The 243,750-nt window shown below is 43.6% G+C and overlaps 2 protein-coding genes, 1 long non-coding RNA gene and 1 pseudogene across 10 annotated transcripts; 2 read left to right on the top strand and 2 right to left on the bottom strand.

Moving 5' to 3' along the window:
- The first annotated feature begins 17,604 nt into the window (after positions 1–17,604).
- Positions 17,605–176,547, top strand: TNS2 (tensin 2). 7 transcript variants are annotated; one of them, XM_072991230.2, is made up of 29 exons: positions 17,605–17,789; positions 102,183–102,294; positions 103,375–103,412; positions 119,463–119,501; positions 127,233–127,271; positions 133,963–134,012; positions 137,976–138,147; positions 139,323–139,373; positions 142,495–142,617; positions 143,929–143,993; positions 144,908–144,991; positions 148,237–148,349; positions 149,564–149,624; positions 149,728–149,806; positions 151,906–152,035; positions 152,166–152,231; positions 153,459–153,575; positions 157,139–158,404; positions 158,985–159,132; positions 161,287–162,188; positions 163,774–163,863; positions 166,276–166,407; positions 166,704–166,796; positions 167,214–167,291; positions 167,690–167,767; positions 168,532–168,700; positions 168,930–168,998; positions 171,438–171,467; positions 173,069–176,547. In XM_072991230.2, exons 1-29 carry the CDS (start codon positions 17,688–17,690, stop codon positions 173,208–173,210), a joined length of 4,638 nt encoding a protein of 1,545 aa, XP_072847331.2. In that variant the 5' UTR covers positions 17,605–17,687; the 3' UTR covers positions 173,211–176,547. The 7 variants fall into 7 exon arrangements, with proteins under 7 accessions (XP_072847331.2, XP_072847334.2, XP_072847332.2 ...); XM_072991233.2 differs by lacking the exon at positions 17,605–17,789 and adding an exon at positions 57,597–57,823; XM_072991231.2 differs by lacking the exon at positions 17,605–17,789 and adding an exon at positions 73,065–73,907.
- LOC144587649 (U1 spliceosomal RNA) lies at positions 45,273–45,425 on the bottom strand (annotated as a pseudogene).
- On the top strand, positions 120,647–124,107 carry LOC144586449 (uncharacterized). The gene is made up of 2 exons (XR_013541287.1): positions 120,647–122,820; positions 122,857–124,107. It is a non-coding gene; the product is annotated as an uncharacterized LOC144586449 (long non-coding RNA).
- A 2,876-nt stretch (positions 176,548–179,423) lies between the features above and the next one.
- On the bottom strand, positions 179,424–236,866 carry SPRYD3 (SPRY domain containing 3). 2 transcript variants are annotated; one of them, XM_020778785.3, is made up of 11 exons: positions 236,743–236,866; positions 233,787–233,933; positions 232,835–232,910; positions 229,143–229,267; positions 227,298–227,433; positions 225,648–225,839; positions 206,753–206,902; positions 203,958–204,015; positions 194,761–194,880; positions 194,218–194,372; positions 179,424–181,861 (listed from the first exon to the last, which is right to left on the bottom strand). In XM_020778785.3, the coding sequence occupies exons 2-11, from the start codon at positions 233,912–233,914 to the stop codon at positions 181,727–181,729; spliced, it is 1,275 nt and encodes a 424-aa protein (XP_020634444.2). In that variant the 5' UTR covers positions 233,915–233,933; positions 236,743–236,866; the 3' UTR covers positions 179,424–181,726. The 2 variants fall into 2 exon arrangements, with proteins under 2 accessions (XP_020634444.2, XP_020634437.2); XM_020778778.3 differs by having other exon boundaries at positions 236,683–236,811.
- Between the last annotated feature and the right edge of the window lie 6,884 nt (positions 236,867–243,750).

Raw genomic sequence — 243,750 nt, 5'->3', positions numbered from 1 at the left:
CACTGGAACTGCCCTTCCTGGCATGAACAACAATGCTGGTTGGGGTTCAGTTCTCCCACATGACCTGACCCTTCTTCAGCTCTCCTGGGTGTCTCACAGCTTGATCTTGGCTTCTTGAGAGGCTCCTCTTGTTCTTCCAAATGGAGCTATTTCAAGTAGTCTGAAATATAGTCCTCTGGAGGGGGGTTGTGTTTTGAAGCTGCAGAACTGGCATACACAGCAGAGTCTGGCTCATCTCCTTCCCACTCGAGGGCATCAGCCCAGTCCCCTATCCTATTCTCCTCTGCTTTCTCCCCACTGGCTGGCCCCAGCTCTTCCTTTGGCTTCCTTATATTCCCCAATTGACTAGAACTTTCCTTGGAAGACCTTTTCCCACTTCCTGCTCTTCCACATCTCTTCAGCCTCCTGGCTCATGGGAGCATTCAGTCCTGGGTTAACCCCAGGAGTAAGGATCCATCCAGTGCCTGCCATATAGCCTTGGCAGGAATACTTGGAAAGCCAATGGGAAGTGGACATAGATCCTTCTTGGGTGCCCCTGTTCACCCATGTAACTTGTCCCATGTCTTCAAAGCCAGCCTGCCACTTTCTGATTTGGTGAAGGAGGCTGTCCTGTTACCATTGTTCAAGAAAAAGACAACTGACAGTCTACTCAAATGTTGTCTATGGAATAGGAAAAGGAGATGCCATTTTGTCTCCGGCAGCAAAATGTCTTGCTCTGGCCTTTGTCATGAGCTGTTAAGATTTTGGCTGAAATGAGACTGGCTTACAGAGTTATTGTAAGCAGGGGCCGGGGGAGAACAAAGAGAGGAAAAGTCAGATCAAATACAATCCCATACAGAAACCCCAAAATGCACTAGCCAAAGTTATTGGCACCCTGTCTAAATTGTAAGAAATAATTGCTTTTCAAGCATGTGATGCTCCTTTAATTTGTGTTTAGACACACCTGTCACAGGTAAGAGGTGTAGGCAATATAGTAATCACACTTGCAACCAATTAAGATGGAGAAAAGTTGACAACCTTTGTGTTGTGTGAGACACTGAGCACGGAGAAAAGAATGATGTGTAAAGAGTTGTCTGTGGATTTGAGAGAGAAAATTGTGGAAAAACATTGATAGTCTCAAGGCTACACATCCATCTCCACAGATCTTAATGTTGCTGTGTCCAATGTGCGCAATCTCATCAAGAGGTTTACAGCCCATGGCACTATAGCTAACCTCCCTGGACATGGACGGAAGAGCAAAATTACAACAAAGGGTTGTTTGAATGGTGGATACAGAACCCAGGTTAACTTCCAAACGAATTCAAGCTGATCTGCAGACACAGGGTACAACTGTGTCAGCTCGCACTATCCGTTGCCATCCGAATGAAAAGGGACACTATGGTAGGAGATCCAGGAGGACACCACTGCTGACACAAAGGCATAAAAAAGCAAGACTAGAGTATGCCAAAACTTATGTGACAAAACCACAATCCTTCTCGGAGAACGTACAGTGGACAGATGAAACAAAAGTAGAGCTTTTTGGTCAAGGACATCAATGGCACTGTTTACAGAAAAAGAAATGAGGCATTCAAAGAACATAGTCCCTACAGTCAAACATGGCGGAGGTTCAAAGATGTTTTGGGGTTGCTTTGCTGCTTCTGGCACTGGATGCCTTGACTGTGTGAACGGTATCATGAAATCTGATGATTACCAAAGAATTTTGGGGCACAACGTAGTGGCCGGTATCAGAAAGCTGCGTCTCCACCAGAGGTCATGGGTCTGCCAGCAGGACAATGACCCGAAACACACCTCAAAAAGCACTCAGAAATTGTTACAAACAAAGCGCTGGAGAGTTCTGAAATGGCCAGCAATGGGTCCAAATCTGAATCCCATAGAACCCCTGTGGAGAGATCTCAAAACAGCAGTCGGGAGAAGGCAACCTTCAAATCTGAAGGCCGTAGAGCAGTCTGCAAAAGAAGAGTGGTCCAAAATTCCAGTAGAGAGGTGTAAGAAACTCATTCATTTTTACCGTAGTTATTTTTTCCAAAGGGGGTGCTACCAAATATTAAGCTAGGAGTGCCAATAATTTTGGCCAGTGCATTTTTGGGGTTCTGTGTGAGATTGTATCTGATTTGACTTTCCCTCTCTGTGTTTTCATGTTGTTCCAATGCAAACCAAAGAAATGAACATGTGAGTACCAAAACATTTGCAACAGCAACAATTTTCTGAGAGAAGGGTTGCATTTTCTGACAGAATTGCAAGGGTGTCAATATTTTTGGCCATGACTGTATATAAATACTGAGAATCTTTAGTTGGGTTGTTGGTTGTGGTTTGCCCTTTCAACCTTTATTCCATGTGTCTTTATCTCTTACTGCCCCAAAAGCCACTCCCCTGCCAGGGCTCCACAGCCAAGGGCTCCTCCAAATTTCTGCCTCCTTTCAGAGAATCCATCCCACCTTTCCCTCTGCCAGCTTTTATGGGCTCCCAGCCTGGATTCCGATGCACTTACCACTTTCCAGCTTCCTGCCAAATCTCCTGGCCCCGGGGAGCTTGGCAACAAGGGTATCATGGGGGTGTGGGGTGTGGAGATGTTGTGTAGGAGAAATACAAAGCATCGTCCTGGAAATTAATCAGATCCAATGTATTTTCCATTGACGTTTGCAAATCCACACTCTGCTCTTGGGGAGGGAGAGCCTGACTTTTTCTCTCCCCACCCAGGCTGAGATGGGGGAAGAGAAAGAGTGGAAGGAGCACTCTGTATACTTTGGAGATGGGGATGAGACAGGGGTGGGGGATAATCCAGGTGTAATGAGGATAGGAGGCATCAGTTTTTTTCACCTCCCACAGAAAGCCAAAGCCAAAACCAAACAAACAAAAAAGTCACCAACTTCTTCAAAGGACCTCCCAGCAAATCCACGGCAGAACTGGGTGAGGGATGAGACAAATAGAAAACTAGTATATTGTGAGTTGCTCTGTTGGTCCATTGTTTCCGGTTGTTTCCCCTCTGCCTGACAGCCAGAACTGTCCAGGCTGTTTCTGGCTTACAGAGCGCATCCAGACAGTGCTTCTTAGCTCTGTCTAGAGATTTCTGGTATTCCCTGGCGATCGCCCTTCCAAGGATTAATCAGGAACGACTTAGAAACCAGGCAAGACCGGGTATGCCTGTCCATGATGGAGTGTTAGGACGGGGTGGGTAATCATAGGGACATTTGGGGGGATTTTGAGTTTACTTTGAGGGCTTAGCACCTGTTGATTGCCCACAAGCACAGCCAATGCCTGCTCAGCAGTGAACTACTTTGTGATAACCAACCTTGCCATCAGAGATGGAGTGGAAGCAGTGGCTCAGGCAGCGTGTGCTAGAAAAGGGCTATGGCTTGGAATACAGAGTGCTGTGCCGTGCAGACTGAAATGCATTCCCTAAGATCGTCTGCTGTTTTCCGGAACAGTGGAGAATACTCCCCCATCAGCAGTACTGAAGAAAGAGTACTTTGCCAAACCAATCCTCTTATACAGGTGGAATCAGGGTGGGGCACCATCTCCCTTTGCCTCAAGTAGCTAGATGCCTTTGGGCCAGCTCTGCTTTTATCCTGGGTGCCAGAGATCCAGCAGAGGAAATGGGGAAGGGAGGAGCTAGCATTAAGCCATCTGCCACTGGTGGCACCAGAAGAAAGTGATACAAGAGTAGAAGGCAGTGAGACTTTTTATTGCTCGTGACTGGGGAACATATTTGGTCTTTGCTTCAGGAAGCAAAATGTTTTGGGCTGCTTCTTCAGCTGCTGTTCCTCTGGAGCTTCTCCTGACTCATGTCCTCCATAGTATAACCTTGCTACCTCTTCTCAACTATGGTTTCGGGACACCTGGAGAGCTGCTTATTGCAAACAGCAAAGATGGCGGGGACAGCAGAGCAGGCACAAGGAAATATATTGGCCTTTTCTCATTCTTCATTTGGATTTTATCTCCAATTGAAGATCAGTGAGAAGGAAGAAAAAAGATATCCCCCTCCCCAGGGTTCAGTTCTGTCTCCCATGTTATTCAAAGTCTGCATGAAACTGCTGGGAGAGGTTGTCTGCAGTTTTGTCACTAGTATGCAGACGACACCCAACTCTATCTCTCCTTCCCATCTAAATCCAAGGAAGTTGTTCTCTACCAAAACCTGTGCCTGTTGTCAGTCATGGACTGGATGAGAGCTAGCAAACTGAAATGCAATTTGGATAAGATAGAGGTGCTCCTCAGGGGACAGGGTTCCAGCCTGTACTGGATGGGGTTACACTCCCCTTAAAAAGTCAGGTTTGCAGCTTGGATGTGTTCTTTGACTTGACTGTGAGCTCAGATACACAAGTCTCAGTCGTGGCCAGGAATGCTTCTGCACAGTTAAAGCTGGTGTGCCAGCTGTGCCCATTCGTGGAGAAATTTGATCCAGCCGCTGTGACACCTGCCCTAGTTACAGCTCATCTGGATTACTGTAATGCATTCTATGAGAAGCCATGTTGGCCCCCTCCACCTTGTCGTTCCCTTATCAGAGAATGACCTTATTTTCCAGGTTGGCTTTTAAGCAACAAGTGACTAGGGAATGCTCTATTTTTTACAATTTAAGCTTTCTTTAAATGGTTTTTCCCCCAAATGTTTTTTTTAAAATTAGTGTTAATATAGCATTTTAAACTTATTCTTGTATTATTTTAATTGTTGTGAGCTGCCTTGGGTCCCTTGAAGGGAGAAAAGCGTCATAGAAATAAAATAAAATAAACAATAATATAAGATCCAAACAAAGTCAAGCTGTTATGAGGAATTGCTCTCTACTTTGCCTTCCAGAAAATGGCTGTATGGGACAGAGCTCTGCTTTGCCATCCCTGAAGCCAATGTATGGAACAAAATGTGATTTACAGCTCAGAAAACTATAGTATGGAAGCGAGCTCTGTGTTCCTGAATGCTGTTTCACTGGGACTTCCTCTTGGGTAGACAAGTATAGAACACAGCTACATTTTGGTGAGGAAAAATGTAGAGACCTGCAACCCCCCCCCCATGTCTGGCTCCTCCCACTTCACTTAGGCCTCGTCCTCTGCACTTTTAACTCAGCCCCTTTCTCTGTCCTGTAAGGACTGCCATGGTAAGGCTTAACATCTCAAGGTCTCCCAGCACTTCATATGCCTTATCTTCTTGTAATCCTTACAACATCCCTATAAGGTAAGCCAATATTATTTTTCTTTCCTATATTGCAGACAAAGGAAGGCTGAAACTTTGCAAGTTTGTTGTTCATATGAAATTTGAACTAGGGAATCTCTGATCCATAGGCCATAGATGGCTGCTGATGAGGACAGGGAGGGGCATCGCCCTGAAATTTTAGAGAAAGATGCCCCTTTTTCTGTCCCACAAGGTGCCTGTGCTTGTTCAGTTCTTTTACCCACTAATTGATGCTTGGCTTAGCATGTGAAACATTTGTTTAAATAGTATTTCATTACTTGTTACTCATTTTTTAAAAAATGTCTCAGTGGCAGTACTTCTTATTTAGTATTTGTAGAGTGTTGTGTTACTACTATGTTCCCTTCCAGTACCTTAAAATAGAAAAAAAAAATCCTCCAAAATGACCTCCAATGAAGCAATAGGTGTACAGAAAGAAGTGACCATGTTACAAGTTATTACACTGTGCTTTAAAAAAATAATTTTGTTAGGTCCTCATAAAAAGGTGTGGGAGAGAGGTTCCAGCAACGTCTTGGATCGCCCACCATTTTCTGCTCTCCTGGTTATTCCTGCAACTAGGCCTTTGCCCCCACTAGCTCTTCCTTGGAAAAACAAGTTTGTAATCGTTTTGTGAATTTGTATTGAATCCTGCCGTTGGGAGACATGTGGGATTAAAATAAAATAGTACTGGAAAAAAGTCAGTTATCACTCTTCATAGTATTTGCTTTATACCATGCTGCAGTTTTCAAAGAGGTAGCTATGTTAACCTGTTCCAGCATGTGTAAGAGAAAAAAACAAAAGGCTTGTGGCAACGTTGAGGATCACACATCTATTTCAGTGTAATTTTTTTGGTGAATTATAATCCACTTCGTGTTTACCACAGCTCATGATTTTACACACAGCAGTCTTGCTCAGAAAAGTAACATGCTCATGAGTTGGAGAGAGGTGGCATTACGGAGAAGAATTCGACTGAAAAACTGAGGTACTTCACTGTCACCCGACAGGAGTGGTTCCCAACCTTGGGGCCCCAGATGTCCTTGGACTAAAACTCCCAGAAGCCTTCACCACTCACTGTGTTGGCCAGGATTCCTGGGTGCTGTAGTCCAAGAGCATCTGGGGACCCAAGGTTAGGAAGCACTGCCCTAGAGTATTCGAGAAGCTTCTGTGTTAAGAGTTGCTCATTGGTCTCAGTCACCAGGCACAGCTATACCTTTAACAGGGATCTGTGGTGCCATTTCACTTAGCACTTCTGTCCAGATTGTGTTACAATTAAAGGCACAAGAGCAGGCTGCATTCTAGTCAGTTGACAACCCACTTCTTCATTGCACCAGGAGTGGGCCATACTACAAGACAACAGCAACAAACAGTATTTATTTTGAAGGAAGGAAAAACTGCTGGATGTTTTCTTGTAGCTCTAGGGGAAGTACTCAACTAGCTTAAAGCAGTTTGAATCTGAGGCCTTTTGTGTATCCTGAAACAGATTTCTGTAGTCCTGGCCCTCCTGCTTGCTGAGGTTTCCTGCATGCCTTCTCTTACTACCTCCTGTTTGTTGCATAAAGCTGCTTTCTCTCAGGCCAGAAACAGACATTCAAAATAGCTCACGACTGGAAGAAGGAAACACTTAACTATTGTGAATGCCTCAGTGTCAAGTAAGAGATTCCTGTGAAGTCTGATTTCGCAAAGTTGGAAAAATTACCTTAGGGTGTAATCTGGTGGCTTCAAAGGTTTGCACTGGAAAGAGTTTCTTTATCCAGAGCATTCTCCCTTCAGGCAATCCTTCTGTCTGCTGTGAAATCGTTCCAGTCCAGCTCCCAAAAGTGGAAGCTGTACAGCTGGATGGAAAAGGTCCATGGGCATGGGTTGGGATCGGGCTGCAGCGTATTTCCCTCTGCATCATGCGATTGCCCGTGTCATTCCAGCCTCAGTCACCTCTGTGACATCATGTTTTTTTGGCCTCAGTTTCTGCCCTGCTTGGCTTGGCCTCTTCCTCCATCTCTCCTTAAGTATAGATTTCCTTCACACAGCAAAGCGGAAAATGGCATGAAGGAAAAAACATTGGCCTACTTGTGATCTCCTCAGAGTTCAGTATGAGAAGGAAGCACGCTGGCTGGCTCCCTCACATATGGTAGGGGAGGCCACAGCTAGCCGGTTTTGTGGCTCCTTCTCTGCATGAGTCCCGGCAGAGAAACAAACTGGTGGCCCCAGTTTTCCTTCCCAGGCCTTGACTCTCTATCACCCCCATGCTCCCTCCCCTCACTTTCCTTCTTATCACGGACCCAGGAGAACAGCCAAAATCAGCAACTTTAACTACCCACTGTAAGAGTGTTTCCTGTAGGGAAGGAAGGATTAATCTGTGCTGTGGCTCTAAAATGTGCTCTAAAGGGCTGCTGTTGGCTGTTGAGTCTGGAATAAAAAAAGACACCCCCCCTCCCCTTTAAACACAAGTGTATGTACAATAGGCACACACACACACACCAGCCATTTATCTTGGGGCTTTCTTCCATGGTGTAATCTGAATTCAGACTGTACAAAATCCTGGGAAAGTTATTAAAACATTTGTTTTGGTTAGTGTCCACTGTGGAGTGGAAGAACCGTTTTGCAGCAACTTTACTGCCCCTCTCTTTTAGCTCAACCGATTTTCACTGCCCTCTTCCTGCCTTTGCCCATGTCCATTTTAACCAGTCGCTTGTGTTTTGAGTGTGTGACGGTGTCAGTGTGGTGCAGGGTGGGATGGGGAGAAGGAGCCTCAGCTGCTTTATGAATAGGCTGCCAGTCTTCTTCTCTTTCCCCTTCTCTCGTGGTGATGCAGTAGTTAACTCCTGGAATATTCCAGACAGCATGACCAGTATGTTTTTTTTTTCCATTTCTGCTTTAAATTCAGTTTTCCCACATCATGTGTTATTCTAGAGTGCAAAGACCGGGGGAGCCTTTGATTCTTCAAATGTTTTTGAACAGACTCCCATCAGCCCTAGTTGTATGTGTGTGTTTTTTTTTGGGGGGGGTAGTAATAGGCATTTTAGTCCATCAACATTTAGAGGGCCAGAATTCTCTTGCCTTTGGTCTCATGGGGAAGCCCCCGCTTCTGACAACTATTGGGGTCCAAATTACTTCAGCCTCTGCTGGTCTGGCCAGTTATGAGGATCATTATCTCTCGTAACAGGGATAATTGGAATTGCAGCCCAGCTACAAATGAATGGCCACAAGTTTCCAACCTCTGCTATAGTCTGAGCAAGATAACACGAGCCAGGATGGGAGTATTTAGGTGAAGGAGCAGGGCCATGCAGATGGGACCAGGTTTATTTATCAGTGGCTGGGTCACCAGGGAGAGGCAGAGGTGCCCATTCCATTTTCTCCCCCTCTGGCAATTAAAAAAATATAATCCTCCATCCTAACACTGGAATGATGATGATGTTCCTTCCTTCAAGTTGGCTGCAGGGTTTTTTTAGGTGCAGAGTACTGAGAAGTGGGTTACCAGTCCCTGCGTCGAATGACACTCTATGACTGTGCAGCTTGGCTGGCTCTTCCCTTGGGAATCAGGGAAGAACCACATGACCAGTCCTGGGCTCTGCAGCCGGGTGCTGCACCTCACTGAGCTGTCTAAAACCTCAGAAAAATAAGTCAGTCACCAGTCAAGAGAACATTGGACCCAGAGGAGCCTCCCTAGAGAAGGAGCTCTACAAGGGACCTTAATAGTTAATTCTGTTTTTACTAACAGATTAAGGGGGCAGCCTCACAGGGAGGTTATCCCAGATTTATTCAGGTAGGTTGGAAATGTTCTGTAACACGCCCTGGATCCCACAAAGGGGTGTGTGCACGACCTCGCTCCACGTTCAAGCCCTCCATCTGCACCCACAACCCTCATCAGAATGAGAGCAGGGCCTTTCGCTAGCATTAAATAAAAGCTGTTTCCTGGGTTCTCTCCCAGCACACCAAGAGCAGAGCCTAGGGTGATATACACGTAAGAATGGTTGGATTTGCAGTGGCTCATATCCCATTTTATGAGGTGGAGGAAATGGTCTGCAGTTTGGGATGCAAGCTCAGAGGGGACAAAATCTGCCCCTCGACCGAGACTGGGGTCATCATGCCAAAGGGAGAAGAGACAACCCGTCTATTAATCAGTGCATCGTGCCAGGAAGCTGCATGCAACCTGATGCCCCTGTTTGGCAGTCCTCATCACTCCCATCCCACCCTGCCACAGATCGCAAAGCGCTCGTTGCTGCTACTGCTGAATTTGTGGCAACTTCCTCCATTCTCCTCCCTCCCACACCTCTTGTTGTTGTTGTTGTTGTTGTTGTTGTTGTTGTTGTTGTTGGTCCTCCAGTTCTTTACCATGGCTGCATACCTCACAGTTTCTCTTGTCTGAGGTGGCTTCCTTGGTCTGCCTAATGGTAGAACCAGACATAAGCACTGGGTACCTTTTAGGAGGTCCTTTAGCAAGTCGCTGCATGGTCACTTTGAGCCAAACAGAGTGGCCACTGCCCTGTGTGAACTAAGGACCCAGAATCCTTTGCAGTGCTTGTGTATGTGTGTGTGTGTGTGTGAGTGAGAGAGAGGGGGGGGGGGTAGTGGTACAGGGGTTCCTTTGCAGGCCAGTTCATATGGAAGGGGTAGGCCAGTTCTGGGAGGTAAGTTTGAAAGCCTGATCACTGGAGGCCAACTTTATGTCTGCAGTTTTCATTCATGTCTCATTGTGGTTATGCTAGCCAGGGGTAATGGGAGTCATAGTTCAGCAATATCCGGGAGTCCACAATTGCCCACCTTCATGTTAACCAAGCTTTCTTGAGTCTGATTGGAATATTTCTTGAAACTTCGTGAAGTGTTAGGGTATATCAAGGGTCTTTTTCAAAAAGCCAGTGATAAACAGACAGCCCTCCAGTCGAGCAACCGTGGTCCAGTGAAGGTGGCTGCCCTTACCTGTTGTGAAGTGATTCACGCTTCCACCTGGATGAAACCAAATCACACAACTCGAGACGTGGCTGCATGAATGAAGTGTGCAGGACAAAGAGCCACACGACTCTTTGAAGCAGATCTAGAAATATGTAATGAGAATTGCTCAACCCTAACGTTCTGCAAAATGTTCTCTGTAAACAACCCACCAGAAATGGGCTATTTTTAAGGATGAACTCTGGACGATCTTGAACTAGAGTGACCGACCTCTAGAAGTCTCATCCCTCCCTTCCTGTTCTCATCACGGCAATGGCTTTCAGATTGGTTGATCAGTTCTGAATCTTTTTTCTTACTCAGTTTTTCCATCTTTACAGCTATATTCTGGCTGTGAACGGGAACACTCCCTCCACCCAGCCTGCTACCACACACCCTTTTCTTTGTGCAATGACAATAAACAGATGAACCCTGGGTATCTGTTCCTTCTGTCCTTAAGAGCCATCTGCTGTTTGCCTGGCAGTCAGCTAATTTTGGTAATCTGATTTCTGTTTTTATCTGGACAATGTCCGTATTACATGGATGCTTGGTGGAATAAATTTTGTGATCTTGGAAACAGCCTCCAAAGCAAGCGAGTCATTATAAAATAGGATTCGGAAAGAAAGGGGTGGTCCTCTAGACCAGTGTTTCTCAACCTTTGTCTCTTTAGACCGGTAGTTCCCAACCTTGGGTCCCCAGATGTTCTTGGACTAAAACTCCCGGAAGCTTTCACCACTAGTTGTGCTGGTCAGGATTTCTGGGAATTGCAGTCCAAGAACATCTGGGGACCCAAGGTCAGGAAGAACTGCTTTAGATGTTATGAATTTCAGCTCCCAGATGTCCCCAGCCAACATGATTGGTCACACATGTTGGGACTCCAAAATATTTAGAGGGCCAAAATTGAGAACCGCTGCTCTAGAGGTAATATAGGAAGAGCAGCTGCTTCTCGTGACCTGAACCTTACATTGAGTGTCACATCAAAAAAATTAGTTCAGGCATTGTGTTAAATCATACTTTGCACTAATGATGGTTTGGAATACAGGATACGGTTTCAGCCTCCCAAATATGGGCAAACCGTTGGATATATCAGCTTGTTTGCTATCATTTTCTTCAGGCCCAGGACTCCGGTCTCCACATAACAAATGCTCTGAACAATAGTTTGCCAGATCAGATGTCAGGCTGAATCAAAGCCAGGACAAACCATGAAAATTGGGACCAGCAGGGTAGCAATCAGGGCAAAAGTTTAGTAGCCTCCCATGTAGCATTGTCAGAAAGAACATCCTCAAATGTGGTGAAGCTGGTTTACTACATGTTTAAATAGCTGAAATAATACACCTTGTCCTCTGAAACACGAGTGGGGGCTTTGTAAAACCGTTGAATCCAGAATATGTGGCTACCTAGCTGTCTCGTTGGTTGCGGGTTTTGATTATGGTTGATTAATCTGGTATTCTGACATCATCCCTTTCAAATCATAGTTAAGCTTCCTTACCCGTGGCTTGTTGTCTGAACAGAGCAGCTGCGGGCTCTCAGTGTTCATTAATTAATGTGAAGTCCTCTGCCCTCTTCCCAGCCCTTGCTCTGTCTGTTAGTTTTTCCATTTGTTGACATTTAGATGTTTAGTTTCAGCTGCTGAGTAAATAATTGAGTAGGTGGGTCCAAACTTGTGCCCCAGTAGTTGCCAGCGATGTTTGCCTATAAACCTGATCCTTGTCTTACATGCTTGCTTGCAGTTTATGCTTTAAATAAATGTTGGGGGGGGGGGAAACAAGTCTGCAAAAGACAAAGAAATGGAGGGCAGTGATGTGACAAAGATGTTACATCTTGTGGTTATTGTTTGGTCTCCATCACTGTTATTATTTAGGGGGCAGGCCCCTTTGAGTGACCTGGAGGAAGAGGACAATGGGCAAGAATACTAGATTGGACTCAGGTACTATCCTTTAGATCAGTGGTTCGCAACCTTGGCCCCTCAAATATTCTTGGACTATAACTCCTAGAAATCCTGGCCAGCACAACTAGTGGTGAAGACTTCTGGGAATTTTAGTTGAAGAACATTTATTTCTTTATTTATTTATTTTATTAGATTTATACCCCGCCCATCTAGACAGATAGTCTGCTCTACATCTAGGGACTCAAGTTTGGGAAGCAGTGCTTTAGATGGTGTTCTCTTTTTGAAGGGATTTATCCAATCCAAATCTGATTTAAAGATTTAAAAGAACAGAAGGAAGAGATGAGGGACTTTGGAAGTTGTCTATCCACCATTAGCAGCAGCTGGATAGCAAGCTCAGCAACAGGCATAGAAGCCCACTTGGACACTGACTTACCACTTCAGTGAGTTACACTGTATCTCTGTCTAAATTGCAAAATAATAATTTATAATTTTCCATCTGTTCAGATAAATTAGCATGTTCGTTTGTTTAGTCGTTTAGTCGTGTCCGACTCTTCGTGACCCCATGGACCAGAGCACGCCAGGCCCTCCTATCTTCCACTGCCTCCCGGAGTTGGGTCAGGTTCATGTTGGTTGCTTCGGTGACACTGTCCAGCCATCTCATCCTCTGTCGTCCCCTTCTCCTCTTGCCTTCACACTTTCCCAACATTAAGGTCTTTTCCAGGGAGTCCTCTCGTCTCATGAGATGGCCAAAGTATTGGAGCCTCAGCTTCAGGATCTGTCCTTCCAGTGAGCACTCAGGGTTGATATCCTTTAGAATTGACAGGTTTTTCTCCTTGCAGTCCAGGGGACTCTCAAGAGTCTCCTCCAGCACCACAATTCAAAGGCATGTATAGGTTTATAAAAATCACTTCTCTTTTTTTTCCTTTCTTTCTTTCTTTCTTTCTTTCTTTCTTTCTTTCTTTCTTTCTTTCTTTCTTTCTTTCTTTCTTTCTTTCTGTCTCTCTCTCTCTCTCTCTCTCTCTCTCTTTCTATCTCTGTTGTTGTGAATATGTTATTGACCATCCTAGCTTGGGTTCTGCTGAATGGAAGGCTGACAGACCATAAGGGACAAGAGAGTAGACCAAGACAGAGAATCAGAATGGACTGTTTTAGAAGAGGGTATGGCTGGCTGGTAGGAACCACAAAGAGGACATCTCAACACTGAAAAAGGTGTTTTATCTCCAACATGTTCTCTCCTAATGCCAGTCCTAAAACTGCTGCCCTCTCATACTTTCCACACTTACAAGAAGCAACAGGTTTCATGTGGCACCTGAGAGTGCAGAATTGTCTTTGTACATCCATCTGTATCAGAATCCCCCCAAATATGGCAATACTGTCAGGGTAATGTCACTGCTGTCCTTAAGCTCCTGCTGCCTGGCATAGTCAATCCACTTGGCTGGGTCAGGGAACTCAGAAGGAATAACTGTAGTCATGTTGTCTAGGATCTGCCACTTGAGAAGGCTGTCTTTCTTTGCTTAATGAGAAGAGTAGCTCTGGTGGCTGCCTTGCAAGAAACCATGGAGGATCCCATTTTGAAGAGTATCTTGCAGTAGTCTGAGCAATGGCAGCCTAATGGAGGTATAAGCACTGGCGGTGGTACCAGGCTGGTCTAGAATTCCATCTTGGTGCCTCTGTAAGGCAAACGACAGATGAGGGTGGGGGGAAGCCCTGCCCTTTTTCAAGGCAGCTATACAGTTCCATCCTTTGTGTGTTATGGATTGGGTGGGTGGTTAATCCTTTAAAGCGCAAGCTCATCTCTACTTGGCACCTGATCTGGTGCTAACTTAACCCTTTCACACGGATGCAAGTGACGTCTCTATTATCTCACCTCTTCATCCCACATGCTGGAATCAGACTCGGTCGAAGGGATTTCCACTGTTCTGACAGCAGACCAATAAGTGTGGTTCCACACACATATGTGCATACACACTGCCACCATTGAAGTGCTCTTGCACATTGCTTCAAAGGTGCAGGAGCCTGTCTGGGTCAGGATCTGGCATTTCTCAAAGCACTGCAAGCTAGGAATCCGATCCCAAATCTTTGACCTAAGTTTGCTTGGCTTATATGGAGAGGACCTTTAAGCCATTAAGGTACTGGACAGGGACTTGGGAGATCCAGGTTCAAGTTCCCATAGAGCCACAATCCTTACTGGGTCACCATATGCTAGTCATGCTCTTTCTTAGTGTTCCCTACCTCACAGGGTTGTTGTGAGGATGAAAGAGAGAGGAGGAGTGCCACATGTTTGAGCTCATTGGGGAGAAAATGTGATAAAAATGGAACTAATCAAATGAATGAATAAATACATTGCAGTCAATGAGGAGCAATTTGTGCTATTCATTTCAGCTACTGGGCTGTTGCATTGGTCCCAGCAAGGCAAATGTCCAGGGCTCCTGGGCCCTTGCTTTCCATCCAGTCACTCTCCTCTCAGTCTGACGTTGGTGGAAAGCTTGCAGGGGAAGACAGGGACTGTTACTGTCTGCCACTCTCATCCTGGGCCATCCGGACACATCCTGTGCTGCAGCATTTGGCAGACCTCCTGGCAAAGTAGCTAGAATGAATAGCTTCAGCTCCTTCCTCAGGATCCTCTCAGCCCCACGAACAGCTGCACTCTCCACTGTGGGATGCTGCTGCTTCCTCCTTGCAGTCAGCAATGATTTGTCAAGTGCATGCTCAGGGATGGCGTCACCATTTGCAAGGGGAATTAATAGCAGCCTCCCTTTTGGCTCAGATGATGGTGGGAGGACAGGAAGGATATGTTATGTAGAGTGCTTGAATGCAGGATGCATGCCTGCTGAACATGGTCGGCCGTCTCTGGTGAGGGGCAAATAACACTACATCATATGTTTGGGGTTATGGCCTCTTACTATGAATAACTGTGTGCCGTTAAGTTGATTCTGACTTATGGCTACCCTTTTCAGAGTTTTCCATATTCAGAATGAATTTGCTATTCCCTTCTTCTGTGGGCAATGTTTCTTCTAAGGTGCACATAGACACACAGAGGTCCATTGGTGCTGTACAACAGCTGGGGCTGATGCCTTTTTACTTCTGAGTTCTGGATGAAACCCCACCCCTATGAGCTGATGGGTGAGTCTCGTGCGCAGCAGAGATTACAGTTAGAGAAACATTGTCTGCAGGCATTCTGAGGCAGTTTAGATTACCCAGGGCTATCCAGGCTGGCTCTTCTCCTGGGACACATAGGGTGGAATTGAACTCCTAACCTCTGGTCTGCTGCCAGGTACCCAACTCACTGAGCTATCCAATGGGTTCAAGCTACAGGTAGCCAGATTTCAGCTGAATGTCAGGAAAAACTTCTTAACTGTTAGAGCAGCATGACAATGGAACCAGTTACTTCAAAAGGTGTTGGATGATCCAGCACTGGAGGCATTCAAGAGAAATTGGATCATCATCTGTCAGATCTGCTATGATTTGGATTCTTCCACTGAGCAGGAGGTTGGACTCAATGGCCTTATTGGTCACGTCCAACTCCATTATTCTATGATCCAGCCAGCTCTCCAGCTACTGCTACTTCTACTACCATATGTATCACACTTCTCAAATTTCCAACATGGTGCTTGGAAATATTATCTTCAGTGGTGGATCCTGGAAACAGAAGCCCCCCCCCCCAAAACATCTCTTATGCTCCATGATAATATGTTCAAGATTTGGCAAATAGGTAGCTATGCCCTTTCATAATAACACATCAGGTCTGGCACTCATACTCTCCACCAGGAACAATTCTTTTGCAAAACTGGTGTGTCCTAACTGCATTCATGACTAATTAATTATGAACTGTCCAGTTGGAACTGGCTTATGATGACCCTAATAGGACTTTTAAGGTAAGTGAGATATTAAAAGAGTGATTTTGCCCCTTCCACTCCTGAAATGAGTTTTCATAGCTGAGCAAGGATTTTAACCCTGGTCTCCAGAGTTTTAGTCTGTCATTCAGTCCACTACACCACACTAGATATTCATGACCAAGCCACCGCAAAATGCTAATTATTCAACCAGGACTGAATCAAACTGGGTGTCAAGTATTTAACAGAATCCTATACTGTAGTGTTCCAAACGAACTATGATAAAACTAGGGACATAATAAATACAGTATTTACCAACACAAATGCTAAGACTGGCCCAAGACATGAAGGTAGGGATAATGGGTTTCCATTCCATATGCTGGAACATTGGATTAGCACTGGTTAAATCTTATTTCAATATTAGTGACAGGGGAGCAACAGGCTAGCCTAGGGAGAAGGGGGCAGCTCATGAAACACACACATACAAAACTCTGGCCTCCAGCAGAGGGAAATGGTTAATGGGATGAAAAATAAACTGCCAGCGTGATGTTACTGCGGCCCCCCAGCATCTGTTGCCTTGGTTAGCTGACCTGGTTGGGCTCATGATGGGACCAGCTCTGGTGTATGCACAAGGGTCTTTGTCACTGTGATTATTAGAAAGCACAAAGCAGTGCAAAGTGGGAAACAGATCCCAAATTGCTGGCCCAGTTTTCTGGGTTTTGCTTGGTTTATCGGGAGAGGAACTTTAAGTATTTTCTGCCAGGTTTTCACATTGGGTTCTTAATGAGTAAGATTCTAAATGAGAACTGGTACCTACAAAAGGGAGCTATGCTGAACAACCTTATGCCTGTCGAAGGCTTAAAGGGCAACTATACAATTAGGAGGATTAGAAGGTGATAAAATGCTCCTCCCCCAGAAATCAATCTCTAAACTATTTGCACAATCAGCATGAAAATGGAACCCCTGTTGTTTTTCTCCCAGTGATCAAGGACCTAACAAAAGTCAAGCTAATTTGCAGCTTGCAAAGCTGAGGAAAAAATATTAGAAGATAATCACACCTCCTTTACTGGTGAAGTCAATTCTGCTTTAATTGCAAAGCTGATCCATCCCAGGTAAATAGGCACAGGGTTTCAGCCTTCAAGGTCTGTAACATGCTCAGCCCATCTATATAAAACTTAGCATAAAAATTTATCCAGCATCTGAGATATATAAATATATACAAATGCAAACATGCACCACATTTTCCTGCTTAGGAAGCGGAAACCAAGCTCCCTGTTATTTATTTCTTTTTTATACTCCCTCTTGAGAGGCAGGCCCTGAAGCCACTGACCCAGAGTCCCAAAAACTGGAAGGAAACAGGATACAGATCTGGCTGAACGGTACACATGTCTCTTTGTTACTTCCAAGCTGCTCTGGAGGGATTTTCCAGGGGTAATATGTTTCCAATTATCCTGTTACGCTCTTTGGAGTCTATGCATTCTGACAAGGCATCGTCCCCATTTCCAACAATATGTCATTTCCCCCGGCTTTTCCTGCCCCCCCCCAATTATTCCCTGAAAGGCGTGAGGACCTTCTTCCCTGCACAGGCTAATCTGTGTACATCTCGGGTTCATTTTGCTACCTGTTTACAAGCTCCCCTTAGTTTTGTACACTTGACACAACTTCATCTGGCAGGGCTGAGTTTGCTCTGGCATTAAGCTAAAATTATTAATACATTCTCTTTGTGTGTGTGTGTGTGTGTGGTGATGGAGAGCAGGGAAGGGGGTGGGAGGGAAGAGTGGGACAGGGAGGAGGAGTCTGCAAAGCAAGGCAGTTCCAAAGATCCCGGGAAGAGGGGGGGGGGAAGTACCCACAACTTGCCGAAGAAAGAGTTAGAAAGCAGAAAGGATCGTATGGGCTGGGCAGGGAAGCCAGACTGTTGGGGGACCGACTGCTGCTCCGCACCCCAGGCAAAAGGGAGCCAACAAGGCAACGCAAGAATGCAGTTGACCAAGGTGTGTGTTACCTAAAACCCTGCTCACTTTCTCTTTTTTATATTCTTTCTCTTTACACACAGGGCAGCGTGGAATTACTGGCTGCGTCATATGATGGAAATTGTTCAGCCTGAGGCACTGGTTGGTTTATGGCACAGGGTGGCAAGGGGCGTGAAGGTTTAGAGGTGTGTTTGTGTAGAGAAAGTGACTGACTTTTATTGATGTGGAGAGAATATGTACCTTCAGAAGTGTCTTTGCACAGATGAAAGTCAAGTCGGTTTTGCATTTGTCTGAACACCCTTGTTCACTAGCCTGTCTTTCTTTTGGAAGAAGTGTGTTTACTGTATCTAAGAGTCTTCCGTAGAGAGCCTGAACCCCAGGATGGGTAGTATTGTGTCAGAATAACTGCAACAGCTATGATTCAAAACAACATTCCACCGTTTCTGGCAGGGCGGGAAGGAGATGGCACCGTGGGGTTTGTTCTTATGCGCATGTGTTTACATGAATATACACCAGAGTCAAGATGCATCCACTGTCACTCAGATTGTCACTCTCAAAGGCCTGGAGCAAAAAACACAGATTGTCACTGTCAAAGGCCTGGAACAAAAGCCATTTGTTAATCTCAGCTGGAGTAGGTGAACTGAATGAATGAGATTTGCCAAATCAACGTAGGTGTAAATCCTTTTGATTTAGTAGGTCTACTCTCATTGAGATAAAACATACCTCTGCACACCTAGGTGTGGGTAAGGCTCATTGAAATCAGTGACATCTACTCCTGAGTAAATTGGCATGAAATTGTACAGCAAAGAAAACCCCACTGGTAATGTTGGTAACAAAGGCATGCTAATAAATTCTTAAGAAGTTACTGTATAGCCATGTGCAGAATAGGAGCTCTGTCTGTCAGGCTGTGTCTGGAATACAGCGCCAGTTCTGGGTACCATACTTGAGTAAGGATATGGGAATACATCTCTGCTATAAAATGATAGCAATATGAGGCCACTTTAAGGGCTATGTCTGCGTAGTATGGAATCCTGGGATTTCTGTGATGGTCCATTGGAATACAGCAGAGAATTCCTGGTACTTTCCTGAACTGCAAACCAGAGGGCAGAGCCATGACTGTTCAACTGCTCTCAGACTGCTTTAACTGTGTAGTGTAGGTACACATATGGATACATGCAAGTAAACCCGGAAGGGGACAACCTGGTTGATGCCATGTCTGGGAACTAAGACAAGACAGCTGGAAAGTTAGCTGGATGTGCTCTGCTTGGACATGGTAGCTCTTGTCCAGTATCTGAAAGGGCATCTTCACAAGAAAGATGGAGCAAGTTGGTTTCAGATTCTCTGAATACTCTATCTGGAAAATACAGGGAAACAGATTTTTGCTTCAGTGGAGGCACTGAAGGAGTGGATGAACTGCTCTCTGTCAAGGATGCTAAAGTTGCATTAAACCTGGAGTGAGATGGGGTTTGGATTAGACAACCAACTAAGGTCCCTTCCAGCCATAACATCCTGCTGCCATGGTACCTTTCAGGGCTTGATAAGTAAACAACGAAAGAGGTTGAGTGTGTCTTACCCTTGCCCCCCACTAAAATTATAGTACTGTACAGGGGTTTCCTCCCCCCACTCCTTGCATCTGAGAGGAGACGCGAGTTCTTTTGTTTTGATTGGATGTGTGAATCTGTCGCTGAATCCTTTCCTTGGAATGTGATGGTGGGGAGGTTTTTCATGCCTTCAAGTGCTTAAGTTTCCAAGAATATTTGGGAAGAGAATTGTACATACGTTTTCTCCTGAAAAATTAAGGTGAGGTAGAAACAGCTATATAGTCAGTATTGTTCAAACTGGCACAGAACCTTGGCAGCATGGCTGGAAGTCCTGCATCTCTTATTGCAGCCCTTTTTAATTCAACACCCTCCAGATGTGTTGGTTTATAACCTCCTTATCCCCACCCAACACACTCTTAAAGATGATGGGTACTGTAGTCTAACACATAGGGATGGTTCAGGGGTTGAGGGACAGCTGCCTTATTTTTACAACTGGATTTTTCAGAGCGATAGTTTAAAAAGTTCATTTTTCTAAGCTCTGAACCCATCTGAACCTTTTAGATCATGCTCAGTCTCACCTTCACGTTCAAATGTGCGACAAGAGATAACACAATTTCAGATATTCTTGGATCATGTGGACCAATTTCATTTTGGTTTCTTTCAAATTTGAGGACTGAAGCGGCTTGGGTTGTTTTGTTGGAGGACCTCTACTGGAAGAAGAATGGCAATGAGGGCTCTGTTAATCTTCCTGGAGCCCTTGATGGATTTTGATATCATTCATCATCATCGCACCCTTCTAAATCCCCAATGTAAGTGGGATGCAGATGGGCTGTGTGTTTTGGTGATTGTGCTCCTAACTTGGAGACTATTGCATTCACTCAGGGTACTTCTTCTACGGATGCCGTAGAGTTGTGTCTGGTCCCCATAGAAGTGGGAAGGGGCCTAAAAGGCCATCAAGTCCAGTGCAGGATTACAAATCAAAGCAGATCTGCCAGGTGGTTAAGTTTCTCTTGAGTTCCTCCAGTGTTGGAGCACTCACCACCTCTCGAGGTAAGAGGTTCCATTGCTGTACTGCTCTAACAGGAAGTTTTTCCTGGTATTCACCCGAAATCTGGCTTCCTATAACTTGAGCCTTGCATGTTCTGCACTCAGGGATAATTGAGAAGAGATCTTTTCCCTCCTCTGAATGACAACCATTCAAGTATTTGAAAAGTGCTATCATAGCTCCCCTCTGTCTTCTTTTCTAAAGGCTGAACATGCCCAGTTCTTTCATTCTTTCCTCATAGGGCTTGGTTTCCAGCCCCCTGATCATCTTTGTTGCTCTATTCTGAACTTTTTCCAATTTGTTGGCATCCTTCTTGAAGTGCAGTGTCCAGATGCGGCCTAACCAGTGCCTAATAGAGGGGGAACTAGTACCTCATGGAATTTGGAGTCTATACTTCTGCTAATACAGCCTGAAATAGCATTTGCCTTTTTTGTAGCCACATCGCACTGTGGGCTCATATTCGACTTATGATCTACAACGACTCCAAGATCATTTTCACTTGTAATATTGCTGAACCAAGTATCTCCCATCTTGTAACTGTGTAATGGGTTTCTTTTTTCCTGAGTGCAGTACTTTGTACTCATCCCTGTTGAAGTTCGTTTGTTGTTTTCATGCTCTTTAGCACCCCCACATATAGCAGGGGAGGAGTGAAACCCCTGTCCATAGACTAATTCAGTCGAGGAAGTTTCACCTCCAACTTCCAGAGAACTGTAAGGAACATCTGTGACAAATGATCTGTCCCTTGTATTATCCCACTTCTAAGGTTGTGCTGTCTGGGAAAGTTATGCTGTAGGGATATCCCACTGTTTTGTTTGTATGGTTTTGTTTTGTTTTGTTTTGTTTTAATCCAGATTTTCCCAAGAATTGCCCAGGCAGAATTCTGGGAGTTCCAGCTTACAGGTACATATCTACATACACGTATTCATTTTGTTCACTTGAAAGAAGGCCTATCTGTAAGGCTACATGGCCTAGCTCCTTTCTTGCTTCCTGATGTTAATGTGCAAAAAAAGGAAGCTGCTGTGGTGTTTTCTGAAAGTGGTGTTCTTGCTGCCCTTTAGATTCTATAGACCTCGTCTCCTGAAAATGTCTGTGGGTTGGAACTCCCAGAATGCTTTGTCTTTCCTTGCATGGGAAAGGGGGAGGATGGGGAGACAAGGTGATGCTTCTCAGGCGGTACTGAAAGTGCCATCTAAGAGCAACATGTTCTTCCTGCTCTTGTAGAGAAGGAGTTAAGAAGAAGAGGAGCAAGCACAAACTTGTGCCCTTTTTGGCAGAGAAATCCCTGGATTGTCCAAATGATACTGTCTAACTTATGAAGAATTTTAGGATTGGGAAAACCGGCCCTCCCGATACACATCTGGTTCGCCACACCAATCTCATTGGAGGGAAGTGTGATAAAAAATGTAACAAAAAAAAAGTCTGGCTGGCTACAAAAAAAGCCACAAGAAGGTACAAGTGGTTCATTTGCATCACAGCAGCGACATTGTTAACTGGGATCCTACAAGGTGGTGGCTGTTTTTTTTTAATGGGAGGCACCGTAAGAGTGTTGTTGTTGCTTTGTTTACTTTGCTGATACTGAAATAAATTTATCAACAGACCGTTGATTTGGGGGCACAATGAAAAACTCTGGCTTTGATCTACACTTGCCAGTTTTGTGCCTCCACGTTGCATCTCACTTACTAAAGAAACCCCTCTGACAGGGAGTATGGAGTATGTGAGATATTTAAGAGGAAGTTTTACCAGGGCTCCCTTAGTAAATTTCCATGTCCAAAGAGGGATTTGAACTCAGGTCTCCTGAGCTGGACATAACATCTGCTGTGCTACACTGCCAGCACTTATAAACCTATAAACCTGTGAAACAGCCCATATTTTGGTCATTGAATGCACCACCTTCTCCCCAGTGAGCCTGTCTGTACTTTAAGACCACTGAGGCAGACTTAAGGTGCACCCAGACTCTGAGGTTAGGGGAATATTAGGAACAATCAGTCCCTTTTCTAGCCTTCTGGCTATGGGGGGGTGTATAATGAGGAAAATGTGTCCCTCCTGTACACTATTATCTACCATCAACTATGTTGGTTAGAGTTAGTGAGAACTGCTGTTCCTGAGCATCTCAAAGTCTGCATGTTACCTAGTTTTGGGTTACAGCGTGCTCTCCCCAAACTGATTTGCTGACACCATTTAATAAAAGCAGGGGAGAAGTTTATAAAATGCAGGGAAACAGCCAAGAAAAGAAAGCGTAAGGCAGGAGGAAGCGAGAGAGCATATACTGTAACTCTACCAACCATTAAGTGCCTCCTAAAACTGTTATAATAATAATAATAATAATAATAATAATAATAATAATAATAATAATAATAATAATAATAATAATAATAATAATAATAATAATAATAATAATAATAAATTTTTCTCCACCAACAAAACACCCTCTCTTGTCACAAGTGAATCAAATGTGAGTTTAGAGTGGGAGACATAATTCATTTTCAGCTTTAGAATCACAGATGCTACTGATTTTCTCATACTGCTGATGTTTTGAAAATATACCTCTGCTTAGAATTCAACTCATTAAAAACAATTTTTTTGAAATATCTACTGTTTTGTGACCCTAAAGAGACCTGTCATGTAATTTACAATAAATGTTACAATTTTTTAAAAAAATCTCCGGTACTACTGCCAGTACTGTATTTAGACAAGATTAAACAACATGAAAAGTGGAATTGGAATGGTTATCTGCCTAAAAGAGAACAGAGAAGAAAGCCAATCTGCTCTTTTAAAAATATTTTTATTTTATTCTTTTTTGTCTTTTTAAATTATAAGCTGCCTTGAATGTCTTCATTTTGATGGGAAAGCAGGATTTAAAAAAATATTCTAAAATGGTAATCTTTCCTGTGAGTAAGTCCCATTTAACACAATAGAATTTCTGTGTAAAAGCATCTAAGATTCTACTATTAATAAATATGTAGCTGTTGGACAATATGTAATACAGGTAACTGGGCTTTTGTAATAAAGGGAGAGAGGGGCCAGGTGCTAAGGAGGGCGGGGATGCTTTTCAGAGTGAGAATAGAACTCGTACAAGTCCTCAAGCGTTCCTGCCTGTTCATCTGTGAAATGCTGGAGGTTATGTAATTCATAATAGGCTTATAACCAGCCCATCAGTCAACACAGGAGTTTCCCCCAACTGTGGATCACAAGGCAGCTGCCTTGTGAAGGAAAGAAGCAGATTCCAAGTCTCTGGCTATCCATTACTCCAGTTATTCCTGAAAATAGGGCTAGGAGGAGATGCAGCACAGGTATGTCAGCATGATGGAAAGGTCCAGGTCAGTGGTTCCCAACATTGGATACCCAGATGTTCTTGGATCACAACACCAAGAAATCCTGACCAGCACAGCTAGTGGTGAAAACTTCTGGAAGTTGCAGTCTAAAAACATATGGGGGCCCAAGGTTGGGAAGCCACTGGTGTAGGTCAACAGTAAACAAGACGCAGCCCTTCATGTGTTCTTAAGCAACCTTTTGCCTCCCTGCCCATTGGCTATGGTGGTTAGAGGTGGACCGGAGTGGCAGTTCAACCACAGCTCTCTATGTGGGGTTGCCTCTGGAAAATATTTGGAAACTTCAACCGGTTCAAAATGCAGCAGCCAGATTGTTGACTGGGGGTGGTGGGGTGGTTACAGCAGCTGTACTGGCTACCGATCTGTTTCTGGGCCAAATTCAAGGTGTTGGTTCTAACCTGTAAAACCCTAAATGGCTTGGGCCTGAGCTACCTCAAGGATCTCCCTTTATCAGCCTGCTCAGTGTTAATATCATCAAGAAAGGCCTTTCTCTTGGCTGCACCACCTTCACAAGTGTTTTTAGTGAGGACTCGGGAGAAGGCCTTCACTGTCGCTTCTCCTAGACTTTGGAACTCCTTCCCACAGGAGGCCAGGCTGGCCCCATCTTTGTTGTCCTTCTGCAACCTTTCTCTTCAGACAAGCTCTCCCTCAGTGACTGGCTGCTTGAATGGGAGTTTTGAAATGGATTTCTGTACAGTACCTTACTACTTTGTGTTTTTATGTCGCTTATGTTTGTTGTAGGGTGTTTATTTGATCCTTTTTAGTATTTGTATACTCACTGTTGTTGGCTTTTTCAATGTCTTTTCATGATGTAAACTTTTTTGGGTCCTTTTAAGGAGAAAGGTGGGGTAAATATGTTTTAAATATAATCTGGAGGGCTGCCTTCCCCACCCTTGTTCTAAGGGGTGGAGAAAAGGCAATGCGGATTAACATAGGAGCTGCCTGTACAGTTACACAAGCCTTCAGGCAGGGGTGGGGCGAATCCATGCAATTTTATAATATCTGAAAGACACCAGAAGCTTATTTCCCAGGACCTCAGCTTTGGTTTATGAAGTGGCCCAACCCTGTTCAGTTCCTTTCTCTGTTAAATGTGACCTTAGACACTGTCAACTTCAATTGTCCCCTTGTAAAATGAGACTTCACATGATCATAGAGGAATTTCGAGTGGACATGCCAAAGTGCTGCAAATTGCTGTTAATGACAGTGATAAATAGTACCCAGTAGTGTTTTCAGCATATAAAGTCAAGGCTTATAAGCCTATCATTAGGGTATTCTTCTCCCACAAAGGAAACCAAGGATGAGAGATGGTGACCTGGCAAATTGCTGTATAAGGAGTGTATATCCAAACATAAATTTGTGTTCAACTCTGCAGATCTATTGTGTGTAGTTTAGAGTACTGTAATAACTTCAGATTTTGGTGGTTCTATGTAATGGTCTTTGTAGTGCTGTTGAACCATGGTTTTCTGCAGTGAGTTGGAACAGAATTTAAATGGTGTTTCCACAAAGCATTGGCTATAGTGCTTTATTATCCTCCAACAATGCCATGGCTGAAGTCCTTACGACGTCATGTATTTGAAAGCATTTCCTACTTTGCAAAGATCACCTACAAATTCATTCATGGCTTTTTCCTTGTAGGATCTGGCCCACGTATAGCTGTTTTACCAAAGTCCTTTGGTGTACAGGAACTGACTGTGGAAGGGGAATTCTTCATTCATGCTGCTGCCACTCTGGACAGGAAATAATACATTCTAAGAAGGAAGCCTCAAATATGGGCTATGCAACTTTTGCAGGTTAAGGGGCCATTTTGCTGTTCCCCAGGACCCTCTGGAGGCCCCATGGACTACCAAAAAACCCCACATCAAATGAATATGGAGGCAACTAGGAATCTGTCTCCAGTTTTGAGAAATTGGTATTTGGGGATGTTAAATGGTGAAGGAGAAGCAGTTCATAATTTTAAAAAGTGGATCTCCTGGGTGCTTTTTAAAGTTCACTTTCTTGCAAGGAAGAAAGGGGTGGGGACTCAAAAAAATACCCTTGGGTAGTTGTGTATGATCCCAGAGTCACACTTTGGCCACCCCTGTTCTACTTGAAGGTGCAGAGTAGTGCTCAAAAAGTTCCAGTAATTTTTTGCCAACACCCACATTGGTACCTTGATAGTACAATTATAGTAGAAATATTGTTAAATTTCCACAATCAAGACTTTCAAACAATTAAAAGACGGTTCTGTAGGAGTAATATATTTTGGGGTTACAGTGTCAAGTGAATGGGTCAGCCTGCTATCCAAGGGGAAGTGATGGCAACTCCCTCACAGAAAAAAAATTTATTATTATTGATTATAGTGCACAGGTGGGGCTCTCTCTAAATTCAAAGGCTGGTTGGTTGTCTTCTACCCCCATGTTATTCTTTTCATAGTATAGCAAATACTTGTCAATATTACAGAGTTGTCTGAATGAAGTTTTAATCATCACCATCATTTTAGACCTGCAGAACTGGACGGGATCCTAGAGATACCCAAATCCAGTTCCTGTTACGGAGGCTCAGTGGGGGAATTGAACTCCCAACCTCTGGCTCTGCAGCCAGAGGCCTAAACCACTCAGCTATTAATACTCTTGACTCTTCAAAATGCAACTTCTAGTTTACTATGGTTTTTTTAAAGTTCAGTTTCTGATTATTTTATTCTCCTTGTAAATTATATAGAAAGTACAATTAAAAGGCTTTAAGGAAGTATGAGAGAGAGAAAAAATAAGGATTCTCTGTAATTGAAAAAAATGGACTGTACCAAGGACGGGAGTTCCAGGCTAGTATGGGAGACCAAAAGCAGTTCTGCTAACCTGTTAACAGGATTTTCAGACTGAATCTGGAATTTGCATCCAGTATTTCCCCATAAACAGTTATTAGCCCAAGGCGTTCTAAAAGTTACTCTTCTTTGACTGCAACTCCTAGAATTTTCCAGTCAGCATAGGAGTTTGAGTCTAAACAAAGGAGTTGTAGTCCAAAAAAAGAGAGTAAAATTTCCAAGGTGGTATCACCTCCACCTTTTCCACCAGGATGTCAAGTCTCACAAAATCACAATGGATTTTTAAACAGCTGTAACTTTCGTTCCAGAGTGTCCATTTCTGTTTCCTTTTCTGAGCTGGTTGTTTCATTTCTTCCCGCTGCCTACCTTTCTTTAAAATAGGCCATACCCATTTGGTGGTGTTTGGAGGCGTCCGACCACATCATCCCCCACTGTTTACGGGTGGGAACTATCCTGCAGTACGTTTGGCGGGTGCCAGACTGGGGATAACCATTTCATAGACCCCTCTTTCTTTTGCTTCTCGCTTTCTCCCTCCGTGCTAGTTTGCTTTTTTTCCAATTCAGAGGACGTTCTTTGCATTTTTTGAGGTTAAAACCTGATCTGTGGGGATTTTTTTTTGGCGAGAGCTAGGGCAGCCGCTTGGGCTCAAGCAATGCTCAGCAGGATTGGCTCAAGGGAAACATTATCAACAAAGCCACAGGCGCCTAATCCATGGGATGGAGCAACAGAAGGAGCCTCTAGTGGGGCGGATTATCAGGGGGGAAGCAATGAATGTTGAGAGTAGAGGTATGCGGATTTGGATTTTATGACTACATTTCGCAGAATTCCCAAACCAGTTGTGCTAGGAGTTATAGTTCAAAAATGCAAATTGGCATAACTGTAGGTGACAGAACTAAGAACCCTAAAGCTTTGGAGAGCTCCTTTTGTTGTTGGCCTATAACTCCCAATATCCTCCAACCAGCATGACCAGTGACCATGCTGGATAGACGACTCTGGGAACTCCAGAGAAAGAGTGATTTCAAGCTCCATAACACCCCTGCGAAGGCTAGCGATTGGTAGTGCAGCAAGGGCAAAGCACACCTGGTCCCATGATTCCTCTCCATTGGCTAGGATGGACAGGTGTTGCAGCCCCCACAGACATTTAGAGACTACACATGCAAATTCCACACCTCTTCTGTAAAGGCTAGCAAGCAGGTCCAAAAGGGGCCACAACCTCCAAGGTAGGAGCCACATCAAAGTGGGCAGTTTAGAGCAGAGAATTGGGTGAGGATAGGGTTAAGCCTGGGGGAGTTCCTTATTTGTACTATAGCTCCCAGAAACTCTTAGCAAGTACGGCCAGAGGTTGTGTTTGCTGTGGGATTCTGGACGCCGTATTTCAAAAATATGACTATCCCAGTCTCAGGTCTTCCTCCACTCAGCGATTAAATAAATGTTATTTATTATTTCCCTTAGAAATGTCTCAGAGTGAGTCACTGAAACTAAATTTCATTTAATAAGAAAGGGTAGGGTTATCTGGGGAACTTGTAGTTCTTTTCTTTGGATCTTTTTACTTCTACTGTGTAACAAAAGGGAATGTTAACGGAAATTCAAATCTCTGCAGCAAGGCTCTGAAACCATTTTACCTCCTGAGGGAGGGCATTAAATGGTACTTTCCAACAGCCCTCCTAGTCAGAGTGCATTGCCCAAATTTAAAGGAAAAAAGGAGGAAGTGGAAAGCAAGGCTTCACTGTTTCCTGTCTTGCCACTACTCAGTTCCTGATTGCTGTCTGTCTGTTCACTGGAGCTATCCATCTATTTCCTTTGCAGTCAAGACTTGAGTCCAGCAGAAAGAAATCGGGAGAAGTTGAAAGAGAGAGAGAATGAGAATGTTCCCACTCCAACCCCTTCCTGAACCTAAAACAGTTTTGGGAAGATCATATTTCTGTGCTACCAGGTCTTTGGGTCAATGAAAATGGGGCCAAGTCATGAATGACATCATGTTCCAGAACTGACTGTAAACCACATCTCAGCTATGTAACAGACATCTTAGGATTTATCTTCACAGTCCCACGCATGGCAGCCAGACAGAAAACACAAACCTGGGTGTCCGGGTGAGAGAAAAGATTAAACAGAGGAAAGAAGCTATTAAAGGAATCCATACATGGTTATTTCAGGCATCTCCTTTTGCTGAAAATTTGTCATGGCAGCTCAGTTTTCTTCAGGTGTGATCAGAGAGGCAGAATTTCCATCCAAAATAGGGGGCAGCGGTCCCTCCTAAATGGAAGGGCTTAACAGTATTTGCATCCACACTGCACTGCAAATACCACATCTTTGAAAGTCACTTCTGTTAGGAAAAGAAATCTGTGCAAGTCCTTATAAAGATACAGTACCTTCCCACTACAGATTTTCCTTTGGCAGTTCCCCCCTCTCATATTTTTAAAGCTAATTAAGCACTAATGAAAGCCTTCCCACTTGGAAGCTGCAGAACATAGCCGTAATTAGTTGTTTTGGCACTGTGGACAAACGGCATTTTCTCTTGCCCACCTTGAAGTGTGGGCATGAGCCTCCCACCCCATCCCCATGAAAATGGGAGAGAAGAACATGGTATCCCTCCAAGATCCTTGCATCAGGGAAAAGACCTGAAACAACAAATGCCAGAAAGGGTGATTTTATCAAAGCAGTGCTCTGTTTGGGCATATATAGACTTTAAAGAATCTGAGTCCTGGCCCCTCATTACAATGAATGTACATTAGGAGTCATCAATCTGATTATAGGCTAATGCTGACTTTCTTCTTCCTCTGTTTGCTTTCCGTGTCTTCCTGCCCTTAACGAGCGAGCGCTTGCAGCTTGGACAATTATGTCAATGACCAATGATCCAAGAGCATTCTATGTATAAAGAAAGGTAGCCTTTCTCGTTTTGCTGCTGGCAAAGTTGTTGGGGCAGGCTTCTTTCAACAGAACTGTTTTTTAAATAAAATTGGTTAAATTTCAGGAAAGGTTTTTTTTTAAAAGAAAGAAATATTTAGCTAGAGACTTCAGTTGGTTCAAGACAAGCTGCTTGGAAGAGGCACTGGTAATACCCCTTAAAGCAGAGGTCATCAACCCCCGGTCCGCGGCCCACTGCCGGTCTGTTGTTTAAGGCCGACTGGGCCACCAAGACAGAACTCACCCCCCGCACTTCCCCCCGCAAAGGTTGTTTGTGCCTGCGCGCATGCTTGTGCGCCTGCACAAATGGCGGCATGGTCTCCCGGAGCCCAGCCAGAAAGCTAGCAGCGCGGAGGCACCCAGCAGCTGAAGACAGCAGGCCGGGAAATTCAAATGGCCTCCCCATGGGTCTCTGTCTCCCACCGCAGTGTCCCTTGAACTTTCTTCAGCTCTATCTGTTGCATGCAATTTTTCTTTTGCTTTCTTATTGGCCATTGGTTGGTAAACATGAGCTTTGTTTCCAAGCCTGATTGCTCAAGACCGCTTTAAATGAATGGTGTGCTGGAAGGGAAAACAATAATAGCAGGAAACATGCATTTCCCTTAGTGTGTAATTTGGCCCTGAGGTTGTTAATGTAGTAAGGATACACAATCATGATGCAACCATAAAAGTAACTAAAGCCAGTTATACTGCAAAAAGAATCAAGTTATCCCTTCTTATATCACTGTATTAATGTAACTTACCTATGCCTTTGTTACTGAAAAAAGAAATTAATTACAAGTCATTATGTGTAACTAGTTATTTTCACACTCTGGTTAAATCATAACTTGAACTTGGCTTAATATTTTGCCTTGTTCCATCCTTGTTTGATTGTTTATGTTGCAAAGCTGCCACATGTAGAGTCAAATACCATTCATAATACCTCTGATAATCTGAACATAGCCATGTTCTAAAGCAAAAGCAAAGTGTGCTGCTTATATACCACCCCCATAGCACTTAAAGCACTCTCCGGATATTTAACAAGTTAATTATGCAGGCTACACATTCCCCCCCCCCAAGCAAGGTACTCATTTTACTGACCTTGGAAGGATAGAAGGCTTGGGTCAACCTTGACCAAGTTACCTGGGATTGAACCCCTGGTTGTGAGCAGAGTTTTGGCTGCAGTGCAGAAGCTTAACCACTGCGCCAAAAGGCTCTTTCTAAAACTTTGTTCTAAAACGTTTGCAACCCAAATATTTTCAATAGCAGTTGCAAAAATCCTATGAAAAGATACGAACAACCACATGCATTCAGCAGGATAGAGGAATCTGGAAGTTGTGGTCCAAGAAAGATATTTTTTTTCAAGTTCTGAGGTATCATTGAAAACTTACTGCACCACTGAATTCTTCTGTATCCATTATAGAACAGTACAACAACCTACCCCCTACTGTGAGGTCATCCTATTGTACTTTTCCATGTCCTTGTCAAGGAGAGTATTGTAAAAAATGCAATGCAAGGATGTGAGGATGCAGAGATACCATTTACATAAGCAGCCTGGTGCCATAGGTAACATGTAGTTCTGGCAGATGCTCTGCAACCTCTCATGAAACATGAAACCTAGAACCAGCCAATTAAGCTGATTGATGGTAGTTCTTAAATGCTTATTTAAATTATGGAATTTGCAATGTGTAGTAATGGACAGCAACCTCTCTCTCTCTCTCTCTCTCTCTCTCTCTCTCTCACTCACTCTCTCTCACACACACACATATGCTATCAACTCATAATCAATATATAGTGGCCCTAATAGGGCTTTCAATGTATGTAAGATATTTAAGGAGTGGTTTTACAAGTGCCACAAAACCAGTAAGTTTCCACGGCCAAGGGGGAGATTCGAAACCAGGTCTACTGAGTTCTAGTCCTCCACCCCACACTGGTTATCCAACTTGCATGGCTTTAAGAGAGAATTAGAGAAATTTACTCAGGAGAAGTAATCACTGTGGCTTTTTGGCACTAGATAACAGATGCTGGAGAACAGCCAAAGAAGTATCCTTCTTGTAGGCTGGCCGGAGGTATGCTATCAGCCAATATGGGAGATGAGACTCGAGACTAGAGAGGCCTTTAGTTGATCCTGGAAGGAAATGTTTCCCAAACTTGGATCCTCAAGTGGTCTTGGACATCAGCTCCCAGAAGCTTTTGCCAGCCTGGCCCATGGCCAACCCTTCTAGAAACTCTACTCCACATTATCTGGGGACTCAAAGTTGGGGACTGGCACAGCCTGGCTTTACTGATGTCCTTATTTGTATCATTTAAAAACGATGCCGTATGTGCCCAGCCTGGCTGGGAGAGTCTGGAAGTTGTAGTCCAAAGATGAGGAATGATATAGCCAAGGTGAAGGAAGGCTAACAGGGAGGGAAGTGGTGAGTGAGCGTCTGCACAGCAGCTCTTTCCATGCGAATTGGTAGACTCAATATCCCAGTCTTGCTTGTCTGTAGTGGAAATTTCAGAGTGTCATTTCAGAGACTGGTTTATTCCTGTGATTGCATGACCCTCCTTGCCACAACCCCCTGCAGGGAACAAGGCAAACCATGATGATTCACACATTCTGGATGACAGCCCTGGATCGGAAGGGAGAAAACTGAACAAAAGATTTGACTTCTCCCTCTGTGAGGTGGTTCTGACCATCAGACTAGGAATTTGGTTTCTAAATTAAAGGTTCCAAGGCCCACAAGCCATTTTCAAGGGAATACCTATAGATGAAGGCTGCGTGTGAACTGAAAAAAAGTTTGCTGAATCATTCTTTGGAAGCTTTCATGGGTGGGTTGGGTTGGGGTGGATAAAGGCCCATCTGCTTAAGATGAGTCTTGACAAAACAGAGGCTGTGTGTTTCAATGGCCCCCCTTGTCTGGGAGTTGAGTTGATGGCCTGCTCTGTATAGAGTTGGACTTCTTCTGTAGAACCTTTACCATTCAAATCTCAGGTGAGCACAGTGGTGTGAAGTGCTTGGACCATTTCTGATGGCCCCACCAGCTGTGATCATTCCTGGACAGAGACAACCTGGCTACAGCACCTAGTTTTTAATGGTTTTAAAATATTGAATTATTTTGATATTGGTTTTGTTGCTGTACTCCACCCTAAGATTGTAAAATGTAGGGCAGATTATACATGTTTTAAAGATAGACAGATAAATAGTTAGTTAGTTAGTTAGTTAGTTAGTTAGTTAGTTAGTTAGTTAGTTAGTTAGTTAGTTAGTTAGTTAGTTAGTTAGTTAGTTAGTTGTGATTATTCAGCAGTGAGCAGGAAACAGCACCAAGCTTTCAGTCCTCACCTCATTCTCTCCAAAATAACTGTTTCCAAGTTCAGGCTAATAGGAGAATTTTGTTTACATTTTGTTTGATTCTTTTTATGATATTTGTACATTTAACATTTTTAGCTTTTAAACATTGGCTTCTACTGATGCAAGCCTCCTTGGGTTCTTTTTAAGGAGAATGATGGGGTAATTTTTTAACAAATAAATAAATAAAATAAATACAGCAAGTTTTTTTAAAAAAAAAATTAATTCCAGAATAGGAGCAGAAAGGCGATTTTATAATACGTGTTATTCAGAGACCAAAAGGACACAATGGATTGGTGGATCTGGATGCTGCTGCCCAAAATGGCCACTGGACACCTAGTGCCTTTCTCCATCTTTATAACATTCAGTGGAATTAACGTGGTATTTGATGCCACAACATTTTGAGGCTACTCTTACTAGGAAAAGAGTAAAACCATTATCTGAAGCTGCTGACATTGGGTATAGTAAGAGGGGAGCCAATTGCTAGGTATTTAATTGTTTCACAATGATGTGAAACTTTCTCCCCCTGCCTCTCTCCTTAGCTGGAGTGCTCTTATATTCCCTGAATTCTGAGAAGTCTCTCACATGCCTGAATTAAAGCCACATTGGAGTAGGCACAGCTGGGGTGGCACAAATTTAGCCCTACAGATGTTTTGGACTTTATATCCCAGAAATCTCAACCAGTAGGGTTGCTCACAAGGGATTTGTGGGGGTGGCAAGCCTCCAAAATGTTTAGAGAGCCAAAGATTCCCCGTCATGAACTAGTTTGAAAGAAGTGTTTCCTCACTCATGGCGGTAGGTTTCCAGCTGGGTTCCTTCTAACATGATCTCCCCCTGTTGCAACTTCTGTACTTTCTCTTCTAGCACCTTTCCAATTCCTGGGGCTGTTCTTCCAGCTCCTCATGATCATGACCGGTGACATATTACTGGATGCTCCACAGTCCAAAGCCATGAACTCCTCAGCAGCCTGCCACTGGGTGCTCTGCAGCTGGGCTGTTAGCTCAGAAGGGACTCCTCATAGCTGCAGATTAAGGCAAAGCTCTCTCCACTTCCTTGTCTGTAGCATCCAGATGCTGTTTTTGGGAGACTTCCTGGCTGCTCATTTTTGCTGTAGGGTCCTCTCTCTGTCTTAGTTCAAGGTCCTTTGTTCGTGCTCTGATTTCAGCCTGACCACTGTCATTTTTTTCTTGCCTGCTCAGGCAAGGAAACAATATTCCACTGTGGCACCACTATTACTTACTCATCTGCTTCTCTTGATAGGAAAATTCCAGGAGGGTTTATGCATGGCTCTGTTTCCCTTGGATGGTGACTGGAGACCATGTATGTGTGTACCTTTGTATGTACTTGTATATGTAGGCATGCATTTAAAAGATATTAAAATCATGCATCAGATTAAGAAAGAGAACAGTCATTACTCTAAGGACACTTTAGAGCTCTTCCAAATAATGCTTCTATCCTTTTAAATTTCCTGTCAAGCATGGACCTTGTCAGGATTTCTGCTGCTGTCCACATGGCCTTCCCCTTATCCCACAAAGTACAGGAAGGAACAGGGTTTTATGCATGAGTTCCTATATGTTTCTGTCCCTGCCCGATCCTTTGGTTTATTTTATGCCGTTCTGTTCAGCTTCCTGTTACAGCCTGAAGCTTGCTGCTTTTTTTTCCTTTTCAAAACAGCCCTTGTGCCTACCTCCAAATATTGTGATGAAGAAGTTTCACTATGGCACTGCCTCATACAAAATATTTGTATATACTTCCCGGATTCACTAATAATAATAATAAAAAGAAGAAATAGAAAAACATTTCAGAAGAATGGGAGTGAGTCAAGGAAAGCAATGAGATGACACAACAGTAGCAGGAGGTGGAAATTGGGGTGCTGGTGGGAGAAGAAGTTCCTTTTAGAATCTCCTTCATTTCCTTAAAGTTGTGTTGAGAGGGACCAGATGGGAGAAAGACTGGAAGTAGCTCGGTGGTTTAGGTCTCTGGCTGCTGAGCCAGAGGTTGGGAGTTTGATTCCCTGCTGTGCCTCCTTCACAAGGGCTAGACTCAATGATTCATAGGGGCCCTTCCAGCTCTGCAGTTCTAAGATGATGATGATGAAGAGGAGGAGGCGGCGGCGGCGACATCTCACATGCAGATAAATTTGGAGGACCCACAGCTGCCCTGATGCATCTCAGTGGTGGACCACCCACTGTCCACAGCTCCCAATAAATACCAGTAAATCACATAAAAATCTGACGTAACAGGAAGCACTAAAAAGAAGTACAAATGCCCTGTCTGAAAGAGACCTCGGGGAGCTTGTAACTCTAAACTACCTTCAACTCCTGCTTGCTTCCTTTTCACTTCAAACAGAGACTGTGTGCAATCAAAACTCTAAAATATACAGATGTTTCTGTTTGAGGGTGTTTAATGTGCAAGAAAAAGATGGCTCGTTTAGATTCATCACTTCTTTCCCTACCCCATGCCAGATTCTGTGTCTGATGCCTCTGTTAATTAGGACCCTACCAATTTTGGGTTGCTTGTGGTTGAGGGATTTCTTCCTAGCAACATGGGCTGTTGTTTTGGTTGGTGGTGGCTGTTTTTGGGAAATAAATTGTGAGGTATCTGTGTAAATGTAGCCTGGTGTCCCTTTTTGTGGTTTAAATGCTGCAGCAGGAAGAGGTTGTATTCTGTAGCAGTGGAGAAGCCGAGGGGTTCTTAACCCTTTCCCCTCTCTGCTTTTTAACCACCCCCACACCCCCCAGCTCAGTGTGGCTTTTCTTCTGCAGGAATTTCCCCACCCCACATTTAATAGCTAGCATGGTGCGGCAGCTCAGCTGCTGAAGTAGCGGTTTAGAGGAGGGAGACCAAGATGGTCTTGGACTGCAGTTCCCCCTCCCTTCTGTGCACCCAGCCTCTGCCCTCTTCAGACCAGCGGCTTCTCATTGAAACAACCCCCTTAGCTTCCATGACATGAATTTGTTTTTAATGTCTTTATTGGAGGCTCAAGGCAAACCATGGGTTGACTTTCGTTAACAGAGTGGAGAAGGTCTCTTCAGGCTTGTCCTTCCTCACATTCAATATGGGTGGGGGTGGAGAGGAGCCTGAAAGACTATGGGGGAAGCCTCCAAATTGCAATAGTTCTCTGCTTATTACCCCACTGATTAATCCTTGGGGTGTATTAATCCTTGTGAAGGAGGCACAGCGGGGAATCCAACTCCCAACCTCTGGCTCAGCAGCCAGAGACCTAAACCACCAAGCTACTTCCAGTCTTTCTCCCATCTGGTCCCTCTCAACACAACTTTAAGGAAATGAAGGAGATTCTAAAAGGAACTTCTTCTCCCACCAGCACCCCAATTTCCACCTCCTGCTGCTGTTGTGCCATCTCATTGCTCTCCTTGACTCACTCCCATTCTTCTGAAATGTTTTTGTATTTCTTCTTTTTATTATTATTATAAGTGTTAACCAACAGTTAAATGGTCTCGTTCCTTTGGAACAATAGACTTAATCCTTAGCCTGTTTTGACTGAACACGCAGAGAAATCACAAGGTGGATATGTTGTTGTGGAAGGGTTAAATGTGGCTTTTGGGGTGAAAAAATAGTTTGCCTTTGGTTGTTCCTCTGACATTTCCAGTTGGGGAGGGAGGAAGGGAGGAAGAGGTCATTCTGACAACTTTCTGCTATCTTGGATCGATGACTCCGAGCTCTCACTGTGATTCCAGGACACCCAAGATGACAAAAGCAACTTGGTGCTGTCACTTCTTTTTATTCCTAGATTTGTTAGCATGGAAAGGAAGGGAAAGAAAAGACCTGGGAAAGAGAGAAGAAACTGAGGGCACGGTTACACATTGAAAAATACTCTGCTTTTGAATCAGGTTTCGTATGTTTGAAATTGATTTTAAGAATTTTGACTACATGATCCAAGGGAAGTGTAGGTCCCCCCCTCCCTGGAAAGCATGGGGTTTGATTTTTTGTTTTTTGAAAAGCAAAGTATTTTACTTGGGTGCATATACTATATATCTGTTATATGTTATATATATATATATATATATATATATATATGTTATATATATATATAATATCCTATTTTTAATATTGATCCAGCACTATCCTGCCTTGAAAGAAATGAGAACATGAAAAGAAATATTAAAAATAACACTGTTGGTGGCCGCAGCGAGTGCTGTGAAAGACACGTGTGCTCGCTTGTGTCAGAGTCTCTCTGCTCTTCCCCCATCTCCTTGCTTCATTTCTCCTGCTTGCAATCAAAGCTGGAGGGAATCAGAACAGTACAGTTTAGGGTTTTTTAAAAAGTCAGAAAAGAAACCTAGCAGGGAGAGAAAGGCTAGATAGGGAAAGCACTCCCTCCTTTCCAAGCCTAGCTGATGATCTTGTCAATTTCTCTGGTCATTTTTTCTTTGCCCCTTACTGGTATGTCTTCCCTCTGGGCAGCCCCTCTCCTTCTCCACCCCCATGTATGTGTGTCTCTTCTCTATCTGCAATATTGAATAAACACTATCTCATTTTAAAACAAATAAAACAAATACTTTATTAAAAATAACACCATAGCAGCAGTGCCTAGTGGCTGTGAGAGGCAGCCAGGGTGAGGGTAGGCGGGTACTGGACAGTTAGGAATTAGAAGCTGTTTCATTGATTTATTTGCCTGTTCTTGGGACAACAGAGGAGCGACTCTCTGAAAAGGCTGGGATAGGATGTGGTTGCAGAAGGTCAATTTGATGCAAGCCAGATGACACTATTTATCATGATATTTAAGAGCTGATATTGCTCTATACCTCCCTTGGCTATTTTCTTGTTTGTAATTATTCCCCCAAGCTGTGGCCCTCCAGAGTTTGTTCGACTGCATCTCCCATGAGTGCTAGCCAGCCTAGATAAGAGTCAGGAAAAACAGGAGTTGCAGTCTGACAACACGTGGAAGGCCGTATTCTGCCTACTTCTTGCCTACAAGCTGCTGTTGTGTGTAAGAAGTTCTAGAGGCAATCCTACCCAAGTTCAATTTCCTTTCGAGGGAAGAGCAAATATACTCCAAGAGTTGTGGAAATATACTGGACTTTTTAATATTTACTTTAATTTTCAAATGTACATGCAGAATATGACCATATTCACATGGAATGTCATGTGTCGCTTCGCAGGGATCAGACAGGATGAGGCAGTGGTGGTGGTGGGACATGATTTGTTACCTCTCCAAGTGCAAGCAGGTAAACAAACCTTCTGTTTGGGGTTGGTTTAGTAGGATGTCCAAAGCAGGGCTAGAGCTGGACTTTGCACCCCTTTCATCCCCTGACAAGTCTGAGAATGAAACAGAGGACAAAACCATGGGTTATGTTGCTGGCTTGTTGAGATAAAACAAGCCGGAATGGTGGATTTCTCTTGTCTATCCAAGAGATCCTACCAATAAGGCAGACTGGGATGTTAGGAGTGCTGGAGTGAAGGCTTGCCAGGACCTTTGGATGAAGAAGAACAACCATGTCATCGGCCACCTCCCCTTCTCTGGCTTCTCTTCCTCATTTGAGCTTAACCATGGTCCTCATGGGAGCTGGGATGGGAGGCAGGAGGATAGATTTCCTGGAAAATTCTTGTCAAAATGCCTCTCAGATTTCAATAACATCCTTTAATAGTAACTTTGACAAGTGACTAGAAGATGTTATGTCTTTATACCATGAAATAAGTTTGGTCCCACTCATTAAGTTGCTTTGGAAATGTGACTTCACTACGTTCTTATGGCCTTCATGTAAATCACGACAGCTGCTTGCAACTTCTTACTTCCAAAGTTCTGCTGGGAAGGGTTCTAGGCTGACAGGGAGGAGATAAGGCTAAACCCAGATGTTCAGGTGCCTCAGGCCAGAACATCCACCGCTAGATGGAAGCCGACTGGACTGGGAAGTTTAATTTTGCTTCAAATCGGGCCACTGGAAAGTATACCCCCAACTCCTCTGAGATGGCAGAGCAGTTTAGAGAGTGCAGGGCAGGATATGTGACACACCCGAGGAGGTCCAGGAAGCAACTATTGCTAATACTCTGCATTTGCTGTGTGAGGCAATCACCTCACTTTACCTGATGGTAGAGCCGGTTCTGTATTTTCAGGTAGATGAAGCTGATTTGAAACAGGAATCGCTGCTCATGGTGTATGGCAGTTTTGCCTCTAGTGAATAGGATTAAGTTTTGTGTTTCAAAAACCTGCAGAGTCAGAGGTGGGATCCAGCAGGTTCGCACCGGTTCCATGGAACCGTTTCCTAAATCTGATAATAGTTCGCCGAACCGTTTCCTAAAGGCCAGGTGACCAGCGAGGAGCGGGGGGGGGGGGAGGGGGGCTATGTGTTTTTTCCCAAGTTAAACGTAACTAAGGCTGTTGCTCTGACAATTTGTGGAGACAAATGGCACACATTGATCGTTCACTCAAAAACAGGAAGACAGCTATCAGCTTTTTAACACTAGTAAGATTTACCACCAGGCCAGGGTTAAAGCAGAGCAGATCAACATATCAAAGGGAAACTATCCAGACCTTCAGGCTGGGGGTGGGGGTGGGGGCTGGAGGGACTGAGAGGAAGAGGAGGAGGAAAGGGCACACAGAGCATGTTAATTCAAGCATGCATGCTGCATTTGTCTCTGTGACCAGCATCTTCAGTGGACTGTTCAAACTGGCTTTCACAAGCTTTCATTTTTAAGATTATTCAAGTAAGTAGGTAAGTATAATACATAAAGCAGACTATGTCTGAGCAAAAAGCCGCTTTTTATTAAATATTTCCCTGCCTTAGCTGTTTGCCATGCAGTCTTGAGAAATGGAAGGAGGAAAATGAAATGATATTTTATCATGTAAAATATATTTTGAAAATTATTTCAACAGGATTCCCTTTAGGACCTTTTAGCATTTATGTAATTGCTATTGTGTTTGAGTTTAGAAAATTTGATACTTCTATTTTTTGAAATAAATAAATACCTGAACTTTGGAGAAAAAAGGTCAGAAGCCTGTTGGTGATTAATTAGTTATGCAAATTTAACTTACAGCAACTAGGTTTTCAAAGAAAGTATATGTTTTTAAAGAGTGATTTTACAATTTCCACTCCTAGTGAATTTCCATGGCTGAGTGAGGATTTGAACCCTGGTCTCCAGAGTCCTAATATGCCAGACTATTCCTGTATTTGTGATTAACACATGCTTAAGTTTAATTGTGTTCATCAGGTGCCCCAAGAAACATAACCACATTTTGCCACCATGAGTTAATGCTTTTTAACATGAAGTTAATTTGCCTCCCTCCAGTGATGTCCTTTCAAGGGAAAATGAACATTTATGATATAGGCCACTATGTTTAGATTTTCAGGGAGGGAGGGCATAACATGCCAATTTTTTCATTGGTATGCAGAAATCTAGTATTTAGGATCTATGGAAAAACTAATGGGGAACCAGGCTTGGTCAGGAGGAGGGGATGGTATTATATTTTATTATGATGATGATTAAAAAATTTAAAAGCTGGTAAGGGCATTTATTTGCAAAGGCTTTCATGGCCGGGATCTGATGGTTGTTGTGGGTTTTTCGGGAAGAGCAACCTTCAGAACATGGCCAAAGAGCCCGAAAAACTCACAACAACCAATTAAGGGAATAACCTTTCAACTTTTTTGGAATTGGCAGTTAGATGCAGGGAATCCATACAAAGCCTGTGGTTTCTACTTAGGGTGACCCCAGGAATGAGCAATCTCCAACATGGCCTGGCCTCAACAGCCCTGCCCATCTGTTGCAAACTCAAGCTTGTGGTTTCCTTAGGGAGTAGGTCTATCTTGCATTTAGCCTTCCTCTTTTCCTGCTGCCTTCCACCTTTCCAAATATTATGGTCTTTTTCAATCTATGCCTGCCTTCTCATGATGTGCCCGAAGTAGGACAGCCTCAGGTTTGTTTGTTTGTGTGTTTTTTTCTTTTTGCCTCTGGAGATAATTTAGGCTTAATTGGATCGAGAACCCACTTACTCATCTTTTTTGGCAGTCCAGAGTATCTGCCATACGATCTGATCAGGCCAAGGGTGTCTGCAAAGATGATCATAATTTTGTTAATTGGGACAGTCCTCTGTGTGTCAGCAAGCTGTTTTAAGCTTCTGTTGTTGTTACATGCTATCAACATTGCCCCTTTGTGCTGTCCTCAACAGCCCTGCACAGCTACTGCAAACTCAACCCTGTGGGTTCTCTGATGGTGTCAATCCATCTCACATTTGGTTTTCCTCTTTTCCTGTTGCCTCCAGCTTTTCTGCAGAACCTGGAATGGGGAGGGATTAAATGATTGTGACGTTGTTCAGAGACCAGTTCCAAATCCCAGGGTGGCAGCCCTCTCTTGCTTGTGCTACAGAAAAAGCTTTGTTACTGTTGCTTTGTGGTAAGAACTTTTTCTTCAGAAGGGGTCAGAGAATTTGAGAGTTATTCTCAAGTTCATCTTTGCTTTACATGTGTGTTATGTGCCATTCAAGATGACCCTAATGGGCCTTTCAAGGCAAGTGAGATATTTAAAGATATTTGAGATATCTAAGGAGTGGCTTTATGTTTTACCAGTTCCACGCCCTCAGTGAGTTTCCACGCCTGAATGGGAATTCGAATGCAGGACTCTGGAGTCCCAGTCTGTCCCTCTCTGAATTGCATTACTTAATGTTAAGGGCTGTTGTGAAAGGCAGGATGTTATTATTTGCAAGCATATAAGCATGTCCTATTTTGTCTCTGTGAAAAATTTGATTTCTCTTGAAAAATTTCTCTGGAGAGAATTCTACTTCACTGTCATCATTAATACTACCAGCCTACAATTTCGTTACAAATGTGGTAGCTTTGGGGCATGAAATAGGAGCAGTCTAGAGGTAGCTTCCAGTAAACATTTATGGAAACAAGTCATTGATAATGTTAAACTGCAGTTAAGAGAACAAAAGCCAGAGGAACTTCGACAACCACATTGTTGGTGAATTGGGGGGTGGGGGGCGGGGGGAGGAAGTGTCTGGCAGCCTACTGCTGAGTCAACATGTTTTTACATCCCTGTCTTGTTCCTTGTTCAATCTGTATATTTCCATAACTAGATAGTGCTGTAGTAGATAATAATGTACTGATGAAGGTATGTGAAATCATTCAGGGCCACCCAAAGACAATTCGTGAAGTAGTGTGAAGCAGAAAATCCTGCAAGCACCTCTCCCCAATCCTGTCAGTAAAAATACAACAAGTAACCCTAAGTTACTAATAATTTCCTGCCATTTCATGACATGAGGTAGTTGTCACACTCTGCATAACTACAGGCTTGACCCTGAGGCAGTGGTTGCTGAGGTCTCCAGGCTTAAAAGGAAGGTCCCTTCAAATTCCAGATGCAGGGAAGGGGGATCAGGAGACAGGCGTCTAGTTGTCTCTTTGCTCCCAGAGGCATCTGATGGGGCCACTGAGAGATCCAGGATGCTGGACTGAGATGGGCCCTTGGCCTAATCCAGCAGGGCTCCTCTTAGGTTCTTATGCGGTTTTACTATTTTCCCATGTGTGCAGATATGGGGAGAAAAATGTGTCTAATTTTCTATATTTTAGACACAGACTGGGTTTTAGCAAATTAAAGTTTTGTGTAGCACAACAGCAGTTTAAGGAAACTTATGAGAAGCATAATTCTCTTGAATAATTTAAATATAATATCTATGTACAGCAGGGGTGAGCAACGTCTGTTGCCCCTGGTCTCAATTTTTGCCGCAAAGTCTGTAAGTTGCAAAGTCCACCTCCTTCTTCTTCCCAAAGCGGCTAGAATTCTAATTCTGGTTTTCAAAAAGAGTTATTTTGTGTGTGTGTGTGTGTGCGCACGCATGCTCAGTAATGCCAAAGGGCCCTGTAGATATTTTGTAAGGTAATGTTTGTAAGCCGCCCCGAGTAGACGTTGTCTAGAGGGGCGGGGTAGAAATTGAATAAATAAATAAATAAATAAATAAATAAATAAATAAATAAATAAATAAAATAAAAGTAAATCCCTACACCTGGAAGAGCAGTTGTTCACATTCTTTTCACCAGGAATCTTCTGAAGTTTTAAATTTCTGGTCAAATTCCTTTGTGTGTTGCAGTAGAAGTACAGAGATCCACAGAGCAGATGTGACAGGGTTCGTCACTAGGGTATGACAGTTCCTTGATTTTTGATATGGGGAGAAATGGAGAGGTCGAGTTCTTTGGAATAGAAATTTGATTAACAGCTTTAATGGATTTGTCAGCAACAACTTCTGCAGGTGTGCAAAGCTGGCCTCCAGTTAACAACAAACTGAGCTATCAGTCATTTCAGGAGCAGGAAAGGGGAGGGAAGCAATTTTTACTGGTGAGCTATAGGGCGAAATTGGAGGTAAAGGAAAGATGTGTCAGTTCTCTGTCAAACTTGGTCATAAGCACTCACTGTGAGGTGTGTGTGTGTTTGTGTGTGCGTTTTTGGCACAAGCCCATGGTGAGGGTAACAGCAGTGGTATGCCCAAAGAGATACAGTACAGTTATCCAGATGTCTTAATCATGTGAGAGGTAGTTGTGATAATAGGCAGTAGGGAGACCACTATGGAAGAAACCCTCATCAGATCCCACTGTCCTGGGCATTTATTTATTTATTTATTTATTTATTTATTTATTTATTTATTTATTTATTTATTTATTTATTTATTTATTTATTTATTTATTTATTTATTTATCAATCAATCATTAGGACATAGAACCGGTTGTTAATTTATTTGAATCCCACCACTGTGCAGAGTCCTTCCTGACAGCACTGCTGCTAATGAATGAGCACCTTAGCCCATGGCAGTATGTTCTATTTCTTTGTAAGGAGGTCCATAGGAAGACCCACTATTTCACTATTACAATTCCTTCATTGTTGACACTGGAGGTGTCAACTGGCATATCAGCTGGCAGTTTTCTAGTGAAATCAGTAGAACTTTTGTGCCTGCTTGTAATCAGTATTTGGGTGGGAAGACGATGTCAAAATAAATGGCAAATGCAAAATAATTCCATGGTCTCTACTGATCCTCTAGGGTTTTGCCCTGGTTTCACCGCTGGTCTGCCAAAGTTTGCCTTGGCTCCACCTCTGGCTTCTCTAATCCTGTAAGACTCCCCCCACATTACCCTGGATTTCCCCTCCTGAACAAAGAGTCTTTTATTTTAATATCAGAAGATGCCAACTTAGAGTCTGGCATAAGATATTTTTCAGTGAACCTTTGGACCAAGAGGTTCTGGGTGGGCCAGGGGCTCCCAAATTGTTGCACGCCAGCTGTATTTGGACTATAATTCCCATCAACTAGCATTTTACTGTTGATCTTATTTAGGTTTATAAGTCAAATCTTTTTGGGTTTTGTTGTTTATATTATCTCTGCTTTATCACCTGTTGCCTCTACTTATTGTTTATGATTTGTAGTTTTAATATACAGTTAAAATATACGAAGAGCCTCGTGGCGCAGTGGTTAAACCGCTGTACTGCAGCTAAAACTGTGCTCACGACCTGGGGTTCAAATCCCAGGTAGCCGGCTCAAGGTTGACTCAGCCTTCCATCCTTCCGAGGTTGGTAAAATGAGTACCCAGCTTGCTGGGGGGCCAATGTGTAGCCTGTATAATTAAAAAATTGTAAACCACCCGGAGAATGCTTGTAGCGCTATGGGGCGTTATATAAGTCCAATAAATAAATTAATAAATAAAATTAATGCTTTGTACCACACGCAGAGATGCTCAGTTATCAAGCAGTTTAAAAGTCCAGTTATTTAAAAATCCATTCAGTCAACCAATTGGATCTCCAGATAGCTCAGCCAGTGGTTATCCTCTTGGGGAATGATGGGAACTGTAGTCCAAATACCCCGAATTTTGCCATGCTGGGGAAGCCTGGCCATAAAGACATCATGACCAATTCATTATTTCCAGGAATTTGTCTGCTCTAGGGCCTCTTCTAAAGATTTTTTTTTTAAAGACAACCTCCATACATTCATCTGGGCATTTGTCTTTTTGAACTTTATAGACCAGAATCTTACTGGTGCTCTCAAAATTTCTGCCTAATTTGTCACAGCCAATTTCAGCTAATTGCTGAGGCACTGGAGCACTTCTTGGTTATGCAGTCAGGTGCATGATTGGGCACACAACTGAAACAAAGGCTGGTGCCTCCTCTATTAGCTGTGGCAAGTTATGTAAATCTCAGGTGAATGCCAGTAGGATTCTGGCCATGAATATCCTTTTGGAGCAGAGAGCATCCCAGCTGTATGCAGTGTGCTAAATCCAGCCACAGGAGCTGTTCTGAGCTGTATGCCATCCCTAATTGCTAGAACGTGGAAAAATTACCGTATTTTTTGCTCCATAAGACGCACTTTTTCTCTCCAAAAAGGTGGGAGGGAAAGTACATGCATCTTATGGAGTGAATGCAGTAACCCAGAGCTCAGCCACCACCACCCAAAAGCCTCCCACTGCCATGCTGGGAGGCCTCTGAACTGGCAGCAGAGACTGCTTTCTGTTTGGACCTCACCATCCTGCACTGCTAGCTTTCCAGGATCTGCTTCCTGCAGCCCACCTGGAAAACCAGCAAGGCAAACAGGCCTATGGCAGCAAGCAGTGAAAATAGCCAAGGACCAAAGGGTGGTTCTAGAAATACCAAGGGAAACCACAAACACAGTCTCCCACTTAGGCAGTTGACTTTCCCACATTTGGGGAAATCACAGGAGTCAGCTCATCCAAAGTGCAATAGATGAGCCTTACCCTGGGAAAACCACTTTTATAACAATGGTATCTCCCCTGCCAGGTCTGAGTTTGAATGGCCCCTAAGCCTCCTGGCCCTTTGTGTGCACTATCCCCCAAAGGCATGGTGACCGCCGGCTGTACCTCCTGATCAAAACAGTGCTGCACAGCCCCAGTCCTGAAAGAGGCCAGGAGAGCTACTCAGTGTTTTGGGGTGCCCCACAGGACCCCCATCAGGGGCTAGATGTTCCTCCCACAATCCTCCAGTGCACAGATATTAGCATATCTGCCTGCTTGCATCACCCAGTAGGCTTCTCTATTGGAGAAGCAAAGCAGGAAAGAGGAGTCTCTTTCCCTTCACCTTCTGCAGTGAAGTTAGACCATGTGACTAGCCAGACATTTTGAGAAGCAGAGAGAGAGGGAGAGGGAGATAGGACAGAAACAAAAGCTTCTAAAATTGGCAGTAAGTTAAAACAGGCCTGAGAATGGTGAGGGGAAAAGTTAAAGTTACTACTGAGAGCTTGCTAGAATAGCTCTCTGTAGTTCAGAGCTTTGCAGGAAGCTGCATCACTTCATCATAAATTAGGCCTAAATAGAAGTAATTTTGCAGATATTTAAAACATTAAGGGACCGGGGGGGGGGAGGCTAATGTGTATTGTTAGCCAAATTTCATTCTGAAGCACAGAATGATTAAAAAGGCACTGAGCACATGCAGAATAAAGTTCAAAAGGGAAACCAAAAAGGGACCTAACACTCCTTTCCTTAATATATTACCACTAGGGCTACAGGTTTTATTTGGTGTATTAGCTTGCCACATTAGCTGAGTCCAGTTTTTATGGACTCATCAGGAGAAAGGCAATTTGAATTGCAGAGGGCAGATCTGAATCACAGATCTGAATATGTTCAAGTAAAGATTTGAAATCTTGAAAATTGGTTTAAGAACCCAACATTTCATAAATATCATTTCACATGTACACACACACAACTGGAAATAGAAATTTTAGTAGTATTTTTGTGTTAACAAAAGCTGCATGGTGTCACTCCCCCTGTTTTTATTGGTTTTTCTTAATCATTGTTGTTCTACAATATTGCTGGTAGATTTTATCTTTTCATTGTGATTCCCAGTTACTGTATTTTATCCTATTGTAGTCTCTAAAATTGGACAACCATCTGTCAGATCTGCTCTGATTTGGATTCCTGCATTGAACCAGGGGTTGGAATTGATGGCCTTATAGGCCCCTTCCAACTCCATTATTCTATGATTCTGTGCTGCTTTGAGATTATATTTGTAAAAGGAAACAGGCAGTAGATGTGATGAATAAGGGGCACATTTTTCTTGCAGAGTATGGGAACTCATTCTACCAGTGCAAAGCAGAAAAGGCTAGCATATAGCATTCCTTTTAAACTAGAGATAGTAAAATATGCTAAGGAGTATGAAAACAGTGAACAGTGCAGAGACATTTTGGGCCTCCTCATCTGAAAAAAAATGATTAGAGAGTGGAGGAAACAGGAGGATCAGCTGCAAAAATCTGATAAAAGTAAGCACACTTTCTGTGGACATGCTGCATGCTGCAAAGTAAAGAACTGAATGATGGAGAGAGAAAAAACTTTATTGCTGTAAGGAAGGAAGGGAGGAAGGGAGGGAGTGGAAGTGAGGCATGCTTTGCTGTTTGCTTACACCTGTGCTGGTGGTGATTTCTTCATCATAGCTCTTATTGACTACCCAGCAACAATCTGTTTATTCATCTCTTTCAGTGCAATAACAATTCATTATAAGTGTTAAAACTTGAGATGGTACTGTAATTCCCACTCATTGTGTGTCATCCTGCTGTAGAAGTCTGCTTCATGATTCTCCACTTCTGGTACATGTATGACTTGTGAAATGACATGCTTGAGAATACACCAGTCCCAAAACTGTACTGTTAGTAGCAAGAAGGACATGGATTTTGTTCCTCCTTGGTGGTTGATATAAAGCATTGTAGTGTTGTTGTCTGTGGCTATTGGAATAACTTTGCCAACTACAAATTGTTCAAAAGCTCTCACTGTGTTGTACACTGCAAGAAGTTTGAGGTAATTGATGTGACAACCTCTGTCTATTGCTACTGCCTTATGAATCTGCCAGAATATTTTTTTCCAGTTTTCCTCTCCTAAAAATGAGGTGCGTCTTATTTGGAGGTGCGTCTTATGGAGCAAAAAATACGGTACCTTTTCAGACCGCCATTTCCAGGAAACTCCAGCCCTCCTGGCCAGTAGCTCTGCTGAAGGGGAAGACTCTGGATATTGTCGGCTGCAAAGAGTATCTTCCCCCACGCTTTTCTGCTGATCAACCAACATGCTCTGCAGCAGCTGTGCCGGTGTTCCTTCCAGCCTCTAATCAGTTCCTTCTCCTCCTCCAGACATGAGGGTCATTAACCTGACAGGGATGGAGTTACAGCATCCAGGGGCACCGGATGTGGCTGCTGCAGCTAAAAGCTTGAGCTCAGGAGGGAGTTGACCAGAACAGGGCTAATTGCATCCAGGAGTCCATAAATGAGAGGTGCAGGGCAGGGGCGGGGAAATCCTTGCTGTGTTGGACCTGCCTCTTGTTGATGATGCGTGAGGCCCTTTGGTTTCCCTCCCTGTATATTGAATTTTTCCCCCCACCTCACCCCAAACAGTGTTCCCTATAGGAGAGATGGGAAATGTGTAGCCTTGCACTTCTTTCTTCATTTATTTTGCCTTGAATGATCAGCTGTAACAAACTATATATCTTTTGTTCTCATAACATGGCTGAAGTATTCTGGCTTGCTGCATTTTGTAACCGGCATCCTCTTGCCTTTATGCAGAGTGGAATCTCACAAAGATGCCCCTTCCTCCCACATTGGCCAGCTCTCCCATTCCTGCACTGGTTGTGAGATGGGTCATGCAACAGAAAACCTCTTGGAAGGTGGTGTGCTTAAGGCATCGCCCTTTTGCTCCATGTTTATACAAAAGGATACTGACTGGCCTATGCATTTATGGTTTCTTGGTCTTTGCTATTCATTGATTGCCTTCTTGAGTCTGTACATTTTTACCACCCTGTGATAAATCCACACTGGATTTTCTTTTCAGAGTAGCCTTTGTTATGAACAATTTCTATCATCACAGGAAGATATGCAGAAAAATGCTTTGAGGAAGGGACTAGTAAGGAGAATGTATAGCCTAATTTTGGAACAAGAGGAAAGAGAGATTGAAATAGAAGGTTTGAAATCAGTTGGGGAACATGATTTAAAGACAGAAATTAGAACAGAGGATTGGACAAAAATGTGGAAGATGAGAGCTTTAAGATTAATGTCAGTAAGAATAAAGGAAAAAAATTATTTTAAGGTGGTACATGACTCTGGTGAAATTGAACATAGGAAATTCAGACCATTCTAAGGTCTGTTGGAAATGTGATGAAGAAATTGGCATGTATTATATGTGGTGGGAGTGTAAATTGATTTAGAAATTTTGGAAATGGATTTTTAAGGAAATATGTGATATATTTGGAAAAGATATCGAACTTAATTTTAAAATTGCTTTGCTGTCAATTTTTGATAAGATAGAACTTGATTATTGCTCAAAGGAAATGATTTCTAATTTTATGACAAGTGCTAGAATATTAATAGCTAGATTCTAGGAAGATAAAAATGATGTTAAATCGGTATAATTAAGTATACTGTAGGACATTGCGTTACATGATAAATTGACTACAGAACTGAATTTAAAATGAAAAAGAGGTGAAATAAGTTTAAATATTTGTATACTATTTGGGATAGATTTATCGAATTTATATTAGTGAAAAGAAAGGAAAAGCCTCTAAGCAACAATCGATAAAATTTTGGAAAGGAGGTTTGTAATAAAAGTATTGCTCCAAAGGGTCCCTTGGATATGGGCGTGCACTGTGTTTTAGATTGTATTAGTAAGTATTTTGTATTCTGGTATTTATTTTGGAAATTTAAACAATTTTTTTTAAAGAGTAGCTTTTGTTAAAGCCCACGATTCCATGCCCTCCAACAGAACTGAAAATACACAGAACCGCCTTTGTACTGGTGTGTGGAGCACACCATACTGCGTATGGTGTATGATGGTGAGCTCACATAGTGTTCAGAAAGGTTCTTACAGTGTTTTGCTCTGAAGCATGAAGGCCTCTCTGTATAAAAATATGCATTTCACTTTTGCACTGAAGCACACATAGACACACATGAATTGCTTCAGTGCATATCCACAAACACTCAGAGACCCAGGGGTGTGGGTGGGTGTATGTATGTATGCTTCAGTGAAAATGTGGAAGGCATTTTAAAAGGCAAAATTCCAGCTATATGGGCCAGGTGGTAAGGGGAAGAGTAATGGTAGTGAAACCCCACCACAAAAGGAGGAGAAATAGTCATGCACTACCTCCTGTGATATCTCAAAGTAATATGCTCCATTTGTGCTTTCCTAGATCAAAGGACTTCTTTTTACAATTGAAAAAAGTGCCACAAACCAGGTTTTTCAGAAAGCGAGGATGGCAAATGCAGTGGAGCACAATCCAATAGCACTGTCATCTGGATTCTCTGTAATAAGAAATTACAGATGCGAGTTGCAGAAAGAACAGGGTCAGACGAATACAATGGAACAAACCGGGATTGTTGTCTGCCAGCTTTGTTCATTTACTGTACAGTTTGGTACCTCACCAGAAGGTGGTGCACTATGATTTACACAAGAGGGTTAAAGCTCTCTCTGGATTTTGAAATGATCAGTGCCTTGATCATGTTTAGTAGTGTTCTTATTAATAGCCGCTTTGCATTATTGAATTCTATATATGCAACAGAAAGGGAAATTGGAGAAAGGAGGGACTGTATTCCTTCTGTTAAACAAAGCAATGTCTTAAACTAAACCTCAGTTTGTACTACAAAAGGGATGGGGAAGGATTTGTTGCAGCCTGCTAGGAGTGTTTGCAGATTGGTTTTCTGATAAAAAAATCCAAGAGCAGAATCTGTTGGCTAATCTACCAGAAACTGGGTCCCTGGGCTATGCTATCAGGTCCGTAAAGGGGTGGAGGAGGGAGCAAGCACAGTTTAAGTCTTAGCTGCTAGCCTTTCTTTCCAATGCTTACTGAATCAGTAGTGGTATTTCAGCAAACATTTCTGGCTGCCCTCCCTCCACCCTTCGGGCTGCCGATGTGAACCCATCCTTTCTGTGGTTGATCAGAGATGGTGAAAAAGTCAACTGCACCTAGTCAGGGAAACATACACCCTAAATATATACTATAACTATAGGATTAAACAGAAGAGGGATGGTGGAGGTGAGCCCTAGTGCAGATTAAGCCCTTGTAGTCTGAGAGGGCAAGAGGCAAATGAAGACAGCAGCCTGTACAAGACTACACAACCCAGCCCTGGACCATTAATTGATACAGGGACCCACAGATAAGAGGAGAAAGAGGGACAAAATGGTTGTCGCTGGAGCCTAGCATGGAGAATGAATGGTGAACAAGAACTGCAGCTTCTCCTCCTTTTCTTTCCAGGCAGGAATCAGGTCTTTGGCCTCCTGCTGAAATTGGCAGGTTCTGGACTGAGGATACAGGAGGAAGGAAAGCTGCTTAGCCCCCGGGGGAGGGACAAGGTGGGGCCTTCCTGAGCCTTATCAACAGCACTTCCTTTGCTAAGGCTGAGAGATTGGACTCTGAGCTGGGAAAAGGAAGGCCACAGGGGAGGCGCCATAGTAGAAGCAGCAGGAGTGGCACCCAGCTGGTTGTGCGCTGAGGTAGCAAGGCGGTATGAAGGTCCAAGGAGTAAAGTTGGGGGAGATTTCAGTATGGGTTACATTGGAACAGGACTTGGGCAAGTGATGGATACAAGGAAGAAATTGCTGGGTGTCTCTCTTTAGGAACTGGCCCAGTTATTTGTCTGAATCTTCCAAACATTGCTGGACCCTATCCAGTGGTGAAGGTTGATGAGAGTTCTTAATTGATGACATTGGGGTGGGGGGTTGGGGGGGCAGGTTCACATGTTCTCTAGCCTTGATTTATTCAGCAACAAGTCGTATTCTGTTTCAGGGATTTCAGACCTAACATTGGCAGTGAAATACATAACCAGATGGAACTGCAACTTGGTGAAACCCAAGATGGACCTCTCTATATAAAAGAAAGCAGTATTGTCTGGTCTGGTGGGTCCCGAGTGTGGGTCCCCAGCTGTTTTTGGATGACATCTCCCAGAAGTCCCGACCACTGGGCATGCTGGCTAGGGCTTCTGCAAGTTAAGCCCAACAACATCTCATGATGCTGTGTTAAGTCTTTAAAGTGCCACAGACATAGGAGCAAGTGGGGTGTGTGCTTATTCCCTTCAACAAGAATCCTGATTTGTTTTTTATTGGTTCAGTGTATCAGTAAATATGCTATGCATGTGAATTGTGCTAGCATACTATTATGCGGCTGTGCCACAACCTAGAAAAATTCCCGTGGATGCTGTTGTCTACAAGGATCTGCCAATACTTTTCTCTTGCAATCACAATCATTTTCCATTTGCAGCCCCCTCATGCTTCCCTGCTGCTTCTTCCATTTTTTCTTCTTCTTAGCATAGAAAATCTGCTAATGGGCAAAAGACAGAACAGCTACAGAGGGTCTTTGATTGACAGCTTCAGGCGCCACACCTTAACACATCTACAGTATTTGAATTATTGCTATTGGACATGCTCCACCACCTTTGTTATGGCATTAGTTTCAAACTGGAACTCCAGTTGGCTTCCTCAGAGGCATGAGGTGTTATGATCGTTGGACTAGTATGTACTGTATTTGTATGTGGATATAGAGGAGAAAAGAAAAGAAACTCTGTGGTCAAATGCTATGAAACACAAACATTACATTGTCTGTGATGATGCCACTGAAGTATAAGGGCATGCAGAATAAGCAGAGCGTGGCAAAGCTACACCTTTGGATGTTTGCCGAATCCTCCAGTGGCTGTGCTGAGCTGGGAGATACAGGGCATTATAATCCAGAACTGTAACTTTCACAAAACTCTGAAAAATAAGTATGTTGGCAATTTGCAACAGCTGTGCTTGATAATAATGTAGACCAGTGATTCCCAACCTGAGGCACCTATATATCCCCAGGGTATGAACCAGGACATTCAGCGTTATGTGAAAAAAAGAGAGAGAAAATAACAATACTGGGGACAGGTGCTTCTGTCAACAGTGCAATTTACTTATTTTCATCCTGAGCAGTGAGAAGCCCCTTGGCATCTTTCTTCTCTCCCCATCCACTATGTGAGAGCCTACCGTGTCGGCTTTCACTCCAAAGTGGTGTCCTCTCTCGTTGTGCCACTAACCTGGGCATTGTGCCACCTACTCCTTTCCTATTTACACCAGTTTGTACAGGACAAAATTCCTGGTGGATTTGTGTTCCAAGAGCTGCCCTGCCACAAAACCTCTGGAGGTGGCCTTGGACAAGTCCAGCATGGCCTGTTCTCCTTGTTAGAGTTGTCAGTCACTGCTTCTGTTTTTGTACCTTTAGAGGGATGAATGTCTGTACAAATATAATCCCTCAGCACATATGTAGAATACAAGTTATTTATCTGGCAAGCAAGTTGTGCTGAGGTGATGCAACGTCTTAGTGTATCCAAGGCCAGATCTGTTCTCTCTTTCAGTCCAGAACCTTGAGTAGCCAGGTGCCCCCCCCCCCCCAATTTAATTCTCTGGTGGCTGCCAGAAGCCTCGTTGCCACTACACTAGTTATTGTGGGCTTGCATCTTGGCAGTTGCTTCATCTTAGACCTCAGCTGTCCTGTCCCTGTGCATAAATCTGCCTTGTAATCAGCTATCTGCCTAGTTACCTAAGGTGACTAGGAATGTTCTGCAGGTAACTCAGCAGAATTGTATATCAGGTTCTCTCCATTTGCTCCATTCAGGACCACTGATGGGCTAGAAGTATTTGATATAGGAATGTACAGGGAAGTGGCCATATTTGTTTATTTGTTTATTGTTGTTCAGCCAGTAACTGTAGGGGACAGATTTAAGACCCAAGAATGTGATGTGTATTCAGACAGAAATGTATATGAGGTCAATTGCAGAACTAAACTTCCATGAATAGTGGAAGTGAGATTCTGCGGGATCAAAGTTCTGGGACTTTTTGATTGAGGTTGGCTGCTGTCCTTGTTGTAGTGAAGATGAGGAATGGGTTTTTCCAGTAATGCTATATTGCTCAGTTGTAATGCAAAGTATTTTAGGTAGCTGGGTTTTGAATGGCCAATTAAGATCCATTAGTTGTGTGTGTGTTTGTGTGTTTAAAGGCAGATATGAAGGAGTAACAAAACGTTCAGTATATGGATGTATCACTGGCGACTGGGGCATGACTTTTTTACCCATGAGGTTGTCCCAGATTGATTAAAAGTTTTGTATGACACACCCCTGGCAGTTTCTGCTGCTGAAATTGTTGCTGAAATTTTTGATTAATCCAGAAAGGTGTTCACAAGACTCCACACTTTCAAATTGCTAAAAAAAAATCTCATCTGGATCACAGCTTCCCACCCTCCTCTGACATTAATAGCTCCATCTTCCCCATCTTCCCCATCACCTCTTCCCTTCATCCTTCTGGGACACAGGGGAGCCACTTTGCTTTGCCAGGGCTAGGGTCCTGGAGGACCCAAGGAGAGAGAGAGAGGAAGCTCCCTTAGTCTTTCCAGGACGTTCTGCCAAAGCTGTTCATGGCAGAGAATAAAAAAGGGGGCTGGTTGGCTGCTGGTGGGAACAGCCTTCCGCAATAGCTGGTGATGATGGGGCTCCGGGGAAATGGAACTATCAGTTCTGCCTATGCCCACCACAGATGGAGTTGGGGTTGTGGATTCTATTTTAGGGTGCCCAGAGGGAGGCAGAGAAAAGAAAAATATCTGTGTGAGAGACAAATAGGAGGAACAGGATGGTGATCGCTGGTAAAATCTGGGGAGTGGGGAGATCTGAATGAGCAGAACACAGATCTGAACAACAAAGAGACAGATGGGGAAAGGAGAGGGTGTGCACGCAGCTTGAGCCCCTGCTGGTTGTTGTGTGTCTGCATCTGTGAGTGTGTGTGTTTCTATTTGCATTTGAGGAAGAAGAGGAGACCCCCAACCCCACAGAGTTGGCAGCCCCAGCAGGCATCCTGACCACAGTGGGAAGCCCCTAACCTGACCGCTGAAGGTGCCTCCACCTATCCTTCTGCCCTCCCTTCCCTACCCCTTCCCCACACCCTCTTGGTTGCTTGCTACTCACTGGCTGCCTCCCTCCTTCCCTGTGGCATGTGCATTTCCTTCCCTCTCTCAACAGTGTGTTTCCTTCCTTTTTCTCCACCTCCTCCTTCTCCACAACTGTATCACTGAACTGATATGACAAGTCAGCCCAGCACAGTAATTTCCATCACTTGTCAAAGCACTAACTTTGAAAGCACTAACTTCGAAAGGACCATGAAGAATTTTGAAAGGACAATGAAGAACAATTGTTCATTGGAGAAACAAGGGGTGCTTACTGGAGGGGAATGTTCCCACTAAGACATCACTGCCAATGTCAGCGTAGGACCCACCCAGCACTGCCCCTGTGGACTAATATAGAAAATCACCCATGCCAAAAATCAAAACAAAGCAATGAACTGCTCAATAGCTCAGTGACTTAGGCGTCTGGGAGTTTGATTCCCCACTGTGTCTCCTTGACAGAGACTGGACTGTATGATCTCTAGGGTCCCTTTCAAATAAAAACAACAACAGTAGCTCCTGCTGGCCAAACAAAACATAATGAATAACCATGGGGAAGGATTGGAAGTACTCACAATACATTGTATGTCAGGTAGTCGATAGATAATACAGTACATCAAAATTAACAGTGATCATGCCAGCACAAGCAGCAGGATAAATTGCAGTGTAGTCAGACCATCAGTACTGTAGTATTCCTAAATACTGTATATGAGTTTGAAAGTTGGACTGTGAAAAAAGCTGGTTGGAAAAATACAGATTTCTTTGAAGTGTGATGTTGGAGGAGATCGTTACAGGTACCACAGATGACTCAAAAGACAAATCAGCGGATGCTCCACGGTAGCGAATATAACTGAACTGAGACTATCGTACCTTGTATGTGAGAAGACAAGGTTCCCTGGAAAAGATAATAGTGCTAGGAAAGGTGGAAGACAGCTAGATAAGAGGAAGACCAAACAGGAGATGGGTTGGCCTTCAGTTTGCAAGACCAGGGCAGGCTGTTGATGATAGGGCCTTTTGGTGATTGTTAATTCATAGGGTTGCTGTAAGACAGAAATGACTAGTTGGCCTATGACAATAGCAGCTTTTTTACATCTCTACCTGGTAGAGATGGAAGTTGGCAGAAGTGGTTTGTTGACTTCGAAATGAAGTGGTTTTCCCCAGTGTTGGGAAAAGAAACTCCTAGAAAATCCTGAACTGGTGGTCTTCCACTGTTTGAAAATATGTCATGTCTTCCTTTTCCCCTTCTGAAGTAAACTCTGGGCTCTTCAGTAGGAATCTAGCATGCTAACCATTACCCTGGTATTTTCCAAGTGTCTTTAACTGTTAGCTGTTCCTTATAAATGGGATACTATGCTATATACATCTGTCTGCATTTTTGGACTCTCAGGTGTGTGGCTATGGAGACTATTGTGATAATGAATAAGGAAGGAACTGCTTCCATAGTTTGTCCTCTTGGGAGAGAATTAAGAGTTTCCAAACACATCACCCCATTGGGTGAGATTCAAGCTCCCACCTAATGCAGGCTTTTAGTCTTGTATGTGTGGATGAGTATGCTTTACATTTTTGGTATTGCAGCACTTTTTTTGTGAAAAAATTGTGGAAGTGTTTTTTTGTGCAAAAATGTATTTTGTATCTTAAAATGATATTTTGTATAAAAATGTGAATTTTGGACTACATTTTTGTGAAAGTATAAACGTGAGTTTAGCACAACCTGTGAATTTTGCTAAAAAAAAGTTTATATGCAAAATACAAGATTGTCTATACCAAAATACAGTCTTTTATGCACAAAAAACCCACAGCTTCATGTGTCAGACGAGATGAAATGACATACCTGACACTCTAAACTCAGGATGTTTTCCTGGCAATCTCTGAAAGCATTAAATTTTGTAAGGTTATTTTGGCATAGCAGAGATTCAGGCTGAGGAGGCACAGGGACAACATTATTGAAGGCAGTACCCAGCTAGGTACTAAATAACTCAACCAAGCAGATAAATTCCCAAGTTTTTTATTTTACTTACTGCTTATGGTTTAATTCAAGGATTGAGAACTGTTGGACCTGTATAGATATAAGATATAGACAATGCTAAGTAATTATGGGAGTTGTAGTATAAAAAGTCTGGATGGCCAAACATTCCCACCAGAGGCATAGTTCATTCTAGAGCAGTGGTTCTCAAACTGGGGTTCCCAGATGTTCTTGGACTGTAATTTCCTACACCACTTGCTGTGCTGGCCAGGATTTCTTGGAGTTGCCGTCCAAGAACATCTGGAGACCCCAGTTTGAGAACCACTGTTTTAGAGCAGCTTGGCTGGGGCTCAGCTCTGTATGAAGCAGTGGAAATGAGGAGTGTTTCTGAGCATAGGCAAAGTGCTTTTTCCTCCTGCACTGAACACTTGCTCACTAAAGCCTCCCTCCAAATATCGGGCAAAGCCTTCCCTGATCTGATGCCCTCCCCGTGTTTTGGACCTCCCCACCTCTCAGCCTGTGCCACCATCACAGCCAGTAGTAAGGCGTGCTGGGAGCTGGAGTCCAAAAGCTCAGGAGGGTACCTAGTCAGGGGAGGGAGGAAGTTGATTCTGGGTGGAAACATTTGAATTAAGTGCTTTCCAGAGTCAGACGAGAGTGGTTCCCAGACATGGTCAGGCCGGCTGGCCTCCAAACCTTCTGCTTGGTTAATTAAGCCATGGCTTGTGAGTGGGTTACAGGCAGCCCTTACCAGCAGGCAGACGGCCTGACCCCACCACCGACTTAACTCTCTCGCTGCTTTTCCTACAGCAGCTGCTAAGCTCAGAGACCCAGTTCTCCCTCCTCTTCTTCCTCTGCTCTCACCTCCCAGCACACACCACACACCCACAACACACCCACCCACCCTCCTGGGGAGTTTTCAAGTGTTGGGCAGGAAATGCAGTTTGGGGGCCATTCCTGCTCTCTCTCTTTTTGATGGATAGGGCAAAGAGGCTGGGAAAAATCTCAGGAAATCTCAGAGAGGGAGGGTGAGAGAGAAGAAGAGGAAGGAAGGGAGGGATGAGAAAGGGAGGGTGTGTGTCTCTGCTTCCCCTCTGGAAAGCTCAGGCTTAAGAGGCACCGAGATTCCCTCCTGCAAGGAACTGCGCCACTTTCTCTCTCTCTCTCTCTCCCCCCCCCCCACACTTAGCATAAGACCAAAAGGGGTTGAGATGGAGGCCCACTCTGGGTCCACCTCCACCAGCTGAGCTGGAGGGTTGGGATGGCACCTCGAGAAAGCAGGACACAGAGCTCTCAGGAATGGAGATCATGAAGGTAAGCAAGGAATAATGCTCAGGCACTACTGCTGCTCCTGGTATGGGAGCTGATCTGTCCTTCGTTAGGGAGGGAAGTCCTGCAGGGGGTTCCACTGGCCATTTCTATGCCCTCTAACATGCCTAAATAGGCAAGGTAGCCAATCCCTGGCAGACAGAGGTGCTTTTCCACCCCTCTCCCCTGTGGAGGAGGGAGTCATGGGAGGGGGGCGCTTCCTTTTCAAGGAAAGAGTGGGTGCCCTCCACGGGATGGGGCTGCATCGGTTGAGTCTTGAACTGCAAGTGTCAGGAAGTCAGCGCTGGGATGCTGGTATTTTGGGGACTCCGTGGAGGGGGTCGAGGGGGGGGGTTTCCATCACAATCTTGATAGAAGCTGTAACTTTCAAAGGGTGACAACAAGATTTTTATAAAAACTGTCTAGCTCCCTGGTAGGCGAAATGCAAAAACAGTTACTATTTTGAACTAGTTGCACACTAGCTGCACACTTTGCCTACAGGATTCCACAGAGTATGAGGAGCTTATTTCATGTTCACTATGTAGAAATGAGTGCTTGAGTATGAAGAACAAAAGCCAGGATGAGCAAAGTATGTCCTTCAGACCTTCTCTGAACCCTCTGCCTTGCCTAGGCTGCTTAGGACTGATGGGACTTGGAGTCCACAATATTGGAAGGACCACACTTTCCTCATCCTTGGCATGACAACAGCTCTGATCAGGCACATATTTGTCTGTGTATCTGGCTTCTCACTACAATGGCCAGTTATTTAGTTCATAAGCCAGGCAGGGAGGCAATAGCTGTCCCCTTTGTTTTTCTCTCTCCAGATGTTCAGAGGTATTTTGTGTCTGAACATGGAGGTTCCATTAAGGAATAACAATCCTTAGAGAAAGAGAGAGAGAGAGAGAGAGAGAGAGAGAGAGAGATCTTCCTCCACAAATATGTTTACTCCATTTTTGGAAAAAATCAAAATCCATCAGTAACAGTGTAAGAGAATTTCAGCAGAAAATTGGGCAGCCAGGTCTGCTTTGATCTGAGCAGGGGGTTAGACTCGATAGCCTTATGGACTTCTTCCATCAGTCTATGGTTCTATGAAAGGCAAGACAATAGGGAATTGTTGGACGCACAGCACAACAGTACAGACTACTAAAGTGCTGTGGGTACAGTAGAGGATCAGTTGTAACCTTCACACTGTAGGCACTCATCATGACAATCCTTCATAACCATATCCCCCACAAGACCCCCAAGATACAGGCAGTTGTGCTGGTCCATATCAACAAACTCCTTCTTGCTTTTTTCTCCATCAGTAGCACAACTTTTAAAAAGATAATTAATGACCTGTCAAGACCAGCCCACCAACATGACAAGGATAGCTCACAATTGTATGCTGTTGCTGGGAAAATTCGCCATGACTGCCATCTAGCTCCTGCAAGGATTTTATCAATATTCAGTGGGAACAGAGGTGTCTCAGGGTTTGGCGAAGATGATGCTAATCAAATAATAATAATAATAATAAATCTCAGCATTTCAACCTTGAAAATTGCTTTCTTCTACATCACTTTATGGGAGAAAACAACATCCAGAACATGTTGCCCCAATGTTCCAGTCAGGGCAACCTAGTGCTTAGTGATCAGCTTTAATACAACCATTTAAAAAATAACAACAATAACATATGCATAGTATTTTCACTTAATATTTTGATTCCTTTTGCATGTCAGAGCTAAGGAATGTGTAGCCCTCCATACACTGCTGGACTGCAGCTCCCAGCTGCCCTAGCCAGTATAGCCATTTGGTGAAAGATGATGGGAGATGACATTCCCCACTACAACCTCTGATACATATGTTATGTTTAACATCTTATGTTAATGACTGCAATGACAGACTCTGGACAACCAATGCAATCAAGATGTCTGGGGCACCTTAAACATTAATGTGTTTTATTTGGCATAAGATACCCAGTGTGGTGGTGTGGCTAGAGCAACAAACTTGGTTTTGTATCTCCCTTCTGCCATGGAAACTCGCAGAGTGGGTCAGAGGGACACTGGTGGAACCAGTCCTCAGATATCTCCTTTATGTTGAAAGCCTCATCAGAGTGGCTATAAGTGGGTTCCAACTTGATGATGCAGAACATTTGTCCTAAGCTTTTCTGGACTGTAGCCGTCATCGTCAGATACAGAGAGTATGCCTTTGACCTTGCAGAAACATCCAGGGAACGTAGTAGCCCACAAAAATTTGTGGAAGCTCGCATGCTGAGGCCCCTGTGCTGCCCTGGGGATGATGCAGTGTCAAGAGTCCCTGGCTCAAATGCTGTTTTCCTATTCTTACTGTTTTCCTCACCAGTCACCTGAAGGATCTGGACAAGGTGAGCAGGAAAGCAGCATCTCAGAGCAAGAGTTTTCAACCTTGTTTCACCAGATGATTTTGCACTACAACTCCCAGGAATCCTGTCCCAGCACAGCTAGTGGTGAAGTTTCTGGGAGTTTTAGTCTAAGAACATCTGGGAATTCAAGGTTGGGATCCACTGGCTTAAAGAAAAAGAAGAGGAGGAGGACATGTCGGCAGAGGTAGGGGATATCATGGCCTTTACTGGGAGAAGGGACGTGGTGGCGCTGTGGGCTAAACCGCAGAAGCCTGTGCTGCAGGGTCAGAAGATCAGCAGTCATAAGATCGAATCCATGCAACAGAGTGAGCGTCCTTCGCTTGTCCCAGCTCCCGCCAACCTAGCGGTTCGAAAGCATGCAAATGTGAGTAGATAAATAGGTACCACCTCGGTGGGAAGGTAACAGCGTTCCGTGTCTAAATCGCACTGGCCATGTGATCATGGAAACTGTCTTTGGACAAACGCTGGCTCTATGGTTTGGAAATGGAGATGAGCACACACACACACACAGAGTCGAACACGACTGAACAAAAATTGTCAAGGGGAACCTTTACCTTTACTGGGAGAAGACCTCAGAAAAAAGTTATTATTTTGGACTACCAATCGTATTGGCCATGCTGACTGGGAGAATCAAGTGCTTGCTGTCTAAAAGAAGTGTTCAAGGCCCTGAATGACTCTGTTTCCTCTCCCGGCATAGCTGCCCTTCTGTATATACATAACAAATCAATGCCAGTAATTTACGGTCTTAGAGCAGCCTGGAAAAAAAGCGAAAGAGCTAATGCTCTTCCAGTTTATGAAGGCATCTTTGCTTAGCTGCCAGAGACAGATTTGGCATCCAGCTGTTTAATTAGATTGCTGGAGCAACCGCCCTGTTACTTAGACTCAAAGGAGCATGCCTCCTGCATGTTTGCTATGACTTCTGATGCTTCTAGCAGGGGTAATAAGAACAATGGCAATGGGTGAAATGTTTCCCTCTAGCCTTTCCAGTTCAATTGGGCTAATCAGATTGTGGTTACCAATATAAAATTGGTGTGGGTGTGGGTGTGACTGGTTTTACAGTAAAAAGGGATGAGTGTGGCACCATCTAGTGAAGTCAACATTGTTGTTGTTGTTTTGAGTCTTTGTAAAACATACCATGACCTGATATTTCAACCCATTCAAGGACATGGCAGTTAATAAAAGTACTGTAAGGACAAGATTCTTGACAATGGTATATGGCAGGGTGAAGAACATTTGATCCATGAGATGTTTTGGACTTCAAGTCCCAGACATCTCAGCCGGCATGTCATGGGTTGTAGAAGGTGAACACCATGACATATGGGAAGCCTGGTGTTTTCCTTGCTTGCTGAGCAGCATCTCCTACTGGCATGTGAGTCTCCTTGCATGACACTGGCAGGGATGGGGCAGGTTTCCCTCTGGCATACTTCTGTGCTCAACCCGTTGTTGGTGTTTAAACGAAGAAACACAAAACTTATCTTGTGACCTAGGGACACACTCTTTTCCTGGCTGTTATATAGTAAGGAGCCTAAGAAACTCAGAATTATACATCCCGTTCCAAGCCCGATGCTCACTAATTGTTTGAGGTAACTGATTTCATCATTTCTGACCACTGGCCATGGTGGTCAGAAACCTTGGCAGATATTGACCCAAAGACCTGGAAGACAACAGATTGGGAAAAGTTGGAAAGTGAACCACATCTTGAAGAATGCCTCAGTCCCAATGTACCAAGGTGGGCTTTCACACCATTCTGGTTCCTCATTCACACAATAGTTGTCAGTTGTGGGGTCAGCATGGATGACACACAGGTACAGGGATGTCACAGGAGAAGGATGAGATCTAGCTGTCTCACAAAGCTTCCTGTAGTTCCAGGTGCATGTTTGTGTGTTGGACCTATTGTGAAGGAAGATGTGCTGAGTAGGTAGACCTTTGAAGTGAGCCTTGTGTCTAACCTCTAGAAAACCTCAAGTCTTCACAAGTGATCAGGAATCCTCTTCAGGTGAATGACTAGGTGGGTAGGAGAGGGATGGCACACTTTTGCCATTCTGTGCCTAGAGCAGAAATGCACCTGTCTACCCCTCCTCTCTTAGCAAGTAATTTAGTCTTAATTTTGCAGGACAGCCAGTGAGGTATAGTGGACAGAATTGTGGACTAGGAGTCAGGAGACCTTGGTTCAAATCTCTGACCCTAGAAATTCATGAGGAGGTGGGAATTGGTAAACACTAATAGGAGCTGAGTGCCATCAAGTCAGTTCTATCTGGAGGTGACCCTTTCCAGGGGTTTTCCAAGCATAGAATACTCAGAAGTGGTTTCCTTTTCCCTTCTCCTGAAGGTCGTTCTGGGGCTGTGCTGCTGGCCCAAGGCTACACCAGCTGGCTTTTCTACTGGGACACAAAGTGGGGAATTGAACTCCTACCCTGGATAACTCATTGAGCTGTCCCCCATAAATATATCACAGACCTTGAAAAGGCTGTTAAGGTCACCAAAAGTGGGATGCTGCTTGATGGCATGCAACAACAACAAGAACAACAACACTTTGATGGGCTTGTTTACAAGCATACGCTGGTTGCTTATTAGCACTGAAAATAAGAAGTGTGTGATCCCCTCAGCAACAACATAGGTCATAAAGCAAGAGCTGCATGCCTGAGACACTGGAACATTTACGTCTGGTTGCCAGATTGGCATGACTATGAGCAGGGCATTGTAGAGACGCCTGGATAGAGGGCAGTAACATAAAGGTGCTCTTGCCATCAGCCCTAGGTTTTTCTCCATTCATGGCAGCACCTGAATATTCAAGGGTTCTACGTGACTTCAGACTGTGCACAACATTAGGTGAACGGAATTTCGAAGGCTTCCGGGAAGATTGTATATCTTAAAATATCTAATGTAGCAATCAAATAAGGGTACATATTTGTTGAATAATGGCCTTCTGTCTCATTTGAAAGGACGTTTTTCAAAACTGTGCTGCAAGTCCTGAGCCGTACCACTGGTCCTGGCTTGCATGATTGGAAGACAAAATAGAAATCCCCTAAGAAGCTATATTATTTCCTCCTTGCTCCAGATGATTTACTGGAAAACCCAAGGCAGCCAGGTTTCACTTTTCTCAAAAAGGGTGTGTGTGCATGTGGGTGTTTTTCATGCTGCTTATCAGCCACATTTGGGGCATCAGGAGGTACCGTGTTGTTGTTATTCTTGTCCTTATTATTCTTGTGCCTCTTTGCCAATACATTGCAAAATTTAAGTTCCAAACATTTGGTCAGGCTGTGGCGTGGCCAGGAAGGAAAACCAGAGGGAGAGATACATTAGGGAAAGGATAGAGGGATGCACAGGGGCCCAGCACTGATTCTCGCAGAGTGGGTTCCTTAAAGGAAGGTAATGCTTGTAGATAGCTCAGTGGTTTAGGTATCTGGCTGCAGAACCAGAGGTGGGAAATTTGATTTCCCCACTGTGCCTCCTGCAAATAGAGCCAGCCTGTGTGGCCTCAAGCAAGCTGCACAGTCCCAGAACTGCCCCCAGAAGAAGGGAAAGGTAAACTACTTCTTTGTGTTCTCTACCTGGAAAACACTGGAAAGGCTCACCATGAATCGGAGTTGACTTGACCGCACAGGATTATTATTTATTAATAATACTGTTGGGTATGTATACTAGGAATGAGCTTGATACACTCCCAGCCAGCACTCATCACAATATAGAGAGTGGTGAAAAAGTTAATAAATAGACTTGAAACCAAAACACTGTGATTAGTCAGAACCAGCAGAAGTAGGCAGCTCTGCGCAACTTAGACGGCCCTTTGTTCCCCATCTATATTGCTTCATGCTCTTTTCTTTCTCATGCACCCACACAGGTGTATTTTCTCTCCCCCAGGCGAGCCGGGGAGCACACACTTTCCATTGTCTTCTTTCTCCCTTACAGAGCTAAGCATGCTTTTTGTCTCTCAGATAACCTTTTTCTTCCTCCTTGTCACCTGGCGCTCTTCCTCTTCACGTCTACTCTTCCTCTTCTCTCTCATCCTCTCTTTAATTTTCACAGTTCCCCCCCTTTTTTTATTTTAGTCTTTTCTCTCCTGCCACCTTATAGTCAAACCTGCCCTATATTCACTGTCCTCCAGAGCCATAACTAGTGATATTGGCATCTGAGGCTTTGCTGCCCTCTTGGTTAGGCTTCCGACATGGGATTGGCCTCCGTGAGAAGAGGACGGATTATTTATTTATTTATTTATTTATTTATTTATTTATTTATTTATTTATTTATTTATTTATTTATTTATTTATTTATTTATTTATTTGACTTCTGTACCACCCCATAGTGCTTGGAGCACTCTCTAGGTGGCTTACAACATAATTAGGCAAATAACACTTTGCCCCCACCCCCCCAGCGAGCTGGTTACTCATTTTACTGACTTCAGAAGGATGGAAGGCTGAATCAACTTTGAGCCAGTTATCTGAACTAGACATGGAATATTTGTATTTGTATCCCTGGGGACATGAATATGAATATTGGCACCAAACTGGACCCTCTTCCCTGAACCACCAGGTCCATTTACTGCTCACTGTGCAGCGCACACAACGAGCATCGTTCTCGTCAGCCAGCACTTCCCTGTCTCCCCACGCAGGCAAACACCCCAGTGGGGAGTTGAGATGATGAGTCTCCCCACTCAGCTGTTGAGTGGTTGGCAGTGTGGCGAGGCGGTGAAATGCTGTGTGCTTCTTCCTGGATTGGCATGGTGAGAATGATGCTGGTTGTGTGGGCCACACAGCAAGCGATAAGTGGACCTGTCAGGGATACAAATAAAATATCCTATGTCTAATCTGAACCAATTGGGATGGAACTCAGGTTGTGAGCAGAGGACTGCAGTGCTGCAGACTAACCACTGTGCCACAGGGTTCCGTTCCATCAAAATGTGGAGGCATGCTGCAATTGTGGCAGCCATTTTGGTTGTACCCAGAAGCCACCTGTTTTTGTGTTTCCTTCTGCCCGGAGAGGAACAGCTGGAAAGCAATCTTGGCATCCACCGTAATGATTTCCCTACAGTGCTTTTGGCCCCCATGAAGTTATTTCGAGGCCTGCTGGAGAAATGATTACACCAAGCTTCCACTCTGCTGGCTAGTGACTCTCCAGGAGCTTCTATATTGCTTCCTTCCTTCCATGGGGTGGTTTCTGTTTACAGAAGCAGGGGCCATCCATGATCAGAGGTGAATGATCAACATATTGCAGCTATAAATATCCACCTTTTTAGGTTCGCCAATGAACTGTTGTCACCATCAAAAAAAATTTCTCCATGCTTGGGCAAGAGTGAGGTCAGAACCTGCCTTTCATCACTATTTGAACTAAATAACCTGGACCTCATGGTTCAGAGTGTGTACAGAGCACACAGATACACTGCCATCCCCGGAAGGCTTGTTTCCCCATATTCCATCAACAACGGTGGCCATCTGTACATGAACACGTGTGTTTGTGTAGACAGAGAGAGAGAGAGAGAGAGAGAGAGAGAGAGACATCTGTGCCAACTGTTGGCTGGTGTTATTTGATTTCATTGAAGTCTCACTGTGAACAGAGGTTTAGGGTTACCAAATCCATTGGTAAATCCGAGTGCTACAGAGGAAGCATTTAGTGAATTCCACCCCACCCCACTCCCGTGGCCTTGGGCAATTCTCTCTCTTCCCCACCTACACTGAACTTACCCAGGAGTGAGCAGACCCTACCAGATGCCCTCTCCCCATCACTCCCACTTGGCAAGGGGGCAGGGAACAGAAGCCAAGTTCAACACAGGGCCCGCAATCTATGGAGCACTGCCTTGACCAAATGAGAGATCCTGCTCACCCTGGTTGGCCCATCTTCCCCAGCCTCCCACTGAATTGGACATGTTTGTAGGCGTTATGTCTAATCACCACAGGCAACCCTTCTTCAAATGAGTGGAATTTTTTCCAGCCCTTTTGACAGGGCAGTGAGAATGGTGGGCTAATGATGTTTTAGTTTTAGCGGATTGATGATGTTTTAGTTTTAGCAGATTGCAAAGGGTAGCAGATCAGAACAAAGGGAATTAAAGGTCAGGCCAGGGTGCCACATGGGATTCTATGAACTCTGTTGCTCCAGAAACAAAATTTGCCCCAAGACAATGAAAACCTACAGTCTGCTACTGGTATAATTTGTGAAAATCTTTTACAGTGTTAGTTTGTTTCAGCTTATCTTGTACAATAAGTTAAGGGAACCCTTCAGATATTATTGTACTCCAGCTCCCATCACCTTTCACCACAGACCATGCTGACTGGGGCTTATGGTTTTGACAGTCCAGTGACATCTGGGGGGCACCAGAGTATCCATCTCAGGTGTATGGTCTGGTGATGGGTGGCTTGATTCTAGAAGGCTGGTACTGCCTCTGGAAACATGCCACTCTGCCACTGTCTTGTTCTGCTTCCTACTCACAAGTAAACCAAGTAACCTTACTCCTACTAGTGATCCAAATACTTGTGCCGGCCCTTCTCACAGGAGTATGAACACCTCCACTGTGACTGGATTGCTCAAGTGAGAGGTAAAATAGATTGCACTGAAGGAAAACAGGCCGTTCCAAATTCCCCTGTCTGGACAGGCCCTGGGATTCCTTACTTCCTCTGTGAAATGTATAAGACAGTAGCATGATTTTAGATCCCAGAACTGCGTGGCAGAGGGGATGGAGGGAAAGGGTTTTAGAGTAAAGGAATCAGGCCCCTGTAGCCCTCCAAATGCTTGGACTACTATTCCCATGATCCCTTTCACATCAATGCCCACTGGAGTTTCTGGAACTTGGTCCAAAATACCTGGAGAGCCAAAGATTCACGACCCCTTTCCCAAGGTCTGCTCTAGGACTCATTGGAAGAAGCAAGGGGAGAACTGTGTATTTGAAGACTTTTTGTTGGAAGTGCTTCAAAACAAAAGCTTTAAAAAAATCATCTACATTTCTACAGTTGTTATATAACCAAAGGGCAAACAGTCACCATTCAGAAAACTCAGGCCCTTTTCAATTTACAACAATAGCTGTTTTCATTGTGTACAACATGTGTGGGCTGCCAAGGTGGATAAGGTACTTCTGAAGAACAATCACGTTTAGAAAGGATTTATTTATAAGAAAAGTTCTATCTTGCTTTTTTTCCCCTCCCATTGAAGAACGCTAAACAGTTAACGGGAAAAAAAAACACATCAGAATAATCCCACTCAATTAAAGTAATCACACACACGCACTCACGCACGCACGCAAGACCAAATTAGATGATTAAAAACACCATAAAATGAATTTAGCTAAACCAGGAGATCATATCATAAACAATGCAGAACTCAAAGGCTGGCTGGATAACTCAGTGGTTTAAGTATCTAGATGTTGGGAGTTATAATATAGAAAACTTCCAGAGAAAATGACTTCTAATACTGTTACAGTAATTTGAGATGCTGAAGATCCTGGTTAATGTCTATCAAGCCATGGAATTCACAGGGTGATTGTGGATCAACCACGCTCTCCCATTTTGACCTACCTCACTGGTAGTTGTTTTAAAGAGGAAGTGAGGAAGAGAAGAGCAATGTACCCAGTTTTGAGTTCTGTGAAATAAATGTGGGATATGCAGTTGTAACTTAGAGCTTTCCCAGATAGAAAAGAGATAGCACAGTAGGTGGTGATCTGTCTTCAAGGAGGAATGTTATTTATCAACATTTGTATCCATGTGGCACTATAAAGGTCTTTGTGAAATCAGTTCTCTAGACTTCTCAGGAAATAAATCCTTACAAAATCCACTTCCTCGCTACAGCTTTGCTCCTGGACTGTATGGGCTTTGTTGCAAAGTTGTTGCTGTTTTTTGGTACATTTTTTAAAAAGCTAATTACACAGCTAATTAAAGCCTTCTCTCTGGGAGCTTCTGAGATGCAGATTCTCTATAGGAAGCAGTGTCGCACTAAGCTCTAACCCAGAACAAATAATGGAATGGAATAATATTATTCTCAGAAAGAAGAGCAAAAAAACACAAAAAGCAGCGGGGGAAGTGTCAAAATTGGCCTGGTATTTGTTTTCCTCAGTGAGAAAAAAACACTGAAATAACTCTTTAATTTTTATCTGTATCTGGACAAGTCTTAACTAATTAAATTATATTCTATATCTCTCCCTTTTTGGATTTCTTTTATGGGGGAAAAATGATTGAATAAATAGGAAAACAAATGGAAGCTTATAAATGGAATAAAACAGTGATGCTGAGGTACTTGTGTTTCAGCAGCAGCAACAAAAATGAAAACAAAACTATTGTGGCAGCTGAAGATAACCAAATTTGTACAAGCTTTTGTAAATCACAGTCTGTTCCTTCAGATCTATGTTTAGCATTGTTCAGACCTCCTATTAAATTTTGTTAGTGGAGCAATTAATAAAACCTTTGTCTGGGAGCAACCCTAGTGTTTGTAACCACAGGTCATGTGTCTCCCCCCACCCCTTTCTTACAGATGGCAACCCTGGCAGAGGTTTGATTTTATGTCCCAATCAGTTTATTAGGCCACCACAACAGATATTGTGCCACCAGCAGATGGGACTTGACTCATTCCTAGTCACTGGATTTTTTAGCTGCTTTTGGGACCATTGTGTGGGTATTTCCTACTTCTAGCTCTCTCTGGCACCAGTCTTTATGGGTGTGGTTTCTCACCTGTTCTTTTGAATGCCACATCACCCCATGGGCACTCTTGGGCTCATTTTTTAGAAGTGTGGGTGTGCATTGCAGTGATACATGTTAATTGAAAGTTTCCTGGGGGATACTGGGGAACTGGCCTTATATGGTCTCTTCTGTCTTCCCCATCACTCACCCAGAGATCTGGAGCTTCTTCAGATGTTATGCATTTCCAAGAGGGAGGGCACTCTTCACCAGGGAAAAGCATGATGTGTTTGCATGTGACATAGCGTGGAAGCACGTAGTCATCTGAATATTGTTGGAAGGCAATTTCTACCATTTTTCAGCACTGCTTATGCCGGCAAGGGATGATGTGAGGTGTAGTCCAGCCCCATCTGAGCCCATCAGTGGTGAATTACTGTTTCTATGGAGGTAGTTGCAACAGTCGGCAACTTCCCAGCATCAGTGCTGGACTGGTGGTGCTGGTCAGCACCTAGTTTTGCAAGTTGCAAAATGGAACTCCCAGCCACTCTGACTGTCCCCCTGTTGCCTCTGGTTCCTCTAAACCAGTGGTCTTCAGTCTTGGGTCCCCAGATGTCCTTGGACTTAAACTCCCAGAAGCCTTTCCCACTAGCTCTGCTAGCCAGGATTCCTGGGAGTTGTAGTCCAAGAGCATATGGGGACCCAAGGTTGAGATCCCCTGCTCTAAACCACTGGTTCTTAACCTTGGGTTACTCAGGAGTTTTGGACTGCAACTCCCAGAAGCCTTCACCACCAACTGTGCTGGCTGGGGTTTCTGGGAGTTGCAGTTCAAAAACATCTGAGTAGCAAAGGTTAAGAACCACTGCTCTAAACTGCTTCCAAATTGTCTGCTTGGCAGATGGATCTGAGCTGCAGAGTTTGAGGGAGTGGATGCATGTAGGCGCCAGAGTTCATATGCAAAGATTATAATGCTTTTAGTGGTCTCTTGTGACTTTTCTTTTACAACTAGAACATTCTGAACATTATGTAAATACAGATCATTTTAATATTGTACTCAATATAGGCCACGGCCTTTCCTTTGCTACATTTCCCCCTCTTTTCTGCAGAGTGACCTGTGGTCCAAGGGAGAGGTTCCCCCCCCCCAATCAGATCCAAAGCTTGCAGTGATATTTTTTAAAGAAACTCCTCTTTTTGTTCAATGCTGTTACCATTATTGTTGCTCTGATCCTGCAAACAATTTACTGCGTTAAATATAACTAGCACAGTATTTTCCCCATAACATGCTATGTTGCTTCTACCAGCAAGCCAGAAAAATACAGAGAAAGACTGGCCAATTCTGGCATTACACTTTGGAATCCTTTGTATGTGTATTATGTGCAGTCAAGTTGGAACTGACTTATAGTGACCCTAATGCAGCTTTCAAGGTAACAGATATTTAAGGAATGGCTTTACCAGTTCCACTCCCCCAGTGAACTTCCATGACTGAGTGGGGATTCGAACCCTGTTCTCCAGAATCCTAGTCCATCACTCCACCACTGCATCACACTGGGAATCACAGTGGTTATTTATCAGAAGTCAAAACCAAACAATACTCTTCTTGTTATTTAAAACTGATAATAGAATGGCATTTTCTTTAAAATACCTTTAATACCTTTAAAAAGTTATGGAAAATATTACTTTCTGCATTTTAAAAGTAACTTTGTAAATACTCATCAGATTGCTTTTACTGTGACACTTAACTGTGTAGGCATCCTTCAATCTCGAAAGACTATGGTAACGTGCTCTGTATGGAGGACTTGGAACAGCGTCTAGCTGTTAGACACTTAACTACATGTTGTATTATTCACTATCCCACGAATAACTCTTGTAGTTAATGGTGCTACTATCCCAAAAGTAATAACTTTAATTACAGTTATTATTAATTAGTCATTTCTACCAGTCATCCTTACCCAGATGGGCTCCTCAACCCATTTGTGGTTTTTCTCATATAATTTCATGAGGGACAGCAACTTGAATCAAGAGACAATTGATTTGTCAAGTGACAAGTTCTGCCCTTGCATGTAGAAATAACTGAATAAATAGTCCCCTGGTCATTTTTAAGTCAAGGTTATTCAAGTGGTTTTCATTGGTTTTGAAATAAAGATGGGATTCACTTCTGACTCTGCCTGCCCAGGACTCACAGTAAGATCTCTAGCACGGATGAATCTGGAAAGATTTCTGTAAGCCATGTCATGCTGGAATTTGGGATGGGACTGTAGACATGGTCTAGAGGGGCGGGGTAAAAATCAAATCAAATCAAATCAAATCAATCAATCAATCAATCAATCAATCAATCAATCAATCAATCAATCAATCAATCAATCAATCAATCAATCAATCAATCAATCAATCAATAAAATGTATCATTCTAATTTTTGTTTTTCATTCCTTGGGCTGGTTGTTTTTCAATGAAACCCCCAGACTTAGAGCTCCTTGATGAGCAATGTGTCTATGCAAGAAGGGTGTGGGTGATACAAAACTGGGAAAGGCACACTAACTTTTAGTTCCTCAGGCACAATTGCTGCAAACTTCTGTAAAGCCAAAAGCCTGCCCTGGGTTATGCAATGCCCGTGCACTGGCACCGTGCCTCCAGGAGGAAAGACTGTGAAGGGCATGCGTGCGGACGAGACTGGTCCCTCCTGTGCTGTGATAACACCACCCAGACCATATTGGTTGTATCTGTTTGGCAGAAGCCCAGTTTCTTCAACCCGGCGCTGGTCTGACTCACTTCAGTACTTCGCCCAATGACTCTTCCACCTCTTCTCCTCTTTTACTACCAGGCCTGCACCAACACACACACACACACATCACACACGCAAAGAAACACACCAGCTTTGGAAAGATGGACATGGCTCACTGTTTCACTGGAAGGCATTCCACTTTATTATGATTTATTTTAGTTTATTTTTAAAGGGAGCACCATCTTCTGCCTAGAAAGAAGAAGGAGTGAATGGCTGGTGTTTCTAGTGGGCCTATCACTGGAGATGGAAGGAATAGAGATCAGACGATGCAGCGGTGGGCAAAATGCAGCCCTCCAGTTGTTGCTGAACTGCAACTCCCATAATTCCTAGCCCACACAGCCAATAGTGTGAGGAGAGTTGGGCCTAGCCCACACAGTGAGGAATGTTGGGATTTGCAGTTCAGGAACATCTGGAGGGCCGCACTTTGCCCAGGTCTGGATTAGAGGATTTCCTTTCTTGGACCTTAACTTCCAAAAATGGAGAGTCCCATAGCTTCTACTCCAAAAGTTGTAATCTTTTAAAAAAAAGTTTCTCATCTCTCTGGAGAAGATATTCCTCTGTAGTAAGTGGAGTCACTATAAGATACCATTTAGTTATAGTGCTACTACCCCACGATTAAATGTTTCACGGCTTGCAGCCATGTCAACATGTGGGTTGGGTCATCATGGACCCACCAGGGCCAAATTTGGCCCACAAGCAGTGTTAGCTCGTTTTGTCAATAGCTTATATATGAATATTATTATTATTATTTATTTAACAAGGGGTGACGAAAAGGAAAAGGGGAATTGAGGTTAAATGGGAAGAGGAGAAACAATAACATACTAACGTCCATTCTATACATACTGCCATATCAACATTCCAAATTGCTCTTTTTGCTATTTTGTGCCTTCCAGATTTAAGTTCTCATTTCAATGTATGCTCTTCATACGCTGCCTGTTGACTCAGTCCATTTGTAGAATAAGTCCCATCTTTCTGTTGCCTTTTGTAAAGGACAGTCCTTCATCACTTCTGAATAGTTTACATATGAATAGAGAGAATAGTTGCTGTGGAATTACTGTACTGTGGGAGTGACTGTGCAAGAACACCTTGCAGTTTATCCTCAGAGTGACCATCCCTCAAAACCAGCTGTTGATCAGGAATCTGCGCCTGACACCTGTATTTGGAGTGGGGGGGGGGTCACATGCATTTGATCCAGAGAGCCAGGGCAATGGTATTAGCTGGAGTGTTGGGCTTTTCAAGATTGGGAAGACAAGGATTCAAATTGCTACTTTTGGGGGGGGCATCTTTCAAATAAATCCCCCTTGCAAATAGAAGACTGGCAGGCCAGAGAGAAAGGTTGAAAACCACTGTGATGTAGTGAGTAGAGGGCTGGGCTTTCGGAGTTCTAGGCCGAAGTCTCCACCAAGTTGTAAAACTCACGGTGTGATCTCTAGCCACTTATTCTCGCTCTGCATGACCTACCTCAGAGGGTTGTTGTTCTGAGGATCAAGTTGAGAGGGGAAATCCACATACTTTGATGTAAGCTAATTTCAAGGATGTACAGTACATGTATCTAAATTCAGCTTTCAGCACAGCCTTCTCCTGATGAACTAGTTTTCTACCTGCATGGAGCTTTTTGTCCACCTGACGATTCAGATCTTTGATCACCTCCCTGAAGACTACAGCTGTAAGGCTTACTTTGCCGTGCCTTTCTGCTGCCTGTGTACCTCTACCTCTCCCCATGGTGGAATCCACTCCACTTGCAGGCTGCTTTGTTTCTACTCCGCATATATATGTATTATTTTGCCAAGCTCTTGTCTCATCCTTGGCTTCCAAGAGGTGTGGATGACGCAGGGACCTAAACGTTGGGGACCAACCTGGCCTCTTCTGTTTCTCTGGCAGGCCTATGGCCTCCAACTCCAGCTGTCCCTCCTTCCTGGTGTATCCTTTTCCATCCCCTCCCAAGCAAAGGGAAAAGAGAGCTATTGTGTACCAGGAAATAGCAGTTCCCTGACTGCTTGCCCTGGTCTGACAGGCCAGCCTGGCTCCAGAGCCTCATTGTTTCCAGTTTCACATCCTCTTGTCTCATGCACTCCCGAGGGTTGCGTTGGTTGACGAGTGCCGGCAAAAAGTGGATCTGCTGCAGCTGCCCCTGATCTCGCGGGTAGGGCAGGCCACCTCCATTATCCTCTTGCAGAGCTGGCTTCAGCGACTCCAGCATGCTCGCTAGCTTGGCCAAGACTTGAAGGCACCGGTGGACTCATGCCGTCTTCACCTCTATAGCCATGAAGCCCCAACATGCGGTGGAAACTCTCCTAAGGGCGCTGGGGAGAAGAGAGAGTTCCCGAGTTCCCGGCAACCACAGGGTAGGTTGGTGTGGTACAAAGACCGAAGGACAGAGGGGTCGGAGGAAAGAGGGAGATGTGGTTTCCTAGCAAGCGGCAGAAAACCCTGTGAATTTCCAGAATGCCTGAATCCATCTGGGGAAGTTGGCTGCACCCTGCAGGAGTTCTTGCCAGCATAAATGTACTCGGGCCAAACTATATGTTAGAATAAACAGGGGTAAATGTGGGAGGGGTGGAGAATGAGGCATACTTAAGGCTGGTTGCTTTTTTATCCTGAAGGAAAAGCAGCTGTGAGAACCCAGTCTGGAATATGTTCCTAATCTAGATTGGGGCCTCACACTAGTTTTCCTCATGCAGATTCCCCTTCTTCCCACCTCTGGGTACTATTTGGCCCTGGAGATGCTGTTTAGTACAAAAGAATTTTTATATTATTATGATTGTTTGCTACAGTCAGCTTAACAAGACTTCTTTTCCAGAGCATTGGGAACTATTATTCTCTGCCACCATCTAAAAATAAAGCTATTTAGCTGTATTTTCCCTTTCCAATATTTTCCCTTGTGTGACAAGGACCTCAGATGTTGTTGGTGTTTTTTCCTGAGGAGGAGCTTGCCTAATAGATTTCTTTTTGTGCTTGAAAGCTTGGGAACCAATTCTGATATTTGCTTTCCATTGAATCTTTTAAAAAATTTAAAAAGTCAATATAAGTGAAAGCTGGTTGGCTAAGTGCCCAGTTAGCTTATTTTGAACATTTCCTGACAAGTATTTTAAGAAACAGTTCTGTTAAGGAGAGACAAGTGAAGTTGGATGTTTTAAAAACCATTTAAAAATGGTTAAGTGCCTGTCAGTCACACATAAATGTCAGCCCAGGTTCGCCGAGGCAGGACAAATGAGAAGGCCAAGCCCTAACATCAGGTAAAGTGAGGTGGACACTTTTAGGTGGCTGATTGGAAGTATTATAGTATGAAAGGCCATTAAATGTTGTGTATCTAAATTTTTTTGTTGCTTTGTGGTTGATTATGTTTAATTTTTTTACTGCCGTGGATGGGGAGGAGTGCTTATGTGATTTTCTGCCTTGTGTCAAAATAACCGAGATGGCTTGATTTAGGGTAGGTCTTGACCTAAGTCGAAAGGGAGCAGTTGCCACTGGTTCTTCTGCTTCAGTGACATAGATCTGAAATTGACTCAGGATAGGTAGTATCTGAAAAGCATAATTTAAGAGCTTGTCCCTGAAAAGGGATTAAATATTCTTGTTACATACAGAGGAGATCAAGAGAGAACAGTGACTTTGTGGGACTTCTCTGTCTCAGAACAGGTTCGGAACATGCCACTAATATATTATATCATTCTGTGTTACACCTTCTGATGCCTTGCAATTACATATTATATCATCCTGGGGCTTGCCTCCACTGAAAAGGATATTACATTTGCCCTAATACTGAAAATATGCTGCAAGTGGATTCACACGCTCAAGGGAACATCAGTTGTTGCACTTTGAGATGGAGGTGTAGCTGAGTTGAAAGCACCATCAGAGTGGAAATGCCGCAGAGAGAAGGTTTGGCATTTTCATCACCATCAACAGTGATTTTCAGTGGCCTCCAGTCATACTGTACATTGCTTTGGGTTGGGAGCTAGTTTGTGGTCTCAGGGGTCTGAAAGGAGTGAAGGCAGAAAGATTTTGCTTGCTGAGTGCAGACAGCAAGGGATTGGAAGAGAAAGGTGTGTGCCGTCTAGCTTGACATGGATGGCCTACACCAGCCTCCATAACACACCAGGTACAGTGAAGGATGCACTCTCATTGCCCCATTCTACTACATTCCCCTTGCCACCTCACTTGGTTGGTACACTTGGAATAGAAGAGCGGCCATCTTATCTTTGCTGCAAATCTTGGGGCAGCCTGCCATGAAGTTGGGTGTTATGAGATCTCTAGCTGTGTTTCTGTGGAAATCAGCCCCAGGAGGAGGCATGGTCTGTAGTAGATTTTGGGTCACTAGGTTTTCACCTAGAGACAGGATTTATCTTCTCTTTTTAAAAATAATCTTGGAACTGCAGAGCTGGAAGAGACCCTATGGATCATGGAGTCCGGCCCCTGTCAAGGAGGCCCAGTGGGAAATCGAACTCGCATCCTCTGGCTGCACAGCCAAAGGCCTAAGCCACTGAATTATCCAGCAGTTAGCTCTGGGGTGCCACAGGGGAGGCATAGATGCGATGCCTCCTTTTTCACTGCACCACTGTCCTCTTCAGTTGCCTGAAAAAGCAACGCCCTCTGTTTTCCGCCATCACCACACAAGAGGGGAGACAGAGTCAGCTGACTAGAGGGACATGCAGCTTTTCCCCACAGAGATCTTTCTTAAACAATCATTCTGCATAGCCCCCACTCATATATGTTTACAATGCTGTCCCACCCTGCTTGGCAGTCCATAGACCAAGATGGGCAACCTACGACCCTCCACCTGCTTTTGAAAGCCCCCTGGCAAGACGTCAGTGCAAATCTTTGGCAAAAGTGGGCCTGTCTCTCCCAGAATAGTCCACTGGGAGTTATGGGGGGGGGCAGAAAGGAGTGTGTCGGAGGGAGGCAGGGAAGAGAAGGGGGTGTCCACCCCCCAACACCCGTTTGGATCATTGCTCTCCCATTGCTGGCTTTGGCCACATCCACTGTTGACATGCCATCTCTGACAAATTCTGCATAAGGAAATTGAGTTCTTAGCAGCAGCAGTAAAAATAAACTTCCTTGCTCCTTTTTTTTAGAGCAGAGGTTGTTAGATTCCAGATGTCGTTAGATTTCAACCCTCATCGTCACTCATTCCTGGGTAGCTTATCTAGGGTTCACGGGAGATCAACAACCGTTCTTGCTGGGGACACAAGGTGTCCACTCCTCAAACAGAGCAACTCTTTGGGCTTCACTTCTGATGCAGATACGGCTTGGTGTTTTGGCTACTGAAGATTTTGAGAGTTTTGTCTGTGATGCTGCTGTTCTGAAGGAACAGGGGATGGACTTGAGGTCCTGCACGGGGGATTTTGGAAGGGGCAGGCGTGGAAAGTGCCAAACGCTTCTACTGGCTTCCCAGTTTTTAAATGGAGCTACATGAACTTTGGGAAAAGGCATGTAAATACCGAGATTGCCAGCTCTGATTTATTTTTGTAAGTGTTTCAGAGTTCGTTACAAACTGTCTTTTTTTCCCCTCTGGGGCCATCCTAGGCCCAGCTAAGCCGAGAGGGCTGAGTAAACAGGACATGAGATAGCAAGTTGAGACTGCTGTTCTGATTTGCCAGGTTATCTGTCCATCTCCTTCTGGGAGCAGCCCCAGCCAGCCAGTTGCCTTTGACACAGCCGTTGTCAGGTGCCTCTCTGAGAGATCTGTGACCAGCCTTCAAAGATGCTTTGCAGAGCAAGAAAAAGCCCTTTGCCACCAGTGGAGGATTACAGAAGCACAGCTTATTTATTTGATTTTTACCCCACCCCTCCAGACAGCGTATACTCGGGGCGGCTAACATAGGTTAAAACACATTAAAACAGTGTATAAATAACATATATAGTGCAATAATTATAATTAATATTATCCAAGATGGCAAAACTCAAAAAAACAGAAGAAAAGGAAAGAAAAGATCACTTAGTTGACTGGGGGGGAAGGCCTGTTTGAATAACCAGGTTTTTAGTTGGCTTTTGAAAACACCCAGTGAGGGTGCCAGCCGAATTTCAGTGGGGAGTGTATTCCACAGCCGAGGGGCAACCGCCGAGAAGGCCCGGTTTCTTGTTTTCTCCTTCCGGGCCTCCCTCGGCGTCAAACCCCTCAGCCGTCCCTGTTGGCTATATTGGGTGATTCGGGTAGATCTGGGCAGGAGGAGGCGATCTGCCAAATATTGAGGTCCCAAACCGTTTAGGGCTTTATATGTGATCATTAACACTTTGAAGTCGATGCGGAAACAAATAGGTAACCAGTGCAGTGCAACCAGAGTGGGGGAGATATGCTGAAATTTTCTCACCCCACTAATAAGCCTGGCCGCTGCATTCTGGACCATCTGAAGTTTCCGCATGAGCCTCAAAGGCAGCCCCACGTAGAGTGCATTACAGTGGTCTAATCTCGAGATTATGAGCGCATGGACTAGAGTAGTGAGGGCCCCCCGATCAAGATATGGCCGCAGCTGGGCAATCCGCCATAGATGAAAATAGGCGGAACGGACCACGGACGCCACCTGGGTTTCAGTAGTGCTGCTGAACTAGGACAGCTGCTGGGGGCAAGATCTTGAAGGAATCAGACATGGAAGTGTTGGTGTCTTGACCCAGACCCTGTATCACAGGGGTGGGCAACATCATAATAACAACAAAGCCACATTTGCAAGCCCACACACCTGGAGGTGCTGCCCCACCTCCCATGACCCACTGCCACTGTAATTCCAGCAGTGGTTCTTCACAGTGCAAGTAAGTGCTAGAGCTAGTTTGTGGCTCTAGCCTGCACCATGGAGACTTGCAGATGCCTTTCCTAGATCATCTCCTTTGGAGAAGAAAGCTAAGGAGAAAAGGCATTTTTCCTGGCAGTGCCACCAGAAGGGACAGACATTTCAGTGCAATACAAGGACTGGTTCACATTGCAGCATTGTCTCTGGTTGTTCTGGGATTGTTCTGGGTCATTCTGGTAATTTTTGTTCTTGCTGTTGTTGTTGCAGATTTGCATAGATCATCTCAGTATTGGCACCCCCTCCATTGGGGAGGTATTTGTTTCTGGATGTACTGGGATCCATTGAGTCCTCCTGGTATTGCTTGTTCATATGCATCCAGAATTGTTCCCTGAGTTCTCGACTCCCAGCGCAGATCACCCTTCCCCTTTGGCTATCTCCCCCTCCCTCCCCCTCCCAACTTCACTTTCTCTTCCTTTCCACCCTTATTCTACCTGGTGCCAACATCCTCAAAATGCTGTCTCATTTTATTTTATTTTATTTTATTTTTCATTTTTAGTTTTCACTACTGTGCTATGATGTCAAATTTATAACATTAAAATAAAGAATAAAAAGCTGAATTCAGAAACAGCTGATATTCTAAGGAAAAAGTCTCCTCAAGATGTTGTCTTGAACATATGGAGGGCACTAAGCTGAGGAGAGTTACCCTATTTTATGATGGAAAGGCAGCATGTAAAACTGGAAGATAACTAATGCTCTGGATCCATTCCAGTCGGGCTTCAGGCCACACCATGGCCCGGAAACAGCATTGTTCACCCTGTTTGATGACCTACTGAGGGAGGCCGACTGGGGCAAAATGTCTCTGCTGATCCTCCTCAATATCTCAGCCGCCTTTGATACCGTCGACCATGGTATTCTCCTGGGGAGGCTCTCCAAGTTGGGAATCGGTGGCCTGGCTCTTGCCTGGCTCCGTTCCTTCTTGGAGGACTGTCCCGAGAGAGTGTAGATTGGAGAGGGTTTCTCAGCCCCATGGAGCCTCAATTGTGGGGTTCCTCAGGACCCGATTATCTCTCCAATGCTGTTTAACATCTACATGAGGCCACTGGGAGGGGTCATTAGGGGATGCGGGGCTTTGTGTCATCAGTATGCTGATGATACTCAGCTCCACATCTCCTTTTTTCCAACAACAGTGGATGCTGTTTCATCCCTTGAGCACTGCCTGGGGGCTGTTCAGCAATGGATGCAGGTGAATGGACTAAGGCTGAATCTGGGCAAGACAGAGGTCTTTCGGGTGGGTGTTCCAGACATCATAGGTCTGGGAAACTCCTTTGGGGGGGTGACTCTTACCACCAAGAGTGAGGTTCGCAGTTTAGGTATACATCTGGACCTGGTGCTCACCATGGAGACTCAGGTGTCGTCACTGGTCCGTTCTGCACATTTGCACCTTTGGTGGATTGCCCACCTGCGTCCCTGTCTTGATGTGGGGGCGCTCACCACTTTGGTCCATGCGCTCGTAGTCTCAAGATTAGACTACTGTAATGCGCTCTACGTGGAGCTGCCTTTGAGACTGACATGGAAACTTCAGATGGTACAAAACGCGTTTGAAAACAGTTTTGAAAAGGTACCAACATTCCATATGAGCCTACCCGGCAGTTAAGATCTAGCCAGGGGGCCCTTTTGAAAGAGCCATCCCTCAAGGAGGTAAGAGAGATGGCTTGTAGACAAAGGGCCTTCTCGGCTGTTGCCCCCAGACTATGGAATGCCCTCCCGACTGAAATTTGTCTGGCGCCGACGTTGATGACATTTCGGCGCCAGGTCAAAACCTTCCTGTTCCAGAAGGCTTTTAATTGAAATAACATTAACTGTGGGTCCTGATGGCAATTTTAATTGTATTGTAATTGTATTTTAATTATATTTTAATCATTTTATCTCTTATTGTATTGAATTTTAATTGTTGTAAGCCACCCAGAGACCTCTGGGTAGAGTGGGCGGCATATAAATTAAACAAACAAACAAACAAACAAACAAACATATTTCCCCCACACTGGCCGCCTTGCACTGGTGGCCCATTCATGTCCATGTTGATTTCAAAGTCCTTACGATTACATATAAAGCCCTAAACTGTTTAGGACCTCGATATCTGGCAGAGCTCCTTCTCCCAGTTCTGCCAGAGTCACTAATTCTAGCCAGGCCGGGCAGCTGAGGGGCCTAATGCTGAGGGAGGTCTAGAAGGAAAGAAAGAACGAGGAACCGGGCCTTCTCGGCAGTGGCCCTTCACCTCTGGAACAACCTGCCAGTGGAGATCCGCCTGGCTCTCTGAATAAACTTAAAACCTGGCTATTTGGGCAGGCTTTCCCTCCTGCCGTATCTTAATTTCTTATACTTTTGCCACCTTGGATCTATAATATATGTTTTTGATTTTATTGTTTTTAAATTTGTAAACCACCCAGAGTAGACCTTTGGTCTAGATGGGCGGGATAGAAATCCAATAAACAAACAGACAAATAAAAGTAAGTTAAACCTGTTCCCTGCATAGTGAGCTTTTAATGCTGTGAGCACATTAATAAAGTTATTGGCCAACTGATGGTTTGAAATTTTCAAGTAGAATAATTGACCCCTTACTTAATTAAATATATCTCTGCATTGCAAGATTGTAGTGATGATGTAATATAAGACCTCGGCAACAATTTGTACCAAGTTTAATATTTCAACCTGGATTTCCTGCCATGCATGTGTTCCCTTGAGAGAATGAGGCCGTCTTGGGAGACCATATGTGCATTTATGTCAGAGCTCAAAAAGTTAATGTTTAAAAAAGAATAATTAATTATGGTTACAGCCCCAGCAACTCAAATGGTTACTTAGAGTGGTTGTTATAGTTTCCAAAAACAACACTTTATATTCCTGTTATTTAAATACTTTTGGTGATTTTTTTAAAAAAAGAAACTGCTACAAGCTACTGGATAGAATACACCAGAGGAAGTGAGGCCAACATGGCCCCTTAACTATATAAGTAACTAACACAATTATAGTTACACTGCGGAAGGAGTGAGATTATCACTTATTATAGTGTACTGTATTACCATCATAATGTAATAGTCTTTAATTAGTTACGGTGTTATTGCAAAAAATAGGAATGAATCACAAGTAACACTATTTGGAACAAGTTACTTCCAAGCACCAGTGCATATTAAAGGTTCTAACTGACATTTTTCGGAGTATGCTTCAAAAGGATAATAAATCAAGAAGATTCCCTGAGAACATGAAATAAGCATTTCTCTTTTACTGAAATCTTGACATTTCAGACTTTCTTTCTTTTTCCCCTGATGGGTTTTGGATACAAACCAGAAGGGAAATCCTTCCTTAAATTTCTTTTTTAAGAGGTCTGGTACAGGAAGGATGGAGCCGTCTCATCCGTGTGCTTCAAGTACCCCAGATTGTGGACTTTATGTTTGTTATTCTTACGAAAGGAAGGAGGGTGTGGGATTATTTGAATCTGGGAGTAGTGTCTTAATCTTGCAATCTCACTTCTCATTTACTAGAACAGTCCTTCTTACTAGAACAGAGATGGACAGAATTTGGAAAAGCCACTTTTGTGCATTAAAACTCCTAGAAATTTCCAGCCAATGTAGCCACAATGGATTAGGGGATTATGGAAATTGTAGTGCAAAAAATATATATAATTTTTCCAAGGTCTGGAATTCAGAAGACTTTTGTAGGGATGTTGTGGGGGCCATATCCCAGTGGTAGCTGAGGCAATATGGATGGGGCCAGTTGACATCTCAGTTATAAAGTATGCTTCCTCATGAGTAAGCACTATTGCAACAGCCTATGGGGCTGTACTACTCAAAATCTTAATCCAACATCTTCTTGGGCAGGAAAACGTTTAATAACTAAAGAGTTTGTGGCCGGTCAACTTGGAAACACTTACCGTACTTCCAAAGAAACAGACGCATGATCAGGATGCCCTCATGAGACCCTATGACATTTATTCCAACCCTATATGCCCACAACCCTAGGGAAGCTTAATTCAGTATGGTTTCCTCATAAATAACTGGCTTTCAACTTCTGAGTAAACATGACAAGAATTGGCTGCTAAGCTTGGCGGCAGCTCTACTTATTACTTCTTGGCATGGATACTTTGGATGGTGTACAATCTTCTCAGTGACGATTTTGCTGGTTCTGGTAGGATGGGTGTTGCAAAGCAGTTGTGTTGAGGTTCCCAGGGAGGTAATTAAAGTGATGGCCTCTCAGATAGACTTCCAACCCTTTCATTTAGACTGGATGTGCAAAACATGGAGTTTTGCTTAAGCAGCAATTCTGATGCACGCAGTTCCCAAGCAAGAGAGAGAGAGAGAGAGATGTAAAAGAAAAGAAAAAGCTGGGGATGGAGGGAGAGAAAAATGTCCAGGTGCCAAGTTCTTCCTTCGTGATCGCCAGCTTTTATTCCAAGCAATGCTGGGAAACCCAAACTAGCGGGAAACCCAAACTGTGTGTGTGTGAAAACCAGGAAATGACATTGATCATCAAGCAGGAAAAGGAAATGGACTGGATTTGTTTTCCCTTTTGAGACCGTGAGCTATATGGCTGGGAAGAGGGGGAACAGCTGTGGCTGACCCGTCCTGGCCAAAAGTGAAATCTGCCGAGTTTGGTTCTGTTCTCAATCCACCATGCAGGGGAGGAGGTCTTAAAGCATTGATATCTTGACAGATCCTGTTTTTAAGCTCTTTTCCTGACCTCGAGAGCCCAGCCTGCTATTCTTAAGCGTTGCCCAATTCCCATCTGGTTTCCTGAGTTAGGGAACACTGTGTTCTGCTGGAGCGGAGCCTCCCATCCTTTTGCACAGCTCTACAGCAACGCAGGAGGTCAAAGAGCTCTGCTGAGGTTGCCCACAGCTTAACCGGAGATCAACAGAGATAGCGCATGGTAGCTGTTACACTCGGCAGTAGGGGTGGCTGCGGCCAGCATCTTGTTTAAGAAGGATTGGGAAAGCTCCCTTGTCTGATGTAGCAAAAATTCCTAGCTGGCACGCCCATTGTCATCACCCCAACGCAAACAGCCAACAAATTCCATGACTACAGCTGCGGTTGGATCTTCCTCTCAGTTTCATCTTTTGGTTAGCCAGTCTTCGTTTGGAGGTCTCCAGTTGTTGACCCCTAATGTATAGAATCGGGGTTGCCATAACCAGGGATGGGAAACTCAAGTCGTGGGACTCACTGTCAGGTCAGACTTAAATTGTGCGGGTGACTTGATGCGGACTGAACTTGGGTTTGTTTTTAATGACTCAGACTGGACTCATGGCCCAGATTCCACCCACCCCTCCCTGTTTTCTCCGGGGTTGGGGGAGAAGCTTGTCTTTAATAGGGACTCAAACTTAAACTTGGGACTCGGTATTTGGTACTAAAGACTTGAACTTGGAACTCAGACCCAAACACTTGCCAATATCGAGTGACATAAATAGAGACAAAATTTTGGTTCTATTGAGGACACTGTTATTCTTGGTTATGCTTGTGCTCAGGGTTCAACGGGTTGTGCAGAAGGAGGTTTTATTTATTTACCTCAGGTCAGATTGACTAGTCTGTGACACGCAGGTCAGCACAGGTGCGACTGAGTCATTTTATGGCACTATTAACCTCCTTTACAATATGTCTCCTTGTCCCCTGTTGTGATCAGGATTGAACTTCCCTTCCCATTTAACTAGCTTTCTTTCTTTTTGGTTTGTACCTTATCTTTTTCCCTGCAAAAACTGGACTCAGGTTATCCAACAAAAGAAATCAAACAAGACATATACAGTTATAAAACAGATTGATTGGAAGCATACTGTAAGTGCTTCTGTAAAGCACATCAGCAACAGAAAACTTTGCCTTGTAAAACATATCTGTAAGGGGGAAACTTTACTTTCTGCTGCGCCACAGCCCAGCCTAACAATAAATATCTGTTATACAGCATGGGCATCAGTGCTCAAAGTGACACGTGCTGTAGCAACTGGTAACCATGTTGGTTGTTGGGCACAAAGGACAGTGACCAGTTTTGGGGGGGGTTGGAGTCAAGGGCGACATAATAATAATGTGCAGTGAATTCTGATTTATGGTGACCCTTTTTAAAAAGGTTTTCAGGTAAATAATACTCAGAAGTGGTTTACTATTCCCCTCTTCTGGGATTTTGCAGCTTTCCCAAAGCCACACAGGCTGGATCTTCTCTCTGAAGGTACCATGGGGAATCAGAACTTCCAACCTCTGGCTCCACTGTCAGGTACTTAAACCACTGAGTGCCCAGTCAGCTCAAGGTTGGCCTTAACCTTCCACTTAATGGAGTAATCTTGACCTAAGGTGGGAGAGTGCCCCTTCTGGCATAAAAGACCAGCTGCCATGACTTGCCATTTCAATCCAACTTTAGTGTTACAAGAGAAACAGCCTAGGATAGTGGTTGTACATTTCCCCAAGTGTCCTGCTTTACAATGTGAGAATGTAGCAGAACATTTAGGGTCATGTATTTCAGTGAGGGCAGCAAGAATTGGACTAGATAGTCTTTGAGTGTCTTCTGACTTTTTGATTCCAGGGTGGCTGCTCTGTCACTCGATTCGTTGTGTCTTGTTTTCACACCAAATGTTCTGATGATTAAACTGCTGAAATGTTCTTCTCCTCCTTTTTCTCTCCCGCCTCCCACCAACTTGTTATCTTTAGTTCCCATTCTGTCTGTGACCTCTATGTCCAGGGCAAATTTTGAAGGAAAAATACAGCGCTAAACTCCAGGGTGGTCGCCTTGGAACACAAAAGTAGCCATTCCTTATGTGACAGTAGATTGTATTCATTATGGGTCTATTAGGTCTGTGCATGGTAAGCCAAATCAGGGTTTTGGAATATATCCTGATTTGATCTAGCCATAGTTGTGCAGCAGGTCCAAGTGACTTTATAAAGTTGTAAAGTTGGTGCACTGATTTGTGTGGAACCCAACCAAAATGGCTATCCCTTCCCCCTTTTTAATGTTGATATATAGGGAAATTGGAGACATGATGCAGTCCTATAATATAATAACGGATAATAACCTTAGAACCGCAGAGATGGACGGGGACCTTATGGATCTTGGCAGCTCCTGCCAAGAACGTTCAGCAGGGGAATCAAACTCCCAACCTCTGGCTCCACAGCCAAAGACCTAAACCACTGAGCTATCCAGCAGTTCTGCCTAAAGAAGGAAATAAACCTGCCAAATTTAGGACCGCTAGGTTTAAGGTTCTGCAAGTATCTTTAGAATATGTGTGGGTTTTCCCAACATCAAAAAGAAGAAACTAGAAGCCTGAAGCAGTTTGTGTCCCATTTAATTCGATTTGGCCATTCTGCTTCAATCCGGACTGTGTACAAAATTGGAGTTTGGGCTGTATCTCAGTCTGTTGCACAGTCCTTGAGCCCAGCACTCCAGCAATTAAGACAATTGAACTCCTTTTAATTTTTCCCTTGTTAATGTTGCTTGATCCCTCACTGTACTGAAGTGTATGTCCATGTGAGAAGTATTACAGACTTCTAAGGGGGTAAAAGTCCTGTCATGGTTGCTTCCACTGGTACTTATGTGTCTCTTCCCATTTTCCACACTTATTATCCCCTGCTGCCAGTCCATTGACAGGAAGCTGTATTTCACATGCATGAAGCAGGAATGATGTTCCCTGGGCCCTAACATTCCATCTCAGCCTGTCTGGTTCTCTGTTGGAGAGATGGTTGCTGTCAGAATGATAAACACCACATCCTGGATTTCTAGTCACAGAAGTAAAATTTGTCTCAACTTCAGATTCCACTGCTAATCTAGGGGTGTTCCCCCTCCCCTTTTCCTGCTAGTGACTTTGTGGCTGTGCTTCAGCATTTGCTCTTCCTGGGGAAATATTTTAACAGCCTGTACAAAAAGGGAGGATACTCCCGGGGTCCGAACATTGATCACTCCCCTCTTGTCAGTGAGGGACAAATTACATGTTACAGATCACCTACCATTACTATCACACATTTTTCAGCACCTGAGGGATTTCTTTTAATAAGGCTGGTTAGATAGCTCACTGGTTTAGGTAGCTGGCTGCAGAGCAGAGGTTGGGAGTTTGATTCCTCAGTGTGCCTCCTGTAAGTGAAGCCAGCCTGTGTGCCTTGAGCACATTCCTAGGGCGCCTGATTACAAAGAAGGGGATAGTAAAACATTTCTGTATATTCTCTACCTGGAAAACCCTGAAAGGTCAGAATTGAAACAAATCAGAATTGATGACACACTGTTGTTGTTGTTGTTCTTGTTGTCTGGTTTGACTGTGGCATGCTGGGGATTGATCTTTTTTTTCTCACTTCTGTTTGCCCATAATTTGGAGGACTGTGAATTCTTGACCTAATTGTTGCTGATACATTCCACCAGTCTATAGAGGAGAGCAGAACAAAAGAAGAAAGCAGAGCTATTGCTTTGCAGCTGATGAGAGACCAACTCCCTTTGGCTCTCTACAACCATGTATTTGGGCCCCTGGAAACACATCTTCCATTCTTGTGATAAGAACTTGGGCTAAAAACCCTGTGTCCTACAAGGAGATTCAGCTCATGCAGTCCAGCCTTCCTTCCTTCTCCTGATAGGCACCACAGATTTGTCCCAGAGGGCCTCCAAATCTCCAGAGCAGATTTTGGGAGCATTGGGGGAAAGACTGCAGGTGGGGGGGGGAATAAATCCACCAGCTTTGTCTATTCTGCTGGTGGATTAGCACTGGGGAGTACAACTGTACACCCGAAGAGCTGGCTCCTGTGCTTTTACTTCCCTCCTTCCCCTCCACCCCGTTTTCCTTGTGTTTCATGCCTTCCTGATTACAAGCCTCAGCTCTCGGATTGATTTACTGTTGATCTTTAATAGCCAATCCAGCAGCCTTTGGATCTAAAAATAAGGATTCAAACCCTTAAAAAACGAAAAAGAAAAAAAAACCCCAAAGAACATGATTTCTTGAATTCGCCTACCGTGTTTCCCCAAAAATAAGAAAGGATCTTATACCACATTAGGGCTTATTTTCAGGGGATGTTTTATTTTTTTTTTTCCATGTACAACAATCTACATTTATTCAAATACAGTCCTGTCATCTTCTTCTGGTTGCTGCACAATGGTGGAGGGCGGGGTTTCACTTAACTGGGGTTTATTTTGGGGGTAGGGCTTATATTACAAGCATCATGAAAAATCATACTAGGGCTTATTTTCAGGTTAGGTCCTATTTTCAGGGAAACAGCACATTCTTGTCACTAACCCTCCTCTTTCCCTCAAAATGCATTATAGATTCTTCTTATAGCAGCAGCAGAATTAAAACCTTTTAAAAGAAATAAAGATCTGCAGATTGTCTTTGTAATTTCTATAATGTTGCCAGGAACGCCTTCTTTGGGACCTGTGGGTTACTGCAGTGTAAATACGTCCCTCTGCATTGACAGGAATGTTGTGCAGCCTGAGGGGAGGACAAGTATCAAATGGGTACACAATAGCGTGCAGTCATGGCACTGCAGTGTGACTGAGTCAGTGAGTAAACATGTTGTTCTCGACTCCCTCAGAGAGCAAGGAGGGAGCAGAGTTGATGATGTTGTGGCTCCTCGTGGGGTTCTGATTACGAAAGAGGCACTGCCCATCCAGTCAGTTCTTTGCTCTGGTTAACCTCCTCGCCCGACTGCGGGCAGAGGCTACAGCCAGGACCTGCCCATCATCTTAGCCGATGATTTCTTTCTCAGTTTGGTGCATATTTCAGGATGCTGGTAAGAGATGTTGGGAATCTACACCTGCAGAGGAGTCTTGCTTGAACTCTCTCTCTCTCTCTCTTTCTCTCTCTCTCTCTCTCTCTCTCACTCTCTCTCTCTGTGGGTGGGTGGGTGCCTTACTTCTTTAAATTACAATTATCCAGCTGTGCTCTTGATGGATTTTGGCAGACATTGTCCCAAAAAGTCAATTTTTCACAATCTGAATGTAACCAGGCATGACCCAGTGTCATAAACTCATCTTTTCAATTTATGTGCATCTAGAGAGGTACCTTGAATCCCTTGGGAAAGGTTTTATGTGGTGGCATATACAACTTTCCATGTTGAGTTTAGGAGAGCATGTTCTCAACATCACTTCACATGGGGAAACTTTGGGCCTTCTCAGTGTTTCAGGCCACAGTTCCCATAATTCCTAACCAAATACAAAATATTCAGAGGGCCAAAGCTTTCTAACCCCTGATCTTCATGGATTAGTTACCTGTAATCATTTTAAGTATGATTTATAGCATAATGTGTTTGGAATGTGAATTTCCCTAGAACACCCTTCCTTCTCCTGCTTTCTTTGCTAACAGTAAAAAGTGCAAGTTTTATACCATGTTACTGATTATGTGTAGAAAACCTAGGACCAGGTAACAACGCCGGTTTATCACTCTCTCTCTCTCGTGTACACTTTCTCTCTTCCACTCCATGTGCCAAGGAATCCACAGGCTTGAGTTTCCAAGAGCTGAGCAGAGGTGTTGAGGACAGGACATGTTGGAGATCACTCATTCATAGGGTCACACCATAGATAAGAGGTGAAGTGGAGCAACTTCTAGTGAAGAGTCGGGAAACCTGTGGCCCTCTAGATGTTGCTGGATTATAGTTCGCAGCATCTTTGGCCTATGTCCATGTGGGAAGGGGCTGATGGGTTTGCAGTTCAACAATATCAGGAGAACGGGTCTTCCCTACTGCTGATACAGAATAGCATGTTCCAGGTTTATGGCATGTTCCAGGGTTATGTATGGCTTGGCATCTTTTAATGAACCCTTGCACTTCCAATTATGTAGCTGATATACAAGGCATCCTAGCCATACTTGGTGCAGCTTATCTCAACTGAGTGTGGGCAATCACCACTTGGATCCATATCCAAATCTCTACTCTGGAGCTCATTGGGTGATCTTGGGTTAGTCACAAAATCTCAGACTGATTTTTTTTCAGACTTGTTGTCTGGATAAAATTTATATATGTCCTGTTCATGGTTCCACAGAGCTCACCTCCTACTTTGTGAATGCTCTACTTCCATTCAATGAAACATTGAAAGGGCCTGGAACTTTTTTTCCCCTGAAGCAGAGGTAGGAAACAACATGGCTTTCCAGATGATGTGGCACTGCATCTCCCATAATCCCTATTCATCATCCCTAATGGTGAGGGGTGATGGGAGTTGCAGTCCAACAACTTCTGGACAACCCTGTCCAACTGTGATATGAAGCCATGCACCACAGAAGGGTCCTGGAAGGACCACTCCAGCTCCTCCTGCCTGCCACACATCTCTGCCCCAACATAGTCCTGGACCCTAAAGATACTCTTTCGTCTACTGCTTCCCATGTGAGCTGAACCCCCAGCAGAGGGACCTTTGAGCCACTCTCCTGCGTGCCTGCGTGTGCTGTGCTGCAGCAGAGGCTCAGCCAGAATGCCCCAAGGAAGGAGGATTGAGGAAATGAAGTGTGTAAGGGAAGGACTGTGGCAGAGCCTCTCTCGTTATCAACATAGAGGGAACAGAGACCAAAAGACTCCTTGCTACTCTTTTTCACGTAAGTTGCTGAAGTGCTTAAAAAGAGGATATTCATACCAGGGAAAGAGTGGGCAAAAGAGCATTGTTATTTTGTGTGTGTGTGTGTGTGTGTGTGTGTGTGTCAGGGCCGACCCTGTCATTAGGCAGAGTGAGGCACATGCCGGAATAAGTTTTAATTTAATTTTAATTCAGTAAGTCTTGTTGAGTTTTTACTGCCAGGGATGAGGAAGGGTATTAAATGAATTTTCTGCTTCATATGCTGAAATAGCATGGCAACCTTTAGGTGCTGCTGTGCACTTTTGGCATCGACACTCTTAGGATAAAAGTGGGTCTTTTAAATTCACTTTTGCTGTGATCATGCAAACGATGGAGCAGAAGGGACATTTGTAACAGGGAAAAAGGAAGGGATGCTTATTCTCATCTGTGCCTACTGCTTCTGGCACCCAAATACACTACAGATTGCAGAAAAATGTATGAAAAAAAAGAATAGCTTTCTTGAACATTGGCAGAGGTGAACTGGTGGAGAGATCGAAAACTTAAATTTAAGGTTCAGACCTGAAAGGAAAAGAACACGTAACAATTAGAACACAGAAACAAAAAGAACACAGAAACATTACCTGCAAAATACATTTCAGCTGGCAGGAACAGAAGGCATTAACAATGCAGTTCTAATATAACATAAGTACTTTGGGAGGCAACTACTTTGAGAGGAGTCATGAGGTAACATCACTTTTGGGAGGGTCATTTGAGGGAGACCAAGGACATTAATGTGTCACTCTTTAATTAACAATTAATACCAATCAGTGACCTTTTTGACTTTGAAAAAAGAATCCGATAAATAATGCATCCTTTTTCAAAAAAAAAAAAAGTGGCCCAACATCTGCTGGGGTATGCTCGTTGGCTGCACTGACAAGACTCAGAGAGGTCATCTGACATGAACAGCATCTGCTGATGTGGGATCTTGTGACTCTCTGATCATCCTAGTCATTTCAACGTAGGTCAAGCACTTTTCTGCTCAGCGGTAGGAGTTCTGTGTACTGTGAGAAGAGAGAGAGAGAGAGAGAGAAAATCCGTATCTAGAAAGCACACCTTGTTGACTTACCCACACACAAACCCTGCTCGGAACTTCAAAAACTGCCTCTGGCTGGCTGCGGCCCCCTTGGCCCCTCGGTTGGGCCAGTGGCTCCTGTGTCTTGCCCTTTTAAACAGATAACTTGTTTTTGCAAGAGAAACCCCAGCGACAAAGCAGGCGATTCATGGCTATTAATAGTGAGGGTGACCACGCCGGGCCTGGTGTGAATGGCCCTTTCAGTCAGGCTTATGTACACACACTTTCAAACAGAGCATCCATTAACTCTCTCACTTTCCTTTCCTCACAAGAAAAGGACTACATTCCCAGGAAGCCTCCTTTGCTAGTCTGGCTTGCAGTTTGGGAGGCTGATGAGTTCCTCTTCTCCTTCTTGAGGCCCATTAAATTTAACTAAGTATCCTGTGCTCCCTTATCTCCCAGGCCAGCTAGGCATGTTCCACTCCCTCCTTCCCTAGTCCTTATTGCCTAATTATACACTGATATGGACAGACATTTTCCTGTAACAGGGAACTGGTTCTGCTTCCAAAATTCAAATTTCTCAGTATTAAGCTGATACCATGAATAACTAACTTGTGGCAAACCTGTGTCTTGGATGTATAACTTTGAATTTCAGATTGGAGTTCCATGTGGTTGAATTCACTTTTATTTCCAGCATACAGGCATTTCCCTTGTCAGGGGAAAAGTCTTTTCCTCATCTGATTTTCTTTCTGAAGGGGTATTTTTGTATGTGTGGTATTATATATTTCTACCCTCCTCCAAGATGTTTGAGTGTACATATACTATTCTTCCCTTCCTTCCTCCCTCCCTCCCTTCGGTTTGCTGTCATAGCACTAGGTTACCTAGGTGACCAAAGAGAAAAAAGAAGCAAGGAATCTGCAGAAAGTCAGGAGGAATTTTTCCATTAAGCCTTATTTCCAACTTGTTAAGGTAACTTTCCTCTGGCTGTCCAGAACTGCAGGAGGCACAGTTAGAGCAGAGGTACCTTAAAATTTGCTCCTCACTCTTTGCAAATTTCTCACTCCCCCCCCCCTTTGGTCACCTAGCTGCCCTAGCGCCGGACTAGCAAGACTTTAAAAGAAAGAGAGGAGAGTTTACCTACTATCCTGCCCCTCTCACTGCTGCTGTAATGTGCTAGAACTGCTTTAAACAGAATGACTACATACCCCTCCACATAAGCTCAAGCAAGCCTGATGCGAATGCATTCGATTAAAATAAAAAAGTAGAAGCTGCAGTGATGGAGGGAAAAGCTATGGATGCATGGGTGAGGAGGAACTCTGGGCATATTCACATGGACTTTTATGTCATGTAGTCAATGGAAAATAATGTGAATCAGACCATTCCAGTCCTGGAGCATTTCCTGCATTATTTGTCAATGTTGTTAAAAAGTTAGGTTGTGATAAATTAGAAAAAAATAACTGGCTCATGGTCACCAGCCTCATGAGTAGAGATTTCAGTCCAATTTATATGGTAATCTTTTTGACTCCCCTGTTCAGCCACTCCCAAAAGAAAGGAAAAGAAAAAACAAGACAACACAAAAAAAAACCCCAGGGTTGATTTGAATATGTCAGCAGGGAGGGAGTTCTAGCCCAGCCCCTGACTGATGGTCTTTCCAACGAAGAAAGATGTCTTGAAGAGCAGATTGCCTTCTATCTGTGGAGTGTCTTCACACGATCAGTAATCCTGGTTTTCAGGATCTCAAGCTGTGTAGAGAGACTTTGCATGCGGCAGAAGTCTTCCCCTTTACACAGTTCTTCTTCCTGTGGATGAAACAATAAGCAGAGGATTGAGACTAGAACTCTCTCTCTCTCTGTTCACATTTCCACATTAAACCTTTTTTGAATGTCTGAATAGCACTATATTTTGAGAAGCAGGCAAGAACGTAAGAACGTCTGTGCTGGGTTGGAGTAAAGCCTTGTATTGTGTTTCCCACAGCATCCAACCTGATGTCTCTGGGAAACCTGCAAGCAAAAATGGGTATATAATATCTTCCTGCTTGTGTTCCCCAGCAGCTGGTATACAGAGTCATATTGCTTCGTACACTGCAGGTCATGTATCAGAATAAAAGTAAAGAGCGAGCTGTCATAGCTAGTGTGCGCTGAAGGCCATATCCCTCATGAATTTGTCTAAAGCCAAACTAAACATTAAGGAGAAATGCATGTTCCTAGTGAGTACTAACTTCTTTGCCCTCCTATTACAGGTTTTCCTTGGAAATATAAGTGTCTGTAGTCAGATTTGTAAGCCCCTATTTACCTTCCAGAGACTGGTCACAAAAGAAAGCTTGCTAAATGCAAGATGCAGTAACTGAAGAAAACCACATACTGTACAGTGAGAAACAGCCATCTTTTACCACATGGGGTACCTCTGCAAAGAATGTGATAAATGTATCTTCTGTGACACGAATTCTCTTTTAAAATTACAAGCTGGTGGTCCTCACTACATCTTGTCATAGCAAATTCCATAGCAAATTCTCCCACTGGTGAGCTTCATTAGGTTCCAGCGTTGTGATCCTGGGTTTTAGCAATGTCAATGAGGGAGAAAAATGTTTCCCCATCCAATTCTTCCATACCACACATACATCATTGCCATGTTCGTCTTACTTAACTTTTTTCTTAAGCTGAAAAGGCCCCAATTGTTGCAACATTTCATCTTAGACAGACTCCTTAGGGAGAGACAGACTCCTCACTTGCACATCATCAAAATAATGAATAGCTGCTTTGAATAAAATTGCACATGCTAGTGTGCATGTGTGTATGTAAGTGCACAGATGCAGAATTAGGAATTATTTTTACGAGTGACTTGCCTGCCTGCTTGCCAAGTCTTTTGTCCAGGTGTTCCCTGTGTATGGGCACCTTCAAGGTCCCTAATCTCTCTTCTTATAGTACTTCATATAATACTTTATTTTAAAATAAGTCTTGGACTATTCTTCAGATGGTGAGCACCTTCGCACAGAAAAGTATCTTCCTTTAAAAAGGAGCGGTGACTCCCCTAGGGCTGCTCTGGCTCCCAGTTTCCTCACAGGGTGCCAGTCTATCTAGAACAAAAGGTCAACCCCTCTTGGTTTTTCAGTACCAAAGGACAAGTGGTTATCGTGTAAGCGAACACCCTGTACCGAGCAGAGCAAATCAAGTGCATCCTTCGTTCAAATGCAGTATTCGTAGAAGAGGGCATGGCATGCAGAGTGATCCTCGTGTGAGAACTGAGCAGGGTGTTGCCTACAAACATATTATTTTCATCTGTGGCATGTTGAAGGGGATGCCACAGTATGGCTCAGAATAGTTTCCCAGTATTTCAGAGCTTCATGGACTGCTGCAGACACCATTTGAGCATCAAAGGAACTTTTAAATACTGCCAGGACTCTAGAGAAAAGTTACTTCATGGAGTTTTGAGTACATTTCCCAAGCTCTGAAGTTAAGTTCATGAGGCCTTATAGGGCCTAGTATATCCCTTTTACAAAGAATATTTGGGCATCTGGTATTCCCTAAGGCACACACACACTCCCCCTCCCCCACATGTGTGCGTGCAGACGCACACACACGTGCATCATCATCCCCTACATAGAATGGAGAGTGTGGGAGGGAGGGAGTCTCATCTAGTAGGAGGCAGAAAAACCACCGCCCCCCATCCTTTGTATGACTGGAATGCAGCCCTGTTTCCGGCAGGGCAGCTGTTCCATTTCTGGGTAATCCAAGCTTCGTGCCCTCCGCATCCAGGAAAGAGGGTTGAGGGGCTAAAAGAGGGAGAGGGCTAGGAAAGGTCATTTGTAAAATCTGTCAGTTTAGGGGGTGGGGACCCTGATGGAATAGGGTTGGAAGAACTCGTACCTCAGCACATATGTCCTTGCGAAAATGGGAATCTTTCGTTTTCCTTTTTAAAAAATCAAACTTAAGTAAATCTTAACCTCTTGCCAATGAATTGCTATTTTCAAGCATCAAATAAAAGTCAAGTGATTCATTTTTCCATATCACGTTAAAAAAATCAGACATAAACTGAGTTTAGCTTTCAAAGAACTTTTATAGATCACGAACTGCAGAATATGATATTGGGCACAGAAATCAGCTTCCTGAGACTTTCCTCTCTCCAAAAAATAAACTAAACCTTTCATCCCTCCCCCCCCCGCCTTGCCATTCAAGTTTTTAGCCTTCTGGATTGCAAAGATATGCTGGAAAGCATGTGAGGAATACCAGAGTGGTGCCCGAATACTATTTCCAGTAGTCAGTGGAGAAGCTTTTGTGACATACCTCGAACGATAGGTACTTCCAGATAGAGGGCTGCTGCTATCCCCTGTCTCCCTTCTTAAGGAATCTTTTTTTTCCCCCTCCGGACAAGAAAAAGCTTGGGAAACATGGGAGGCTTCTTAGTTGAAAATGGTAACATCTGGAACCCTGACCACCCAGTTCCATAGGTGAGGCTGGGCCCTCTAGGATCTTGAACGAGGTTGGGATCCATTCCTTTCTCCCTGATCTCCTCCTCCCTACCCCTTAGTATTCTGTGTAATTCACTCAGGAAAGTGTTACTAAACCAGAAAGCTTTTTTTAATGGACTTAAAAAATGTAATATCTTCTATGGAATCTAGATTTCAACTTCATTTATGGGTCAACAGGGCTTCCTCTGCATCCTATGACCCTAAATTGAATTGCTGACATGAAGACAGTTTGGAATAACTGTGTGTGGGATTACTACTATAAATTCAGTTCTCCTACTACTGAAAACAAGTTCCAGAAAAATCCAAAAGTGCTTAAAGACATCCTGTGTGTGTCTTGCCAGTATACCTGACTTCTGACTTAATCTTGGCTTTCTACTAACAGTCATAAAGTCTGCTCTTTGCTTAAAGGAGGACAGAACAATGATTCCGCAAGCAAGCATTCAGTGAATGTGGTTAACACTTTGGGGAGTGGAGATTCAACTGAATGGCTTTATAGTAGTGGAACTAAGGGTGGCAGTAGCATCGCTCTGGAGTGATTACTAATGTGACCATCTGTGAGTGGCTTTTAAGTATTCTCTGATGAGAGTTTAACTCAAAGCAGCCATTCAGGAATAATTGTTCCTCCAGATTGCCTTCCTTTTTTGTACCACCTAGCCTGGAGAACATGACATGTATCCTTCTGTAGCATGTCACAATGATGGGAAAGTTAGTAGAAAAGGGCTAACACTTTGGTTTACCGCCAGTGAGCCCAAAATCTAAGTTACTGTAGTTAAATTTAATTAGGAAGCCAAGTTTTTAAGTGCAGTTGATGTTAAATTGTTGTTCAGGTTAGATGACTACAATAAAGCCCTATCAGAAAAAAAAAATAGAAAAATACATTACTCCACTGTTCTTCCTCCTCTATCCCTCTTTTAAACTTTGGAAGGAAGGAAATCGTTACCTCAGTAGGGTCATTTTGCAAAACTATTAACATGTTTTTCCCTTCCCCTCTCTTATACATTTATCTCTTTCTCCTCCATCATTTTAACTTACAGATTCCCAAGCAGAGTCCAACAAGAGTCCCCAGGTCAACATTCAGCTTCCTGGGACAAATTAGGAGCCTCTATATCAATGGTTCCCAACCCTGGGTCCCCAGACGCTCTTGGACTAAAACTCCAAGAAGCCTTCACCATTAGATGTGCTAGCCAGGATTTCTGGGAGGTGTAGTCCAAGAACATCAGGGGACCCCAAGTTGGGAACCTCTGTTGTATGTGGTGTCCAGCGTAGAGGACTACCATCTTGATGCAAAGAGGACCACCATTCCATTCCAAGCATTCATTATGACCTCCTGCCTTAAAATCTTCTAGCTTTCCATGATGGCTAATTAAGTAAGGGAATAGAGATGGGCATGAATCAGAAAAATGGTGATTTGTTTTGATTTGTAATTTGTTAGGGTTGCTGAATTATGGATTTATGATTTTTTCTGATGAATGGACGAATCAATTTGTCAGTTCATTTTTTTTAACTTTAAAACCCTATAAAACAGCCCCCCAAGCACCTAGAGACACCAAATTTGCAGGGAAGCATCCAGTGTCTCCCATCTACAAGCTTTGCAAGATTGACGATGTTTGGGTTTTGGATGTTCAGGTTACACACTCACAAGTAGGTCCCTCCCAGGAATGTTTCCCCCAGGCACCTAGAGGCACACAAATCACAGGAAAGCTTCTACGCACTCTCCTGTATGGTATCTCCAAGTTTGGTGCAGATTGGGTTTCACACATCCAAGTTATACACCCACAAAATACCCTTTAGCAGCTGGCTTGAGGAAACCCAAACTTCGTGAAACTTGGAGGATAGTCATAGGAAGCTTCTCTGTGATTTTGGTGTCTCTAGATCACTGGTTCTTAACCTTGGGTTACTCAGGAGTTTTGGACTGCAACTCCCAGAAGCCTTCACCACCAGCTGTCCTGACTGGGGTTTCTGGGAGTTGCAGTTCAAAAGCATCTGAGTAACAGAGGTTAAGAACCACTGCTCTAGATGCCTTGGGGGCTGTTTTATAGCCAAATGAATCAACAAGGATCACGAAAAATTCATTGATTTGTGATTCATTGGGGTATTGATTCATAGAAACACAAATTGACAAATTAGTGATTTTTTTTGAATGAATGTAGTGATTTGTTTTTTAAATTCATGCCCATCTCTGTAAAGAAGACTACCAGCTTTGCACAAATTCATTTGAATACTCTGCCCTCTGCCCAAGCACCAATGTACTACCTTCACTGCTTAATGAAGCTTAGTCCCAGGAAAAGTATTAATAGGACTGTAGTTGGTTAACATTTATTTAAGGCTGTAGAGGGAGTAACCTTTACTGAGTTCAGAAGTTCATTTCTCCTGAACATACATATAGGATTGTCCTCTAAATAACTTTAATTCCCACTTCATTCATAGTGGATGCAGTTTTTAAAATGAGGGTACCTCCTCCTCCCTTTTAATACCCAGATATGAGCACAACATTTGCTAAATACTGTATATGTTTGCATTTGTCCTATTCTCAAACAGGAGAAAGGAAACATTTCTGGGGAAAAAGCAAAGCATCAGCATATCAAAAATATGAGATCAAGCCTGCAAGATCTGGAGGACCAGCTGTAAAAAAGCAAAGTAAAAGCAAAGCGTGCTACTTATATACTGCCCCTTAGCGCTTAAAACACTTTCTGGGCAATCTACAATTTAATAATACAGGCTACCTTCCCAGCAAGCTGAGTATTCAGCTTACCAACCTCAGAAGGATGGAAGGCTGAGTCAACCTAAACCTACTGAGATTGAACTCAAGTCATGAGCAGAGTCTTGACTGCAGTACTACAGTGTAACCACTGCATCACAAGGCTCTTGTAGGAAGATTTGCTGCACAGGGAGATGAAAGAAGCAAAGGCAGGGCTAGGAATGACTAGTGTCTGACATGAATTCAAAGACAGAACCCACAAGCAGTTCAGACGTGCCTCTTGGGCATCTCATTTCTCCAATGAGGGTTGCACTCATGAATAAAGACATCAATGACCCCAATCCTGGCTCTAGTGCCAAATTCTGCCTCACTTTTCTCACTCACACCATGATTTTCCATGTGTGCCAAAACTAGGTCCGCGGTTGGGGCACACGTGACTTCCTCCTCCTCTTTCTTCTCCTCTAACAGGCAAATTGTGTGAGAAGAGAGATGGGAAAGTGGTTGCCTGCAATTTTTGTTTCTCACATGCTACCATATTTGACAGAGAAGTGAAGTGAGGTGAGAGAGCCAGTGGAGATTCGAGTTGAGAAAACTTCGTAGCCATCTGTATTGCTTCTTGGTCCCTTCTTTAGATGATACAAACCAATATAAAGGATATAAATGAAGTATTGTTTACATTCTAGCTTGGAAGTAATTGAAGCCTCTCCTTAATGCACAGTTTAAGTAAAAATTAAACTGAATTACTCTCCCATTACCCTAAAAAAAAACTAACACCAATGGCTCATTCCATTTATTTCTGCTCTTATTTATCTCAGATGGATCCTAAAGAAAGGTATTCCAAACTAAATTTTTGGGTTATGGGTGTAGTTCCCCCCCGCCCGACTGATGTAGCTACCTGTGTCTGTTTGGTTGCTTGGTTTTTTATTTTTTAGATTTATAAGAATGATATGTTACAAAACACCAAGAGGCTATTTAGTCCAGCTCTCTGTCTTGACTCAGGGCTTACACATCCACAAACCCACCCCTCAATGTAAAAGGCAAACTGTGCCATTCAGATCACACTACCTGCCGCAAATAACAAGAACATGTGTGTGATGGAAAGCTGCTTACCGAGCACATCACATGGCAAGGTGCATGAAAATAAGCCATGCTTGAAAAAACAAAGCCTGCAATCTGACCCCCTCGGAGAAATTCCTTTGATATCCAATCTATTTGTTGTTTTGTGTATTTCATTTTCAACATTTACTTGCTAGTTTTTTGTTAGAGGAACTTGAGGCAATTTACATTGAATTACTCCCCGCCACACACAAAAAACCCCCCAAAACCAAAAACTGAATTGAAAAAGTTTGAATGCTACCGAAAGAAGGAGCAACAGTTGCAGAACTGCCACTGTGGGCTAGCTGAATTTACAAGAATCCTTAACTTACCTTCTAAAGGCAAGGCTGTGTTCAACAAAGAATGTGAGACCAATCAATCTGTTACTGCTGCCTAGTTCATCTTGAACCATGCTCTCTTTCATGATGGCACCATTCATATCTACTTGTATGTTTCCTATAGACAAAGAGGAGAGCATGCTGTTGTTGTTTAGTCGTTAAGTTGTGTCTGACTCTTCGTGACCCCATGGGCCAGAGCACGCCAGGCCCTCCTGTCTTCCATTGCCTCCCGGAGTTGGGTCAAATTCATGTTGGTTGCTTCGGTGACACTGTTCAACCATCTTGTCCTCTGTCGTCCCCTTCTCCTCTTGCCTTCACTCTTTCCCAACTTCAGGGTCTTTTCCAGGGAGATTTCTTTTCCGCTAGCCAGAATCCTGTTGCTGGCGTAAGTGTTGTGTAATCTGTTGGGACTAATTGCAACTGCTAGATGTAATTCCTGCTCATGTGCAAATTAATTTTGTCGCAACCCCTTGTCAGTTAGCCTCTACTGGCTCCATCAGGTGATGGACACCTTATGCAAACATCAGAAACATTCCAGTCCTTGTGTCTGAAGAGGTGATACTGTTGTGGTTTTTGAAGCTCTGCACACAGTCTCTAGAGTATGGAAAAATCTGGGTTCCAGTTTGCACACAGAACGTCTGGAGATACATTGGGGTCCCCTCTTCAGACACATTGCTTTCATGTAAAGCAGTGACAGAGGGGGCAAAGTTAAAGAGTTCCCTTCCTTGCATGTGGAGTATTTTGAAGAGTTTTGAATTTCTAGTAAATTTCCTTTTGCTATACAGTAGAGGTACAGAGACTCACAGAGAAGAATAGCTACAAGTTCCTCAGATCCTACCCCTTTCTGGCCCTTACAGTCTTAATGACTGAGACATTTGTAGGAGAGAGAGTGGGGAAAAAAACCACTACAATTTCTTTACTTGCAGTTGTAAACAGATCAACAGCAAACATGCAACTGCCTCCAATGAGAGAGAAAAGAAACACTCAGCAAAGAGGCAGGACTCTCTTTGAATTCAGAGATGGGAAGGAATTATTGGTTAATGATGGATAGACCAACAGTCGCCCCAGCTCTGAAAGGTCCTTTGCAGTCTCAAGCCACAGGCAGCATGGAAGGTTGTAAATAAAACTCCACAAAGCTGAGTTTTAGTCGCATTCATTGTCTTTCTCTGCCCACATGCCTCAGATAACAAGGGATGGGACTTTTCATGGAGCTGCCATCTTCAGCAGCAGCAGTGTGCTCATTGCGCTAAAATTGAACAAAGCGTTGATCTCAGCAATCTCCCATGGAAGGATATGCCTGACCGCCAGCCAACTAAATCTCGCTAAACTTGGGTATCTTAGGGTTGCTAATGCTTTAGAAATTTCTGGAATAGCTTTGTCTAGTCATAGACAGTCTATGCTCAAGGTAAATTTTTCTTCCTTTCCCTTCTCCTTTTTCTCTGTTAGCCCTGAAAAGAGCAACTCTTTTTACACTTGATCAATTTAGTTTGGAATGACATGTTCATTTGGAATATCCATAACTCCTTCCAACGAAACAGTGAACATTGACCTGATATTCGCTGTCGTTCTGGGACGGTTTATCTAAGGAACTCTTGGCAGTCACATTCTTGCTGTCGACTCAAAAGCTATCCTTTAGGATTGTCTTTTATGGAGGAGATGTTCTATCTAGTATATGTAGAGGTCACTAATGTGCCCTGGAATGCATAGAATGGTCTGGCTATTTTGCTGACACAAAATCCAGTCAGTGTCCTATAATTTGTTTCATAGTAGATGTTTATGGGGGGGGGGAATCTTTCTTTACACTCGGGCAGCTTTCCCTGCCTTTCCAGATCCCATGGAACACATTGCCTTCATTCCACAGCAAATGGCTGCACTGACTGGGGATGGTGGGAGCCGTAGTCTAATATATGCAGAAGGCATTCCTTGCCAGTCCCGTGTATATTGTTGGCAATTACTCTTATGAGATGGAGAAATCTTCAAAATCAATTGTGAATTGTCTGGTAGTGACAGACAGGATGTTTTGTGCTGTTTTTTTTAATGCCTTCTTTTACAGAACAATATCAATTCACAAAATACATAGTCAGATTGTGACTGGATTGGAGGGGCACCTCTATGAAATTTTGGGATGAGACATCTTCCTGTTCCAGTTCACAAGGTGCTCCTTCAAAAGATCTGTGTATTTTTATTAAAAACTGTCCAGTGAGTTTCAAAAATGAATAATATTTTGCCTTCCTAACTTCTGTCCCAGAGTGCCCCTAGGAAAGGAATTTTGTTTCCAAAAATGCCTCTGACCTGCATAAAATCAATTTGAGCAGGTCTTTTGAGAACCATGTATCTCATCTGGCTTTTTTTTGTTATTTTTGTTTTTAAGTACTGTCTTTCCCCCTTTTCTCCCTCTCTTCCTATCTTTACCAAAATGTCTCTCTTACTTAAACTATAAGAGATTCCAACCTTTCTCACCCAGAGCCTATAGAATAGATTCTCTTGATGCAGTACAAGATATGGCCATTTAGAAGTAAAGCCAACCAAATTCAGTGGGAACTCTGCCCAGGTAAGTACGAATAGGTTCCTGCGTTGTGCTTATCTCCTTGTAATATCAGTTCCTACAGTGGCAGCACTACTGTTCTACACACTAATTTCATTCTCGGTGTCTTCAAAGGTATGTGTGCCCACAGGGCACAGTTATCTGTTGGTGTGCAGAATACATTCTCTTTTGTGTCCTGCTATACCAAAGGCCTGCCCTTTTCTGTCGTTTCAGCCGAGGAAGGTTTCTGAGCCTCACAGCTTCAAAGAGAAGGCCTTTAAGAAGAAGAAAAAGGCTTGTGTTGTATGCAAGGAATCCATCCAGGCCCAGGGGCTCATCTGTAAAGGTAAGTAGCCCTTCTGTCACAGTCTTTGCTATCAGCTTCCTGTTTCACAGATGGGGAGAGAGCAAGCACAAGGCATTTTGCTGCCTCAGGCAGAACAACAAATTGTACCCTACCTGTTCAGGGGCCACAGTACCCAACACCAGTCAAGTTATCTGGACACGTGGGCCAGAGTCTCCCAAGTACCTGTTCACATCCCTTGCCATACAAATATAGCCACAGTTGTTATTAATCCACAAATATAGTAATTAAATACAGTGGTGCCTTGCTTAGCGATGTTAATTCATTCCAAAAAAATCGCTGCTAAGCGATTTCATTGCTAAGCGAAACGCGGTTTCCCATTGAAATGCATTGAAAACTATTCAATACATCTCAATGGGGAAAAATACAACAACAAATTAAAAACGAGTCAGAACAAAGTCAAATTTGGTTAACAAAGGGTTTATTAAGTGCACTTTATGATTCCAAACATTTTAAACAGTAAACTTTAACTTTATAAATAACAGGAAAACATTTAAAAAACAGCAAACATGAGGCTGTCTAAACCATCGTTAAGCGAAACAGGGGACCCAAAATTTAATCGCTATGCGAAGCATGGTCCCACACATCACTAAGTGAAAATCGCCCATAGGGACCTTCGCTAAACGAAGTGCAAAAATGCTCCATAAAAGACATCACTAAGCGATTTTGTTGCTAAACAGAGCGTCCGTTAAGCGAGGCACCACTGTACAATAATTAATTAATTAGTAACATGATTTAATTTCATGACCTTTCAGGACACCCAAGCCTGCTGTTTTCAGAGACTGGTTCATCCTGTATAATGGTAGAAGCAACTCTGGTAAAAGCAGCAGGCAGCTCAGGGTGATTCCCATAGTTCTTCATCGTGCTAATTGCCCCCAGCCAGGAAGTCATCCCATAAACCAGGGTGTATGATGCAACAAAATTAAAGGACATTTAGTGCTCCATCTTCTGAAGAAGAAATTGTCCACTGTTCTTCAATGCATTTTAATGCTGCCCAGTTAACAATCATATACTTCGATGACAGTGTCTTGATTATAAAAATCTCTGTTATTTTTCTTACAGTGTGCAAAGTAGCAAGCCACAAAAAATGTGAAGCCAAGGTAAGAGCACTATGATTTTGGCACGATCAAGGAACAAATAGGGTGTGTGTGTCTGTTTTTGATACTGTTTAGAGATATATTATTTGGAATTTTATTTTACATAAAATACTACATAGAATATGTTGTATAGAACTTTACAACTTCAGCTTACATTCTGTGAGGACAAATCCATATTCCTTCCAGCCTTCATCAGTTCCCCACCACACTACAACTCAAAGACTTGGTGTGTGTGTTTGTGTGTGCAAGAGCAACACAACTCCCACAGTTCAAACATTCCGTTCCATGCGTGGGTCTCTCAGTTCTGTGCTGAAGCATGCAGGCATGCCACCATCATTAGGTCAACACCCACACCCTGCATTTTGACTTTTTAAAATTTGGAGATTGAATGTCTTGAGCTACACCTGTCGGAGGTGGCCCAAAATATTTTTCTGTCTGAGGTGAAACAGCAAGTGGCACGGCTCTCCCAACTCAAGTCAAACGTCCACAGTACCTAAGGCTGGTCAAGTTATTTGATATGTAGGGCAGAAAATCTTCCTTCATCCTTAGCAGTGAAATATAATAAAATATGCTGCTTATATACTGCCTTATTGTGCTTAAAGCACTCTCTGGGTGGTTTACAATTTAATTATGTGGGCTACATATTGCTGCTGCCACCTAGTAAGCTGGGTACTCAATTTACCAACTTTGGAAGGATAGACGGCTGATTGAGCCCATAGGGACTGAATTTAGGTTGTGAGCGATCTTGACTCTGCAGCACTGCTGTACAGCCAGTGTGCCATGAGGCTCCTCAATATGAAATGAAAAAGCAAACAATCTACTGATATTTCTGGATACCCCAAAGCTGCTGCCTTGCCCTGCCCTAATGCTAGGGCTGGCCTTGATGGATGTGCATATTTTCAGTTGTCTAGGTGCTTTGGGAACATTTTAACCGCTTCAAGAGGGCACACTTTGAATATCACAATATGAAGAAAGGTAACATTATTATTTCTTTTTTTAAAAAAAATCTTGGCACTATAGTAGGAGCAGGGAAACCGTATCAGTTGGCTTCAACTGCTTGTGCTTGGTTTTGAATGGGAGCTGCTTTCATTGTTATCGCTGGCTTGGCAAAGGCCCCACAGGAAAGTAGAAAAAATCATTTTCAGATTTTTCTAGTACGCATGCACTTCAAGAGTATAAAATTACCTATCCACTAAAGATTCATATCCGCTCACCTATTGCAGTCACAGAAACGTGCATAAATGGGTATGAACCGTCGATTCAGTGGTCCGTGCCAATTTGTTTACCACCCAAACAGGTTTTTGGCCCTCCCAAACCCCTCCTCCTCAGGTGGGCACCCAGTTGGAGGCATTGCCCCGGCTTCCCTGCCCTGCCTTCTCTCGGTGCTTTCTCTGAGCGGGGCGCCCACTGGAGGGGGCGGGGCTTGGAAGCACTGAACACTTGTTTGGCCAGTAAAGGAACTGGCATGAACCGTCAAACTGGTGGATTGTGCCCATCTGTCAACGTTTTTGTGGCTGGGATAGGCTACACTGTGGAGCTACGAAGCTGCCCTCTCATTTCTAGCCCAATTGCTGCTCCTACAACTGAGGAGGAGAAGGATCTGGGAAATGGCTGGAGTTCGAAATGCGGGATGATGTGGTTCTATGCATTCCTCTTGAGGGTATTCTGCAGATAATTTGCTGTCATGAAGGTTGGGCGGTTGGAGTGGAAATCCTGCAAAGGAAAGGCACAGATATTAGCAACAACTCTCTGGGGCCTGGGAAAGACCTGTGATGGGATGAAGGTTTGATCCCAGAAGGGCAAAAGGGGCCATGTGCAACTTGCAGGGTGGTAGCAGGAGGAACAGATGCAGCTCATGAGAAAACCCCTGACTAAAAGGCAAAGGTCAGACCTTTAAGACCCCAGGAGGACCTCCTGAGGGCTGCACGAAGTCCCTGGAACATTGCTGGACTCTTTTGGTCTATGACCAGGGGGGAGAAAAGAGAAACATTCAAGACATTCAATACTGGGTTGAAAATTGAATATGGGGGCTTATTTTATTTATTTTATTTTATTTAAAAGAATCATGTGGCTCCTAAAGGATCCAAGAGTAATGTTCAGGAGCAAATAAGAAAATGCAAGACTTAAGGCCTTCATTTTCCTTCATGGGTTTTTCTCATATGGAAACTATTGGAAAATCCAAGCCACTATTTAAAACTCCATGATTTGTTTGAAAAGTAGCATTAGCTTCTGCTTTGGAGGGGGGTGGGGAGACTTTTTGCTTCGGTCACAATGAATTATTTTCCCCCTTTGCAAGTCCATTCATAATCTTATAGGAGGCAGGGATGTCTAAGAGTCACTTTCATTGCTGCTCTGTCTGGTTTTAAAGGATGGTTAGAGATTACTGGAATTCTTGCCAATTTAGCAGTTCAAAAGCATGCAAATGCAAATAGATAAATAGGTACCACCTCGGTGGGAAGGTAATGGCATTCCGTGTCTAGTCGCGCTGGCCACGTGACCACAGAAACTGTCTAAGGGCAAACACTGGCTCTACGGCTTGGAAATGGGGACGAGCACCGCCCCCTAGAGTCTGACATGATTGGACTAAATGTCAAGGGATTACTGGCTAAAAAATGGTGAAACAGAATGAATGGGGCAGCTCAGCTATCAGAAGAAGCTAGAAACATCCCTGTTAGCATATCAGGCAAAACATAAAAGAAAATATAATAACCTTAAAATTGATCTTTAATTTTATATTTTATAATATAAAATATTTGTTATGTTTTATTTTCTCTGAAAAGCTAGACTGCAAGGGAGCCCTGTCTTACCAGGTTTGGTAGGATTGATCAACCTACGAGAAAGAAATCACCTGCTTCTTACTTAGTTTGCTCGGGGTCTGAGCAGTACACGACAAATGACAAAGGCTCAGACATTTTATATTGGAATACAACTGGCCACAGCTTTATCAGTTAAATTTGCTCTAGCCTTGGCCAGCAGAAGGGCAGGGATTGAGACATTGGCTGACATGCCTGCCAATTGACCTCTCTCTCAACCTGCTTGCTAGAGAAGACTCATATTCAGAGGGTGATGGGATAAAACAACATGGGGATCCACAAAGATGCATCCCACTTACTTGCTCATCAGTCTTTGTTGAACCTGGGCATGAGGCCAGTGCAACTGCTCCCCTTCGCTGGTTGGGTGCCATCAACATGAATCTGTCCACATGCCCATCTGCCAGAAACAAGTGGACAGAGACCAAAGCTACCACTGTTAATATATTACCCTGCATATCATATAGCCAGACATTTGTTCCCACTTTGACAGGTGCTCCCTATCTAGACAGAGAAAGGTAGCAACCTGAAATGACAGCTCTGCATACTGAGTTACCCACCCCCACACAAGCCTACACACAACTTTGTAAGACATTTTTCTTCCTGGCATGTTGATCCTCTCTTCAAGGCCTCACAACCAGTCTTGTCTTTGAAGCACATGCATCCAGCATATTGTCATGTCCAGAAAACAGGCTTGAAGGCCCGTGCTAGTCTGTCCATCTGTCCTTCCTTCCACCCACCCACCCACCCACCCTCTTCTAGACTGCCCATCTGGCCAAATAGTCACTCTTTCACCTAGCAGTAATGATGTTAAACCTTTTCAGATTGCGAAGTCATGGTCCCTCACGCTGGAAAATCAGCAGATTCAGAAGGTGCAAGATCTCTATCCTTTTCAGAGGGTTGCAGATTTTATCCTCAGGGAGGGAGAAAGATCTCTTTTTTTACAGAACCAACCCATATGCCCAAATAAACTAACCAGTAGTGGAACTACTGGTTTGGTAGACAAGCCCCAAAACAGAAACAGGCAATTGGCACAAGTCAATTTTTTCAGCAGGACCTGTGAACAAGAAATAGTCCAAGTAAGGTTTTCCCCAAGAGACTACAGATGCTGTGCCTCACAACTCCAGAAATGAGTGAAAGTTTTCCAAAATCAGTAACAGAACTGAGCAGTCCGTGGCGCATTGCTTTGTTGAAGTGGTACTCTCTCTGTTTGAAATATAATTGTTAAAATTCCTGTGAATAGACTGGCCTACATGCCAGCCTATTTGGAACCCTCTACTGAACCAACAGGGATGGGGGGGAATAGTCGTTGCTTTTGGTGCCCCCACATGGAGCTGCTTCTTCAAATGCCTTAGCTAGCCCTTGGCCTGAGAGAAGGAAGCTGCAATCTCTGTTTCAAGAAACTGTTGATGCCTATATGCCCTTTCCTAGGGTGCTTTCCTGTACCATGAAAGAGAAGAGGGATTGTGGTGTGTGGAGGTATTGCCTCCAAACCCCTGGTATTCTAGGGGCTGTGTTGCCTGTTTCCCACTAGCCTGTGTTTCCCCTTGAAAGCTAGGAGCTGGTGCAACGGAAGTGGCCGTACCCAGCATACAAGCTTCCTCGTGCTGCCCAGCACTGAAGACTACCTTCATTGCACACTCACCCCGTGATTTCAACACTTTTGGAGTAGAGAGCAACCAAAATAGCAGTTTCTCCCGTGTGATTCCTTCTTATGTCTTCACTTCTTTCCTCCTCTTTGGATTCTCTTCTTCAGCTTTGTCCTCTTCTGGTTTTGCTCACTCTTCTTCCTCTTGAAACATCCATGCGAGGAATGGCTGTGACACGGCGGCTACTGTATTGTGTGCTTTTATGTTCCCCAGATGGGCCTGAGAGGACACTCACCTCAGGTCCACAGGGCAATGGCCTGTCACCGAATCACTCCCCAAATGACTGAGGCAAAGGGAAGTGATTCAGGGAATCATGTGCAGCCCAAAGGCCTTTGCGAGCCTGGCCACAGCAAAGAAGGTGCCAGGATCTCACTGTTCTGCAGTGTCTCTGGTCTCCAAAATGGAGCCAGGGTAAGTCCCTGATCTTTGGGCTTATAGTAAGAAATGTATGTTATTTGATCGACAAGCTAGGCATTCTGGCTTATTTTTCACTACACACAACAGAGCCGTATGCCAAGAATAAACCATGGCTTACCATTCTGTCTTGTTTTGGGCAATGATAAGCTAGAAACTCTAATTCAGGTGACAGGATAAACAAGAGTGTCTGTGTTTTGTTAGTTACTCCAGCTGACAGAAGCAGAGCAGGAGTGAGTGGTCTGCAAGCACCAGCATATTTGCTCAATCCTGATAAACCAGGATTTGCCAGATAATAAGATCAGATACTTATAATGATACTCAAACAGAGGCATTGTATAGAATTGCCCTTCTCAATCCAATTTCCTTAGGAAAAACCTCTTAACTGTTACTGCAGTACAGCAATGGAACCAATTACCTCAGGAGCAGGTGAGGTAATTCTAGAGAACGTCAGATGGCCATCTCTCAGATCTGCTTTGATCTGGATTCCTGCGTTGAGCAGGAGATTGAACTCAATGGCCTCGTAAGCCCCTTCCAACTCCATTATTCTATGATTCTACTAGTACTCTTTTTCTAGCATGACACCAAATTAGTTCCCCTCTAATTCACTGGCCTGGGCTCTGGCCTTGGTTACTATCAGGCCCACACTTTTTTAGCTCAAATAATGCTACCTCATATTGTGTTTTTTCTGAGGCCATTTGTTGGCAGAAGTCGGGGAAAGTGGCTTTCTAAACCTACAACTTCCAAAATGCCTCGATCAGTAGGGATAGGTTTGTGGATCTAGACGTTACCGTCCAAAAGGTAACCTTTAAAAATTCTACTAACTAGGCCTCTTCTCTGCTCTCTCTGTGTGCATTTTCACCTGAGCCTGATGGTAGACTAAGAAGCTGTATTTCTTCCTGCCACATCATCTGTTTATCTCTCTGCCACCTTGTCCCTTCAAAAGTTGACAACTTGCACCCTGTGGAACCAAAGGGTTATAAAGACATATAACCATCCAACTGGGGTCTGGTTTGCCATTTCTTCTCGTGTTAACAGGAAATAGGGAAGAACTGAGGCAACATTTGCTCGGTTTTGTGGGCCATGATTCCAACATCTAAAACCACGACAGCTTTTTGCAACATGTTCTGTGGAGGCACACATAAACAGGTCAGGCCAAAAGACAAAATCCCTGCACCGTTTCATTCAGCGATGACCCCAGAAGCTCTAGACCCTGTGCTCTTTTGAAATCCGGACCTTGGCCCTTTAAGCCCGCACGGGGCCGCTCTCCTCAATTGTATAATTACCGAACTGAGTTTGCCTTGGAGTTGAGCCAAAGGTTGCAGCTGGAGGAGCAACCATTTAACGTCAGGCGGGTGTTGTTCAGTGACTGCTTTTTTTTTTTTTAAATCACAGGATCAGTGTCCATTTCTGCAAACACAGCTCTGCTCTCAGGAAAAGGGATATAGTTTCGAGGAGTATTTGGGGTAGTGGCAGTGGCCTGGAGGGAATGCAGCTGGAAATGACAACAGACGCTCGGAGCAGGGGAGAGGAGTGAGCAGCTTTTATTTCTGCCCATGGGATAGTGATTGTTCTGGCTCCCTCCGAGTTGCTGCTGCCTTTTGGGGGAAGATCTCCACCGGACTTGGGATGGGGGAAAACTGGTATGCTTAGACTACGCCGTTGATTGCAACCAAACTGACTTAAGACTGGCATCTGAAACAGGTGGGTTGGAAGACTGTGACATTCTTCTAGCAAAAGTGTGTGTGCTCCGTTCACCACAAGGGGGCAGCAGAAGGAACGCTGTCAGGGGGAGATGGGCTTCGGGGTGGGGTGGGCAATTAAGAATGAATGGATATTATTAAAAAGAAACAAGGAGGAGCCAACAGATGCACTGCTTTTGGTTACTTACTCGTTTCTTAAATTATGCCCTGTCCTATAAAATGATAACATGGCTAATAAGTGGTGATAGATATGACTAGAGATGGGCACGAACTGAACTATGAACCGAAAAAAACCCATAAATTGGGCTGGTTCATGTTTCGATTTGTGCTTTGGTTCGTGCAAGTCATTTTGCCAAAAAAAATCAAAGCGCTGAACTTTTTCCCCCTTGACCCTTTGTTTTCCTTTGGCAGATCACTTTGTTTTGCTTTGGTCCCACTGCCCCCTTCCCGCTGCCCTCGTAGCCTCCTTACCTGGTCCTGACAATTTGCTCCTCTTCCTCCTCCACCGCCACCATCTTCAAAGACAGGGACCCAGCATCCCTTCTGGCTCACAGGTGTGCACATGCGCAGAGACAACTAAGATGGTAGCAGCAGTGGAGGAGGAGGAGGAGGTGACAGGACCAGGCCAGAAGGTGACAGGGGCAATGGGAAGGGGGCAGGCAGGCGGCAGAGGGAGTGGAGCCATTAGGTTCCCCTACCCCCAGGGACGAACCAGGAAAATGAACCGTTTTTCCAGTTTATGCCCTTCTAAATATTCTGTGTCCATCTGACCTAGCCTGCAAAGTTCAAAGTGGCATAATTCTCCTCATTGGCTTCTTCTTCTCCCTTACGAGTTTGTGAGGTAGGTTAGGCTGAAAGACTGACAGGCCTGAACATCACCCGGGCAAGAACTACCTGTTTGCAGAGAACCTGCAGTAAGGTTTTCACTGAAGCAAGGCTTGTGTTGTGTGACGTTACATACATTTTCTGCGTAGATGTGAATATCTGTTAGATTAGATATTGTTGCATTGCTATGAATTCTTACTTCACTTCTTTCCTATTCTTTTTTTAATGTAGACTTTATTTATTTCTTCTCATATTGAAGTCTGTACTCAGTTTTGCTCATTTTCTTTAAAATGCATGTTTGTTTACATTTGTTTTACCTACTACTCCATTGACTTGGGCTCAACTGTGCATATATTTTCAGCTGTACATATATTACCCAATCACATTTTAAAATGTGCTTTGTGTGGATGTTATTTCTCTGGAACAACCTGTACACTACTTTTTTCTGGTCCTGCTTGGAGATTGGACCACATATCTTCTTTCTGCAAAGCCTGGAATTCATCCTCAGATGGAGACCTTATCTCTCCCATAAGGAGCCACCACAGATGGAGCCCCATTGGTGGTAGTGATGATGGTTCTATGTTTGAGGTTTCATGACTGTGCTGTCCCTGGAATTTAATTTAATTAATTTTGAGGCACCAGATGAAGATGGCATTTAATGGATAATAATAATTTTACATGCTTTATTTTGTTGCTCGTTTGTAGTTGTTCGTGTTGGCCTCTTCTTTCTGTGTGGTTGCATTTTAAATTTAATTTATTATGCCTCTTGTTTTAATTGGAATGTTTTTGCTGCATATAAATCCTTTGTTAGCCGCCTTAGAAGTCATTTGACTGAGAGGCAAGATTTCTGCTCATTCATGAGACAATTTCCAAGCCAGCCACATAAATATTTTGGATAAATACATAAAAATAATAATTAGTTCTTCGAACAAAAAGGCTGTGGAGGGCAAGCTGAGAGAGAGAGAGAGAGAGAGAGAGAGTTTTGCCAAGGCTGGGGAGGGCAAGCTGAGAGAGAGAGAATTTTCCCTGTTTCATTGAGGTTGAAGAATTTTTCTCACATATAGACTTCAGATTCTCAGAGCTTCCCCTGTGGTGCATAGCTTACTTCTCGCATGATTTGGCCCTGAGTAATTTTGTTCTATTCTCCCCTCTCCACATTCCCTTTCAAACTCTCTATCTTGTCTTGTGGTTAGATCCGACAAGAAAGATGAACCATGAGGACTGTTGGCATAAATTGTATGACTTGCTCAGAAATAGAAGGCAAATTAATATTTGATAATAGAAAACCTGTGATCAATCTAGAAACAGAATGTATACTATAACTAAGTTCTACCAGGAACATATGTATCTATGAAATGGAACAGATGATAATGAGTACTCTAAAATGTTTATGTTGAGTTGCACCCCATTTACCCCATGTCCCACTTTTCTTCCCATCCCTATACCCAACACTTAAAAAAAATTAGGAAAGAGAGAAAAGGATGGTATAGCTAGCTCTTAAGTCTCACTGTTGTTGAGGTGGAGATCTCCTCAGAGCTACAGATGTTTCTCTTCAGGAGAGAGACTAAACTTTGTCCCAAACCATCATAGTTTTGAAGTGATTCCTTAAAAATAACAAGTTAATTATCAATAGGATTTGTTTTCAACAATAAAGTTGTAAACTTGTTTTACTATTGAAACTGAAAAACACACATACCTCTCTATCCTGTCTTGAACATTGACAGGCTTCACGGCTAGAGAGGGGCACAAACTAGAAAAATGACGAATCGGGGTGGTTCACGAGCCACCCACAAACCCCAGAAAAACTAACTGGTTCGTGGTTCATTTTTTTCTGGTTCATGCCTGGGAGAGGGGAACTTAACCCCTTCCCTCCCTTTGTCACCCGCCTGCCTGCCCCCTTCCGGCTGCCCTTGTCACCTCCCTACCAGGTCCTGCCACTCCTCTTCGTTCTCCACCACCACCTTTAGAGATAGCAGCTGGGCTTCCCTTCTGGGACCCAGGACAGGTCTCTCTGCGCATGCACACACCTATGAGCTAATAGACATGCGCATGTGCAGAGGTAGCTGGCCTGCAAGAGAAGCTGGACCGCTGTCTCTATATAGGGTGGTGGTGGAGGACGAAGAGGAGAGGATGGCAGGACCCCCCTCTTCGTTCTCCACCGATGGGATGGTGGGGGCCAGGCATCCATTTTACTGAAGGAAAAAAATTTGGACTCCTGAATTGAACTGAGGTTCGAAAAACTATGTCTTTTTCGGTTCATTGTTCAATTTGTGCCCATCTCTATTCAGGGTTTTTAAGGGAGGCACCAGGATAGCAAAAAAAGTAGATGGCAAGAATGCTATTGCACAGGGCAGGCACTGGAGCCAATACAAACCACTTTGTAGTAATCCAGTAGGTGGCCTTTGTTCACAGAGTGTATTTGATAGCTGCATTTCAAAAGCACTATCCTTGCCCTCCAGCTGGCCAGCCTGGAATGATACAGTCCTTTTTGCCAACTCATTTGTCTGTGTCTGTAAAAAAAGATCCATAGAAGAGGCAACAGGAAAAAGACTGAGACCAAGGTGGATCAGAGCAGAGATAGTTCGTACAGATAGTCCACCATTAGAGCTGGAAGGGTGTTCGTGTTGGAGAGACAGGACTGCGGCCATATTTCGTGTTTGAGAAAACAGACTTCAGAGGAATCCCTTGTGTAAGTACGGAAGACTAGTCAGAAAACTCAAGCTAATTTGTAAATTACATAAAGCGAGAGATAGGGTCCTGCTGTGTGCTCAGAACACTTCCAGGAGCCAAGGAATTCTCTTTTACAAGTGATTTGTTGCACGGACAGTGAGAGATGCATAAACTGACCTGGACACATTTCTTGTGCAAATTGACTTGAATACATTTCTCCCTTCTCTCTCACTCTACTGCCTCCATCTGTGGTATATAGAAGGAGGGGAATACATTTAATGGTGATGTCTTCATTGTGTTGAGAAGCAGCCCATCTGACATGGCCGGGAGGCCCGCTTGCTGTTGGCCTGCTAAGCTAAGCCACCAGGGCCGTTTTCCTTTCTCCTAGAGTTTCCCACATCCTGATGACCTCCCTCCCTTGTCCCTGTGGGCTGGTCCAGATGTTTTCCCAGGCCAGGGCTTGCAGAAGGGAAGGCCAGGAAGCTGGGAGAGGAGGAGGTAGCAGCCAGAAGTTTTTCTCAATGCATCATTTGTGCAATATATCAGAGTCCAGCATCCCAAATATTTCCCACAGCTGAATGGAAGGGGGAAAAACACTCAGGGCAGGAGTGCCTGCCACATGTGAGGTGAGGTGAAGCAGAGCAGAGCTAGGCAACAGTATAGGTTAGAAAAGTTACTTTTTGGATCAGGCTTTCTAGCAAGCATGGGGTCATGTTGGCTGAGGGAGTCTGCAAGTTGTAATGCAAAAATGTAACTTTTCTAAGTCCTGGGTGGAGCATTAAACAGGGATTCCTTGCTCAGCAGACTAACATGCATGCAGACCTGAGCTGATGAGGTCATGGTCAGACATGAGGTAGGTGACTTCTTTGGCTGTTGGGAATTTGAAAGTTCATGCCTAGCAGCATTCTCCATAAGTATTCGCGAAGGCTTTCACGGCCAGGATCTAATGATTGTTGTGGGTTTTTTGGGCTCTTGCTGTCCTCTGAAGATGCTGGCCACAGAGACTGGTGAAACGTTAGGAAGAACAACCTTCAGAACACGGCTAAAGAGCCCGATAAACCCACAACCACCATCCTCCATAGGTACTTGTTTACCTTGAGAAAAGACCCACTTTGTGCTGTGCTGTGTTGTGGTGTGACATGACTTGCCTTACCCTGCCACCTAACTCACCCCTTTGATCATCAGTCATTGCTCAACTGTGTAAATAAGCCATTCATAACTCAGTGGTTCAGTCTCTGAGGCTGGGAGTTCGATCCCCCACAGTGCCTCCTTGATGGGGGCTGGACTTGATGATCCATAGGGTCCCTTCCAGCTCTGCATTTCTAAGATGATGCAGTAGCTGAAGAGTCAGTGGGCCACTGAGTTGGATGCACACTGTGGAAAATATACATACTCATATACAGGCAGACAGACTGTATCTTGTTGAATGCTGGACACTTGCTTCTTTTGGCTTGGGAGGATTCTGGCAGTTGTATTGAAAAAGCTCCTTTCCTCAATTCTGATGTACAAGAAGTATTGAAGAAGAAGGCAAATGCCTTTTTCTATAGAACACTGTTAGGTTATTACAGGAAGCCATTTTGTTGACTGCACAACCTGAAGTGCCTGGATCCAACCTCTTCATTCGCAGTTGCAGTGTGTGATGGTGTTTGTTGTTAAATCTCTGTGAGCAACAATTTTCAGCATATGTTTCACCCAGTCTAGGACATTTTGTTGCGTGAGGTAAAGTAGCAGATTGTTCTCTGTCTCTCTCCTTCATACAAAGTGCATCCTACCAGAATCTGAATAAATTATTTCAACCTATGCAAGGCAGATAATCCCCCATAAACCTGTATTTTTTTGGGGGGGGGGAATCTATAATAACAAAATATCTAACTAGGAGCTTGCTGCTATTTCATGATACCCAAAATCTGTTGCCTGAAGCAGCTGCTTCCACTCTACCTAATGATGGGGCTGGACCTGAATGAGATGATTTTTCATGAAAAACATGTTATACGTAGGGGGAGGATTTCTATGACATTTCACGTTTTCTCTGCAACCTACATTTGAACCCATAAGCAAGTTCAAATACAGTATGTTTATGAGTAATTTGGCCTTTCTAACCAGATTACTCATAAACACGTTCAAACCCACCCATAAGCTCAAACATAGGTTGCGGGGGGGGGGGGGGGGAAGAATGACAAGTCATAGAAATCCTCCCCTACAGTGATAACAATAACAATGACACATTATGTCAATTCGGACTCCTGGTAATCCTAATAGAGTTTTCAAAGGAAGTGAGGTATTTAAGGTTCTACCAGTTCTGCACTGCTTTTTTATGGCAGAGCAGGGATTCAAACCCAGGTCTCTTGAATCCTAGTCCATCACTCTGGCCATTACACTATGCTGGGTAATATACCTTGTGCATGGTATAATTTGAAAATGCATTGATGGCTGGTTTGGGCCTAGGCCTGTGACCTGCGAATTTACATGGCCACCTTTCTTGTTTCCGTCATCCCCATCAGAAAGGAACTTCCTTTGCTTTCAGCTACAACAGGTTTTCTGACCACCTCTGCAAAACCGCCCCATTGTATTCCGTCTCACTGCTGTCTAAGGATGTGAGCCAAGAGCAACTTAGGTGCCATGCATTTGTTAAAAGCAATAGCCAGAATCCTATTGCTGATTTATGCTGGTTCAAGGGAGGAGACTTAAACATTGGTGGCAAATTGCCAGTCAGTAACAATGTGCCAGCTGCGTTCCTGGTTGGGTGCCTGATTGCATGATCAGCCATTTGCCCAAGAAGGCAAGCAGGACCGCAATTCATCCCTAAGTTGGTTGAATCTGCAGGGCTTCACATCAGTTATGCACTCAAAGCCCTGAGCCTAGATTCATGAATTTGTTAGTTTCAATTCCTCCTGTTTTTTTAACTTTCAAATTCTTTCTTTATGAAATATGAAGAATTTTGGTGAACTCAGGCACAAAATTCTCATTCCTTTCTCCAGGCACCTAGAACTTCTTGAACCCCGTAGAATGGCCACGTGTCCCAATTTATACTGGAGAGTCCTCCACTTCAAAATGTCCTTAATTTAGCACTGGATCTTCAGAAAACCCATGGCTCTATCTGCTTGCTACCAAATTGTTAGACTAGTGTTGTGTAGTTGTATTGTCTAGTCTAACGGTTCTCAGCCTTGGGTTTCCAGATGTTCTTGGACTAAAACATCTAGAAGCTTTCACCACTAGGTGTGCTGGCCAGGATTTTTGGGAGTTGTAGTCCCAAGAACATCTGGGGATCCAAGGTTGGGAAGCCCCGGGTTAGTGCCATGGCTCTATCTTAGGTGAGTTCATTCCCAACTATAACCCAGAGACTATCTTATATAGTTAGGGATGCACTTAAGGCAGGAAAAGGCCAAATGTGACTGTCCAAATATTGTTGGATTGCAGATGTCAGCATACCTCACTATTGGGGACATTGATCCAGGCTGTTGCATCCGAACAACATATCAAGGGTCACACTTTTCAATTATGATCTAAGAGGATCTACTGTGGTCTTGAAGACATAAGTAGGGGGCAGCCTTTTTCCTGGCTGCAGCAACATAAATAAACTCTTTTTGATGCTCTGATAGATAGAGTACAGCCAAAACAAGAATAAAGAAACACCTCATTTTATTAACCAAACTACTCAGGATTGCTCATTAACAGAAGACCCGTTATTTAGGATACATTTTCTACTTGTATTTTTTGGAACGGGTAGCCGTGTTAGCCTGTGCAAGCATAGCAGCCAAAATCCAAAGAAACAAAAGGAAAAAAAGACAAAAACAAGTGCTATCTTCAAGACCAACTGATATAGTTTAATGTGAGCTTTTGTGGACATGTCTACTTCGTCAGACATATGGAAACAGAATGAAATGTTGAATGAAATATCAGTTTCATACCAAATATTCATTGACTCTTGGATGTACTTTACATTTACATGCAGTAATTTATGGCTATGTTGCTTTAGGGCTCTGTTGTAAGCTCACATTAAAATATAGTTGTTAGTCTTTAATGTGCCACATGTTTTTGTCTTGTCTTGTTTTGTTTCTTTGGATTTTGCCTTTCTACTTGGGTTCCAATTCCGAAGAGCAAACATGGATATACAATGATCATTTGACCACACATTTTAAACCTGTGTGTTAAGACCAACATACAGAAGGTCAATGACATTCCTCTGTATGATAGACATGCACGTCCACAAAATGTATGCAACAAAATACTTAGTAGGCAAAGCCTCTGTTCTGAGTTTGCTCTCTGAATCCCTGCAAAATTAGTTTAGAAGTCAGCAAAGTTTGATTAAATGGAAGGAGGAGAAGTTAAAATACCCCCAGGTAGGACATACTGTAGAGCTTGGGCCTCCTTAACCCAGCCTACATATTGCACAAGCATATCTCCACAAACAAGAATTCTAGCAAAGTTGCTTGCACTGCACCAGACAAACACTTAAGAATGTCAAGAATTCATGTACTGTGGCAGATTCCATAAAGAATTCCACAGATACGGAGTTCTGCAAGGGTGTGGTTATGTTGTAAGGGAAGATTTTCAAGAGCTGTTTGAGCTCTGTTGAATATGCTTGACAGACAAATTAGTTAAAAGATGTTAGAAAAATTTGACTACATAAAAGAAATCTAGAAAAGCCATAGAAATGTCTCTTAGGCACAGCAGTAGGTGTATGATTATTACAGACTTAATGGGATTAGGTTAAATTTGTGCAGATTCCTGCTTCTCTATCTTTCTTTAGAACATTAAATAAAAAACCCCATTATTTTCTACTTATGTGTAGATTTTATATACATTCATGAGACAAACAATTATCTTCTTATTTACAGAAACTGCTGATTTGCACTCATATCCAATGTTTAATGTTCTTATAAAGCAAATAGATCATTGGGCAGATACAAATCCCTAGTTCAGAAATATTTTACTTACATATATTTTGAACATGATGTTGTTCTCTTCCAAATTCACATTTAATTTTTACATACTGTTGTAAAGACGTGTCTGGAATTCCACAAGGCAAGGAAGGCAGTTTGTGTGTTACGGTGGGAAAGCAACATGAATATAACTGGAGGGAAGTTAAGGTAATTCCAGCACGCTAATTCTCAGGTACTTCTTCGATCCAAATTATTGCCTCCCAGAATGGTTTTTCTCTTATCGAGTTCTGTGGACATCCAAAACTGATTGCACATGTTTGCTGTTTTACTCTGGACTGCATACTCTTTCTCCACAGTTGAGAGAGAGAGAGAGAGAAGGATGTAGTCCTGACAGGGAAAGCCAGCAAATGAATTGCAGCTGGACAAAAAGAGTTGCATTTGCTAAACTCCAGCTTGATTCATTAACAATAACAGACAGGCAACGCGATGGTAAGAGCCCAGTCTTGAGAGCAGGAGGCTACTGAAGAACGAAGCGTCGTCTCTGCTTCTTGCTGCCCCAGAACTGGGGAAGGTGAAGAGAACGGTGCCTGGACCCTCCCTCTTCCCTGGTGGGTCAGTCCAGGGATGCGGAAGGCCGTTCTGCCAGGTGAGGCAGGGAAGCACAAGGGCTGAATAGCCTCACTGTGCTTCTTGCCTGGGTGGGGTGCAGCCTGTTTATATTGCTCTATATTTAGCCCCCCACACCCACCCCTGCAAGCCTCCCCAGCTATGATGAATCGCAGCCTATGTGAGCGCCGTCACTGGAAGGGCCCACTGGCCAGGCCAAAGCAAACACCCTAATGGGCAAAGAGGCAGATCTAGCCAGGCTGGAACTCAGCAAGAGGGTTTTTCTTTTTCTTTTCTTTTCTTTTTTAATTCCCCACTCACTCTCGCTCCCCCCACCCCACCCCAGCTTGTAGTGTGGGCAGAGGAAGGACTCCTTTAGGGACGTCATTGCACAGCTTTCTTTGTGGTAGGGATGAGGACCAAGTGTCGAGCCTCCAAACTGACCTGGGACGCGCCTCTGAACGTGCCCTTCTCAATTTCTTCTTGTCTCCAGGTGCCATCCCCGTGCCAGCCCCTCCCGCCGCCTGAACTGGTAAGTGTGGATCTTTTTACTCACCCATTATACACTGACTGCCCCCTTTCATCCATCCTTCCCTTCCTCCCCACACACTTCTGTCTGTCCCTCACTTCTCGGCTTAAAGGGCCAGGATGGAATTAAACATGAAACTCCCTTTGCTAACACAGAGATGTGTCCTTAGAAAGAGGATTTATCACCATGGCAGGTTTCCCCCCACCCCCACCCCCTTTTCAAGTCCTTTGGCAGATGTATTTGTTAACTGATCAAACACTGGTAGAATCCTCTGGGGTTGTTTTTAATATACTTTCCCTTTCCCATCACCTATTTCAGTCTCAACATTGCTTAAAAGTTTATCTGATTCAACATCTGTTTGGCAATTGTGCCTTCTTTAGTGGTTGCATAATTGTGATGTGGTTGTTGTTGTGGTTGTTTCATTTGGATACACAGAGGCACTGATGTTGAAATAAAGAGCAGCACAGTCAGAACAAGACAGAGATGCTGGTAAAGGGGAGGGGGGATGGATTTAGGTGATAATAATTTCCCTTTCAAAGACCAGGAGAGCCACGTGGGGGTACTGCTGCAGCTGGCTTTGCTCCGAGATCTCCCTGTTGGCTGCCAAGGCTCACAGTGTCTCCAAGAAAGGAGGGGTGGGCCCTTCTGTCATATTCTTTGACACCCTCTAGGTTAGGCCACTATAGCATGTTCTAAGCAGGGCTTTCTTGCAAAAGCATTCAGAAAATGTGTCCACTTGCTCATTATGGGGTAGAACTACAGGTGTCATATTATACTATTTTATACTAAAATAGCTGCAAGACTTTCCCAGCTCATTTCTGGGCTGAATTCAAAATTCTGGTCTCGCACATGAACGCCTTAAACAAATTGGGCACAGGTTACCAAAGGAAATACTTTCTTCTTTATCAGCCTTCCTGTATGCTGAGACCTTCAGGAAAAATTATGCTTATGATTTCTTTCTTAGCTGTATTTGGGCTGGACTGGATGAAGTGCGGGGCTTTTTCTTTAGTGGCACCTTCTCTCTAGGATTGTTTGCAAGGAAGCCTGCCATTTTCCTCTTTGCTGCTGAAGATGCTTTCTTTTCTCATCCACAAGTCTTCTGTTTTCAGTTGCATCTGTAAAATAAAAAAAAAATCAATTCACGTACGGGGCTAATGTGAGAATGGATGACAACAGTTAGGGACTTTGAGTGCTCAGTTGTTTTGCAAGGTAAAATATCCACTTAGAACATGATGAGAATGAAAGAAATGTTAATCATGCAGCTTAAGAGGATACATCCATGCTGAGTTCCCATTGACCTGTTTACTCCATGAGGATCAAGCTAGGAGATACGTACAGCCTTGCCTTGTGAGCTAAATCACTAGTAATAGCAAAACGTTCAGGTCTGCCAAATCCAAGAAGGACACAAGCTAAAGCCAACACTGTTGGAGCAAGGATGTTTTTGATAACCTCCTTCTACAGAGGAATGTTAGTTTAACAGGAAGACCAAGAGGCTGAGAAATAGATAAGAACTGTCCAGATCCCTCTTCAAAAGGTCTTGCAGGTCATCCTTTGTTACTTAATTCAGTCACGACCTTGTGTTTACTTGAATCTGGGATTAATAGAGGACATTGACAACATAGGGACCACATGGGTTGAAAAGCAGGGCTCATCACAGCTCCTATCAAGATAGAAGGTGCTATCAAGTGAGGATTCTTCTACATGTATATGAAAGCTCTCAGCTCTGATAGGTAGCATCAGAACTTTTGCTTACAAATCTAGGAAAGATCAGAGTTTTCTAATACAGTGCCAGCTTGCATAATGTAATAATTGTTCCTCCTATGACTTCCAAGCATCAGAATGATATACTCTAGGCTGGAGAAAGGATGTACATGCTCACATTATTACTCCATTTGAGGTGTTTGGGTCTTCAAAGCTCACTTTTAGTTCTCTATTAACCTTACAGATATAGAGAGCAGAGGTGGACAATGTCTGATGGCTGAGGTCTGTCCTTTCACCAGTCATATAAAAACAAGGGATATTGTCCATCTACTCCACATTTGCCAAGTAACTAGCTTCCTGGTCCAGAACTGGGCAATCCAGAAGGCCCAGAAAAATATACAGCAGAGGTCAAACCCAAGTCCTACCAGCCGGCAAACTAGTATGGAGCATAGAGTGGACCATAGCCAAGGTCAAATCAAGACAGTCAAACAGAGTTCACCAGCCATCAGAGCAAAATGATAACAAAATGAGGAGAATCCCAAAGCAAAGCAGTCCCAAAACAGTTCCAAGCCCGTACAGGGCACAAAAGTTAAAATAAGAATGGGAAGAGTAAGGTGTGGCTGATGAAGCCTAAGTAAGAACAGGCAGTGTTTCTAGTAATTCTTCCACCCTGCAACTGACATTTTAGTAAGTGAATTAAGCTCTTTATCAGAAGTTTTCCCAGGAGAAGGTCCTCCTCTTAAGGACAGCTTACTCGCAAGAAGACCTCTACTCATGGTGAGGTTTTTTACTTCATGTAGGGCACTTTGCCAGGTTTCCTCCGGTCTTCCTGGTGCCATAATTTGGCACCAGTTTCTTGAGCTAAGAGGAAACCCTGCCTCTGATTCCAGCCATTGGCCCGCTGCCTTTTTGGCAAAGGCTTCTGTGATCCTCTCTGAAGATCTTCAGGGGCAACTTGCCACTCCATGCCATCAGACACTGGAAGCTCTAGATCCTAATCTAGGCTCATCTAAATGTTCTTTATGTGTACAAATTCCACATAGAGTATATACAAAAAGCAAATATTTATTGTGCCATTAAATTTTGAAGAATGAAAGCACCAATGATGCTAATGGTGATTATGCTGCAGAGTTTTGAATTTTGTCTAAACTCTAGCTGTGCAGCAGACGTGCAGAGGCGTATAGAACAGAATTACCTTCACGTCTTTCCAGAGTATAACACACGTTTTCTCTCATGAAGTGGCACTTGGAGTCTCAATAACTTATGCTGAGGCATTGGTAAGAGAAAGAATAAACAGGTCTAATTTACTCACAGTTACAGAGAGCAGACAGGACACAATGGTGCCTTGACTTACGAATGTCCTGACATATGACCATTTTGAGTTACAACCAGCTCCGGCCATAAAATTTTGCTTTGACTTGCGGCAGGAGCTTGAAGTTACGATCAAGAAAAGGCAGGGGGGGAAGGCAGGGAATTCAAATTGCTAACAGTTGGTGGTGAAGAAGCTGCTTCTTTGTAGCTCTTTTACCCCAGCAGTTAGAAAGTGTGTGATTGGAGGAGGCTTCGGACTGCCTGGTAAGGTGAGGTGCTGCTTTCTGCTTTTTAAAAACTGTAAGGTAAGGTGCTGCTTTCTGCTTTTTAAAAACTGTAAGGTAAGGTGCTGCTTTCTGCTTTTTAAAAACTGTTGATCAGTTAACAGAACTGTGGGTTTTGCAGTGTGGTTTTGGGCTGGGGGGTTTATGTTTCTGTGCTGTGATGGTTCTTGCAGTCTTTGTTTGATTTTTTGAGGGAGGTTCGCGTTTCCAATGGGTCTTAAAAGGTTTGTTTGCTTTTTGGGGTTTCCCCCCCTTTTTGATGGGTCTTAAAGGGTTTGTTTGCTTTTTGGGTTTTTTCCCCCATTTCCGATGGGTCTTGCAGGGTTTGCTTACTTTTAGGTTTTCTTTTTTCCCATTTCCAATGGGTCTTGCATGGTTTGCTTTTTGCTTTGCTTTTTTTGCATTTCCGAAGAGTCTTGCAGTGTCTGTTTGCTTTTTGCTTTGCTTTTTTTTGCATTTCCGAATGGTCTTTCTTGCACGGTTTGTTTGCTTTTCCCTCCCCCCTTTGGCCAGAACTGATTAATCGCATTTCTGACGGGTCTTGCAGTGGGGTTTTTATTTGTTTGTTTGTTTGTTTGTTTGTTTGGTGTGTGTTTTTCCTTTGGCTGGAATGGATTAATTGCATTTCAGTGCATTCCTATGGGAAATGGTGCTTCAGCTGACAACCATTTCAAGTTACGACCGGAGTTCAGGAACCAATTAAGTTTCTAAGTCGAGGCACCGCTGTACTGATTTTTAAAATGACTGCTTAAAGCAACAGGTTTCAGCCAACTCACAGCCTGCTTCCAACAGACTCCTGCAGACTGCATTCTAACTGTATTCTGTGTAATAACTGCAGGCAAACCAAAAAGGAGAGTAAAAGACTCTTTAACAGGGAAGTGTGGCTGTCTTCAAAATCAGAGGCAAGCAAGGAAGAATTGATTACTGCTGGAGTGAACAAGTCACCGCAGCTCAGAAAGGTCCTTCCCAGCTAAACCTACTGAAACATACAGGATTGAAACAACTCCAGCAGATTATGATATACAACTAACAGTAACAAAGAAAATGGATTATAATGATACAATTAAATTCTTGTTTTTTCGTTTAAAATACTTTTATTCTGCTTTTCTACTTAAAAGGACCCAAGGCGGCTTACATCATTAAAAGATAATATTAAATCTAACAAGCAGGAGATCAAAGTGTCAGTGAGCATCAGCCATAACGTGAAAAGAGGCTGGACCTTAGGAAGGGCCAAGGGGGCAGGCCCATCAGAAGCACTAATTGGAATCTTCTGGAATGGCATGGCCCATGCAGACATGGCATCAGTGCTAGAAGGCTCTCGTTTCCAGCAAGGCTGGTTCCTGAAGGCCCATCTCATCTCTCTCTCATGCTCCCTTTCTGTTCTAAAGCTCAGACCTTTCACTGCACTTCATATGTTAAGGGAGAGGCATGGATTTAACGGCACGGGTCCGTGGCGTGCTATCACATCTAATTTAGCCATGAGTCTGCCAAAAAGCAAGGCAAAGGAGCTCATGAGAAGGCTATAAAAGGTGCCCTCCCTCCCTCCCTCTTTCTGAGAGTGCCGAGCAAAAATTGGGAATTATGATTCCTAAGGGATAAGGATCACAAGGTGATATTCTAATCTTAAGATCTGAGATTTAAGAAAGTTTTCTCAAAGGAAAACAAGTACATAGTCATGTGCACGTGCACATGGACAACATGGTGGGATAAAGATCCAAAGATTTTTAAATGAATGACACTTTGACTTTGTTTTTCCAGATGGATGGTTGTTTTCCTTCCAGTAGAAAACAATGTCTAAACAATTAGTATTCCAAGCCTGTTACTGAAAAAGTGCAACTATTTTAGAAGGCTAATGGTTCCTTGCTTCCTTTACCCATTATTAAAATGGAAGTTGTGACCTGCTGTATGCTCAGCATGATGGTTCATAGTGATGCCCAACCAATTATATTGAGAGCTGATGGAGTGTATTAGTTAGAGCAGCAGTTCCCAACCATGGGTCTCCAGATGTTCTTGAACTGCAAGACCCAGAAGACTTCACTATTAGCTGTACTGGCAAGGGCTTCAGGTTTTGCTGTCTAAGAACATCTGGGGACCCAAGGTTGGAAACCACTGAGTTAGAGGGTTGCCCTCAGACTTGGGAGATCCTCCTCTACATCTCTACTAAGCTATAAATCTCGCAGTGTGAACTTGGGCCACTCACTTCCTCTCTCACCCTGATCTGTCCTACAAGGGTGCTGTGGGCTCAAACTGGAGGAGGAGAGGCCATATGTAGGATAAACATGAAGCTGATAAAACAAGAAAATATATATTAAATAATAGAATGGCTTTAAAAGGCTCTAGCTTTTGTGTAGAAAAGCCTCATATCCTCTGTTACCTCACATTATGTAAGCTGATGGTAACATTTTAACTGTCTTGTGCATGGAAATCCCACTTTGGGGTTTCAGCCCCAGATGGTGAGCATACATACATGTGAACTTAAACTCAACAAGGGAAAGTAAGACCTGCACTCATGGGGGGGGGGGTCCCAGGAAGACAACTGAGCCCTCTTACTAATTTTCCACTGTCGTGTTCAAATGGAGAAGAGTCTTCTAGGACTGACATTCAGTTTCCGTAGTTGAGCAGACGGGCCCAGCAAGCCTGGCTTTTATGCACTGAGTATATATAGTACTGTACGTGTACCAGACACTTGTGATGTAGAGAGATTTCTTGCCTGTAAGGCAGATGCAGCAGAGCTTATTTTGAGGGAGGGAGGGAGAGAGGAAGGAAGAAAGAGAATCTCCCTACCTCACGTTTTCACCACAGGCTGGATCGCTGCAATCAAGAGATGCTTGCTTGGCACTGGGTTCTGTTTTACCTGGCGACAGTCCATCCCAGTGACGAAAGGACAGGTGTCTCCTCTCTCAGACACAATAAAGCGAGAAACTCCTCTCTATTCCTGCCATGACTGCAATTTTCCCTTCCCTCAGCTTTTGCCAGACTGAGTAGGGAAGAAAGAAAGAGTGAGCCAGCTATTCTTTGGGAAAAGGAATCAACAGATTATTAATAGCCACCCTGTTCCAAAGGTGGGGGAAGAGGTGGGAATGGGTGGAGCAAATAAAAAAGTAGGGTCATAGGACACTTAATGTTATGAGGTTGCCCATTGATCATGCTCGGCCTGGAGAAAGACAGTATTCTCAGCGTTGTGATGTGAAGAGATTCTTACCCACTGGGCCACTGAGGGAAAACAAAGGCTGCCCACACAGCAGGGGATGAATATTTGCAGTAGACATTGCTGGCTGAGCCAGAATTTTAGACACTTTGCTAGCCAGTTCCCAAAGGAAAGAACATGGGGAACGTGTGTGTTGTGGGAGGTTCCTTCCCTCAAAGCCTTCTCTCAGGAGCACACCGTGCTGTCACCCACCAGCGTTTCCTCAGGAAAAGAGCAGAAGGCAAGGTGCTGCACTCTACCTTTCCACTGTGGAAAGAAAAAAAAAGGGATGAGTAAGTTTTGACTCCCCACTAAGGGGTGAAGGACAAAGGTGCTTGAGATGAACCTTGGGCCAGACCCAAAGCATTTTAAAGTTTTAAAGTCAAAAGAGACTGTTTTTCTAGCTGCCTTTGGCTGTGTGGCACCATGGCCTGTCTGTGAAAGTCTGTTCCTAGGATATGGCAAGCTGCTGAAAGTCCTGGAGCTATCAAACTATACAGTCTGCGTGGGCCATGCAAAACCATCACCTTCTTCCAATGTTTGCTATGTTGTCATCAAGAATTTGCTGTCCCCTCTAAATTTGAAATAAAATGCCTAAGGCAAAGGCTTCATTCCTGCCTTATGATTTAAGCAGGCTCTGTCCAAATGCTTTGATTTTAAGCAAACAAAAAAATTTTAAGGTTTACATTCACTGCATGGCTGTATGCTTGTTCCTGCACCTTCTATAATACCAGCTCGACTTGGATGCATGTAAAAAAATGGGATTTTATGCTGCACTACAGATTTCCAGTGATCCTGTGAAGACCGCCTGGGATTCCCAATGAATAGTGGAAAGTGGACTGCAAAAGGAAAGGGTCAAAGACCTTTGCCTGAAATATGTGGGGATTGCTTTGGAGCCAGAGGTTTAACGTACTCAGATGCTTTGCAGATGGTGGTGGTGGGGATATGTGTGTTTATATTAAGTGTGTTCCTGTAAGCACAGCCTCCTTCTGTGACACCTCCTGTAGAAAAAGTATAATGCAGCCATTGCCCTGCATACTCTTCCTTCAGCTTTGTCTGAGGATCAAGCTGTTGGTAGACAGTTTACACAAGCCAGCTGCAGGCCCCCCCCATGGCTGCTGGTTATGTTCCCACGACTGGTTTCTCAAGGAAAACCACTACAGCACTACCAGCAAACTTCTGTTTAATGTTGTTCGTTTCCCCCCCAAATAAACTTTGCATTCTCCTTGTTTCCTTTTCCCACATGACAAGAGGCGGAATACAGCCCCAGTCCGGCGCATTGAGCACTTGGTAAGGCTCCATTTTATTCTGCTTTTTCGGAACTCACATGCGCGTTTTCATGTTTGATTTGCCTCCCAAGCCATGGTACTGACACAGAACCAGTGTGGGTGTGCAAGGGCACTTTCCTTCTGTCTGTAAATCCATTCATTTTGATACTTACAAAGCTTCGCTTATTTTATGACTTCTTCATTAAAATTGCCTTAGGTTCATTACTGGCTTCATTTCTCTGGTTAGTTTTGTTTTATTCATTCATTCATTTATGTATCTATCTATCTATCTATCTATCTATCTATCTATCTATCTATCTATCTATCTATCTATCTATCTATCTATCTATCTATCTATCTATCTATCTATCTATCTATCTATCTATCTATCTATCTATCTATCTATCTATCTATCTATCTATCTATCTATCTATTTATTTAACTTATATGCCACCCACTCTACCCAAAGGTCGGCTTGATTCTTGTTTGCTTTCTTCCTCTAATTTTATGCCTCTCCCATCACCCCTTCAGTGTCAGTGTTGACTTTGCCACAGCTTCTTGGCCATTCCTGTTCCATTGTCTCTGATTTTTATGATACAGTGTTGTTCCCAGGCATGGTGGGAGAAACTGGCGACCACTACTAAAAAAGTGAGAACCAGGGATGGAGACTCAAGTCCTGCAACTTGCTGTCAAGTTGGACTTAAGTTGCACCAGCAACTCAACTCGGACTCAACTCGAGTTTCCCCCCCCCCAAAAAAAGATTCAGACTCAACTCACGACTCAGTGCCAACCTGCCCCTCCCTTTTTGGGGGCGGCAGTGGGGGAGTGTTTTCAAGAGGGACTCAGACCTGGGGCTTGGGGCTGCCAAAGACTCAGACTTAGGACCCAGACCGAAAGACTTGCCAACATCACTGGTGGGAACCCTTCGGAAGCGCTGTTGACCTCAGCTGTGCTGGTAGCCTCCTTGGAGGCAATAAAAGAGTCAGCACTCACACCCACACAAAATATAAATGGGTACAAATACAAGTCACAAAAAGAAATGCCATTTGTCATACCTTGGCTCGTTCTGGAACCAAAGCAAAGCAAAGCGTGCTGCTTTGGAAACCAATGGAAATTAAGCCGAACACTTCCCCTTCAGTTCAGCTTTTCATTTGCCCCAATATGAATTTGTGCCCCTGATAATCAGATTGAAACCGTTACACATTTTGGTTCCCCTTCTGGTGTGGGTCCAGCTGTGAATGATATTGGTCTAATTTGGTTTCCAGTTCTCACACACTAAGGCTTGGTAACTATTTTGGCATAACCCTAGAACCAGCTCAGTTCCAAGTTACAGGAGGAAGCTGAAGCATGAGCTACACTATAGTACTGATTTATGAAGTGGACATGGACATGGGTCCAACATATGTCTAGAAACCATAGAATACAATGCTCTAATACTGTGAAACATACAGGAAATAAATATGACCTTCTCATATAGGGATAATACATGTCCCATTGGCATTATTTATTTACAGGGAGTTGAGCTGTTGGAGCAGGACTTCTTTGTCTGGCATGCCCTTGCATTGAATTAATGCCCACGTCATCATCTTCTCCTTGAACCTTTGGTCCAATCGGTTTTAATCTTCTCTGCTTTCTTGGTCAGGAAGCTTTAAGAGGACAGACATAATTTTCCTGCTGTCCATGTAACATAATGCTTCTCTTAGTAACAGCAGCATAAAACTCCCATGCCTTCCCAAACTTTTTCACTGCTCTTGCCTCCACTTTTTATTTTGTTCTAGAGGTTGTTTAGTTGGGAAAGGGCACAGTTTAGCTCTATGACACTTTCAATTGAAAGTTCATTTCTTCATGAAGCTCATAAGAACATAAGAAGAGCCCTGCTGGATCAGCCAAGGCCCATCTTGTCCAGCTTCCTGTATTTCCCAGTGGCCCCACCAGATGCCTCTGGGAGCCCACGAGAGGACTAGATACCTGTCTCCTAATACCTGTCCCCTGCATTTGGAGGTACTTTCCTTCTAAGCCTGAAGGTTATACATCCCCATCATGACTTGTAACCTGCAGTGGACTTTTCCTCTAGAAATCTGTCCAATCTCCTTTTAAAGGCATCTAGACCAGATGCCATCATCACATCCCATGGCAAGGAGTTCCACAAACAAGGGTAAAGAAATATTTTCTTTCATCTGTTCTCACTCTCCCAACTCTCAATTTGAGTGGATGTCCCCTGGTTCTAGTATTGTGTGAGAGGGAAAAGAGTTTCCGTCTATTCACTTTATCCATCCCCTGCATAATTTTATATGTCTCAGTCACGTCCCCCCCTCAGGCTCCTTTTCTGAGACTAAAGAACCCAAAATGCTGTAGCCTTTCCTCATAAGAGAAGTGCCCCAGCCCAGTAATCATTTTAGTTGCTCTCTTCTGCACCTTTTGCAGTTCCACTATGTCTTTTTTGAGGTGTGGAGACCAGAACTGTATGCAATACTCCAGGTGCGGCCTTACCATTGTTTTGTACAATGGCATTATAATGTTGGCTGTTTTATTTTCAATCCCCTTTTTAATGATACTTAGCATGGAATTGGACTTCTTCACTGCCATCACACGCTGGGTTGACACTTTCATCTAGCTATTCACCAGCACACCAAGATCGCTTTCCTGATCTGTCATGGACAGCTCAGAACCCATTAGCTGATAAATAATGCTTTGATTTTTTTTTTTTTGCCCCAATGTGCATTACTTTACATTTTCTTACATTCCGGTGATCCTGTGAAGGCCACCTGGGATTGGCCATTTTTCCGCCAATTCTCCCAATTTGGAGAGATCCTTCTGGTCTTCACCACCCAGAAAAATTTTGGGTCATCTGCAAACTCGGCCATCTCACTGCTTATCCCTGTCTCCGAGTCATTTATGAACAGGGTGAAAATAACAGATCCCTGGGGCACACTGCTTTGCACCTCTCTCCATTGTGATAATTGCCCATTGACACCTACTCTTTGTTTCCTGGTTCTCAACCACTTCTCAATTCATAAGAGGACCTGCATCTTATCTCCTGACTGTGGAGTTTTCTCAGCAGACTTTGGTGAGAGACTGCGTCAAATGCCGTCTGAAAATCCAGATAGACAATATCCACTGGTTCGGCCGCATCCACATGCCTGTTGGCCTTTTCAAAGAATTCTAAAAGTTTTGTGAGGTAAAACTTACCCTTACAGAAACCATGCTGATTTTCCCTCAGCAAGGCTTGTTCCTCTATGTGTTTTAAGATTTTATCTTGAATGAGGCTCTCCACCATCTTCCCTGGAACAGACGTCAGGCTAACTGGCCTGTAGTTTCCCGGGTCCCCCCCTCCTTCCCTTTTTTAAAGATTGGAGTGACATGTGCTGGCCTCCAGTCCTCTGGCACTGTGGCCGTTTTAAGGGACAAGTTGTATATTTTAGTTAAGAGATCAGCCACTTCATTCCTCAGTTCCTTAATAAACCTTAGGTGGGTGCATCTGGCCCCGGTGACTTATTGATCTTCAATTTATCAATTAGGTCTAAAACATCCTCTCTTTTAACCTGTACAATAGTACCTTGGTTTGTGAACGGCCCAGTTTACGTAATTTTTGGTTTACAAACTGAAATCCATAAGAAATAAATCCCTGCTTTACCTTGTTTTCTCTTCTTTTTTTCACACTACGAAAGGGTTTTTCCAGGGCACATTACTCCTATTCGAACCTAACAGTTCGAAAACATGCAAATGCGAGTAGATAAATAGGTACCACCATTTGGTGGGAAGGTAATGGCATTCTGTGCCTCGTCACACTGGCCACATGACCACAGAAACTGTCTATGGATAAACACTGGCTCTACAGCTTGGAGACGGGGATGAGCACCACCCCCTAGACTCAGACACGACTGGACTAAGTGTCAAGGGGAACCTGTACCTTTACCTATTGCTCCTATAGCTCCATCCCTTTCATAGCACAATTAGCATTTCAGTTTGCGAAATTTCCATACTACGTAGCGTTGCATAGAACAGATCCATTTCGCAAACTGAGGTACTACTGTATCTTATTTAATTCATTAATCAGGAGGGGCAGTTCAAGCAGCAGAATCTGCCCAAGGTCATCTGTTGTGAAGACAGATGCAAATACCTCATTTAATTTCTCTGAATCTCCAAGTCCCCCTTTACCTCCCCTTTACCTCTGTCACCATCCAGAGCGCCAGCCGCTTCTCTGGCATGTTTCCTGATTCTAACATATTTAAACATGTTTTTATTATTCCTCTTTATATTGCTGGTCATACATTCCTTGGTCAAAAACTCTTAACTGACACATAATTTTTATTTAAAAAAACTATAGAGGAGAAACTCTACTAGGAAGTAAATCTCAAACAAAGATTTCCTCAAGATTTCAAAGATGTCCTGAAGAGAAGTCTATTCAGTCTTTTTGTTTTGTTGAAACAACTTTTTAAAGCCTTCCCCAGCCGGTCCACGGGGTTAAAAAGGTTAGGGAACCCTGGCCTACATAACCAGAAGTTGGGAGTTTGATTCCCCACTGTGCTTCCTGCAAGTACAGCCAGCCTGTATGGCCTTGGGCAAACTGCCTAGTCTCAGGACACCCCCAGAAGAAGCGAATGGTCAACCATTTCTGAGTATTCTCTACCTGGAAAGGGTTGCCATAAGTAGGAATTTACCTAATGGTTGGCAATTAAGTATAGTATATGTAGCATAATTTGACATTCACTGATGAACAATAGCATTGTTTCAGCTGATAGCTATTCAAAGCCACTGAAACTTATCGGACTGGGTGACTGTTTTTGGCAAACTGAATATCAGAGATTGTTGGAAACAGCACCTGAGTTTAATATCTGCTGGAAAAAGTTGTTTAGAGACTTCTGGCTACAAGAAGAAGCTGTAAAATATGAAGAAATTGGATGTCTCTCACCTGATGGCTAGCACTGCTGATCCTGCACTGATTGATGTTGGAGGTTGAATTAGGACAGAGCTGTAAGATCCCTTCCAAGACTGTGATTCTAACACCGTTTGCGTGCAAAGCTGGGCTTCCATCTGCTCGACCTGAATGTTTTGTATGTAAACAGTTGATGAATAAATGGCACCAAAAGTCTCTTCATGAGGACACCGACCTCTATGGGCAGGCTGCCTTCTGCTCAGAGAAGCAAGGGAAGCAAGCGGCAGGGTTCTGTACCGATCTCCTCTCGACAGGGCTCAGATTAGGCTAAGAATATATTTACCAAGCTAAGGTTAAACACAAGCAAAATATCTGTAGCCCTGGAGAGCAAGGGCTTCTCCATATGCTGCAGCCCTCCAGGCGTTGTTGGGCGGCAACTTCCAACAGCTCTAGTCAATGTAGACAATGGTAAGGGAATATGGGAGTTGTAGTTTGACAACATTTGAAGGGCTCCACGTTGTCCCTCCCCCTTCAAAAACAGACAGTTCAGGGGTTTAAGTCTCTGGCTGCAGAGGCAATGGTTGGGAGTTCAATTCCCCCCCTAGGCCTCCCTGACAGAGACTGGACTCTGTGATCCATAGGGACCCTTTCCGCTCTGCACTTCTAGGATTATTATTATTATTATTATTATTATTATTATTATTATTATTATTATTATTATTATTATTATTATTATTATTATTATTATTATTATTATTATTATTATTATTATTATTATTATTATTATTATTATTATTATTATTATTATTGTTGTTGTTATTGTTGTTGTTGTTGTTGTTGTTGTTGTTGTTATTGTTGTTATTGTTGTTATTGTTGTTATTGTTGTTATTATTGTTGTTGTTATTATTATTATTATTATTATTATTATTATTATTATTATTATTATTATTATTATTATTATTATTATTATTGCAGTATAGTATTTTATAATAGGATTTATAGTAATAGTCTTAGATTTTCAGAGCTGGAAGGGACCCTGTGGATCATCCAGTCTTGCCCCTGTCAGGGAAGCATGGGGGGAATTGAACTCCCAACCTCTAGGTCCACCACCAGATAATTAAACCACTGAGCTATCTAGCAGTTCTGTTTATTGGCTGACATCTTGTTGCGCTGTTATGCAAGCAGTGTGATTTTTGGAGGCAAATTCTAAGTTAAGAAATCGCCATAAAAAATCTCTGTAGATATTTTCTATTGAATGTTAAATTCTGCAGCTCAGAATGCAACAGATAATATCTACAAAGATTTATTAATTTAGAGTCATTTACTTCCAAAAGTTATGCCGTCCGTGTAACTGTGTAACAGGATTCCAGCCATTATTTTAACAGATTAAGAAGAATGAGCTGATAAAGCTATTGGCCTCTCTTCCCAAAGTCTGACTAAACGAACAAACATTTGCAATTAGAAGGTTCAAGTACTTTTTTTCAATTTGATTCCCATACTGGTGTTTTATATAGAGTTTGGAAAAGGTAAATTCCTAGACTATAACTCCCAGAACCCACAGCTAGCCATGCTGATTAGTGAATTCTAGGAGCTGTAGTCCATGAGACTAGCTTTCTCCAGTTCTGTCTTTCTGTTCTCTTAATCTGAATTCTTACAATAATCCTTATTAGTGGTGTTGCCTTTAGAAAGTCAACCAGCGTCATAATTTTTTCTTTCGTTTTTGTTTTCCTACCTGCTGCTCTATTTCATTCTTGGTCTGTTGATGCTACATTTTGGCAGTGCTGTTTTTGCTGAATGCTAAATTCCTTCCCTCTCCTCCCCCCTCTTAATTTTCCAGGGCTCTACGAAGTCCCTCAATACTGCAAAGCAACGGAATACACTGCCCCGGTAAGTGACCTGTGTAGTGCGGGAAGAAAAACCTAGTATTGTGGGGAGGTGTTTGGATGAGGTGGCACAACACACAGGTCAGCTTCTACGTGTTACTTTTCCTGACAAATTCTTTTTAATGTAGGTTGTCCTGTACTGTATCTTATGCACAGAAGGAAACGTAGGGAAAGGGGAACCATAATAAGCTGAGGATCAGGAGCAATCCACTCATAGATCATCATCATGTGCCACCAAGTCAATTCTAACTCATGGCAGCCCTTTCCAGGTTTTCTAAGTACAGAGTACTCAGAAGTGCTTTTCCCTGCCTTTCTTCTGGGAGTGCCCTGGGACTGTGCAAATTGCCCAAGGCTACATAGGCTGGCTCTACTCGCAGGAGACACAGTGGGGAATCGAACTCCCTTACCTCTGGCTCCGCCTAAACTACTGAATTATGGAATGCTTCTTCTGGGCTGATCTTTTCACTCATTGGGAGCTCCTCCCACAGCTAAACTAAACACCTCTGCCAAAATAAAATGGCAGCGTATTTTTTTAAAAGGGTGACTATTCTTTCTTAAATCATTATTGATTTCCTGTGCAAAATATGAAATGAGAAATGCCTGAAGTTTAAGCTGAATACCAAAAAGAAAGAAGCACTTGAGATCATACTGCAAATATTTGCCAGCTACTGGAGCACACTAAAGAATTTCAGAAGATCCACCTGTGCTTTATAGACTATAGCAAAGCCTTTGATTGTGTGGATAATGAGAAACTATGGGTTGTTCTGAAATAAGTGGGTGTGCCTCAGCACTTGAGTGTCCTGATGTATAATCTGCATTATAGACAAGAAGCTACTGTTAGGACAGAATATGGAGAGAAATAATAGTTTCCTATAGGCAACAGTGTAAAGACAAGCGTACATTTTATCCCCTTATCTGTCCAATCTGTATATAGAATATATCAAATGGAAAGCTGGAGGAAATTCAGATGAAGAAGGAATGAAAATGGGTGAAAGAAACGTCAATAATTTAAGATATGCAGATGGCACCATCTTACTGTCAGACAGCAGCAATGACTTGAAATGATTGTTAGGGGAAAATCAAAGAAGAAAGTGCCAAAACAGGACTGCAGTTGAATATTAAGAAGAAGAAAAAACATGACTACAGAAGAACTGCACAGTTTTAACACAGACAACAAATAAATTGAAATTGTTAAAGATTTTGTACACCTTGGTTCAGTCAACAGCCAAGAAATGAGAAGAATAGGACTAGGAAGGACAGCAATGACGAACTACAGTGGTGCCTCGCATAACGAGCGCACGGTTTAACGACGAATTCGCATAGCGATCCGTTTTTTGGGATCGCTAATGCGATTACATACCGATGCCTAGATAGGCAAAAACTCGCTTTGTGATGATCGGTAAGCGTTTCGCTTACCAATCTTCGCATAGCGTTTTTTTTAAATCAGCTGTTTGGTGGTTCCAGAATGGCCGCCAGAACACCCAAAATGGCCGCACGCAGCGTTTTCGTGCCCTGCCCTCACTTACCGAGGGCGCGAAAATGCCTGCGCTATGGAGGAACATTGCATAACAGTGAGTTTGGGGCCCATTTGGAACTTTTTTGTTCCGTATAGCGATGTTTCCCCATAGCGATGGTTAATCCGGAACCTCGCTATGCGGGGCACCACTGTACAAAAGATCATCGAGTGTAACAATGTGTTCATGGAGACAAAGATCAAGATCATCCACACTCTTGTATTTCCAATCAACATGCATGGGTGTGAAAGCTGGACAGTAAAGAAAGCTGACAGGAAAAAAATGATTTGTTTGAAATGTGGTACTGGAGAAGAGCTTTTTGGATATCCTGGTTTACCAGAAAGACAAAGTGGGTCCTAGATCAGATACTTGAAGTACGTCTGGAGGCAAAAATGATTAAACTGAGGCTGTCCTACTTTTAGCACATCATGAGAAGGAAAGACTCTGGAAAAGACAATAATGTTGGTAAAGATCGAAGGCGGCAAGGAAAGAGGAAGGCCAAATACAAGATGGATGCATTCTCTGAAATAGTGGCCCCCAACCTTTTCTGAACCGTGGACTGGTTGGGGGGGAGGGTCTGTGGGGGGGCAGGGCACCCCGCACACTTGTGGATGGGCAGTGTGCGCTCGCGGATGGGCAGGGGGTGCTCGTGTGCATGCATGGAAGGGCAGGGGCGCTCCTACACATGCATGGACGTGTGGGGGGGTGTTCGCACATACGTGGGTGACTGGGGGCATGTTCATGGGTGGCCGGGGCATGCATGCGGGTGGGGGGAATGCATGCGGGGGGCAGGAGATCTGTCTCCATGGCCCAGTCCTTCCATAGCTACGGACCAGCACCAGGCTGCGGACCGGAGGTTGGGGACCTCTGCTCTTTAAGAACCCACAGGCTTGAGTCTGCAAGAACATAGCAGGGCAGCTGAGAACAGTACATTTTGGAGAGTGCACATTCATAGGGTCACCATGAGTCAGAGGCAAATTGACAGCAGGAAACAACACCAACAATGGTGGTGGTGGAGAGAGAAGAAGCCAATTAATATTTCCTGAGTCGATCACATGACTGTTTCTGTCTGGTAAAGGATTATGCAGTGAATGCAAGTTAGGAAACTGTAAACAAACAAACAAACAAACAAACAAACAAACAAACACACACACACACACACACACACACACACACACACACACACACACACACACACACACACACACACACACCCATGTGTGGAGTGGGCGACATACTGAGGTTCACTCCTGCTGAATGAAGTGAATTCCAGAAATATTGACCATATAATATATAAATAAGCACTGCTGCCCCCTTTTGGTGTCATTGAGAAATCAGGAAGGGTTTTCTGTTTTGTTTTTTATTCAGCAAAGAGGTTCAGTTCTGCTGAAGGTGTTTGTTAAAAGTCTTTCCTTCTTTGGCTCAGTCCTGCTAAAGGCAGTGTCCTGGGACATGTACTGCACAACTGTAGAGCATTCATTTGTTCTCTGTGGCTCTAGCATGGCAAGCTGTGTCTCCTTAAGTCTGGGGAAGAGGAAGCATTTTCCGTATGCTGCCTCTCCCTCCATTGCATTAAGACCTGGAAACAAACCTTTTCTTCAGATTCTATCATCATCCGAGTTGGCATTAGGATGCAATATGTACAAATAGTGAATGAACTGAAAAACTGTTTCTTGATTCCATCACCCCATGCTTTTCAGTTATCTGTGGTCATGCAGGAGACTTGTCTTCTGTTGTTCTGAAGGGTGTGTGAACCCTTCTCCAGGTGGTTCTGAATTTCAACTCACAGAAGCCTGACCATTGGCCTGGGGTTTTTGGAAGTTGAGATCCAAAACATCTGGAGCATTGAGGACCACTGCTGTAGAGGGGGGCAAGACTGGTACTAATGCATGGAAAGTGGGTTTGGGCTGAACATTAGGAGAAACTTCTTAATCATGCAAGCTGTTCAAAAGGGTTTAGGGAGACCAAGGTTTTCCTCGTTATAAGTTTTCAAGCAGAGGATGGATGCCTATTTGTTAGACATAAATACATAATAGCAAAATTACACTGCAAAATTTCTATATTGAAGGTGTGTGTGTCTGAAATAGATGCCTTCCAAAGGAGCCTTTTAACTCAGCTTTAACTTTTAACCTTGCACCTATCTGAACAAATAAACTAAGACCAACAGTGATTTTTGATAGGATACTCCATGGTATGGACCAGTGGCTTTGCTCTGCACTGGATTATGGTTTAGGAGCAGTTAAAATGCCTTAATATGGCTTTATACAAACACTAATTTACAGACTTGAAATCATAACAGGAGACTTTTTTAAGAAGAAAAACTGCTTCATCCCATTATCTTACTAAAATATTCCTGTGTTTGGTGTGTAAAGTTGTGTGTTGGGCCTCTTTAGATCACAATACACCTATGCAAGATTTGACTCACTCAAGAATTGTTCCTTTCTTTCTTTTAGGAGTTTCAGCTTGGATCACGTAATGGAGCGCAAGTATGACTTTGACCTCATCTACATCACTGAGCGCATCATCTCTGTCTTCTTTCCCCCTGGCTTGGAGGAGCAGCGTTACCGGGGCAACCTCCGGGAGGTGGCCCAGATGCTTAAATCCAAGCACGAGGACAAGTATATGGTAATGATAAGCCAAGTAAAGTGAATTTGGGTGAATTATTGTAAGTTGGGTGCATAAAACTGGAATTGCTAACTGTCTGGCTGAGAGCCAGTGAAGTATAAGAGATGTAGTGATAGGCTGGGACTCAGGAGGCCTTGATTCGAATCCCTGCTCAGCCATGGGAGCTCACTGGGGCAGGGAGAATGGAACTGGTAAAATAAATCCTTAAATATCTCACGTAACCTGAAAAACTGTTAAGTTAGGTGTGACTTGACAGCATATAAGACATAAAACTTTCTTGATGCATGGGAATACATTCAGTACATACGATACGACTGACTCCTCAAGAGACGCCTTGCCATGTCAAAACAGAGTAATAAAATTCTCCCTGCTTCCTATTCCTCAGCATCAATGCCCTAATTCAGAGGTGAGGGAAAGTATAAATTCTGGTTCTTACGAAGTGCTAAGGCTGTTTTTCTGGACCCAAAGATGCCCTTTCACTAGGGAAAAAAATAGAATGCCAGGAAAAGTTCAGTGACAATTCTTAAAGCCACCTAGAGTGGCAACTCAACTCTTAAGCAACTTGCCACAACTTTTCAGCACCTTTTGAAAATCACAACCACTGCCCATTTTCAGTATCTTGAGCAACCTCCTAAATGTGAGCCAGGAGGGGGCCAGGCTCAGCTAGACTGGGAGCTGATTCCAAAAGGCTGGTAACACAACCAAGAAGGCTTGGCTTCTAGTGAATGTTTTCCTGGTCTCCCTCAGTGTGTCAACACAGAGGAGCATTGCCTGGGAGGATTTGGTGGCACAGGTTGATGTTATTGGGGTAATGCACACCAACATGTAACAGGGTCCCAAACCATGAAGGACTTTATGGTTAAGGACCAAAACCTTGAACTTGACCCAGGAGGCCACAAGGTAACCACTGCTGGAGAGCCAAGGCTGGGGGAGATGTGGTTGAATTTGCTGACACCTGTCACCAATTTGGTAGCTACATTCTGGAGCTGCTGAGGTTAGTGTGTCAGTCTCAAGGGAAGTTGCAGTAGTCAGTCTTGGAGATCACCATGGACACCATCCTGTTGTATATCTAAGAAAGGACTGGCTGGTCAAGGAAAAAGGCAGGTTAGTTGACTATGGCTAGAAGGGGAGTAGTAAGCCATTGAGCCCCATGAGATGTTTCTTTCTATCCACAGCTTCTCAACCTGTCAGAGAAACGGCATGACATCATCAGACTGAACCCCAAGGTGAGGAAGAAAAGGGACTGTGTGCTTACGCTGGCTAGAGAGCTGCTTCAGATGAGAATAATCATCCTCAAATGTTCTTGTCGTGTTCTTGTTGTGAATACCTTGTGAACTGAAATGTCTGCACCTCCCCAAATGTAGAGTAAACAGGCCATAAATTCAAGCTAGCAGTGGTCAACTGTTAATTTCTGTGAATCAAAAGGAATGGAGAGAAATAGGGTCTGCTTCACACCAGCTTTTCAGGTGGCAGCTGTTAAACTAGGTGGCAGGTCCCCAGCAGTGATCCTGAGTAACGACAATCAAATGTACTTGACAGTTTAATTTGTAGTCATGTCAGGAGATATCTGAGGATTGGATCTGGTAGGAATGACCATAGCCTTCATCTTTAAATAGGTAAGTACTTAAAAATAAAGCAAATTTCTTGTCCTCTTGATTGTGGGGGAAGTCCACTGAAATGTGCTATGAGTTTGATGAATTCATAAAAATCAATGAGTTGTTAAGAATGAGTAAACATAACTTCTTTTTATTTATTGGAATTTATTGAGAAGATTTTGGAACTAGCAGAAATGGATATTTTGACAGATACACTACATGATAGACTGGATAATAATAAAGGGGAAGCTCTTTATACCTGGATGAAATCTATACCAATTTAAGTAGAATAGATTAGATTAATACAGTGGTACCTCACAAGACAAAATTAATCCGTTCCAGGGTTAATGTCATCTTGCGATATTTTCGTCTTGCGAGCTGCGGTTTCCCATAGGAATGCATTGAAATGTAATTAATGTGTTTCTATGGGAATTCTGGAAGAAGCAGTTAGGGAGCTGGGGAAGCACCATCAGAGGACTGGCGGGGGGGCCCCTCACCGGATTGCCACCTTAGGAGGTCCCCCGTGGCTTCCATTGCACCATTGGAAGAGTGACAGGGGTCTCTCTGAGCTGGCGAGCGGTGCTTGCAGAGGCTTGTCCAGCCCAATTTTTGAAAAGCGCGCCCTTTCTCCCTGCCTTCGGTAAGGCTCTGAATGGAGAAAGGAAAAAAAAGAAAGCCTTTGGAGCCTTACCGAAGGCAGGAAGAAAGGGCACGCTTTTCAAAAATTGGGCTGGACAAGCCTCTGCAAGCGCCGCTCGGAGGGACCCAGGCGCTTCAGAGTCAGAAGACTAGCGGGGGTGTCCCTCTGGGTGAGCTGTGCTTGCAGAGGCTTGTCCAGGACCATTTTTGAAAAGTGTGCCCTTTCTCCCTGCCTTCGATAAGGCTTGGAATGGAAAAAGGGAAAAAAAGAAAGCCTTTGGAGCCTTACCACTCACCCAGAGGGACCCCCGCCAGTCTTCCGATGCTGCAAGGGAAGCACCGGGATCCCTCCGAGCTGCACGTGCAGAGGCTTGTCCAGCCCAATTTTTGAAAAGCGCACCCTTTTCCCCCGCTTTTGGTAAGGCTCCGAATGGAGAAAGGCTTTCTTTTTTTTTTCCTTTTTCTGTTCGGAGGCTTGCTGAAGGCAAGGGAAAGGGATGTGACAGGTCACAAAGTCAACCTAGGGAATTGTTCATTGCAATTCAGTGAATAAGTTGTTACAGGATCAGATTTAGCAGAGCAACATGTTACAAAGGAGCACAGCTGGGTTAATTGAGGCAGCTGTGTGACAACCAATGTGATTGGATGATCCAAGAATAAAACTAGCCAAGCTTGCAGAGACAAACTGTTGGGTAGTTTGGGTAGCTGTTGGGTAGTGGTTGTATTGTTGTGTTGCTGGTGATCGTGTTGCTGAGAGCTGTATATTTTGCATCACTGGATGAAGACTTGCCATATTGCAAGGAGAAGATCCTGGGAGAAGACTATCTCCGTGGTGAGAGGAGAAGACTTCGTGGATGCTGGACTATTTACATTGGTAACAATCTTTGGTTACTGGAAACTGTAATTTACCATTACTAACTGAGGAACTACTGTGAATGACCAGGACTGTATAAAGACCAAGAGAAGCTGTATTTACCCTGTATATATGGACTTTATTGTAAATAATACTTTCAACACTACAACAGTGTCTGTTTGGTTTCATCTCTGAGCAGTTCACTTCACCATTACGCCCCCTGGCGTAGTCTGGTAACGCAGCACCTCTGTCAGGATGCATCTTCAAAAATGGTGCTGGGCTAGCCTCTGCAAGCGCATTCGTTGTGTGAAAAACAGCCATAGGAAGAATCGTCTTGCGAGGCCCCAAAAACCTCACCAGACCCTTTTGTCTAGCGTTTTTTTTTTTTTTTGGTCTGGCAAGGCAATTGTCTTGCGAGGCACCACTGTATTATGTTAGAGAGTATAAGACAAGATGAAATGAATGGAGCACATTGTAATAAATCACTCTGTTTGCAAAGGATAGAAAAGTAGAAAAAATACAATAAAATATTTATTTAAAAAAAGAATGAGTAATCATAGAGAAGGGTGGATCCTTCTTGTAGATCATTGTTATCATAAGAAGAAATAATAGTTATTGACATAGTATGTGAATTCCTATAATAATGTATAGAGTGCTTTACAGAGTTTCTTAAGCATAAAGGGTCCTACTTGGTCCAGTGTGCTTCTGCTTCTTTGTTTGTGAACCTGCCTCTCAGGTTCAGCCTACACTGTTTCCCCAAAAATCAGACTTACCCTGAAAATAAGCCCAAGTATGATGTTTCAGGATGCTCGTAATATAAGACCTACCACAAAAAGAAGCTCCAGTTGAGTGAAACCCCGCCCTCCACCATTGTGCAGCAACCAGAAGATGATGACAGGAATGTATTTGCATAAATGTAGATGGTTGTACATGAAAAAATAAAACATCCCCTGAAAATAAGCGGTTTTTTGGAGCAAAAATTTATAAGACCCTGTCTTATTTTCGGGGAAATGCGGTACTTTCCACTGTCAGCGGATAGTAAAGGAGTTAGGACCTATGCCAAACCTCCTTCACATTTGTCTGATTCACATCATATCGTTTAATCATTAAGTTTGGGTCTGAGACAGCAGATAACAAGGCTAGTTCTTGTATGACAGACCATCTTGGACCTGTTCCTCAAGCTTTTTCTTTTCTGGCCCATATATGCATGCATACATAAGCGTGCTCTGATCTCCAGTGGTTCTTTTCTTTCTGACATAGGTGCAAGATTTTGGCTGGCCAGACCTTCATGCTCCACCGCTGGACAAGATCTGCTCCATCTGCAAAGCCATGGAGACCTGGCTACACTCTGACCCCCAGCATGTGGTCGTCCTTCACTGCAAGGTACAGGGAGAAAACTGACAGCCTTTACTGCCACTACAGAGGTAGATTTATTGAGGCATGATGGGGACAGAAAAGAGATGACAAGAGGCCGAGCGTGAAACTGGGAAGAGGGTGCCTGTATTCTAATAATCATGAACTGGGTCTTCTGTGTATCCCGAAACTGTAACTCAGAAGGTCCTGCGGCAAAAGTAGCATAGCAGCAAGGGCTTGTGGCTTGTGAGTGCAATTGCCTTGCGGAATGGACCTTCTGCACTCCATTTAAGGTGGAAGTAGACAAAGTCTGGCCTGCATTTTGTCCACATTTCTTTTTCAGTGAGTCAGTGGGTGAGGGTATGCAAGGTCCACAGGAGGGCAGAACTGCTTCCTGGAACCTCTAGAGTTGTCTACTCTATATCTAAGAGTAGGGCCAAACTGCCTGCTAGCCATCATTTACCTGTTAGCAGAAATCGCACTGTGGGTTAGATGATCATATGTAAACTTCTTACTCTTTGCGGGGGCTGAAACCAAGATCCAGACTTTTTCTGCAGCTAAATTTCCCACAGTACAGATAGATTGTGAGGCTATTAGAAATGTTAAACTCTTAGTCCAAGTATCAGCTGGTTGGATGGCACAGAAGTGGTCCAGAAATGAGTAGCAGAGGGAGAAAGGACTATATAGAACAGGGATCTCAAACTCAATTTATCTGGGGGCCGCTGGAGGCAGAGTCTGGGTGAGGCTGGGCTGCATTAGATTTTCCACCAAGCAGAGCAAGAGCCCAAGGAAGCCTCCCAGGAGTTTCCTTAGCACAGCTGGGACTCCAAGAAAGAGGAGGAGGGGTGTGTGAGCCCTCGTTGCTGGCCACTACTTCCTCTGGTTCCTCTGGACGAAGAAGCGGAGAAGGGAGGGAGCACCAGCGACCGCCTAGCGGGGTGGAGGGCACGACATAATTTTTTTTAAAAAACCCTCACAGAATTCGCCTTGCCAAAGGAGAAAAGCCCCCACCGGTATCACGCGGCGGCAGCTCAGGGAAAAGGGCCGGCAACGCGTCTGGCTCACCAGCTCTCCCCCAAGACAGTGCCTCTTGCACCTTCCATCTGGAACTGCAGCCTGCCAGCCGGCAGACAGGTGGGCTGGCTGGCGGGCTGCAGTTCCAGATGGAGGGTGCAAGAGGCGCTGTCTTGGGGGAGAGCTGGTGAGCGAGGCGAGGCTTTTTTTTACTCTTGACAGCTGGCTCCTAGGCTTGGGCAAAAGTGCCCTTCCTTCTAAGGTGTCAACCCTTTGGCACTATGGAACCACCTCCTGTTCTTAACGTGTTCTGTCTCTTTGTGTCAGGGGAACAAGGGCAAGACGGGCGTCATCGTAGCAGCCTACATGCACTACAGCAAAATCTCTGCAAGGTAATGAGCAAGGGAGAGCCTATGGGTGGCAGGCTGGGGTTGGGGGTAGAATATAACCTTTCTTTGAAGATGGTTTCCTCTTCCCTGTACATGCATCTCCCTCTCTCTCCATTGTCCAGAATTGCTTTGCTTGGTTTCTAACAGATACAACACAGCTTCGGTGTTCATTGTCACCCAGGATCAGCACATCTAAAGATTTTTTCATTTCATTTCGTTTATATTCCAGCTTTCTCACCTAGGGGACCCAAGGCGGCACACAATAAATAAAACTGTACAATAATAAGTTTTAAATCCTATAAAAAAAACTATATTTAAAAAAAGTTAAACATTAATGAAGATTTACAACATTTTAAGAACATTTTTAAAACCATTAAAATGTTATCTAAGTTGCACAAGAGAGTGTTCTGTAAAAACACAGAATACCGTATGTGTTTCTACACATATTCTGTGTATCTAAATTGCACAAGAGAATGTTCTGTAGAAACACCCCACCACCACACATGTATTGCCTAATAACCTGCTTGAATATTTGTTTGTTTGTTTGTTTGTTTGTTTGTTTGTTACCACACTAAAAGATGGTAAACAAGCAGCACCAAAAATACATTCAAAGCAGTAAGGCACAACCATCTATTAAAGTGTGCTGCTTATATACTGCCCCATAGCACTTCAAGCACTCTCTGGGCAGTTTACAATTTAATTTTGCAGGCTACACATATTAAAACCCCCCACTCAGGCCATGTAAGGATAAGAGGGAGGAGGCCAACCTAGCTTCACCTAGCAGCTCCTTCCAAAGCCTGGGGGCAACCACTGAGAAGGCCCTCTCTTGTGTCCTTACCAAACAAGCTTGGGAAGGTGGTGGAAGAGATAAGGACACATGGGTTCTGATGTGCCTCTTCCCTTTGTTCTTCCTGTAGTGCAGACCAGGCCCTCAGCACATTGACTATGCGCAAGTTCTGTGAGGACAAGGTGGCGGCATCTTTGCAGCCCTCCCAGAAGAGGTGAGATGTGCACTCACTTTCCATACCTCTACTCTGTTTGTGGGTGTGTTTGTCGGTGAGTCTTGTAAGGGCATTATATCAAGCCATTGCAGGAAAGGATAACGAGAGCTTTTGTGAGAGATTGTGTTTGCTCATGGTTTGGAGGGTTGGTGTGAGGGTGTGTCACTTCCCTGCCAGCCTGTCCTGGGCTTCCCCCATCCCCAAACCTACCCAGTCCATAGGAAAAAAGAGGATTATTTCCAGAATGTGCTAAAATATCCTGGACCTTCTATATATTGTTAATTTATAACTCTCATCATTGGCCAGGCTGCAGGGGCTGATGGTCACTGAAGGCCAACAACATGTGGATAAACACTGTTACCCCAGCCTTGTATTAAACCATGTAGCATTACATACCTGTCTGGCGCTTGCAGGTTTTATTGGTACCCAATCCCAAAGGCAATGTTTCTTCATACTCTACTACTTGGCTCTGCATAGGAGATGAAAGGGTTGAGGAGAAGCATTTCCCCCTTCCTCTCTGGCATGCTGTTTTTCTAGGTGTGGAAGTGTTTTCATTTTCTTTGAAAATGTTCCATTATGTGGTACACACCGACTCCTCACTTTGAAGTGGTACAGTCCAAACACAGGCTTTTCCCCTTTCTGGATAAGGTTAGTGGAGGATGGATAAGAAAGAGAAACTTAGAAAACAAGGTTTAGCAGATAAAGTAGATGCCTATACGACTATCTCTCTAGAAGTACCAAATTTCTTTTACAGTTGCAATCAAGATTATGCAGCCCACATTGCAAATCAGGTTGGTTGTCAACATTTACAGGCTTTCAGCTGTTTGCAATGAACAAATCAAACAAAAGCCATTGAAACAGCTCGACACAACAAATGTTTGTCCCTCAAATTTATCTGAATATGCAACTGTTAATGAATTCTGCAGGCTTGAAATTATGCAGCCCCCTGAATACAGTCCCTCACAACGCCACAAATATGCAAAGGTGTTGTCTCAAGCACACCTGATGCAGCAAATCAAGGGCATCACTGGTTGTGCCAGGTGTGCTTGAGGTGGGACACATGAAACACCTGGACCGGCTAGGGGTTTGGTGAGTCTCACATTTGACTACATGCTAGAAATATGGCTCAGTCAAAAGAATGGTTCAGAAAGTTAAGAGAAGAGATCATCACCCTTCATAAGCAAGGAACAGGATACAAAAAGATAGCAAAGGCACTGAATGTTCCTAGAGACACCGTTGGAAGCATAGTTTGCAACTTCAAAGTTAAAGGGACAGTGGTTACATACTACCTGGGCGAGACAGAAAAAGGAAGCTCTCAATGGCTACAGTCAGATTTCTGAGAAGGCAGGTTGAGAAAAACCCTTGAGTGACTGCAGAAGCCCTGCAGCAAAACTTGGTGGCAACTCGCACTGAGGTTTCAGTTTGCACAGTAAGGCGCACACTAAACACAGAAGGTTTCCATACCAGAATTCCAAGATGTACACTACTAGAGACCCAAAAGCACAAAAACCGTTGGTTCCAATATGCTCAAAATCATATAAATAAGCCACAGAAGTTTTGGGATTCTGTTCTGTAGAGCGGTGAAACAAAGCTGGAACTTTTTGGCCCCATGGATCAGCGTTATGTCTCAAGGAAGAAGAATGAAGCATATGCTGAAAAGAACACTCTGCCTACAGTTAAGCAGGGTGGTGGATCGGTGATGCTCTGGGGCTGTGTGAGGGTTTGGCTTTAGGCTTCTCTTTCAGTTCAAAGGAATCAGTAGATTTTTGTTGCTTCAAAACAGGTGAAAGATTTATTGGTGCATTTAACAATAAACAAGTGTCTGCGACATGATTATGAGTCTTTTCTCCTTCTGCCAATGGGTCTGGAAGGGGTCTCCAATCTTCTAACCCATTAACGGGTTTCCATGAATGTTCTTCCATGGGCCTGGTAAATCAGAAGGGACCCAATCTTTCACGGTCTGCCCCGTCGAACCTTTCAGGAAGGACACAGTCTCGTCATCCCGATTGCTATTCCACAGGGTTCGTCCCTTGGGGTCTTGATCCTCCCAGTAGTTCTTCTTCCTCACATCTCTTATTCTCCATTCTAGCCTCTTTTTCCTTTCTTTCTTTCTCTCTATACTCTTTCCTTCTCTTTTCTCCCTTCTTCTTGTGTAATCTGCCTCCTCTTTAGGCACTCTTTAGGGACTCTCATCCTCTTTAGGCACTCTCATCCTCTCCCATAATCCCGTCCAGGGATCCTCATCCACACCCATTCCCAGTCTGGTGGCAACTGCCCCCCCTTCCTTTTTACCTCCCCTGTTCCTGCCTCAAACTCCACCCTCTTCTTCCTCTCTCTTTTCCCGCCTTTTCCTCCTGGACCTCTCTCATTGTCACACCCTGCAAGTTCTCAGTCAACTCCTCTGTTTCTGTCCCTGGCTGAGCTTCTGCCACAGGTTCTGGTGCTGGCTGGGGACTCTCCTCCTTATTCTTGTTGTGGGGGAGGGATGGCTCTCCAGCGAATGGGGCATCCCTCTTGCCTTCGGTCTCCCAGGTTGCTTTGCATTTTGTGGCACTGGAAACTTGCAGTGTCTGGAAGGCGAGAAGGATTCATTGAATTATCAGGAAATCCTAGGAGAAAGTGTCTTGACGTCTGTGAGGAAGCTGAAGCTTGGGCATCATTGGACCTTCCAACAGGACACTGATCTGAAACATGGCTCAAATTCCCCTCAGGCTTGGCTGCAGAAGTCCTGGAAGATTCTGCGGTTGGCATCACAGTCACCTGACTTGGATCCCCTAGAAAATCTCTGGTGGGATTTGAAGAAGTCAGTTGCCGTACGCAAACCCAAGCATATTATTCAACCGGAGGCCATTGGTCATGAGGAATGGGCTAAGAAGATTCCACAGGAATAGTGCCAGAAACTGGGGCCTGGCCTATGCATCTTGTTTGCAGCAGGTCATAACTGCAAAAGGGTGCTCTTCTAAGTACTTAAGATGCTTGCCATGAAAGGGTTGAATAATTATAAGACAACAGAATTCATTTAAAGTTGCATTTTCTGTTGAATTTGGAGAAACCACTTGACGCATTGGTTGTGCTGAGCTATTTCAGTCACTTTTGTTTGATTTGTTCATTGCAAATTGCTGAAAGACTGTAAATGTTGACTATAAACCTGATTTGCAATGGGGGGGTGGAATAATTTTGAGTATATCTGTATATATTACCTAGGGGAGTACCTAAAAGCATCTCTGCTTTCTCCCTGTGGACAGGTACATCCAGTATTTCAGCGGGCTCCTCTCAGGCACAATCAAGATGAACAGCAACACGCTCTTTCTGCATCATGTCCTGCTTCCTGCTATTCCAACCTTTGAGGCTGGAGGAGGTAAGGGTCTGTAACGAAGTTCTTCTGCAGTCGGGGGGGTGGATGGCGCTCGTCGTAAAGGCGGGAAAAAGGACTGGAGGCTGTTCTGAGTTTTCAATATTAACTTCTTGATTTGTAACAGTATTAAGTTCAACAGTGTCAAACGGGTCCAATAAACTTATTTCTGGTAAAACTTTATACTTCTTAACTCTGACTTCGGGATTTGTTCTGCTTTCTCTCAAAAGGGAGCCGGGCCAAAACACTCCTTGTCTGTCAGAGGTCTCAGAGGGGTACTCCGCACCGCGGAGACCGTCCCACAACACGGGTGCCGAGCCCAGTCCCCCTCGGGTGGTTTCTGTAGAAAAGAGGGACCAAGACGGATCACCCTCTGTCCCCCAGGATGGTTTTGGGGGTAGACGACCACCGTCCATTGTAGAGGGTCAAACCCACGTCCCTTTGTACCGGCTAGTGTTGGATCAGGCAACAATCTTCCTCCTATTTGTAGATTTGGAAAGTCCTTCAGGATCCCGGTCGCCTCTCCATAGTCTCGCATGGGTTGAGTCTGCACCCCGCGACTTATGGTTCGTCCCAACTCCCCGTCCGTTGTCAAATTGAATACGCGTGCGTTTTCCTCCCCTTTTATCTCCTCCCACAATATTAAATCTAACTCCTCCCCTCCTTCATCCACCAGACACACTTCTGCCAGTTTCTGTGGTATCACTTCCTCCTGGTCTATTTCTACCAATATCCCTTCAGCACATCCGCTTTCTGTCACTGGGCTCTGTGACTCGGAGGACGGCACAAGTGCTCTTCTGGCCTTCTCAGGGGCACAAGGCTGTAGAGCCATAACTGGAGAATCTGTCCTCCTCACCCCTTCTCCTTGTGGGTGCACGACCTATGCGTGTGTCCAAAACATGTGTCTGATCTTGCACATTGCTCGTGTATGTACTTGCGTCTTTCATCCTTGGTGGGGAAAGAGATGTCTTGGTAACCAACTAAAAGCTCAGAAAAGTTGCTTTTTTCAGATTACCTCTCCTCAGATTCTTCCAGGCAGAATGGTTGAAGGTCACGCTGACTAAGGGATCCTGGAAGTGTAGTCCAAAATCATCTTCTCTTAAGTTCTGTTTCCACCATAGAACTTTGCGGAAAAAGTGCCTTCTCAAAGTCCTGGTTCCACTGTAGAACTGTAGCGTTTTTTCCAGCCTGTGCTACTTAACTCATTTTTCTTCTGCTAGGTTACCAACCTTTCCTGAAGATTTACCAATCCATGCAGCTGGTCTACACCTCTGGAATCTAGTAAGCATGAGTTTATTCTCAGTTGGGAAAACACCCTGACATTCAGTAGCATCTCTTTGTGACTAAGACCTCAGCTTTGCTTTTGTTCCTCTGTGTCTTGTAGCAGCCTCCATGGTTCAGGTGGGACTCAGAAGATCTGCATCACCCTGGAGCCAGCCTTACTTTTGAAGGGAGATGTCATGGTGAGTACTGCTGGCCACTCAGGTCCAGCAATGTTTCAAGAGACAAAGATCTCTCTCTCTCTCTCTCTCTCTCTCTCTCTCTCTCTCACACACACACACACACACACACACACACACACACACACAACACAGAGAGAGAGAGAGAGAGAGAGAGAGAGAGAGACAGACAGACAGACAGACAGACATTCTCTCTCCCCACACTCCTCTTTCCTCCTCCTTTTTTTCTGGGAACAAAACATAAATATTTGGGATAACATCAACCTACAGCACATAGTAAGACATCATCACATTATATTTTTTTGTGGTCTTGCCTCATGTGCAAGTGACTATGGGCAGTGAAGGTACAGAATTTTAGACCAATGGAATTATCACGTTGCCCTTCATGCTGGATCACATATTAACATGTGGAACTTCGCTGTGTGGTCAGATGGGAATAACTGCATTTGATCCTTCAAAAGCAGGATAGCAGGGAGGGACTTACAGTCTTTTTGTTTAATACTGGAGGAATCTCTCAAGGCTTGGGGAATCCTTATTGAGGTAGCTCATTATGCCACAACAACCCAAACAATAAAGGATTTTGCATCCCTTTTTTTAAAAAAAGTATTATTCCATGATGGTAATTCTGTGGGTTTTTTTAAAGAAAAAATAATTGCTTAAGTCATCTGCCTTACATGCCTGATATTTCCAGAGAATTAAAAGTGCTGCTGTTTGTACTGTCCATGTTAGACTCTCTTTTACTGGTGGTTAGCAGGAATTGTGTGTTTTTATAGTCAGTGTGAAAAAATATACAGTGTTTCTTTGACTGAAAATGACTATAATGGGGTGCAATGGAGCCAAGAGAGGGTGTTTGTGTACATTACCCTGGGTAGCAGTGTCTCCTTTGCCAAGCCATTGGCAATGCCATTACAAAGCTCTTATCTGTAATTAGCCGGCTCAGCACTTCACAGGAGTTTGAAAAAGATACCAATGCTGGAGGTTTTAAAACACAATGCTATGCATGGCCTGGCCAGTTAGAACTGAGCTCAACAGGACTTCCTTCCAGTTAAGCATGTAAAGGGTTTTCAGCCGAACTCTCTTTCAGTTTGATTGTCCAAAGTAAGTTTCATCTGATAGAGAGACAGACAGACAGACTATGTAGTTTTGTATTGCTTGATTGTTTTTATTTATAATTTTAGTGCTGTTGCGTTTTTAGTATGTTGTAAACCATCTAGCATAATGCATTGCTCTAATGGGTGCAGTATATTAAATAAATATATAATTTTTTTTTAAAAAAAAGCAGACGTGTTTAATCTTTCAGAACCCTGCGTAAAATTCAATGCAGTTTAGGAACGGGTACCATAATTTAAAAACTGATTTAACGTATTTCTGAATGGTCCCAGGAGGCACTGATGGGTAACTGAATAGTTATTTTGTGCATGTATGTGTTTTATTTTTATAGTTCTTACGTGTGCTATATATTCTTTAATAAAATTTTAAAATTCAGATTTAAAAAATCAGTGTAAAATATTTGATATTGGATTCTTTAGAGCCTGGGGCCATGATTACCCATACTATGATGTGCTGATCTGGTCAGTGAAGAGAATTGACAGAAAAAAACACTGATTTATGCAATGTGGTGTTGGGGGAGAGATTTACAGATACCACAGATTACCAGTTTGAGTCAATTACAGAAGCCACAGCTGTTCAACTGCCAGACCTAAGCAGAGCTGATAATGATAGGACCTTTTGGAAGTTATGAAGTCAAAAGCAACTTTATTACACAGAACAATGATATAATCTCTTTAACTGAGAAAAATTCTTCCTCCCATTGTTTTTTTTTTTAATCTGAAGCAAAGACATGGCGATATGCATAAAATCTGTAGGTTAAAATGAGTTAGAGTCTGACTGTGTCTGTTCTTGCCAGATATGAGAAAAGTTACATTTTTAAGGCCCACAATGGTTTTCTGGTTGATTCCTACACTATCAGGTCCCTGATTGTCCGGGCTCCGATCCATTATGTGTGAGTGGAGCAGGGTAGTGGTAGAAGCGCACATTCTCACTAAGACAGAAGCTGTCCCCTCTAACAACTCTTCTTATCTATTTCCTCTTCTTCCGCCCAGGTGAAATGCTACCATAAGCAACTCCAAGGAGCTGAGCGGGATGTTGTTTTCCGTGTCCAATTCCACACTTGCACCATCCACACCACCCAACTTTGGTTCAGCAAAGATGAGCTGGATGAAGCCTGGAGAGGTGAGAGGAGACACCTAACTCTCGAAACTCTCGAATCGTAGGCTGTGATGCCGTCTCTTCATGATCTATTTCTGAGGCAGGCAGTGTTTCACAGGGGCTTGACCTCTTCACCTCTGTTTTCCCTTCCCAGATGAACGCTTCCCCTTCGAAGCAAGCGTGGAATTTGTCTTCTCCTCCAGCCCAGAGAAAATCAAAGGTGGGTAGCTGGGTGGGAATTGGGGAGAAATGTAAGTACTGTAGTTCTATTTTCAAAAAACTGTTCCCTTAGTTCTCAAAACCTAAGGGGGAGGGCATGATGTGGCGGGCAAGCACAGAAGGCAGCAACCTTTCTGAATCTAAGCAGGACTGGATCAGGTTAGTGTGTAAGGTGGGATATGGGTAACCAAAGGGCTCATAAAACCCCCTTCCTTCCTTCCTTCCTTCCTTCCTTCCTTCCTTCCTTCCTTCCTTCCTTCCTTCCTTCCTTCCTTCCTTCCTTCCTTTTCTATCCATCATAAGAGGAAGCTATTGAAACTCAGTTGCTGTAGTACATGCTGAATCTTGACAGTGACAGGAATGCAGCTCTCCGTAGAATTTGTATATGTGTGTGTGTGTGTGCGCATGACTTGATTTAGTTGGGATACTACCTGGGAAGTCTGCATAAGCCACCTTCAGTGCCACATAAAGTCAGGTATAAATGCGTCACCAATATTGAAGGAGGAACTGATAGATCTAATCCACCTTCCACACTGGCCCAGCAGCATGGTGGTGGCACAGTGGCACAACTAGAGATGGTAAGCCCCCACTCCCACAGGGCACAAACCAACAACCAAACTGGTTCACGGTTTGATTGATTTTCTAGTCATTCCATGGTGGCTTGTAGTTCGTGCAGCAGCACCAAGAAAAGAAGAAGCTGGTTTAGCTGGCTAGTTGAAGTGCAGCCTGCCTCCTTAATTCTCCCCCGGTGCCTCTGATGCCGTGCTACTCAGGATCAGTGCTTTGTCAGAGCCTTAGAGCCACTGGAGGAAATTAAAATGACAGGCACCCAACCATATTAGCCTGGGCTCCAGCTCTGGAAGAAGCACAAGAAGCGCAAGGCTGGGTGGCTGCAGCTGGATCTTCGGGTCAGTCTGATAGAGTGAGCAATGAGTCCTCATGGTAGGGAAAGGGGATGGTTCAGGCCAATAGCAGCTGCCTGACAATGCTGGACCCTGGGCTGGTGGTCTTACAGAACAACCAGTAATACTGAAATACATAGAACCCCACCTCACTGATATCCAAAGGCTGATGTGCTACTATCAGTTTCCTGGTTTGACATGTGAAAATACAGTAGAAGCATGTTATTAAATTAGAATTAAAATGAAAAATTAGAAAGGATTGTAGCAGAGCAGATATATTCTTTCTCCTACTGATTTTCTGTGGTTATCTTCATTTCCTCTCACAGGCCGGGAGACTTACAGAAACAATGCTGCCATTGCCGTGGACTACAGTATCTCTGATCCTGTAGTGCGCTGGGACTCCTACGAGAACTTCAACATACATCACGAGGACAGCCTGGAAGGTAAATAAATAAAGTCCAATCCCAGGAAGGTTTTCTCAGAGTCCCTTCATAGGACTTAGATCCTTGTTACTCCATTCTGTTCTGTTGCTTGATTGGGGATAAACCCAGCAAGGGAAAAAGACCCATTTGGTGCTGAATGCAGAAACTGGCATCCTGAGAAACTTCTCAAGTTTCTAGTTCTTAAGGCTGCAAAAATGAATTTGAAACTGGTTGATGCCTACTGAAACAGCAGAAGGAATGCTGTAGAATGGGATTTTAGTAAGCTTAGTTGTTCAGAAGCCAGGGCTTCAAATGTGTTGCCTTTTATGAACAGAAACAGCAACTTATGCAAAGTACCTGGAGATATGTTTCAATCCTGCATTTAAGAATTAAAGCAAGTTACACATTTATCATGTCTTTTTGTAAAGGTTGCTTGATTGAGCATAAACACAATCACTGGGCAATGGAAAAATACAGCACATTCTTTTCCTCTCCCATTTGTCTTGTCCTAAGTGTGCTAGCTTTTATGATTGGTCAATAGAAGGCAAACATGGGCTTACGGTAATTTGCAAGTCTGGTGGTGGAAATGGCTGAATAGTAGGAAACACTGTACTAATTTGTCTTAATGCTTAGTTTGACATTCAGTGTTAGGGTACTGAGATTTTAGTGGAATGGTGTGGAATGTTGGTTATCATGCCACATAATTATGGGTTTTTAAAAGCACAAGCAAGAGAGATGGGGAGAAGAGAGAGAGAGGTAAGCAAGCTTGTATGTACAATTGGCCACTGTTTGGATTTTATTTCATTTTTTATTAAATTGCTTTAGACAGATTCCTGCTGTTGGGTGTTGACCCCTTTCAGATGTTGGCTGAGGCCTCTTCCAAGTCTGTGCTGTGTTATAGTTTAACTGGCAGATTGGGATGTACTGTAGCAGAGGCCTCTGTTTCGATGTGCTAGTAAACAAAGAAGAAGGGAAAGGAAAGGAAAATGTCCAGGTCCCTTGATTTTTTTTAAAAAAATGGGGTAGTGGTAGTGATGCACGCACGCGCACACACACACACACACACACACACACACACACACACACACACACACACACACACAGAGGAATTTTTCCTCCCAGCAGACACACCTCTGGAGCACAGTGGCTTTTTTTGCTCCCAGGAGCAGTAACTCCAACAGCTGGTTTGTGCTCAGTCCACCCTGATTACAGTTTCCTCCTAATGTCCCCTTAAAGTAAACTCTTTAAAGAACTAAAATAAATAAAATACCGACTGGAGTCATTTAATACTTGAGGCATGTCTGAGTCAGATACCAGAAAAAAAAGTCCCAACAGGATGGAGTAAAATTCCCTCCTTCTTCCCAGTAAAATCTGGTATCTGGAGAAAGGAGGAATTGTTTTTGAATGAGGTTTGTATAGAGAAAGAGACCTATAAATTTTAGAGATGGAACCGAGTGGGGTCAGATTAATGCAGGGATGTGCAATAGGGTTATGTGTATATGTATAGATAAACATACACGCATGGAAGGAAATGTGTTCTTGGCCAAGGACCAAGGGATCACCAGCCCTTTTCTGGATTAGGCCTAAATAAATGTCAGCATACAGACTCAGCCTTTCATATCTTATCACACAAATCCTGCTATCGAAGGGTATTAGTCCTACCATAATAGAAATCAAAAGCTCAGGTTTTTGAAAAAGAGATTTATCTGTTTATCAACGTAGCGTTACTATAACCACAGATCTTGGGGCAACTTGAAAACTAACAATATCTAGTGCTATAAGCTTTTTGGATCCCAGCCCACATCTTCCGATGCAGGTGGCCTGGAGTACATGAAAGCTCGTGTCAATAAAAAGGTAGTCTTTAAGGGGCTGTACGACTGCCGTTTTTGCTACAACAGACTAACACAGCTGTGTTGCTATTTACTGTCAAGTCATTTCCAACTTATAAGGAGCTTGTAAATTCATAACCTCCAAAATGTCCTGTCATTAACAGCCTGCAGATGGAAAGAAGTGGTTTCCTTTCTTGAGCCAACTTTAGTGGAGTACCTAACACTGCAGTCATTGCTACATGGACCAGCTAACATAGTTACCCACCCACCCAACCACCCCGCCAGATATGGTTGTTACTGTGATAAGTTTTAAGGACCTAACAATTGTAGTGCCCCTATGTTGCATTGTCCCCTGGAACAGTGCCATAATCTCCATCACAATAAAACAATAATTCCATTACTATTGAAAATTCTTATGCATTCTCTTGAATATTAATGTTACCATTGTGTTAACTGTAAAGCACAGATACATCAGAAGTTGCAAGAGCATTATTAGGAGTCAGTTTTGTTGAATTCCATAACATTTTGTTAAAAAAACCCTTTGTACCACCATGATTATCTCTGTGTCCCACTGTTGAAACCCCACTTTAAACCATTACGTATATGGCTGGAGAGAGAATGTATTGGAGATGATAGTTGAAAATGAATATTTTAAAAAAGAGAGACACCACTGCCCATGGTCTTCTGTCTCACTGGTGCTTCTGAATGTGTTTTGCAGTAGTTCTTTCCCCACCCTGAATCAATCTGCAAACCCTAGTTCTCTGGGGTAAAAGTCCAGTTTGAATAAACACTACGAACAGTTGAATTCTCTTTCAAGCCACTTTCAGTTCCTCACAAATACAAATGTCCATATCCAACCATAGGATAAAGACAACAGGATCTTAAGAGCATCCAGAACATGTTCTTCAACTACTGTGAGAACTTTCATGGCCAACAAACATCCTTACAAGCCAGACTCCACCACTTTGTTCCTCTCCATGTATGTCAAGCACCCTGTCAACTTTTTCAAAATTGCTTTGATATACAGTATTTACCCATTCCTTATCTTGTCCAATAATAAACAACTGTTCTTTGAAAAACTGGATTTAAAATTGTTCCAGGAATTGAAGCAGTAGCTGTTGGTTCCAATACAAATAATTCCCCATATTGCAGTTCTCTATGTAAGATGGTGCCATGTTTATTTTGGAATATAATATATAATATAATTATTATTATATTATAGAATATATAATATAATTATTATATTATATATAATGTTACAATATTAATATATAATATAATAATAATATTATAATAATTATATTATGGAATATAATAGATCCAACAGTGACATGATATTTTCCCTCAGACAGTTGCAGGAGAAATGTAGGGAACAACGACAGCCACTCTTTGTAGCCTTCATAGATCTTACAAAGGCCTGAATTGGAGAATGAGTAGGGCCTCCCTTAGATCCATTGTTTGCTGGAGATTCCCATCCCATGGACATACTTCCATGATTCCCAGGCTACTGTCTAGACTAGAGTATAGAATGGTTTTAAAAAATTTAGAAGTTAGTCACGCCTCTATTAAAGCGTAAGGTGTGAGTAAGAAACATTTCATTGCTGATATCCCAACCACAGAGATATATGCCCTTGGGTGTACTAGCTGTACAATGAGGAGATTCCAGAACACACATATGAGTTTCGGTTGCTCTGCCCTGCTCTGTCTTCCCAGTGTCCAACCTTGAACAATGCCCCCTTTTTTTTTCTTTTGTAGATGTATTGCACACGCGGGGCCCTCTTGATGGAAGTCTTTATGCCAGGATCAAGAAGAAAGGAGAGTTGAGTAATTGCTCCTCCACCAATGGCAGCCCCAGCAGTCCTGAGTCCCCTCCACAACAAGGCGGGCGCCTATTGTCCATCAGCAGTGACTCAGGGCACTCCTCCATGCTGACGGAAAAGGCAGATGATAGCACGCCGCCTTCCAGGCCACAGCCTACAGCTGCTGAGAAGGAAGAACTGGACAGGCTCTTGGGTGGATTTGGTGTCCAGCCTCGGCAGCCAAGTGAAGGGAGTATCTCTCATAATGTTTCCCCTTCTTCCACGAAAGAGAGAGAAACTGCCATCCTAGAAGATGAGCTTTCAGACATAAGCCAGCCCGGAATTCCTTATTCATACCAAACTCACCGTTCAAGCCTGGCCCGCCATTGTTCCTGTCGCCTCGGTTACCGCTCCCACAGCCCTGAGCGGCCTCCCAATGTGGCCTATTGTAGACCTGATGGGACTCTGGAACGGCGACAGCCAGTCTATAATGGTGGGCACACCCATCCGCATCCTGAAGGTTATGAGGAAAAACGGCGGGTGTTTCGCTCCTTTTCTGAGGGCATTCAGCCCCACTCCTACCCCTTTAGCCATGAATCACTGCCCCCTCACAATCCCATGAGGAGGGAGCATGAGGAGCTGCTGATCCTGGAGGACCCCCCGACTTTCTTATGTCCATGTCAAGATTGCCAAAAGGCAGCTCATGAGGAGACAAGGCTGCCCATGGCTTCTTTCTACAACCTACGTCTAGATCGGGAACCGGATCTATGGGGAGTGGAGAATGCAAGGCCATCTCTGCTTCATCATCCCCTCCACCGGGGGGGACAGCCTGTGCCTCTTCTAATGCCAGCTGCCTATGGGCACCACCATATGCCCCATGGGCAACATCACACTTTGAACTGTGAGCCCAAGATGATGGCAGCGCACTTAGGCCATGGTTACCCAATCCACCAGAGGCCAAATCTGGCAGAAGAGAATGCTGAGACATTTGCTTACAATCGCTATGGCCCTGCCTACCCTCCGGTCGCATCCTATGTCTACGGCAGAGCCCCAGTCAAGCCTTGCATCTCTCCTTACGGCTCAGGGTATTCGGGGTCTCCCCACTCTGGTTCTGTTTCGCCAACCAGTCCACTGTATCCACCAGTCAGGAAGCATGGCTATGAGACTCCCGAAAACAATGACGGATACCTGCTACCAGGAGCCAGCACAGAGAAGTCATGTGGTGAGTGGCTGGGATGGAGGGAGGTATACCTTTCCCAGGGAGCAGGAGGAGGTGTCCCAGGCAAGAGACTAGCACCTATAGCCAGAGGGCCCTATCTCCAAGGGATTTATGCTTCACCCCTGTGGGTGGCATATTATGCAGATGGATTCAAGAGAAAAGGGCAGGGTTTGAAGGAACAAAACCTGGGGCATTCTTTAATCGAAGCACCATTAATGAAAATGAAGAGTGTGTTGTAATAAATGATGAAGCTTGAATAAAGAGGGTACCCAGAGAAGGGCTTTGGGGTAAGATAGTGTCCAAGTCCACTTTAAGCAGGACCCCACTTCCTAAGACATGCCCAAGATCTATGCCATCCTAGAGTCAACTTTCTGGTCCTGCTCTTTTGCTCTCTTGATGGCAGCGTAGACTATCCTTAGGCAACAGGGATCCAGCTTAAGGAGATTCAGCTTAAAGGCGATCTTGTGAAGATCTATTGCATGTGATCCCAGGGTCTGGGACTTGTTCTCTATGAGCAGGTCAGCCTGTCTTGGTTGTGATTTGACTAACCCCAAGTATTTTCCCCACCCTTCTGTTCCCCCAGAGCTGCAAGACTGCAGGGAGGCCGTGCCCTGGCAAGATGCTCCCAGCTCTTTGCAGCCGCATCGGCAAGAGGTCCGAGTGGCTTGCACAGATGCGTCTGGCTCTCCTATGCCCGTGCACACCAGCAGCCCTGTGTTCGCCACAGACAGGTTTGTATGTCTGGGAGTGAACACATGTCCTATAGGAAAAAAAGAGAAGAATTTAAACATACCCCCTGCCAGCCTTCATATTGATCACGTTGTTTTGCCATGTATGCATTCATTTCTAAAGACAAAACCAGCACTCGCTCATCTTTTAGGGTTGCTTCTGTGTTGGTCAACAGCAGCGTTTCAGGGGGAAAAACAGATTCCTTGAAATTTAACAGATTTAACAGCATTCCCCCCCCCCAAAAAAAAAGACAATTGCTGATCCTGATGATCTTCCCTGACAATGGATCACCTTCTCATTCTGCAAGAGAAGGCAATCATAGCCATTTTAGGGTTGGGTATTCTAGACTGTACTGTTCTGGCTAACAGTGAAGTAGCCTAAGTCAGCCAATTAAAGCAGAGCTTTCAAAACCTTCTCTAATTGCTGTAACATAAGGCTCAGCTTGCTAAGTGGCTTTAAAAGGCAAATAGGGTAGCACTGGGGAATGTTTTCAGCCTCAGGGCTAAAATTATTTGGGAAGAGTCCTTGGAGGGCCCCCATTCTAGCAGTGTATAGGACTTCCATGCAAGAGCTTTGCCAGCTGCTGAAGCACACCTCCTTCTCATTTGCTAGGTTCATTGGGCTGCTCCTCAGCTGGAGTTAGGGAGTAGTTTTGCCAGCAGCTACTAAGCCATGTACAACCTCCCTGTTCAGGGGCAATATACCTCGGGATATCAGTTGCTGGAGGGTAGCAGTAAGGAAACTTGAATGCATTTGGTTGGCCATCTGACAGACTGAGCCAGCAGGGCTGGTATTGGTTATTACAGGAAAGTTTTCCTGTTAATTAAATGATATTCTTCTGTCCTTTCAGTGAATATTTCCGAGTGAGGTGGGGAGTGTAATCCTGCCCCCAAGTATGAGTACCGAACCAGAGATCCTGACATTTTCCTATGAGTTATTCCTTACAATTACAATATGCTTTCCCTCCAGTTGGTTTGGTCCCCACTGAATACTCAGAGCAAGATTGCCAAAAGGCACCTCATGAGGAACCACCCATCCTGATGATGAGTCAGAGGTCAACTCAGTAAAGGAAGCTGTGGCCTTTAGGGTGCAAGACTTGTACAGTGTTGTTAAGGATAGGTCCTTTTGGACACCTGTAACTCATAGGATTACCATAACTCATATAAACAGTATGACAGCGCACAATAACATATGCCTAGAGGTTTTTCTCAGTCTGAGCTCAGCGCTCCAAATAGTGTCACACCTGCTGATAGCTGTTTTAGCCTGCCTTTTACGATGACCGAGGTTGAGTGAATCTAAGGTTATGCTTATTTTCAAGCATTCAGTTGGCTATTTGCTTGAAGAAGTTCAGAAGTACCTCCAGATAGCCAAGGAGAAAAACGTTTTTAGAAGTTGGAATGTTTGGCCAGCTGCACTAATAAATTTTGTTTGCCTATTCAGCAAAACCTATGTGTATGAGACGAAGAAAGGGGAAGCGGGGGTTATAAGCCAAGTTCTCGGTTGAGTAATAACTTTTCTGTGGAACTCTTCATCAAGCAAAGATGGTATAAAATTTAGGAATAAGGGAGGAAGCAGAGAGTACCCCTCAACTGCTCCGCGTGTGATGCTCAGAGCTCTTGAATGCAGACAGCTGGCAAGGCAAAATGGAATTTGCAGACTCTGCTTGAAAAAGAGGTGTCACAGTGTCAGTTGGCAATCTCCCCCCTGTGCAATTGGGACGCTGGCAGATTTGTTCCTTGCCTTGGGTGGGCCCCGTCTTTACTTCAGCTAAACAGGAAGACAAATGTTTGTGTCACATTTATTTAAAAAAGAGATTGGTTCCGTGAGCCACCTCAAGCGGTGTCCCGTTCTTGGGTCCCCTTGGGTTCTTATACTATAACTCCCAGAAGTCCTGTTCAACACACCTGGTGGTGAAGGCTTCTGGGAGTTTTAGTCCAAGAACATTTGAGAATGGAAGATTGGGAACCACTAATCTAGGAAATCCTTATTGGGCAGAAAGACAGTGCTGAAGTCAAACAGCAGCTTTCTGCACTTGGGTATGTTTTCTTCAGAGGTCAATGGATGTCCTTTGTCACAGGGGCAGGGGGCATCTTCTTCTTTGTCTGCTAAACAGTGTTGTCAAGAGTCATTAACTGTGTGATTTTGCTGCCTCACAGCTCAGGAACTCGTGAGCATAGCAACAAGACAGCCAACTCTCCTGAAAACCTGCTCCAGTCAAGCCCTGAAAGTCTGGCTTCTCCCAGCTGGAAAAGAGGCCCAGAGAAGAGGACTTCACCAAGCAGTCCCGCACAGACTCTGTCCCCCATGCAAGCTTTCACCCACCTCCCCTCTGTCAGGCCGCAAGCTAATGGAACAGCTCAGAGGCTGGGCCTCCAGATCCCGCAGGCCTACTCCCGAGCCCACGGCCCTTCCAGCCCACCCCACCCCACCCCTTCACCCACAGCCAAGCAGGGCATCTTGTCAGAGGGCCAAGCACACCACAACGGTTCGGATGTTTCAAGCCCCCGTTCCCCAGCAGCCCCCCGTGAGTTGCCTGCCGAAGATCCCTTACGACGTCCGCTAGGGCCGGTGGTGGAAAGACCGGTTCAGAGGAGCAGCTCAGCCGTTTCCTCCTGCCACGCCCAGCCCCCTCCAGGCTGCAGGACTGTGTCCAGTGCTCCGGCTTCGCCTCAGATGCCAGTGGTCTATAATGGGCATTTGCACAGCGAGAGGCCTGAATCGGATAGGAGCGCCTTTCTTCATTGCCCCAACAGCAGCCCCTCTCTGGGGCCCTGCGCCATCAGCGTCCAGTCACCAGCCCCAGGTTGTGGTTTTGCTGACATGCAAGGCTCACCAACCCCGGCCTTTCCCATCGCAACAGCCTACTACACCGGGGCCGAGAGCAGCTGCTCCAGCTGGGAGCAGCTCTGTGAGCCTCTGCAACCTCCACTGCCTGAGAAGCATCACGTCCTGGCCACCAGGCACTGGGAGAGGAGCTCCCCGCCTGGCCGTAGCCCCGGCTCTGCTCACCACGTCACCTTTGCGCCTGGTGTCCCTGATGGCAGCCCTCCAGGATTAGGTACGTCCTCTGGTCCTCTGGAAGGTGGCCTGTAATGTTTTTTTTGTCCACCTGTTCTGGATATCTCCAGACCAATATACATCAGGAAGGGGCTTGTGTGGAAATCTTACATAGAAGGCTACTAGTAGGCTATTAAGAGTGCAATCAGACAGCAAGAAAGGATCACTTCTGATCACCCTGGAAAGGGTTGCTCTTCTGGGAGCAATCCCCCTGAAAGTTTGAAAGGAGATCAGTCCCAGCAAAGTGACCCTTTCCGATGCAATCAGACATAATCCTTTCTCACCAATTGATCGCACCCTTAACTGCCTCCTAGTACCCGCAAGGAGCTCACAGTGCATGCTGTTTCTCCTTCCGATCACACCCTAAGAATCATTCCTCGTTTGCTAGATATGAGGGTCAAGCCGATAATATAATCCTCATTTCATTTCCTAAATGGTTTCTGCCTGAGGAAGGCTCTACTACATGGTTTTTCTGAATAGATAATCTAGGCCTTGATCTCAGTGAGTGATTCTCTTACAGGGGAAACAGGAACCATTTTCGTATCAGAGTAACTAGTTTTCAGCATCAGGGCTCAAACTGAGATCTTATGATGTGGGGTTTAAAATCCTTCTGCCAGGACAGTGGCCTGGCAACCAGGTGTGATCAAACACGGCACAATCTTGTACTCCAGACACCTGAGAATCTGATAATGTAGACCCTGCCTAAATATCTGAATGTGTCCACTTTGGCTTTGGAAGTCTGTTCAACTCATTCTAATACAACCCCCCCTTCTGGAAGAAGCTGCAACTGTGGGAAGCTGGATAGATTCCTTTTCCAAACTGGTCCTTCTGACTTAAAAGTACAGAACATCAGACAGCCCTGAAGTTGAGATCCCAGTTGGAAGGCTGCTTTTTGAGGAACAGGAACTCGGTGTTCAAAAGAGCTTCAGACAAGCTTTCCCTGAATGACTATCTGCCTGGATGGGGTTTTTTAATGGATTGTTGTACCTTTGCTTTGTTGAAAGTGTTTTGGTGTTACCTATGAGTTTTTCATAGTATTTTATCTGATCCTTTTTAGTATTTGTATACTCACCATTGTTAGCTTTTATAGTCTTTGAATGATGTAAGCTGCCTTGGGTCATTTTTAAGGGTTAAAGGTGGGGTAAAATATTTTAAATAAATAAATACAGTTTAAATAAATGTGAATATGCCAGTATAAAAGCTGCAACTTAAATAACCATATGAAGCTGTCATATGTGGAGCTGCAGGTTCCTTTGGCATCATCTAGTCTGGTGTTATATACAGTTCTCAGCAGCTCTCCTGCCGCCGAGAATTCTTTCACGGCTCACAAACCTGAGATGCTTTGAACCAGAGAGCACATGTGTTCTAGCAAGCCATGGCCTTTCCCCATCGAAATAACGGTCTGTTTTAGGGGATTGTGGCATGGATTATGAAATGTCTGTGAGACGTGCTGAAACCTCTGTAGTATAGCAAAAAGACAGTGTTGTTATTCTTAGCCTCACATTTTGATATTCTGAGCACACTTGCTTCTCTATTTTAGAGAGAGAAAGAGCATGCTAACTCACTTCCATGTTGCTTCCTTCCAGACCCACCACAGCAGGAGAACCAAGTTAGTGTCAAGTTTGTCCAAGACACATCCAAGTTCTGGTACAAGCCTCATTTATCTCGGGACCAAGGTGCGCCATTCCCAAGTGGTTTTCCATGATTTTGCTGGAATTGAATACAGTCAGTCTGTGCCTGTCTAAGAGAGTTCTGTGGCAAGCCGACACACTCAGTTGGAGCATCCAGTCACGATAGGCTCCCTTGTTGAAGGTTCCTTCTTTGTTATTATCACACAGCAAACCCAACTAGGGGCTGTTCATAGAGCGCTAGCTCCAGATTTCCATGTGTCAGACATGAACTAATCGTTATAAACCTTACTGTAAGAAGCAGCAATTCTTTATGTGGTAGAAGCTGGGTAATGATCAGCTAACAGGTTTGACTTATCTCCCATAACTTGCAAATCAACTTGCTTTGTTTTGTGAGTGGTTATCAGGAGTTAATCACCAGCTTAGTTTATATTCTGATTGTTCAGACACATGTGGCTGAAACAATTTGACCTTTAGAGTGCCTTTACCATTCCTGTTGAGAAAACCATGCTTGTTTCTATGAATCATAGAATAATGGAGTTGGAAGGGGCCTATAAGGCTATCCAACCCAACCCCCTGTTCAGTGCAGGAATCCTATTCAAAGCAGATCTGCCAGGTGGTTGTCTAAGTTTCTCTTGAAAGCCTCCAGTATTAGAGCGCTCACCACCTCCTCAGGTACTTGATTCCATTGGCGTACTGTTCTAAGAGTTAGGAAGTTTTTCCTGATATTCAACTGTAATCTAGCTTCTTGTACCTTTAGCCCATTATTATGTGTCCTGCACTTTGGGGTGACTGAGAACAGATTCTAACCCTCATCTGTAGGACAATCTTTCCTTCACCCTTACAGCCGCTTTCCAAGCTGGTCTCCCACATGTTGGGTGGGATAATCAGCTCCTATAACTAAAGCTTGAGGACTTTTAAATTAGCAGCACAGGCATCTACAAAAGTACTATTGTCAGATCTTCCTGTTCTAATTCAAGGATGATTATCTTTGCTCCGTTTTGACATACAGTATCTAGAACTCTTAACTGGGGAAGCTACTGTCGTTGTGCTACCAGGTCTCATGATAAGATTGCCTCCTCAGACTGTCATGGCAGTTTCTGCAGTTCATATGGATCAACTGAAGGGCCTGTATTGCTTGGGTTAGGAATACTGCTGTCCCCAGGGTTCGCTCAGTAGGGCCTTCAGTCATCCTTAGATGCTATTTACTAGTTACTGACACATCCCACTTCTGACCTGCCTTATATTGCAGAAGAAGAGACAAAAAAAGCTTCCTGTGAAGTCCATCGGTCACTTTTATGGGAAGAAAGTAGTAGCCTTGATTTCTATCGTTAGGAGATGGGGGGGAGACATTTCTTCCTCACCATTTCTTCCATATCATGCATTATTTTCTACCTTCTGTTTTGCTTCTTTAAACTAAAAAGTCAACTATGGTTTAATCACTTCTGGTCACCCCCTTTTCTTGTACCATTCCTCTGGATATATCAGCCATGCAGAGATGGATAGGCCAGTAGCAAATACGATATTTTATTCTAACAAGGCTACGCTTCTGTCTTATAATCCTTCATAGCATTAGAACATTTTTCACTGCTGCTACATGCTCTTCTGAGTAGCGGATGGTGACCTATTAATCATTACTTAAATTAGCACTTTAAAAGTGAGCAGTCCATCTCTGAATAATTAAAATACTGTATTTTCAAAATAAACAACTGAAATTTTAAGAAGCAGAACAGAGCTTTTATTCCTTTTATTCTCTCTCTCTCTCTTCTCTCTCTCTCCCTTAGATGTCCCAAGACATTTTTCTACCTCAATGAGATCAGCAGATGGCACTCCCTTCCATTCCTGATGCAGAGTACCCTGGCTGGGTCAAGATATTTGGCACTCCAGGCAGAAACACTCACATTGGTTTCCCCTTCCTGGAAGAAAAATATAGTAATAATAAATATAATAACTAATCGTTGGTTGTTCTGGGTTTTCTGGGCTGTTTGGCCATGTTCTTAAGACAACAACCATCAGATCCCAGCTGTGAAAACCTTCAAGAATATTTAATAACTAATCATTTGGTCATTTGAAAAATCCCACGTCTACTGCTTGAGGCCACTGCCTCACAATGTCTAATGACAGGGCCACACATGATATGCTGTTTCTCCTGCATATAAGATTTTCCACATTCTTGTATTTGCCCAGCTCTGAAAGAAATGGCCCTACTCTCCTCTCTGCTAAGAAGGGGGTGCCATCTTTTCTGTGAATGTTACTGTACTAATGCTTAAAAGAAGCTCACGGTCTCTATAAAAGTTGTCCTTTACAAAGGATCTCTATAAAGGATTTAGATTCTAGCAACTTTTGGGTCTTGCTCCAAGAATAATGTATTATGATAGCAAATCTTGCCAAGGCAGAACTGCATCTTTAGCATCCACAAGATGCCTACCTAACCCTTTTGACTCTCCTCTCCCTGAGCAGCTATTGCCCTCCTAAAAGACAAGGAGCCCGGCACCTTCCTCATTCGGGACAGCAACTCCTTCCAGGGAGCTTATGGACTAGCGCTGAAAGTGGCAACACCTCCACCCAACAGCATCAACCACTCAACGAAAGGTAACACACCCGCACACAGTACTTGACCACCACCAGTAGCCATAACCAATAGATGTATCACCCCCCTCTTTCTCTCTCGCTTTCTCTGACTCACATGCACGCCCCCCCCCTCTCTCTCTCTCTGTGTGTGTGTGTGTGTGTGTGTGTGTGTGTGTGGTTCCCAGTGATTACCTCAGCATGCTCAACTACAGGGAGCTCTTCCACAGTCTTGGTATCCTTTGAAACACAGAGCCTTCTGGTATCTTTGCCCGGGTCAGCACATAAGTAACTGATTTGTGTTGCTTGTTCTCTCTCAGGAGATCCCGCTGAGCAACTGGTGCGCCACTTCCTGATTGAGACAGGACCCAAGGGAGTGAAGATCAAGGGCTGTAACAATGAGCCCCATTTTGGTGAGTGACTGGGGATGATGACAGTGATGAAGAAAAGGGCACCTTGTGTCCCAGAGTGGGTACTACCTCCAGGAAGCTCAAGGATCTTCTCTTTGGAGCTGCTTCTCCCAACCTGGCATCCTCCAAACACATTGGACTACAATTCCCATCCCCCCAATCCCCTTTGACATAAGCTGTCACTAGCTGGGAATGAACACATAGGTAGCCCAACACATCCAAAGGGTGAGTGGTTTGAAGGGGCTGCTCTGGAGAATGTCTATCACTCTGCTATAGGTCATATTCTCCTGGCTTGATAGAGGAGGAGAAGGAGGAAGTTTCTGTGTTGTTCAGAGGGGCTGGGAGGAAGAAATTGTAAGGAAAATTACACAGATGTGTGTGATATTTTCCCCATGATTATTTTCCTTCTCTTCTTTGCAGGCAGTTTGCCAGCCCTGGTGTCTCAGCATTCCATTACCCCCATCTCCTTGCCTTGTCGTCTCCGCATCCCAAGCAAAGGTAGGGTTTCAGGAAGCTTTTCAGAACCCTAGGATCTGAACGTGATGGGGCAGGTTAAGGTGGGGCACTTTGAGTAATGTCTCGGAATAAAGAAATCAACCTTTTTGAACAACAGCTTTCTCCATAGCAGTGGTCCAAAGCATGTGCATCAAATACAGCTGCTTGTTCATTTTTCTGGCCATGTAAGGTCTCTGCTAGCCCTGCCAGAGCAAAACAAAATCATCCAGTCTTAATTTTCCTTTAAAACAAGGTGTACTCTTGCTGTGCACCTTGTTTACAAATACTGTAGAATGACATTCTCAGAAGCATGGTTTTACCTTTAAACCAGCTGGGTGTGTTTCTTCTCACACAAGCTCCAACCAACATTATCTCTCTTTGTCTGTCTCCCCCTTTTTAAGACCTTGTAGAGGTGACCCCAGAGACGGCTGTTCCCACTAACATGAGCACGGCTGCTGATTTGTTAAAGCAGGGAGCAGGTAAGTACCAGGCAAGAGGGTGAGGTGGGTAAGCCTGTATGGCTAGCAGGCATGGACAGACTCAGTGACATGTCCTTTAGACAGGAAACAGTTCAGAGAATTAGTTTTGAATAGGTGTGGTAGTATTAATTTCTTCACTGTTTATTCATCTTACCTGCTTTCTACTACATGCCCAGAATGTAAATTCTGAGTCAAGATTAATCCCGATTCAAAGAAAAGCCAAATTCATCTATGTAAGAGGAGATGCTGTGCAGTACAGATCCCAGCTTGCTAGCAGCTAGAAATCTTGTTCAACTCATTTTGAAGCTTCTCTTTGCTGCCATACCTGTGAAAAGCTTCCTTTTTATTCTCCACAAGAACGTTGCGCCAGTCACCAAAGGTATACAGCTGGGAAGCTATGATGAAGTATCTTCAGCAGATATCACTGTGGCAGCTCAGCTCAAGTGGCCATAGAGAAGCTACGAAGGCAGCAGACGGAGGATGCAGTTTGTAAGAGGGGGTGGCTTGAGGAAAGCATCGCTTCGCCCTTCTCCACCCACCGATGTCCTGCTGCCCCCTTCCTCCAAATGCTTTTCCTCAGCCCAGATACCTATTGGCCTGATTGAGTCTTAGCAAGGGAAATAAAATCTGGATGAACAGGAAAGGATTCTCTGAATATTGCTGCAAATTCAGCTTGGCGGGTTGGGAATGCTGAAAGTGAGGTAGGGCATTTGGTCATCCAGGTTCACTCAGTCACTCCTCCTTTCTCTCCTGCCCCATTATAGCCTGCAGTGTGCTTTACCTGAGCTCTGTGGAAACGGAGTCCTTGACGGGCCCACAGGCTGTGGCCAAGGCCACCACCAGCACGCTCAGCACCCCTCCCCGTCCTTCCGCGTGCATTGTGCACTTCAAGGTGTCAGCTCAGGGCATCACGCTCACCGACAGCCAGAGAAAGTAAGTCGCCTTTGCCGTCCCAGAAGAGCCCGTGGGCTCTTCTTTTGCACCCACGATGACTTGAGCCAAGCCTCTCTACCTCCCAGTTCTGGCTCTGGCACCCTTATCTCCTGGTTCATCTTGATACGCTCCACCCTTCCCTTCTCCCCTCCCTGGGTGTCCCTTATGGGAGAGTCTCACACTGGTTTTTACAGGCCTGGTGTCTTTCCTCTTTTTCTTCTTCCTGCAGGCTGTTTTTCCGACGTCATTATCCTGTCAACAGTGTCACATTCTGCAGCACAGACCCTCAGGACCGCAGGTAACCACCTACCTTGCCCAACTTTGCACAAGCTTTTGTGTCGCTTTTGCTACTCTTAGAAGACTCGTCTCCACCTTTTACTCTCTCCCAGTGTCTGTTAAAACTGCCCAGCAGTGCACTGCCCGTTTGATATGAGAAGTTAAGTCATCTGAGCTAAACGTAGCCTTGGAGATTATAGGAGAACATATGGAAGAAGCTTCTCTGTGTGGTCTCTGGGACAAGGAAGGAAACATCTTTACTGTTCTATGTTTTGTGTTTTGGCATCGTAATATAGTGTTTTTATGATTTAGAACTGTTTATTTAGATTGTTTACTGTATTATTTTTAAGGTTGTTAGCCGCCTAGTGTGGTCCTTGCTTGACCAGATAGGCGGGATATCAATAAAATAAAATAAAATAAAATAAAATAAATAAATAAATAAATAAATAAATCTGGCCTTCCAAATGTTGCTGGACTGCAGGTCTTATCCTCACCACTGGCTAGGCTAGACTGTGCTAACTGTCTTGAGACCTCTGGAGGAGAAAGGTGGGGTGTTGAGGATTTCAGATAAATAAGTAGATAAAATAAATGATGATGGTTGTTTCAGTTCTCCAACAACATCTAGAGGGCCAGACATTTTCTAGCCCTCTTTTGGAAGGACATGTGAGCAAGTTACTTGGATTGGAAGAAGAGAGTGTTGTTAGAATCTGCATTTCTGTTTTCTGCTTAGTTGATCTCTGTATGTGTACTTATTTTGTTTGTTTGTTTGTTTGATTGATTGATTTCTATACCACCCATCTGGCAGCCAAGGCCACTTTGGGCGGTTTACAACTAAACAGTAACAACAATAGAATCACAAAACATAACAACATGAATAAATTATAAAAGTGCAAAACAAAATACCATAAAATACCACAGGAGACATAATAAAATACAATTAAATTAATTACATGAAAACACACTTACTGTGTTGATGACAACAATAATGATTGAGAGAGAGATAGCATAATAATGGTATGTGTGTGTGTGTTGCAAAGACTTTAGGATGAAGGTATACAACCCCTTCTGGGATCCCCATCAATAACAATTCCCATCTGAAAGCTCCTTGCAGGATTTTTCCTCCATTAGGAAGGTGGCTTGGAATGTTTGTAGGGTATGAATTGGGACTATGCTGGTACAAGCACACAAGTCATCTGAGCTAAATGTAGCTGGTACAAGCACACACCATCCCCTCTTCTCCATTTGTATCCAATCTTCTAGGGTGGAAACATGGGACTCAGTAGGTTTAGCATCCAGGTTGTTAAGAGATAAATAAAAACCAACCCTATTTCCCCACACACACACCAAAAAAAAAAAAACCCCAAAAAGGAAACAGGCAAGCAGGCATGAGGAGAAGGTAGGACACAAGGCTGAAAAACCAGTGGCAGCCACAGTAAGCAATGCCAGCCGCTTCTTCTTCAGACAAGCCTCACCTTCATGCCAGCCAGCATGCCCTCTCTGCCCGCACCACAGTCGGGTTGCACTGCACGATGTGGAGAGAGGGGGGTGAGTTGGCTGTTTGGCCTCTGCAGTGCAGGGAAGGAGCAAAGGAAAGGCAAGAAAGAAAGGACATCTAATTTAGCCCTTAAAATAAGTTTTTAAAAAGCAATCCTCTGCTGAAACTGAAAGCACCCAGCCCTCTGTAGGGGACAAAACAACTGGAAAGGTACAGATACTGTCTGTGAAAACATCAAATCAAGCTGTGCATTCTTGGGAAGCAACAAAAGAAGCTGATGTAAGCCACTCTGTCTAGAAGGTGCGGGATAAAAATCAGATGGATGGATGGATGGATGGATGGATGGATGGATGGATGGATGGATGGATGGATGGATGGATGGATGGATGGATGGATGGATGGATGGATGGATGGATGGATGGATAGATGGATAGATGGATAGATGGATAGATAGATATCGATGATGAAGGTGACCTGTGTGGAAAAGCCCAACTTAATGTTCATTTCAACATCTCCATACAAGTGGAATGCACAATTTAGTCGAAAGAACCTTAATCTGGCCCCCTTCCATTTCCCCTCTTTGCAGTGATATCTGTACAAAAATTAAGTCTTGTGGCAATTTGCACTGCTCCCTTAAAGAAAAAAAAGGGGGGGCTTATAGGCAGATTTTTATAAAGTATATTTTAAACAAAGAGAGAAATGATAGCAAAGGAGCTCTGCAAACACTCGTTGATTTTTTTTTAAAAAATGTAATAATGTTTAGCTAAACAGTCTTAAATTCCATTATCATGGCTTTTTAAAAAAAATCCTTTAATTTGATCAGCAGTGGAGGTCCTGAAGGTTTTCAGATAATGTGGAACTACAACAGCCATCATCCCTATCCGTTCATCATGCTGGGCTGGGCAAGATCAGTGTCTTTTTTCCCCTTTTCTCTCACATAACATTGTTCTCTTTATTGACTTCCAGATGGGCTAACCCAGACGGCACCACCTCCAAGTAAGTACACTGGGAAAGCAAAGGTTGTGATGTTAGCACATCAGAAACGAGGTCAGCCCTGGTTTTAGTATCTCGCCATCGGGACAGCCTATGGTGTGTGATCACATCCCATCCTTAATGCAGAGGGGTGGAGAAACCCTGACATGGTCAGACTTATTGTTCAGTAAAACAAGACAATTAAGATATGCAGGTCCATCAGTACTTCCTCCATAATTCTAACTTAGCAGAGCTGTGAAGCTTATGTTATTGTCTGTGTTAATTGGCACAATTTAAACTCTGTGCAAATCCAAAGAAGAAAAGCAGACCTCATGGTTCCCTCTTTAAAAGATCTAGCGTTCCATGTTCTTTGGAGTTTTTTCTCCTCCTGCTTGTTCCAGAGGCAAGATATTCAAAATGTTCACCCTTTCCTTTGTGCTTAGAAACAGGACATTTGGCATGTTTAAGCAGGTATTATTATTTTCTTTCCTGAGCCTACCCCAGATTAGACAACCAGAGTCTAGAAATGTCAAATAATTCAAAAATACAACTGGAGCTACACTGTTAACAGGGGAAAGCTGCAGAGAACATAAACCTCTGTTCAAAAACAGCTCCACTGTTGCTGGTCTGTTTCCAGGCACTTCCCACATGCTGGTGTCTTACTTTTGAAATCTCAAAACACTGGAGACCTGCTAGTTGAAGTAACACCTTCAATCTACTATATGAGCTTGCCTGGCATTTAAATTTGTCTTCAGACTTAGATCTTATTTCACTGCACACATTGGCATTAACTGGGTCTTCTTGAATATGGCAGTCAATATACAGAATACCCTCCTCGGTAAAGCTGGCTTGACATGGGCTCTGCTGGGTTTCAGTGTCTTTTTCCTCTGCCACCAAGCAGAGCCTTTTTAAAAAACACTTGGATTCCAGTGTTTAATATGGCTATCTTTTAGTTATATTGATCCACATGGCCTTGTTATTATGTTACTTTAGGGTTAACATTCATAGTGGAGAAATTGTTTTGAAAGGTAGCTCCCCATGTTCATAAAATAAAATAAAATAAATTGATGGGATGAAGGTTCTCTTTGTCCCTGCCAAGAGTGCACCTCACCTCAGCAACCTGGACCTAGGTATGGGTAGCAGGCACCAAAGTACACAACACATTGGTATTCTTGTGGAGGAAGAGGAATGGAAGCAATACAGAGCCATAACCATTCATTCATTCATTCATTCATTCATTCATTCATTCATTTCATTTCATTTCATTTCATTTCATTTCATTTCTACCCCGCCCATCTGGTTTTGCGACCACTCTAGGCGGCTATGGAAGGAAAGGGAGAATTCTTGGTCCTGAGACATGGCTTTTCTTTTCTTTTTTATGATAGCAAAACCAATCTCTTTCTTTCTTCCTTGAGTAATGCAATGTTAGCTGAAGGGGAGAAGCAGGCTGGGAACTGGGGTGTTCCAGACACGTGGACTCACTCACACAGTGGAGACGTGTTGTCTTCCCTGTTCAGACCACCCTCCAAAAAAAACTAAAGTGTAGTAACACCTTAAAGACGCAAGTGTTGTATTTCAGTGTGAGCTTTCATGCTTACGTCCATGTCCACTCTGTTTTCTTCCAGGATCTTTGGCTTTGTGGCCAAGAAACAGGGCAGCCCTTGCGAGAATGTCTGCCACCTCTTTGCTGAGCTAGACCCCGAGCAACCTGCATCGGCCATTGTCAATTTCATCACCAAGGTTATGCTGGGGGCACATCGGAGATGAAGACTGATCGGAGGAGTCTCTCCCACTTGGCACCACCTCCTCCTCTTCCTCTTGGCCCCTGCTTTCTATCACCCACAATCCCTTGTAATGGGGGCAACTGGACAGGCCTGGATGGAGTCACTTGTAGACGTTTCCTATTTCCTTCCCTGCTTCTCTCCCTCATCCCACCTTTTCAGTCACTGCAAAAAGGAGGAGCATAGAGGAGTGAAAACACCAAGGCTTCATCCACTTCACCCTGCCTTAGAAGCACAGGTTACACACTTCTAACACTTCCCGCCGTAGCAGATAAAGCACCCAATGAGTGAGAACGCAGGAGAGGGCTGCTGCTGCACGGATCCACTTGCTCATTGTGCTACAAGCCTAGCCTGAGGGCTGTACGTGGTCCTTGAAACTATTCAGAAGCAATGGGCCAAGAGGGTTCTTTGGGCTTGGCCGTGCCTGTTTTGAACTCGATGGCTCTGAAACTTTGAGCTGACTTCCCATCATGGTCCTTCAATGGATACAAATACCTTGGCCTTCTCATGAGAAACTGTACGTCCCCTGTTCGGTACTTTCCAAAGCAGCAGCCATGTTAGTCTGTCCCAACCAAATGAAAAGGAAACAATTGGAGGTGAAGACAGGGACAAAATACTGTGGCTCTTTAAAGATTTGTTTCAGGGTGAGTTTTCGTGGACAAAAATCCATTTTTTTCCAGGCACATTCCTCCTCCTGAGGAGGAGAATGCAGTGAGAGAAGCATTTTTAATGTGTCTGAAGAAGTGGATTTTGATCCCCAAGAGCTCAAACTGAAACAAATTTGTTCATCTTTAAAGTCTATGCTTGGACGTGGTGGCACTGCGGGTTAAACCGCAGAAGCCTCTGTGTTGCAACATCAGAAGACTAGCAGGCGTAAGATCGAATCCATGCAACGGAGTGAGCTCCCTTGGCTTGTCCCAGCTCCTGCCAACCTAGCAGTTCGAAAGCATGTAAAAATATGAGTAGATAAATAAGTACCACCTTGGCGGGAAGGTAACAGCGTTCTGTGTCTAGTCTCGCTGGCCATGTGACCACAAAAACTGTCTTTGGACAAATGCTGCCTCTGCAGCTTGGAAACAGGGATGAGCACTGCACCCTAGAGTCGGACACGACTGGACTAAATGTCAAGGGGAACCTTTACCTTTAAAGTCTTACGTATTTTGACCTTGCTTCCCCTCCTCTTCCCCCCCCCCTTAATTTTACCGACTTGTCCACCACTCTTCCTTGCCAACCCTTGGGGTAAGATTAGTACCACTTGCCATCATCTGGCAAGAACCCTTGAGCAAATACATGAGCTCTGCTTTGTGGCTCAAATGGACTGAGTGGGGCAGCGAAAGAGGACTGGACCAAATCAGGAGCTGGTTTCTCACCTCTCTTATTTTTTACATTTAAGCTAGACAGTAAATAGTATCCAAATGGGACAGTATTCAGAGTACAGTGAGAAAATACACGTGTAGATAGTCCAAAATATTTGGCAACTATTTTTCTTCTTCTTTTTGAGAAGGAAAATGCAAGGGGAGAAAGACTTGTAATGCAGGCCCATTAGGTTAGCCCATGTAAGTTTTCACTTCATGTTGCAAATCTGATTGAAGGAAGAGGCACCTTAGGCTTCTACATGGAAATAGACTGATTGTATAAAAGTTGTCTTGGGCCTGTTGCTCAGCCTCCAGTCCGCTGGGTAGAAAGGTTGAGACATGGTTGCAGCTGTATCCAAAGCTCTTAATGTTGGGACATCCCCACTGACCGAACCTAAGTGGGAGGTGCCTTGGCTGCCGCGTTCTGTAAAGGAGCAGCACTTGTGATATTAGGTAATTGTATGTGATAAAGGGATAGAGAGTGGGGGCATGGAGAACCACAGGCATTTTCTGAGATAACGCTCTTCGTTCATCCAGGCCTCGTGCAGGTTGCTGGGAACAGAGGCAGCAATGTAAACCTAAAACATTGTAGGCAACGTTATCACACCTGACAGGATCCCCTATGGCCCTCAGTCGAATTTCTAATTTTAAAGCCCTTTGCGAACCAGCAGCTCAAATTAGTGGCAAGAGCGATCTCTGTTTTCTGGTAACCTGAGAGGAAGAGCTAAAAGGACAGAGGGCAGCAGAGAAAGGACGAGAAAAAGGAGGCCCAGCACATTTTTGGCTCTGGCCCTGCCTTGTATTATTAGTTTGTCTCCGTCCAGAAAGTATAAGACTGCAGTGACTTGTGTTAGCTTGTTTCCATGCTTGAACCAAGGTGAATGTCTCTTACTTCCCCTTCACAGAGCAAGTCTTTGCATTTCCTGTTTCATTCAAAATGGCTCCAAGAACACGTTCAAAAGTACAGGAAGGTTTTCTTCTAGTAACCTGGAACATGGAATAGCCTTGTTTCACTAATGCTGGCTTAGGAATGTGTGGATACATCTGGGTTTGCTTCCCCCCCCCTTTCTGTCAGTGTTACATCTCCTTTAAAAGTGCTTCATAAGGATCTAATTTATGGAGCTGAAACTAAAAGGAGTCCCCAAGCAAAGGTGATACTACAGCTGTCATATCAGGTCCTGAATTTCAAAAACTGGTCCTAAATTTCATCTTAGGCCACTAGGAACCCTTTTAGCTCAAGGTGGAACAATGTGCTTGTCTATCTGTAAAGACTAAAGCAGGTTTGGGAGGCTGATGTGAAGTTGAGGTGCTTGCTGAATGCTTCTTCCCCCTGGCCACTTCTCTGCTGCAAACTGCGATACTACCCCAAGACACTCCCCCTGCTTCCAGTCACAAAATCTTTTTTGATCTCTGTCAGGGAGAGATGTGGAGGAGGAAAGAAGAGTGTCCCAGGGAAAGTGCCTTCTGAACTGCATTGCCAAAGTCACCGTTCTCATTTGGGCTTCTGTTGATGCTTTATAGTACACAATATACAGTTAAGTTCCCAGAGATAAATTGATCTGGGCATATAAAAATATAACACCCCTTTTCCCACTTCAGGTTTATCCTTATGCACTTGTTCAAACACTCACACAGGTTTTAAAACCAGAGCATGTCAGATGAATTTTAGCTATTTTACTTCTAACATTACATATTCAATGGCATTTGCTTCTACTACTCACCCTAAATTCTTTTCCTTGTACGTCCATAAAAGATACAGAAGGCCTGTTCTGCTTCACATTGGCTACCACAGGTAAAATACATATTTAACAGACAGGATTAGAGAGTACAATGAAGAGCACGAAGTCCCTACATAATCTTTTTTCTAGTCTAAAATTGTTTTTGTAACCAAGCAGACTCAGTTTTCAAGGTCAACAGGACTAGAACTTTGTTTTTTAAAAAATAAATGCAGAATCATATGCTGCTGTAGTAATAGCTTTGACAATCATTACCAATTCTACAATCCTCCATAGAATAATCTATGGCACAAATTTTTACTGGTGGGATGCAGAGAAATAAATGCAAAAAGCACAGCACAACTGTGCTTGTCGGACTGTGACTTCAGACACTTCCAGCAAAGATACCATGTAGGTTCTCGAGGTGGAACAGAACTGCAGGAAGCAGGCAGAAATGGGACTCTCCTTTTAGCCCATAAATCTTTTGATGGGAAGGGAGGATTGATTTAGTACAGAGTTCTATTTTTGTCTATGAAAGAATTTATATGTGAATGTTAGCCAGAGATGTCTTGATAATATATTATCTATACTGGGGGTGGGCAGGGCAGGGGAGAAAGCAGCAGCACTAAGCTTGGTGTTTTTGTATCTGTATTTTTTTTCCTTTTTGTGTACAAATGGCAATGCGATTTCTCTGTTTATTCAAAGTTAACACTCAAGAAAGAAAGAAAAAAATCCAAGTGCCTTTTTGTTATTTAAAATCTGTATGCAGTGCTATCTTCTTTAGGGCTACTGAGCTGTTGCTCTGTCATTCCTGCAGAAGGCCGGAAGACAAGCAAGCCAGGGCTAATGAGGTACAGAAATCTTCCAATGGGATTTCTTCTTGCAAACTAAAATTTCTAGTAGTTGAAGACCAAAAGCAAAGCAAAACACACCATATACTCACTAAGGTTGAATTCTACATGCAGGCCATTATCTGGCTGCTTTGACAGACTGGCACCTTTCAAATATCAAACCAATTAAAGCTGCTCCATTAGGGCCAAAACACTTGAGTAATCAATGTCAGTTCCCTTGGTGCCTCACTGACTTCATTATAACTAACCACTGAATTTTGCCAAGAGACAGGACATTCAAGGGTATACAGTAGAGTGGTCCTTCTATCCCCTGTGCAGGTGCTGTTCAGTGCTTCCAGTTTCTGGCTGCTTCTGGAAGCAGTTTGTTGCTTTCTTCACTCACAATTTACAGGTATTCTGCACACACAGGGTCATCACTCATTTGTAAGCAATTCTCTCATGTTTCTGCAGTTGCTACCCAAACATGTAAGGAACGTTATGTTATGAAGTTATTCTGTAGGTGTAAACAGTAACATCTGTGTTACTTAGATGTAATAAATAACACCTAGTTACTTTCAAATGTTAGTTTCAAATGATATTTTAAGAGGCATTTTGACAGGAATCTTCGAAGTTCTATGACTGTCTTTCATCAACCCGAAGAAACAAAAGAAGTCTGATTTGATTTCATCTCATGAATTTTTAAACATATTTCCAAGCTACAGTATCAGAACTGGCCACCAGAGAGTATTTCTCTATATTCTTCTGGCCTACTGCTAACAACACAATGGTTGAAGTTCTGTTGGACAATTGTACAAATAGTGTAACTTTCAGAAGCAAATTACTACAAGTTAAGAAATCTCCATAGGCATTATTTGTTGCACACCAAGTCATGTGACTGCAACAGATAACATCCTTGGAGTTTTTTTTTTTTAATTATGGCAGTGCGCTTCCAAAAGCTGTGGCATTTGTGTAACTGTGCAACAGGATGTCAGCCAATGTGTTAATAATAGGTAATGCCATAAATTTATTGCACATTCAAGGCAACAGTAACAACAACATGGCTGATTAGAAGTTACATGTCGCACAATAAGCTCCTTTTAACATGTAATGTGATAACCTATGAGTGTTGACTATTTTTCTTGTCTTAGAATAAAACATCTCTTTTGGGGGGTGTAGGGGGAGGCAAAAGTATAATGCACAGCCCATAGGTCTAAATGCTTTTATCACTCCTCTTCCACATTTAAGAGATGTGGATGTGATGCAAGTAATAACTATTGGATAGCTAAATCTATCGTTGCTTAGCAGATCATACAGTCAACATAAATCTGCTGCTGCATGTGCCCACGTTGTCTGTCACTCATTAAAAAAAATATCTGGTAACAGTAAAAAAAACTTTTAGAATGTATAAAATATGTACATATTCAACCAGTAACAAACTCCCATCAACAAAATAGTGTTATAGCACTATGACTCTATCACCTGTCAGATGAATACAGCTCCTTTCCACATAACGTTTTAACATGGACAGAATGCTTAAGGCCACCTAACACTGGGGTAGGAAACATTGGTAGGCTACATTAGATGAAATTTAAAGGAGTCCAAAACATATAGAGGGGCAAAAGTCCTCACTTCAATGACATGATGTTGCAATCCTGTACTGTATTCTTATGACATTATAAATTTTACGTTTTAAACAGAGGGAACAAATTTTTTCTAATTAATTCCATTTTAGCAAGGTGGTTAAAATAGTAGTGACTTCGAAAGGTCTTTATTTTTTGTTCCTTTAAATTGGGAGTTTAACATTATAGTGCTATATAGTAGTGCCTCGGTTTACGTAATTTCCTGTTTACGAATGGAAATCCATTCAAAATAGTGCCTTGCTTTACTTTTTTTTCCAGTTTCTTTCAGTTTGCGAAGGAAGTTTCCCCGTACCTGGAGGTTTGCAGCGCTGCCACCATTGCTATGGCAATTCACATTCCGGTTTATGAATTTTTCGCATGACATAACATCCCGGAGGATGCATTGATTTTGTAAACCGAGATACTACTGTACCTCTATAATACTACTCTTTTAAAAGTACTGCATTAAAGGGTATACACTACAATGTGGTCTTTTTTTAAAAAAATCACATAATTGTATGTATATTTATGGAATATTTTGACAATAGTTTAGAGACAAAGAACTATGTATATATTTCTAGCTAGAAAATAGAATGTTAATGCTACTAAAGACTTAATCAAATAAGAGTGATAACAGGTTAAAAAATAGCAATAGATGCACATTGAACAAGTCAGAGGCCTTTTCCAATGCTGGATAAATATTGACATTTCAACTTTATTAGGTGTATCAAGATTTTATCTGTAGAGATGCAGCAGGAGCCAGAGGCACCCTGAGCTGGACAGAAGATGGCTGTGTTCACACCAAGGCATCTCTATGGACCAAGTGCAGTTCTTATGTTGGCTCCCTCTGTAGACTGCTGTAGCCCAAAGACTCTAGAGGATCTTCATAAGCTTGCCACTAGCCCTCAGACACTGGCTCCCCTTTCCTTTCTTCTGCAGACTCCTAGAATTTCAGCAAAATAGGGGGCAGGGGGCATCCACCAATCAAATGTGCAACAGAAGCAAGGGTTAAAGTTGAAAAGATTGGCATTATCTCACATTTCTAAGAGTAAGGAAGGTTTGCGGGTAAGGTATTAACATTCAAGCAAGAAAGTACTTTTGTTCTCCACCCCAACCCACTTACAAAACAGGACAATTACAACAAAGCCAGGCAACCATATCATCAGAGGAAGCCAGTGCAATAGCTTTCCGAAACACCCACTTCAGTCTCAGCTTCCCAGAAAATTTTTATTTTAGCAGCAAGAGTCTGCCCTTGAGTCTACAGGGCCAGCAAAAAGGAACAGAATAATGCATCAAGACCCATCCTTCCATCCTCCCCACTGCAGGAGCAAAGAAGCTACCACTCTTTGGCTTCACTTGCCATCAGTCAGCCACATCTACACAGTTGGCATTGCGACAGATTTTTACCCGGTTCCAAGGAGTTCTTGTTCACTTCAAAGGCATGGCAGAACAGTGACAATAAAGCAAGTGGGAGACAGAGAGGGTAAGCAGCCTCCAGAAAGAATGAATAGACAAGGGCCAGCCCATATACTTGAGGCCCAGCCCTCAAGCTGAGGGAAGGAGAGAAGGAAGGCTGGAGAGTAAACACTTCTCAATCAAACCGCAGGATGTAATTCATGTCCCATTGTCTGTCTCATCCACCCCCACCTTGTAAGACCACAGTACAGGGAGATGCAGCAGCACTGCAGCCAGGCCAGAACCTACCCTTTCAGCAGCAAGTACACTCAGTGTATACCGGGTGAGATTAACACACTCTCGCAACTCTTGGAAATATAGACATGGCAGAGAGCTCAGGCCTGCCTCCAGACTCAACACCACTCTTTTTCCCCCCAGCAGGCAGATGAAAAGGTTACATAATGGCAGACTGAGAGTTCCACAAATTTCCTAGCAAACCTCAGTCCTTAGTGAAGATGATATGAAGGAGGGGGCAGAGGTGTTGGACCTTAGCTTGCCACAGATGGCATAGGGTAATAAGAATCCTAGAAAGCCACCCCCTGCTTCTATAGCATTGTCTCTTACCATCCTGAAAACTAGTAGTGAGTCCTCTTCCACGAAGGAAGGCCAGCTCCTAGGAGAGTTCTAGGAGCCACAGGGCCATACACTTTTGGCTGGAAAAGCGGAGTGTTCATAAGAAAGTGCAAGGCTGTCTCAAAACATTTTCTTTGATAGCACTTTTTCCCCAGTCCATACACAAGATGCTGAATCCACACCACTTGAGACAACAGCAAAGTTTAGGAGCCTCGAAACAGGCTGTGTGATAGATTTAGCTGTGTCTTACAACAGAGGGAAACAGCTGAGGTGCTCAGAAGGAACCGTAGCAGTAAAGTTGCCACAGCTGCCTTTGGCATCTGCTGCCTAATAGTAGGGCTGGCCCTGAGAAGGTGGCAAAGGAATGCAACACTGTCTGTAAGGGAATGGGAGAGAAACAGGTTAAAGGTGTGACTCCGGGGGGTTGGCCCGCAGCTAACAAGCATCCAATTTATGCATGGGAATGCAACATTGTCCACATACATGATAGAGAGCAGCAGCACTGTGCCACCAGCAACTGGAGATGCTCCTCAAAGATAGCCCTACTCCTTTTGAGCATTGGACTATGCCCGGTCATATCTCAGCCTTTGGTGCAAAGGTTGGGAAATGCAGCCATGCACAAGGCTGTGCACAAGGCAGAGGTGAGAGGCCATGAGGAGAGGGAAGAGGTTAGGCCTCTGCCCCAATACCCAATTCCAACCCTGCTCCAGAACAACAGCCTTGAGATTGTTTTTTTTCCAGCAGCAGCACAAAGAGCCTGACAGTAGCTGCAGTCAAGCAGGACAGACAAGGAAGGTGGCCCATGTGGTGTTACACAGATATCTATATGGCCCCACAGAGAAAATGCTGCCACACAGACAGAGGCTGGAAGTGCAATGAAGAACAGCTCGAACAATCTGGCAGTCCCATGGAATGGCAGACGGAAAGAGATGAGCCCCTGGGCCCCCATGGATCCTCAGCCGCTCAGGGGGTGCAGATCCACCTTGACCTTCTCTCCACTACTCAGCATCCCAATGGTGGGATAAAAGCCCCCAGAGGGCACCACGGCATCTTTCTTGCCAATAATCTTGCCATTGCGCGTGAAGAACACCTGAGGGTGGGGAGGGGAGGAGACAGAGAAAAGAAAGGCAGGAGTTAAGGTAAGATTAGAGCAGCTCAGCTCAGTGGTTGCATCTGTGATCTGCCCAATCCAGTCTTGGAGAAATCTTCCAAAATGTGGACTGATTTGTCAAATAAGCATGTGCTAAGTAAGAACTATGTCAAAGACCCTTAGTCTGTGCAAACCCAGCCTCAGCTAGTTCAAGAAGTTAGAAACAAGAATGTTCATTGAAAACCATAGTATAAGACGTTTAACTCTACCCTGCCCTACGGAATTTTCCATCTACACAGGATAGAGCCCATTCCCATGTCTCACCTCAGCTGTGCTGCTTTTCAAAATCTACTCCATAATAGCAATCTGGGGCCCGGGTATTTTAGACCACAACTCAGCATTCCTGACCCCAAGCCATATTGATTAGGGATGATGGAAGCTCAATCTAGGATTTCTGAAGGAGACCAAGTGGAGGATAACTGCACTGTAGTAAATCATAAGGATGCTGGATTTACCAAGTGGCAGAGAAACAAATTCTAATGTTAACTGCATGCTCAAACATAAAGGAGCTGTTGTGATAAGTGTACACACCTGAAGACTCTTTTTCTGCATGTTAGGGTTCGGGGTGGGGGTGGGGGTGCAACTCTGGCTCATTCAAAAGGAATGCTTTAGACACGCACTGCTTTTCTAACAAAGAAACATTTATTGTGCTCTTAACAAATAAACCAGTGTCTTTAATGGTATCTGAATTCTTATCTCCTTCAGCCAACATGGTCAACAGGGGTTTCCAATCATCCATAACAAACAGGTCATTATAACTAGTGTTCCAGGGTCCTGGGAGATCAGTATATGTCCAATGCTTCAAAGTGGGGGTCAGCGAACCCGGCAACAGGGACACCGTGTCATCTCTGGGAATCTTGTCCCTCTAGGTATCCACTGGCTTATCCAGTACTTGCCATCCCTTTTATTCTCCTCCATTCTCATCTCCAGAATCCTCCATCCTGTCATCCAGTCTTTCTGCCTCAACTTTCTCCCTCTCTTCCTTCAGCTTTCTCCGTCACTCCTTAGCCTCTCTTTCCCCCCCCCAATAAGAAGGGCGAACCAGAATGGAGGATCTTCTCCTGTAATCTGCCTCCTCATGAGGAACTCCAATTCTCTCCCATCTATCTGTCCAGGGTTGCTTTATCCATATAGATTCCCACCCCAGAGGCAAGGGCTCGTCTCTTTTTATAGCCCCCTTGCCCCACCTCCCGGGTCTCTATCTTCTTCTTCTGGTCTCCCACTCTTTAGCCTTCTCCAATACCCATCCCCCCTCAAGTCTGACGCCAGGGTATCGGATTCCCTTTCCTCAGTGTGCCTCTCCTGCGCCCCCCTTGGGGTTGCTCTAAACACGCTTTCTTCTTTCATTCTACTTTTCAGGTCTATGATGGACAGGGCTCCAGCGAGGGAAGCCTCATCCTCGCTGTCTTTCTCACACTGCACTGCACTATTTCAGACTGCAGGTAGGAAGCTTGACATTCTGAACACTCGCCCTACATATATATTTTTATTTTATGCAAGAAAGGGCCAGTCAGAAATCAACATCCCATCATCTGCATGCTGAAACAGTCCAGTCCAGCAAGACATAAAATTATACAGAGCTGCCAGCTGCATAGCTTAGTGCACTGTTTCATTTTTAACAAGAGGGCTAAAGAGACGCCACACAGACCAGAAACTCCAGAGGCAAAAAGATGGATTGTTTTGTTTCAGTATTTAAAAGAAGATATCCAAATTCCAGGTCCAATAACTGTTCCTTCTGCCATCTGTATCCCTTTACATGTTTTGCCAGCACTTTTCCTACCTCTTCTTGTGTCAGAGTACAAACTTCAAAAAAGATTATAAATTTTTTAATATGGCAGTAACATTTTAGGACACAGCACTGCTCACAGCAGCCACAAGGAAGCAGTCTAAACCTAGTAAGAAAACCCACTGATCATCATCTTAACGAACAAAACTGGGAATATGACTCTTCTTCTGTCTGGGGCACAATGGAAACAGAGCAGTGGAAAACCTCGAGGGACCAACAGCAAGACAGCTGATTTACAAAAGATTGCCACCTGACCCTTAACAGTTGGTCAAAACAAGAAACAGTGCTATATCTAATGTCAAACAGTGGCGTTGGAAAAATTGAAAAAGATATGTATACCACACACATCAAAGAAAAGAAACAGCAGGTGATTCAGGTGGCAAGGTCCTTTTTGGGCAAATTATTTTAGGGCAGGGGCCCCCAACCCCTGGTCGGGCTATGGCCTTGGCAGGACCTGGCTGCGGAGACAGATCTCATGCCCCCTACACATGCAGGCATGCACACATGTACACTCCCCCATACACACACGGACGCATGCACACCCTGCCCACGGACGTACAGATGCACTCACACCATGCCCATGCACGCACGGACACACAGACAACCCACCCACCCCTGCATACACGGAGGCCGGCCCCATCCCCCCACGCTAAACCAGTCTGTGGTGGGAAAAAGGTTGGGGACCACTGTTTTAGGGAAACTCTTTCCTACTGACTGTAGACTAAGGTGACAATAAGCACACAATGAGTACAGAGTACAACACATGTGATGCCTCTCAATAACACGTTAATGTGACAGGGCCAACTATCTTCACTGAGATTTCTAGAAAAGGGTATGTATCATTAAACAGCATGTGTATTCTACAGATGTGACTTCAAAAACAGGCCTAAATCCAATGGTTAGTCTGAGCTAAAGAAGACCCACTGGATCAACTGAACATATTTCTTTTTATTTCCTGTCATCAAGTCACATCTGACTTGGTGACCCTATGAATGAGTGATCTCCAAAATGTCCTGTCCTCAACAGCCCTTGTTCAGCTCTTGTAAACTCAAGCCTCTGGCTCCCTTTAGAGAGTCAGTCAATCTTGTATATGATCTTCCTCTTTTCCTGCTGCCTTCAGCCTTTCCCAGCATTGCTGACCTCTCCAGAGAATCTTGCCTTCTTGTGATATACACAAAGTATGATGGCATCAGTTTCAGCATTTCTGCCTCCAGAGATAGTTCAAGCTTGATTTGCTCTAGGACCCATTTGTTTGTCTTTCTGGCAGTCCAGGGTATCCGCTAAACTCTCCTCCAACACATTTCAAACAAATCATATTTTTTTTCTTGTCAGCTTTCTTAATTGTCCAGCTTTCAGTCCCATACAGAGTGAGATCAGAAATATGATAGTGTGATCTTGGCCTTAGTCTCCAGTGACACATCCTTACACTTGATGATGTTTTCTAATTCCTTCATTGTTCCCCTTCTGAGTCTCGGTTCTCTTCTGATTTCTTGGCTGCAGTTTCCATTTGTATTGATGACTGAACCAAGGCATACAAAATCTCTTTCAATTTCTTTATTCATTGTCAAAGTTAAAGTTGTGTAGTTTTTATGTAGTCATTATTCCTGTTTTCTTAATATTCAACTGCAACCCTTTTGCACTTTCTTCTTTCGTTGTCACTAAATGCCATTTCAAGTCACTGCTGCTTTCTACCAGTAAGATGGTTATCTGCATATCTTACATTATTGATGTTACTTCCATCAATTTTCATTCTTTTATCTGAAACTAATCCAGCTTTCTATAAATGTTCTGTGTCCAGACTGAACAGATAACCATTCTGTATTGCCATGTTCAGTAGCTTCTTGTTCACAATACAGGTTACATATCAGGACAATCAAGTGTTAAGGCACACCCATTTCTTTCAGAACAACCCATAGTTTAAACAGGCAAAAGCTTTCCTGCAGTTTATAAAGCATAGATTGAACTGCTGAAATTCTTTGGTGTGCTCCAGTAGTCAGGAGTTATTTGCGTTATGACCATGAGTGCCTTTTCATTTTCAGAATGCAGCTTGAACATCAGGCATTTCTTGATCCATATAAGGTAAAAACCTTTGTTGTAACACCTTGAGCATCACTTTGTTTGCATGGGAAATTAAAGTGATGATCCCATCGCTACTGTGCTCCTTCGCATCTCCTTTCTTGCGGGAACTGGAATATATATTGAACATTACCAGTCTTTTGGCCACTGTATTGTTTTCCACATCTGTTGGTACATTCTTGTTAGGATTTTTTTACAGATTCGGTGTCTGTGACTTGAAATAGTTCTATCAGTATTCCAACAGTGCAAGATTTCACTTCACTTTCTAGAACTACAGGTTCTTCATCATAGGATTGCTCTTCAAATGAGTCTGTCTGTGCTCCTTTATTTCTTCTGTATAGACCTTCAGTACACTGTTTCCACCTTCTCTTTTTTTCCTCTTAGCCAGACAGTGTGTTTCCCTCTTGATCCTCCAGCATTCCTAATCTGGGCTTCAATTTGCCTTTGATTTATTGGAAGAGACCTCTTTTGTGTTATCCTCTATTTCTTTGCACTGGTTGTTATAGTAGTTCTCTTTGTTTCTATGTGACAGTCACTGAAAAATTTCATTGAGGGTCTGACCCTATTTCTGTCACTTTTTACTTTTGCTTCTTTGCCTGTCCTCTAAAATTATTAGCATTTCTTCCATCATCAATCCAGGTTTTTCTCTTCCTTTTTACTATGGGAAGTGTCTTTTTGCATTCTTTCCTAATAGTATCCCTGGTTTCAATCCATAGTTCTTTCAGTTCATGGCCAACTGAGCTTAGTAATGCAAACTTGTTTCCTATGTGGAGTTTAAATTCCCCAGGCATGTTGTTTACATTATATTTCGGTACTGTAATTATTTTAGTGTTCATCTTTGGCTTTACTCAAATGTTGGATATTAATAGTTCATGATCAGTGCCACAATCCACTTCTGGTCATGTTTTTACAGAGAGAGAAAGGTTACCTACCTGCAACTCTGGTTCTTTGAGTGGTCATCTGTGAATTCACACTAAAGGCATTAATCCACGCTTGCGTGGAGCAGCCTTGGAACTTTTTAGCTCTCCCACACTGTCTATAACTCTGCCTCTGGCACCGAGTGTCTCAGTTCCATGGAACTGACCTCCACTGCACAACATGCAATGGCACACGTGACGGACAGCGGGGAGGAAGGGCAGGGAGTGTGAATTTACAGATGACCACTTGAAGAACCAGAGTTACAGGTAGGTAACCTTTTTTCTTCTTCATGGTCTCTGTGAATGCACACTAATGGGTGACTAGCAAGCTCACTTACCTGGAGGAGGGACATCAGAAAGTGCAGAAGCCAGGACAGCTCGACCCACCACAACCTCAGTCTTAGCCCGGATATCTGGGTGGTAAAGGGAGATGAAGGTAGACAGAGTGGCCCACGTGGCAGCTTGGCAGATGCCTGCAATGTCTACCCCGCGGAGAAAGGCCATCGAGAACGCTACAGCTCTAGTAGAGTGAGCTCTGACTGAGACTAGAAGAGGAATCTCAGCTAAATCATAGGCAAGACAGATGGTCTGGACAATCCACCTTGAGATGGTCTGAGAGGAAGCTGGTGCTCCTATCGAGGGACCAACAAAGGTGATGAAGAGCCGTTGTGTTGTACGGAAAGTGGCCGTGTGGTGAATATAATATGAGAGAGCACACTTGACATCCAGGGAGTGCAGAGCCTTCTCGAGTGGTGAGGTTGGTGAGGAAAAGAAAGGAGGAAGCACAATTGGCTGATTCAAGTGGAAAGAAGATGAAACCTTGGGGAGAAAGGTAAGGTCTGGATGCAGAGTCACCTTGTCTGGGTGAAATTGCAGGAATGGAGGGTCTGTTCTCAATGCAGCTAATTCTCCAGCTCTCCACACTGAAGTTATTGCCAGGAGGAATGCAGTCTTGAAGAACAAGCAGAGCAAAGCAGAAGCCAAGGGTTCAAAGGGAGGCTTCATGAGTCGTTGAAGAACTAGTTGGAGTGACCACTGTGGCGTTAGTGGTCTGTAGGCAGGGCACATTTTTTCAGACCTTGGAAGAACTGCTCTAAGGTAGGATGTCTAAAGAGTATGGCTGCTGGAGAAGATGGAGGTTGGTGGTCTACGATGGCAGCTGTGTAGACCTTTAAGGTGGAATGGGAAAGCCCTTGTCAAAATAGGTGGAGGAGAAATTGAAGAAGTGCATCCAGAGATGTTGGGCTGGAAGGTAAGTGGCATCTTGATGCAAATCTACAGAACACGTTCCATTTATAGGAGTAGGTCAAAGAAGTCAAGGGCTTGCGGGCATGGTTGAGCCACATCTGCTACAGTCAGGGAAGTCTCCAGGCTGTCAGGTAGAGAGATTTGAGATCCGGATGACAAAATCCGTCCTTCTTCCTGAGACAGTAGGTGAGAGACCAGCCTGATGTATTCTGAGGCTCTGGAGAATAGAACTGAGAACCATGGCTGACGAGGCCACCAAGGGGCTATAAGGATCACGTCAGCATTTTCACGTTGAATCCTTATGACGGTCCTTTGCAGAAGGGGAATGGGTGGGAACATGTAAAGGAGGCCAGATGGCCATTGCATCAGAAACACGTCCCCTAAAGACCGGCAGCCAACGCCAGCTCGTGAGCAATAATTGGTATGTTTCTTGTTGGCTTGGGACACAAAGACATTCACTTCTGGAGTCTCCCATTGGTGGCAGAGGTGTTGAAAGGTTGCATCATCTAAGGCCCATTCGTGGAAGCAGGACTGCTTAGATGGTCTGCAAAGGAATTCTCCTTGCCTGCTATGTGCACAGCCACTGGGTATACGTGCCGGACAAAGCACCATTCCCAGAAGTCAACAGTGTGAAACAGAAGGTGTAATGAGTGAGTGTCACCCTGTTTGTTTATATAATAAACTGCTGTGGTATTGTCTCATGCTACCTGGATTACTCAACCATGGAGCAGGGACTCAAAGGCTTGAAATGACCTGGCAATCTCCAGGAGCTCCAGCTCGTTGATATGAAGGTCAGCCTCCATCAAGGACCAGCGGCCGTGAACTGTGTGGTGGCCGAGATGAGCACCCCAGCCTGACAGGCTGGCATCCACAGTGACCAGGACTGTAGGAGTCTACAGGCCAAAAGGTCTTCCTACCAGCAAATTGGAAGGGAGTCTCCACCAATCGAGCTGTGCAGCCAGCTCTAGCATGACCTGCAGCAGTGTGGATGGGTGGTCGTGAGTCATCGAGAAGAGCAACAGAAACCAGGCCTGAAGAGACCGCATCTTTAGTCGTGCATGTTGCACCACAGCCGTGGTGGATTCCATCAACCCCAAGAGTCGCTGGACTTCGAGGTTGGGGATCCACGCACCTGAGGAGAAGGGGCACAATACAGAATGCATCTTCAAAATCCTATTTTTTTTGGGGGGGGGAAGCTTGACCCAAGGAAGCATCCAAAGTTGCTCCTGTATAAGTCACAAGCTGGGTAGGGTGCAAAGTGGGCTTCTCTATGTTGACAATAGGGAAAGTGTTAAGTCCATGTGTCTATGAGCTTGTGACTGGAACTCAGCTACTAGGAGCCAATCATCCAAATACGGGTAAACTGTGACTCCCAAAAGACGTGAGCCACCAATGGGGCTAGACATTTAGTGAATACCCGGGGTGCAGTGGATAAACCAAAGGGGAGGGCTTTAAACTCATAGGTTCTGCCTCCTACTGAGAACCTCAGGAAATGCCGGTGGTCTGACCTGATGCTAATGTGGAAATAAGCATCCTTGAGGTCAATCACCATGAACCAATCCCCATAACATAACATGTGGATAACAGAGTCCAGGGAAACCATAAGAAATCTACAAGGAGTAATGAAAGAGTTCAGGCCGCAAGGATCGGACAGAGACCTCCATCCTTCTTGGGGATGGTAAAATACCCTGAATAGAAACCTATTGAAACATCAGGGAGATGCAAAGGAATAATGGCATCTTTTTCCAGAAGGGCCTGAATTTCATCTTCCAAAGGTGGGGGAAGGGAGGGTGGACTTAAAATGGCCTGTGATTTTTTTGGGGGGGGGGTATTGAATTCTCTAGCATAGCCAGTGGCTATTATACATAACACCCAAGAGTCAGATGTGATGGAATACCAGGAGTGCAAGAAAGGGGCCAAATGGACTACTGGGTCAACAATAGAGAAGTTGTAAACATTAAAGAGACCGCTAGTTTTTGTGGTCTTGTCGGCAGTTTTGCTGGTGGGGGCACTGCCTGCCCACTTGCCTAGAAGGTGCAGGTTGGTAACTTTGGGCCTGGGGCCTCTGACTATCTTGGTACCCCTTAGGTTGGTAAGAACGTCTACTGGTGCCTCTTAGATGAGACTGCTGTGCAGAGTAGGACCATGCTGTCTTCCAGAGCTTGAGAAGGTTGTCAAGTATTTCATCTGTCTTTTCATTGGAAAGTCCTGCTCCATCAAACAGCAGGTCCTCTATCCATGCCCTGGTGTCTTCTGAAATGCCAGCAGAATGCAGGCTAGCATGATGGTGTAGAGAGATGGCAGTGGCCAACTGCTTTGAAACTGCTTCTAAAGTACGTTCATGTCTTGTGAGCCCCATGGCCTCCTGATGATACGAGAGGCCCTGGGCTCTAACATCCTCAGGAGCCGCTTCCAGAATGGGCAGTGCCAAATTCCATAAATGGCAATGGTAAGTGCCCATGGAAGCCAAATAGTTGGCCACCCTGAGGACAAAAGAGGCTAGAGAGTACATTCTGCTGCCTAAGACATCCATCTTGTGTCCTTCTTTGTCAAAAGGACAAGTAGCAGAACAATTCCAGGCTCTGTTTTGTGTGCTATCAACAACAAAAGAGTTTGGAAGAGGGTGTTTTAAGAGGCAATCCATATTAGTCCCATACACCTTATACAGATTGCCAAACCTCCTTGGAATCTGATAGGAAGTGGAAGGTTTAAGCCATGATTCTCTCATGAGTTCAGAGAGGGACGGTATGAATCCAAGGCGTACTGGAGGAGTCTGTTCCTAAGTGATGTCTTCATAAACCTTATCTGTTTTCTTAACTACAGGCACCTCAATGACAAGTTTGAGGACCTTCACTATTCTGAGAATGAGGTGGGAGTAGGAGGAGTAATCCTCTGATGGTGATGGAGGATGGTTGTCTGCCACATCTGATACAGGAGTAGGAATATTAGTTGGTGAATCCTCCTCTCCCTCTGACCCCTGTAAATCAGAGTCCCGATCGTTAGAAGGGGAATAAGGTGCCTTCTCTAGTGGAGCTGGGGACAAGTCTTCTCCAGCTCAGGATCGAGCCAAGCTCGGCTCGGGTCCGACTGCAGGGTAAACATCGGCCCATCTCTGGGTCAGAGGCCAGTCGAAAACATTTGGCTCCTCTGATCGTAGCAGAGGTTGGTAGCAGGTGCCTCTTGCAAGGTCAAGAAGGAGGTGGAGGGATGCAGCTTTCTTCAGCCTCGGGCATGATATCACATCAATTGCGATACTGAGGCGGGCCCGGCAAAAAGGGCTGAGCATAGGGTTCGAAGTGTCGATATCGAGGGTAAGGGTCATATCGATCGGGTCCTGCATGAAAAGGCATGTCCTGTTCAAAGTCCTCCACCCCATACGCTAGGGGGTAGTCAAGGTAATGCCATCGGCCTTGACGAGCAGGGTAGCCCCTCGGCTCTGACTGCTAGCTATATGGGTCTGGTTGCTCAGGTGTCTCCAGGTGTCAGGATTTATGGGTTCTCGTACGAAGAACCTCAGTTGGAGCCACGGCGGTGGCAAGTCCACAGGTTGCTGCGTGAATGAGCCCAACGAAGACCGTGGGCTGGCCTGTGCCAATTCAACAACCTCCAGAGAGGTGCTAACCCAGTCAGGAGTATCACTGACTGAAGAGGATGGCAGCGGCAGCTACAGGGGCACATCCTCTTCCCCCGAGGGTACACTCAGGCTCACCGAATGTTGCCGGGATATCTCCGGCCTCGGTGCCAAGACCTCTACTGCTTTAGGAGGCTTAGGTGTCTTTTTCTTGTTCTTCGAACTCGATGTCGAAGATTGCAATAGTGTTGATGCCATGGCCATCAACCTCGAGGACGATCTCGGTTTGGCTGCCATTTTCCCCGCCTTCTGGGCTTTAACCTCAGGTGAAGCTGCCAGAGACCGTTGCAGAGTTTTGGGGGAATCCACAGAGGTAGTTTGAGATGGTGAAAGGGATTTCTCCCAAATAAATGATTTAAGGTGTTGGAGCCGCAATTTTAGAGCCGGCTTCGTAAAGTTTTTATAAAAGGTGCATGCGGCCGGGCAATGTTCTTCTCTGAGGCAAAATAAACAACGGGAATGTCTGTCGGAGGGGAACTTTATTTGAACAGACCTCGCACCTCTTGAAGAGGCCCAGCGAGGCCATAAACTCAAAGTAAGCAAGCCAACAATTAATCCTTTTTTTGTTTTGTTTTTGCAGATAACTCACAGTTGCGAAGCAAGGTCAACCATCTAGAATCAAAGTCAACCATCTAGAATCAAGGGAGATCCAAGGAAGAGAGGGAAAGGTAAGATTGATTGTTTAATTTGAGCACATGACGTTCCAAACGAAGCTGCAACAGCAGCAGTCGAAAAGGAACTGAGGCACTCAGTGCCGGAGGCAGAGTTATAGCCAGCATGGGGGAGGTCCCAACACCATGTGCTCAGGCTAGAAAGTTCCAAGGCTGCTCCACACAAGTGTGGATTAACCCATTAGGGTGCATTCACAGAGACCATGAAGAAGAACATAGCTTCTCCCTCAACACGGATTTACCATTGCTATCTACTGCACAGTAGTAAAAAGTTAAATGAGTGTCACAGCTGTTTCCTCCTCCACTGGCGCCATCATCAGCTACCACTGCTGCCCAGTAACTACCCTGAAGTGGGTGGGTGCATCTAAGTCTTTGCCAGGGCTCCTGCATCCTCAGCAGGGGCTCCTTCACCGTCTCTTTCTCCGGAGCCACCTGGATTCTTCACAGGGCTTTGTCTGAGGACATGTCTTCCATCTCCATGTCTTTGGGCTCACTTATCAGCTGTTCCTCAGGCTTCTGTGGTGGCAGTAGGGGCTGGTGTTAGTTCATATTGGGCTCTGGGGCCTGGGCCTTGGTAGGGGAAAGGAGCATAGCAACCAGGGCAGGATGTGGAAGAGAACCAAGAGCATCAAGGAGAAGTTATCCACTGCTCTTCCCCGATGCCCCAGTAGCCATAGCCAGAGCAGCCTCCCCTTGCTTCTCCTCCAGTCAAAATTATATGTGTTAACTTTTCAAGTTCCAAATGATTCAGGTGGTCTACTCTAGCTGGGAATAACTGCTGGATTTAGGTAACTGAAATCAACTGCCAATATCCATAGAATTCACCATTCTGGAGAGAAATTGTTTAGAGTAAGAGCATATACATCTGTTACGTGTCTGGAAAAAATACATTTCTAGAACTCAGGACTGCAACACTAGACATTTCGTACAGACATTGCCAAATAAAATCTCAACGAGTAGTGGTAGAGTTACAAGAAACAAAGTTCAATTAGAAACTACATTCTGTGGCCTGCATAAATTGTGCATATTAAGCATATAAACTCATGGCACTTTTTCTGCATCTACATGAAGCAACTAATGAGAAACATGCCTCAAACACTGAAAATCCTGTTTGGTTTTTTCCTCATCTCTTTTCCTTCTAGAATTTCATCAGGCACTGCACAGACTTGTGTTAGCAGCACATAAGGACTAGAAATGAGAAGGAAAACAAGCCTCAAAAGAAAGCCATTATTTCATAATGAAGAGTTCCAAGCCCAGCTGTAAGACTCCTGTACTCGAATTATACATTTAGAGAATGCATCCAGCCCAGCTGTGATTAAACAACTTCTAATACTTTTATCTTATTCCTTCAATAGCTAGACCGCTTGCGTGTTTCCCCAAAAACTATAAATAGAAGAGTTACGCATAACAATATGTACCAAAGGAAGTTACATTTCACAACAAGACCTCAAAGTTAACCATGTTTCTTTGTTTCTGCTTTGGCTAAGTGGGTACTGAAAGAATAAAAGGATACAAAGCTGACCAAGCAGGTAATCAAACCAGTAAAACGCCAGTAGGAAGATCAGGACTTGATTTAAAAACATTGACATTCCTGTATACCTTAGGAATCCCTATTCTACTGCATGTCTCTTTTCTATCATTAGATCAGGCCTTGCCAATGGAGCCACTATTCACTCAAGCAAACGACGATGTCTCAAAGGACATGCACTGCAGGCCCTTGTCAAATGTGGCATCCCTTGCAGAATAACCTCTTGAGGGAACTTAGGTTGTCACCCACTCACCCAGGTTCCACTTCCAACTAGAAGCTGCTTCATTTTCCCAAGGAACAGTCTCTACTTTTAAAAGTCTCTGTTGTTTTAAAACTGGATTTTCTACATTATTATTTTCCCCCTAAACTTCTAATTGGTTCGACTGCAAGACTTCCCTAACATGACTTAAGCTGAGCAGCAAGTCTTGTTAGCACTTACCACTACTTTTCTGCCTTCATGTTCCTGTTCCATGTCTTCTCCGTCCTCTTCTTCATCATCCTCCTCCTCAGCTTCCTGGTGCAGATACAGGACGTTTCGGACTCCTCGAGGTTTGGCCCTGATTGCCACTGTATCACAACTGTCATCACTGTCACCTGCAAGGTACCCATAAAATCACTCTTGCAATGAAATACACTTTGATCTCCCTCAACCCAAGGACTCTTGACGGACTGGTAAAGCCACAGACCATCTCTACTTCAACTATACAGCTATCAAGACAGCTTTCCAACATATTTCTCCGCCTCCCACCCCAACATCAAGCTTTTCCTCTGTCCTGCTCTCCACCTTTTCAGGACCTAACTGGGTTTTCGTTCCCCTGTCCCTATAGAATCCTCAAAAAGAAAACTTTGACTGGGAATTCTAGTTTGGGCAAGAACCACAGAAGGCTATTTACAATTGCAAGCCATGACCCAGAACCATCTACTACAATGCTTATCTGGTGTTTTGCCTGTTGTTGCCATTTATGGAGTTCCATATACTTGCCTTCACTATCAAGGATATAGTCACGTGGGAACATAATCCCACAGCCCATGATGTCTCCTTTGTAGCAGCGTGGACCAAAGGGATCCCCCACTCCACTCCCATGGAAGATTTTGCCATCATCTGCAAAATAAAAAACAAGCTATAGTGATAAGAAAGAATGTCAGAAGGAAACACACATGTCAACTGGCATGTGAGATCTCTAGATGATGCAAAAAGCCTTCAGCAAAGCAAAATACTAGCAGAACTAAAGCCCAAATGCAGACAGTATGCACACTCTATGAACTCTACTGCCCACCTAAGCTCCATTTCCAGCCTCACTCAGCTAGGGAAGAGGGAAGGAAAGTTTACAGAGTGAATGTCCAAGGGGCTCTGTGTATGCTTCAGTGAGCTTCTTGGTATTTCTTCAGACAAGCTCAGGAACCACACTGCTGCTTTCTTCTGGAATTTAAGAGCTTCCCTGAGCTGTAAACTGAAGACTAACCCCTCCAAGCTTGCAGTTCTCTGGAGTCTCACAGATCGGGCTTCAGAGTCTTCTGCACAGTTCTTCCAAGGTTTGGACAAAATGCAGAGGAATGCTTAGGTTTTCATGTCATTACCTGAGCTGTTCAAGGTGATGCTCTCCCCTACATCAAACATGCAAATACCAGACCACTCCTACATGCTAAAAAAAACATCTTTGAGAGAGGTACCTTCTTTACCTGTTTACAAGACTGATTCAAACTACAATCACAATTGGAGGTAGCATGGCCTTTCAGCTGACTTCATACTTCTATGCTGCACATCCAAAAGGAAAACCACTATCAAACTAGGAACTGCTTAAGATGGTGAAAATTCTCCACCCAACAATAATTCCTAAAATTATTCAGCATTCCAGACAGAGGTTTCAAAAGCTGTTTTTAAACACAGTCTTCAAAGTTACAGGTTCTGCTTAGAGCCCATATACATATTATGACTGGTACGTAAATGGTACCCAAGAGTCCCATCAAAAACCTGGGGGTTTTCATTCATCTAGAGAGGGGTTGTTCATCTCTGAGTAACAGAATCTCTGGATCTTGATCTGACAAGAGCCTTCCCTTCTGGCAGACCTGGTTTTGATTCCTAAGGCAATTCTGGCAATTTGGGCAACTGCACCCCCTCCAGGACTCAACAGCTGAAAGAAGTTTCCCATCATGCCTACTTACCATGCAGCCCTCTCTAGGGCTAAACAAGCTGCTTTTTAGCCAATCAGCCACAATGCTATTTCAGGCCAAAGAGAAAGGGAAAAAAACACTATTGGCCACCGCGCACGATCAAAGTCAGACAACTTCGGAACCTGGTGGTCAGAGAGCAGTTCCTTGCCTTTGGGCAGAGAAGAACAAAAGAGAGACGGGAGCAGGGCGGGGAGGCCACAAACCACTTGAAAGGCCTTGGCACTTGCTGTGTCTTTCCAAGTTCAGCTATGTGGCGGATGTGGGCGCCCGGAACATGAGGCACTCAGCCAAGACCCGTTTGTCTCCATGAAGGAGGAAGGTTTTCTTGGGGAAAGGGCAGTAAATATTTTCCCCTGTTACCAAGGAAACTTTGGGAATAATGTTGTGTAAACATTCCAGAGTGCGCCTAAAATAATGAAGGCCGGCCAGCCAAAGTGCCTTTTAGGGAATCCCCTCTTCCTCAGCAGGCACAGGAAAGGGTCTCAAAACAGCAGTGGGGAGGGGGAGGCATAGATAAGGCAAAAGGAACGGGTTTGGGGAAGATGGCGAGCTCTGGGGCTGTATGGGGAGGCAGAGATTCAGTACATCTCCTATCTCTGAGAGGATCAGAAAGAAAGATAAAGACTATCCATTCTATATATACAGGAGAAGAAAGTGTCATCATTCAAGGGTGTTAATGTGGATATTGATGGCAAGGAGGGGGGGTCTCGCTCTGAATTATATTTTCCCCTGAAGAACTTAGAGCAAATTAAACAGAGATATATAGTTCCAACAAACTTAGCTAATTCTCTACAGCAGGGATCCCCAACCCTTTTCACTCCACGGACCAGCATGTGCGAACGAGCGTGCTGTCTCTCTCTCTCTCTCTCGTGTGAGTGCGCTCGTGCGCATGTGCAAACAGCAGCACAGCACTTGTGCAGGCGCTCACTTGCTCATGCACATGTGCAAACGGCAGCACAGCGCTCGCACAAGCATGCTGGAGCACAGGCGCAAACAGGCTGTGCAGGGGTGAGTGCATGCAGGGGGGCAGGAGGTCTGTCTTTGCGGCCTGGTCCAGCTCAGGCCACGGACTGGCACCGGGCCATGGACCGGGGGTTGGGGACCTCTGCTCTACAGCACAAATCATATCCCTGCAAGGACATGTAATTGTTTTAAAAACAAGGGAGTATCTTTTTTTTTAAAGGCTTCTCTTCTAACTGTATCAGGAATGACACAACCAATTTCACTATCCCCTTCTGCTGCATGTGTCGCTCAGTTCACATTCTCAGTTATCACCACTGAGAGACAGGCCTTTCGGGCATGTGTCGCACACAGCATCACCATCACAGTTCCCATTCCCACCTCCCCATCACCTGGTCTCTCGTTGAGGGAAGGCACTAGCAAAGCCCCAGCTACACATCAAGGTCCATCACTGAGTCTGACTGGGCCCACGTTCTGCAGGGGATTCATTCAAGCACCTGAGATGAATACTCAAACAGGCCATTATAAGGAAAGCAGGAAGTGAAGAAAAGAAGGATGGGTAGAGCTAAGGAAAAATGGCCCAACAGTGTAGGAAGGAGGTTTTGTCAGCTAGAATGAATTAGTAATATATCATTCCACAAACTCCAAGCCCTTCTTCCATTTTTCACCTAAAAGCCACTCAGGGTACAGAACACCAGGACAGTACAGTGGTGCCTCGCTTAACGTTTGCTTCGTTTAACGTTTTTTTCGCTTAACGTTTATTTTTTCAGAGGCAGATTGTGCTTCGTATAACGTTTTTCCCTATGGGCGATTTTCGCATAGCGTTTTTGGGACCATGCTTCGCTTAACGTTTTTGGTTTTAGGTCCCCTGCTTCGCTTAACGTTTTTTTTGTTTTCAATTTAAAAAGTGTCTTAGAAGGGTCCAAAACGGTTCTAAATGCTTGGATTCGTTAGAGGACCCCTTAAGTCATGTGCAAACCTGATTTGGCTTTGATCTGACGTTTCGTTAATTTTTTGTGAATTTTTGTTTTTTGGCCCATAGGAACCAATGGACCTGTCAAAATCTGACAGCTCCATGCTTTCCTATGGGGGAGAAAACAATTTACAAAAAATTAACGAAAGTTCAGATCAAAGCCAAATCAGGTTTGCACACAACTTAGGGGGTCCTCTAACGAACCCAAGAATTTAGAACAGTTGCTGAGTCTTCATTAATTTTTTGTGAATTTTTTCTTCCCCCATAGGAAATAATGGAGCTGTCAGATTTTGACAGCTGTCAAAAGTTGGGGGGAAAAAATTCACCATTAATTAACGAAAAGTCAGATCAAAGCCAAATTAACTTTTGCATCCGTTTTAGAGGGTGCAGAAGCTAATCCAAGCATTTAAAACCATTTTTGACCCTTTTATGACACACTTAATTTTGCAAAAACTGACTTCGCAAAGCCATTGAAACCTATTGAGTCAGCTACAATACATTCCAATGGAGGATACATTGTATCGTTTAACGATGTTTCCTATGGGTTTTTTTGCTTAAGGACGGCAATCCGTGCCTATTGGAACGGATTAACCGGTTTCCAATGCATCTCTATGGGAAATGGTGTTTCGCATAAAGTTTTTTTTCGCATAAGGTTTTTTTTTTTGGAACCAATTAAAAACGTTATGCGAGGCACCACTGTACTATAAAATGGTTTACTCAGGACTTTATCAGCATGGCAGGTAGATCCACTGACATTGGTACTAGGAAGACTGGTACCTAACAAGACTGGAACTTGAAGACTGTCAGCACTGCTACCTTGCTACATGAAGAACCAAACTAGTGGCTTGAGAGATATGCTTAACCCTAGACTCAGCCATGGAACATATAAGACATAAGACATAAGAAATTTATTTGTCATTGCACTCACAAGTGGGTGCAACGAAATGAGGTGCTCTTCCCCAAGGTAAAACTGGACAACACCACTACAAAAAAGTTAAAATATACACAACACTCACCATACAAATATAAATACCCCATTTCTCCCAGCAATTAAAAATTCCACCAAAAACTTATGACCCCGCATTTAAACGCAATACATTTAAACTCAATATGAAGTGATAACACACAAACATGTTTTCAGCAGTCTCCTAAGTACCCTTCCCTTACCACTATGTACACAATGACTGAGGACAGGCATTGCTCCCTAGCATCTATTTAATAAATTAAACTGCAGAGCTGCTATCATTTGGAAGATCTCTGAAAGAGGGAAGCATTCCAAGACTCCATTCCCAGAAGCTGTCATTCTGGCATGAAAGGAACTACATATGACTTGAATATCTTCATTTCAGCGCTTTCAAAGAGGAGGCCTGGTCCAAAACGAAAAATTCAATATTGTCCTAGCATTTATATCATCAGGTATACCTAGATCATTTAAACCAGGAATGCATGGTGATAAGGCTGTGTCCTTCTCAATTTTATTTGACTACAATACCCATTGCTCCTTATCAGTAGCTATGGTGGGAAACTGCCACTGGGAGATAAAATCCAACATTACCGGGAGGGCCACAAGTTGCCACCCACCTTTTGAAACAGGGATTGATATTATCACCAATTTTAATTGTTTTTTTTCTCTCTGAAAACCAGAAGTGCAGTGGTCTTAAGTGAACCCGGCGACTTCTGATGAACAAGTTGGAGGCCAAATCCCAAACAGTATTCCTTAATGACCATAAAAACTACACAACCCTCTCTCACAAAAGGCCACCCACCAACTGGATTTCCCTCAGCCTCAAGGACTGGCCAATCCCAAAGTGGCTCTAGTTTCTGAAATGAAGAAACTGCTGGAATTCTGAACGTCCCCCAGGAAACAGTTAACTTCCAAAAGCTGCAAAGTTTCAAATTCCTCTTTGACTAAACTATGCAAACTGAATAAAACATTGGATACAGCACATGACCTGAACATTCTGTTAGGCCAAACAGACACCAAGACAAGCCTCACAGTGTCTGAGTAATTGTGAGATACAAGCACAAACCAAAAACGTGAAGACAAAAGAAAGGCCCTTTTCTGCTAGCAGGTGAAATTAGCAGTTAATTTTAGGAACAATGCCTAACAGATTTTGACCATCAGTCGTCTTTGGAGTAAAAAAAAAAGTGCCAGCCAGTTATTTTTCTTTGCTGACATGGCATCAAGCACATGCAACCAATAGCAGTGGAGTAACAGCCCAGTTGCTTTAAGAAAAGGTAACAAAGCAGGGAGAGAAGGAGAAGGTCTTGAGAAGCAGCTGACTCTTGGACTGCACTCTTGACATCCCTCTCAAACTTCCTTTGGCAATGAGCTCTGGAAAGAAAGGGTAGGGACTAACCTCAACAAGACTAACCTCTACAGAGAGGAAAAGTGCCAAGTCAAGAGGATGGAACAGTCATGAGGGCACGGTGGGGAATGGAAGTGAAGGTGATAGTGGGGCAAGAGGCACTCCCAGCCGTGCTGAAGCCTAGCCAATAATAAGGTTGAAACAAAAGAAGGTTGGGAAAACTCTGAAATGCTGAAGGAAAAATGTTTCCTTTAACCAGAAAACCTTTAAAATGGGATTTCTCCAGAGATCCTTGAAGGGGGGGGGGGGGACGAACAACAGCATTTAAGCTAAGGACAGCTTTTCTGCCATCACCAATTTTGTTCTGTATAGTGCAACCACGAATGGTGGAGGAGAAGCTGACGTGAGGAAGAGAGAGGACGTGTTCTTACACACAACCTCAGTTCGTGTAAGGTAATACCTAGCCTCGGCTGCACTCCCTGTGAACTGAACATGCATCACAACGCATAATTCATAACTGACGTTTTAAAGGTACCTTGAGGGTAAGAAGTTTAACAAAGCCCTGTCCTATATTCTGATGCCTCTTTAAGTATTTGCAGTAATTGAGACTCTTCCTCAGGGAGCAACTTTCCTATTGAAGGCAAGCAATATTTCACCATAATGAGCATAATTATTTATTCTCATCATCTCCAAGCCAAGAGGGTGGAGAGGTGAATCAAGTATCTTAATAATGCCTTACTTAGTGCAGATGGTCAATACAATTCATGGTTTGCTAAACCTATTTAAACTGTACAGCGTTTCCCTGAAAATAAGACCTAACCTGAAAATAAGCCCTAGTATGATTTTTCAGGATGCTCGTAATATAAGCCTTACTCCAAAAGTAAGCCTCAGTTAAGTGAAACCCCGCCCTCCACCATTGTGCAGCAACCAGAAGATTACATGACTGCATTTGAATAAATGTAGATTGTTGTATATGAAAAAAATAAAACATCCCCTGAAAATAAGTCCTAATGCATTATTGGAGCAAAAATTAACATAAGACCCTGTCTTATTTTCAGGGAAACACAGCATTAATACTCTGGTTTATACCCATTCCTTAATATTAATAATAATCAAGTCATTTCTGACATGCTGACCCTTTTCAGAGTTTTCCAGGTAGAGAATGCTCAGAAATGGTTTACAATTTCCTTCTTCTGGGAGCAATGTGGGACTGTGCCCAAGGCCATACAGGCTACCTCTACTCGCATGAGGCACAGTGGGGAATCGAACCCCCAACCTCTGACTCTGCAACCAAATACCTAAACCACTGAGCTGTTTTTGAAGTCTGGTTACTTATTAAGAGCCAACTCTTCCTAGTGCTTATTCTTATTAAGGGCAGGAGATATCAGCAAGCTGGAGGAGGACAGAATCCCAAGGTTTGCAGAAGTACACACCTCAACAGAAGTTGCTGAAATGTAACTGCAAAAAAGCTTACCAAACCAAACTTGGGTGTGGGAACAGTCTAATAAGACTGAACATGTTCATAAGGCACAGAATTCAAGATACCAAGGTGGGGCTGGATGAGGTAGAAAATCAGGGGGAGGGGAGGGGGATGGAGGAACAGAAAAGGGTATGGCTGTCTTACATGCTAGACAGGGGAACTTATACTGTAACACTTTGTTAAATGTCCCCTTGTGTAGACATCATGTTTAATCTTGGTTTCCAGAGAGATTTATGAGCATATTTTGGAAAACTGATGTTTTACTAGAAGATCGCTATAATACTTTTAACTGCAATAAACATTTCAAAAACTGTTCAAGAAAGCACGCCATGATCAAGCTACGTTCAGAAAACACCTACCTGACATACTACCCAACATTGCCTGTCTATATGACTCAAAAAGTGTTGGATTAAGAAATAATTTATCAGTATCTTGGTGTTTCATATCCTGTCCAACATACCCACACAACTGATCAGGACTACAAGCTTGTCCCCTATCATGTTAGAATCGGTGATATACACAATATCTTACCCTTGTATGGACACTAATTCAGACCAGAATTATCTTTTCAGTCGTAAAGCATTCATTGAAAACAATGTGAAAGGAAGAAGAACACTATGCTTTAACCATTTTCTTCACAAAGATAAGAGTGTCTCCCACCCTCAATTCTGAGAGCCACTCAAAAAAGATACTAAGACTGATGGTATCAAAAGTTACCAAGGGGGGGAAAGGGTATCAATAGAACCCATACTACCCAATCCTCCTACCAACCAAGGTCATCACAAATAAGGCAGACTCTGGGACAAAACCATACTGGAGCCCTAACTGAAATGGATGCAGAAAATCAATTTCATCCAGATAATTGCTCAGAACATTTTAAAATTTCTCAAGCACAGATAAAAAAAATCTCCTCTGATGGTTACCTGCTGCTTGTTTGCATGGATAAATGTTATACTATAAATCAACATGTGCTGATCCAGTTAAGTGCTGGTACAGACTTCAAAGTGATTAGTTTAACCAGTTAGACAATGAATTGTTATAGCTGAAGTTAAAACATCAGGATAGTTATCTATAACACAGACAAGCACACAGATGAGGTTTGTCATTTAAGAAGGTACTTTTTCATGTGCATGCATAGAAAAATCACTGTATTCAGCTTGTTCAAATTCAGTACTAAAGACAATACTGTAAATACATACATACATACATACATACATACATACATACATACATACATACATACATACATACATACATACATACATACATACATACTGTACCTACCTACCTACCTACCTACCTACCTACATGCATGCATGCATACATACATACATACATAATCTTCAACCTCAGTATATAAATTAAGTACACACCCTTCCCTACTATTGTTCATCATCTGTCACAGAAGCAACAGACAATGTGCTACCTAACTACTATAGTTGTATTTATTCTTCAAGCAATGCATCTGCCATGGCTGTCATCTACCAGTAGGGATAAGCCAGAAGCCACACACCCCTGTGGACAAAAGTTGATATAGGAAAGAAATTGCTGGACCCAGGAATCTCAGGAGCCTAGGAAACTAAATATCCCAAAGCTCAGTGCCTGAGTCAGAGGAAGAGGTTTGGCTACCATCTAACCCGTGAGGACACTGCACAATAAAAGCATAAGAACGGCTAGAATGCTCCAGACAAAGTACTCGGCTGTAAGGAAAACTCTTACTCCCAGGGAGACCAGTGAGTCCGCTGTAGAGTTCTTTTTCCAGCCAGGTGCCTGCACTTAAGTTCTATGTGGGGCTATACCAATTAAGTTATTTAAATTTTGGTCTAGGATTAGGTGGCTTGTCTCTCCTAGCTTCAAGCCTTGCCCACCATGCATCTTGATTCCCTATTGCTGATTCCTTGCTGTGTATAACTTTTGAATTGTTTGACTATATTTTCTGGACTCCCCCCTGCCCGCTGGATTGCTCTCAGACTTCTCCTTCAACTCTCTGTTAGGATTCGGTTTGCTAGATCTCGAAATTGTCTCTGCCCCCATTCTAGATGCCCCAGCCACATTCATTTTTTAACTTACAAGACTTTGGGACTAGGCCCCCTGGCAGCATGATACCATGGAGATTTCAACAAGCACTGTCCACAAATTTCTTTCCACATCCTCCATGGCAATCAAATTCATCTTATTTTATATTTCATCAAAAAGGGGAGAGGGCAGAAAAGAGGTCTTTGTAGAAAATCCAGAAAACAAGGTTCTCTTCTACTTTGCCCTAAGCATAACTTTTGGTAACTCACCTGCATGGTAGGCCACAGATCCCCGACTCCAACCAGGATGGCGATTTTTTGGGTAGTCCTGGAACAAGAGAGAAACAGAACAGGATAGATCATACAACGTAACTGTTTAATCACCTGACGTCTCATGGCAGAAAAGCGCCAAGCAACCACTATTGTTTTTAAAAGAGCTTCTACTAAAGAGGATGTGTTCCTGTTTTCAAGCTATGAAGTTCACCATTAAGCTACCAAGGTAGTTTTTTCTCTCTTCCCAGTACCTGGATGTGATCACTGGGACAGGCTGTGGGGTTTAGATAGGTGGATTCCCATTTCCCATCCCCACTTCTGTGATTCAGAAGTGGATGAGTTAATCCTCAGAGATTAAAACCACAAATCCCCGTCCAGATACAGGAGGAGGAGGAGGAAGGAGGAACTTGCTTTTACAAGCTGTTCAAGCTCACAAGGAGACAGCCACCAGGGCACTCTTTAGAGTGACTCAGCAGTGCTTTATGGAGTTCCCAGGGATAAAGAGCAATGTGTTCCTGCTGGCTCTGATACTCCCTCTCTCACTGGAATAGAAACAGGAATTGTAAAGAAGCAGAAGACGTGGAATCAGGCAGAGTCAGGAAGACTAACTAAAAAATTATGTAACGTTCAATCAATGCTTCTTTTTTAAAACACACAACAGCAGTGATAGTTATATTCAGGGCACTAATATTTCCACTGTGCCAGAACACATCTGTATTCATAAGAGACAAGTACAAGGTTCTAAAGTGCCAATTATACCTGTGTAGAATACCTTGCTTTAGCTTGTCTCTTCAATACTCCCCAACTAAGGACAGGTAATCAAGCACCATTCATTACAACTAGATCTTTTAATTAATCCTGGTCTAGAGAGGCTGCAGAACTGGCTGCCTGTTATATCCCTGCATGAGTCACTGCTCTGGGATTGACTTCCTCCAAATCAGACCGAATGCTCACATAAGAAAGCCATGTACAAAAGCAGGTAGAGAACAGTGTTTTCTTGTGTGTGGCATTAACTCTCAGCAATCTGAACCAACCTTTGCCTAGGCAGGAATGGTGCATCTCCAGGTTCTTTCAGAAGTTTAGAAAATCAGTTCATTATTATGATTATTAGTATCATTATGATTATTTTGCTACTGGAGTCTATTGGCTACAGACTATACCAAAATGTGGCAGTCCTGGGTTCCAGTTATCCTGGAGATTTGTTTGCCTACAAAGCAGTTTCTGATGGGGTGGGCCTTCCTTGTTGACATCCACCCCAAATAAACAATCACTAAATCGTTTAGAGGCCTGTTGTCCTCCTGCAGCAACAGAAACTCAAGGGAGGGAGGGAAAGAACCAGATCCAGTTTTTTGTTCTTTGGAACCCATGCGGCTGTTTGGATTTGCTTGCTGTTGTCAGAGGAGGGGGGAATGAACTGGACTTGTCTCAAAGGCCACGTGAATCTAGGCCATGTGTGGAGGCAAACAACCAAACCAGATGGCTGCAGCTGACAGGGAAGGAAGAGGGACAGACGCCAATCCAGTTCCAATGGATAGCCCTGCCTGCTTCTAATTTGTTATCTGGAATTTAGCAACAAGAAATAAGCAAGGCTAAGAAAAAATCAGGGCAGTAGAAGGTGTGCAGAACAACAAAGCATGGCTGTGGCTGAGGAGAGGCTGAATTCTTAAAATCTTGACTCAAGATTCTAAATGGGTGTTGACTTCCAGCCACAGAGAAAATAGCTAGTACCCACCACATCTATTCCAAACTCTTTACTGATGTTACATAGCTAGTTTTTACATCAGAATTTCATTTAAAGCAAAGAGAGTTAAATCTCTTTTGGGAGATATAATTCCCTTGCCATATGAATAAATTTACAGGGAAATGCGACCATAAGGTGACACTACTTCAACATTTATTGGAAATCATGTGTTGTTCCAAGTTATACTCCAAAGAGGGGAGAAACTCACAAGCTATCCTAGAAAATGCCATACTGGTTTTCGGAAACTATATTTCCTATGCCTGAATCTCAGTTATACCACTTCAGGATGGTTATTTATCTCTTTATATTTTCATTTCTATCCTGCCTTTCTCACAACAGGGAGACCCAATGCACAGGATGTATTCAAAACTGTAACTGGAGAAGAATAAGACAGTAGTGCTTAATTGTGGCATTTCTCAATGACAGACAATCAAATGAAAACATAAGAAGTTAGTTCTTTCATGAGTTACCACTGTTTAATTTTGGGGCTTTCCTACCTCTTACAACAATCTCATGGAAACTGCTCTCAGTGGATCCTACAAGGACGTTGGGACATATAAGGCAGGTATGGACAACATGCCGTCTACTGTACGAAGGGCCTCTGAACTCTTTTTGGAAACACTGATAGCTTCTAAAGACCTTCACTGTTAAATTCCCCATGGTGGTGGCGGCAGCAGAACATTAGTATGGAAGCCTCCAAAAAGTATGGCTCTATTTAAAACCAAGATATGTAATCTCAGTACCACTTGCTCATATGTCTTTTTAAAGTGTTTGCTGCCACCATAGAAACTTCAGCAGCAAGACCCTCTCCATCTTTTTCATATGTGATGAAGATATAGAGGCCTATTCCACTGTACACCTCAAAAGTGAGAGTGCCAAGCATTTGGAGAATACCCCAGCAAATCTCTCTTAGAACCACAGAGTGTTGTCATTCTTACACAGCCCCCAGCCATGTGCGAGAGAAGTTCCTAATATGAGAGTGCCTGTGACACACACCAAGGGGTGGGGAGAAATAATGACCTTGCCCACACTTCAGCTGCTTCTTTTTTACCTTGCGAGCCAGGCCCAGTGCAATGTAGCAGTTTTCTCCTGGATCTACAATCTCCACCTCAAAGTAGTGACTTCTGGTACTCAGGGGCTGTCGAGCTTGTGCAAGACCCACATCAATTATGCTCTTTCCCTTCCCCACATATTCCAGGAGCTGCAGAGGAAAGATGACACAGCAAATATCACATTGAGTCAAACCAAGCAAGGATTTGGCCTGTGTTCTGTCTTGCAGAGTGATCACTACCACAGAAGTGTGCTATCATGAAAGAACAACTACAAGTAGGAGAAAATAGGAGGAAAGGAAAATAGATACAGTACTGCAAAGTATATTTTAAAGTTAATCTGATTTCAAATAGTGGAGGGAGGAATACAATAGCAAGTAATTCAGTAAATTGATTCAATTCTTCAAAAAACCTTTGGTTTATGAATGTGGGATATCATGCTTCTGTATCCATGATTCAAATATCAGGAAACTACACAACACTGCTGTACAATATTGTGCCCATGTTGCCAACAGGAAAAAGGATGCCAAGTTCTACATAGAAAAAGGGCAGCCTGAACGTTGACAATACCAATGGTAGCAGTTGAGATGGTCTGATACCTCCTTGTGCTCACTACCAACCACAAATTAACACCAAGCAAGGAAAAATTCCCAGAAGCTCACTCCACTTTTAATCACTTCTCACTCAAACACAAAGCAATTGCCAGGGCTGGTTTTCAACACATATGAACGGTAGTGTTTACAGTGAATCATTCACAAAACTCTGCCCTCTACAACTTTTCAAAAGTACTGTACAATGACAAAATAACCATGGGGAGACACATTCTCCACATGGTTACTGAGTCCACTAAAATCTAGTGGACACAAACGACATTACCAAAATGTATTTGCAACATAACAGTTCATGCTGTATGGAAAGATTTATATATCATATCTTTATGATAAGACCCAGAGGTGTTGTTTCTCTTTCTCTCTCTCTCTCTGTCTCTCTGTCTCTGTCTCTCTCTCTCTCTCTCTCTCTCTCTCTCTATCTATCATAGTTCATTCTTCTAGTGGGCTATGCAATCTCCCAACCACAGAAAATTGTGCTCAGCTGGCACTGTCACGACAAGTTTGGCCTAAGACATATTGTCATCTCTGGCAAAACAACAAAATAGCAACCTCCCCCACACGTACGCAAGGTACCCAGTTTAGTTTGACACCCAAGGGAAAAAATAAGCTTCACAGGAACTTCTTTCTTCTTTCTGGCAATAAAGATACAGCAAGAATAAATTAAACAACAACATACTGCTATTTCATACACATCACACCAGTTCTAGCTAACGGCAGGAAAGACAATGCTAAGTATCATGCATTTCATAGTATAATGCACACATATTTTAAAGTCTGTACTTGCAGTCATGAGGACTAGACAGCTTTGTTTTTGTTTTGTTTTTTTAGACAGAAAAAGAAATGTAGCTTTGGACTGAAGAAATAAATAGTTGTCTCAAATTCCAGAATCATATATTTCCCCCAACGGGCCCCCCACAACCCAATGGTGATCAATTCTACAACAGCAAAAATGTGGGTTACACAGCTACCACAAACATGCTCTACTCTATACAGAACATATGCATCCCCAGTGCATGTGTGTGCATGCACACATGCACCCCTCATAAAGCACAGCCACATATTGAACCAATCTTTCCTGGCTTCTACAGCTTCAGCCTTGTGGAAAAAAAACAAATCGGTGACCCTTTCCACTGACTTCTCCTCTCCACACTGCCATAGGATTCCCAGAACCGGTCATTCATCTAAGCACAAAGCAAACATTTCAAACAGCTGGAACAGGAAGCAGCACACAAGGAGTGACCTATGCTGACAAGGATCTATCCTTTGGCAGGAGGGAAAACAACTGTGATGTTATCGTGCAAGTTTCAACGTTTCAAAAATACTTGTCATTAACAGTTTTGCTGAAGGTTTTCTTATTATACAACTCAAATAAGAATACAGTATTTTATAGTATAAATAAAAACAAATATCAAACTAGCGGGGGGGTATGAACTGAGACAAGATGGCGGGGAATACAGTGTTTACCATATGTTCTATTAATGCCATACTAATGTCCTTGGTACTAGATTTTCCTTTCTAATTGCACATAATTACTTTCCTGGGTGACCTGGAAGCTATCTCTTGTTGATACACCTCCTTTTCCTTGCATAATTTGCAGTCTTTCAATTAACAGAATTAACCTTGCTCCAAGCAATAGGTCAATTTCAGGGTCATATTAAATGTTCTGAGTAATTAAGAACATAATCCTGGTAAGTAGCAACAAATACTCTAACAATAAAATGGTGCCTGCATTTACAGCCCGTGTTTAAGACTGTGTTTCAATAAGACAGGTGCTGGCATCCGTGTTAGTGAAATTTCTAACACAATATTCATTTACGTGCATGCTTTTTCCTATATCATACAAATCCTTCGCTAGGACTATGTCTCCTGATGAATATAATTCTCACAGGTGTTTGTAGCATTTTGTTAGTGAAGACACCTACAGTAGATGTTTTGAGCCTATAATTTCAGATCATCAGCTGCTCTTACAATGTTAGGAAAGGAGATTTTTCTTTTAAAAAAGGGAAATCAATCTGTACATTATATATTTTAATTCTACCTTACTTTGACTGGACAAATTCTGGAAAGCATGTCTGATCCAACCATTTTTCATGTTTTGCAGAGCCATGCTTTAACAGGAGATTGCTAGCATGTGTGCGTGGGGGAAGAATGCTATTTGGGGACAACCGAAATATTTGCTTAAGTTAAGAGGTTCCAGAGGTTGTTTTGGCACTTTCAAAATATAACCTAATCAAAATAATCTAGCAGCATACTTACAGACACAAAAAGAACATAGACTATAAAAAGTGCAATTGAAATACACTTTTGTACAATTAATCTTTTTAATGTCGAAAGAAAGCACCAAAATTTCAGCCTTCTGTATTCTTACATGGTATAACAGGAAGGTATTCTGCACTGGATAAAGCATGGATCACACCGACCATGGCTAACATTACCCCCAAGGCAAAGGGTGGATAACTATTTCTTTTTCATGATTTTTCAAATAAAAATAAGAAGATAGATACACTACTTTCCCCCATTTTACAGGTAGGAAACTGGCATTGGCAAGCAAGCCACTCTGGATCTCAGTTTAGCCACATGATAAGAATAAAAAAGGTAGAACTATATTATAAGAAGAAAATGAAAGAAGGGCACCAAAGACCTATTTGTGCTGGTGTAAGTGCAGTGGCATAAGCTGCAGCAGCAAATTGTCGCAAGTGAACAAGTCACTGCATGCATTCCTTATCACACACTGTATTACACAACTGGCATGCAACAAAGAACACAATACTCTTACACTGGTATGAATAACCACTAGGACTGTGGTGCCAATGTAATTTATCTGTGAAAACTACAAAGATTTTAGCCCGATAACCAACCTGGATAGTGAACTGAATCTAGGAACTACGTGAAATTGCTCTAAATTCCATTTACAGATAGAAGTTCAGTAACTACACAAAGTCCAAGATATTCTGGCAGAAAGTAAAAAATGGCACACTCAAATGTGATACACCATCACTGTAAGTAAATAACTGTTCTTAAATATATTAATAATAACCACGTGGTGTCAAGTCCATTCTGACTTATGGCAACCCTTTTCAGGGTTTTCAAGGTAGTCGTCCAAAATTTCCTACCTGAGGCAGGACCCCTAGAGTGCCTAATGCACCAGTTCTCAGCTGGTCAGTGATAGGATCAGAGAAGAGCAGCACACAAATGAGCCACACATCCTTTGACTACAGAGGGGGAAAAAACCCTTCATTTATGGGGGAAAGAGCCAAGCATATAAAATAAACATGCAAGCTGCTTACTTACACCTTGCTCCATGGCGATGTTGGTTCTTTTTCAGGAGAAAAGTGGGATAAAAATATTTTAAATAAATTAAATAAATAGTCATGCATTAAGAGATTCGACAGAGCTTGAGTAGAACAGCGGGGTATCTTAGAGGACTTGTTATTTAAAACTTTCCTGTTAGCAGAAATACTAAATGCCTGAAATGAAGACAGGTCTGTACCAAACAGAAATATTGCATGATCAAGCAGAACTACCAAAATTGCATTGGGGAATTGTTGTTATGTGCTGTCAAGTCAGACTAATAGGGCTTTCAAGGCAAGCAAGAAATTTAAGGAATGGTTTTAGCTGTGCAGTTATAACTCTCCTCCTCCCCTCATGAGTTTCTATGGCAGAGCTAGGGAATCAAACACAAGTCTTCTCGGTTCTAGTCCTTTACTCTGTCCACTACACCACACTACATTTCCAGCATCTCCAGATGGTACAGCCAGTAGCCATGCCACCTGGGGTATTTTGGAAGTCACAGTCTCCAAAAATAACTTTTGCAAGCACCACTCCCAAAGCTTAATTTATGAACTGCAGTGCCTTTTCACTCAGCTTCTCCCACTGTCCTAGCAAAACTAGGCTTCTTGCCTCAGTGTTTTACATGCAACAGGGTCTTGTCAATGTATATCAAAGGTACAGCCATACTCTTATTGTTCCCCTGATTCTTGCTAAATTCATCCTTCTGAAGATGATACTGGGGTCATAATCACCACATACGTATTTCTTCTTTCCTCCCCAAAAGAGCCCTAATGTTGATATCCAGCACATACATGAATCTCACTTGCATATCTCCAAACAAGGCCGTGTTACTTGTCACAGAAAAACCTACACACACGGGTGAACAGACAGAATACTTGTCTGTGGCAGTGAACTAGACCAGTTAGGCATCCCAAATTTTTTAATTCTCGTGTTTCAATCCACTACTGTTCTGAAGGCAAAATGTGAACATATCCAGGTAATGTCTAAAATCAGAAGGTAGGCCATGAACATATGAGGAGACTCGGTCTTTGAATCACCTCTCGCTTTTCTCTCACGCTTACCCGGATCAGAACTATACAGAAAATCAACGCAATCTGTACAGATCATAGCACTCTCACTGCCCTGGCAAGTTTAGGGAGTTTTCATGAAGAAGAAAAAAAACACCATTCCTCTGTGGCATGTGAGGTGAAGGATTTGAATAATATTTCAACAAACCAGATGAAACCAACCACCAGGTTCCCTTTGGCTTGAAGAAGAACAGCCTATTACGCAAGGCGGCTGTATCTGTCCAGGCCACAACAAAAGCAAACATTCAACAAGCAATGATCTTCCGTTTCTTTTCCCTATGAAGACCTGTACCTGCAGATTTTTGTTGTTGTGCAGCTACTTAACTTAAAGTACTGGAATCCCACTAAGGGGGGGGGGGAAGGGCGGCACCTCCACCCTAAGCTGTCAGTTGCTGCCATTCACCTGCCCAGCAGGCCCTAACAAAGCCAATACTGACGAGCAGCCAGTACACAAACTCACGTTTCCATAGCAACTGCACTGACAGCCGAACAGAGTCAAGGCCTGAACAGAGCACTTTATTCCTCCTGCCCTCTCCTCAGCTTCTGCTAGCCCAGGGGCTGGCAAATTTGACCTCAAATGCTTTTGCACAGAGCCTGGTTGCTAGCAGGGCAGGGGAAAACCACAGCTAGATTAGACTAGGCCAAGCCTAGCCCTTCAGGAAAAGAACAAATGCCACTGGATTTTCACAATGAGTCAGACACAGGCTGGAGTAAGGATTAATGCCATTGCAGAGAAGAGAGTCACTCCTCTGTAGAAATTCCCACCTGAAAAAAATGGCATGATCCCACCAAGTTCAAACCTGAAAGCAGGCTAGGGAGAGGAAGAGAAAAGAAAGAGAGACTTTCAAGTCTACAAGTGGGATGACCACGGGAAAGGAGATCGCTTGAGGCGACTACAGCCCAGACGTTCAAAATGCCAAGACAACCAGCCTTGCAGGAACAGACAAATACTCGCTCAAGAGATGCACAGCAAATCTGGGCCTGCCTCCCACTCTGCCAGCATGCTGAAAAATCCATGCCCAGTCTTTGAAGAGCGGGCCTTTAATAAACAAAATATTAAGACTGTCCAAGAGAAGAATGCAAGCTATGCGTTTTATTTTTCCATCAGACCAGGCAAGCCGGGAAGGAGTGAAAGGAAGTTCACGTGGGTGAAACTGGCACAATTTGCAGGACAAAAGAAGGAAAGCAGCAGCAGCAGCCCCAGAAAGGGTCAAGTAACTCTGATTCTATGGCCCCTTCAAATAAATTTCTAAACTTCCTTTGCACATATTGGACATATGGCTGGGGATGGAGTATAGATAGTACATGTGGTTGGCAACAGGGTATACACTATATATGTCAGTAAATTTAAATACAAAATTATTACCAGTGACAATTATATTAAGAGCAGTTTCTGACTATCACAGGATCAGTTACAGGTATCACCTAATGTTAGGATGATTATGCTAAGGTAATTGTCACTGGGAATAATTCTGCATTTCAAATGACTTTCACTCCATTAACTGTATACCACCCCCAATCATGTGTGTGTGTGTGTGTGCGCACACACACACATATACATACATACATACATACATACATACATACATACATACATACATACATACATACATACATACATACATACATACATACATACATACATACATACATATAGAGAGAGAGCTTATGCTATAATAAATCTGTTAGTCTTAAGGAAGCCATGCAACTTTTTCCTACCTCTTTAAGTAACAAGAATGGAACTTGACTGGATAAAGAATAATGGAAAATAGTTATGCAAAATATTGAATGGTGTGTGATTTTGAAGTAAGAGGAATGGGAGATGGTGTGTTTCCATGTTCTGGTGGTCACAGCTGGCAGACATTTCAGACTTGCAGAGTGGAGAGAGGACTGAGAGAGATGGTCAAAAAATCTGTGTGTGCAATAGCTTCTCTTGGAGGAATGGAGCTAAGAACTGCCCTGCTGGAACAGACCATATGTCCTTCTAAGCTCTGCGTTACTTGTCTAGCAGTGACCATCCAGAGATTCTCTATAAGCTCAATCACAAGGAATAAAAGGTATTTAACTTCTTTCCAGTTCCTAGTGAAAGATAAACTGCTTCTGAACACAGAGAGTTCATGTTTTGCTATCCTGGCGACCTGCAAAGCCAGATCCAAAGGAGACTCCTATTTCCCATCAAGATTTAGTTCAAACCCCCACCTCTACCAACACATATTAAGCCCAAGTCAGACTCACAATTATGAAAAAGAAATTCCATCCCGAGCCCTTCCTGATGGCACTTACTTCAAACCATATTTTATAAGGAGAAGCTTCCAAAGAATGAAGGCAAGAACATGTTAGCCAAGCAAGAGTGGGTCCAAGACAAACAGGTGAACCTCCTAGATAAGCAGACGCAGGCCTTGCTCTTTGTGCTGGTCACATGAGCCATATGTGCCGCCAGCAGCAGCTGAAGGAATTTTAAACTGGTAGCACATTCCAGATTTAGGCAGAGGAACGTCTATAACATAGGCTGTGGAGGGGGGGGGAGTTGTTAACATGCTCAGAGGAGGCCATTTATGATGAGTACAGAAGTAAGGGATCTTGAATAGGCCCAGCTTCCAGTGAATGCTGCATCATTTAACTAAATATTTACTCAAACATTAAAGGCTCTGCATTAACCTGAACAATTTTAAGCCCTGCATGCAACTCTAAGCCTCCAACAGAAAACACTGCTCAGCAATACCAGGAGTCATGAGTCTTCCAGCAATCAGCAACCCTCCAAAAACTACTCAAGATACTGTACTGCTACATGGAAACACTTTCCAGCAGCACCGTTTTGAAATGCTTGTGTATCAGATGTAAGTATAATGCCTACATAACTATGAAGGGGACAGAACCTGAAAAAAAATGCAACAAGCATGTTATCTGGATATATCCCAGACATACTAATTTGTACAGAATTATCACAGCCATACTTTAAGAACTCTTGAGGTCTTTGTAGCAAGTCAGGCTAGAAATGAATCAATACACAAAATACATTGGGGAAGTAATTCATTTGCTAAGTTTTCAGAAAGACAACAGAAGTCCAAAGCCATTTTGATTTGCATAGGAAGAAACAGAGCTTCTATAGCCAAACCTCCTGGTTTCTGCCATATTGTACAAACAGGCTGAACTACAACTTTCATGTTCTTTGACCACCAACTACGTTGGCTGAAGCTGATGATGATCCTAACTCACCTGGAGGTGGCCAAATTGGAGAAGGTCCTGCAGAGTAAAATTTGTCTCCCCTCAACCTTTCAACCACCCCATAACGTACTTTTCTGGAGAACAGGACTAATGCATGGAATGACTTGGTTAAGCTATTAGCACTAGAAAATTCTGAATTACTCGACATCAGATTGCAGATAGAGAGGATGAGTGGATCAAGTTTTTGGTGTTGCTTCTAATAAAATTCATCCAGTTTGGAAAGTACTAGCTCTCATCCCCGATGTGCTTCTTTTTGCATATATAGAGGATATTTTTTTTAAAAAAATGTATACAAGGATGCAGAAACCCAGCTTTTCTGAAGTGCAAACACACTAGCAACTTAGTCCTCCATCTCATTCAGTCCTTCTGTGTAACCCACACATCGACTCTGCATGAAGACCAGCCACCTCATTCTTTCAACACTGCATTTTATTATTGTGAGACTTATTCTATCTAAGCCAACTGGCTGCATCTGCTGCCTTCTACTCATATTTGTTAGAAGGAAGCTATTTTTCCATGTGGCTGCCATTGCTCTACAAATCACAAAAGTCAAGCTTCTATCCAATGCCAAATGTTGAAAGAACACCCCCAAAATAGAAGTCTGGTACTTCCATCAGACTACTGAGAGTTAGTGGTTTTAAGACAAAGAAGTTCCTTGCTCTTATTGTTGCAGATCAAAGCTTTGTAGTGGTAGACAGCTTATACCAAAGCAGGACAGAATGTGTGTGTAGAAGAGGACTCCAGAAGCCAGAGCACATGAGATCTCTGTCACTGATCTCATGAATCCCAATATCCTTGCAATATGCCATGGGTGGCAATTTCCGAAACCATCTATGACATGTGTCCACAATCAAGAAATTTAGACTGCTAAAATTATTCTGCACATGGTTTAAATGTCAACTTTTGCCCCTTTTGGTTACTGAATTTTTTATATCTGATGTCTACTGTGCCAGTTCATCCTCCACCACTAGAAAGAAAGAAAAATGCTACTAAAAATTCCAAGCGACAAACTGTGCTGCAAGGTATTAGGCAATGCCTACAGAGCAACCAGCCTATATCTACCCATCAGCTCACTTCCACATCAACCTAATATGGAGATGCTGCATAGTATGCCTCTTGATCCTTTTATCATATACCTTCTGCATTAGCCCTAGGTGGCTCCTTAAAAGAGGAAATAACTAAGTTTCCAAAGCATTTTGATGAAAGAAAATAATTCAGTTCCCACATAAAATGGCATGTTTTAACACAACTATAGCTCTCTTGCACTCTCTCATGAACATACACAAGAACTTTTCCTTTTTGCACTATCCAAGCTATTGCAGGCTAGCTCTCACTACTTGTTAGATTGCACAAGTTTAGCTAAAGATATCAAACCACTATACAGTATTTGAGAGCAGAGTGGGAAACATGTGACCCTTCCAGGTGTTCCTAGTTTTTAACGTCCATCTGCTTCAGTCAATGTGGCAATGGAAAGAGATGATGGGAGTTGAATTTCAACAACACTTCAAGGATCATAGGTCCTCCATCCCTGGCTTTAAAAAAAGCTCTATGCAACATTTGGTCCATTATAGCTTTTCAAACATGTATTAATATGCACAGATTACTGCAGTATGTTCTAAATTATCTTTGAGAAATTGTTCATGTGGGAGGAAGGCAGCCCTTGACATATCCCAGTATTATCCACCACATCATAAGACTATTTCAGTATTATCAGAGGCCATTCTCAGATATCAGGCAGGTAATACCCGGAAGGAGGGCTTTCTTGGTTGCACACCACTAAACTACATTACCTGATACTAAGTCTGCCACCCTAGGGACGTTCAAATAAAATTCTCCTTTTTCTGAGTCCTGTGGCTGTCCTTACTTCTGGACATTGCCCAGTATGATCCCTGGTCAGATGGGTGGTGTAAAAGTAGAAATGTATGTATGTATGTATGTATGTATGTATGTATGCATGCATGCATGAATGCATGAATGAATGAATATAAATATATATTGAATATATATGCTGGATAAATATATATATGTATTGGATAAATATATCCAATGCTTGTTGCTGTTATTGCTATTTTGGTATGCTACCCATACCAAAGGCTGCTTAAGTATCCAAGTTACTACTGATTATGGCTTTCTGGTTTGTTTATATGTTAAATATATATTATAAGAACAGCCAGATTCCGACTGGACCCAAGAACTAAACATTGGTAGAACATAAATAAAGGTAACACTCGCTGTAGTGGTCACGCATTACAACATTTCTAACATTTTGCTGTCTGTGTACTCTTTTCTTTCAGGAGACAAGATGGGAATAGTGGATGAAGAATTATCAAGGATGACAAGGATAACGGGATCCCTTTCACATAAGCACAACTTCCTCCCCCCATCCTGCTAAAGGCCATTCCCTTTAGCAACAGCCACATAGGATATAAGACAGAGTTGGCAAGAGAGGACAACTCACAAGTGTTGGTTGGGGTGAACTCATTAACAAAAACACATCTTGGCTTCAAGGCTGACCTCCAGTTACCACTTAAGTCTGGTGGAACAACCAGCCTTCAAGAAAAGATGTGGAATGTCTGCTTGGCAACTCCTCAAGCCTAGCCGTACAGATGTTCTCTCCTGAAAAACACCAGATGAGCCAGACTGGGCCAGCCCTTAGTAAAGTTTGTGATGGAAAAGGCTGCAGTGTCTTCAGGCCAGTGTGAAGCTGGTCTGTTCCCAGAAAAACAGCCTAAGAGGCTTCTGTAAGCCTAGACCACAAGGTCAGAACATGTTTATGTCACTACAAAGCATCCTATGAAGTGAGACAGCTGCAACATTAATAGATACTCACGGTGTAAATCTGTGCTTCCTTATCTCTATACTGAGGATCTTCACATTTCTGCATTCTGGGCAGCTGCTCAAGGCAAGTGTACCGACTCATGTGGCAAATATATGGGTCTGACAGATTCTCACCACACAGTGTGACCTTTTTGACTGCATTTCCTACAACTACATCATGTATGAGGTCTATGAGCTAAATAATAATTCTGCCTAGCGGAGCAAAGATAAAGCTGAACAGATATATGGAGTGCTAATTTTTCAATTGCAAGGAGGGCTTTTAGATTTCAATCACTGTTTCTAAAATGGAGCACTCTTCACACACATATATGGCATAAAAACGTGTGCTCAGGACTCTACCATTAATTTTTGCTATCTGGGCAACACAGGCCTCTCACTAGCTCAATAAAACTGGAATTGTTTTTATTGAATATTATGACTGAAATTGTAAGTAAAGAAATAAGATATCTGATAGTACATATAATTAAGGCAGTGAGGATACTATATGGAAAATATTGGAAGAAAGAAGAGGTACCATCTCTGGAGGAACCAGCAGAAAAGACACTGGAAGTGGGGGAGCTGGATGTACTAACAGAAGCATTAAATGAAAGATCATCTCAAAAAGGACTCAAAAATGGGAATGATTTGGGAAAAATGGGAAATTTATACAACAATATAAATTTATTTCTTTATCAGCCAAAGGCCTGATAAAGAAAATATATACAAAAGAAGTATGAGAAGGTCCAAAAGAATGGAGAGAGTAATAACAATAGATAGTCTGGAAAAGAATTGTTAGATTGTTTACTTACGTGATTTCCTTTTTTAAAAAAACATAAGTAAGTGGATATAAGAATATTCATCCCTTTCTTATTCCCCTGTACCCATACCTCAACCCTTACCCTTACTGAAAATGAATAAAAACTTCAAAATGTTTCATTTTGTGGTTCTAATATATACCTGGCCACAGGTATATATTGGAAGGTTGTGTTTGTAGGTTATGTTTGAAAAAACACAACCTACAAACAGTATTCAAGCCCACCACAAAAAACAACAAATGTTACGGTCAGCAAAGGACAGAAGGGACCCCCTCACCACTGCAGGAGTATACCGGATACCCTGCAGTTGTGGCCATGTATATATTGGAACCACAAAACGAAGCATCCACACCAGAATCAAAGAACATGAGAGAAACTGCAGACTAACACAACCAGAAAAATCTGCAGTAGCTGAACATGCCCTGAAACAAACTGGACATGAAATTCTATTCCAAAATACCGAAATACTGGACAACACCAGCAACCATTACGTCAGACTGCACAGGGAAGCCATTGAAATCCACAAGCACCAGCAAAACTTCAACAGAAAAGAGGAAAGCGTGAAGCTCAACAAAACTTGGCTCCCAGCTCTCAAAAATACAGCGTGCAAAAGGTCAACGAACTCTACCCAGCCTCAAGGAGAGGGGATCGCTACACACAAAAGACCAGCTAATGACACCCATCAACCACAGGAACAGATTATCTCTTCTCCTTAGCACAATACACCCACAACAATACACACTAATCACCCATCTACAGAGAAAGACAAAGACCTATCTCACAGCCATAAATACTGCACTCCCAAAGCCAACTACACCAGAGCACAGAGTGCTGTCCTCTGAAGATGCCAGCCACAGAGACTGGTGAAACGTTAGGAAGTACAACCTTCAGAACACGGCCAAAGAGCCCGAAAAACCCACAACAACCATTTTTCCCTTTGGTGCTTCATTTTGCTTCAACAAAACAGGATGGCTGCCCACCCCCTTGCCAATGCCCCAGTTGCCTCCCTACCTGCTCCTGCCACTGTGCCACACTCCTCAGATGCAGCAGGTCTGGCTTCCGGCCAGGAGTTGGGCCAGCTGCCCCTGCACAGGCACTTACCGCCCAGCTGACATGCAGGCACATGCTCAAAGGCAGTGGACCCAGCTCCTGGCAGGGGAGCTGGGCCTGCTGCTTCTGAGCATGCAGTTGCCAATCCACTGAGAGGAGGCGACACAATGGCAACAGCAGCATGACAGGAGCAAGTAGCCCCACCACCCCAAGGCATGAACCAAAAAACAGTCTGGTTTATTTTTCCAGTTGGTTCATGGCTAACCACGAACCATCACAAACCACCATTTTTCAGGTTCATGGTCATCTCTAGTTCTAACCTTTAAAGTCTTCAATAGCTTGGGCCCAAGCTATCTCAAGCACCAGCTCTCCTTTTATGAGCCTGCTCAAGTGTTAAGGTCATCAGGAAAGACCTTTCTCTTGGTTACACAACCTTCACTCATGTGTTTTGTGGGTAGATGGGAGAGGGCCTTCTCTGCGGCTGCTCCCAGACTTTGGAACTCCCTCCCACAGGAGGCAAGGCTGGCCCCATCTTTGCTGTCCTTCCACAAGCAGGCGAATACCTTTCTCTTTAGGCAAGCTTTCCCTGAGCGACTGAGTGGGTTTTTTAAAACAGCTTGTTATACCTCACTACTTTGAATGTGTTTTGGTGTTGCTTATGTTTTTTGTACGGCATATGTTTTTAATATTTAATTACTCACTGCTGTTAGCTTTTATGGTGTATTTTAAGGAGAAAAGTGGGGTAAAAAATATTTCAGATGAATTTATTTATAATAAACATTCAGTAAGATTTAACAGTATAACACTATACAAGCCTCAGAAGTGCCATGAAGTTGTGAACTGAGAATTACTCTCTCAGATGAAGTGAGTATACAGGATCCGAAATGAAGGCAGAGACAAGGAACCTACTTGTGCCTTGCAAATGTTGCAAGACTACAACAGCTATCCTTCCTGACTAGGCTAGGACTGAAAAAAAAACCCAGAGACTTCCTAATTTTGGGGTACTCATTCTCCACCCTAGCCTGAACCAACAAGCAGTTTCAAGGGAGAAGAACATTAACAGATCAATCTAGCCACCAGATTGTGGATCTGTGGATCGCCTAACACTTCCAAGGGCTCACAGAAGGAGCATCCCCCGCCAACACATACCTCTGTGCTTTTCTATTAAGGAAAATTTCTTACAATTTTCTCCCTATTGGCTACAGTGAAAGAGAGACTATTTGTGTCAACTTTAGGAAAAGCATATATTTTCTACAGTTCTCAGTATGGGCACATGAAATGGGAAGGCCAGTAAGTGCACAGATTCACTCCGTATATGTCTTGCATATCTACAAAATGCTATTCGTTTCCCAAAGGTCACTCCATTATACATTGAAAGGTTCTCGCTTCGTGTTATTCCTATCATCCATTTGATGCATTTTTGACTCATATGATATTACACAAATGCTATCTGCACAAAATGGAAAAAGCTTTCTAAACGTTGGGTTTTTGCCATTATACAAAAACTTTCTGAGCATGTTCATAATTTTGTTTCTCTTAGTAACTCCTGTTTTCTCAGTATTATTTTTAACATTAAGATATAACTTTTACGATGCTACAAATGTGTGGGTAATTTTAAACTGCCTAATGTATGGACAGTGCCTCATATTTTATTAATACATGTTGGGGATGTGGAAATTCTTTTCTGGCTTTATGCAGTTATTCTGTGCAATTTTTAAAATTATTTATGGCTAAGTCTACTACTTTATGCATATTACCATTTTGGTTTTCCGGTTTCTCTAACAAGTTTGCTAAGTGGCAAAGCACAACTTTTTTTAAAAAACAAACTAACAAAACTTTAAAAAAGTATTATCAGCCTGCTTCCCAAACGTGACTTACTGTTCCCAAGGGAAATAACTTGTATTTGTCAAGAAAGGTGAAAAGAACTTGGTGTTCTTAATGTGGAGAAAGTTGTAAGATTTGCCTATACACAGTGGGTTGCTTGCTGTAACAACAACAGGTGCCAAACGGCTGTCTCACGGCTGCCGGGACAAGGACAAAATGAGAACAATCTTCAAACGTAGAATGTTCCCTCCCAGACACCCCGCCTTCAAGCTATGTCCTCTTAACCATAACAGCATCAGGCAACTTAAGCATGTAAGATCACTGAGACTCCGTCCATGGATGTCTTTGCAAATGAAGCTGGGTGAACATCTGGCCCAGATGGTTCATGGCCAGGAGGGATTAGGGTCAACGCAGACAGCCATGCAGGAAATATTTCTACAGAAAATATGATGGCTCTCTGCATCATCGTAAAACACAGAAGCTGGTTTTCAGCAGAGAACGGCTCTGTCAAATTCCTGAGAATTCCTCTTTGTGCTTTCCAGCAGAAAAGAAGCTCCCACACCACCACCACCACTCTGCACCTGGGAGACTTCAGCATTCTAGTAATAAACAAGCTCATCACATGGGAGGTTTTTTCCCCCCTGTCCTTCCTCAAAGGGCTTCAGAGTCACAAGAATAGGCTTTTAACTCCACTTTAATCCTCACAATATGCCTGCAAGGTATACCAGGCTGAGAGGAGGAACAAAATTGGCCCGTTGGGTTGGGATGGGAAGAAAGAGATCTGGATACAATAGCATTGTCTTAAACATCTGGAGACTGGACGGCTTATTCCTTCTTCAACCCCCTTTCTGTCAATTCCAACTTTCCAAGCCACTAATATCCTGAACACCACATATGCCACAATTCCCTGACAGGACAGAAAAGGGGAGGCATTGTGCATTCATGGACCTTAGGAATCAACTCAGCTTGATAAGACTGCCTAGAATTTCCTAGTGGAGACGATCAGAGAGGAAGTGCCAGAAGAGCAGGACTGATTCTTTTTTTCCAGTGTGTACACCCATGGTCATGGATCAAGCTTTTCACAATTGGTTAATAGTTTGGTTGACCAGTTAAATCCTTTAAAAATCAGATTTTTTGACAATTTAACTTTAAAAATCAATTTTAAAATACAGTGATTTAAATCAATTAGATTTTTTTAAAAAAATCATTGATTCTCCACCTTGTGAGAGAATAAATCAGACAAAACCACCCAGTGAATGTGATCATTAAATCTGAGCCTATCCAAAGTTCCAAGTATTAGCCACCACTCCAAGATAAGCAGAGTAACCAATCAGAAGTTCTGATTTTAAACCAATTGAAAAACAAAACAGCCAGAGGAGCACAGTACAAAACCCACCTTTTCCTCCTGGTTATCCCGGAAATACAACCAGTGACACTACTTTGGCCTAGTCCCCACTGAAGCAGCAAACATTTGCCCTGACTGGAGCAAATTTAACACTCTCTCCTCACCCCCTACACACAGAAAAACTGCAGGTCTGATGAACTCTTTACCTCCCTGACATGCTGGATTTCTACATATAGCTTTTTTGAGGGGGGGGGGAAGTATGGAGGACCATCCAACTATAGGATCCATACAACCAAAATATGCAGTAGTGCAGCTCGCACTCAAGTTCACCACCACAGTGAGAACTAGCCAGGTTTAGGATGACAAATTCTGTGAGAGTAATTTGGAAAGATCACCATTACTTGAAGGAATGAATTAAGAGTTTACATCAGTAGATCTGATGATAGAAATGCATTTGCACCTCTGTAGTGGGTTCCATGGGGGGAGACCCTGACACTACACAGAGTCAGCAGCTGGGATGCCCAGCAACAAAACATGCTAAAAAGGGGGAAGAGGTAAATGCAATGTGAAGCGAGTCACAGTGGAGGTTGGGAGCCAGAGTTCCCAGAGAGTGAGACAGGTGTAAGGTATGCACTTATAGCATCGCCAAGTCACAACTGAACCTTAAACCATCTAGAATTATTGCACCTCTCATTTACTAACCCACCACTCTGAGGATTGGAGAATCTGGCATCCTGTCTACCTGTGAGGATTTCAGCAGAATCTTTTCACTTGTTGCCAAACAACAATTTAAGGCCAAAGTACTGCTTTCAAAATAGAACAGGAAGACTCAGAACGCCACTGTACTGACAGGCAGGACAGCCAGTAGCCCATGGATTTACTCAAGGACCCGTGAGGGTTTATGCCTGACTACCCTGCTGCTAGCATGCTTCTTGCTGTAAGTCTGCAAGGAAGAGGAGAGAAGGTTAGGACCAGCTCAATTTCACTGCAAATCTCCAGTTAACTCTGTGAAAGTTGAGACCTCAGTAAAAAAAATTGAAGGGGTGAGCAAGGAAGACAAATCCCTAGTCTGCCTATGGCCATTTGCAAAAGGTCTTATATATTTACCATCAAAAAGACAAATAGTCACCTTTTCCCTTCTGCTGGCAATGCTGCAAAGCCCCAGTCACTTTGTTCCTCCACTTCATATGTAGAAGTTAATGTATCACTAGGAAAGCTTCTGCTCCCATGAGTTCTCCTATCTTCTGAAGAAGTCAGTCCACCACCACGTTTGAGCCCCGGAGAATTTAAAAGAAAAGATATGGCAAGCCTTCAAGGGTTTTCACTGAATCTATCCAATCACACAAGAGATGTGATGTTACGGCCCATGCCAGTCCCTCCCACTGGTCCATGGAGCAAACAGACATAAGGTCAGCACTGTCTACTTCTGAGGCCCCCAACATGAGCAGCCTTCCCTAGCAAGCCATTCACAAGCCTGACCATTCATACACCTCACCCAGCAACACAAGGGATCCCATAAGCAGTGAGAGCATTCTCCATGGGCTCCCAACAGCCAATGCTCAAAGGTATGGTAGCATAATTCTTTCCTTGCAATTGTAACCAAGAAGCAAAACGTTGCCATTTATCCACACCCTTAGGAGGGATTCTCCGCTGCAGGTCCCCAAGGAGTCTTTTCCAGAGGCAGCTTCCCATACCAGTCAGGCCTAAACGGATGCCAAGCTTTATATAGCAGAAAATTTCATTCTGTAGATTGTCTTGACTGCTGCCATTGGTGTTGTCAACATTCAAGCTGGCCTAGGCTATGTAAAACCTGGCATCCTTTTTTCCGTCTGGCAATATAGGCATGGTATTTTGCAGTGATATGGGGCCATTTCCTGGGTTTCTGAATTGTAGGTACAGAAGCACAATATCCCACATTCCTAATCCAAAGGTTTTTTGAAGAACTGAATGATAATATATCTGACAGGCATACCCTGGTGAACAGTAAGTGGAAAAGATGTCCCTTTTCCTTTCCAGCTTCCTCAAACATCCCTGAGCACTGCAGTGGAGGCAAGGCAGTTTTACCTGATGATCCACACCCTTCATGTATCATTAGGCTGTTCAGCACTTAGGCAGGCTGCCTTTTTTGGTGCTTCCTTCCCGTTTCATTCCCAACTGTACCCTCTACCCTAATTTTCACCTTCATGTTCAACACTTTTAAATAGCTCAAGAATCTTCATCAGGAAGTTTGGGAAGGTTTTGAATATCTGTGTTTTCTAAAATGTAAAAGGCTCCCTATATTTTTTGCAAGCTCAGGGAGTTACCCAAATATAGAGAGCATTATTTGCTTTAAGACTCATTTTGCTTCCAAACAAGCAATGAAAAAGCCACTCAATTCTCTATTAGAAAAAAATAAATATTAACAGGAGGCAAACTGCATTACTCTCTTAGTTATATAAGCTAGTGCTGCTTGGGAGTTTAAGAACCATTCCCCAGGTTAGTCTAAAGAGCCTGGTGGTGCAGTGGTTAAACTGCAGTACTGTGGTCAAGACTCTGCTCATGACCTCTGATTGATCCCAATATATTCAACTCAAGGTTGACTCAGCCTTCCATCCTTCAGTGATCAGTAAACTGAGTATTCAGCTCGTACGGGGGGCAATGTGTAGCCTGCATAATTAAATTTCAAATTGCCCAGAGAGAGCTTCAAGCACTTATGGGGCAGTATTTATTTATTTATTTATTTATTTGATTTTTTACCCCATCCCTCTAGACTTTGCTTTGCGCTTTGTCTTTACTTTACGCCTTCTCCAAAGCACCAATGCCTCACCAGTGACACCCAGGATGCTCCACCCCTTCAAGAGATGCTCACTCACTGTGCCGCAGACTTTTACATCATGCAATCGTCCCCATTCATCCTCATAGCTGTCTACCATCATGATGCTGTCATCCTCCTCTTCATTACCCAGCTCTGCATGGAGATGGAGCCGGACCTCTTCCCCCAACGAGTGCATCCCCACAGCTGGGAAGAGTCCCTCAGGAGAGAGTGGCATTATAGTTGAGCCCACCTGTGGATGGAAGACAAGACATATCACCATTAACCATATGCAAGTGTTTGGTACTGCTGTTTATTTACCACAGGTAAAGAAAAGGTAGCAGTACAGGGTTGTTTCCAGGACTGTTACTCTTCTCAGTTTGAGGAGCAACATGTCTCAAGAGGAGAAAACTTGTTACCTATGAGAGTTCTTTATGTGAACTGGGACCTGACTTACATGGAAAGCCTCTTCAGACAGCAGTGACCTCTTCAGACATTTCACCATCAATGTAGAAGGGCACTGGAAACAGAGGGCTACAGGGCTGCAGAACACTCTTCTATCCATGGTAAGCCAACATGATACCTGAGTCTCTGTTCTGAATGCCTACAGTGTCTGTTCTGTTGAAGACACTAGTACAGTATATTGGTTAAGAGTTAAGTAACAGATGGATCCCCAACCTTTTTCACCCTGCGGATCGGCTGGGGAAGGCAGGGCACCCCCTGCGCTTATGTGTATGTGTGAACGAGTATGCTCACATGCATGCGCAAATGGCGGCACGGTGCTTGTGCGGGTGCATGGGCACTCATGCACAAACAGCAGGGTGGCTCTCGCACAAGCACAATGGAGCATGCGTGCATGCGCAAATCAGCTATGTGGGGGTGAGTGCGTGCGGAGGGGTGTGGAAGGTCTGTCTCCATAGCCTGGTCTGGCTCAGGCCATGGACCGGCATCGAGCTGCGGACTGGGGTTTGGGGACTTCCGAAGTAACATATCACACAGAATGAAGTTCCAGAGTCAGCTGGCTGAGTTTTGTGGCTGTATTACTTTAAAATGCAAGTAGAGACTGTATACCCAAATCAAGAAAAAAAAATCACTGCATTTAGAATACTAGCAAGGTGTGGGGGGAGTATAATACAATTCTCTCCCTAATACAGTACCTGGTGTATCTGCAGCCATGGGGTTCCTCCAAGTGATGAAGAATTACAAAAAAAGAAACCCAAGTTGTATAAGTTGGTACAGCCTGGAATCCTGTCATCTTGTCTGCTTAACTTATTCTAAAATGTTTGCAGAATTTGAGCAAGGAGACCCCCTCCTCCTCTGACTGCCTGAACATCACCTCTGTCAGGAATCGTTCGTTGCCCAGAGGAAACCACACTGTTTTACTCCTGTCGCCTGTCCTCTGTCTTCCTTCCTTGGAATTCAAGCTAGCAAGCATAGATACCATCAGGCCATCAAGGCATTAATGCAGGCACGAGAAACATGCAGCCCTCTATTGCTTCACTACAACTTGTATTAATGCTCACCACTGCCTAAGCTGTCTAGGGATGATGTGATCTGCAGCCCAGTAATATCTATAGCACCATATTATTCTCCACTCCAACATTAAAAACACTGAAACTTGCTTAACTCCAAAAAACAAAAAATTGGTGGAACCATGATCATGCAGATAATTTCTTCCTTCCCTTCCAAGAGGAAAGGGGTTAGAACTCACTCTCTTTCCATTTTTGGTGAAGAATATCTGGGCTGTCTGAACTTCAAAAGACACTGGCTCAATTCCACAGCCAATCCGGTCCCCAGAGCTGCATTTTGTCCCAAACTGACGACCCTTCAGTCGGCCGTTGTAAAGTCTGAAAGAGAAAATGCACAGGTTGAACTTGAAAAGAACTTCAAATGGATAGAAAGTGTATTGAATTTTCTGTGGATAGAAAGTGTCAGGAGATCAGCCAAACCATATTGTCAGCCCTGGTATGACATACAATACCCGTGCATCTGAAGTTGTGACAGTAAGGGGGTCTTATAAGAGGAAAACACTCTGATGCTTTACAGTAGGTCACACCTGTTTCCTTGCTAAAGGAGAAAACCTCCTAGTGGAAATCTACTGTATGTCAATAAGATCTATGTCAATAAAGATAAAAGATAAGGAAACTTTAAAAAAATTAATATGGGGATGGTATGCAACACCAGTGAAACGTAATCAATTAATGATCAATTTACTTGTAACATTCAGGTTAAGCTATCTAATAAAGATGAGTTTATAGATATACAGGGAGAATTTATTGATTTTGTTCCAAGAAAGGGGAAAGAACAACATGTTATATATGAGTCTGTACCATTTTGGAAAGGGAAGGGGGATTTTGAAAGGTAAATGGTTCAAGTGGTTACTCTCTAAAGGCCCTGGGGATGAGGTGCATCATGTATGTAGTCTGTCTTTTGCTATAAGTTTAAGTCTATTAGATCCTTTATTTTTATTTTAAAAATAAAAATAGAAGGGCCAAAAAAAGTTTGTAATGCTGAAAAGCTTGGAAATTAAATTTTTAAAAAGCCTATGGCCCCAAACATCCTCGGTGGGTGGAAATTACATCTAGATAAGGCATAATTCTTCACTTGCCACCTATTTAATATCTCTTGGATTAAGATCTAAGACTGAGCCACTTAGTTTGTCAAACGAGAAGAGCACCTGTCTTCCCTGAAGACAGGGGCAGATTCAAATTCCAGAATCTCCAGGTAAGATTGTGAAGCAATTCTATCGGTAACTCTGAAGAGCCACTGCCAATCAATAGTGTATGACTTGTCTAAAGCAACTTTTTTTGTGTTAGCATGACCCTTCAGATGTAGGGGGGTTGGTGGTAAAACAGAAATGTACATCATAATGTGTGAACACTGCAAATGTGCATAGTTTACAGAGCGTATCTGCTGAAAACGTGCCCCCAGTTCCCATGCATGTGTGTGTGTGTTTTCTTTCACCCACTGCACGAACTCACACAAACATGTGAAACAGTAATGCATGCTGTCTTTATACATGACACTGCACCATGAATTCTTTCCAGGGCTGCAATGTTCAATCAGCTAAATGGAATTAAAAGTATTCTGAGCCACAGCATACCATGTATGAATGGTAGATATGGTTTAAAAATGTCTTAATTGTTTTGATTATAAGAACTTATACCACCTCTTCTTTCTCATATTCAGGAGAATGCCAGCAGTGCCATGGGAGCATCATATGAAACAATGGTGCCCATCTTCAAGTCCTCAGATAACGCCGAACTACAACATCCATAATTTCAAGCCAAGATGGACAGTGGTTGGACAGAACAAGTTTGTAGTCTAACATCTGAGGACTGAAGGTGGACAATCGATGACCTATGGCCAAAGAACATGTGTAATTGTTCTCCATCTCACAAGCAATAGCTATTCATGGGCAAGCCTACTTAAATCAACCAAAATTTCTCTAATGGGTTGGCAGTCCCACTTTTTTGCTACACAATCACCTAGGAAAAAAAAATAGACACACGGGAGGGTTGCTGTTAAGAATGTGCAAGATGACTCGTTAACTCACTTGCCATCATCAGCATGGTAGGCAACTGAATCTGGCAGCCATCCAGGCTGGTGGTCCAGGCTATAGTATTGAGGGACCAGCCCCACTGCAATGGTCCCCCGAACACCGCTGTCCACAATTGATACCTAGAAGAAGTTACAAAACAAATGAATGTACTGAGATATCTTATGTAATGGCACTTCGTATACTACAGTAGCACTGCCAACCAGCAAGCAAGGCTGCTTTGCTAAACAACATAAAAAGGTGCTTGGTGTTGCTTATGTGCAGTTGTAGGAACAGAACTGGCACCATACAGAGGCCAAGGATCAACATGAAAGTGAAAAATGTCATTACAGATGTTATTTTAGCACAGCAATTAAAAGATTCAACTGTGAGAGAAGAAATGTCCTGTATAAGACTAACCCTTGCCAGGGATGGGGACTTAAGTCGGAGGAGAACACATTCTATTTTTATTTGCTGTCAAGCCGGACTTATGTCGCACCAGTAACTCAACTCAGACTTGACTAGTTTTTTTCCCCTTTCTTTTCAATGACTTGGATTCAACTCACAACTCAGAACCCACACACCTGGTCCCTTCTTTTCTAGGGAAAAAGCTTGTTTTTAACAGGGACTCAAGACTTGGTGCTTGGTACCAAAGACTTGGACACAAAGACTTGTCACTATCCCTGACCTTTGCTATGGACTTTGGAGGGGATTCAGGCAAGGTGCCAAATTCTTAGTCTCATTCCCTCCCCCCTCCCGCTATTTTGGCTACAATACTGATCTCTTGTAAGCATTTGTTGTAGTGTTAATGGTATACGGCACATGAAGTGCTTTAAGAGCCATTAAATAATAGAGAAACTCTACACAACTGGATGCCCTTTGGACATTTAGGGCTACAAATTTCTTCTGCAAATACTGGTCAGGCTGACTGGGCAGGGTTGGGGGTGAACTAGATTTGGAAAAGCCCAATATAAATGCAAAGCAGCATTATTTATTATGGAATATTTAACTTCAAAGGACTCTCCTTCTAAAGTTTCTCTGCTATCCACAGTCACAAGCCACAAACCTCTCCATCATGAATATCCAGAGAATTGGCCAAATGGCTATTCAATACTGTTTGGCTACATAAGGATCTACAATCTAAAAATAAGTTACACACTTGTATTATATATGTGTCCGTATGTACATCTACCTGAACATAAATGCTATCCTACTCTTATATCACTTCTTAAAGTGTTTACATCACATAAGAGACTGACCGTCCTCATTATTCTAAGCATTCATCAGAAGTACTGAGGTGAGAACCAAGACTTTGAGCTGCTCTTTTCAGAGTTTCTTTTTCAGTTCATAGTACCAGATCACTCCCAGAGCTTGACTACATGGGAATCATATGGAATAGTTTCATTCAAGTATCTTTCTGCACCAGCACTGGCCTCTTGCACACATGGTCAACCCCTTCCTTCCAATTATGCAAAGGGATATTCATGAGCACTTTCCACAAATAGAAGACCTCCTTCTTTGCAATGGTGCGACATGCGACTTGCACAACTGCAGGCCAAAAGTCGGCAGGGCAAATGTGGTTGCTCCCCCCAAACAGCACACGTATGCACCACATCTGCCAGCAGGATTCTGGCACAAAAACGGAATGGGGTAGATTCGTTTTAATCTCCAAGCCATGGCCTCAAACTACTGAACACACCATGACATAACACCATATTGCCAGAAATTCTTTGGTCATTTCAAAACATTTCAACCTTGCACGGCTGGTGTTTAATTGACTTCTGATTTTATCTCTTCTGCATCTGCGCAACTACTATCACATTATTGGTAACAGGGATGAGGAGAGTTTGCTCACTAAGATCACCACACTGAAGTAGGCATAGCAGCTAATTTTATTTATTTATTTGTTGGATTTCTATCCCACCCATCTAGACCAAAGGTCTACTTTGGATGGTTAACATATTAAAAAATAAAATAAAACCAATAAGCATATATTATAAATCCAAGGTGGCAAAAGTATAAGAAATTAAGATGCGGCAAGAGCTAATGCAGATACAAGGGGGTGCTGATAAGTATTGAACTTTTCCCAGAAAAAAATTGAGCTAGAAAGCTATAAATTGAGGGTGTATTGGCCAATTTGTCTGTATTCAATGCTGCAAAAATCAACTACCTATGATTTTAACTTATCTTTAATGTTCAGGTCCAAAGTGAAAATGGCAGCACCTCCAGAAAAGTTCAATGTGGAAGAAAATAGGATCATAACCAAATTCCTGTTTCTCCAAGGGAAAGGTGCAAAGCAGATCCATGATGAAATGTCACAAACTATGGCTGACAGTGGCCCTTCATATGGAACAGTTAAACGTTGGCTTGTCATTTTAAAAACTGGCCATTTCGGTGTTGAATGTGAGAAACTCAGTGGAAGGCCTGTTTCTGTCTCTGTGCCTGCAAATGTGAAAGCCATCCATGACATGATCATGGAGGACCACCGAATATCAGCCAAAAGTATTGCTATATATCTGAGAATATCACGTGAGAGAGTTGGTACCATTATCCACAATGACTTGAAAATGAGAAAGCTGGCAGCAAAGTGGATCCCCAAACTTTTCGACAACTGAACAAAAGAGGAAACTTGTGGAGTCATTGATGGCTTTTTTGGAACATTTTGCAAGAAATGAGTCAGATTTCCTGGGCAAACTGGTAACTGGTGATGAGACATGGATCTACTGTTATGATCCTGAGACAAAAGAACAGTCTAAGGAATGGAGGCACAGTGGTTCCCCAGGCCAAAGAAGTTCCGAGTGCAAAGGTCGGTGCAAAAACAAATGGCAACAGTTTTTTGGGATAAGAAGCGAGTTCTGCTGGTGGATTACCTCCAACAGGGTTCAACCATCAGTGCAAAATACTACTGTGTTTTACTGACGAAGTTGAGGCAAAACATCAAGGAAAAATGTCGAGGAAAGCTCTCCAAAGGTGTCATCCTGTTGCATGACAATGCCGCATCACACACTATAGGTGAAACAATGGCAAAACTGACGTCCTTGGGCTTTCAAGTGATGCCCCATGCACCCTATTCTCCTGACCTGGCTCCTTCTGACTATTATCTGTTCCCCAAACTCAAAAAACAACTAAAGGGACAATGATTTGGGAATGTTCTGGAGGCAACTAATGCTGTTAATGAGTGGTTACACCAGCAGTCAGAATAATTTTATTTGCAGGGGCTTAAGAAGCTGCAGGACAGATGTTGCAAGTGCATTGGCTTCCTGGGGGGAATATGTAGAACAATGTGGCAGTTACAGCTTCCTAGTTCATTTTTTTATGGGAAAGGCTCAATACTTATCAGCACCCCCTCGTAATCCTATACCCCAACCCCTTGCTTCATGCAGGAATTTTATAACTCGAGTACCTACAACAGACAACCATCCTTACATAGCTTCAGTGAAGAAGTCTCCCATCCAAGGGAGCCCATCCGTTTGCTAATGGGTGCCATGTTTAGGAAGATTCCTTAGCACTCAGCTACAATGTGCTTTCCTCCCATTTCCACAAATTAATTCCAACTCTTCTCTCTGCCAGCCAAAAGAAAAAGACTGGCCCAAGGAACAAAATGTCTCAGTCAAGGAGAGCCCCTGATGACAGCATTTTGAGACCCCCCCCCCCGCTACAAACCATTTCCAAAGAAGGATTCAGAAACAACAGAGAGTCAAGACAGTTACCTCAAAATAATTGTCATCTTTGGTCAGTGGGTGACGAGCAACATAGCATCCAACCTCCCCAGAGTTTCCATGGTAGCTGCAGAAAAGATTCAAAGTCAGGTTATCTAATTTCCATCCACACCAGCTAACAAATTTATATGGAAGAATAAACAAGGAAGAGAATGACCAGGAGATCTGGCCACTGTGGAATATTCAAGCCTCCTGTAGTTGTCTCCCGCCAGGTACCACACCATTGTCACTTTTTTCCCCCATGACATTAAGCTGGCCAGAGAGAGCTTCAGGATGGAATTGCTGAGATACTATAGCAGGATACAAAGAACCTCGATGTTTGGTTTTCAAGGGTGTGTACACTTAAAACTAACCAACAGGATTAATCAGTCCTGCATTCAACTTAACCTTCAATTTGTTAATCAAATAAGGAAAGGGGGGGGGAGCTGATGGACTAGGAACAGGTTAATCATTTTCCTTATCCCAGATAGTATAAACCTGGGATGGGCAGTGTCTGTTCTGTTATCCTCCAGGGGAGTGGTATTCTTCAGACTACTGCTAAAAGTGTATTTTGTCACACGTCCCAATTCCTTCATAAGCATTCCAGCTTTGTGACAACCCTGGCACCATTAGAGATAGAGGCATCCCAGTTACAGAATAAATGTACATATGCACAACCTGACATGTATGTGTGAGTCTGAAATGCATTGCACAGATTTGTCACTTCATTCCATAAATCTTATCAAAAAGTATACACAAGGATTAAGCACTGTTTCTGAAACAAACACAAAAGTTCTAAATACCCTGAAAGTTAGATACAGAATAGTACTGTATTCATACAATAGGGGAAAGGGGTTTAAGTTTGGGTTTCCATAGACTGGAAAGCATGCTTGTTTTAAACTTTTGATAAAAAGTTCCACTGAGGTCCCTTTAAGAACCCCAGTTCTTCACTACAATGAATCACCTTAATATGTCTCCATCAACAAGGATATGTTTGAATCTCTCTCGATAACGAACCGCGCGTACTTCTCGGATCTCTCTGATTCTCCTCCTCCAGTTGAGAAATCGGTAGTGCAGGTTTAAATCATCCATTATGGCTGTAATGATCTACCTGTGAAAGAAGTCCACAATTTTTAAAAAATATATCTATACTATGAAGCAGATGCTATAAGAGAAGACCAGGACAATCTAGGAATACCAAGCTTTGACATATTAAAAGCAGGGTGACCCTTACATTTGGTCAGGAAACTTACCCTCTAGAGAGAAGCAGCTTCTGAATCAGAAAAGTCAGGACAGCAAAGATATTCAGACCCCAACAGTCCCGAGGTTTACAGCATAAAAGCACCAGTTTTTGCCCAGTTGCTTCAGTCACTGACGCAAGCTGAATTCCTCTGTTTAGCACTAAGCCATGTTAATGCTCCCTAGACAACAGTGGCGAGCAGCTGTGGCCCTCAAGAAATTTTTGGCCTGCAACTCCCACCAGTTCTAACCATCACAGACAATGAGGAGGGATTATAGCTGTTACAACCACACCTTGACCACCCTTGCTTCGCAGAATAAAAGGCCAAAAATATAAACTTGCATGACTCAGTTATTTGCTTCACAACTCAATTCCCCACTTCATAGATACCTTGGGGAGCAGACTCCCACCTGACACTCCATTAGGGCACTGGGCTCCAACCCTTCCCTTGCAACAGTCTCCAAATGTCCTACAATTCCCACAGCATGGCCCTGCCGAGAGATGATGGATGTTGCAATCCAATACCTCTGAAGCATATTATGTGGGGATGGTAGTTTCAGGGTTATCCAGGTTTTCTTTCTCCCTCATAACAGTGACCCAGTGTCTGAAAGCCTGTTCTATAACTTACACCGTGTAAGACTAACGATGTCATCAACTGGGGCCATTTTTCGGAAATAAAACATTTCCAATACACCACCACCATCACTAAAATTCCCAAGGCTCCAAATTAATCTCTTTCATGGTGGACACGCCATTGGGAACTACAGAAGAGGGAGAGAGCTATAATTTCTAAAAATCACAGAGATTACATTTATATCAAGTGTCAGTTCTTAGAAATAGACTTCCTGTAGCTTCCAATGGTCTCCCCATGACAAAATGAGATTCTCTGTGAGCCTTGGGAACTAGGGATTTCTAAAAAATCTGCGCAGGCGATCCATCATCAGCCTTATGTAGCATAACTTGCAGAATTTCAGACAGTGCTAAACTTTTTGTGAACTACTCTCTTTTTTAAAAATTGCAATTATTGTTGTTGTTATGTGCTGTCAAGTCCTACCTGATTTCGTAGTAACCTTCTGAATTAAAGATCTCCAGAACATCCTACTGTTAACAGGTCTGTTTAAGTCTTGCAAATGAAAGCTCATGGCTTCCTTTATTGAGCCAATCCACTCCATGTTTAGACTTCCTTTTTTCTTACGATCTTCCACTTTTCCTAGCATTACTCTTTTTTTCCACTGGGTCTTGCTTTCTCATGATACATCCAAAGTCAAATAATCTGTTGAATGGTTTCAGGTTCTGTCAAGAGTTCAAGCTTGATTTGATCTAGCCCTCAGTTTTGTACCTTTCTGGCAATTCATAAACTCCTCTCCAACAACCACATTATTAGTAGCCCCTTTAGACCTTCTTGATGGAAAAGGGAATAGAACACGTCAGAAATCAATCAGATACACACACTCTTGTGAGGTAGGTTACACTGGGGCCACATGTCAAAGCCACTCAAATGACCTTCATGGCAGAGTAAAGATTTTAATCCACTCTTCCCAATTCAAATTTAACACCCTGTCTACTTACTTCTTTACTTCCTTTCCCTTCTTTAACTCATCTGTCGTTTTAAACTGAAATGTTACCCAGCCCCAAGACACTCTGGGCATCTCAGTTAAATGATTACAGAGACCAAAGCACTTCCTGATCCACCTTGAATATCCCTCCCGACAATCCCTGTACAGTATTGTCTTCCCCTGCAATCAGCCATAATGACTCCACAACCTACAGCGGCCTTCTCAACACTGTGCCCTCCAGATAAGGATATCTTCAATTGTAGCCGGCACTGATACCTTAGCTAGCTAAGGATGATGGGAATTGTAGTCCCAGATTCCATGAGAAGACACCGTTGTGGCGGGGTCAGGTGGCTCAAAGCAAACCCAACATCCTAGCCACTGTGAGGTAGTGGCCAGAATACAAAGCATGGGAATAAAACCATTAGGTTCATTTGCAAAACCCCCCCAAAAAAACCCACCGGGCCATGAAATTCACCAGCAAACACTGGTCACCCCAGACATTCTCTTCTCTTCTCTCCCCTCCCTTAACCCACCTCAGAGTTGTTGTGAAACCAGAAGGACTATTTTGAGGCTCAGGAGGAGAAGCAAAATGGCAGGAATGAAAAGGAAGCACCTGCCTTTCATCCTACCCTTCCCCCCTCTCCTCCTATTCTAGGGTGTAAAACGCGGGGACTAGAGTCGTAGCCGTAAAAACTAGGTGTTGTTTTTTCCCTTCTTCTTCTTCTTCCTCCAGTCCCAGGGCTGAGGCATGGAAGAGGTGGAGTGACATCAGCAAGGCAGTGCTCCTGAGAACGTGCAGAATGCTCGCCCCTTTCCACCGCACACGTCCGGGGCTTCCAGGCCAAGGGTTTCTGAAGCTCTTCCATTGGGGGGACCCTTCTCCCCCCCCCCATGAATTACCTGCCCTCAGGTCCGGCGGGACAAATGCCAAGGTACTCCCCCCTCCTAACCTTAAAGAAGAGTCCCTAAAATGACCCCCCCTCCCGCCAACCCTAGGCTAGGCTCCCCGCCCCTCCCGTGTCCGTTGCCCTCTTTCCCACCCGCATTCCCACGCTCCCCCTTACCCTCAGAGGCCCCCGCTCTCCCTCCATGGGCCCCGCCCCTCCGCAGCCTCCCTTCCTCGCCTCTTGCTCCAAGTCCAGCTCCTTCTCGGCTTAACTTGAGGCCGGCCAGCTCACATCCGGGCACCCGGCGCTTGAAGCTCCTCCTTTCCTCCCCGCCCATTCCCGCTCCTTCCCCTTAGACTCCGGGGATCCGCGAAATCACGTTGCAAGGCCCCGCCCCGCTTGCGGACAGCCAGCCAATGGTGAAGCGAGCAGGGCGTGGCTTCCTGGTCGCTTGGTGTGATCGAGAGGGAAGGTGAATGAGGGACGTCGCGCTCCAGAGATGAATGGGGAGAATGCGTGACGCCATTCTGGGAGAGCGGAAGGTTCGGACGGCAACCGCGACTGTGACGTCATGGCGGGGAGGTTGGGAAGAAACAGCCCGAAGGCGCTGAAGCTCTCTGTAGTGGATGGCGGACTGATCGATTCAATAGACCAGTTTTCTTGTAAATGAATAGTCTAATCTCTTTTTCCTGAGGCTTTACAGTGCAGATCTGTATGGCAGACTGGCAGTGACCTAGACGTGTCTACTCAGAATTAAGCTCCCAAGTTCAAAGGACTCACTCCTTGGTGTGTGTGGCAGGGGTGAGCAACCTTTGGCCCTCCAGATGCGTTCGTCTACAGCTCCCATCAGGCCTGTCCAGCAAGGCCAATGGTAAAGGATTGTTAAAAAAATTGTGGCATATGGGTTTCCTGCTCCTTGGAAGAGCCCTGCGGAACTGTGGTCCTGTGTAGAGGCGAAGGGTGGGGGGTAGGGGCCTTCAGCACTTTCAGTAAAGTTGTGTGCTAGATCCAGGAAGAACATGATGGGAAACTGCCTTTGTATCAATAGAACTGCAGAAGCAGGCGATACCAGAGATGAATGGGAAGGATGTGTGATGCCATTCTGGATGGGTGGAACGTTCAAGCTTTGCAGGCTTTCCGTGCTAACATATTTCATCTTCTGCAGGCAGTTTCAAAAGTTTCTTGGCATGTTTGTTTCAGTATATGCCAGGTAAGCATTCTTGAGCACCATGCAAATAGTTTGTCAGATGGGTAGGTGGAAATTCCCCCTCAAGTAGCACTTTGGACTTGAAGATCTTCATGCTGGTACAAGCCTGATGAAGTGTCATTCATCCACGAAAGTCTACGTATGATATGATGATTTTTAGAGCTTTATAATAGTATTGCCTATTTTTGCATTTGTATTTTATATGGAAGTATATGAAGGTGCCAAAGTTTGAATCTGGGATTCTTTACAATGAAAAATACAATTGTTGAGGTGCTGTTACTGACTTGTTGCTTAAATTTGCTCATAGACTAAGATCAGTGCATACTTTTCTCAGAGTGAACCCTACTGAACCCAGTATGAATTATTTCTAAATAAATAAATAACAGGCTGCAGGATCTGGGAAGTATTGCAGACAGAAATGCTTTCTAGTTCTCAGTGTACATATATTGTATTAGGGTGTGATCCTAAATGAAATTACTGGGGTTAGGATCAGATTAACATTCGGTATAGAAATATACCAAAGTGTCCAAGAGCAACTTAAAGACTAACAGATAACAAGAGCTAACAATAATAGTGTGACCTCTCATAGACCATTAGATGTAATTCCAGCAGATTCCAGACAAAAAATAAAATTTAGAGATTTCCTAGTTACGGTAGTTATACAACAGATTGCAGCACTTTTTCCAGAGGCTGCAAAAGCTTGCACATCTGCACTGCCTTGAGAAGGGGTTGGAGCAATCACCATGCACCAGCATGCTTTGTGCTGTCTTTTATGGGCTGTCTGAAGGTAATGAGGATAGCTAAATTACAGATTATAGATGCAGAACCAAGATGCAGAACCAAGACTGAGAAAGTGATTCACGAACACTCACCCATTGAGACTGTGCTACTCATCAATTTGGTCTATAGGCATTCCCTGCACTGCAGACAGACGAGTGATCTTAGTATGTGAGTACACAGCAAGGGAAATATGGTTTCATCTGTTGTGTATTTGCAGTTTATCAAATTGGATTTTCCCAGGTGAATCACTGTAGTTGTCCAGATGACCATTTGCAGGGCAGAGGCAGAGAGTTTCTTTTGTTCTGAGCTGCAATATCAGAAGCTACCTTAAGGTGCTAACAATGTGTTCACTGGCAATTTCCACCTCTCTTTCTCTTTCATTTAGTTTCCCTAATTGCTGTTGCAAAACTCTGTTCCAGCACTGAGTTGAAACCTTTAAAAAAAGTTCATGGAGAAAAGGTTGATTGTGGAGAACTGACACCCCTGTGAGTGCTGCTCTGCATCAGATTGGACAATCACATTGGCAGAAAGTAGACAAAAGTGATGTCACTCTGACTGCAACAAATTGAAACCCCTGCTGGATTAAAACAAATTAAGATGACTCCCTGCACAAAAAGCCCACCACAATCAGATGTGTACAAAGAAGCCTCACTCCAAGTGATCTACTGTCCTTCCCCTAACAGTGGTGCAATTTCAAAGGAAGTTGATTCCATCGCTGTCATTGTGGAGAGCACCATGCCTTATGCAATACTGCAGGGAGGCTTTTTATGCCAGCTACTTTGGTGCGGAACGTCTTTCAAAACTCGGCATTGGGAAGAGCAAGCTGTCACTTGACTGCCTGCAGTAGCTGTGCAGTTCAAAAGTCATTGCACCAAGACTCTGAACATCAGTTTAGAAGCAAAACTCCTTCTTCCCACACCACAAAAGCATACCCCTATTTGTGCTACCAAGAACGGAAGCGGCAGCACAGAAGAGGAGGATAAAAAAGCTGGCTGTTGAGTTGCCTCCTAGACGCTCATTCGCTGAGGGATTTGCAATATACTTTCCCCGATTTTGGCTGGCACGACATTTGGTGCAGTCATGCATTAGGCATAAAGGATGTAAATCAAAGCCTGGGAAAATTGCAAGTACGTTGAACTAAAGCTCCCAGAATCCCCCAGCCAGTTTGTTTCTTGGGAATCGTTGTCCAAACAAGTATCTGTTGCAAGCCCTGGGCCTTTCACTCTTTTGACAAAGGAAATAATTATTCTACTTTTGGAGATAATTGTATGATAGTTAACAAGGCACCAGGATAGCCCTGCCATGAGAAAAATGCCTCAAAGGGTAGTTAAGGGGCAACATGTTTGAAGGGATTAATTCGCAGCCCACAGTTTATGTGGAAAGAAGTGACACTGCATTTAAGTGGGATTAGGCTACAAACATGCACATTTAATAGACACCCACCACTCACAGGACCTAAATACATAGGATTGTGCCACTTACCTTATTACATGTCCTTTTTACCAAGAAGGTGAGCAATATTTGAATGTTCTATCTGATACTAAAAAATGTATTCAAAGAGTTAAGAGATTTTATATACTTTGGTCGAATCATCAATCCAAATGGAAACTGCAGCCAAGAAATCAGAAGACTAAAACTCGGAAGAACAACAATGAAGGAATTAGAAAAGAACATCAAGTGTAAGGATGTGTCACTGGAGACCAAGACCATTCACACTTATTTCAGATCTCACTCTGTATGGGAGTGAAAGGTGGACAGTTAGGAAAGCTGACAGGAAAAAAAATGTCTGAAACGTGATGCTGGAGGAAAGCTTTATGAATACCCTGGACTGCCAGAAAAATGAAAGAGTGGGTCATAGATCAAATCAAGCCTGAACAAACTCTGGCGGCAAAAATGTGGAGACTGAGGCTGTCCTGTACTTTGGACACATCATGAAAAGACAGGATTCTCTGGAAAAGACAGTAATGCTAGGAAAGGCAGAAGGCATCAGGAAAAGAGGAAGATCAAATACAAGATGGACTGACTCCCTAAAGGAAACCATAGGGTTGAGTTTACAAGAGCTGAGCAGGGCAGTTGAGGACAGGACCTTTTAGAGATTGCTCATTCACAGGCTTGCCATAATTTAGGGGCAACTTGACAACACATAACAAACAAACAAAATGTATGAGGCTATTTCCTAAAGTCCAGAAGCAAATTGTTTTTACAACCCAGTCCTATGAACCCCTGGATCTATCTTCTATTTATCCAAAATAATAAGAGAGAGCCCATGTCTATCCCCACCTGTGAAACCTAGACAGCTGAAACTTGGCACGGATGGCTTAGTTTGTTAATTAAAATCTGTCTGCAGTATAATCCTCAACTGATAGGTGCCAGGTCTGCCCTCATCTGACCTACAGATAAAATTGGAGGCAACCTGGGAAAATTGTTTCTCCCCAGGAACACCACCCTAGGCAGCTCCATATAGTGCTTATCTTTCTAAACCTCTTGAAACAGTTCAAACATGTATTTATTTATTCCACTTTTATACTACAGTACCTGATTAATGTGAGACATTACTCTGGGTGATAAACAACAATAAAGCAAATACACTCAAAGCAGTAAGTAATAATTGAAAATAAGAAAACTAAAACAAGCATAAACAGCACATCAAGGGCAGCGAGAGTGGTCAAATGGTTGGGCACAGTTAACAAAGTCGTCCGAGGTTGCTAGTAAAAGCTGCTTTAGGAGGCTGTGTTTTAAGCAACCTCTTGAAGGTGAAGAGGGAAGATGCCGGGCCCAGTTCCACTGGGAACCCATTCCAAAGGGCTGGTGCCACCACCAAGAAGGTGCAGTTTCTGGCAGACGCTTTTCTGGTGTCCCTCAGCATGGCAATTCATAAGAAGAGCATTGCCTGCAAAGATCTGGTGGCATGGATAGATGTTCTTGAGGTAAGGCTCTGTGTCAAGTAACAAGAGAAGGAGAGATTGAGATTCCTGTTGTCTGATGAACAGGTAGGGGAACAACGAGCAGAGTGAACAAGCAGGGGGTGGAAGAAGAAAGAGATCAGTGAGACAGGAAAGTGAATGGGAAAAAAAGATCAGGGAAAGGGAAGGCACCATTAGGGTGTGAAGTGGGGACTAAGGAATTTCTAACATGCTAGTAAGAACATAACCTATACTGGATCCAACCAAAGTTCTCTTTGCAGCACGAAATAGTTAATCCAGTTTGGTGTAGGAAAGTCAGACATCAGCTTGATTGGAAGCTTAGCCGGGACAGCAGGCTCAAGAGAGTACATTGCTACGGCCTCTCACTGCCTTGTGCCTGCAGCCTCAGGCAGTCCTCATGCACATTCCACAACCAACAATATCTGCTGTAGAATACTGGATTATAAAGCTGGAAGGCAGAAGCATCAATTGAGTGCTTTTGATCGCCTCCTTCTCTCCCCCCCCCCCCCCGCAAACCCTGAATAGAAAAGGAGCAGCCTATCTGAACAGTAAGAATACAGAATTTAAGCTGCACCATTACTGTACTTCAGAAATGCTAAGTGCAAAGGAGCTACAGAAGCCCAGTTCCAAAGCCTAGAAGCTATACAAGCACCATCTTGCAGTAAAACAAACCTGAACAACAAAAAAGCATTCTTATCAAAGCCAGAGCCTCTGTCCCCTCCGAGCATAATAACTGGCAATCATTAAATAAAAGCACAATCAATAACCGCTTTAGTGTTCATTAACTGCACCTCTTCCCAGAGTCCGCTGGGAAACCAGAAAGAAGAGCACAGATGGAACCAGCTCTTTTAAGAAGATACATTGACAGTCAGCAGTTACGTTGATAGTGCCCTTAGCAGAAACTTAAGAGTTCTTTGGTCTCAACAGAACAGTAGCTTCCTAGATCCCACGACAGCAGGATTTGATGGCAGAGTCATTAGCAAGCCGACAGTGTTCACTGTTGGATCAAGTCCCTGCATTGCTGCAAATGTTACAGATAATAACCTGATGTAATAAGATTTTCCATTCTTTTCAACAGAACTGGAGAGGAGTTATGTTGCAATAGTTCAGTCCAAGATTTTTCAACACTTAGGAAATTGTGCTCAATTTAGGGCTTAGTCACGCAGACTGTTTGAATTGTTTCGCTCCCCCCTTTTTTTAAAAAAAAAAAATCAATACAGAGTATATTTGTACGTATAGTCACATGGAATATATACCGCTGGGCCTGTTCACATGGTTGTCAGTTCAATTGGTACATTTCTTGCTATTTGTACCAGTTCTGTACTAGTTCTACAAGCTACACATATAAATTTATTTAGTTTCTGTCCTATTTCTGAGGCCCTGCTGCCCATAAATTTTCTTTTAAAAAGTGGTCTATTACTAAGGGAAAAAAATTAACTATAAGCCACACAAAAGCAGGGACAATGGTTGCAATAGGGAACACATTGGCTAAGTGATACATCAGTAAACTGTTGTGAAGAAAAACTATAAAAGAAAAACTAAGCAGTTTCTCGCATTTTTTCTTAGACATCCCCATACAAAGGTACAAGTGCAGTGGCCGTGGTGCCCCAAAACCCAATCCTGTTTGCCAAGTAAATTAATCGACAGCAACATTCACATGTGCTGAAATTATAAGGATTGAAGCAATGCAAGGATAGGATCATTTTTTTAAAGGCCATGCCAGCGAAGTGAGGAAAAAAACCCAATTTGCTGGCCAAAAGAATCAATGTTACCTGTGTGTCATGTGAATGGAAATTTATAAAGTTATTTTACATAATGGCAGTATCAATGCCCAATGAGTTAAACATATTTTCAGCCTGTGACGTCGGCAGAGGTGGACAGGGTGCTTGAGTACTGTAGGGCCACCACTGCCTCCCTAGATCCTTGCCCAGCCTGGCTCATAAAAGCGGCCAGGCCTGTAGCAATGGAGTGGGCCCTGGCTATTATCAATGGGTCTCTCCTCAGGGTTCCCTGAGCCCTCAAAGAGACACTTATCAAGCCTATCCGTTAAAAGCCTAACTTGCTGGTGGACAATATAAACAACTATCAAACCTTCCTCAGCAAGCTAGTGGAGAGAGTGGTGGCTGATCAGCTTCAGGCACTCCTGGAGGAGACCGATGCCCTTGATCCATTCCAGTCGGGCTTCAGGCCACGCCATGCCACGGAGATGGCATTGGTCACCCTGCAAGATGACCTTTTGAGGGAGGCTGACGGGGCAAAATGTCCTTGCTGGTCCTCCTTGACCTATCAGTGGCCTTCGATACCGTCAACCACGGTATCCTCCTGGGGCGGCTC

This window comes from Pogona vitticeps, chromosome 2 (assembly GCF_051106095.1).
Source record: "Pogona vitticeps strain Pit_001003342236 chromosome 2, PviZW2.1, whole genome shotgun sequence".
Taxonomy (NCBI): Eukaryota; Metazoa; Chordata; class Lepidosauria; order Squamata; family Agamidae; genus Pogona; species Pogona vitticeps.
Note: the sequence above shows the minus strand (reverse complement) of the source record. Positions and strands in the feature narration are given on the sequence as shown.

Excerpts from the sequence above, each read along its gene's own strand:
- TNS2 (XM_072991230.2), top strand. The coding sequence starts at position 17,688 with ATGGGCTGGGCAGGGAAGCCAGACTGTTGGGGGACCGACTGCTGCTCC. Across the intron at positions 143,994-144,907 it reads TACAGCAAAATCTCTGCAAG|TGCAGACCAGGCCCTCAGCA; the intron begins GTAATGAGCAAG and ends TTCTTCCTGTAG. Across the intron at positions 158,405-158,984 it reads CAGCACAGAGAAGTCATGTG|AGCTGCAAGACTGCAGGGAG; the intron begins GTGAGTGGCTGG and ends CTGTTCCCCCAG.
- SPRYD3 (XM_020778785.3), bottom strand. The coding sequence starts at position 233,914 with ATGGATGATTTAAACCTGCACTACCGATTTCTCAACTGGAGGAGGAGA. Across the intron at positions 225,840-227,297 it reads TCACCAAAAATGGAAAGAGA|GTGGGCTCAACTATAATGCC; the intron begins GTGAGTTCTAAC and ends TTCCATCCACAG. Across the intron at positions 206,903-225,647 it reads ATGTAAAAGTCTGCGGCACA|CTCCTGGAATATGTGGGGAA; the intron begins GTGAGTGAGCAT and ends TTTCCTCTGCAG.